General features: G+C 38.3%; 27 protein-coding genes, 6 long non-coding RNA genes, 2 other non-coding genes and 2 pseudogenes across 53 annotated transcripts; 17 read left to right on the top strand and 20 right to left on the bottom strand.

Moving 5' to 3' along the window:
- Positions 1-26,768: 26,768 nt before the first annotated feature.
- On the bottom strand, positions 26,769-26,862 carry LOC112168537. Its single transcript, XR_002924298.1, has one exon. It is a non-coding gene; the product is annotated as a small nucleolar RNA Z195/SNORD33/SNORD32 family (small nucleolar RNA).
- Positions 26,863-26,930: 68 nt separating this feature from the next.
- Positions 26,931-27,016, bottom strand: LOC112168561. The gene has a single exon (XR_002924322.1). It is a non-coding gene; the product is annotated as a small nucleolar RNA U31b (small nucleolar RNA).
- A 759-nt stretch (positions 27,017-27,775) lies between these two features.
- Positions 27,776-30,065, bottom strand: LOC112201559. Of its 2 annotated transcripts, none has more exons than XM_024342461.2 (4): positions 29,749-30,065; positions 29,479-29,655; positions 28,690-28,742; positions 27,776-28,146 (listed from the first exon to the last, which is right to left on the bottom strand). In XM_024342461.2, exons 1-3 carry the CDS (start codon positions 29,963-29,965, stop codon positions 28,708-28,710), a joined length of 429 nt encoding a protein of 142 aa, XP_024198229.1. In that variant the 5' UTR covers positions 29,966-30,065; the 3' UTR covers positions 27,776-28,146; positions 28,690-28,707. The 2 variants fall into 2 exon arrangements, with proteins under 2 accessions (XP_024198229.1, XP_024198230.1); XM_024342462.2 differs by having other exon boundaries at positions 27,776-28,143.
- A 1,015-nt stretch (positions 30,066-31,080) lies between these two features.
- On the top strand, positions 31,081-31,676 carry LOC112165938. Its single transcript, XR_002923067.2, has 2 exons — positions 31,081-31,207; positions 31,343-31,676. It is a non-coding gene; the product is annotated as an uncharacterized LOC112165938 (long non-coding RNA).
- Positions 31,677-32,676: 1,000 nt separating this feature from the next.
- LOC112201542 (pentatricopeptide repeat-containing protein At1g79080, chloroplastic) lies at positions 32,677-35,089 on the bottom strand. The gene has a single exon (XM_024342441.2). The coding sequence runs from the start codon at positions 34,705-34,707 to the stop codon at positions 33,007-33,009; it is 1,701 nt and encodes a 566-aa protein (XP_024198209.1). The 5' UTR covers positions 34,708-35,089; the 3' UTR covers positions 32,677-33,006.
- Positions 35,090-43,155: 8,066 nt separating this feature from the next.
- On the top strand, positions 43,156-47,168 carry LOC112164607 (G-type lectin S-receptor-like serine/threonine-protein kinase At4g27290). Its single transcript, XM_024300859.2, has 7 exons — positions 43,156-44,410; positions 45,067-45,201; positions 45,367-45,527; positions 45,612-45,822; positions 45,929-46,166; positions 46,247-46,397; positions 46,562-47,168. Exons 1-7 carry the CDS (start codon positions 43,156-43,158, stop codon positions 46,865-46,867), a joined length of 2,457 nt encoding a protein of 818 aa, XP_024156627.2. The 3' UTR covers positions 46,868-47,168.
- A 3,573-nt stretch (positions 47,169-50,741) lies between these two features.
- On the top strand, positions 50,742-52,892 carry LOC112164611 (nucleosome assembly protein 1;1). Its single transcript, XM_024300863.2, has 9 exons — positions 50,742-51,044; positions 51,127-51,252; positions 51,324-51,456; positions 51,549-51,610; positions 51,699-51,892; positions 51,964-52,126; positions 52,217-52,257; positions 52,359-52,523; positions 52,626-52,892. Exons 1-9 carry the CDS (start codon positions 50,784-50,786, stop codon positions 52,630-52,632), a joined length of 1,152 nt encoding a protein of 383 aa, XP_024156631.1. The 5' UTR covers positions 50,742-50,783; the 3' UTR covers positions 52,633-52,892.
- Positions 52,893-53,031: 139 nt separating this feature from the next.
- On the top strand, positions 53,032-57,893 carry LOC112164608 (G-type lectin S-receptor-like serine/threonine-protein kinase At4g27290). Of its 2 annotated transcripts, none has more exons than XR_002922408.2 (7): positions 53,032-55,414; positions 55,926-56,060; positions 56,231-56,391; positions 56,475-56,685; positions 56,797-57,034; positions 57,142-57,266; positions 57,403-57,544. XR_002922408.2 is itself a non-coding variant. In XM_024300860.2 (7 exons), exons 1-7 carry the CDS (start codon positions 54,151-54,153, stop codon positions 57,706-57,708), a joined length of 2,466 nt encoding a protein of 821 aa, XP_024156628.1. In that variant the 5' UTR covers positions 53,033-54,150; the 3' UTR covers positions 57,709-57,893. The 2 variants fall into 2 exon arrangements, 1 of the variants encoding a protein (XP_024156628.1); XM_024300860.2 differs by having other exon boundaries at positions 53,033-55,414; positions 57,116-57,266; positions 57,403-57,893.
- Positions 57,894-58,019: 126 nt separating this feature from the next.
- On the top strand, positions 58,020-64,185 carry LOC112164609. The gene is made up of 3 exons (XM_040506251.1): positions 58,020-58,908; positions 59,442-59,546; positions 60,881-64,185. The coding sequence occupies exon 3, from the start codon at positions 62,522-62,524 to the stop codon at positions 64,094-64,096; it is 1,575 nt and encodes a 524-aa protein (XP_040362185.1). The 5' UTR covers positions 58,020-58,908; positions 59,442-59,546; positions 60,881-62,521; the 3' UTR covers positions 64,097-64,185.
- A 140-nt stretch (positions 64,186-64,325) lies between these two features.
- LOC112164612 lies at positions 64,326-70,737 on the top strand. Of its 12 annotated transcripts, none has more exons than XR_005799740.1 (14): positions 64,326-64,630; positions 65,038-65,437; positions 65,678-65,732; positions 65,911-66,100; positions 66,571-66,700; positions 67,301-67,522; positions 67,826-67,908; positions 68,094-68,137; positions 68,644-68,726; positions 69,304-69,419; positions 69,574-69,676; positions 69,771-69,829; positions 69,938-70,092; positions 70,184-70,737. It is a non-coding gene; the product is annotated as an uncharacterized LOC112164612 (long non-coding RNA). The 12 variants fall into 12 exon arrangements; XR_005799742.1 differs by having other exon boundaries at positions 68,630-68,726; XR_005799736.1 differs by having other exon boundaries at positions 68,254-68,726.
- A 430-nt stretch (positions 70,738-71,167) lies between these two features.
- Positions 71,168-73,231, top strand: LOC121049165 (F-box/kelch-repeat protein At3g06240-like). Its single transcript, XM_040505763.1, has 3 exons — positions 71,168-71,215; positions 71,640-72,680; positions 73,208-73,231. Exons 2-3 carry the CDS (start codon positions 71,679-71,681, stop codon positions 73,229-73,231), a joined length of 1,026 nt encoding a protein of 341 aa, XP_040361697.1. The 5' UTR covers positions 71,168-71,215; positions 71,640-71,678.
- Positions 73,232-74,513: 1,282 nt separating this feature from the next.
- Positions 74,514-77,088, bottom strand: LOC112165807 (pentatricopeptide repeat-containing protein At1g20230). Its single transcript, XM_024302475.2, has one exon. It carries the CDS (start codon positions 76,721-76,723, stop codon positions 74,666-74,668), a length of 2,058 nt encoding a protein of 685 aa, XP_024158243.1. The 5' UTR covers positions 76,724-77,088; the 3' UTR covers positions 74,514-74,665.
- Positions 77,089-77,361: 273 nt separating this feature from the next.
- On the top strand, positions 77,362-81,561 carry LOC112165694 (G-type lectin S-receptor-like serine/threonine-protein kinase At4g27290). The gene is made up of 8 exons (XM_040507061.1): positions 77,362-77,413; positions 77,771-79,261; positions 79,557-79,691; positions 79,881-80,038; positions 80,116-80,326; positions 80,449-80,686; positions 80,783-80,933; positions 81,030-81,561. The coding sequence occupies exons 2-8, from the start codon at positions 77,950-77,952 to the stop codon at positions 81,330-81,332; spliced, it is 2,508 nt and encodes an 835-aa protein (XP_040362995.1). The 5' UTR covers positions 77,362-77,413; positions 77,771-77,949; the 3' UTR covers positions 81,333-81,561.
- Positions 81,562-81,624: 63 nt separating this feature from the next.
- On the top strand, positions 81,625-82,854 carry LOC112203401 (F-box/LRR-repeat protein At3g03360). The gene is made up of 2 exons (XM_024344373.2): positions 81,625-81,801; positions 82,051-82,854. The coding sequence occupies exons 1-2, from the start codon at positions 81,625-81,627 to the stop codon at positions 82,852-82,854; spliced, it is 981 nt and encodes a 326-aa protein (XP_024200141.1).
- Positions 82,855-90,768: 7,914 nt separating this feature from the next.
- Positions 90,769-92,213, bottom strand: LOC112203400 (BAHD acyltransferase At5g47980). Its single transcript, XM_024344372.2, has one exon. It carries the CDS (start codon positions 92,211-92,213, stop codon positions 90,876-90,878), a length of 1,338 nt encoding a protein of 445 aa, XP_024200140.2. The 3' UTR covers positions 90,769-90,875.
- Positions 92,214-100,011: 7,798 nt separating this feature from the next.
- LOC112165696 (elongator complex protein 3) lies at positions 100,012-100,858 on the bottom strand. Of its 2 annotated transcripts, none has more exons than XM_024302306.2 (2): positions 100,462-100,858; positions 100,012-100,374 (listed from the first exon to the last, which is right to left on the bottom strand). In XM_024302306.2, the coding sequence occupies exons 1-2, from the start codon at positions 100,743-100,745 to the stop codon at positions 100,371-100,373; spliced, it is 288 nt and encodes a 95-aa protein (XP_024158074.1). In that variant the 5' UTR covers positions 100,746-100,858; the 3' UTR covers positions 100,012-100,370. The 2 variants fall into 2 exon arrangements, with proteins under 2 accessions (XP_024158074.1, XP_024158072.1); XM_024302304.2 differs by having other exon boundaries at positions 100,012-100,370.
- A 2,066-nt stretch (positions 100,859-102,924) lies between these two features.
- On the bottom strand, positions 102,925-104,489 carry LOC121049502. Its single transcript, XR_005800523.1, has 3 exons — positions 104,460-104,489; positions 103,994-104,090; positions 102,925-103,547 (listed from the first exon to the last, which is right to left on the bottom strand). It is a non-coding gene; the product is annotated as an uncharacterized LOC121049502 (long non-coding RNA).
- A 14,767-nt stretch (positions 104,490-119,256) lies between these two features.
- Positions 119,257-119,911, bottom strand: LOC112165698. The gene is made up of 3 exons (XR_005800525.1): positions 119,775-119,911; positions 119,391-119,496; positions 119,257-119,277 (listed from the first exon to the last, which is right to left on the bottom strand). It is a non-coding gene; the product is annotated as an uncharacterized LOC112165698 (long non-coding RNA).
- Positions 119,912-136,176: 16,265 nt separating this feature from the next.
- LOC112165695 lies at positions 136,177-143,839 on the top strand (annotated as a pseudogene).
- Positions 137,804-139,830, bottom strand: LOC121049503. The gene is made up of 4 exons (XR_005800524.1): positions 139,679-139,830; positions 139,346-139,584; positions 138,310-138,404; positions 137,804-137,985 (listed from the first exon to the last, which is right to left on the bottom strand). It is a non-coding gene; the product is annotated as an uncharacterized LOC121049503 (long non-coding RNA).
- Positions 140,805-141,837, bottom strand: LOC112165697. Its single transcript, XR_002922926.2, has 4 exons — positions 141,723-141,837; positions 141,333-141,391; positions 140,968-141,023; positions 140,805-140,872 (listed from the first exon to the last, which is right to left on the bottom strand). It is a non-coding gene; the product is annotated as an uncharacterized LOC112165697 (long non-coding RNA).
- A 9,428-nt stretch (positions 143,840-153,267) lies between the features above and the next one.
- Positions 153,268-154,626, bottom strand: LOC112203398 (BAHD acyltransferase At5g47980). The gene has a single exon (XM_024344371.1). It carries the CDS (start codon positions 154,624-154,626, stop codon positions 153,268-153,270), a length of 1,359 nt encoding a protein of 452 aa, XP_024200139.1.
- A 1,229-nt stretch (positions 154,627-155,855) lies between these two features.
- Positions 155,856-157,339, bottom strand: LOC112166869 (stemmadenine O-acetyltransferase). The gene is made up of 2 exons (XM_024303793.2): positions 156,794-157,339; positions 155,856-156,705 (listed from the first exon to the last, which is right to left on the bottom strand). The coding sequence occupies exons 1-2, from the start codon at positions 157,337-157,339 to the stop codon at positions 155,944-155,946; spliced, it is 1,308 nt and encodes a 435-aa protein (XP_024159561.1). The 3' UTR covers positions 155,856-155,943.
- A 5,737-nt stretch (positions 157,340-163,076) lies between these two features.
- LOC112203397 (salutaridinol 7-O-acetyltransferase) lies at positions 163,077-163,867 on the bottom strand. The gene is made up of 2 exons (XM_024344370.1): positions 163,666-163,867; positions 163,077-163,456 (listed from the first exon to the last, which is right to left on the bottom strand). Exons 1-2 carry the CDS (start codon positions 163,865-163,867, stop codon positions 163,077-163,079), a joined length of 582 nt encoding a protein of 193 aa, XP_024200138.1.
- A 1,999-nt stretch (positions 163,868-165,866) lies between these two features.
- Positions 165,867-168,169, bottom strand: LOC112201750 (BAHD acyltransferase At5g47980). 2 transcript variants are annotated; one of them, XM_024342670.2, is made up of 2 exons: positions 168,014-168,169; positions 165,867-167,575 (listed from the first exon to the last, which is right to left on the bottom strand). In XM_024342670.2, the coding sequence occupies exon 2, from the start codon at positions 167,391-167,393 to the stop codon at positions 166,029-166,031; it is 1,365 nt and encodes a 454-aa protein (XP_024198438.1). In that variant the 5' UTR covers positions 167,394-167,575; positions 168,014-168,169; the 3' UTR covers positions 165,867-166,028. The 2 variants fall into 2 exon arrangements, with proteins under 2 accessions (XP_024198438.1, XP_040363229.1); XM_040507295.1 differs by having other exon boundaries at positions 165,867-167,098; positions 168,014-168,163.
- Positions 168,170-175,231: 7,062 nt separating this feature from the next.
- LOC112164675 (T-complex protein 1 subunit gamma) lies at positions 175,232-180,264 on the top strand. Its single transcript, XM_024300962.2, has 13 exons — positions 175,232-175,392; positions 175,594-175,655; positions 176,236-176,308; positions 176,466-176,533; positions 176,734-176,803; positions 177,132-177,200; positions 177,288-177,359; positions 177,922-177,995; positions 178,116-178,778; positions 178,875-179,000; positions 179,173-179,277; positions 179,383-179,457; positions 179,707-180,264. The coding sequence occupies exons 1-13, from the start codon at positions 175,368-175,370 to the stop codon at positions 179,893-179,895; spliced, it is 1,671 nt and encodes a 556-aa protein (XP_024156730.1). The 5' UTR covers positions 175,232-175,367; the 3' UTR covers positions 179,896-180,264.
- Positions 180,265-180,419: 155 nt separating this feature from the next.
- On the top strand, positions 180,420-181,080 carry LOC112164677 (SEED MATURATION PROTEIN 1). The gene has a single exon (XM_024300964.2). The coding sequence runs from the start codon at positions 180,566-180,568 to the stop codon at positions 180,848-180,850; it is 285 nt and encodes a 94-aa protein (XP_024156732.1). The 5' UTR covers positions 180,420-180,565; the 3' UTR covers positions 180,851-181,080.
- A 162-nt stretch (positions 181,081-181,242) lies between these two features.
- LOC112164676 (beta-amyrin 28-monooxygenase) lies at positions 181,243-183,181 on the bottom strand. Its single transcript, XM_024300963.2, has 3 exons — positions 182,199-183,181; positions 181,837-182,024; positions 181,243-181,718 (listed from the first exon to the last, which is right to left on the bottom strand). Exons 1-3 carry the CDS (start codon positions 183,157-183,159, stop codon positions 181,422-181,424), a joined length of 1,446 nt encoding a protein of 481 aa, XP_024156731.1. The 5' UTR covers positions 183,160-183,181; the 3' UTR covers positions 181,243-181,421.
- Positions 183,182-184,765: 1,584 nt separating this feature from the next.
- LOC112165931 (putative tRNA (cytidine(32)/guanosine(34)-2'-O)-methyltransferase) lies at positions 184,766-187,647 on the top strand. Its single transcript, XM_024302641.2, has 9 exons — positions 184,766-185,047; positions 185,123-185,172; positions 185,250-185,358; positions 185,451-185,511; positions 185,609-185,661; positions 185,830-185,922; positions 186,036-186,099; positions 186,904-187,011; positions 187,211-187,647. The coding sequence occupies exons 1-9, from the start codon at positions 184,877-184,879 to the stop codon at positions 187,450-187,452; spliced, it is 951 nt and encodes a 316-aa protein (XP_024158409.1). The 5' UTR covers positions 184,766-184,876; the 3' UTR covers positions 187,453-187,647.
- A 230-nt stretch (positions 187,648-187,877) lies between these two features.
- On the top strand, positions 187,878-197,350 carry LOC112202074 (BTB/POZ domain-containing protein At1g04390). Of its 4 annotated transcripts, XM_040505918.1 has the most exons (13): positions 187,878-188,074; positions 188,479-188,608; positions 189,184-189,691; positions 189,795-189,928; positions 190,030-190,463; positions 190,630-191,775; positions 192,530-192,682; positions 193,469-193,893; positions 193,967-194,111; positions 194,792-194,920; positions 195,012-195,104; positions 196,033-196,148; positions 196,235-197,350. In XM_040505918.1, the coding sequence occupies exons 1-9, from the start codon at positions 187,983-187,985 to the stop codon at positions 193,969-193,971; spliced, it is 3,027 nt and encodes a 1,008-aa protein (XP_040361852.1). In that variant the 5' UTR covers positions 187,878-187,982; the 3' UTR covers positions 193,972-194,111; positions 194,792-194,920; positions 195,012-195,104; positions 196,033-196,148; positions 196,235-197,350. The 4 variants fall into 4 exon arrangements, with proteins under 4 accessions (XP_040361852.1, XP_024198750.1, XP_024198748.1 ...); XM_024342982.2 differs by having other exon boundaries at positions 193,469-194,111; positions 196,245-197,350; XM_024342980.2 differs by having other exon boundaries at positions 193,469-194,111.
- On the bottom strand, positions 196,339-197,347 carry LOC112203396 (annotated as a pseudogene).
- Positions 197,351-198,850: 1,500 nt separating the features above from the next.
- On the bottom strand, positions 198,851-200,426 carry LOC112202075 (glycosyltransferase 6). Its single transcript, XM_024342984.2, has one exon. It carries the CDS (start codon positions 200,310-200,312, stop codon positions 199,002-199,004), a length of 1,311 nt encoding a protein of 436 aa, XP_024198752.1. The 5' UTR covers positions 200,313-200,426; the 3' UTR covers positions 198,851-199,001.
- Positions 200,427-207,449: 7,023 nt separating this feature from the next.
- On the bottom strand, positions 207,450-208,457 carry LOC112203395 (BAHD acyltransferase At5g47980). The gene is made up of 3 exons (XM_024344369.1): positions 207,889-208,457; positions 207,583-207,730; positions 207,450-207,530 (listed from the first exon to the last, which is right to left on the bottom strand). Exons 1-3 carry the CDS (start codon positions 208,455-208,457, stop codon positions 207,450-207,452), a joined length of 798 nt encoding a protein of 265 aa, XP_024200137.1.
- A 534-nt stretch (positions 208,458-208,991) lies between these two features.
- Positions 208,992-216,594, bottom strand: LOC112166634 (protein PAT1 homolog). The gene is made up of 5 exons (XM_024303508.2): positions 216,111-216,594; positions 215,303-215,439; positions 213,761-213,811; positions 212,937-213,000; positions 208,992-211,933 (listed from the first exon to the last, which is right to left on the bottom strand). The coding sequence occupies exons 1-5, from the start codon at positions 216,196-216,198 to the stop codon at positions 209,805-209,807; spliced, it is 2,469 nt and encodes an 822-aa protein (XP_024159276.1). The 5' UTR covers positions 216,199-216,594; the 3' UTR covers positions 208,992-209,804.
- A 2,172-nt stretch (positions 216,595-218,766) lies between these two features.
- Positions 218,767-224,793, top strand: LOC112201788 (ribosome-binding ATPase YchF). The gene is made up of 11 exons (XM_024342698.2): positions 218,767-219,050; positions 219,380-219,568; positions 219,726-219,779; positions 220,772-220,882; positions 221,177-221,239; positions 221,363-221,617; positions 221,800-221,946; positions 222,034-222,061; positions 222,321-222,391; positions 222,944-223,003; positions 224,451-224,793. The coding sequence occupies exons 1-11, from the start codon at positions 218,844-218,846 to the stop codon at positions 224,517-224,519; spliced, it is 1,254 nt and encodes a 417-aa protein (XP_024198466.1). The 5' UTR covers positions 218,767-218,843; the 3' UTR covers positions 224,520-224,793.
- A 19,730-nt stretch (positions 224,794-244,523) lies between these two features.
- Positions 244,524-245,322, top strand: LOC112167826 (auxin-responsive protein SAUR78). Its single transcript, XM_024304909.2, has one exon. It carries the CDS (start codon positions 244,647-244,649, stop codon positions 245,052-245,054), a length of 408 nt encoding a protein of 135 aa, XP_024160677.1. The 5' UTR covers positions 244,524-244,646; the 3' UTR covers positions 245,055-245,322.
- A 1,050-nt stretch (positions 245,323-246,372) lies between these two features.
- LOC112202265 (F-box/kelch-repeat protein At3g06240) lies at positions 246,373-248,516 on the top strand. Its single transcript, XM_024343208.2, has 2 exons — positions 246,373-246,580; positions 247,330-248,516. Exon 2 carries the CDS (start codon positions 247,391-247,393, stop codon positions 248,420-248,422), a length of 1,032 nt encoding a protein of 343 aa, XP_024198976.1. The 5' UTR covers positions 246,373-246,580; positions 247,330-247,390; the 3' UTR covers positions 248,423-248,516.
- The last annotated feature ends 324 nt before the right edge of the window (positions 248,517-248,840 follow it).

The following is a 248,840-nucleotide window of genomic DNA, read 5'->3' as shown; positions in this document are numbered from 1 at the left end:
AGATTCAAACAGAGGCGCCAGCGCCAGAGAGCCAGCTCTGTGTTGAGTAATTTTTAATTTATTTTATTTTTATATAATTCTAAATTCTTTTTTATAATTTTGGGGGTGTCAGGGTTGGTTTTTTGTTTTTTTAGGGGGTTAATAAAAGTGGAATTAATATTTGCGTGGAAATGGGGTCGGTGGACCACATCTCCATGGGAGAGGGGGAGATATGATCCATGATTAGGCTTAAAAGGTCGAAGTAGTTAAACATGTTGCATGCAATTACGCAATAATAAATAGAGTTTGTCACAACTTTATGTGAAAGATGAGCTTGTGTGATCACAAGTGGGGGATTGATTTATGAATGGTCTGTCTCCCTCCGTTAGTTGAGTCAAGATCGAAATGGGACCTCATTTGAGTTTTCTACGGCATTCTAATATTTAACGAACTCCATCTGATTTGATTGAGAGGCCTTTCTGTTTTAATTTGTAATAGAGTACGTGGTGCATTCAAGGATTGAGGGATTGTCACTAGGTTTGTTAAGGGAGGCTCAATAACGATTTAGGTATTATTCTGTTCTTTTGTTTTGGCTTTTTTATATGGGTAAATAAGGAAAAAAAATTCTATGTACAAGCGGTGTAAGTAAATAACATATTTAACAAATCTCAATTATTAATATTTATAGATATGTTTTTTTAATAATAGAAAAATGTACTTAATGTTATATCATCGTTCATTTTTATTAGTGCAAATGCATTTCGGTGCACTTAATACTTTCTAGTAAATGTGTCTATAATATCTAAAGTGACTTAGATGACACATAATGACATGTGTCATAGGGAAGATGTAAAGAAGAAACATTCTTCTATGTACCGGCAGTGCAAATAAACCAACAGATCCATCAAATCTCAGCCGTTCATATTTATAGACAATTTTTTTTAGTAACAAAAAAATATACTTGATTTTATTTAGCTGTTTATTCTTGTTAGTGTAAGTACACATCAGTGCATTGAATACTCTCTAAAAATGTAAAGATATCTTTTTTACAAGAAAAAATTAGATGCATAGGCCACGAACGCAGCTCTATCCTAGACGGTCGAAAAAAAGAGCTCTGCTAGCCATGGATGATATATAGAGTTACAATAAGGTAAACTAGTCTTTGACCAAAAAAAAAAAATAACTCTGAATTCTGTATTATATTAAGGTCTATATAAGTGATCTTTATAAAATTTTGAAAGTCACATCAATAGATATAATAGATATGAAAATAATCAAATCAGAATTCATATAACATGACAAAGATCAAACAAGGACGGTTGCTGATTAACCACCATCAAAGTCGGGCCTTGGAGTAAAATGCATTCAACAAGACACAAGTTAGAAGCAAGTATTTTTAGTGACAGAATAGGCACGTCAACGGCTAGACATGTGCGTGCGTTGTATCTACTATGAGACAGGAGATGGATGTACATTAGTCTGTTTGTGAAAATGAGTAGAGTATGTAACCAAAAACAAAAAATGAGTAAAGTAAGAATGACAACGGGGAGAGTTGCGGTTGGTAGTGAGTGCCATCACCATTCCCTTCCTCCCCAGTTAAAACAAGTACTCTAGAGTAACATTCTTAAATTTAGGATACCAATGGTTTTTTTTATTTTTTATTTTTTTTATTTTTTTATTTTTTATAAAAATATTGTTCTCTCAAGATAGATATCACCATCTCTATCAACACGCACATCTCGAATACACGAATGATTCAAGAGAAAAATTTGTTAACCTAATCTTACGACATACTCTATCTAGCTAATAGGTTAATATCCCACTCTCATAAAAAAAAAATTTTAAAAAAAACTTATAGTCTTTTGAAACTTTATAATTTCTCAGAAAATTAATACTTGATCCACGCCAAAGAAACTCAATAATAAAAAATAATATGAATTTTATTAATTAATAAGATCATGATTTCATGAGTTGTCTATTATGAATGAATGCCCTCAAATGTCTTGGAGGATCAGGCCAAAAGATTAACCGGCTATAATTCATCGACGGAACCCCTCTTTTCCAGTTGAATTCCTTTCAATATTCCTTTTCACGTCTTATTTGATTATTCTATCTCTGAGATCTTTGTAAGAGTCCAATAATTCTTTCTTAAGATTGGATGATTGCCCTTACAAATTGATTTGTGATTCCCCACCACCAATTCTTAAAATTGACTTCGTATGGTACAAGCCATTATGGTGGCAAAGGATGCCAAGAGCCCAAGATATCGTGCTAGCCAAACCTATGATGGGGAAGGCTAATAGGGTTATACTAGTGCACTAGGTCGGCCATATATTACAAAGTACAAACGATGACTACTAAACCAGACCTAACTTCGCCGATCCGTCAATGTCGATTTGGTCAAGGGGGAGCCTCTTTTCCAATTGAATCGCTTTCACCATGTCTTGTATATATCCTCCTTGAGACTTTGATAAATCTCCGAGAATTCTTTTCTGAAATGGATGATTGCTGTTAATTACCAGTTGATTTGTAATGTTTGAGTTCGAGCTAACCCTACGAGACGGAGAAGGCTATAAGGGCTAGTCCAGATGGCTTAGAGGGATTTGGCATCTACGAAGCTCAAGTTGGGTAGAGAGAGCCATTTGGTAAAGAGTAGACGAGAGATAAAAATCAGAAACATGTTTGTTGCAAGAGTTAGTTGCTTATTCTCTCAGAGTCGTACGCTATTACTTCACACTCTCATTTAGGGCTTTGTTGCATGGCGCTACCTATAACTCCAATTGGGAGAGGCTAGTTAGTTTGGAGAAATTTCAGATTATAATATACTTAGATGATTGTGGTATATGACACATTTGAACGATCCACCAATTAAATGGAAGCAAAATAGATTCTTATAAAAACGTCAGGCTGCGGCGTGTTTCATGTCAAGAGAAGTTTACAATAAACATATTAGGATCATTTATCTTATTCTCATAATCGTTTCAAATAAAGAAACGTGTGATAAATCATTATACTAAAATAACATATCTTTATTATGGTAACCCGATACTTAACTTGAAAAAAGATTTTCAATGAGTTTCCATCATTGCAATGGTAATATTCCCTAACTACCCTTCTGATCTTCTATAGTGATTATGTTGCAAAAGTTTGTAATGATAACAAAACTTCTTGTCCGAATGGTAAGTCTCATTGACAATAGACCTTGACAATAGTAATAGCCAATAATAATGCTTGTTCCTTCCCCATCCCTCATAGTAAATACTCAGAAGCAGTTGCATTGTAGATGATGAGTCCTTTCTTTTACTTATGCCCCCTTCAACACATGATGGGATGTACCAGTCTCGGGGCATTTATTCGATGGGAAAATGAATTTTACATTTGCCCTAAACCGACAAATCCACGACTCCCTTCTTTGGTGAAAAGAAAAAACCTCGAGTCGAAAGTTGTGGGAATAACAAGCCTCAATAAGAAAATGTATAGAAGTGCAAATCAAGAAAGGCTAGCTAGCTAGCCGGAAATGAAAGAACGAAAAGAAATTCAAGAACGTGGTCATGCACAGAGAGAGCGAGCTCAGAGCTCAGACTAGATTCCCCATCTCCCAGTCCCCTTTGCTGAGCTGCACTTTCAGAAGTCAGAAAGATATACAGGAAAGAGCGACTGAGGGACTGTAGGGTAGGGCTCCTCCAGAGTAGGGTAGGGGGTGCCCTAATGTGAGAGGGAGGGAGGGAGAGGGGGAGGAGGGCCAGAAGCTAGTTGATCGATGGTGGGTTTGGCAGCTGGCTGACTTGGAAATATTCCAAATCCTTATCGTCGGAGCTCGTGTTCATGTAAAGGGTGTGGGGGCATGTGAACTTAGTTGAGGTCACATCACCGTATCTGCTACTGTTCCACTTCACTTGAGGCTTGAAGGTCATAAGCTTAGTGAGATCGATCCATGGCTGTTTTGTCATCACAAAAACAGGGTGAACTCAAGTCCGCGAATCGATTCCATACTTCCTTCTTAGTAATACTTTTCTATTAATATGCAGGATCAAATGTCCAAATATATATATATATATATATATATGCAGGATCAATTTAGAAATTGTCGAGTCCTTCTAATTTAAAATTTCTCAATTTGACAATTTTCAGTTATTGTAAAGTTCAATTCAAATATTGAAATAATTTATTTTTAAGTAAGAAAAATCTCTACAAAAATAATCAAATTTATATAGTTTAATTATCTAAAATTATAAAATAAATACAACGTATTATATAAAAATAGAAGAATGATGATGTAATGAAACGGCTAAGTGAATTTTGGTCGGGCTATTTTTTGCAAGAAAATTCAGGTGCCGGAAAGGGGGTACTGGAATGTTTATCATACACTTATTTTACATCTAATTGAACTAAAAATTACAATTTAATTGTACCAAATTTACAACATTGACAACAAAGTTATCATATTTGTTTTATACTATTAACATATAATGGAACCAAGTTACCACATTGACAACAAGTTGGTCATAAACTTGTAAAAATGTCGTCTAGAGGGGTTTTTTTTTTTTTTTTTTTTTTTTTTTTTTGAAATAATGGGATTTGGAACCCAGTCAAGCTGGGAGGCTCATCCCCACGCCCATATTATTATTTATAATATTTTACCGCATCAAGAGGGACGTAATACATGTACCCTAAGCGTTCATATATAGCATTACAATTATCCTCGTAGAGGACATCCTGCAAAAAATCAGGTGCCTCTTCTAATGACAGATCAATAGTATGATCTAAACTAGTAAAGTGAGCCAATCTATCTGCTACACTATTTGCTTCACGAAGGATATGTCGGATTCTAATAAAATCAAATGCTTGCATATAAGCTTTACGATCATCAAGAATACGACTAACCTCGGGGGGGGGGGGGGGGGGGTGATTATGGGACTAGAATGTTTATCGATCATACACTTATTTTAAATCTAATTAAATTAAAATTAAAATTTAATTGTACCAAATTTACGACATTGACAACAAAGTTATCACATTCATTTTACACTATTTACATATAATTGAACAAAGTTACCACATTGACAACAAGTTGTTCATAATTAAACTTGTAAAAATGTCGTAGGGTGGAGTAACTATCTCTAATATAATTAAAGTACCAAAAAATGACTCTCCTTACCACAATGACAACAAATTATATCTGTAAATGTGTGTATCACATATAGGTGAGTACTGAGGTTGATTATTTAATATCTATAGTTCATATTCAGTGAAGTTGATTATTCTCTTGTATCAAAATAAGACTTGTAATGAGTTTGCATTTATGCTTGATAGAGTTCGGGATTTATCCGTATCCTATTCAAGTACATGGTAAACTCTAGCGGCTATTGAATATCTAATGCAGTCAATATCTTTTTTTTTTTATATATATAAAAAAAGCCACATTGCTTAATGCAAAGACTAGCATTTGTAACCCTTAAAAACTAATAATTATTATTATTATTTTTTTTAAAACCTACCAAGTGTAAACATTTGTCCCAGTAATCACAATTCTTTGCTTCCAAACCTTATACTGAAAATACTCTTGCTATCAAAGGTGTGAAGTTCAAAAAAGGCATCCCTCACCCTTAACATCTAATGGTTCTAATCGATGGGTTGATGTGTGTGAAATTGTTAAACCTCCCCACACACACTGAAACCTCAATCAATCACTACTCCTATTGATCGTTGTTGCATCACCTCATCTTTAAAGTTTAAAGGCCTGTCTTCTCGCCGCGTTTTTTTGGCATCACATTGGCCTTGCAAAACTTGTTCAAAAGAGAGAGTCAAGCCAAGTATATGATGTGTAGTTTACATTATATATAAAGTTTGATAAAAAAGAAGAAGTTATTGTTGATTGATATTAGGACATGTTAATAACAACTATTATATTACAATCATGACATGTATACTATGACAACAAATTTAATTAGGACATGGTTTTTATTTCATTAATTCTTACACAAAAGAAAATGTACCAAAAATTTTTTTACAAAAAGAAAAAGAAAAGAGAGAAGAATAAAGAAGAAGAAGAAGCAAAATCATTGATTTTTATTTATTTTTCTTTTTTCTTTTTGCCTTTGGGAGATGACTAACTTCTGGACAGTTTCAAATGGTTGAAGGTCTCATGTGCATTCCAATAACCAAGTTAGGGTTTTTGAATTTCACTTCAAATCTCGGTATTGTAATTACTTTTAGCTGAAAAAAAAAATTGCCTATGTAATTTAGTGTAATCAATATTTTGAAGAACTTTTGTATAGTAATTGTGATTGTAGCAGTCTATTAGGTGAGAGTACATAGTAGCTACCCCCTCGCAGCCCCTAATTGTTCACAAGATAGGTACGTCCGTACGTAGATAGGGTGGCACAGCTTGTAGGAGGGGGACTGGACTATGCGGATGAGCACTAAAGAGTAAAGACTACTATAGTACTATGGCATAGTCCTCTTCATGGACGGCTCCTAGTTGTGTGCTTACTGCTTACAAGATAGTATTTGTAAAGGATAGAGTCTATTATTTATTAAGGATAGAGTCGGCCTAGTTACTAGATTTCATATTCTATGTTTTAGTGTATGTACCATCCTAATCTCTTTTTTTTTGACCGCTTGAATGGAAAACAAAATTAACCATTTAGTTTTATAATATATTTTTCCGGAGTTAAATTTATAATGTATTGGTGGGTTAATTAATGACTAGTTTCATATTATAAAGCTAACTTTCATTGTTATCTCTTGTGTGATCGACACTTTTTTATTTGGGTGGGTTGGTAACTTGGTTGCAATTGTAGCCACCTAATTTTGATGAGAATCAACACCAAAAGGGTCAGCTTTTTAGCCACTTGTAGAGTTAGGATGAGCTACAAAATTTAGACATTAGCTGGTCGAATCTTCGAGCTGCTGTACAAGTCTTGACTAACACACTGTACGAGTTGGAGAGTTAACTCGTGTGATTAAAGGGTGTCTTCCTTCCCCTTTAGTGTACACGAATATCAGGATTGCTCGAAAGTGTTAAATTTAGAGTGAGGGCTTATCCTCTATGCTAAAAAAATCTCTTGTATAACTTAATTTTAAATATGTGCTCCACATGTTAAGTTTCTTTAGGTTAGATTCAAGTTTTCTAGAACTTACTCATTTTGGAATAATGAGTTGAAAACAGTAGTTATATATGTTGTCTTTGTATTAACTTACGAGTTTTTAATTTTTTAATTTTAATTTTAATTTTTTAAATTGCGGTCACTTTGGAGGAGAGGCAGTCTGAACTCTGAAGGGGCTGAAACGAATCGAATGACAATCCTACTAGGTGCAATCATATTTCAATTTACAATTTTGGGTGACCATCTTTTTAGTAACTAAAATCGAAAGGTAATAATTTCTTTTTGTAAAGAGTGGTCTTATGGTCAACTTAGAGTACTAGAAGTTGGTAATTTCTTGAAGAAAGCCTAACAGGTTTTGAATACCAATGAAACCCTAGTAGGCATCAACCCCAAGTTGACTGGGTTGTAGTTATTCTGGTTGGAGGACAAGTGGTTGCCATCATCTCCACTAGTCGTCAAAACAACTGGTGTGAAATCCACCGTGCATCCAAAAAATTCAGTGTTCCCTTTTCCATCACTGGAAAACCGAAAACTAGATAGCTTTACAAAAAACTAGCTAGCTTTCGTGCTAGTGTTTTGCATTCTAGGTCAACTGACCGCTGCTGAATCAGTTACCTAAACCCTAAATCCTGAACTAGCTAACTAGCTGCTAGCGCAAGCAGTTACTAACTAGTTTTACTTTACGAGGTAATGTGACTTCTTGAAACCCTCGATTGACCCCAACTCCTTTGAGGCTTTGATTAATGAGAAACCATCGATTCCATCGAATCAATATCAATTCCAACTTATCCCTATCCCCTTTTACCATATTTTAATCCTCCTTCCAGCTCTCTTCTTTTCATGTTTGATACTTGAGAGGCATCAATTCTCATGCTTTGTCTGATACACATGGAAAAATATCACATGCAACCCTAACGGAATTATTTTCTCTCAGCTGGGAAGTTCACAGAGATGGCGGCATTCAAAACTACAAAGAAAAAACAAAAATCTCACCCCAAAATATGAAGTCCTGAAATTACTGTTTATTAGTTTTATAAACTTTCTGGCAGTGTCTTTGTCTTCAAATAGGATTCGCAGTAATGATTTGTACCTGTTGAGCGTCTGAGATTCTGATCAGAACCCTACTACAGTGCCCACAAAAAACTAAAGCCATGCCTCAAAAGTGTCGTTGCTCGATAATTTAATTCTTTCAACAAACAAAAAGCACACTCCTTTAGTAATTTTCCTTCTGGTATGGCTTTCAGATAAGGAGGCTTTGATGGAGTCAGAGAGACAGATAAAGTGAGAAAAGCCATTAAAGCCGAGTGAGGAAGATCGTATTTGCTTCAGAAGGGACTAGGGGAGTAGATAATTTAAAGGGGTTAAGCCCGTTTGCCCAAAAACAAAATGTATTTTGCCCAATCAATCAACCAAGTTGGTATTTTGTCCAAGTACACAAACTTTAAGGGAAAAGACTCATAAGGGTAGTCTTTTCTAGGGTAGTGATAAATATATCCTATGTTAACTTTTGGGTTCAAAATTCACTTTTTCTTTAGAAAAACTTGTTCATACTTCTGAGAAAAACAAAACTAGCCTTCAACATGCACAAGTTTTTCACCTAACGGCTCCCTGCCTAATGGTTACTTTAACAGGCGGAATCACTGCTGTTTGTTTCTGTCCTAAGCTGAGGCAAATTTTATAAGAAACGGAAAATTATGAACTTACTGGTATTATAGGATAACTGCTGAACACGATAATTAACGATATAACTTGAAATTTTTATGAAAGACGTGATTAAGTGGATGAGCACACTGAAAATATTTATTTAAATATAATTACAAGCTGAATTCAGAGCCTCATTCTCAGAAAAAGCTGTTTAGCTATCCATAAGAATGATTACAGATACTTACTTGTAATGAAAGCACACTTCACACTAAGACAGAAAGGAAAGAGCACACTGCTACTATGGCTTTCTTACTTCTTGAGAGACTATGATTCTTCCCAATTTTCTGATGCTTTACAAATGAAACTTAAAGCTCCTTATATAGGGAGCGGAACTCAAACTGAAATTCAAAACATAAAAATATACAGAACAACTCCGTGATTTTCTGCTTTCTTTAGTGCTCTTGCTGGTGGAGGTCGGACGGGAAAAGCAGATTCCTTTAGGTGAAATGTTTTTCACCTGTCTTTTTGAAAAGCAAAAGCAACTTTTGGAAAAAGTCCAAAAATGCTTTCGGTGTCTTTTACACCTGCTACTTCACATGTTCTCGTCTGTTTCTGAATTGCGACCAAGGACAAATGAGTTGTTATCTGCCTGGGCCATACGAGCAGTTGTTGCATTGTCTTTGACATCTGTATCAACATACATCTTGTACTGGTTGTCTGCTTCAAGCTTTTCAACCCATTGTAAGCATGCCAGTGTCGAGTCTATCTCTTTTCTTGTGAGAGATAGGAAAAAGTCACTGCTGACAACGTCAGGATGATCGTAAGCAGTGATAATTATTTTTTCTCCTGCTGCCAGGAACGTATTTTTTGTATCTTCAGAGATGATCTTTTTGATATATTCCAGAGACATGGCCTTCATCCATGAAATGCTTGAATTAGGCTGACCATTGTATCCAACACAGGCGGGCTGAAGATATCTCCTTTGAATAATTCTCACATAATGATATGGAGAAATGTATTCAACTTCACCATTTGTCTTCTTTATCCATTCTGGTGGAGTAGATCTAAACTTCAATCTCAGCATACAGTCATTTTTTCTGACATTTTTGACAGTGTTGATAATGATAGGGGTCAGTCCCTTGAGATCATCATTTGTTTTCGTCCATAAATTATGGACAAAACCATTTTCAACAAGCCAGAGCTTGTGTTCTTGAGGATGTTCACTCTGACCATTGACTAGATATCTTCCAACATAAGGTCCTGCAATAATGAAGAGAGTTGGAGGAATACATGCCTCAGAATTATGACTTCCTATCAGATTATGGAACTCGAACCAGTCTGATTCTGTTAATGTTATGATAGGAACTCTAGCACTTTCTGGATCTTCAAGAAAATGAATTTTCTTCTTAGCTCTCTGCTGTGTATGAACTTCTTCAAACTGTGGCCTACCATTTTCATGGAGCTCTTCTGCTAAAGCAAACATAGCTGGGAACATTATGCCACTGTTTCTTTCTTGAAAGGCAAATAGGATGTTATCTAATATTGCCTTCTGGTGGTAAGCAAGTCTCCTGCCAGTTCTGAACATAGGAGTATCAAACATTTGAAGTTCATAGTTAAAAACATTTATTACTCCAGTTGGAGTAGGTTTGCTTTTTGGCAAAGCAATAGCCGTCAACGGTCTTGATGAGCCTTTACCGTTTGTCGTTTGAGACGGGCTAGCCAATCCTTTACCCTGGGATTGATCAATTGTGGCTAGTCCTTTTGGACCTAGCAGGAATTTTTTCTTTAGGATCCTCAGCGGGTTCATGTTCTTTCTCAGATCTTCTATTTCTGGGGTTGCGACTTTCGTCGTCATCTTTTCAGCTGAACATTGCCATTTCTCTGGTTAAGGCATCTGGAAGATAGTTCTTGTTTCCTACAATTAATTCAACAATATAATCATATTGGTTAAGAAACAATTGCCAATTTGCTAGTCTTCCTCTATCAGCAGCTTTATCAAGTTTAAAATTTTTGAAATTCTTTACTCTAGCACAATCGGTGCGAATAGTAAAGGGTTTTCCAAGAAAAGCTGGAGAATTTAAAATTGTTTTTTTGACAGCTAAAATTTCTTTTTCCTCTGTGGGATAATTCAATTCTGCAGGGCTGAACTTGCCACTACAAAATTTACAGATTTTTTCAATGTTAGTTCCGGGCGTTTTTGCCAGGACTACACCGGACCAGTAATTATCACTCGCATCTGTTTGGAGGATAATTTCATCATTTTCCTCTGGTTGCTGTATAGGAGGGAGGTTTTTGCAGAGATTTTTTATCTGCTTCACAATTTTTTCATCATCTGTAGTGAAGTTCTATTTTCTTTTGGAACTTGTTTTAGGAGATAACATTGCTGTTAGTCCTGAGATCTTGGGAATGAAATATCTCCCATAATTTATGACTTCTAAGAATCTCTCTAAACTCTTGGCATCAGGAATTCTATCTGGGAATTTCCAGATCTTCTCAAGGATGTGAGGTTGGAGTTTTATTACTCCATTCTTGATGTTTATTCCTAGGAAATCGACTTCATCGAGGATAATGAAGATTTTCTTTTCTCCTAGGATAATTCCATGCTGAACTATCAGCTTTACAACCTCGTGGAGGTGTTTCATGTGTTCTTCTCTGTTTTTGGAGAAGACAAGGATGTCATCAATGTAGACGATGCAGAACTCCGCAACATGTTTGAAGATGTTGTCCATCTTTCTTTGGAAGATTGAGGGAGCTTGCTTTAGACCGAAAGGCATTACTAACCATTCGCAATGGCCTTGTGGTGTTCCAAATGCAGTGAGAGGGACACTCTCAGGATGCGTCTTGACTTGCCAAAAACCCGACTTTGCATCGAATTTTGAAAAGACCTTAGCTCCTCTGAGCTGGTTGATTAGTACTCTTACTTGAGCAATTTGATAACCGTCTTTGACAGTCTTCTTGTACGTTGACATCTCTGTAGTCAATCACCATTCTAGCTTTTCCTTTGAGGTTTTCTGCATGATTTCTCAAGTAGAATGCTGGAGCATGATGAGGTCTAGTGGATGGTTGAATTAATCTCTTGTTCAGGAGATCTTCAATATCTTTTCTGAATTCTTTCTGATCTTCCTCTTTGTACTGAGGAATAGCTTTGACATGACAGATGACATTCATATCATGTAATCTTAATTCACAGACCACTGGGTCTTTTTCCCAAAATTTCTGAGGGTCTACATCGATGTTCTGCTCGAGTAGTTTCTTAATTTTGTCAAGAGTGGAAGTTTCTGAGACTTAAGCTTATTTTGAAAGTGTTTGAGGTTATGCTCATGAATGAAACTAGCTTCTTCATCTGCGCTAGTTGTTTCTTCTTCTTCTTCAGAAGATGAGTCAGATGATTCTTCAATAAGTAGTTCTTCTTGTTGTTTAATTTGGAGGATGGTTTCAAATTTGGATTTGTAGGGGGTATGATCACCACTATTCTGTTGCGATCTCTGGTATTGTGTAGTAAAATTTGGACCTACTATACTTTTTGCTTGTGAAAGCCGGTCTGCCCAATACACCTTGTCTCCTTTTCTGAAGCTTATCGCTTCTTCATCTTGAATGAATCTTTGTTGGAGAATAAAATCATTTCCCAACAAGAAATCTGATCTTTGGCCTTCAGATTGCCAAACATTATGGATGATAAATGTTCCTCCACCAATGGTGATGTGAACATTTTTTACTACTTTATTCATTGTAAGATGGCTTCCATCAAACGTAACACCAGTAGCTGTTTTTTTCTTATCTTCTTTCCATAGTTCTTCTGGAATTGCAAATCTTTTTGCAACTGTAAATCCTGATCCATTGTCTACAAATGCATGTAGATGATATTTTTTATGATCAGGAAATTTGAGTCTAATCTCTATGTAGTTGCTGTATCTACTAGTAGAGACGACTTTCGCTTGTTGAAGTTCATTTTCATAAACTTGTCATGCGGTATGAATGGTTTACATTCTTTTGGAACATTTTCTGGTATTTCAACCAGTTCAATGGTTGCATCGAGTTTTTCTTCCTTTATTTTTGGGGAAGATGGTTCCATGATTTCTTGGAACTGCGTTTTTAATTATTTCTCTTTTTTCTCAGAGAAATATTCTTCATACTCTTGTTCTACCAATTGGCTGACAAGGCCATTTTTGGTCTTTCTTCTTGCTTCTGCTATGAAGCATTCTTTGTGATAAGTCTTTTTAGTCCTTTCACATAACATAGGAAGTCCATTTTTTTCGTGACATAAGCAGTAGTCACAAACGAATGTACCAGGGTTCACCTGATAAGAAGATGTTATTGCATCCGTCTTACTTTCTTCCCAGTTTTTGACATGTAGAACATTCATCTGTCTAGATTCTAAGTACTATACTTCAGAATCTATTTCTGAATTAGATGATCCTTCTTCTTCTTCAGACCAGGCAGAGTAAACTGACCTGTCATCATCTTCATCATCAGAATATGATATTTCGTAGCCCTTCATATTTGCTGTTTCTACTATAGGCTCATATTGTTCAAACAGAGCTTTAGTAGATCTTTTACCTTTTTTCGGGCAGTCATTAGCATAGTGCCCTTTAGTTTTACATAACCAGCATCTGCAAGCTTTCTTGCCTAGTTGAGTATTCTGAGGATTTACTCGGTGATTCTTCTTTTTCTTGAAGAATTTCTTTTTAGGATCTTCATCCTGTTGTTTCTTGTAATTGAAACTTTTCTTGAATTCCCAATATTTTTTCTTATTACTTCTTTTGAATTTTTTCAAGTAATATTTTTCTTTTCTTTTTCTGTGGAATTTGGAGTCATGACATCCCCAGTTGGTTGGCATATCTAGTATTCCATAATAGAAATTTTCAACTCTTTTGAGTTGTTTCTTGGCCATCTTGGCTCTTAGATTGGGTTTGCATTGTTCTTTTAGTAATTGCCTGATTCTTTCGGCAATTCCTCCAACTGAAAATCTTTCAATTGGTTTTTCAGCTATGCTTTCTCTCACAGTTGTTCTCCATGGTTCAGGGAGTTTCCTGTGCAACAGGTTGACTAGATCAGTATTTTCTAGTTCGCCAATTGTACAGTAATATTCTTGAAATTCATTCAAGTATTCTTCAAAATATCTCATGCCACAGATTTTGAGAGCATAGATATTTGATTTGGCCATTTCTTTAGCCTTCTCACTCAGATTTGAGAGATCTCCACAGAACTGATCATACAGGGGTACTGCAAAATCATACGGAGATTTTGAATTCTTTATCTCTTCTAGCCAGTCTTTCCCTCTGGCAGTCTCTTTGAAAGAGAAGTAATACTTTTTAGCTACTCCAGTAAGAGTAGTTTCATAATACACCTGAAGGTCTGGTGCTTCAAATTTTCCAAGGGTTAGAGCAGAAGCCATCATCAGGCTATCAACCCATTGGTCAAGAGTTTTTCTCTTGTCTAGAGCTTTGTCTAGATTTAGCCAGATACCATGAGTGGAAATTGGTATTCTAGGTATATTGTCCTCTGGGACAAATCTTTGAGAATTTCTTTCTCCAATTTTGCCTGTAGGGGCTTTCTGTGTAGGGAGTTTTATTTTTCCCTTTTCTCTTATGACGACGGTTTTGGAGTTTTCTCCTTCTTCCATTTCAATATCCTGATAGGGAAGGAGCTTTCTTTCCTTTCCTGGTTTGAAAATTTTCATTTCTTTGATTAGTTTTTCTAATCGTTCAGGATCTTCGCAGGATTATGCTTCATCATAGAGATCATAGAGCTTTTGTGCTTTAAGCATATTTATTGGTCTGTTCAGATCAACTTCTAATTCTTCTTCAGTGATGGACTCTGATGGTTCTTCAGAGTATTTAGTACCACTAACACTAGCTTCTCTAGTGCTGTAGCTTCTTCTGAGAATATTGTTGTTTATCCTGATATTTTCAGGGCAAACATAACTTTTTCTGTGATCGTCGAATTTTAGACTGATATCTCCAGTCTTTCTGCTTCATATATTGCTGCTTTGGCATTTTTTGCTGGTTTTTTTGGACTAGACAATTTCCATTCAATAGGAAAAGTTACTTCATTCCAAGTAACCTTGTGAATCTGTTGTGAATGGTTCTTCTGGCTAGTGAGGAAACTAGTAGTAAGACCTGAGATATTTGATATCCTGGTTTTAGGCTCTACCGTGGTACTCATCAATTTATAGTATATTCTGTATACTATAGCCAATTCTTGCATATCTTTTTTCATTGATATGTCATCTGTCTTGACTCTCAGTCTTAGACAGTGAGCTGCATCTTTCAATTTGGTTGAGACATTTGGGAAGCAGTTAAAATAAGCCACTTGATTGCATAAAGATGCCTCAAGGGTTCCCAACAGACTAGCTTGAAAATTTGTTAGTCTATTGTATTGTAAGACACATAGGACTGAACAGTTTATGCCTTCTCGGGCAAGAAGTTTTATGCCTACTTGGACTGCTCTAATATGCATAAATTGATAATTTTTTGTTCTTGCTCGGGCAACTTCTGCAGGAGTGATCATTAGTAGATCAGTTTCTCTTGTTGTAGAGGGGGTTGTAAATTCCAGTAATTTGAAATGATGGCTATCCATCAGATCAAACGTTCCTCTTTTGTAGATTTGTTTGAAATCTAACTTTGGAATTGAGGAGTTTTTTTTACCTCATGTTCGATTTTGTTGAATTCGAACTCTTCAGCATTGAGGAGTTGTACTCCTTTCTTTTTCCCGAAGATGCTCATCATTTTGACATCTCTTGTATCTTTCGGGTTTTCATACCGAATGCTAGTATGACTAGTAGATGGTTCCAGAAAAATCATGTTAGGAACAAGATTCTTATCTGGTTTTTCTAATGGTTTAAATCCATTAGCTTTATTTGTTTTTACTGTAGGCACTTTCTTGTCCTTCAATACATTTTTCATAGAATCCAGCGTTTTTTTTCTGTTCATTGATTTTTCTACTAACACTTGTTAGCTTTTCTTCTTCCGTTTTTGGAAGTTCCTTAATATAATCTATTTTGTTTTCCAATTTTTCTAATTGGTAGATTATTGCAGGTAGTTTTTCTAGATGATTTTGACATCTAGATAATTCCTTCAGTATGATCTGATGTTTCTCATCAGAGGATTTTAGTAGAGAATTCAACTTCTCTAATATTAAATCAGACATTGTCCCCATTGGGGATTCCCCTTTTGAGCTATTTTACAAGCTCTGATACCAGTTACTTGCGGATCTAATCAATGCTCAAATAATCAAGCAGTTTTTGTTCCTTTTTTTTGAACATATAATATATTTTCAATATCTTGCTCGACTTTATAAATTATTGTTTGAATCCTAAAAATAATATCCCAGTAATCGGGAGTTTCTCTATTAAGATTCTCTCTAAAGTTTTTCAACTTTTCTTTTTCTTTTTTCAATTCTTCACTAGAACTTCTACAGATAGCAAATAACTCAAGTCTATCAACGATCGAAATTATGAATAGTAAAATTTAACTGCTTACCTTTGAATATAGAGGATGAATTATAGCTGCAATTATAGTCTAGACAAATAAATTCAAGATGGGCCCACCACGTTTCATCAAAATAATAGTAAAAGTAAGAATTGGAGAGAGAGAGAGAGAGAGGTATTAATGGTATAAACATTAAGTGAAAGGAATAGTTGGGAAAAAAAGAGAAAACTTTTGTGTGAATGGGGTTGAAAATAAGTTGGTGGAGTGTATGGGGTGTATTTTGATATTTTATGGGTAAGTGGTCATTATCCCTAATTTAAATCCCCAAAAATGGAGCAATACTTAAAATAATGAAATTCAGATGAGCAAACTTGTAGCAGAGATTTTCAGGTGCAAGTTTTCTCATCAGTTCATCCTGGATTATGGATCGCACACTTTGCTGGTGAAGATAATAATGGGTGACTTGGCCTCCATTGTGAACCATATATGATGCCCTCCAATCCTACGAATGTGCTATACTGCTACTTTAGGGTAGTCCTAAATTGTTTCATAGGGAAATTGACCGGTCATTCCCAATAGTTTTGGCAATTCCCATATTGTTTTAGGGAATCAAAAATTGAGAGAAAATTGCTGTGTATTCTGATTGATAATAGGGGCCTCATTATATAGAGGATTACAAGGCATAGAGTCTAAATCATACAAGGAAAGATAATATCTAGATTCTTCTAAATTAAACCCTATTACCACTAGGTCAAGTAACCTAGAGTTTGGGCCAAACACAAATTAGGGTTTTACTTGAACACTCCCCCTTGTGTTGCTCAAAAGCGGTGCTTCTCTCATTGCCTCGTTAAAAACCTTGCCGAGTAACAAAAATCCAGTGGGACAAAAATAATCTCGGTCAAAGGGGACAAAGAGCACAATACACTATTCACATTTCGAGGTGAACATGTAGACATCTCCCCTTGATGTCTGCGTCTCCCCCTGATGACTACGATTATGGGAGTTCAGATAATTTCAGCAAGCCAATTCTTGCCACATGTTTCTCGAATGTGGATTTGGGCAACGACTTAGTAAACAAGTCTGCCACATTGTCCTCAGATCGAACCTAGTTCACTTTGATCTTGAGGAGCTTCTGTTGTTGCTGATTGTAGAATAATTTAGGCGATATATGCTTGGTGTTGTCACATTTGATGTAGCCTTGCTTCATTTGTTCAATGCAAGCAGCATTATCCTCATAGATGCTTGTTAGCTCATCTGTGGTAGACTTCAGACCACAATTGCTTCGAATATGCGTAACTATATGGATCGAAGCCATATACATTCACAAACTGCTTCGTGAAGAGCAATAATATCTGCATGATTCGAAGAGGTAGTGACTAAGGTATGCTTTGTAGACCTCCAAGATATTGCGATCTTTCCTATGTTAAAAACATAACCAGTTTAGGAGGGACCTTTGTGTGGGTTAGAGAGGTACCCAACATCAGCAAAACCTTCCAAAACACTTATATCGTTTTGGGATAGGGAGAGGGGACGTAGTCCACCATTTATGGTGTCCCTGGCACTTGATGGGTCTGAATCCATCTTCTCTCTGTAGGGATAGAACAAGCCCATATCAATAGTACCACTTAGGAATCGAAAGATATCTTTAACACCAGTCCAATGGCATTGTGTTGGCGCAGAGCTATATCTAGCTAGCAAGTTCACAGCGAATGAGATGTCTGGTCTTGTGCATTGGACTAAGTACAATAATGCGCTTATTGCACTTAGGTTGAGCACTTCTGCCTCTAGCACTTCTTCGTTGTCATCTTTTGGATGGAATAGATCCTTCTTTGGATCAAGACTACGGACGACCATTGGGGTGCTTGAAGGCTTAATCTTGTCAGTGTTGAAACGCCTAAGCATCTTTGGGGTATAAGTTGATTGATGAATCAGGATACCTTCTCTACGGTGCTCAGGCTCCAAACAGAGGCAAAACCGTGTTTTCCCAAGATTTTTCATCTCAAACTGGGATTTCAAGTGTTCAGCGGTTTCCCTTAACTCTTTAAGGGTGCAAATTATGTTCATGTCATCGACATAAACCGCTATTATTGCAAATCCGGAACTTGTCCTATTTATGAACACACATGGACATAGTTCATTGTTGACATATCCCTTACCAATCAAGTAGTCACTTAGACGGTTATACCACATCCGTCCAGATTGTTTCAATCCATATAGTGAGCATTTCAATCTAATCGCAAACGCGCTCCGTGGTTTAGAGCCACTTGATTTGGGTAATTGAAGTCCATCTGGGACCTTCATGTATATTTCTGTATCTAGATCCCCATATAGATACGTAGTAACCACATCCATAAGCTGCATGTTCAGTTTTTCAGAAACTACCAAACTGATAAGGTAGCGGAACGTTATTACTTCCATTACGGGAGAATAGGTCTCCTCGTAGTCGATTCCAAGGCGTTGTGAGAAGCCTTGTGCCATAAGGCGAGCTTTGTACCTTACAATCTCGTTTCTCTCATTACGCTTTCTAACGAATACCTATTTGTGACTAACTAGTTTGGTGTTGGGCGGTATTGGCACAACTGGTTCGAATACCTTTCTTTTCGATAGGGAATCAAGTTCTTCCTGGATCACATCTTTCCATTTTGGCCAATCAGCTCTACGTTGGCATTCATCAACGGAGCGTGGTTCGATATTATCGGTCTCAATAATCTCACGCGCCACTGAATACGCGAATACATCATCAATGATGATGAAGCTTCTTTCCCACGTCCCATGTACACTAGTGTAATTCACAGAGATCTCTACGTTCTCAGGGATAGGTTCTGACATTGAGGCGTCCCCCAATGATGTGTCTTAGACATAACCATAATCCGGAACATTATCATGGGACGGATTTTGAGTATTGATGATCAAAAGATTTGTTTGTACCTCATTCGCTCTCTTTCTAGGGCGAGTATCCTTCGAACCAATCGGTCTACCCCGCTTCCTTGAGGGACCTGCGACCATAGACGCCATATCATTGCCATACTAGGCAATGACGCCATCTCCTAGTGTCACAAGAGTGGCGTGATGTCCAGTATTCGGGACATCAATCCTTGTAGGCATGTTTGCAGCAGGTATGTGTGATCTCGTCACTTTGGCAACATCAGAAAACGCATCAGGCAGAGTATCTGCTATGTTCTGGAGCTCGATTATTCTTCGCACTTCAAGTTCGGACTGTGCGGTACGGGGATCAAGATGAGACATAGTGAGGACAGACCATGACAATTCCTGTCGTTCCTGTTGAACATCTGTATTCTTATCTCCTCCTAACGATGGGAAGACTGTCTCATCAAAGTAACATTCCGCAAATCTAGTCGTAAAGAGATCGTCTGTCAAGGGTTCAAGGTAGTGGACGATAGTTGGAGATTCATAGCCAATATAGATGCCCATTCGTCGTTGTGGACCCATCTTAGTATGCTGTGGCGGCGTAATAGGCACATAAATGGCACACCCAAAAATGCGTAAGTGCGAGATATCAGGCTCGTACCCAGTCACTAGCTGTAACGCAGAGTAGATTGGGTTGCAGTGGGTCGTAGACGAATTAGCGTCGCTGCTTGCAATATTGAATATCCCTAAGCAGAAACAGGGTGATTGGTGCGCATAACCAATGTCCTTGCTATCATATGTAGTTGTTTGATAGCGGCTTTTGCGTGACCGTTTTGGGTATGAACATGGTGAACTGGATGCTCTACATCAATCCCCACTGACATTCAATAGTCATCGAACGTTTTTGATGTAAACTCCCCAACATTATCAAGTCGAATTGACTTAATAGGATTGTTAGGGTAGTGAGCCTGTAGACGGATAATCTGGGTGAGGAGTTTAGCATAAGCAGCATTTCGAGTGGACAACAGTGCGACATGTGACCAGCATGCCGATGCATCAACCAATACCATAAAGTATTTCAAAGGTCTGCATGATGGTTGAATTGGTCCACAAATATCCCCTTGGATTGTCTGTAAGAACGGAATGAGTATTTTCGGGTCCTTTGCGTATGACTGTCTTAGTCCTAATTTCCCGAAAGAACAGGCTTTGCAAAACGAGCGAGAGGCCTTAGAGGTAACCAATGAGGATTTTGGTTGGGCCTGAGCGTCTGTAGCGCTATTAGAAGCAAAGTGTATGACTACATCTCCCATCATGGCGTTGGAGCCATGGGAATTAGGATGTATGGCGTCATGACCATTGGGAGGAACAACCATGGCGTCATGCTCATGGTTGACACCATTTATAGAGTCATCACAAGGGACTTGGGCGGCCCTATGGCGTCCCAAGACAGCTGCAGCGCCAGATGCTTCGGTGGCTACTGTCTTACTAAGTCCTGGAATCAATTTTTGATTCTTGCTTCTTCTCACTCTGAAGAATGGATGTCCGTGTGAAGTCTTTAGTATACGGAGCATCATATCACGACTAGGATGTTCTAGTCGGTCATGCCAAAGCCAGTATGTGTCAGAATCCAAGAGATCTTCTCTTATCACATTATTGGATTCAATTGGTCGAATTGTAGTGACATAAAGTCCACTAGATTGACACATGAGCTTCTCTAAGATGCGCTTTCGTCCGCAATCATTAGAGGTAATGCAAATGAACTCTTTTCCGTTTTCATTATGCATTTCCATATGGAATCTGTTGGCTCTTATATCTTTAAAACTCAATAAGGTTCGATTTGCCTTAGGAGAGTAGAGAGCTTCTGCAACTTTGATCAAGGTGCCATTTGGCAATAGGAATTGGCCCATTCCATGTCCTTGAACTAAACCTGATGGCCCAACCATCGTAGTCACAGAGGAATATATAGGCAACATCTCCAAGAATAATTGCCTATGTCGTAGAATGGTGTGCGTAGTTGCACTATCCGCGAGACATTGTAGTTCATCCATTCCTTAGAAAGTGGCAGGAAATTTTGACCGGAAAGTTACTGTAGATGGCAGGAAAAAAGGGTCACCGGAGGTTGCCGGAAAAGTGGCCGGAAACTGGTGGCCGGAGCTAGGCTAGGCTGTGCAGGGGCGCTGCAGGGACTATGCGGAGGATGTGTAGGAGCTGTGCGGAGGCTATGCAGGGCTCGTGCAGGGGCTGTCGGCAGATGCAGCAGGGGTGTCGGCAAGGGCCTCGGTAGATGTCGGCAAGTCTCGGCAGGGGCCTGTGCGGGGCTGTTGGTAGGTCTCGGCAAATGCTTGCAGGGGCTAACGACAAGTCTCGGCAGGTGCAGGCACAGGGCTCGGTAGATCTCGGCAGATGCTTGCAGGGGCGGTTGACAGGTCTCAGCAGGTGTAGGTATAAGGCTTGGTAGCTGTCGGCAAGGCTTGCAGGGGGCAGGCACAATGAACGGGCCGGTTCGGATTTTCCGACGGCCGGTTCAGGGCGATTCCGGCCGGTTCCGGTGGTTCCGCCGTCGGTTCTGGGCTCCTTGGGATAAGGGCTTCGATATGTGAGGTGGTGGTTGCCGGATTTTGAGGCTTACAAAATTAGGGTTTTCAGGGTTAGAGCTTCGTTGATAACGTGTTTTAGGGAATTAGAAATTGAGAGAAAATTGCTGTGTATTCTCATTGATAATAGGGGCCTCTTTATATAAAGGATTACAAGGCATAGAGTCTGAATCATACAAGGAAAGATAATCTCTAGATTCTTCTAAATTAAACCCTGTTACCACTAGGTCAAGTAACCTAGAGTTTGGGCCAAACACAAATTAGGGTTTTACTTGAACGCATATGTTTTTTTTTGGAATGTTTTTGACCCGAATTTGAAGGGCTGCCTCACGCCCCCCTCCCAATTGGGTGAATTACCCACTAGGCATTTGCTTACTTCATTCACTGCCGAAATAAATAAGAAATCTAAGAGCTTGAAAACTAGCCTTTAATTCCACTATTCTGGGTTAGGTAATTTGGAAACAACATACGGAATCATTTTATTTATTTATTTTATTTTTCAGAAATCAACGAGTTAAGTAAAAAACATATGATGTTCAACTAAATAGATAGAAGGTTCATTAAAAAGTTTAAAACTAATATCAAAACAATTCATTTGTTTGAAATAATAACTTAGAAAATGAATGAAATTGGTCGTAATATCACACTGGAAAATATCCATGTTTCGTTTATTTCGAGAGTTAGACGTTTGAGAATGAGAAAATATGTCATTTCATGTGTTTCGTAAATGTATTTTTGTAAAACAAAATAATTATTCCTACATGAGACAAGAGAAAGAAAATGAAATCCTCTACTTTTCCAATGTCACAAAATGGATAAGAGCATCTTAGCAATGCTAGCTATTTTTTAGTCAAATTTTAGCTAAAGTAGCTAAAAAGTCATTTTAGTTAGCCACTTTAGAATTACGTCGGCATCAATGCTCTTTATTTTAGCTAGTTTTGAATTTATATTATTTTTAAATGAATATTAAATAGTTTAAATGTATTTATAAATTACATAAAATAACTTAAAATGAATGTTTTAAATTATAGAGAGTCTCATCCCGCTCTCTATATTTAGGAGCGAGATAGGTAAAAGTTATAATAAAGAGCCACTTACTTAGGAGTCTGGTGCAGCTGCTAAAATAGATAAAAAGCTAAACATGCTCTCCAAAATAGCTAAGGAGCCACAATAGAGAGTCTGCTAAAGATGCTCTAACTAACTGTGTGTCTCAAATATATTTCTCATAAATTTTACTTAGATAGTTTTTTTTTTTGACGATAATTACTAAGATAGTTTGGATTGCAGAGTAAATAGGGGCTAACTATTTTGCTTTTTCTTCACCCATTAGTGCATATCTAAAACGTTTGAAGCAATTGGATGAGCAATGGTCGGTTTGGCTTGGCACGGGTAAAAGAGTACTTGCTTCATCATTTGGAATCCAATCGCTTGTAGACTTCTTATCCTTCCACAGTCTAATAATTCTAGGATGGTGAAGTATCATTGATTTGGATAGTGTGAATAATTGGCATCTCGCCCTTCATCAACTGTTCATGTGGATCCAACCAAAGAGATATGAGCCAATGTAAAACAAAAGTAGTGCTAATCCTAAAACGAACCAAAATTTTACTACACACTTGTTTCAAACGAAGTTATAGATCTTTCATCAATTATAGTCAAGTCAGATCAGAGTTGGTTGATTGATGAGCGCGTCCGATAACCAATCATGGAGGCACCAAACAATCGATTGAGTACAAAGTTTATCACTAGTGTCCGTACGTAGAACTTAAAATATATATATATATATATATATATTTTTTTTTTTTTAAAGAACTTTATTTCAATTTCAAGAATCCTACACAAAACGCTCTCAATACACTACAATTAGTCAATTAGAGCGTCCGACTCAAGTCCGACCACCAATCATAACAAACCACACACATAAGCAAAACATTGATGTTCAAAACTCAACCGACGCGATACATCCATGTGAATGCATAAACAATGAAACCTCATGTAGCACTCGACCCATTACCAAATCTGCTATTCCTTCCACATTATCTCAAATTGTTAATAGGGTTTGTGATCTCAATGATTAGTTCAACGTTCGACGAAGTTCTAGGTTCGCAAACACTAAAATCGGCTTTTCCCAAACTATCGTTAAGAGTTTTGAAAGTAGAGGAGTTCGAGAAACTATTAATGTGGCAGCGATGCTCTTACAGTTACACGAACCACAAAACTACAAGATTCTACAATATACTCATCTAAGACTACTATTAAGCCCGAGGGCAAAAGTACTGCATGGGTGAATACTGTGATAGCTAGCTAGCCTGATAGGGATGCATCTCGCATTTAGTTATGTGCATGCGTTTGTTGGACATATGTGATTCTAAAAAAAATATACTGGAAGCAGGCTAGGGGAAAAGCTGCAGTAGCTGATTTGACCTTATTGGGGGAAGAGGAAGGAGCTAGGGCTAAAGCATCAGAGGCCTCACAGATATAACCAACCAAGTCTCCCCAGAGAAAACCAGACCGGCCAGGCCCTCTTGAGAGAGAAGACTGATTTGATTTGAAACCCTTTGTTTTCAAGTGCCTCCTTTTGTTTTTGTTGTCATTTTCTTTCTGATTTTTCACGTGGATTATTTACCTTTACAATAATTTTACACACATCGATCTCAGTAGCTGTGGTCTGGTCTGCACTTTTTTCATTTTCTAATTCAAATTGTGAAGTAGCTCTATTTTTTGCCATATTGGGCAGGCCCTTGTCTTCTTGCCCCTTTTCTCGTTGCTTTTGCTATTTCCATACAATTATTGTTGTTCTTGTACTGACATAAAAACAGTGAAATCGAGGAGATAGAGACTGGGAGAGTGGTGGAAACTTAATTGGAATATCATGGCGGACAAAAGAATATACAGGCCTACTCAATGGAGTTACATATATGGAAGGGTTTGTAAGGATTTCTTCCCCATTGAAAGAAATTATTACAGTATTTACATACTTACTAGAGTTTTTAAGTCTTGTTTGGTTTGAGGAAAGTAAGTATTGGGAAATGAAAGTAATTCATTTCTTGCGTTTGAAATGCAAAAAAAAAAATGAAATACTTTCATGAAGCAAAAGAGGATGGGGGGAATGATTTGTTTCATACTCTAAGGCTGTGTTTGTTTCACGGAATCTGTGTATTGGGAAAGGAAAGTGTTTCCTTTGTTTGGGATGACCAAGGAGGGAAAAATGATTCTCAAAGGAAAGGAAAAAGATGAGGAAACTGGTCCCCCCCACCTCAGGAAACTGGTTCCCCCCACACGGCCCCACCTACTTGCAAAATTATATGGCTAAATTGTCCCTGCTCAAAATCATTATTTGCTAATATAACCAACTGTACTTATTTGTACTTATTGTTTGTATGATTTTTGCACTACTCCTGCAATGGAAACTAAAATGTGTATTCTACTACATTCCTAGTCTTTCCAAACACTGGAAAGGAAAATTGCTGGGAATTGCAATTTCCCATGCCTCTATGGAAAGAGCAAGGAATTTATTTCCTTTATTTTCTTTTCCGTGAACCAAACGCGGCCTAAGGGAATCACTTTCTCCTCTTCTTTCCTGCATTTATTACTCATGACACATTATTTTATTGCATCAATTAAAACTTTTTAAACAATTTTCTAGATAACTTTCCTTATATTATTAAACATCAGAATAGAAAGTTCTTCGGAAATTTCATTTATCTTCTCATAAAAAAGACAAATGAATTACTTTTTTTTTTTTTTATGAACCAAGCAATGCCTAGGTGTAGAACAATTCCATCAAAATATAAAATAACAACTAAATTGAAATGAGATTCTCAACCAATTTTTCGCTCCAACCTTTCCTAGTCTTTAACTTATTGTCTACTGCAATTTCAAATTCGATATGTTTATTTTGTATAAGAAATTCATCTTTGTTGAAAACCAACAAAATTATTTAAGTGGTTTTTAAGGATTGTCTATTAGAGAATAGATCATAAAATTAGCTTATCAATTGAGCAAATAAAATGAAGAAGGTTGGGAGGGAATGTTGGTTGTGGAAAATGATGACTTGGTTTATAGTACTGTGATGCTCATGCTCATACATTTAATCTCTTGTCTACGTATAGTTATTTATATTTAAAAATATAGCAATTAAATACTATTATAGTCACTCAGACGCTAAAAATCAGGGATTTCATAGTCACTCACTCATAAACTTTAATGTCAAGAATTGAGATTATATATTACAATTCACACTATGAAAATGAAGTAAAGTAATTGTAATGACACCGACCCACGTGTGTATCTAAAACTTAATTCAATTCACAGTATGCAAATGAAGTAAAGTAATTGTAATCACATAAATTGACGTGTGTTTCGATAGACAGTCTCCTTCCATAATTTAGCCCATAATCGATGCTTGTAGTTCTGAGGCCCATGTGGTTCCGTGGGCTGTGAACAAACAATCCCAAGGGGTTCCATATACCTATGTTCTGATGGGTAACGACCATTTCTACCAGTTTTTTCTTGTTCTTTGGAGATTTACCCAAAAATTCTAGTGTTAAGTGTTGCTATGAATAATCCGACCTAATGCTGCCCTGAGAGAAGAACAAATGATGCTCGTTAAATCGTGTTTGGTTCTAAATCCCCTTAATTGGCCAAGCCTAGATATGACAGGCATTGGGATTTTGATAACAAAATCTGAGACTGTTATCAAATTTGAATATAGGATCAGATTAAGGGTTAGAGCCATATTCTGATATCATTGATATTTTGTTTCAATTCAGGGTTTTATTTAAACTTCTCCAAGCCCAAATCCTGAATCCAAAATCTCATGGGGTTCAAGGTTTCATCATCTGTGATCACTCTCACAGATTTTACCTAATTATCTAGGACCCAATTCTTAGTCAGACTAACCAATCAGCAAATTCAAATTGGAATGAAATAAAGTAGAGGAATGTAAGCAGGGATTAAGTAACAGAGTGCTTATGGTATAAACAAAAGCAAACTGTGTCGCAAGACCTGTTTTGAAATCGATTTGGCCCAGGTTTAACGAAATGCTTCAGCCACAACAAAAATCTGCGCATCAGATACCACTGGGCTTTGTAAAAACACATGAACATAACTCAATATAAGGAAAAAAGCAAGGATTTTTTAAAGAGAGATCAGATGGTAGTGCATGTAATTTGGTTGATTTGTCATCAAAGTTGAATTCGGTAATGGAACAATGGGATATTCATCATCATATCTCTCTCCTTTACATCCTTGCAGTTTTGCATAAATACCAGAAATTTTGAAGAAAAAAACTCGGAAGAGAAGAGGAATCAGAAAGAGAGTCAATCACCACCAAGCATCAAATTTTTTTGATGCGGGTAAGACTGGGGCGACAAAACTTCTCATCACTTTCCCTGTTTTGTACTAAATCTATGAATATCTACGAAAACTGAGAGCAAAGGACTAATGGATGGAGAAGCAGGAAGAGAACCCCCGCCTTTTATAAGGGTAGGATTAGGGTTACGATTATAGTTTTGGGCCTTTTATTGGGCCTAAAGTACACACTACGGCCTTTTCTTTTCTAATCATAATTTTTAACGTTAAATTTGAATATGAACTATTGTTGTGGCTAAACTCAAATATTTACCGCTATTGGAAGGAGTTTGTTCTACCATGTTGAACTAGACCTATGTTGAATGACTAGAGATGACCTGATTGAGCTTTTCGATGCAATAGCTTCTGATCGAATTCAACACAGCATAGTTGAATTGTTCCTTTACGAGGGCAGTTTACAGTGTGTGGATGCGATTTAAGGTGAGTTATACTTTTAGTCCTTACAGTTAAACAAGTAAAGAATCCACAGTTGCATAACATGAGAATAGAATCCACCACAAATGGTGCGAAGTTAAAGGGAGTTGCTAAAGTTCACTCAAAGGTAACGTTGACAGGGTGGAAGGCAGCATAGTTCTCCACAAAACTATCACACCAACATCTAATCCATAAATCATACCCCAATAAGCTTTGTAATACCAAATTGTTTGTCTCCAGGAACACAAACATGTCGATATTGAATTCTTCAAACACGAAGGAAGCTATAGCAAAAAGGCTAATTGATCCATATCAGCTTTAACGTTGGAAAAGCTGAAAATGCTAAGCTAGGATTCCGAAAAAGGAAATGAGGTAACTGATCCCTCATCTCATCATCTCTTAATCAAGATCAAAATTAAGGGGACACAGTGCCAACTTTAGCAAGCTTCCATTGCCATCTGCCTGAAATACCGCCACTCAACCCAGTCAGAACCCCAATCATCTACCCACTCAATGTCCATAGACACACCACACCGTCCATATATTCTCCTTCATTACAATTCAGTGATTCTGACTTTCAGGTAACATCTATTTGCCTAATGATGGAGCATCCTTGTGGCTTTTGAAACTCCTCATCGAGCTTCAGCCCAAAGCTGGCAAAATTCATCAATTAGTTGATTGACGCCAAAACTCTAAGGTTGTCCCCTGCAGTCCCAATACTGAGCCAGATATCTTCTGGAGATTAAGAATTCAAGATGAAACCATCAATCAATTAAAAAAGAAGATATAGATCAAGAGAGCTTTGATAAAACAGTAACAAAAACTACATCTTGATAAGCTACATCAGATTTTTAATTTTTGTTTTCCACAAGAGACTGCACATGGTTTTATTACGTGTGTATATGATTGAGATTTGCTTTCTGATTATGTTTTATGTGGACACTATAACAGAAGGTGGAAACAAACTGCTGTCCTAAGGATTCTTTCAAATAGAAGTAGGTTACCAATTTATCATCCAACAAGCTCTATATAAACTAGAATGTAAGTTGTATTCTGTCAGTGGAATCAACTCTGATATATTGAAGAGGTCTACTCTCTACTGTCTCAAATAGATACATGGTACAACTGAATCCGTCATTATACTTTGAGCCCCTGGCAGTATTCTAACGTTCTACATTCTACAACTTATTGATGATGCTTGGCATACAGAACAAATATGTTATTGCAGTATTCTATTTATAGATATCTTTTCCATAAACAAGAAGACATGTCTATTACCTTTAGTACACAACTGTATTACTGCAGCCCTGAATGTTCGGTGGATGTCTTATCTGCAAATGTAATAGTCATAATCATGAGTACGGTGAGATGCAATTTTGAAGCCCTAATAAAGTGTACAAATACAATGTAAATGCTCTATATATACTTACTAATTCACATTTCTCACCAGACCTTCCTACTCATAAGTCATAAATTATAATATCATGCAAATTCGGTCATCACATACACAGACAGAGGATCAAGCAATCTTCTATTAGCCACTCATCCAAAACAAGAGTTATGTACATAAACAACAAGGCTACAATGTCAGACCCAAGCAAAGCCAAAACATTGATAGCTCAAGTAACACAGAACTCCCAAACTTCTTCCAGGGAATGCTCATTAGGCACATGGGTATCACACATAAATTGCTTATAGAGATTAGTTTTGAAAGCGAGAGGAACAATGCACTTATAATTCATAACTACATATCATACTGACTTCAATCACCGTTTGTCCATGACAAATTACGAGAAGTTCACATCTGTATAGCCTATGCCTCTTTGTTCAGAGTAACTTGTATGACCATTGCCATATAAACTCAGATCCTTTTGGATGCTCTACAAACTAATCAAACTCTTAGTCCAACAATCTAAGGAGATCCATCATCACAATGATTAACATTGTACTGTGAAGCCTCTACCACTTTTAGCAACATTCGGACAAAATCCAAAATCAAAGCTATTAACTTTCTAGCATTAATCTACTCATAAACTGAAAACCAACACAAAAGAAAAACCAAAATACCATGTTGGTTTTGATGTGGGGCGCCCAGAGTTAAGATGCGGTCTATATTATCAAGACGGCGTTGAACATTCTTCAAAACGGAGTTGAGAGACAAAACCCTCTTCCTAACCGCCGTTATCTTCGCCGCGTGTTGCATTATGAACGGCAACGGAGCATCCTCTAACAACTTATCAAGCTCTGCCCACCAAAACATTCACCGTCTCAAAAACCCCAGTAAATAATCAAAATTACCCCGAAACAAATAAAAAGATAAGTTCTTTAGTTAGTTACCGCGGGTGAGGCGATCGAGGGCTTGAGAGAGCTGGTCTTGGCTGGTGAAGGTCTGCTGCGCTTTGGAATCGAAGTCTTTAATGATGGTGGCGAGGGTGGAAGACAGTCCCTTTGCCAAAGCCTCCGATTCCAATGTTGTCTTCTTCTGAATCTCGGTCTCAGTCTGGTCGGCATTTGGGTACGATGACTCGCCGCCGTGGTTGTCTCCGTTTTCCATCTGATCAGACTCCGCTTCAGATTTCAGTTGCCAACGCCTCTCGAAAGAAGTGTTGGTTTCTTTTCTGTCAGTTCAGTTTCGTCAGATTCCTCCGTACATTGGACTAGATATTCTTGTTTTGGAATTGGGCTTCTTGGGCCTCAAAATAATTGTTACCCGTAATAAAATATTGCCGAAACTCAAATATCAGCCGGTTAAATTTTCACCGACTTTGCGAGCCTTTATTTTCTTCATTACACAAACTTCGTAGTTACATGGAGGACGCAAATTTTGAAAAGGTTTACACACTACTTCATAGAAACTCAACATATTTTTCCTGTTATGTTAGAAAAATTATAGCGATTATCATCACATAATAGTTTTAGTCAAGTTTTGCTTATTCAAGAGACGATTTCTAAGCTACCTTTGTGAGACAAGTGCATTTCAATCACTATTCTAAAAAAATGCATCTCAATTACATTTAGTAAATTTATAAACTAAAATTATAACAACTTAAAATTGTGCATTGATTTTACATATTGACATGTCTATCACAATCCCTAAAAAAAGTTCCTTAAGCGAGCGTTTCTCTGTTTTAGTTTATGTTTTATTGTTTTGTTGTTGTTGTTTCTATTTTTTTCTTCTTCTTCTCTCATTTAACAAACTTAAAAATGTGGAAGTACACACATTCATGTGAAATATGCTTTGCGTTGAACAAATATTGTGAGCTTGAAAATATCAAAAATTTGAACACAATTGTACCATATTCCTCATTATGCTTCTCATTCGTAATATAGTGCATGAATCATGTTTATATGCTCACTTGCTCAGTTGTGCACTTGTGTTAAGTTACATTTGAATTTAAATTTAATGATTGAAAATAGTAAGGAAAATAAAATCATTCCCACTTCCTATTTATTCTCTACTGTTAGATTTTAATTAATTGGTAGATGAGCATAACTAAGTAGAAAATTGATCGAGTAAGTGAAAAAAACCATACAGTGCACAGCCAGCACCGGTGATAGGCTCACACGTATTCAGTGAGGTTTATTAGTAATTGGGCTTGGGCTTATCGTGGGGTTCAGTAAATTGCCAACTTATTTCCGGTGAACTAAAAGCCCAATAAATCCAGGCCCACGCCTATATATACAATACCACAGACACATTAGGGTTCAGAGTCTTCAGACTCATCAAAACCCTTTGGAGAGCTCCGCCGTCGTTTTGAAGTAGCACCACCTTTCCCCACCCAACATGAGGGCCAAGGTAAAAATTCTTCAATTCCTTCCCACCTCCCCCTGTTTGGATTTCATGAATCTAAAAGTTACTGTAAATCGATTATGAATTTTATTTCATAGCAATTGGGATTGAATTGGTTTTGCGCTGTGAAATTTGTTTCAGTGGAAGAAGAAGCGTATGAGGAGATTGAAGAGGAAGCGCCGAAAGATGAGGCAGAGATCGAAGTAGGCACCTTTGGGGTCTCAATCTGCATCAAGCTTCTGGTGGAGTTTTGTAGACTGGAGCCTGTAGGATGTTTATGAGTGATTAATTCCTTTCTCTCGTAGATTGGGATTATGACTATCTTATGTTATGTTTTAAATTTCAAGTCTTTTAATTGTGTGTTTGGAACTTAATGGCCCTACTAGTTTTATCGAGTTTTTATGCAACTTCATGGATCTTATGATGCTCAAGCTTTCGGTTTTTAATTTATCATATTATGGGTTGCGTGTTCTTATGGTTCCAAGCTTTTATTGTAGTTGATTTATGATGTTGTTGGTGGGATTATGTTACCTGTTGAAGTTTAGATCTTTTAATAGCTCATGAGATGTTGTGCATACCAGCCTCTTAGAACTTATAAGAACTTTTATTGGAAATTCAAAGAACTTGTGATGTACATCATCTTCAAATTTACTTCCTGGTCTGTGTTCTTCTCTCTATTTAAACCGTTAAAACCCCCCCTGGTTATGTTAGTTGGAGTTAGCATGGAAATTGTAGAAGTCTTATTATGATATTTGTTTCTCTTGGGGTGTGTCATCTCTATTCTATACCCGTCTAGATTGAGTGCATGAGAATTGTTGTATCCAAATAAGTAGGGGATTGAGATTTGGCTTATGTACCCAGTATAGTATTTTTTTGACACGCCAGTGCCCATATCCAAATGAAGCTTCGACGGTCTGTACCCAATACTGGGTGCTGTATATTCTGCTATCGGACACTGGTCTGTTTATACTGACACACCAATTACATGTGTTTCACTTATCTAACCAAATACTGGGTAATTGGACACTGGTCTGTCTATTTTCAGTATTTTGTTTAACATCTCAGGTTGTTTTGGTTCAAATAGAATTTTGGGAAATTGTTATTACAGTAATTGTGTTTCGATTCCCTGAGTATTTGGCTGCCATTTCCGTTTCCATTTATTATCCAATGATGGAGGATACTGGCTAAGGTTTGGTTTGTCATCGGGTGGGGTGGGATTTGATTTGGCTGAATAGGGCTAATTTCTGCAAAATTTTTTACCGTCATTCCATGTCAAAAACTTTTCCATAATTTGCTCACGCTTCTTCTGTCGTTAACCATGGAAGTCACTTCATAGCTTGGCTTCATCTCTGTTCCTACTGCACATTCCCATGGTAAACATGTATCTCAAAGCCCTACTCACCTAGATGATGGACACACATCTTGGGCATTAGAAGAGGGGAATTTTTATCATCACTTTTAATGAAGAAGGCGTTTCCACATCAGTTAAAATGAAGAAGCTCAAACACCAAATGCCATATCAGGTGTTGAACTTAATTTACAGAACAAAATTGCAAGTATACAAGCAGTGTGTTTCACTAATAAAGTAACTGGCTTGAAGCTGATAAAGAAGCAGTGGTGCCTGCAGTTGTTCCATGCTCAGCTCCGTAGTCTGAATATGTCAATGTTCATAATGGAGTGCTTATTCTTCTCGTCTCTCCCTTCCCTTGTAGACTGATTTACAAAACAAATGTTGAACGGCACCCTGATTTGCATAACTTCATCTGGTTTGGTTTTCACCGTATCTCTCTTTTACCCCCATATTTCTACAATGGTATTTCCTCAAGGTCATACTGCATAACAAGTCTTTCCACTGTATTTGGACTCATAACCCGTCTCCCCTGCAACTCCCTCAAAACCTCAGCTGCCAGCTCCGTTTCGTTTTCATGTGCAAGCCCTTCCACGAGAATTGTATATGTCATTTCATTAGGCATTAGCCTTTTCTCAATCATCATCTCGAAAACCTGCAAGGATAGATCTGTTCTTCGACATTTGCAAAATCCAAGTATAAGGGCATTGAAATTCTCAGTATCAGGCCTTTGGTAATTTTCCTCCATGACCTTGAAAATCTCCATTGCTTCATTTAGCATACCCTCCAGACACAACCCTCTGATCAAAGATGAATAGGTATAAGAATCTGGAGTAAAACCATACTTGGTCATTTCATATAACATCTGAAATGCTGGATATGTATTCCCTTTCCTGCACAAGCTTGTGATTACATTTCTGTAGAACTCATTCGTGGAGCATTTCTGTTTATTTCCGAGGCTTTGAATGATGGAGTATGCTTCTTGCACCATACCTTGCTCACATAGCACAGCAAAGGCATTGAATGTTCCCTCATTTGGATTACATCGCCGGAACATCATTTGGTCTAGACACTTCACCACATGATCCACTTTCCCCTCTTTGCAGAGACGAGCAATTATCGGATTGTAGCTTGCAGCAGTAGGCTTGAACCGGCCCTTAACCATTTCATCCAAAACTTCAAGAGCATGTTCTGTCCTACCATGAAGGGCAAGAGAACTGATTAAGATGTTATATGTAACTATGGAGGGTGTCCGATCCTCACCATCCATCTCAGCTAAAAGCACATTCGCCTCTTCCCACCTACCCTCATAACACAAGCTCCTCAGCACAATGTTATAGCTCACAACATTCGGTCTGAATCCCATCGAAGGCAAACTCCTAAAAAACTTCATTGCCTCATCACTCCTACCTTCCTTGCACAAACCAGTCAACAAAACATTGTAACTAACCAAATTTGGCTTTCCACCTTTAGCAATGATCTCCTCCAGGAGCTTCATCGCTTCGTTGACCCCTCTTTCCTTATAAGCCGCTTCAAGCAAGAAAGAGTAAGTATAAACATTCGGGACCAGCCCCTTCCGTATCAGCTTATCCAAAAGCTGCAAGCTTTGATTCAAATTTCCACGCACACAAAGCCCTCTAACAAGTGAATTATAGGTAATAGTATTAGTCGGATATCCATACTCCTCCATCTTCTCAACCAACTGCATTGCATAACCAATATTCCCTCTTTTACACAAATAGTTCACCAAGAAGGTATATGAAGCTGCATCAGGTATAATGCCTGAAGCAACCATCATTTCGATCACTCTCACCGCTTTCCTCATCTTACTCGCCTTGCACAGATCATACAAGAGCTGAGTTGCTTGGCCCACATCAGGCTTTTGGCCCTTCCCTATCATAGACTCTAAATGCTGAAAGGCATCAATTATTCTAACTTCTCTACTTCTTCTATCATTCTTGGGATTCCTCCAATTGGGCAAAGTGAAAACAGTGTCCTTTGGAGAAATGGTAATCTGGGTTGATGCCAAAACTCTTGAAAACCCCTTGTTGAGTAAAAATGTCTGGACCCTGATGTGGGAAAAGAACCCACAACCCTTTCTAGCAGTTTCTGCTGATGGGTTTGTTATAGGTGACACCGAATTTATGAGAATTGCCATGGAAACTTAATCCAATATACTACTTGCAAAAACTAAAATTCCTTACTACAAGTATTCTAACAAGAATCAAAATTCTGGGTTGGACAGATTCTCATCATATCAACAGAAAACAAATGGATAACAATTAAAAGGGAACTAAAGTGTGGAAATTTGGACATAGAAGTAATGAAGAAAAACTAATAGGAAAGAATCAACATACACTGGATATCAGTTGTTGGGTTGTTTTTTTCAAAGAGTGGTTGGTTCAATTTGATCTTCTTCCACAGCTTAAGAAACAGTTGCTGGTTTTGGTTTTTTTTTGTTTTTTTAGTTTGGTAATGGAAGAAATATTCTAAGTTTTCATGTGCAACTGAGTTTGGCCTCTCTCCCCGTTCTCCACTGTCAGCACTCAGCAGTCCAGTCCCGTCCACTACCATGTTTTGTTATCCATATCCACGCGCTTTCCGGCAGCTTGTGGTACACAATCTCTTCTTCTGAACCCGGTTTGGCCCAGGTCCGATCTTTATTGGGCTAAAGTTGTTTGCTTGAGTATTGGGCTGAGCTGAACACTAGGTCCCCATAGTTTGGACTTATTAGCCCACTATTAGTGAATGCAACACTACACGAGTCTTCTGACTCTTCTCTCCATCTAGGCATTCATATATGTTGCAGGGTTTTTGAACTATATTGTATTTCTGTGTTTGTTACCCTTTATGCAGTGCCTGTTTGGGAATCAATGAGGATGCAGTTAAGACTTAAGTTTCTAAACTTCCATTTTGTAACTACTTCTGTGTTCCTCCTATTGCCCAGTCTGGTGGCTTGCCTCTCTTGTGGAATAGTATTGTTTATTGGCTTATGGTTTTGGTTCCACATTCTAGATTTAGCCACTGTAAGATTTTCAATGCTTGTGATAACAATGCTTGGTTCTTAACGTTTCTTTATATGTTTCCTCAAAAACATAAGCAGAAGGAATTGTGGGATGAGATTGTGAAGTTGCAGGTTCCTCATGAAGAGCCTTGGTTCATTATGGGAGATTTTAACTGTATTCTTCACTTTAAAGAGAAGCTTGGTGGTATTCAATATGTTAATCGTTATATGCTTCATTTTAGAGTCTATTCCGAATAGATTAGGACTTATTTCTTTACCTTTTACTGGCAATTTATATACCTGGTCAAATAAACAACAAGGTACTAATAGAATCTGTGAAAGGTTAGATAGGGTAGTAGCAAACATTTCTGCTCTAACCTTGTTTCCTTTTTTTTTATTCTTTACATAATCTTCCTATCACTGGATCTGATCATGGACCTCTTTATCTTTCCTTTAGTCCTAGTACCACTCGGAAAAGAAAAGCATTTAAGGTAGAAGCTATGTGGCTAAATCACTGTGATTTTCAAAATGTGGTTAATTCTTCTTGGCTTACTCCTATCAATGGTGATGCAATAGAAAGTTTTGTTGCAAAACTGAATGCTTTTCAGGCTCTTGCTAGGAATTGGAATTTTACCGTGTTTGGAAATATATATCTAAGAATGAAAGATATACATGTTCAGTAATAGAATATTCAACCTTCCCCGTCTTCTTCCATTACTTCTTTTAATTAAGAATACTCTTTAACTAAAGAACTTGAATCCTTGTTCAAAGACGAAGAAGTTTTTTGGGCTCAGAGTGCTAAATCTAGATGGTTTCAGGTAGGAGATAAGAATAATAAGTATTTTCAGACGCAGACATGTAACTTAAGGAAGAAGAACCAAATTCTTAAGCTCAAAGATGAGAATGGTATTTGGACAAATGATTCAGAACATATAGCTGATATTTTGGTTAAATCTTTCAAACAGAGATTTACGAATACTACTTCACCAAATAGAGTCTATTAATCAGGTTCCGTCCTTCGTTACTCCTTGTTTTACTCAAACTGATAATAATGCTTTTTTAGCCCCGGTCTCTATACAGGAAGTTTATACAGCTGTGACTAATATTGGCCCGTTAAAAGCACCTAGACCAGATGGAACTCCTGCTTTGTTCTATCATACTTATTGGAACCAAGTTAAAGAGCCTTTGTTTAAATTAGTTTCTGAGTTCTTTACTCATAATCTAGATTTGAGTTTTATTCATAGAACCAATATTGTCCTAATTCCTAAAACAGAAGAACCTGAAAATGTCAATCATTTTAGACCTATCAGTCTTTGTAATGTAGTTTATAAAGTTATTACTAAAATAATTGTGGCTAGACTTAGACCTTTATTAACTAGGTGTATTTCTCCTTCACAAGGGGCTTTTGCTCCAGGTAATTGCTCATGAAATGTTTACTACTTTTAATCATAAGAAACGTAGATCGATCAGGTTGCATAGCTATTAAATTAGACCTTGCAAAAGCCTATGAGTTTTTGATCTGGGATTATTTGTGCTTGAAAGCTTTTGGCTTTGATCAAAATTGGATCAAATTAATTTATTCTTGCTTATCTTCTTACTCTTAATGGTACTCCTCATGACTCCTTTTCTCCTACTAGAGGGATTAGACAAGGGAATCCTCTATCACCTTATCTTTTTATCTTAGCAATGGAACATTTTATTAGGAATTTGAACCATTTATTTGTAGAATAGCTGTAAATCTTATGTAATTATGATTCTTATTTATTTAGGTTATCATGTAATTATAGGAATGATTGTTTCCTATTAGGGTTAGACTACTCCTCTTGTCCTTGTATATATACCCCTTTGTGGGATGAATAGTATTATTATTGAAAACCCTAAAATCAAAGTATTCTTTTCTACTTGGTATCAGAGCAGGTTCAATCCTTTGAACTTGCCTGCATCCTTTGAATCCTGAATCCTGAATCCCAAAGCACACCACAAACCGCTGCGTACCACCACCATTAAAATCAAGCCATCCCTGAAATTTTTGAAACCCTAGAAAAACCAAACCTGAAAAAAAAAAAAAAAAACAAACAAACAAACCCCAAATTCCTCAATGGCCGAACCTGCAATTGAAGGTGAACAGTCAAATCCCGAGAAGACAATGGTGTCATCCTCACCGATCATCCATCACCACTACACCACCCAACAAGACAACTCTGCTTTCCCCACAAGTGTTGTCTTGAATGAATCCAACTACACCATATGGGCTCTTCTTACGAGAATGCGCATTGGAGCACGAGGGAAGGTTGGTTATCTGATCGGAGTAAAAGCTGAACCCGCCATGAATTCTGCAGAGTATGAAGCTTGGGCCACGGACAATGAAAAGGTGAAAAGTTGGCTAATTGACTCCATGGAATCCTCTCTCATGAACCGGTATATTCGTCTTCCTACTGCGAAAGATATTTGGGAAGCTGTAGAGAAAACCTTTTATGATGATTCTGATGAAACCCGAATCTTTGAGTTGAATAAAAAGTGTTTTGAAGCAAAGCAGAATGGAAGGCCCATTCCGACCTACTACAATGAGTTAGTGGCAATGTTCCAGGAGATTGATCAAAGGGTGGCCTCTCAACATGATAATGTTGCAGCTGTCGTTCAAGAAACTTCAGCAATGTCCCGGATGCGTGTTCACTTGTTTTTGAGTGGACTTAACCCAGAGTATGATCAGGTGCGTGGAGAAATCCTACGCAAGGAGCCTAAATTCTCCTTGGAGTAGAGCTATGCTTACATTCGCAAGGTGCAATCAGAGAAACAAGCTATGGGACGTTCGGTACCTACTGAATCTTCTGTTATGGCCATTCAACGCCGACCAGGTCCTCCTCCAGGCTTCTCAGGTCCTTCTCCACGCCGTCCTCATGACAAACCAAACCCATACGCAAACAAAAAATGTGTTGTCTGTGGGGAAGTAGGTCATACCAAGGAGCGGTGCTATGAATTGATTGGCTACCCTGATTAGTGGGACTTCACCAGGAAACCGCGAAAGAATCCGGGCAAGGCGGCTATTGCTACTACAGGGGAAGAGCATCTCGACAATGCCTCCGCTAATGTAGCGCAGTCAGGTATGAAGGGTAAGGCTACTTTGAATAATACATGGTTAATTGATACAGGTGCATCTGATCATATGACCAATGACCCTAGTCTTGTGAAAAACCTTAGACGTTCCTCTCAAAATATTGTCTCTACTGCTGATGGTACTCTAACTCTGGTCACCGGAGAAGGTTCTATTGTTGTATCTAATACCTTAACCCTTGAATCTGTCCTAGTTGTTCCCTCACTAGCTTATAATCTCCTATCTGTTGGTCAGATTATTTTAGCACTTGCATGTATTGTGACCTTCTATCCATCTTTCTGTGTGTTTCAGGACATTCTGACTCGGCGGATTCTTGGTTATGGTGTTAGAAGGGGAAAATTATACTACCTGGATCTGACAGAGACTGGAGAAAACCAGAAGCATCTTTTGGGGCAAGCTAATCAGATTAATGGGGTAGAGAATGCAAAGGAAGCAGTATGGTTATGGCATCGCCGTTTAGGTCATCTATCTTTTAGTTATCTTAAGAAGCTGCAACCTCATTTGTTTTCGGTTGTCAGTGATTTGGATTTCCATTGTGACATTTGTGAACTGGCCAAGAGCCACCGTATTTCATATTCACTAAGTCTTAATAAAAGTCCTGTTCCTTTTATGAAAATTCACTCTGATGTCTGGGGTCCTGCAAATATTCTTTCTCTTTCTGGAGCTCGGTATTTTGTAACGTTTATTGATGATTGCACTCGCATGACATGGGTGTCATTACTGAAGAATAAGAGTGATGTATTTGGAATGTTTATCGAATTTCACAAAATGGTGGCAACTCAGTATCAACAATCTATCAGAGTGTTTCAGTCTGACAATGGTGGAGAGTTTGTGAATGGCCCTATGATTGAGTTTTGCCGGTCACATGGAATTCGTCATCAAACCTCCAATTCTTATACTCCTCAACAGAATGGGTTAGCAGAACGGAAGAATAGGCAGTTGATAGAAGTTGTTCGTGCTTCCTTATTTGGCATGAATGTACCTCGGTCCTATTAGGGAGAAGCAGTAAAATCTGCAGCATATCTTATCAACCGTACTCCTTCACGGGTGATTGAGTTTCAGAACCCTCATCAGAAGCTTCATACATTTTTGACCATCCCTTCTATGCCTAATTTGGAGCCCCGGGTGTTTGGGTACACAGCCTATGTTCATATTCCCAAGCCTCAACGCAGCAAGCTTGATCCCCGTGCCCGTAAGTGTATCTTTGTTGGTTATGCTGACTTCCAGAAGGGTTATCGATGTTATGATCCCCTTACTAGCACTTTACATGTCTCTCTTGATGTTGCTTTTCGTGAATCCGAGCCTTATTACTCAGGGGGAGCTTCTCAGTCTTCCCTTCAGGGGGAGAGAGGTTGTGAAGGGAATCCTCGTTCTATTATTGATTTTGATGTCTTTGAAGACTTGGAAAATTTGGAGGATACATTTGAGGATAGAAATTTGGAAATAGAAAACGCAGTTGCCGAACAGAGCATTGTGAATTCTGAAATAGACAATGCGACTGCCGAACAGAGTGTTGTGAATTCCAAAACAGAAAATGTAACTGCCGAACAGAGTGTTGTGAATTTTGAGACGGAAGAGATGACTTTTCTGGATAGTTTGAATCAAAATCAAGGCGTATCTAAAGCTCACACACAAGATATTCCCCCTTCTGCATCACCAACTGAAGATCCCGGTCAGAATGATCCTCCTCAGGTACCCCTAAACTTTAATGAATCTTCTGGGTTATAAAGTGTCGAACCTAGGAAATCACAAAGGGTTACCAAGGGAATTCCTAAGAAACAATATGAACCAGATATCAAAGCCAAAGCTAAATACCCTATAGCTAATTTTATGTCTAACCATAGGATTTCTGGGTCACATGCACTTGTTATTGATCAATTATCTACTGTATCTATTCCTAGTAACGTGCAGGATGCATTGACGGATCCAAAATGGACAAAGGCGATGAATGAAGAATTGGAAGCTCTTCAAAAGAATGCAACATGGGAACTAGTACCTATGCCGGTTGGAAAGAAGACTGTAGGGTGTCGTTGGGTATTTACTGTGAAGCTTAATGCAGATGGAACTATTAATAGATACAAGGCGAGGTTGGTTGCCAAAGGATACACACAACATTATGAGATTGATTATGAGGAGACTTTTGCACCTGTGGCAAAGATCAATACTGTTCGGATTCTAATCTCACTTGCAGTAAACAAAGATTGGCCCTTGCACCAGTTTGATGTGAAGAATGCGTTTCTTAATGGGAATTTGGAAGAAGAAGTGTACATGGATGTGCCCCCAGGTGTTAAGAATTGCCCAAGTGAAGTTGGCAAGGTGTGTAAATTGAAGAAATCTTTGTATGGCCTGAAGCAATCTCCAAGAGCCTGGTTTGGGAGATTTTCAAAGTCCATGAGAGCCTTTGGGTACAGACAGAGCAATTCTGACCATACCTTGTTTATCAAGAGCAAGAATGGTAAGATTACAGCTCTTATTGTGTATGTTGATGACATGATTGTTACAGGGGATGATCCGAAAGAGATGAATGAGTTACAAAAGTATCTGTCAAAGGAGTTTGAAATGAAGGATCTGGGGCAACTGAAGTATTTTCTGGGTATTGAAGTTGCGAGGTCTAAGAAGGGAATTTCACTGTCACAGAGGAAGTATGTTCTTGACTTACTTACTGAAACGGGGATGCTGGACTGCAGTCCAATTGAGACACCCATTGAGATGAATCACAGACTTGCCATTTATCCTGATCAAATTCCAACTGATAAAGGAAGGTATCAACGTCTTGTAGGAAGGTTGATTTATCTTTCACATACTAGACCTGATATTGCTTATGCTGTGAGTGTTGTCAGTCAGTTTATGCATTGTCCTAGTGAAGAACATATGGATGCAGTTTTTCGGATTTTGAGGTATTTGAAGATGGCGCCAGGTAAAGGATTACTGTTTGAGAAAAAGGATAAATTGGAAGTTGGGGGATACACAGTTGCATATTGGGCTGGTGATAAAACTGACAGGCGTTCTACATCTGGCTACTTCACTTTTGTAGGAGGGAACCTTGTCACTTGGCGTAGCAAGAAACAGAAAGCTATGGCCAGATCAAGTGCAGAAGCTGAATTTCGAGGTATGGCACATGGAGTCTGTGAAATGTTATGGATTCATAATGTCCTGAAAGATCTAGGTTACAAGCTTAGACAACCTATGGATTTGCATTGTGATAATAAAGCTGCAATTGAGATTGCACATAATCCAGTACAGCATGATAGGACAAAGCATGTGGAGTTTGACCGTCATTTTATTAAAGAAAATCTTGACAGAAAGGTTATTCGTTTTCCATTTGTAAACTCAGAAGAGCAGTTAGCTGATGTTCTTACTAAAGGAGTGTCCAGGAAGATATTCGACAGCTCAGTTGACAAGTTGGGCATGATAGATATCTATGCACCAACTTGAGGGGAAGTGTAGAATAGCTGTAAATCTTATGTAATTATGATTCTTATTTATTTAGGTTATCATGTAATTATAGGAATGATTGTTTCCTATTAGGGTTAGACTACTCCTCTGTCCTTATATATATAACCCTTTGTGGGATGAATAATATTATTATTGAAAACCCTAAAATAAAAGTATTCTTTTCTACTTTATTTAATAAACCTATGACTAATATTGGTCTTCTTACTTCTCCTCATGGTTTTAAAATTTCTAATCTTATGTTTGTTGATGACTGACTAATATTTTCTAAAGCTACTCATTTAGCAGCTAAGAATATTTTGAATACTTTAACTGAATTTTCTTTAGCTTCTGGACAGAAAATTAACTATCATAAATCCACAAATTTGTGAAGCTTGTGGACAATCTACTCTGGTCAATGTTTAGAGCAATTTTATAATCAGCCATAATATTCATCGAGTCTACTTTATTTGAACAGCATAACATAACTATTAGTTTATGAGTTTCTTTCTACCAAGTTTACAAAACTAAGTTTACAGATGCATTTGATTGGAAATGCAGCTCTGGAGGAGGTGGGATTTGGTCTTTTTATAATCAGCTGCCTTCTAGTTTCATTGGGCGTGTACAGCCCGTCTGTTAGTTTATAAGTTTCTTTCAGTCTAAGTCGTTTCTCTTTTTAAACCATTATGTCATTCAAGAAACCCAACTCTATCAAATATCATTACACTAGCCCCATTAAGAAAAGACGCTTGTAAAGAGACAAAAAGGAAGACAGATATATACAGGCCTACTGCAAATTAAACTTCAATTTGATTGGCAATCTAGAATATGTGATGGAAGCATTGTCTGCATTCCCTTGTAATTGTTACAACTTACAATATGAAAGAGTGGGGCATAATGAGGCCTTACTTTAAACAGGATTAGTGAAGAGACTAAACAAATCTAGCAGACCGATCTAAAGCTTGAGATTTCCACTTTTTTAGATATTCCAATTTCTCTGCTCGTATTCTGCATTTCTTTCTGTCCTAAACATTATGATCAGAACATCGATGCAAACCATGAAAACCATTATTCTGTGGTTGTTCTTATTTTCCTTCCTAAGAACCTCAAATACACTAGACTCTATCACTCCAACTCAATTTATTAAAGATGGTCAAACTCTGGTTTCAGCAGGTGGAGGCTATGAACTGGGATTCTTTAGTCCCGGTGAAGTGAAGGGCAGATACTTGGGAATATGGTACACCTTTTCTACTGAGACAGTGGTATGGGTAGCCAACAGAGAAGTACCACTTGATGATTCTTCAGGAGTTTTAAAGGTCACTGATCAGGGAGGTTTAGTCCTTCTCAATAGCTCAAATGGCACTGTATGGTCCTCCAACTTATCGAGAACTGCAGGGAATCCAGTCTCGCAACTCTTGGATTCGGGAAATCTTGTTGTGAAAGATGGAAAAGAAACGAATCCTAGTAACTTCTTGTGGCAGAGTTTTGATTATCCTTGTGATACACACCTGCCAGAAATGAAGCTTGGTTGGAATTTAGTTACTGGTTTAGATAGGTATGTCTCGTCTTGGAGGAGCACAGAAGATCCTGCTCGAGGAGACTTTTCACTACGGATGGATACTCATGGTTTCCCACAGATTTTTATTATGAAGGGAGCTAAGATACAGACTAGAGCAGGGACATGGAACGGCGCTGGATTAACTGGATATCAAGGAAAGCCAAATCCAGTAGCAAATTTTGAATTTGTGTTGACTAAGAATGAAGTCTATTATGAGTACACACTCATCAACAGGTCAATGTTTGCAAGATATGTGTTGAACCCGTATGGCCTTGCACAGTGGTTCACCTGGACAGATTACTCACACAGTTGGGAACCTTTCGTGTCATCCCAAGCAGATCAGTGTGATAATTATGCCTTTTGTGGTGCTAATGCTAGATGTAATGTCAGTAATACTCCTGTATGTGCATGCTTGAAAGGGTTTGTACCAAAATCTCCGAAAGATTGGAACTCAACAAATTGGTCTGAGGGATGTGTTCGGAAGACTCCATTAGCTTGCAGCTCTGCAGATGGCTTCTCAAAGTACAGTAACTTTAAACTGCCAGACACATCTTCTTCCTGGTATGACAAGAGCATGGGCCTTGAGGAATGCCAGGGATTATGTTTGCGAAACTGTTCATGTACTGCATGTGCAAATTTAGATGTCAGGGAAGGTGGAAGTGGCTGCTTGCTTTGGTTTGGGAACCTCAACGACATTAGAGAATTCACCTCTGATTATCAAGACCTCTATATACGGCTGGCTGCTTCAGACCTAGGTAGCTTTTAGACTTTTATCTGAGCTCTCTCTCTCTCTCACACACACACACATGCACACACAGTTTTTTACACTTTTATTTGATCTCCTTTATCTGGCTGCTTCAGGACTGCGATATAGGAGATTGTCTGCTCTAGTGCCTTGTTTTCTTTGGAAAATTATTGGATTTCTATTGATATATAGTCATATTCGACTAAGGTTTTAGTGTACGTTTGTCTGTTTTCTGTATGGAAACTTGGCTGAAATGTGCATTTTGATGGGAGTTCTGAGTCCAACTTTGGCTAATTCCCAAAAATTGTGGAACATCTCAAATCTTTAGTTTTTACTTGAGAGGTTTATGTAAATTTGAACTGAGAAAAAGTGCTAAAAAAAAATTGGAAACTCATTTATTTTGTTGAAGAAGGGCCGGTGCGGCTGCCCTCAAGCCTTGATTAATGAAAGTGCAGAATACATGGTGGGGATATGGTGCCTAAACCCCTGATTACAATATGCTTCAAGAAAACTTCCTGAGATAATAACAAGTTGGAAACTCATTTATATGTTGTGAATAGTTTGTAGGAATTGTTAGCTAAAATAAGTGTTTCTCACAGTTCACTGAAATGTAAGAAACTGTTCTCAAAATGATATGAAAATTTTGTTTGACTTGTGATATTTCAGATCCTATTGTGAAAAAGAGCAAGTCCAGCAAGAAAAAGCTAGCAGGAATCCTGATCGGCTCATCTGTACTTCTTGTGGGAATGCTAATAGTTGGGTTTGTTTTGTATAAACGGAAGAGGAAACTCAGAAAGCAAGGTGAATTTCTCTGATTGTTGTAAATAAATGAATGCAGAAAACTAAAAATAAAAATCCAACTACTCTGACTATGACAAATGCAGTACATAATGTGGCTAGAATTTAATTTCATTAGTCTAACTGTCTACATCTAGCTATTCATGCTGAAGAGATCTACTCTTTCAGAAGCCCGAAGAAAGCTGGATTCCAGAAACGGGGATTACCGTGGAGAAGACGGGGAAGACTTGGAGTTACCATTATTTGACTTGACCACTATTGCTAATGCCACTAATGACTTTTCAAGCAGCAACAAGCTGGGTGAAGGTGGTTTTGGGCCTGTGTACAAGGTAAGGTAACATAAGTTAATGCAACTAAAATGAGCTATTTTCTGTTATCAACATTTATGGACTTTTCTGAATGGTTATCCATAGGGAACTTTGGTTGGAGGAGAGGAAATTGCAGTAAAGAGGCTCTCAAAGAACTCTGGACAGGGATTGAGAGAGTTTAAAAACGAAGTTCTACTGATAGCCAAACTTCAGCATAGGAATCTTGTAAAGCTTCTTGGTTGTTGCATTCAAGAAGATGAAGAAATTTTAGTATATGAATTCATGCCTAACAGAAGCTTGGACTTCTTTATCTTTGGTAGGATCCTCTCTAAACTCAGAACATGCTATCCTCGATTCTTTAATTGTTTCACTAGGATTCAATGTGAAATTTAGATGATTAACATGCTTAATAAGTTTTTCAGATCAAGAAAGACAGAAGTTTCTCGACTGGCCCACGTGCTTCCACATTATTGACGGAATTGCTCGAGGGCTTCTTTATCTCCATCAAGACTCTAGATTAAGAATTATCCATAGGGATATGAAGGCTAGCAATATCTTGCTAGACAATGATATGAACCCAAAGATTTCGGACTTCGGCCTGGCTAAAACATTTGGGGGTGATCAAAGTGAAGACAGTACAAATAGAGTAGTTGGAACACAGTAAGTTAGCTACAATTGTTAATGGTCACTTTTACATTTCTGTTCCTGAAATTCTTTCTAACTGCGATTTTGTTTCGTAGTGGTTATATGGCTCCTGAATATGCAGTAGATGGAACTTTCTCAATGAAATCTGATGTATTTAGCTTTGGAGTTATCATGCTAGAGATATTGAGCAGGAAGAAGAACAGGGGATTTTGTCATCCAGATCACCGTCTCAACCTTCTTGGACATGTAAGTATATCATTTACTTCGATTGTACAATCCTATAAGCACCTTCGCCATAGAAATATGGTAACTGCCATATAAAGGTTCAGCAATCGCTTTTTTTCTTCATTCATAAAAGGATAGAAACATGGAATTCATCCTCACTGACATGTGCTTGAATTTGTTTCAAGGCATGGACACTATGGAATCAAAATAATCCTCTGGAAATGGTTGATGTGACGTTATGTGATTCTTGCAACATAACCGAAGTGTTAAGGTGTCTTCATGTGGGCCTGTTATGTGTGCAACACGTACCTGAAGATAGACCAAGCATGTCATCTGTGGTTCTAATGTTGGGCAGTGAAGTTAAATTGCCTTCACCAAAGCAACCTGGTTTTTACACTGGACGGACTGTGACAGTCCCCGAATCAACATCATCAACGACCGACTTATTTTCAACAAATATTTGCAGCACAATGTTTCTAGAGGGTCGCTAGAACATCAAAGTTCATCTGCTTATTACCAGAACAATATGAAATCATTCATATTTAAGCAAAAAACGCACACCAATATGATTTCATGTTGCGGAACAATATGTGTTTGTTAGTTTGTTAGCTTAGGCTTATCCGAGTAACGTGTGAATAGTGGACAATGCTAGATTTAATCTAATTAGGTGATAATTTTGTGTTTATTGAGTTGATATTGCAGCACTATTAATATGCATCTATATGTTGATCATTTATTATTTCATATATCTTGGTCAACTTTTGGGTTCGAATCTGATCAGCGGTTTCTTAATTAATGAAGTTATAGCCTAAACCTGTTGAAGTCATAACAAGCCTAATGTGGATCCTACTGTGCTACTGGTCCTGAGCAGACAGCTACCTCCATGCATCCCTTCCTGTATATAAGCTGGCACGTTGAGCCCTAAGGGCAAGGGCTGCAAGAAAAGCAATTAATGTTGTATTTTCTAGTTTCGTTGTTATCAGATTAGACAAGCTCCTTTGAATTCCTAGCGATATCTCGTACCACAATTGCACGCTATGGGGAGTATCTCTATGGAGTTTAGGGAGTAAAGACATTTTTAGCTGCTTTTAGAATTGTAGTTTATCTATCGGTTAGTTTAACAGCAATAAACAACATAGACATGATCAATTATCATGTGCAGTTCAGTGATATATCGAGAGATAATGCATGCTTCGATCACTTGAATTTTATGCATTTAGCTTCATGTCTCACATAATCTACCGTAACATATTGATCATTTGATTGTGGGCTATTTTGTTACCTATTGATCATTGAGTGTTAAATTCTTATAATGTAACAATGGAACTTATTGAGAAAAAAATTGCCATCTATATTGAGATTTTGGGGGAAACTTAATTAACATCAGCCATGAAAAGACTTTCATCTTCCTTTTTCCTTCACAATCCCACAACACTCGTCATCTACTTTTAACTCTTCACCTTTTTAAGTCAGACGACAATATGGCAGCAGCAAGTAGAATATGAAGGAAGAGTTTTAATTAGAGCTTTTAAGTCAGACGACAATATGGCGGTAAGTAGAATATGAGGAAGAGTTTTAATTAGAATTTGGGTTTTTTTAAGGTTGTTTGGGTTTTTAGATTTTAATTTGTTTTTTTTAGTTATCATCCCACTCATGTTTGTGAGGCTTGTTCCTCTTGCCCCTCCAGCTTTTGGCTTCTATATATATCGAAGATTATAGAAGCATGGCACCCCGTAATTAAAAATAATAAAAAAGGGCAAAAGTGTCATTCAATTTGGACTCGAATGAACAGTGCAACGCCCTTTAGATGTGTGTATCGAATGAACAGTGTGACGCCTTTTAGATGTGTATAATATGTTTCACGATAAAAATCTAGAGGTTGACCGTTTATTCTCATATTTTTTTGGACACTTCATCAAAATCTAGACCTACTTAGATTTATTTCTTCACATCTTAATACAATTTTAGCAGTGATAAGCTTCTTGTTTAAGGAAAACTGAAATTGGGAGATAATTGAGTCGTACTTTCATTGATAATAGGAGCCTCTTTATATAGAGGATTACAAAACATAGAATCAGAGTTGTACAAGAAAAGATAATCGTACAATTAATTAGATATTTATGAATATCTCCGAGAATATCTCTAATTCAAAACCCTATTACAATTAGTAGGCCTGAGCACGGTTCGGTACGGGTTGGTTTAAAGCCCAACCCGCATCGAAACCGCATTAAACGGTTTGCTTGATTTCCACACCGCAACCGTTTTTTTTTCATGGGCTGGATTTTTCGGTTGCGCCGAAATCCGGTTTAGTGCTGGCCGGTTTTGGTGTGGGCCGGTTTCACTATTTGGCCTAAAAGTCAAGCCCAATTACCAAATATTCAGGCCCATACTAGATTACTAGCTGCAAATGATCAGTCAATTTCCAACGTTTCAAAGTAGCTACAAAACTGCAATTACTACCCAAAGAGAGAACTGCAAAAGCATTAAACAGCAAGGCACTCAAACAGTTGAAATTAACTAACTATTACAAACCATGAAACCAACAAGTCAACAACAAAGTTTCATCAGATGCCAACAAGCAAAGTTTAACCAAAGTTCCACAGTTCCGAGCTTCCGGCAAAGTTCAACACGTTAACCAACAGCAAAGTAAATGAAATAATAAAGAAAAAAACAAGCAAGTTCAAATATGCAGGTCTTCACTGTTCCACCTCTTCAATCCTTGCTTGCTTCCACAACTCTCCAGCTTAATCCTCATCATCAGTAACCCCTTGATATAACATAGAAAAGTGAGAAAACAATTAAAACAGATAGTTAAGTATGAAAAATTAAAGTCAAACTGAAACTGAAACTGAAACATAAAGCTAAGTATGGAAACCTCACCATTCTCCATCTTTTCCAGCTCATTGTATAGATCCAATTCATCTTTAGTAGGCTCCTTATAAGCATTAAAGCCTACAGCCCTTAACCAGTCACTCGTGCAAACCAAAGCTTTAACCATTCTTGGAGTGAGAGATGACCTAAAAGGGTCAACGACCCTTTTGCCAGGGCTAAACGCAGATTCACTAGCAACTGTTGATGCAGGGACAACAAAGACATCTTTGGCAACTTGGGAAAGTATGGGGTACCTCGGAGCATTCTCCTTCCACCAAGCAAGAACATCAAACTTGTCGTTGGACGGATCTTCTAAAGCTTCTAGTAAGTACTTGTCCACCTCATTTTTTATCTCGACGACATCTTTTTCTTGCTTCAGCAACTTGAATTGACGCAGATTCTGCGCATGGCTGTCCTCAACACCTTGTGCAGCACTTGAATCCTCCATTCTTGGCAGAGTAGCATGCAATGAAGCCTCTGCAGCCACTGGATCTTCATTTCCATAATGAGTATATAGCTGCATGAAGATACTCTTCACTTCTTCAATCATCAATTCTTGCAGTGCCTTGTCTGATTGCAACTTTGGGAAAAAAAAAAATACTCGAGATACAATAACTTGTATCTTGGATCTAAGAGAACAGCGATCAGCAAAATCTTATTGAGGTCTTCAAGCTTCCCCTAATACTTATCAATTTTTTTTTTTCCATTGATGTCCCAATGCCCACCATGAGTGGATCAGCACAGTTTGTACACTTATCCAGCTCTTGGATAATAGTACACATCCACAACAATGGTTCATTTGCAGTCACAGATTTAACAGCACTGAATTTCAATGTAGCATCGTAAAAAAATTTCAGAAATTTAACTAGCCTAGTTGTTTTATCCCAATCAGCACCCCTTGGAGGCCCCTCTCTTTTTTTCCCACCAATTCTCTCTTGAAAATACCCCTTAAACTGCTGATCTTCATCCTTTAACCTCTCAAAAGCCTTCTGGCAGAGTACTGTTCTCTTAAGAGAGTGAGAAAGTGAATTGAGGTCGGGTTGATTGGGAACTTAGGGTTAGAATTTAGGATTTGGTGTGGTCGAGTTTAGAAAGGCTCGGATTTCAGCCACTAAATATTTGACACCTATTTAATATTAATAAAAAATATATTTTAATTAAATTAATTCGATTCGGTTTAAGTCGGTCGGTTTTGGGCCTTAACTCGGATCCGACCCTTATTTGTCCGGTTTGGTGGCCCACATCCATTTTTCTGTATTCTTTGTATTCGGTTCAGAAACCGCACCGATTATTTCCTTTCGGACGGTTCGGTAACCGATTATTCGATCAGAAATGCCTAGTCCTAACAATTAGGTCAAGTAACCTAGAGTTTGGGCCAGACACATATTCTGGATTTACTTGAACACTCTCTCTCGTGTCGCCTAAACGTGATGCTTCTATCGTTGCCTCATTAAAAATGTTGCCGAGTTACAAAAATCATAAGACACAAAATAACCTCGATCGAAGGAAAAAAGAGCACAACATACAACATACAACATGACATCAGAGGACGGCGGTGTATCAAAAAAGAGGAAAGCCGTTTCCTTCGACGTTCCCGAACCCGATCCCGACTCCTCCCCTCCGTCCCGCCACCGCCCCAGTAAAGACTCCCGACGTCATCTTCCCTTCCCCACCGATGATCATTTGTTCGACAACGAGATCGACTATACTACTGATCACAAGTACCGTATTCCCGACTGGATCTGGGATGACAATGCTAGAGGTAAAAAAGATGATAATCATCGACTATTGTTCTTGGTAAGTTTTCATATCCTTCTTGTTCTTCAGGTCGATATTCTTTCTTCGGTTTCGATTTATTGATATTGGTCTCATTTTGCAGAACGAGAGGGTACGTGAAATTGATCTGAAGCGCTTACAAGTGAAATTTCTTAAGGAGGAAAAGATATTTCAAGATAAGAAACAGAAATGGGTTGAAGAATACTTGAATCAGCCTGGCTGCGACCAGGTATCTGGTATATTTCTTCTTTCGATCAATTTTTGAATTGACTTGAATTTGCTGATCCATGTATTTTGCAGGATGAGTTGAAAAAGAACTTGTTTGCGGAGGTATCTAAATGGGAAGCACGATACGAGGAGGAGCACTTTGAGCCCTTCTACAAAAAGAGATATGAGATTGTTAATGGAGGAGGATATGAAAAACCAATTAAAGGTAGGGTCCCCTCACAAGTTGACTCTTTTAACTCTTGCACTAGACTTGAGAGAGTAATTGAGTAATGTTGGCTTCTGTGTTTTGTAACGTAGACATGGGACTGGATGAATTTTGGGTTTTTGCGTTGATGGCAAATCAGATACTTGTTAGGCAGGTGGGCTCATTTTCTTTTCTATGCTTATGATGTTTTTAATGAATTGTTTTGTGGACACATGATCTAACTATCTCCTTTCCTGGAGTAGATTGAATCACCAGACCATGATTATCAGGCTCTCTGTCATCTCACTGATATCAGGTGTCACAGGATAAAAGATCCGAGAGGATTCAAGCTCGAGTTTCTCTTTTCTCCTGATAATCCTTTTTTTAAAAATGAAATCCTTACTAAAACATTTGAGATGATTGGTGACAACTCGTCTGTGGTCTTGAAAGCAATTGGGTAATTCTAGTTTCTGTTGTTGATTAAATTTTTTTTTTTTTTTCCTGCTCAAGTTTGGGGTTATGTTGTAGGACGGAAATTGAATGGTATGATAAGAAAAGCTTGACAGAGAAACTTCTTTTAGTAAGGTTGCGCAAAGGTTCGCAAGTCCAAGTTATAGAGAAGTGTCGAAGCTTCTTCAACTTCTTTGAAACAAAAATTTATGAACAGGGTTTTATCTTTAATGAAGAATCTGTAAGTTTGGGTTTCTTTGTTGAATTTAGTTATTGATGATGTTAAGGGCTAGTTTTCTGAATTATTTATTTAATGGACGTCATGTGTCAGGGTGAACTCAAAGGGCTGCTACCGATGGATTATATAATTGGGTACTCTCTTTTGTTTTGAATTTCTAATGCCCCATATAATTGATTATGCTGTACTCATCTATTGGTTTTGAAAATGACATGCTGGTGTTTGTGATCTGTAGTCTTGCTACTCGAAACCAAATCATTCCTCATGCAGCATTGTGGTACAAACATGAAGAGGAGAATTGTGTGCAGGATGATGAGACAATCATTCCTTGGGCAGAAGGGTGGTACGAATATGTAATCGATGATTGTAGGCCAGAAGATCATGCTGTCATTTTGACATGGTAATTTTTTTTCGTCTGTTGGTAATCTTGTTTGGGTGTTTGTTTGGTTGTGATGTGAACCAGTGCTAATACACGTTTTCATCAACTTTCTCAATTTTGCAGCACTTGATGGGTGGATGCACTTGCTTGGTCTACATGATTCTGCTTTTGAGAGTTTTTAGTGTTTGGTTTTGGCTCTTTTGAAAATCTTAAATGTCAAAGTTCTTGTGACCGGTTCGTTTTTTTTCCAAAAACGTCTTTGTAAATTAGAATTTCCCTTCTGCCATATATGTTGGAATTTTATCGGTGTTTTGAGTGGTTTATGTTGGAATTTGGGTTCTGCGGCTCCTGCCTTTATGGTGTTTTATGTGTTGATTAGAATGAATGCAAGTATGCTATACTCTATCCGGTACTCGAAAGTTTCATTTTTTGAAGTCCAACCGGATCACTTCCAACATTAGGGGAGTATGTTACAAACTCCGATGGTAAAGCATAACGTGAATCAGGTAAGGCGGTCTAGCCTGTCTAATTGTAATTTCCTGTTGATTTTAGTTCCCTTGCTTTTGTTTTTCAATTTTGGGTCCCATCCATGCCTTGAATTAGGGAAGGGGTCTAGCCTGTCTAATTGTAGGTTCCTCTTGACGTTAGTTTCCGTACTTTGTTTTTCAATTTTCACTGATGTCTCCATCCTTGCCGTACTCAATTGTAACCACTGCTCCGTGATCCTTAACAGCCATTTTCACCTCTCGTCCGAATCTCCGTATCACTCTCCCAAGCGTGATTTGTCTAATTGGATGTGCTTTATTCCCGTAACTGGATTCAATCTGTAATATGGCTGTGCAATTAGGACCACAAACATTTGTGGGATGAGGGATGAAGCAGTTTTCTCATTTCAGAGTTACATTATAGGGAAAATGATCATTTACCCAATTTCTGCTTAAAAATTGCCCACTTGCTCCACTAACTGTTTTTTAACCCAGTTTACCTAAAACACTCTAATTATGGTATGTTTAGATCAATTTTATAATCAGCCGTAAAATTCATCGAGCCTACTTCTTTTGAACAGTATAACTATTAGTTTATGAGTTTCTTTCTACCAAGTTTTTAAAACCAAGTGTATAGATGAATTTGATTGCAAATGCTGCTCCGGAGGAGGTTTATAATCAGCTGCCTTCTAGTTTCATTGGGCGTGTACAGCATGTCTGTTAGTTTATGAGTTTCTTGCACTCTTAAGTCTTTTGTAACCAGTATGTCATTCAAGAAACCCAACTCTATCAAGTATCAAATATTCAAATATCATTCTACCAGCCCCTTAAGAAAAGACACTTGAAAAGAGACAAACAGGCAGATAGACATATACAGGCATACTGCATATTAAACTTCAAGTTGATTGGCAATCTAATCTGTGATAGAAGCATTGTCTGCATTCAAGAAAATGGATAAACCAGGTTTGACATTTTCTTTGTAATGGTTACATTATGAAAGAGTGGGGCCTAATGATGCCTTACTTTAAACAGGATTAGTGGAGAGACTAAACAAATCTAGCAGACCGATCTAAAGCTTGAGATTTCCATTTTTTTAGATATTCCAATTTCTCTGCTTGTATTCTGCATTTCTTTCTGTCCTAAGCATTCTGATCAGAACATCGATGCAAACCATGAAAACCCTTTTTGTGTGCTGGTTCTTATTTTCCTTCCTAAGAACCTCAAATACACTAGACTCTATCACTTCAACTCAATTTATTAAAGATGGTCAAACTCTGGTTTCAGCAGGTGGAAGCTATGAACTGGGATTCTTTAGTCCCGGTAAAGTGAAAGGCAGATACTTGGGAATATGGTACACCTTTTCTACTGAGACAGTTGTATGGGTAGCGAACAGAGAAATACCACTTAATGATTCTTTAGGAGTTTTAAAGGTCACTGATCAGGGAGTTTTAGTCCTTCTGAATAGCTCAAATGGCACTGTATGGTCATCCAATTCATCAAGAACCGCAGGGAATCCAGTCTCACAACTCTTGGATTCGGGAAATCTTGTTGTGAAAGATGGAAATGAAACTAATCCTGATAACTTCTTGTGGCAGAGTTTTGATTATCCTTGTGATACACGCCTGCCAGAAATGAAGCTTGGTTGGAATTTAGTTACTGGTTTAGATAGGTATGTCTCGTCTTGGAGGAGCACAGAAGATCCTGCTCAAGGAGAGTTTTTGCTACAGATGGATACTCATGGTTTCCCACAGATTTTTATTATGAAGGGAGCTAAGATACTGACTAGAGCAGGGACATGGAACGGCGTTGAATTAACTGGATATCAAGGAAAGCCAAATCCAGTAGCGGTTTTTGAGTTTGTGTTGACTAAGGATGAAGTCTATTATGAGTACACACTCCTCAACCGGTCAATGTTTGCAAGATATGTATTAAACCCATATGGCATTGCACAGTGGCTTACTTGGACAGACCACTCACGTAGTTGGGAACCTTTCATCTCAACTCAGGCAGATCAGTGTGAAAATTATGCCTATTGTGGTGCTAATGCTAGATGTAATGTCAGTAACACTCCTGTATGTACATGCTTGAAAGGGTTTGTACCAAAATCTCTGAAAGATTGGAACTCAACAAATTGGTCTGGGGGATGTGTTCGGGAGACTCCATTAGCTTGCAGCTCTACAGATGGCTTCTCAAAGTACAGTAACTTTAAATTGCCAGACACATCTTCTTCCTGGTATGACAAGAGCATGACCCTCAAGGAGTGCCAAGGATTATGTTTGGGAAACTGTTCATGTACTGCATATGCGAATTTAGATTTCAGGGAAGGTGGAAGTGGCTGCTTGCTTTGGTTTGGGAACCTCAATGACATTAGAGAATTCACCTCTGATTCTCAAGACCTCTTTATACGGCTGGCTGCTTCAGACCTAGGTAGCTTTTAAAACTTTTATCTGATCTCTCTCGCTTTCTGTCTTCCCCTTTTTTTTTTCTTGTTTTTTTAAAGACTTTTATCTGATCTCTCTTTTATCTGGCTGCTTCAGGCCAGCCAGATAGGAAACGGCTGTACTAGTGCCTTGTTTTCTATGAAAAATTACGGTATTTCTATTGAGATTTTGTCATATTCGACTAAGCTTTACGTGTTTGTCTGCGTTCTGTTTGGAAACTTGCCTGAAATGTAAATTTTGATGGGAGTTCTGAGTCTAACTTTGGTAATTCCCAAAATTGTGGAACCTCTTTAAGTCTTTATGTTTTCCTTGATAGGTGTATGTAACTTGAACTTCAACCGAGAATAAGTGCTATCAAAATTGGAAATCCATTTATATGTTGTGAATAGTTTGTAGGAAGTGTTAGCTAAATTAAGTGATTTAGTCACAGTTCACTGAAATGTAAGATACTGTTCTCAAAATTACATGAAAATTTTGTTTGACTTGTGATATTTCAGATCCTATTGTGAAAAAGAGCAAGTCCAGCAAGAAAAAGCTAGCAGGAATTCTGATCGGCTCATCTGTATTTCTTGTGGGAATGCTAATAGTTGGGTTCATTTTGTATAAACGGAAGAGGAAACTCAGAAAGCAAGGTGAGTTTCTCACACATTGGCTCCGGTTTAATTTATTGTAGAAAACTCGAAACTCAAAATCCAAGTACTCTGACTATGAAAAATGCATTACATAAGGTGGTTAAAATTTAATTTCATTAGTTCAATTGTCTACATCTTGTTATTCGTGCTGAAAAGATTTACTCTTTCAGGAGCCAGAAGAAAGCTGGATTGCAGAAGGGAGGATTACCGTGGAGAAGACAGGGAAGACTTGGAGTTACCACTGTTTGACTTGACCACTATTGCTAATGCCACTAATGACTTTTCAAGCAGCAACAAGCTGGGTGAAGGTGGTTTTGGACCTGTGTACAAGGTATGTAACATAAGTTAATGCGAGTAAAGTGAGCTATTTTCTGATATCAACATTGATGGACTTTTCTGAATGGTTGTCCATAGGGAACATTGATTGGAGGAGAGGAAATTGCAGTAAAGAGGCTCTCAAAAAATTCTGGACAGGGATTGAGAGAGTTTAAAAACGAAGTTCTACTGATAGCCAAACTTCAGCATCGGAATCTTGTAAAGCTTCTTGGTTGTTGCATTCAAGAAGATGAAGAAATTCTAGTATATGAATACATGCCTAACAGAAGCTTGGACTTCTTTATATTTGGTAGGATCCTCTCTAAGCTCAGGACATGCCTTTTTAGTCATACCAGCTTTCATCCTTAATTTGTTGCACTAGGATTCAATGTGGAATTAACATGCTTTATAAGTTGTTCAGATGAAGAAAGACAGAAGTTGCTCGACTGGCCCACATGCTTCCATATTATTGAGGGAATTGCTCGAGGGCTTCTTTATCTCCATCAAGACTCTAGATTAAGAATTATCCATAGAGATATGAAGGCTAGCAATATCTTGCTAGACAATGATATGAACCCAAAGATTTCAGACTTCGGCCTGGCTAAAACATTTGGGGGTGATCAAAGTGCAGACAGTACAAATAGAGTGGTGGGAACATAGTAAGTTTGCTAGACTTGTATATGGTCACATTTTTATTTCTATTTCTCATATTCTTTCTCACTCCAATTTTTGTTTCATAGTGGTTATATGGCTCCTGAATATGCAGTAGATGGAACTTACTCAATGAAATCCGATGTATTTAGCTTTGGAGTTGTACTGCTAGAGATATTGAGCAGGAAGAAGAACAGGGGATTTTGTCATCCAGATCACCATCTTAACCTTCTTGGACATGTAAGTATATTATTTACTTCGATTGTGCAATCCTATAAGCACCTTCCCTATATATGGCACATTTCAAATTAGAGGCTATCCAACAAATTTACATAAAGAGAGAGACCTACTAACATGTTCTTCGTTTTGTTCAAAGGCATGGACACTATGGACTCAAAATAATCCTCTGGAACTGGTTGATGTGACGTTATGTGATTCTTGCAACACATCCGGAGTGTTGAGATGTCTTCATGTGGGCCTGTTATGTGTGCAACAAGCACCTGAAGATAGACCAAGCATGTCATCTGTGGTTCTAATGTTGGGAAGTGAAATCAAGTTGCCTACGCCAAAAGAGCCTGGTTTTTACACTGGACGGACCGTTCCAGTTCCTGAATCAACATCAACGACAAGTGACTTGTGCTCAGCAAATAGTTTCAGCACAATGTTCTTAGAATCTCGCTAGGTTATCACAGTTGTTGTGCTTGTTAATTTATCAGAATGATATGAAATTATTGATATTTAAGCAAAAAAGGCACACTGATATTATTTCATGTCGTGGAACCAAATGTGTTTGATAGCTCGACTTGAAGTCTTAACCTTGTAGATAATGCAAGATTTAATCTACTTAGGTGACAATTTCATGTTTAATGAGTTAATATTGCAGCACTATTAGTGTTCCTAATTTGCATCTATATGTTGATCATCTGTTATTCCTTAATTTAAAAAGTTTGAAGCTGATTCTTGGTTCAATCAGTACTGCACAGAGCTTAAGTCGCTTCAGCTTACAGAGAGAGAGAGAGAGAGAGAGAGAGAGGAGTGGAAAAGAATTCAAATTCCCAGACTTTGGTCCTTAGCGTAGAGACTAGACTATAGAGTGTACTAGTCTAGAGTCTAGAGATGGCGAATCAGTCTCCTCGATCAACCTCATGCTGATCGAAATGGTTGTGCTTGCATTTCCTGTTGTTTCAGCTCAAATTGACAACTTTGCAGGTGACCGTTGGGTGGAGCTTGCACGCCAACTGTTCGATGTTTTGCCTCACAGAGACTCACCTGTTTCTGCACACAAACCCCATTTCCCTCGTTTGTGGTAATTCTGAGAAGATTAGTGGTGTTGGGTTTGCGTTTCTTCATTTATATGGGGAATCCAGAAAGCAAAGCTCATCACCTTCTTAGGTAAATGCCCAGGAGAAATAACCCATTTTTTTAAGGGGTGAGAAATAGAACCTGTTTTCTGGGCTTCTGTTCTGTTTGATATATGCATAATAAGTTGGCTTTCGACTTTCTAGCTGAGGTGAAAAGGTACGTAGTGCTTTCGATTGGTTAGCTGTTTCTACTTTCTACCACATCTGCTTGTTCTCTCTACACTTCAACATTAATTGTAAAGAACAATTTTTCTTCATTATGATTGGGAAGGGATGCAGGACAGCGCTATAGGATTGACTGATTCTAGCGAGACTGGGAGCCATGCCACCCAATTTAGATTTAAAATCCCACTCTCTCTTTTTTACCACTATATGTATGTAACGGTGTGCGTGTTTCTTTCTGGTAAGGTTAAAGAAATTGCCTGGCCGCTGAAAGATGTTATGCTTCTCTACTATGAGAGTATGAAGTTGAGTTACTCATAAAAAGGATCCTGCACAAGTTCAGAGAATCAAGCAGAAAGGTTGTTTATCAATGTCACCACGGTGCTTGCCTACATATTTTCTGCTAAATCTCGTTTGGAGTGAAAATTGAAGCATACTGTTAATGGATCGTCACATATCTTGGATTGGTTACTAAATAGGCCTCATCATAATAGGGTTTCAGATTTTTTAATATAATGATTAGGAATTCATATACACATTGGAAAGTTGACTTAATTTCCATCAATCTTCGTGTCATGTTTCTCAATTTTCTTCTATTCTACATGTTTCCTCTCCATGTTCTGCATAATTGATTTTGCAGCGTCCTTTGTTCTGATCCACTATGTAGTTCAAAAAGATCTTGAATGGATTCAATATAGTTGTGTTAAGGCATCTGCATATATATGCCCCAAACTTTTAGCAAAAATGAGCAGTATTTGTAATTGCAGTGAAACAATCTACAAACACCCTTCTAGGATATCTTGAATGTGTTTGATGAAATGCTTCAAAAACCTACTCGCCTTATTTCGTCTATTCCACTCAAATATTGACTCAAGCTTCCAATTATCTGCAGCATCCCACAAGACAAAAACCAGTTTGTGACCTTGTATGAATTCTGCACTCTGGGGGAGTTAAGCGGCTCCTTGTCTACGAGTATCCGGAGGGCATGCATTATTTGGTACGAGACTAACTTCATTAGTTAATCTATTACTCTTTATATATGAAGCGTGGAAAATAAATCTTTGAATATTTTTTTTTGAGTAAAACCCACCACTAGGGTCAAAACTTTTCTCCACCGGACAAAATGATACCCAACTTTCAAAAGTGATCAAAATGATACCTAAGTTTTTAAAAGTGATCAAAATGATACCTAAATTTTTAAAAACAAATCAACTTGATACCAAACTTTCAAAAGTGATCAAAATGATACCTAAAGTTTTAAAAACAAATCAATTTGATACCTCGGTTTAATTTTTTGTAACTTTTTGTTAAAATTGATCACGTGTGATGCAATATTTTATGGGGTTATAATAATATTTTACACAAAAAACTATTTTTCAATTATTTTTTATTTTACTTTGTTAATTCTCTTCTTCTTCTTCTATCTCTGCCTCTCTCTCTCTCTTCCCATTTTTCTTTGTTTCTTTAGAAGTTGGGAAACATCCGAACTTTATTTGTTTCTACGATCGATGGTAGAATTGAAATTGAACGGAAGATTTGTTTTTAATTCTATAGAAGAAGAAGATTGGGTTATAGATGATTGATGGCCCTCTGACCACAAATCACTTCAATTTTTGTGCTTGATTTTGCATTTGATTTAACAAAGAAGTTTTAAAAAATGGCTAAATACTGACTGCTACTTAGTTTGGGTCCAAAATCAATTCAGTCCCTAAACTTCTAATTTCATCAAGAACACTCCTGCACTTTCAATTTTGATCTAATAGGTCCAATTTGTTAGTCTTCCGACAATTGAGTCATTTAACTTGTTGACGTGACTCATATATGGCTTATGTTTTATGATGTGGTGTTGAGGTGGCCTGCATAGTTAATTTTGGAGTGAGTCCCACTATTAGAAATTTATCAAATAAATAGTTTTTCAACAAATAATTCAACTATAACTTGAACCCATAACAGAATATTAATGAATTGGACCTATTAGATCAAAATTGAAAGTACAAGGGTGTTTTTGATAAAATTAGAAGTCCAGGGACTGAATTGATTTTGGACCTAAACCACAGAGTAATAACCAGTATTTAGCCCTAAAAAATAAACTGAGGTATCAAATTGATTTGTTTTTAAAACTTTAGGTATCATTTTGATCACTTTTGAAAGTTGGGTATCAAGTTGATTTGTTTTTAAAAATTTAGGTATCATTTTGACCACTTTAAAAAATTTAGGTATCATTTTAATCACTTTTGAAAGTTGGGTATCATTTTGTCCGATAGAGAAAAGTTTTGACCCTAGTGGTGGGTTTTACTCTTTTTTTTTTTTGGACAAAATGGTTGGGTCAAGGGAGAGGCAGACAGGCAGGCCCCCATGCCCAGGCCCTGTTGACACTCCTCAAAGGCCCTGGTGATCAGCCCAACTTCCAATCAGGAGATTGTCTGGCCTACAGCGTGGAAAGACTCTGTAGAGTCTCGAAGCCCACACTACTGTTATACCTGGCGGACGCCTAGATTGCAGGACTCTGAGAGTCTGAGGCATCCGTACACACAATGGGTCACATGCTTAGGTTAGTTGTGAACCCAATTACCTGCTAATAAGGCGCGTAATCTTTCGAACTCAAACTTAGTGGAAGTTCCACTTAAGCCCAATTTTTGCCGATCATGTCACCCCTCATTGGCAAAAATTTAAAATCTTGAATTCTTGAATCAATTCTTGATTCATCGGCACGTTTAGATATATGCTTGGGCTTAGTTTGGCCCATAGCTTATAATGTGTAAAAGACAACTAATTTTACAAGTAACATCATTAAGTTGCTAGTTATAAAAATTGGTAAAAGACAACTTTCATAAGTTTAAAACTACAACAACTTGTGATTTAAGTTAAGCTATTCCTATTTGGATTTAGAATTCCAATAATTGAGTCCCTCCGATTATACTACCCCTCCACCCACTTCTCAGTTTTCGTCACCACCGGCATATTTTGTCACCTGATCACCATCATCACGTCCTTTCGGTGACAGTAGCATCTCTGACATGGAGAGAATTTGTCGATGAACCATTAAACTACTATGCGTTTTTTAGTGGAAGGCAACAAAATAATAATGATTTCCTTTTTTCTTTCTTTTTTTCAATGACTTCTCACTCGTTGTTTTAAATTCTAGTTTTGAAAGCAAAATTAAATATTTAATATCCTTAGTAGTGCTCCATCAAACAATTTTAACATTTCTAGTAACTATAGTTTTTGGGTGTAAACTGACTTCATAGGTCCTTTTGAGCAAGTAAGCATTGAAAATATAAAGGTGGATATAAATTTTGGAGCCATTACTAGAAACAAGAGTAGGGACATTTTTCCTTAAACTTCTAATATTACCCATACCAAAATACCTCTCCATACATCTACACCTCCACAACCAATTCGAGTTGCCCACTTTCTCAAGAACGATCGCTGCTTTTAGGATTCGATGAGGTAAACTGTAAAGTACATCATACAAAGACTACGCTTGCATAGAGAGCCACTAAATGTGTGATATTTAACATATAATGTCACTGTTCGGTCTTTTTAGATTTAAAAACTTTTACATTATGAGGACCAGAACTGACCTGATTTTTTAAAATCTGTAGTCTGATTTGTATTATTACAAGAATTTCATATGAAAAAAATTAGACCAAACCGATCGATTCGAGCTGAATTTTTGGGTTAGAATGCTCAGCTCTAATTAAATGGGTTGTGGTGGTGACTAAAAATTGATCACATATGAAATTTAATCCGATTAACTTTGTCTTGGTACGAATATATAAACTTGACAATCAAAACAGATAATTTTACCGGTCTGTTGGGGAGACACATCATTTGGGTTTTACTGGGGTCTATATAAACGGCTTCTATTGAATTAGAGAATCACCAAAGAAAGAAACAGAGCGTAGAAAACAGAGCCCAAAACAGAGCAAGAGAATCACCAAAGAAAGAAACAGAGCAAGAGAATCAAGAATGGAGAATCAGCAGGAGAATCCACCGGAGAACCCACCGGCGAACAACCCAGAAGCAGTGGAGAATACTCTTATTGAATGCATTGAAGCAGCCACCAAGTTGTCGTCACCAGAGAATCAGCAGGAGGAGAACGGCCCAGAAGTACTGGAGAATACTCTTGTTGAATGCATTGAAACAGCCAACAAGCTGTCGTCTCTTCTTGCAAGAGCATTGAGAAGCCACAGAGATTTGTTCAAAGAATCAAGAATGGAGATCCCAGTCCCTCCGGAGAAGGAGCCAACATTTCGGGAGATTCACATGCCTAAATGCATTGAAGCAGCGAACAAGTTGTCGTCTCTTCTAACAAGAACATGGTTCTTGCAAGGAACTCCCATTTCTGGCTCTGCAGGTTTTGCTTCCTCTGTGAAAAATCGTCTACACGATCCAGAAACATCAACCATTTTCAACACTATCTGCTCCGATTTCCCGAAGGTGCACCAGTTGATGAAAACCCATAAGAGAACCCGACGCACACTCAGGTTCCAAACTCTTCTTGAGAGAGACATGGGTGTTGACGACCTCGTGCCTCGCATTCAGAAGGAGCTAAGAAGCATGGCCGCGGTTGAAGTTGCATTGAAAGGTGGATTTGAAGGTGAAGCGGTAAAAGAACGTCTGAAGAAGTGTAAGGAGAACACCCAAGGCTTGGAGCTGGAATTTGAAATCTTGGAGGCTATTCGTGTGCCAGAGAAGAAAGATGCGCAAGATTTAGACTTTGTTGCTATCTGGGGTGGAAAAGAAGAGATAGAGGTTTCTGGTGAAGTCTTGGACGAGTGGAACCGATTCTTGAATGAAGGGCTTGATAAAATTAACAATGCTCAGGAACAAGCACAAGTAGTCTCGGTTGAGAATCCAAGGATCACAGAATCCAAGGGAAACGAAATGCGGGCTTATACTGGAGGAAAAGAAGCATGTCAAGGCAAAAAGGGGGAACCAAGTCCAGTAATTTTGTCCAATTGGGTCAGGAAGAATCAAAGTAACCGGCCTCCGGTCTGGGACTCTCTCTGGCTTTGCTTGACTGATGCTGTGATGTTGGGGTGTCATGCCTCTGTGCTCCTCGAATTCTTGTTGGTCTCACTGCCAGAGAGCCAAGAAGGAGAGATGAAGATTGGGCAGCTTAAGGCTGCACTGGGAAAGCTTGATAAAGATGGAAGAAACATTGCAGCTAAGAGAGTCTTGGAGTTGGACCTCTTCAGGTTCCCAAGTCAGAACATGATTGGTGCTGCTGCTGGTGTTCAAGCTGCTGCTGCTGCTGCTGGTGTTCAAGCTGCTGCTGCTGATGATAGAACAATTTACCAGTTGAAGAAGCTGTTTATTACAGTGAACTTGATGTTCCGTCATCCCATTTCTCTCGGGAAAGGAGACGAGCCTGTGGTTTCTCTGAAAAGCTATGCCGGACAGTGCACTAAACTAGTGAATGCGCTGAAGCAGAAATTGCGGATGCCTGAGGAGCACTGGAATGTGGAGGTGGAGAGAATGAAGAAGTCATGGGAGCCCCTAAACGTCAGTCGTCCCAGTAAGTTCAAAACAGTGGGGTAGGGTATCACAGTTAGAAAGGGGCTTTAATTCATCAAGTGTAAATATGAATTGAATAAAACTTTTGGCCTTTATGAGAGCTGTTGTTGTATCCCTGTGTGTCCTTTACTGCTTACTTGTCTTGGTATTTGAATAATGCTCATAACTTTTCTATCTGGTTTGGACTTTGTGGCCTTTTAGCTTGTTTTTTAATCATTAATGGTGGCCTTATTCTTTTCTATGTCTGGTCTCATAAAAACTGGTACTTTTTATTTCTTCTGGTCCCTCTCATAAAGATTCGTGCTTTCCCTATGGAAATGGGTTGCTGGCCTTAGCATTCATTATTTTGTTCAACTGAGGAGGCACAAGATTAATTCCCTGAAAAGAGTGGAGTTTTTTCACCCAAAAGAAGAAAGAAAGGTTTGAGCTTTAGTGTGCAATGGCTTTGTTCAGATGGGTTAATTAATTTGCGGGTGAAGGGTCAGCTCAGCAAGGCACCTCGGGTTTCATCTCAGCTCACCAAACCCCTCATGGGTTGCTTCAGACCATCCTTGTCAGGTATGCATCCTTGTCCAGTTGTTGCCCCTATACATTAGAATTCTTACTGCTATCATGTATCACTGCTGTATATTGGGTCATTTTGATTTTCATGCCGCAAAGTGGTTTTGTCTTTGATTGAGCCTGATTTGAGCACATTATAGTTTGTTAATTCAAATAGTTTGCTGAATCATAATGTATTTTGCATTTTAGGGTCGATTCTGAGAGTTGTGCTATGCTAAGAAAATAAGAAATCACTGTAGTCACTAGACGATAGCATCAAATGAAATCCGGAGTCCTGCTTGATTTTCTAGTACAGTAATGATTATTTTTCTGTTTATCTTCTCTTCATCGTACAATAGTGAGGCACACAATTGGCTCAATTTTTTTTTAATTTTTTTTTTTATCACTCCATCTATGGCATGCAGGTGCCTCAAAGGTTTTAGACCAAAAAATGGCTGTGAGAAAGACTACAGTTGGGACATGTGTCACAGGTACTCTGGGGTCAAATTGCTGAGACAGATCAATCCGGGTGAGATGGATAAGAAGACTAAGAAGAAGGAGGGTTTTGAAACTGGATTTTGAAGGGCTCTGTGCAAATTGTAGAGATTTGTTCTGGCGGAGTGATGTGAATGAGTCTTGCATAAAGAAAGAGGGAAAGAATTTGCGAATAGGAAATGGTTTTGAGGAGTTTTTTCTGGAAGAACATGAATGTTCTTCACTCCCACAGCTTTCACAGTTCATAGTAGGAATTAAGAAAGACAGTCTTTGCTACTGAGAAGGAGGTGGTTTGTAGGGCTCAAAAAAGTCTTTTTTACATTTACAGAGGTATATAATCTATCATTGCATTATTAGATACAATTTGTATGTTATTTTCATTCTTCAGGTGCATGCATATCATTGCATTTCTAGAAACTAGGAAAAGTACATCAATTACAAATTGGAATTACTTGCTTCAGAAAAACGAGAATAAGGAAGTTTCCAAAATATCATTGCATTATTAGCTTACACTTTGTATATAAATTCTTGTACTAATAAAAGAAACAATTGCTGATCTTTTTGTTGCAGGAACGTATGCTTCTCTATGTCGCTCTTTTGGCCCTTGGTTTCTCTTCATATCTGGGTAACAACCTTGGTGCCATAATCCATGTTCATGGCAGCTTCAACTTTTCTGCTCTTCTAGCGTTGAAATATTCTCCTTGATAGCAGTTTTGAAATAAAGTTTCTGTGTGGAAATTTGATAGAATGGATTGAACTTTCAAAGGGAGTTTCTTTTGAGTTTTGACTGATTTCATGTGCAGTAAATATGTTCAGGAGGAAGGATTTGCTGGAACAAGGCGTCATGTGGGTGCCTCATGCTTATTGAGGAAGAACTTGAAAATCTCAGTCTACATCCAAGCTGTGCTCCAGCATCAGAGGAGGGGCAACCTAAGGACATATTCGATGAATGAAACACTTCACTTGTGAAACAAAAAGTTCAAAAATAAGAAGGTGAAGGCATGCTTCTGTGATCCCCACCGCCCGCCCGCCCCCCCCCCCTCCATTTATTTTGGATGGAGATTTTTTAACTCTTGATATTGCTATAAAAGTGGAAGATCTCAATGTGTAGTCTCAACTTTAAAAACATAAGATGAAAGTAATATTTTAGTTAGCAAGTTGTTTTGTGAGAGCAGTAATACTAGTCAAGGAAAGAGGGCCCCCCCTTTTCATCCCTACTATATGGATGGGAAGACAACTCTTTTCCATTAAGTCTATAATGATGAAAAGGTAAAGAGTTATTCTGAGAGAAGAATATGGGTTTGTATCTCATACCTTATGAAGAGATTTGCCAAAGCCATTTGTTGAAATATGGGAAAAGCATTTGTTAAAATTTTAAGCATCATTTACACCATATTTAGCAAGCTCTCCACCTTTCCTATTGGCAGAGATTACTGAAAATAATATTCATTTTCTTCTTGTAGGTTTGCATATTTGCATATGGCCTAATGGGTTCTGGATTTCTAGAATAACCTATGCCATGAAGGGACCTTGTTCAGACCAGACCAAGCTAGTTATTCTCTTCAAGCCCAGGGCTGGAAATACAGAATGCAGGTACTATTTTTTATCGTTCTGTCTGTGACTGTTTAATTTTGCAGACAATTAATTCTAGTTCCTTTGAAACCTTTCTCTCCCTCCAGAGGTTGGTCTTGGGAAATTCAATGCAGATGGCTACTAAGTTACTTATTAAAAGCATTATAAAGATTACAATTGGTATATTATTTTTCATTCTTCAGGGGCATGCATTTCACAGGTAGTGATACTTGGGAAAAGCAACATAATTAATAAACCCAGTTTGGAGCTTCAGAAAAAAAAAGAAAAGAGATTAAGGAAGTTTCCAAGATTGAACTAATAAATACATCCATCTAAAATTCATGCTGGCTTCAGGCCATTTTCTCATTTACAGGATTGGATTTCTAACTAAATTCAATTAGTGCCTAATCCCTCTTAATATTGTATTTCACACGTCTATTTAATTGCCTTCAATCATATCTGTTGTTTAGTTTTTATTTTTATTTACCCACTACATTCTTGTATTTCTTAGTAAACCTAATTTTGGTACTCAATTATTATGAGGCTTGTTCCCTACTTTTGATCACCTAGGTTCCTTGGTTGGTTTTAGATGCACACTATGATTAAAATTGCTTTGTGCAGATGGGAAAGTTTGACATGGGTTTTTAGAATGGTTATAGACCAATTTTGGTTAACCAGAAGAACTCACTGGGAAAATATTTGTTCTTTGGTATGCAATGGTGGTCTGCGACTTGAGGGGATCAAGCCAGAGGTGACTCGAAATGGGGATATGAAGAAAAAATCTAGGAGTGACATGAAAACGCGAAATGGTCACAGGATGAAGGTGCATCGCCTTGGGTTTTGGTATGATTCCTTTTCCAGTAAATATTAGAATTCTTACTGCTTGTGAATCAATACTGTATACTGGGTGATACAACAAAATGGTTTTTGTTTCATTTGATTAAGCTTGATTTCGAGCCCAATATGGTTTGTTAATCAAGTCAGAGAGAACATGCTATGCTAACGAGTTTCATGTCTGGGGTCATTGAGTTCAATACTTCTAAGTTCACAGTAGCTGCATTTAGGGTTTAGATAATGGTTAATGAATTTGTGGCTTGAGGAGCTCTAGGCCAACTGAAAAGTGCAGCAATATCTGAATGGCCACAGGGTGAAGGATCAGCTGTTCAAGGCTCATCAGGTTTCATCTCAGCTCCAAGGCGCTGATGGTTGCTTCAGACCATCCTTGTCAGGTATGAAACCCTTGCCGTTAAGTATTAGAATTCTTACTGTCCTGCTCTGTACTAGTGTATCAACATTGTATGTGTGGGCATCATTGTTCTGTAGTGTTCATGCTATTATTCATGCTACAGTTAAAGAACTACACAGCATATCACGTAATTCCTGTAAGTAATGAGCAGATCGTTTGGATTGGCAGATAAATTTCATGAGGCCATTTGGAGATGTGGTCGGAGATATGAGGTAATTATGTTACACATATATAATTTGCAGGAGGCTTTACTGTCTTTTCATTGAATCTGTTGTTACATATTTGAATACACTGATACTGAATTAAAGCATATTGAATTTGGTCTTAGTGGAGCTGAGTATATGAAATTGTTTTTCCTGCTTGAATATATGTGGACTTGGAAGTATTGAACTGAAAGATGCCAGAGCTCAATTGGTTGGTATGGATATAATGCCCAGCAAATTGCCAGGGTATTCTTGGAGTGAATTTGGATTATATATGGAGATAGACCCCAATCCTGATTTTCAAATAACCTGTGCAGCTGAATATGCAGAAACTATTTTGAAAGACTGTTCTTTTATTCTATATCGTGGAAACTCTAAATTAAAGGTGTACCTTGGGTTTTACTCAGTTCATCAAGTTATAGTTACCCTAATAAAATCACTGTCGTTTGATTAAATGAAATCCGGAGTTCTGCTTGATGTTCTAATAATTTGCTTGATGAGACAAATTGCCACAGGGTGAAGGAACTGTGAAAGGCTCCTCAGGTTTCATGTCAGGTCTTCCAAAGCGTTCATGGTTGCTTCAGACCATCCTCGTTAGGTATGAAACCCTGGCCACTAAATATAAGAATTCTTACTGCTCTGCTCTGCTCTGATACAACAAGTGGTTTTGTGTTATTTGATTAAGCTTGATTTTGAGCCCATTATAGTTTGTTAATTCAAATGCTCTGCCTCGAGATAATGGTGGGTGGGAAACTTTACATTCTAATTTTAAGTCCACATCGGATGCACTCTAATTAATTAATAAAATGGTGAGTTGGGTTCGGTACTTTGGTAAAAATATAGGAAACCTAAGAAATTTGAACCCCAAGTGCTGCATTGTTTGTAAGAAACTAAGAACAGAATATGTGATGGAAAACACGGAATTTGTATGGAAATCGGTGTACTAACTATCGATCCACCAAATCTGAACAGCCGTCAGAACCTTGGAAATCATGTGATGCAATCTTTATATTGCAATTTTTTTCCCCCTGATTTTGCTGTATCAAAGATCTGGTCTCATGGGATTAGTGTTGGCTTTGATTGTAATCGGGACTAAGGTCATTCAACTTGAGTCCAATTTCTGTGTTTCTATATGTTAAATTGTTCGTAAAAATTAATCAATGGTTCCGTTACAGGAGCCTTTCAATGTGAAGCCACCACGTTCAGCTCTAGCTGCCTCATATGTTACTCTCGTGGATTTGGTCTACTATAGAAATCACAGTCCTATTCAAATAATCGATGACATCCACAGGTCCCTACATCATAATCATCAAAAGCTATTATTTTCAGTTTCACTAATGCATTCTGCAACTTATTTCCATTTCCGGACTAATAGAAATTCCCAAGTAGCTGTTTTTCAAAGAATACTCCTGAGTTCTCTCTTGGCACTTTGATACATACAACAGGTCATCTGATTTTTGCTTAGCAGTATGTGCTTATCATAAAGAAGTTGGGTTTTTGTTAAACAAGTGGACACTTCCCAAGCATAATGTCACTGCCACGTGATAGGTACCTTATGCTATGTACTGTTTTGCATTTGGTTTTGCAGACGTGTGTTCTGTTGTTTGGTTGTGACGGGATCTGATTGGTATGGATTGCACAGTGCAGGTTATATAAGGGAAACTACAAGCAAAACTCCGACTGTCCGTGGAGTAATATAAGGTGTGATGTTTCTGCTTTTGGAAATGGTTTTTCGTTTTATGATTCAACTTTGAATATCAGTGTTCATGTTTCTTCCAAATCTGATAAGTATACGATATTGTATTTCAGTGAAGGAGGAAGTCGGCGTTTGATGTGCTTCCGCAACCTCAGTTTTCCTTTGCTCGCTATAAAGGAATTGGGAGTGATGCTCTGGTGGCCAATTGAATTGTACTCAGACGTGCACAACTGTCGTTGGATTTAGATCCAAAGATGGAGAATATGAGGTAAATAAATTTGCTTCAACTGCCTCATTATTTTTCACTGTTGGATCTAAATCAAAGGGCAATTGTGTTAAACTACATGATGCAATAACAGAACACATCAATCACAAGATCAAATCATACAACACACATCAAGAACAAATAAACCAGCTGCACAACATCCATGCAATCTGCAGAATAGCTTTCCTAGTGGCACTAGGACTCCACCTGGATCAATGACGCTCTGGATCCCTGCAGAAACAGTTTGGCCTAGGTTCGACATCTTGAGCAACTTGGAACAAGGATTGAATAGCAGCAGAACTTGAGCAGAAAGCCTTCTGTATGTCAACACCAAAAACTTCAGTTCTGTATGTCGACACCAAAAGCTTCAGAATGGAGCTGAAACTGGTGATGAATACAGGGACTTTGCTCCCTATTTATATTGGCCAATAAACCTGAGCTGGACTCATAACATAAGGAGTCCAATACTTGCTTCGTGTTTATCTTGATAGGACTATAGGAGACTTGTTGTTTATCACAAATACTCGATGTAATTCAAGTTAATTACTAATGAGCTTCCTACTTCTATTAAGAGACATACTTCTCAATAGATGACCAGAACTTCCTACTTCTATTAAGAGACATACTTCTCAATAGATGACCAGAATTAGAGTTACGATTATATACTTCTTGTTATTTATGTAAAGATAAATTAATTGGTTTTATTCTTAATGTAAAACAGATAATGTTAAGTCCATATTTTCTAACAAATTGAGTATGATTTAGTAGTCAGTTGATTGACCACCTGGGCGGGATTTCTTGAACGAGATTAGTTTTTCACAATGTGCATAATGGTTATTAAGCCTGAGACTATTTTTTTAACAAATAAATTCGGCTCAAAAGCCTAAAATTCGTTAGGCACTACCAAAAGAAGCCCAACTTAGACGATAAAAGTGGATTCAAGATGATATTGGATTCGGAGTTCTACTTTGGAATGGCTTCTTTTTTTTTTAGAAGAACCAAAATCTTATATAAATATGATGATCAACTTTTGTACGCTTATTTGATCACGCAATATCGGTCGTCAGGCGCTCTTTCTTTTCTGCCTGCTTCTGCTGCTGCTTCCTATTTCCATTATGAAATACAGGTTCATCTCAAAATTTTATAATAAAGTTTTTTGATTTGTTATATGTGATATTGGGACATCAACTATAAAGCTGTAGAGACCATGCATGTTTAGTCCATGATTTAGAAATCAACTTCGTCCGATTTTGAATTTGCACTCTGTGAATGCTTAGCCAATTGTGAATGTTGTTAGATAGACTATTTTTTGGATTGGGATCCTCTCTTAATCTTGTCTTTTACTTAACATACCCTTAGTGTTCTTAGAAAATCTAATTACTTGAACTCCACAACTAAACCATTAAACTCACAGTCTGTTTATGGTTTCTCAACAAGACCCAAAAAAAAAAAAAAAAGAATGAGAAAGATGGAGTCTATACAGGGGCATGTTAATCTATTGCTCCCTCAACTCCTTGATTTTACTTAGTAACTCTTGGGTTCTGTAACAGAATTTAGGTGGCGTGAAGTTGCTCAAATCTGAAGTTTCAATGTCAAGTGAGGTAGGCATGCCAAACCTTTCAGACGATATGTTTGAAGAGATACTCTCTCGACTTCCTGTCAAGTCTTTGTGTCGACTCAAGTGCGTCTCAAAGTCATGGCTCCATCTCATTGCTAAACCACACTTCATTGACACTCAACTCAACCGAACGCAGAAGCACAAAGTCATTTTCGGTACCACCGCTTCACTCTCTTCCTTGGACCCTGAAGCAGCTATAGATGATGACAATATGCCTCCCTCGTCGCTTGATTTTCCACTCAAGGGCAAACCCGGCACTAGGCTTGAGATGGTTGGTCTCTCTAATGGTTTGGCCTGCATCATGCCTCAACCGGATGCCTTGTTCATATTCAACCCTAGCACAGGGGAGTCCATGAGAGTTCCAGAAAGAGTGTTAACCAAAAAACAAAAAAAACGAAAAAGTACAGTCTTACACGGATTTGGTTATGCTCCTTCCATCAAGGATTACAGGATGGTCAAGATTATTTTAGATGATGGCGTTGTGCTCATGTTTTCGTTAACTAACAAGTCATGGAAAAGAGTTGAAAACATACCTGACGAATATGATTTGTGTTCTTGGAGGAAGTGGGATCCTCTGAACGGAGCTTTTCACTGGTTACTTGAGGACATGGGAGACGAGGACCCTCCTTTCATTGCTGCATTTGATTTAGCAGACGGCAAGTTCTCAAACTTGCCCCTACCTGAATCTTTCGACGGAGATTATAAGTACTTCACAACTGGTATTCTTGGAGGGTGTCTTTGTTTACTAGAATCTTATCCATTTGGATTCGAGTTCTCCTGTTGGGTTATGGAAAAATATGGTGTGAAGGAGTCTTGGACTAGGATTAGATTCGTGTGCCAAAACTCGGGGTTTCTTATTAGTGTGATGCCAATATGCTACTGGAAGAAGACCAAGGAATTACTAGCCATAATTGATTATTGCCATTTAGTACGCTTGACAAATCCAACGGATGGCACTTATTATGTTGGCCCCGTGAATAAAGACCGCTTCGATCATCCCATTCCCATCTATCTATCGAGTTGGTTACATGTGTATGTAGAGAGCCTTGCGTCTCCCCGTCTTATCTCAACAAGGAAAAAAAAAAAAAAAAGAAATAAAAAAAAGATGAGGCAGGACGGTGGCCCGGCGGTCCGGCAGCGCTGATGATGAGGCAGCGGTGATGGGTCAAAGTGGGGCTGTGTTGGGTTGGGCCAGACTCTTAGGCCCATGTGTTCACTTAGCCATTTTACTTCGATTCTGGGCCTGGGCTACATCTTTGGGCCCCTGGTGGTTGGTTTTTATTTTTTCTGTTTTAATTTGTTTCCTTTTAGTAGTATGCGGCTTTTATGCCGGAAATAAGTCCCTACTGAGCTGTAGTAGGGCGACGTGGTCTCTGTCTCGGATTGCACACCTTGTGTGTCTTGTTTGCCCTAGTTAGGCGGCGAGTTCCTTGCTTTGTCAAATGGTCGCAACCTCCTAGTGGCAAAATGAAACTAAGTGTCACTGAATTTATTTTTCAGTGGCAACATAGTGTGAAAGCTTAGCTTATTTATATATTATGGCTTCGAGTAAGCATTTACTTTCCGGTATGTCATCACCTTTGTAAAGCGAATAGAGTAGCCAAAAGTGCATTCTTCTCTACTTGGTGCATGGTAGAATACATACTTTTCGTAGAGACTTCTGTTTTTATTTTGGAATATGCTCTTTATGTTTATTGTAATTTGGGGTTCAGGTATAATGTTCCCCATGTATTCTGCAATTTCAATAATGATCAACGCTTAAGGGCAGCCGCACTGACCATTTTTCAAACATAAAAGAGAGAGCCTTGTGTCTCCAAATTTTCAACAGGTAGTCTTGTTAAAATCAATCCAGAAAATAAGAGACTGAGATTAAGCAAACTTCTTATTTTGCGATTGATGAAGATACTCCTCATTATATGTTTAGGCCTTGAATTTAGTTAATTGTATTGAAATGCAAGGAGTCTGAAATGGTTATGGCCAGAGCCAATATGCATATGGGGGTTGAATAACTTGTACTGATACGGTATATAAATAATAATTTCTTCTCTAGAAGTAATTAATGTTTCAGTACGTAGCTTTCATTCTGATAAAAATCCGTTTCTCTGATTTGAAGTGGTCATTCTGCTTGGCCTTTTGAGTTGTGAAACGTAGCTTGAATTACATGATCTCCAGCTTTTTCAGGTTGGATTGTTGAATTCTGTTTTCAGCGATGGTTTATACGAAGCTTTGTCACTCCCATTGAAATATTGGAGACAACTAACAAAAATTTGTGTACTGTTGCAACACTATCACCGATTTTTAAAGCACCAGGACACAATTTTGAGAACACGAAGTCACAATTGGTGGCACGTTGAGTTGAGAACATGAACATGACTTCTTTTAGAGGCATGGCGACTCTATCTTCAGCAATCTTCTTCTGCAAGCAACTGCCTTCACTCTTTTGGCTGTTCATTCATCATAATGGTTTTTGGGCATCTACAGCAAAAAGTCTTGGATTGAGGTTAAGCCCAATTTTAATATTTGTTTTAAGCTGATATTGAGAATCATCTGGCGACTGTTTAATTTGTTGTTCCATAATCCAATTCCAAAGATTCGAAAAATTTTGTCTTTTGCCACAATTGGCTTCTTCTCTGCATTTTAAAATCATGAGTTTTATTTTCAAGTCATTGATTTTCAAGTCATACTGCCTGTGAAAAAGTAGATTTTGATGGAACTAGACTAGCTCAAGAAGATTTTATTGCTGCTTAATCAATACCAGTTACAAAGGCTTATCTTGTTATAATTTTACTATCCAAAGTTTGAAACATAACAATAATCCACTTCGGTTATTATTTATGTTAGCGGATTATGTCATTTACAGGTGTAATTTTAATCCATCTAGGGATTCCAGTGCTTATAGCTCTGGATGACATTGATCTTACAAAATGTAACCACGCTCATTGACCTATATCCTGGAAATCACCAGAAATCTCCACAGGAACAATCTCCATCATCGAAGTGGTGAAACCTCAATGAATCTCTAACTATAATCCTCACACCAACTATCTTTGCCATGTATTTGATGGCATTATGGCAATCTCCACATATCCTCAAATTCTTAAAAACCCGAATTGTTGACTCCCCATTCAAATTGAGTATCGCAAAAGCAACAGCCAGCTTCTCACTATGGTTGCAAAGAGTCCCCACTTTCTCTTCTTGATCCACATCTTGCAGAACAAAATCCGTGTTGGGCACAAACCCTGCCAATCTCATCTTCTCACCCATTCCCTCCAAAAACTTGTATATCTTTTCACTATTTTCATTACTCCTGTCGCCAGCAACAAACGAGTAGACTCTATTTCTCAACTGAACCCAAGAACAACCTGGTGTTTTTGTGACTCCTCTGTCCCTCATCAGCTTCCTAGTTTCTGAAGCTTCTTCCCATCTTTTGGCAGTAACAAAAATGTTGGACAACAATACATAGTTACCAGGGTTATCTGGTTCGATCTCAAACAGCCGGCTTGCTGCGATTTTTGCCAACTCCACATTTCTATGCACTCTACAGGCACCAAGCAATGCTCCCCAAGCACCTGCAGTAGGTTCCATAGGCATTCTCTGTATAAACTGATAGGCCTCTTCTACGCGACCAGCACGGCTAAGTACATCAACCAAACACGAATAATGATCCGCATCAGGTTCTACCAAGTGATCCCTCATTGAATAAAAAACCTTGATGCCTTCATCAACCAGCCGCGAATGACTACAACCACACAAAACACCAGTGTAAGTAACAGAATTCGGCTTCACCCCGGATTCTAACATGTTTCTGTATAGCAACAATGCTTCTCCTCCATTCCCATGCATCGAGTTTCCAATGATCATTGTGTTCCAAGCAACCGTGTCCTTTTTCGGCATCATATTGAACACCCTCCTTGAAAGTTCCAACTCTCCGCATTTTGCATACATGAAAACCAAAGCTGTTGTACTTGCCAAGTCGTCCATCAAACAATTCCTAAAGATGTAGCTATGAACCTCTTTGCCTGCCCTCAAGCTCTCCAAATCTTTGCACGCCGGCAACAAACTGGTGACTGTTATCTGATTCGGCTTAAACCCCGACTCTTGCATCTTCCCAAGCATTTTCAGCGCCTGTTCAGTTTCCCCATTATTCAAACACCCACAGATCACAGCATTCCACGAAGCGCCATCCAATCTCACACCTTCATTTCTCATCCTACAAAACAGAGCCATACCCTTCTCCCATTCCCCATTGGAGAAATACGCAGTCAAAAGCACATTCCAAGACACAACATCTCGTTCAGACATTTTATCAAACACCTGGTGCGCATGCTTAATACTCACACAACTAGCATACACTTTGACGAGTGCACTGCTTACAAACACATTCCCTCCCATTCCATGCTTCACCACAAACCCATGAATCTCCCTCCCCGAATTCAAATCCCTCAACTCAGAGCAAGCAGGTAGGATCGTCGACACCGTCACCGCATTGGGTCTCACTCCACTCAGACCCATCTCTCTGAAAGCCACCAAACCCTGCCTGGGCATCCCACAGTGAACATAACAAGAACACAAACATGTCCAAGAAATCACATCCTTCCTCGGCATTTCATCGAAAACCCGCCTCGCCCCATCAACATTCTTACACTTCCCAAACATATCAACCATGGCATTGCCCAAAGCAACATCCAAATGAAACCCGAACCGAATCGCCTCGTCGTGAAGCTCTGTAGCTTTTCTGGGATCACCCAAAACCGCACAGGCCTTGGCAACAGAGAGGATCAGAAGATTGTCAGGAGCAATGTTCCGGGCTCTGAGTGAAGTGTAGAGGTTTATAGCTTCCCTGAGCAGCCCACGTCGCGTGTAGGCCGATATTAGCAGGGTCCATGCACGCAGGTCTGGTTCAGGAATTTGATCGAACACCTGGCGGGCACGTTGTAGATCACCGGAGTTACAGTGAATCTTCAAGAACCTCAGGCTCAGGTGAGATGGGACATTCGTGGGTAGCTTTGAAAGCATTAAATTTTGCTGCTTTATTTGTGGGAGAAAGTTGAGGTTTAGGGTTCTGCAATTTTAGATATTTTAGGGGATTTGGGTATGGTCAATAACTCAATACTAGAAGAAAAGAAAGGAGCACGTGACCTTTCCTGGACTCACGTGCCTCTCTCCGGATTTTTCAGCAAAGCAGGGCAAATGTGAATGAAGTATGGAAGGAAGTCATGGATTGTGTGAATTTGTTTTGATCAATTTGTGTCAACTAGTATTGTGACAATGATGACATCTTCTTCTATTTTATTCTGGGTAGGTATTTCATTTATTTAACAAGGTTGAATTTCAGTTGAGCTTGACCTGTCCTGGTTTTTCTATAGCTGAAATTGCTAGAGCCATCCACAGAGTTGTGCAGCTTGTACTTGGGTACATATATAGGAGTGTTCTATATTGGTCTGGCATGTAGCAATGTCTGCTCTAGAAATAATGTTTCAGAGGTTTCTATAGCTCAAGAAATTTATTTATTTATTTTTTTTTGCTTGCTTGCTTGTGGTATAGTTATGTTCTGCTTAGTCTTGTGAAAAATGCAGCCTGAAACATGGAGTATTTGACATGATCTCCATCCGGTTCTTTCAGGTTGGAGAGTACGTTTTGCATACAGAAACGCGTTGGGGTTTTCTGAAACAGAATTGAAGCTTCATGAATAATGATGGCTGGGAGGTAGGTCTTTGTCATTATGAGTTTCTTGGAAAATTCTGTTAAGGGTCAGTAATCCACTTTCTGATATGTTTTAGTCAATTTAATAATCGGATGTCAATTTCATTGTCTTCCCCTGTGAATAACATGACTATTAGTTTATGAGTTTCTTTCTGAGTTCTGACTAAAGTTGTTTTTTACAACAAGCTATCGTGTTAGTCAAGAAACTCAAAAAATTAAAAATACTTCATACTCCTGGAAAGAAAAAGACGGACATTCATATAAAAGCATATCAATTGTTGTCTACCAGAATGTGAACCAGAGACTAAACATAGTGCATATTACTTTCTTAATTTGACCATCCATGTTTTGATTATGTAGTAGAAGCATCTGCATTTGAGAAAACGTACTGATAAATCCCAGCTTTGACATACTCCTCTATAATTGTTCCATTACTATGAACTTGTGAAGAATTATACAAATACATCTCCAGGTATGTATATATAGAGCAAGCTTGACATTTTCCATTTTTTACTTGTTTCAACTTCTCTGCGTATATTATGGATTACTTTCTTTCAGTAAGAAAATTACATTCTGATCAGAGATCAATGCAAGCCTTTAGAACCCTTTTTGTGTGCTACTTCTTTTTCTCCTCCGTAAAAACCCCATTTACAACTGCACTAGATGCTATCACTCCAAGTCAATATATTAGAGATGGTGAAACTCTAGTTTCTGCTGATGGAAACTTTGAACTGGGATTCTTTGGTAAGTCGAAAGGCCAATACTTGGGAATATGGTACACTTTCTCTACTGACATAGTTGTGTGGGTAGCCAACAGAGAAACACCGGTTAATGATTCTTCAGGAGTCTTAAAGCTCACTGATCAGGGAGTTTTAGTCCTTCTCAATAGCTCAAATGGCACTGTATGGTCAACCAATTCATCAAGAACTGCAGGAAATCCAGTCTTGCAACTCTTGGATTCGGGAAATCTTGTTGTGAAAGATGGAAATGATACTAGCCCTGATTACTTTCTTTGGCAGAGTTTTGATTATCCTTGTGACACACAACTACCAGGAATGAAACTTGGCCGGAACTTAGTTAATGGTTTAGACAGGTATCTCTCGTCCTGGAGGAGCACAGATGATCCTGCTCAAGGAGAGTTTTCACTACGGATGGATCCTCGTGGTTTACCTCAATTTTTTGAAGTTCAGGGAGCTAAGATACTGACTAGAGCAGGATCATGGAACGGCCTTCAATTGACTGGATATCAAAGGAGGCCAAATCCAATATCTGAGTTTTTATTTGTGTTGAATGAGACAGAAATCTATTATGAGTACACACTCCTCAACCGGTCTACGTTCTCTAGATATGTAATGAATCCATATGGCACTACACAGTGGTTAACATGGATAGACTACACAAATAGTTGGGAGCCTTTCTTTGCAAGCCAAGCAGATCAGTGTGAAATTTACGCTTTTTGTGGGGCTAATGCTAATTGTAATGTCAATGAAGCCCCCATGTGTGCATGCTTGAAAGGATTTGTACCTAAATCTCCACAAAAGTGGAACTCTTCACATTGGTCTGATGGATGTGTTCGAAGGACTCCATTAGTTTGCAGTGATAGAGATGACTTCTTAATATATAGTAGATTTAAATTGCCAGACACATCTTCTTCCTGGTATGACAAGAGCATGAGCCTCAAGGAATGCAAGGAATTGTGTTTGAGAAACTGCTCGTGTACGGCTTATGCAAATTTAGATGTCAGGGAAGGAGGAAGTGGCTGCTTGCTTTGGTTTGGAAACCTCACTGACATAAGAGAATTTACCTCTGATTCTCAAGACCTCTATATACGAATAGCTTCTTCAGACACAGGTAGCTTTTGAACTTTTTGTCCTTCCCCACCACCCCAACCCACCCCCAAAAAAAGAAAAGAAAATTGTGGATAGCATTATTGACCTTTTCCTAGATGCAGCAGATACGGAGCAGAATAGCAATATGGCCCTGAGCAGAGAGAACTACATGTTTGTCTACCTAAAAGTGGTAGTTGTTTCTGCCGCAGTTGGCCATACTGATCTTATCTGCAGCTATGCCAAGTCTTAGAATCACAACTAACTGCATTATGAGAAATGCTCTTCAAATCATGTACATTTTACTTGTAATCTTTCAGATGCTATTGGGAAGAAGAGCAAGTCCAACAAGAGTAGGCAAGCTGGAATTGTAATCAGCTCTGCTCTTCTTGTAGTGGGAATGCTAATACTTGGATTCTTCTTGTATAAACGGAACAAGAAACTCAGAAATCAAGGTAAACTTCTCACAGATGGACTCTGATTGTTTCAAATACATGGTTGAAATTCTGGCTCAAAAATCTAAATCATGGTTCTTTTACTATTAAATATTGCATAAATCTAATTTAAGTACAGGATTACTTTTATTTTTTGATACTGCAAATGTGTACATCTATATAATAATGCTGAAGATATCCACAATTCAGATGTTAGAAGATTGCTGGATTGCCAAATGGATGACTGTGAAGAAGGAAGGGAAGACATGGAGTTACCGCTATTTGACTTTACCACTGTAGCTGATGCCACTGAAAACTTTTCAAGCAACAACAAACTGGGACAAGGCGGTTTTGGACCTGTGTACAAGGTAATGCAATTGTATGCAAATTGAAATGCGCTACTCTTATGATAAATTTCATGACTTTTATGAACAACGATCAATAGGGTACATTGATAGGAGGGAAAGAAATAGCTGTAAAGAGGCGATCCAAGGAATCTGGTCAAGGAATGAGGGAGTTCAAAAATGAAGTTCTACTGATAGCCAAACTTCAGCACCGTAATCTTGTAAAGCTTCTGGGCTGTTGCATTCAAAATGATGAAAAAATGTTAATATATGAATACATGTCCAACAGGAGCTTGGACTTCTTTATATTTGGTATGATCCTTTCCAAATTCAACTACATGGATTTACAGTCATATCATCATCCATTGGTTTTACTTAATCCACTAGGATTTATTCAGTCATTGAGATATTTAACATGCTCAAAAACTGTTCAGATCAGGAAAGACAGAAATCGCTCGACTGGCCTTCCTGCTACAACATTATTGACGGAACTGCACGAGGGCTTCTCTATCTTCACCAAGACTCGAGATTAAGAATTATTCACAGAGATCTGAAACCTAGTAATATTTTGCTAGATGAAAACATGAACCCAAGGATTTCAGATTTTGGCCTGGCTAAAACATTTAGCTTTGATCAAAGTCAAGCCAATACGAATAAAGTGGCTGGAACATAGTAAGTACAAAGTAGTTTGCTAAGACATATTATATGTTTTGCATTCTACCTTCTGCTGGGTTTTAAACTCTTTCTGACTCACATTTTATGTTGCAGTGGTTATATGGCGCCTGAATATGCAGTAGATGGAATTTTCTCGACGAAATCAGATGTATTTAGCTTTGGAGTTGTGCTGATTGAGTTATTGAGTAGGGAGAAGAACAGGGGATTTTGTCATCCAGATCACGATTTTAATCTTCTTGGACATGTAAGTTTTGAAGACGATTTTACTGTGACAGAGGGTACATAACATTGCAGCTTGATGCGTACATCCTACTAACATATGCTGTGAATTTATTTTTAGGCATGGACACTATGGACTCAAAATGTACCACTGGAACTCATCGAGAAGACATTATGTGATCCGGATACCATATCCGAAGTTTTAAGGTGTCTTCATGTGGGTCTGTTATGTGTGCAGCAAGTACCTGAAGATAGACCAAGCATGTCATCTGTGGTACTAATGTTGGGCAGTCATGATGTTGTGCTGCCTTTGCCAAAGCAGCCTGGTTTTTACACTGAACGGACTCTTCCCGAATCATCATCAAGGTCACGTGACCTGTGTTCACCCAGTAACTTCAGCACTACATTGTTAGAGGCTCGGTAGATCATCAAGTGCTTGTTAATCCACCGGAATGGCATGACATGACATCGAAGATTCATATTATGTAACGAAAAGTACATTGCTCTTGACTTGAACCTCGTAGGCTTATCGAAGAACAATGGCATAGATGAGGCTGTTGGTTTGTCATAGATAGATAACTTAGCTCTTATTAATTTTGGACCGACTAGTAACTTAGTTACTACCATTAACCAACAAGATAGTGACACGTCGCAATATTTTGCCGCCAAAATTCCGGTTTCATCAGTTTCCGGAATCCTATTCCCGCCCATTTCTAATGGACTTTCCATTTCATCGCTTCCAGTCAAAACTAATCTCATTGAACCCTAAATTGATAAACCGCCACCTTCTCCAATACCACGTGCCACCGCATCGGCGAGACGTTGGAGGCTGGAGACCTTATTTAATGAAGAAAAGGGTGCGCCAACCGACTTCTCAATTTGTCAAAGACGAGGTAAAACTACTGAAAGATTGTGTCTTTCTTCTGCACAGATATCTAATTAGTACTAAATGTCAATGTGCATTTTCGTTTAATTTCTTCTGTTTTGTTCTCTAATGATTAGAATGGGTTAAATTGGTTATGCTTTTCTGAAAAACTAAATTCAATAATTAAGGGAATCGTGAAGGACTATCCAAGATGTTCCACATTAGAATCCTGACCTTTATTTTTGTTTTTATTTTGGTTTGGGTCAATTAATTCAAGAATGATTGCAAATTGAGGAACAGAAAGCAAAATAATGCTGGAAACAAGTTGGTGGACAGAATCAGTGTGTTGCCTGATGAAATTTTAGTCAGTATACTCTCTCTATTGCCCCTGAAGGAAGCACAAGCTACTAGTGTTCTTTCTAAACGATGGCGGCGCGTGTGGGCGTCTATTATTACTCTTAACTTTGATTGTGCCCCAACCATCTCTAGTTTCATATGGAGCTATATATCTTCCAAGTCCTACAACCTCAAATCGGAAGTAGAAGCTGAAATCAGTAGGTTTGTCCCTTGGATCAATAGTGTGGTGGAACAGCATAATGTTCCATGCATTGAACATTTCAGGGTTTGTTCTCATCTAAATCAAGAATTTGCAAGTTCCATTGATAAATGGGTTCAATTTGCAATGGAAAAGGGAGTTCGAACACTGGAGCTGGACTTTTCAGTCTGGGGTTGTGTTCCTCCAATGTATACTTTCCCCCATTACCTTTTGAAACACTTGTGTGACGATCATATTCCAATTCAAGGCCCTTGTGCATGCATCGGTTTGAAGTCCCTTAAGGTTCTTAATTTCAATTGTGTTAATGTGGCTGGAGAAGTTCTCGAGTACTTCTTGTCTAATTGTACCGTTCTTGAACAACTATTAGTGTGTGAGTCCCCATCCTTGATTGATCTAAGAGTTGTTGGTTCATCGGTTGCATTGAAGTATCTACTCGTACAAGACTGTAGCAACATCAAAAGCATTGAGATTTATGATGCAAAACTCATTTCATTTATATACAAGGGAGAGCCGGAGAGCATATGAATCTGCTTCTTGGGCCATTTCATTATACACCCAATTTTTAGAATATTTAATGAAAAAACCCACCTATTATTTCTATTCAATCTACACCCAATTATTGCCAACTAGGATAAAATATTAGATTTCATTTTTCAAAGAATTACACAAATTGCCATAATTTAAATCTGACAAACATAAATCAACTAGCAAAATTAACGTCATCTTTAATACCTTAATTGTAGATCTTTTTAGTGGTCCCATTATTATCGCAATTTTCATTAAATTCATCATAAATTGCTAGAATTATGGATCTTTTTTTACATGCATAATTTTCTGAATTCAAAAGTTATATAGATTTAAGTGAATGTGATATTTACTTTTTGATAATTTAAACTTTCTATTTTAAAAGTAACTTTCTGTTTTACTTGCAACCTAACCTAAAGGTAGAAGTTTAAAGTTTTTAACCCAACTAATAGATCGTATTTTTTTTTTTTAAAATTACAACCTAAAGTTAGACTGGTATGTTTAGCTAACTTGATTTCTAGAAATTTTCATATCAACCTATTTATTAGAATCATTTTTAACATCAACCTCTTTCTTAGGTACTCTATCATTGCGAGTTGACCATGTTTATTAGGTTGAAAGTCTCTATATTATACCTATATGAGTATACCTATATAATAAGCTAGGTATCTGATCATCAAAACACTTTTTCTAGTTAATTTGATTTCAAGTATATATCTGATATATAGGAGGTTTTTTTTTTTTTTTTTGTATGACACAGACATCTCTATATTACAATTTTTTTTTGTTGTATCATACCTCTTTATTAGGTTTTCTACTATATTATACCTATGATTATAGAAGATACGTTCTTTTTTTAGCTTGAAGGTTTATGGTATTCAAGCCTCACTTTCATCTAATTACTTAGTAGGTAAATTAGAAATGTAGTGGTTGAGAGTAAAAAGCTATCATGAGATTAATATGACAATATACCTAAAAAGAAGAAGAAAGTAATCCAAGAACAAGATACATACCTTACAATTAGAAATCTTTCGAGAATATAGAGAGGCACCGAATGTGAGCCTAAGAGTGAAAACACAATAACAAATTTTTTTTTTCCCATTTCTTGACCCCATCTTGAATATAATCCTTTTCTTTTCTTTAAGAACATTTCTTTAGTTGTTCTTCATAGACACAAGTGAGAAGTATCATACCTGCTTGCCCCTCGCCCTTTCTTGCAAGCAAGAAAAACATTTTCTCCCAGTGATTGAATCCAAATCTCTTTCCATCTTTTGAAACAATAATTGACCCCATCAAGGAAAAGAAAATTGAAATTCTATTCGAAAAGAAAATACCTACATATAAGGAAAACAAGAATTGAAATTTGTGCTGGAAATGAACTACTATTATAATGAGCATATGTAGAAATATATACTCAAGTCAGTAATCAAAATATAAAGTAAGGAAGAAATTAAGGACGTAATTGATTATGATAATTAAAGTCCAAATGAATTGATTTGTTAGCTTAATATTTCAAATTCAAATGGATGATAAGATTAAGCAAGATACTTTTTTTGACTCTCCATAATCAGAAGGGCATATTAGGTATATCAAAGAATGAGAAAAACTATTAATTATAGACATATACTCTATATGGAAGGTTTGCTTATGTAGAATGGGTGTAAATTGAAAGAAAAATATCTATGGGTTTTTCTCAATAGAAGCTTATATTTTTGGGTTTATATCTAATTTTCTCCTGCTTCTTTGAAATGTGCCACTACTTGTGGAGGTATCAATTTGTATGCCTTCCCATAAAGATCGCATAGAGGTTGCCTTCACTCAACTCTCATGCTGTCTTTCTCACTTAAAGATCCTCAAACTAAATCATATAGGGGTTAGTACATGTTTTGTTTTTGTTTTTCTTTACTTTTGTTGAATTATAGCAGTATGTGACTTACTCCTTGGTTGGCTTTCAGAGCTTCCAGAGAAATCGTGTTCAACACTACAAGAAAGATCTTGTGTTTCCTGTACTAGCAAGTCTCAAGCATTTGGAATTATGTTCCTACACAGAAGATGATTCCATTCTTGTTCAATTAACTTCTTTCATCAACGCCAGTCCTAACTTGCAGAGTCTTTTGTTCGCTGTAAGTATTTCTACTTGGCAGCTATTGACTCATCAGTATATTTTCGTTCATGTTGCATGTACACTGACTTGTATCTGTGGTGCAGTTGGAACCACCATTTTCTTTGAGAAGAGAGATAAAATATAAAGCCGCCAAATGTTCCCAACAACATCTCCGGGTAGTGCAACTAGTGGCATATGATGTAGGATATGGTGCTAGCACATATCATCTTGAAGTTGTCAAATACCTGATAGAGAGTGCTGTTGAACTTGAAAAAATCTTAATCACTCCTAATACTGACGATGAGGAAAAGATGGACAGAGTAAAGAAGGAAATTGAAGAAGAGGAGAACACATTGTCCTATACCAATTTGCCTCCTAAAGTTGTATGACCTAAACATTGCATTTAAATTGTTGAGGCTCATTCTAAAGGAATTATGAAGTGGAAAATGAATGTGCAAAAATCAACCGCTCAATGGAGAGATTGTAATGTTTTATGGTGGTTGTAAAAAATCCAGCCAATTTGGTTTTCGTTTCTAACTCGATCAACTAGGTCAAACTTAGTTATTTTTATAAACCTATATTTATATATCATACACTCCAAATGGCAACATCTATCAATTCAAAGAAAATAGGAAAACCGACCGTTGGATGAGATTATTACAATAAACTATGACTGTGGTTAAAAATATAGCTAATTTCATTATATTTTCGAATCCGATCGAATTGGTCAACTGTAGTCACTTGTATGTCTTCTTAGTTGACCAATGGCGTGACAACCGCGAAACGTGCTTATTTTTTCACATCACGTTTGTAAATATTCTATCAATAGATGTGTGTGGACATAAGAAAAAAATTTCAATTTTAATTACAAAGACATTTGGCCTATACTAATTTGCCTTCTAAAGTTGTATGACCTAAACATTGCATTTAAATTGTTGAGGCTCATTCTAAAGGAACTATGAAGTGGAAAATGAATTTGCAGAAACCAACCGCTCAATGGAGAGATTGTAATGTTTTATGGTGGTTGTAAAAAATCCAGCCAATTTGGTTCTCGTTTCTAACTCGATCAACTAGGTCAAACTTAGTTACTTTTATAAACCTATATTTATATATTATACACTCCAAATGGCAACATCTATCAATTCAAAGAAAATGGGAAAACTGACCGTTGGATGAGATCATTACAACAAATTATGAGTGTGGTAAAAAATTGAGCCAATTTCACCATATTTTTGAATCCGATCGAATTGGTCAACTATAGTCACTTATATGTCTTCTTGGTTGACCGATGACATAACGACCCTGAAACATGCTTATTTTTTCACATCACGTTTGTAAATATTCCATCGATGGATGTGCGTGGACATAAGATAAAAATTTCAATTTGAATTACAAAGACATTGGCCTATACTAATTTGCCCCCTAAAGTTTCATGACTTATACATTGCATTTAAATTGTTGAGGTTTATTCTAAAGCAACCATGAAGTAGAAAATGAATTTAGACAAACTAGCCGCTCGATAGAGAAATTGTAATGTTTTATGGTGGTTGTAAAAAATCCAGCCAATTTGATTCTAGTTTCGAATTCGATTAACTAGGTTAAACTTAGTTACTTTTATGAACCTATATTTATATATCAGACACTCCAAAGGGTAATCTCTGTCAATTCAAAGAAAATAGGAAAACCGACCGTTGGATGAGATTATTACAATAAATTATGAATGTGGTAAAAAATTTAATCAATTTTACCATATTTTTGAAGCAAATGGCAACGTGCTCACAGCAAATGGCAACGTGCTCACAGTACCTGAAGTTCTAGAAAAGAAATATTAAATTTTGCACTGTGAAGTATTATCTAGCAAGTAGCAACCTATGCATTCAATTGTGTAAGAAATCCAAACATGACATTTACAAAATAATGTGTAGAAAAATACCTCATCCATAATACCATTCGGCAAATCTTCAAGCATCATACGATGTAACCTGACCACAGCTGCAGGCCTATGCACATTGAAACAGAAAGGCAGTTTAATAAGACACTAGCAGAGCATCCCGCGCGATGCCACGGGTTTGTTTATTTGCTGCGGTAAGTACTCTAATCCAACCAATATTTGTTGTAAAAAAAAATGTTACTATGGTAAAATTATGAAACTTTTCATTCAATTTGTAAAGTAAAGAACTTTCACTCTCAGATTTTAACATAGGGTCATAAGTCAGCTTGACTTTCTTGTATATATGTATATATATATACATATATATATATATATATATATATATATATTTCCTCATTCAAAGTATAAAATGAAATAGGAACCACAAAAAGAAAAAGAAAAAAAATGATGTAGAAACCAAGATTACTAAATTAATGTAACTGATTGTACTGAAAATGTATACGTAAGTAACTATACATATTAAAACAAAAAACATTACTGAAATGAAAGCTAAAACATTCTGAGCTAAAGGTTGGTCAGAATTTCTTGTTAAGGCAACTCATGAGTCCTTTACGATTCAAATGTCACAGAAGGTCAGAAAATCAAGTGACTAATTCATGTCAACATTCATTGCTGAGGATGAAATCTATTGCCTAAACCTCAAACTATCATTGATTAACACTATTCATATGATTAATATGTTGTAGAGTACAAACAAATAGAAATGTTATAAATTCATGAATAAAAGCCTTTACCTGTAGCTTCATTTATCTTTGACAGTTAACAGATGAAGCTATTGTTTGATTTTTTTCCTCTTGCTCAGTGATTTCCAGTTGTGAAACAAAGCTGATGCAACACAAAGTAATTTTGAAAATGAAATCAGCTGCATTATGTGAGTAGAAATTTTGATAATAGCATTAGTTTGCTATACAGTGTCAACAAATGTAAATATCAGAATTCTTTGATGATCAAATTGATAGGGGAATAGTAGAACACATGAATATGATAATGATGTACTTGAGCAAGAAGGAAGTTCAAAGTATGAAAGCAGGAAACAGTGGGTTCGAAAACATGATGTAGTTGAGTAAGAAATTGAAGATCTTTTTCATGAATATAAATCATTGGTTTCGAAAGCAAACAATATCATTATAGAAAATTTCAATTGATAAACCAAATTGAAGCTTTTCTTTGTCATTCAAAACATGAGTTCTTCGAGTTAAAGAGGTACTCAGTTGAATTCAATTGAAATAAGGGATTGACAATGGATTGGATCTGTAATTTGACTGAAAAAAGAGAGTAAAAGATAGTGACTGATATCTAACTAACCATAAAAAGAGGAAAAAAAAAACCACAAATAGAGAAAAAACTAACCATAAATCTCAAACTTTGTCCTAGAAATCAGAAACCTTCATATGAATATCAGTGGAAAAAGAAGAAACAACAAAAACATCACCCAGAAGCTCGCAACCCTGGGCTCGAAGATCAGCAAATTCTTCCTGCAAAAGCGATATAAGAAAAAACAATTGAATCAGAAACCAAACGAAGGTGGGAGCGAAATTTCACAAATTAACACACGGGCTAGAAGTTCCCAACCCTTGACTCTAAGATCCTCAAATTATTCCTGCAAAACCGATATAAAAACAAACCGCACTGAATCAAAAACCAAACAAAGGTGCGGGCAAAATTTTAGAAAGTAAGAGACGGGTGCAATTGATTACGCGATTACACCAACTGACCACAATTTCCCTTCGATCCCTTTATCTCTTCGTGCAAAGCGAAGAAATGCACCGTATCGGATCTCGAATTCCTTGATCTCCTCCTTGAAGGCTACATATAGATATAGAGGAGAAGATGAAGCAATCCAAGGTGAGCAAGGTAACAGAGGCCAAACATGCACGACGTCTCCGAGAAGATTCAGCCTTCAATCTCGTTTCGAGATAAGAAAGTAATTATAAATTTTGGTAAAGTGATCGACAGTGTTAAGACCGCACTGTTGGTGTGTGGGTTCTCCGTGTTGGAGAGAGAGAGAGAGAGAGAGAGAGAGAGAGTGTGTGTGTGTGTGTGTGTGTGTGTGTGTGTGTGTATGAGAAGTGTGAGAGCTAGATCTAAATGAACTTGAGAGAGTGAGAGATATAGGGTTAAACTGAAAGTGCGAGGGACAGATCTAGATCTAGAAGAACTTTTGAAAGAGATCTGATTAGGAGAGAGGGGCTTTTTGTATCTCCCATTGGTTAAGACCTCCACTGATCCAACAGTTACCACTGAATATCAAAAACAGAGAAACTCCCAAGTTGATGGAAACTAGTTAACCCTGCCCACCTATACACTCTATTGGCCGACCTCAATTATCCCTGGGCACTGATCATCAGTGTGATGAAACAAATCCACACTGATCTTTTGATTGGTTGCTCCCAAAATCACAAAACAAAACTATTCCATTTCTGTTGACACTGTTAACAGTGTCATTGAGATTAAACAATTAATATGTTCTGTATATTGTTCATAATACACAATGATGATCAGTGAGAGGGAAAAAAAAACCGCCAATCTTTTATATCAGTGTAATACTATTCATTTTGGGACTGAAGATTTTTTGGTGGCTAAAAAAAGGGTGCTAATGGGGAAATTTGTAGCAGTGGATTGATATAGGTTTGTTTTATCCCTACAGAGAGATGATGGATTGGGACCCATCATATGTCAATAACGTCATGCACCAACAGTGATCTACGTTCCCTCTCCCCATACCAAAACGACATAAGTGTTTTAGAAGGTTTTGTTGATGCTGGGTACCTCTCTGACCCACACAAAGGTCATTCCCAAATTGGTTATGTATTCACCATGGGTAAGACCGTTATATCTTGGTGGTCTACAAAATAGACCATAGTCACTACTTCTTCGAACTATGCAGAGATTATTACTTTTCACGAAGCGGTTAGTGAATGTATATGGCTTAGATCCATAGTTACGCATGTTCGAAGCAATTGTGGTTTGAAGTCTACCACAGATGAGCCTACCAACATTTATGAGGGTAATGATGCTTGCATTGAACAAATAAAGCAAGGTTACATCAAAGGCGACAACACCAAGCATATATCGCCTATGTTCTTCTACAATCAGCAACAACCGAAGCTCCTCAAGATCAAAGTGAACCAGGTTCGATCTGAGGACAATGTAGCAGACTTGTTTACTAAGTCATTGCTCAAATCCACGTTTAAGAAACATGTTGCAAGCATTGGCTTGCGAAAGTTATATGAACTCCCATGATCGTAGTCATCAGGGGGAGACGCAGACATCAGGGGGAGATGTCTACATGTTGATCTCGAAACGTGAAGGGTGTGTTGTGTTCTTTTTCCCCTTTGACCAAGGTTATTTTTGTCCCACTAGGTTTTTTTACTCGACAAGGTTTTTAATGAGGCAATGAGAGGAGCATCACGTTTGGGCGACACAAGGGGGAGTGTTCTAGTAAACTCAGAATATGTGTCTGGCCCAAACACTAGGTTACTTGCTCAAGTTGTAATAGGGATACCCTTAGAGATAATCTCAGAGAATCTTAGTAGATATCCAATCATTGTACGATTATGTTTCCATGTACAACTCTATTTCTATGCTTGTGATCTTCTCTATAAAGAGGCCCCTATTATCAATGAAAGCACAACAAATTTTCTCTCAAATATCGATTCCCTAATACACATTGCATTTATTTGATTTAGAATAATTCAAAGGTTACTAAATGAACAAGACATTTATGTAACCAGATTAGCAGACTTTAAATCTAAACAAAACTACCAATTCAGGTGAATGAATAATTAAAATGCAAGTTAAACATGGAAGCTGGTGTGAGAAGTACTAGCAACTAAACAATGTTACTAGTAATAAACACCTACTTTCTTATATAACAAGTTTCCTGATGATGCCAAGACTCCGCTAAGCTTTCATCCGCACACAAGAGGAGGCTTTATTTTATTTTCTTAGGGTGGGGGTACCATATCAATTAATAATAGGATTGAGAGAGGCATATGCAAGCAGCTCCTTATTGGTTTCAATTACAGCCATTTCGTCTTCATCAAAATTCAAGTACGCTTCTATGCCATCTCCATCTTTTGTATCAAGCAATAGAATGAGATTCTTGACTCGTCGACCTGGGATGCTCACCCATGATGGGTTTCCCCATCCAAAATTGGCTTCATAGAAGCCAAACCTGCACCAACTGGTGTATTTATAGATTTTTGTATCATCTTTTCCCATTAGGTTCACAAAATCTTTGTAAAGTTCACGTGCAGCATCATCCCTGCTAATTTCATTACCATATTTCACTTTAAATTCCTCAATGCCTTTCCTTAGTATAGTAACCAAGCTTTGCAGATTTGCTTCACTTTCTTTTGTCTTTGCTTGGAAGAATCCCAGAAGATTTCCCATCAAATTTGTGTTCCCCATTACTTTCCTAAAGTTCACAGCTTGAGACAACTTAGATGGCCTTATAGAACCAAACTTTGATCTTGATGCTTCCATTGCACATTTCCAGATGAGGGCAGACACTACTTCAACGCGAGTTGGATTTGGCATTGTGGCACTGGCAGCTTTAGACTTAAGAGATAGAATCTTTGACGCATCAAACACAAATCTCCTTGTCACACAATCTCCGTAAACATGTTCAAAGGAAGTTTTCGATGAGTTGGTGAAGATATCTTGTGGTGGGTAAAGAGAAGCTACAACACCAAATTCCACAGCTGGAACTGCTATTACATCAGAGCCAAGGCTCATTGTTGCCCAGCTACGGATGAATGTATAGAGTGTGTAGCCGTCCGCGATCTTATGTGAAATGCTTACCCCAATAGCAAGTCCACCACATTCAAAGAAATTGGCTTGGACTAACAGAAGATAGCCTGTGCTTTCAAATGTTGATTCCGATGCATTTGGAAGTAATTGATTTTGTGTCCCAGGAAGGTACTTTTCCATAACCTTCGATATGGGACAGTTGACTCGAGTTTGGATAAATGCTGCCCCATGGTCATTGCAACATATTGAAAGAATATTATTGTGGCTAAATATTCTTCCGGCGAAGGGATAGAAGTGGCTGAGGGTTTGAGATAATGACGTTTTCAAAAGCTTGGATCTTTCGGTAATTAAAGAGTGGTGGTGATCAACTGTATTGACCTTATGATCAATAATACTATTGTTGGGAAAGAAGAGAAGTAGTCGAACATATACGTCAGGCATAAACTGATCAAAGCTAGAAAGGTTGAAAGTTTTAAGGTGGTGAGGAGTAGGGGATGATGGTGTAACTGTTTCCTTTTCGATCACTTCAACCTTCATTTCTAAATCCATTTGGCTTCATACACTTACCTGAGTTTCAAAAAAAAAAAAAAAAACTCATCTATATGTAGACAGACGATGGTGCAAAGAAAGTGAACTTCTCTCATCTATGCATTTTCATCAAAGAAGATCCAGGTCAATGGAGTTAGGCAAAGTTTTAACTCTAACATTAACTTTGATTTGATTATTTGTTAGGTAAAGTATTAAATCTAACATTAACTAGAATAAGATTATTTAGGCAAAATATTGACTTTAACATTCCGATTTAATGCAATGTTGCCTAACCCTTCTTAGTTCATTGGGTAACTGGAACCGTGGAACTTATCCTCAAGCCTTTGTAATAATATGAACTATACTGTGTGAAAAAAATTAGCATTTAAAAACAAGTAATCGTTGCCCAGTTCCACTAGTGTAACTCCATTGACGTGGATCTTCTTTGTTGATTTGTAGTTTCATTAATATTGTATATTTTTTTATAAGGGAAACAGAATCGGATTCCATAAATAATATCAACGACCTCTCTAGGTCAATCTAGAGGGATTCAAAAATCCCTCATAATATAAACTGATGCCCAAATTAAAACTGCTCAAAGCAGAAATATCAACCAAAAAAAAAAACTAAACTAAGAAAACAGAAAGTAAAAAAACCCTACCCAAACTATCCCTAATCAGAGCCACCGAATTGACAAGCGTTGATGCCTAAAGACCTTCTTGTGTACATCGCCACTCATCAACCAGCAAAGAGCTATGACCAAGGACAGAGTAGGGCAAGGGCCAAGTGAACCTCAATTATTCAAAGCAAAAAGAAAAAAACAGAATGCACCCCAACCCTCCTAGGGTAAGGTATCCTCTTCCAACTCCTCACAGCCACTACCTCTGAAGGTGGTGCACGCTTGGGTTTGTTCAGACGACCACGAGGACGACCCTTTTTCTTTGGCACCTTTCCAACAGCAATAATCAAAAAGAGATTGATATCCACAAAATAAAAATGAACCAATGGAAGAGATAGAGAGAGACTCTGCATGTGTTTTTTTTTTTTTTTTTCCATGAGTAGGGGAATAAGGGGAACTTTCACGGGAAAAAAATGGACAAACATTTTTTTGGAGCGTGCAGTTAGAAAATTGGGTCCTTGACCCAAAGCCCCAAAATGAGGGAAAATTATCCCACTTACCCCAGTAAGAGATTTTTGTTCCCACATACACAATTTAACAGGGAATGACCATTTTGCCATCAAACTAATTAAAAAATTACAATAACGTCATCAACATCAACCCCTCGCTCTCTCTCTCTCTCTCTTTCTCCTCCCGATCTGAAACTCTCTCTCTCCTTTCTCTCTCTCCTCTTGATCTGAAACTCTCTCTCTCTCTCCAGCAGGATGCCCATGACGCCGACTTCCGGCGACGGCAACGGCGTATGATCAGATTTCTGTCACCGCGCTCTCCGCTCGCGAAACGCCGTCGTTGGACATCGATCCCTCCAAGCTCAAGGTCGGTATTCTATTCCGTCCTCATCATCGTCGAGTTTGGCTTCGCGGTGGTGACAATAATGTTGCAGAGCTCCATGACTTTGGTCTTCAGGACGATTGTTGAGGTACGGCTTGAAGTTTGCGAGCTTCTTGAGGTTTGCGCTGGGAGGGTACTTCTGTGTAGGGAAGACTATTTTGTGAATAAGCGCCATGTGACTGGAGAGTTCGAGAAGAAATACGAACGTAAGAGATCCTCTCAATCTTCAATTTGTGTATGGGAAATTGATCAGAATATATGTCTTTTGTATATATGTAGTATAATATAGGTATTTTTGTTTGCGTGTATATATATATGTATGGGAATTTGAATCCTGGGCACTATAGTGTATTTAATTTTGGGTTTAATTCTGGCTTGTTTACTGGTGGTGCATTATTTGCTGCAATTTTGAGTTTAATCTTGAGCTTTCAGTTATTTTTGCCATTTGTGTGTTAAGCATCTTCATAAATTGGAGGTAGTGTTCTAATTTGGAGTTTAATTAACTCTCAATAAAAGTTTTATCAGAGGGCAATAGACGCTTATTGGGGACAATAAACGTCTATTGGGGGGCAATACATGTTTTGAATTTATTTTATCTCCTCATCTACTGGGGGGCAATAGACAGCTATTGGGGGGCAATAGACGTTTTGAATTGATGTAATCTCCTTGTTTTTTTTCTGTAATCAAAGTTTTATTTGTCTAAATTTAGGGAGATTAGTTCCCATTCTGGCAACTGAAAGTCCTATTGGGGGGCAATAGGCTTCTATTGGGGGGCAATACATGGTTGATAGTCGTCTATTGGGGGGCAATACATGGCTGATAGTCGTCCATTGGAGGGTAATAGAGGTCTATTAGGGGGCAATAGATGTCTATTAGGGGGCAATAGATGTCTATTGGGGGCAAAAAAACTTTCCGGTAAGATTTTCAGCAAATTCCGGTGGGCGGCAGTAGGTGACCGAAATCCGGCGACCGGTGACCGGTGACCGGATTCCGGCGAAAGTTGGCAGGTGACCGGATTCCGGCGAAAGTTGGCCAGAATCCGGCAAACGTTGGCAGGAATCCGGCGGCCGGTGACCGAATTCCGGCGGCCGGTGACCGGCTCCGGCGAAGTCTCCCATGGTTTCTCTCTCTTCTATTTTTTTTTTCTCTCTCTCTAAGTAACAAGGGGGTGAGGGTAAAATGGTATTAAAAAAAAATTAAAAACAAAAAAAAAGGTATTAGGGAAGACTCCCTTAGAGTGTATTGGGTAAGAGAGAATTAAAAAAACTTAATGGGGTAAGTGGGAAAAAAATCCCTAGAAATGGGGTAAATGGACAAAATCCCTAGAAAATAAGCAATATTTAGAGCATGGATTAATTTTTTTTTTCAGCGTGTGTAAATAAAATTTACCTAATTTTTTTTTAAATATATATATATATATTTTCTTTAATAACATAAAAAAGGGATGTGTACAATAATATTTAGAGCGTGGATTTTTTTTCTTTTTTCTTTGAAATATTGCAATATAGTTTGTGTGTTGAAATTTTTGTTTTTTTTAGGCTCATTAAGTGGAAACTATATTTTGATTTGTATAAAAGAAAATCCAAGTCAATGGATTTTTTTTTTTGGAGTAAAAGGAGGTCAGCCATTTTTATTCAATAAGAAAAAACAATATTACGCAGTGACACGCTCCAGTGGGGCAGTCAAAAAGAGACACCGCTAAACTCAATATCACCTCACCTATTGAGTGAAACTCAGGGGAGAGTAAACTAATAAGAAACTGACAATAAAATTTTTACTCAAAATCCATCAGTAGACTTATCGACAACCTCAGACCAATAATCCCATGCCAACAGTTCCCCGCGAGTATTGATCCCAATAAAAAGTTAGGTACATAGACAAAAATTGTCCTGGATCCCAAGTTTTTATAAAAAAGCCACCGGGATCCCAAATCCGGATCCAAAACAGAGTAGGCCCTCATGGATCATATGCTGCAGCCCTAGTCATTCCATTCGGTCCCAAACCCAAATGAAAAAAACCAATGTAAAGCCCAAACCCAAACCCAATTAGGGTTTGCCCTTGCAGCCAACTTGTGATACCCCGGAAATTTGTATTTATTTTTTGAGGATTTTTCGGAGTTAATTTTATGGTTATTGGACGGTTTCATGGCTCATGGACGGAGCGGAAGTGTTTCGGACGAATTTTTATTCAAAAAGTATGGTTTTAGGGGGGTTGCAAAGGTTGACTTTTTATACGTTGGGTTTCTCCAAAAACTTCCTTCACGAAAGTTGTAGAGTGCGTCGATACGAGTTCGTAGACATGCGGAACGCAGAAATCGGAGTTCGTATGAAGAAGTTATGGCCATTGGAAAAAGTTTCCATTTTTGGTATATATGGGATTTTTCCGAAAAATTATCAGAAAAATCAGAGTTTCCATTTTGGGAAACTTTTCTCTCTCTTCAGTCCCGACCCCCATTTTGCCCTCTCCCCTTCGCCAGCTTCGTTCTCCCTCCTCCAGCCACCATAGGACGCGATTCAAAGTGGGTTCTCTTCGCCTCAATCCTCTCTTGAGGTCTGTGGAAGAATTGGACCATGAAACGAGCTGTGGAGGGCGATGTAAGGCCGAGAAATTTGGCGGCTGAGTTGCGTCGGACCCAGATGTGAACTTCAGATTCCGGCCACCATCGCCGGTTTTTCTTGAGAGCTTTTGGAGCTCGGAGGAAGTAGATGCTTTTTCCCAAGGTGGCTTGCAACGATTCAAAGTGTGCAGGTCGAATTTTGAAGATTGTGATTCTAGGGTTCTTCGAATTTCTTAACTTGTGAGGTAAATTCCGGCCATATGGCTTTGATTTAGACTTTGTACGTGCTAGTTATGAAAGTTGTAATTGGAGTTGAGATGAAGAACTTTGGTGTTGGAAGTTTTGCCAAATTTTGACTTTGGGCCGGCGATACGAGCATTTCGATATATAGTTTGTAATTTTTGGAAATCGTATAAGCAAGTTATGAATTTTCCAAGTTTTAGGGTTTTCGGTTCGATAGGTTTTCTATCCGTGAGGAATCGGCCGTCCGATCGACTTGTAGTTTTGATATGTTGATCGTACAAGTATTCCGGAGACCTCGGGTGGTGTCGGATGAAGTTTTACCTTGATTGGCGTTACTTTTCGATTGTTGGATTGATTTGGGAGTTTGGAAATTAATTGTTTTTAGTGTTTCGGATACTAAATCGAGGTCGTATTTTATTAGGTGTTTGACGGAATTGTGTGAGCGGAGTATGGATGATTTTGTGCTTGTCTTGGTTTGTGTGAAGACACAGCAAGATTTGGAGGTGAGTAAATCTCACATGGTTCATTTACGAACGGATTTATTTATTACTCAAAATTACTTGTTTAATTGTTAAATCGTATTTATCGAAATAAATTATTTATTTTAAAATATATGAACTTGATCGACAACGGTTCATGGATAAGTTAAAACAATGTTTTGTTATAAAATGATTTTCGAGATGTATAATTTGTAAAACTATAGTTAGTATTAGTGGTCATTCCTGCGTGAATATTTATGTGGAATATATATATGGATGGTGTGGCATTGTGTGAAGCATAATAATTGCGATTTTATTCAGATTATTATATTGGAGCATTTACTCTTGTCGGAAATGTGAATTGTTGATTTTGTTGTGTGGAAAGAGTATTTGAAGTTTTGATTTGGTTTTAGATTGTAAAACCGAGTATTGTAAGAGTACCTTGTGTTGTGGGGTAACTGGGTTGTATGCATGCGGTCATGGTGGTAACTGGGGTTACTGCATCATGAGTACGTAGTCTGTTGTATGCGTGCGGTCCTGGTGGTAACTGGGTTACCGCATCAGGAGTACGTAGTCAGTTGTATGCGTGCGGTCATGGTGGTAACTGGGGTTACTGCATCATGAGTACGTAGTCTGTTGTATGCGTGCGATCCTGGTGGTAACTGGGTTACTTCATCAGGAGTACGTAGTCGGTTGTAGGCGTACAGCCATGGTGGTAACTGTGTTACTGCATCATCAGTACGTAGTTTTCGGAGAATGTTTCTGGTGTTCTTTCTTTAATTTATACATGAGATTTGGACTATGATTTCTATTTGGTGATTTTTAATGTAATCTCCTGAACTAAGTTATATGCAGGGATTACTGCCGTTTGAATTGTGTGATTTTAGGTGATCTACTGAACTAAATTATATGCAGGGATTACCGCTTTTTGAATTGTTTGTTTTAATGTAAATTCCTGAACTAAACTCTATGCAGGGATTTATATGATTTATATTGTGTGTTTTTAGGGTGATCTCCTGAACTAGGTTTCTATGCAGGGATTACTGATTTTACTTAATTCAATTGTAAGTGCGGTTATGGTTTGAGATTTGTAGTGAGTTGTAAAATGAACTATGAGGTCATCATTTTGACAAATGCTTTATGTTGAGGGGAAGTGAGTGTGATTTTCGTAGATTTGTCGTTGAGATGGAAAATGATTTGAAACGTCACTGAGGTGACAACTACTTTTGTTGAGACAAATTAAGGATGGTTTTGTATATTTGGTTGTGTTTTGTGGAGTTAAATGTTGTTGCTTTAATTTATCTCACGAGTTGAGAAATTATAAGCATGCGTGACGTGAGTCACTTTAATTGAGTTTACTCATACGGGCTTAAAAAGCTTACCGGGTTTGTTGTTTACAATCCCGGTGCACTATTCCATGGTGTAGGGGTTATTGTGCAGGTCAGTGTAATCATCATCAAAGCTGAGGTTTTGTTGCTGTCGTAGATGGGACGTAGTATGGTATTTTGGTTCTAGTTTTCCGCTGTGTTGTGAGGGTAGAGGGTGCGTTTACTTATTAAATTGTTATTCGGTTTAATTTGTAAACACTTGGTGATGTGATATTTGACTCTAGAGAATGAGTCGGTGTTGACATTGTGAGTTCAGTTTGTTGTTGCTTAGTTTAAATGAAAAATTTTCTAAGTGTCTTTTTGTGATTGTTTGTTATCGCGTTTCGGATTTGAATTTATTTATTCAAAATTCGGGGCGTGACAGTTTGGTATCAGAGCATAAGGTACATATTTGGTGATTGTCAGTACTACTCGAGTGATGGCTCGTTTGCAGCGGATCCCCATCTGATGCTCTTTAGTACTAATATAATCATTGGGTATGTCGTAGTGTTAGGTGTCAGTCAGGGCATAAGTCTTTGGAACTTTAGGTTTGCCCTGAAGGTGAAGGGGTGGAGCTTTGTATAGCTTCTTTGAGTTGTAGTCTTTGAGGAATGCTATAGTTGTACTCCATGCAGAACGGAGAGAGGTACAGAGAGGCCAAACCCGAAGGCAGCGCTCTCCTAACCCTAGCAAAGTTCTGCTAGGTCGAGACATTTTTTTCTTAACCAAGAAGAACAACCATGATATTTGGGTTACTTTAGGTCAATGGAGTTAGGCAAAGTATTAACTCTAACATTAACTTGGATTTGATTATTTGTTAGGCAGAGTATTAAATCTAACATTAACTATAATAAGATTAGTTAGGCAAAATATTAACTCTGACATTAACTTGAATTTGATTATTTGTTAAGCAGAGTATTAGATCTAACATTAACTAGAATAAGATTAGTTAGGCAAGATATTAACTCTAACATTCCGGTTTAATGCAATGTTGCCTAACCCTTCTTCGAAGTTCATTAGGTAATGACTGAAACCGTGGGACTTATCCTCAAGCTTGCCTTTATAATAATATGAACTATACTGTGTGAAAAAAAATAACTAAAAGCAAGTAATCGTTGCCCAGTTCCACTAGTCTAGTAGCGGCATCATTGTTTAATTTGTAAGTAAAAGGTCAGATTTGCTCACCTAAAGGACTGTGAGGGACAAATGCATCTCAACCACATATATTAAATAGGACAAAATACTGTTTACTTCCTATACTTATAGGGGATCGACGTTTCTGTCCCTGACAGTTCAATTTCACCTAAAAAATCCCTAAACTCTCTAATTTCACACAATAGGTCCTTGCTGTTAATTTTCCGTCAAATTTTCCGTCAACTTGCTGACGTGGCATCTTTTCACGTTGAAATGTCTATTTTACCCTCACTAACTCTTTTTTATTTCATTTTTTTCCCTCTCTTTTTTTATTATTACTTTTTTTTTTTCCTTTTTACCACTTCTTCTTACGGCCTACTCTCTCCTCCTCCTCTGTTTATCTCCATCTTCTTCTTCCAAAAGCAAACCCAGCTCTCTCTCTCGAAAAACAAACCCAGAAAATGAACCAACAATCATCTCAACTCTACAATCAAAAATCCAATACCACACAAGTACAAAAAAGCCAAACTCAACAAAGCATATGGCCTAACCAGATTCTATTAAGTAAATTTAAAACAATCATAGGGTTTCTGCAAACATTCATAGATCAAACACTCATAATCATCTATTCTCAAAAACAAAAACAAAAAAAATTCATAATCATTAAACATTCATCCGTAGTCGCTCGCCAAGAAGCCTCCGATCCCGGCCATCGCCAAACCCGTTCAAGTCCAAATCGCCTCAGCCGGAGAGTTCGAACATGATTCTCGCCGACACCTAGCTCGACAACCCGGAAGGATGGCCCATTTCTGATAAAACTGGCCCGGGACACCATCACCTCCGGCGAAGGTCTGAACAAGGTGGACTACGCATTCCCTCAATACGAAACTATCTATTTGATTCAGTAAAATCAATAAAGCTACAAACTTCGTCTTCTACACCATGATTGAAACAAAGAAAACCCCAATTGAAACCCTACCTGGCTCGAATTGCGCGCATGCTAGTAGACTTGTATCCAGTACTGTGCTCAAAATCTGAATCGGGGCCACCGGGGCAGTACACACAAATATTCCTGATGGTGGCGATGTGAGGGCACCGGTGAGGCTTCGACATCACAGCCACGACGGTGATTCTAGAGGCGGTTCGGTGAGGCTTGGCTTTCAGCTTGGGGAGCAGAACCTTGCAGTCCAATTCCGGAAGCGCGGCGATCATCCCCACCAGCTTTGGCACACGTGCGAGGCCGTACTTGCGGCACATGGCCATTTTAAGGGCGTTTAGGTCGACGTTTTGGCCTCACCGGAAGAGGTCGACCATGGAGCTACGATTGCGGCTGTTGCCCGGACGCGATAACATGAGGAGGAGGAGAGAGCCGGAACTGGAAGAAGCAGAGGTAAAAAGAAAAAAAATAATAAAAAGAAAAGAAAAGAGAGGGAAAAAAAAAAGAGTTAGTGAGGCTAAAATGGACATTTCAATGTGAAAAGGATGCCACGTCAGCAATTTTACGGAGAATTAACGGCAATGACCTATTGTGTGAAATTAGAGAGTTTAGGGAATTTTTAGGTGAAATTGAAATGTCAGGGACTGAAACGTCAACTCAGTATTTTGTCCTATTAAATATAAAATCAAAAATTATAACAACTTAAAACTGTGCATTTATTTTCAGCAGTCAGATTCACTTGTCCCTCACAGTCCCTTAAAAATTGTCCCTTAGGTGAGCAGGCCTTAGTAAAAGGTTATACGTTTGATTCACCGACAATTTTTTTTAGGTGTGTATTTAATGGAAATAAAATATACTTTAAAAAAATAAAAAATAAAAAATAAATTTCTTGAATAACATAAAAGAAAGGGATGTCTACGATATTACTTGGAGCGTGGATTAATTTTTATTCTTTTTTTTTCTTTGAAATATTGCAATATAGTTTGTGTTGAAGTCTTGAAAGGGTGGAGAGAACAAAACCTGGATCTCATTAGGTGATAACGATATTATGATTTATATCCAAGAAAACCCAGGTCAATGGATTTAAGCTATGTATTAACTCGAATATTATATAGAACTAGAAAATATGCCCGTGCTTTGCTGCGGAATTTATTGTTATGAATATGGAAGAGAGTAATTGCTTGAATGGATGGTAATGTTGTTAATATTATAGAATTAGATACCAGAAATTTTTATGTAAGGCACGCAGGGAAAAATTCCAGAGGAATTGTTTTTATTCAAATTATGTTCTGAAGTGAGGTACATTTTGGCCAAAATTTTGTATTACAATATGCATTGAATTGAAGTATGCTCCTGAAATAGCTGTTGATGGAGTTTTGTCTTGAATGGATGGAGTTGTGTGTATAGTCCTGCAAAATATTTGAAGAATTAGTAAGAATAGCATTATTATATTTAAGGTTAACTTTTCTTATTCATAGAAGTAAAATAGTTTAGAGAAGAAGGTAAAGGGAACATGAATGGAATGACAAGATTATATGTGGATTGAAAAGCAAATGTAGATAAACAACTAAAGTTCAATTAACCACAGTTCTACAGAAGCTTCTGTATCAGGGAAAAGTAATTTGATTGAAAAAAGAAAAGGATCAGAGATTTTAGTCGGATAAGCACCACATCCTTGGACATTTGTGCGATTGGTAAGTGGAAACAGTGCAATGATAAAACACAACAGAACATCAGTTACTAGCAAATGAGGGGAGTATACTACTTTGCTGCATTTGAACACTATGCCTCCATTTTTACATTAGTTAGAAGTTGAAGCACAATAATTAACAGTTTAATGGTAAGAAATTAGCTGATCATTAAGGAAAAATCCTGGGGACTTTTTAATTAAACTGAAGACGCATTCATACATGTATAGAGCTTTTAATTAGCCTAGGGATGCTTATGAATATTGTATATTAGACAGAAGATGGATTAGAGACAGTAGGTGTTCATCTTAAAGCACCGTTTATATAGAAACTGGTTCTGGATATCAAATTTGTGCGGAATCCAACATGCAATCTACTGCCAACATGGTCTGTTTCAAGTTAATTGGCTTTAAATCTCAGACATATTATATGGACAAAGAAAGCTGAAGCTGAAGTATAAGATCTTTAGTTACTCACAGTGAGGTTTCCGGTCAAAATCTAGCTAACTCATCTATTCGTCTGCCACCAAACAATGACAGTAGTTTCATCAGTACACCACAAAATTGAGCATGACCAAGTCACTAAAGTGATTTGGCCAAAAAAACGTCCACTTAATGCAAGTAGTATCATAAAGCATTGATTTAATAACTAATATTTTGATCACAAAATCCCAAATTTCACATCAAATAAATACAGCAACAATGATACAGAAGCTTAATATCCCACCATATACAACTTTCCCGTCTAAATTACATAAAAACAACAAATTACATTTTTAATACCTAAAAAAAATAAAGAAAGAAAAAACAGTAAAAACAATAATCTCCACTTCTAATTGCAAAGTCTAATCCTTAAGGATCAAAATGCAGCATACCAAATATGATCAATAAACTGCATACTTTCTTTGTAGCTATCTTATTTCTCAAAACCCAACATACCAAAAATATGACATTATAAGAACGAAAGGTGATTCAACAGAGCAAAAACACCCAAACATTCCAATGAACAATATTTAGAACTGCGGAAGATAACCAAACAACAGATCAAACCGAAAACCCATAATAACACAATATTGAGATCCAAGTACAATCGACCGTGACAATCGCGCGACAAAATTATCAAATCAAAGCTTCAAATTCTGGAATCTTACCGATTTCAGTCCCTATTCTTCTTTCCTAGATATTCCAGTGAACAATATTTAGAACTGCGAAAGACAACCAAACAACAAATCAAACCCAAAACCCAATTCCAGCAAAAAACAACAAAAACGCAACCCCCAAAATCTAACCAAATGAAAGCTGCAAACTTTAGAACCTTACCCATTTCAATCCCTCTTCTTCTCCTTTCTACCACAGTTTCAAACTTTCGAACCTTACTGATTTCAATCAAACTTTAGAACCTTACCAATTTCAATCCCTCTTCTTCTCTTTTCTACCACAGCTTCAAAAGAGGAAAAAATTTGTCATCACCAAAAGAGGTTAGACTTTCAGACCAAAAAAAAAAAAAAAAAGGAAAAAAAAGGAGGTTAAACTGAACAGAAAATGTGCAAGTGCTTTCATATGAGGATAAACTGACAATGCAGCATGTCATTTCGAACCAAGATATTAGTCCTCTATAAACAATCTATACATTTCTTCTATATTTCTTAGGCCAGAAAAATCAACAGTGTTTTTAAATACTAACAACTGAATACAGACTTTAAATGGCAATCAATTAGAAGAAATTATAAAACAAAGACACAAATCAAACCTTGGAAGAACGAAACTCAACTCATCCCAAAACCTTGGAAGAAAGTATCCCTAAATTGCCTAAATAACAGAGAACAATTCCAGATTTCTTACCATATTATAATCCAAAAAAGAAAGAAAAAAAAAAAAGGAGACTACCATATTACAAAACTTCCTTTCAATTACCATTTTTGGATTTATTTCCACAATCATATTAACAAATTTCATTTCCAACCAAGTGAATCCTGGATTACGTCTATATCAGTGGCATCAAACAAAGTTGTCTATTAAACGAAGGATTTATCATTTTATAAACATGTACAACAATATGATCATAATAAACATGATAAATATACCATCGATTTGAATACCAAATTTGACTTCTACCAAAACAAACAGTATCTTCCTTTACTTTGAGTATTGAGACCATCTGTAGACATAAGCAGACTATTTATGTGTTGTTGAATTTAGGCAGCAAGGGATTTAAAGTGTAAAAGCAAAGGAGGGACCCAAAACACGAAGAGGAATTTTAGATTCACTTCAAATCATCATCAACACTGCAATCTAAGTACATTAAGACTGTTATGAGGAATTTTCATCCAAACCTCTCAAATAAACAACTCACCTTCCAGACGGAGAAAGATAGAGGCAGGCACTACACTTGCAACACAGAAAAGAAGAAGAGAAAAACCTCTATCTGCAATCCATCAAATACAAATTCCTCAGAAAAACCAAACTTTCGAATCAAATAGTTGACACCCAAAACCTAATCTAACCAATCAACCCCCACTCTGTGTCAATTCAGCTCAGAAATCAAAGAAACCTATCAAATTAAACATACCCAGAACAAAAGGGAAGGAAGTAAAGCAATTGAACTGAAAATCCGAGGGATAGATGAATTGGCTGTCGTTGTGTGACTGAGTAGCCGAGGACGTAAACAGGGACTTGAGATCTTCTTCAAGCTGAATATGAGTGAAAACTTCGCAATCAGTTCGAGATCAAAGTTAATTTGTATGTGTGATTGGTTAAGGGGCTGCATGGATATAGTTAGAGAGAGAGAGAGAGAGAGAGAGAGAGAGAGAGGAACCCGGAGAAGGAAGCAAAGCGAGGATTACTCGAACGAAATTGAAACTTCACCTTCGCGGTATCGACAGAGAGAAGGCTGACGGGCTGTGGAAGATCGACGATCAGAGTTGCAGAGTCAGAAGAGTATTACTGCAACACTGCAGATGAGTTCTGTTTATGCGCATCACACAACCAAGACAGACTGAGATTCTAGGTTCAAAGCAAGGGCAAAACCGACCTTTCCACCCCCAATGAACAAGTGTGAACAGGTAACATGTCTTCTTCTTTTTTTTAAAAATAAGGACTGTGCGGCTGCCCTTAGGTAACATGTCTTTAGTATATTTAGAATTTGATTATTTGTTAGGCAAAGTATTAAATTTAGAGGAAATTACCACTAGCTATAATGGGCTAGTGTTTCGTCCCATGCACAAGATTCATAATAACTTGCAGCCCATGCGGTCAGTTTTAAGAGTAACAGCCTATTTACATAAAATGAAAGGGCCCATCAAGTTCTAATTAATTACAACAATTACCATAACCTTCACTTCAGATTTCTCCAAAAATCAAACCCGTCAAATCCATTTCTCCCAATCAAAACCCTCTCTTCCATTTCAATGAAGCTAGGCGGCAAAGCAAGGTGGAGAAGAAAGACGGCGAAGTTAGCATCGACGCAAAGTAGTGAAGCTAGGGTTTGGTCCCGACATACAATTCCATCGTTGAGCAAGGCGGTGAAGCTAGAGATTGCTCCCTATCTGCAAATTTTCCGTCAAGTAAGGCAGTGAAGTTAGGGTTTGGTCATGACCTACAAATCTACCGTCGAGCAAGGCGGTAAAGCTAGGGGTTGCTCCCAGTATGCAAATCCATCATCAAGCAATGAGGTCATCAATATTTGAGATCAATAGCTTTAGTTTCTGCAGGTCAGTAGCTTTAGTTTATGAGATTTTTGTTTGTTATGATGAAAATTGATGAGCTATGTGATTAAGAATAGTAAAAGAACAAATTTTATGAGCTTAATGAGAGTCACCAACACCAACATTAAAATGCTGCAATATATGTAGTTTACGATTAGGTGAAGCCTCTCAAGAGCAACAGCTTTAGTTTATGAGGATCATTAGCTTTGGTTTCTAAGGTTTGTTTGTTATGATGGAAATTTATGAGTTTTGTGATTAAGAATAGTAGAAAATAAATTTATGAGCTTAGTGAGAGTCACCAGCATTAAAATGCTGCAATATGTGCAATCTTGGATTATATGTGTTTGGCTCTGTCCTAGTTTGGCAAGCAAACATTCTCTTTTGATGCGCGAGTGTGCCAACACCGAGGGTGTAGTCTTCAGGGCATCCCTAGACCTGACTTCTTCTCAAATGCTGTGGACGAGCAGAGCACCAACCTCGTCAAAGGGTTCTTTCTTCTGCCTTACGGATAAGGACTTCTATCTGCCATTCAGATAAGGACTTGGGATGTTATCTCTTGCGTCACTGAGTCGATACTCAATGTTGTAGATTGAGCAGAGCAATCACCGGGAAGTAGGAGAAAGCACAGGTTTTGCTAAAGCGTGACTTTAGCTTCGCTAGGTTGCTAAGGCATGACCCTGGCTTCGCTGGTTTCAACTAGGTTGAAGACAGGTTGCTCCAGAGAGACTTTGGATAATCTGAGAGATTAGTTGATTGAGGAGTTGTGTGTTGTTGACCCTTGAAACTTGGTATTTATATCTAGGGTTTTGGCAGTTCTTTTCCATAGAAGAATTATTGATTGAAGATTCATAATTGATCTCCTCTACCCGAATCCTATAAGGGTTCTTTTTCCTTATGGACTCTGGAATGGGCGAACCTGTAACCCAAAACAGAGTAGACTTACTTTTGGGCCGAAGGTATCGGCCCGCGCGCTACACTCAATCCTTTAAAGGATATTACCAAAAATACTTTTGGTTCGAACATTGCCCCCCAGGCCTTGAGATCAAGCCCACGAATATGGTAACTAATCGAAGAGGGCTTGAACAACAAGACTTATGATAGAAATGAGGCTATTAATGAGGGTTAGCAGCTGCGCAACTACTAAATGTCTTTTCGTTGTATCGTTTCCCTCACAAAATCTCTTATTTAAATCTTGTCACGAGTGTCTATGTCAGTCACATCAGAAACCCTTTTACAGTCTCTCAAACCCATAAACTTCCTTCCTCACCGAAATCCTCAACCTCCTTCAGAAACCCAAAAGAAAATCGTTATTGATCAAGAGGAAGAGATCAAGGAGAAAGCTGCCCACACATAGGGTACCAGAATGGGCGCTACATGCCTGTCCAACACATCTGTAGAGAGACCTTTCTTCTTTGCTCTCGTTGACCAGCAGGCCGGACTAAGTTCTACTCATCGAGGATAGCTTCTTGGAAGAGGTTATGGTCCTTATGAGCTCCCTATTCGCCGCCCAATCCCAGTTCTCCACCGCACACCCGACGATTTCAACAGTTGGGTCCAAAAAGACCAGAAGGTCAGGGTAGGGTTTTGGCCGTATGTCAATGGGGACGAGACAACCTGGTTCTATGAGGTTAGAGCGAGGGATCTGGACAGCTGGAATGGGATGGGCACCATTGACGCCATCGATTTGTGCTTCAACCTCCCCCTCCCCCCCCGGTGTCAACAGGGCTCAGAAATCTAATTCATCAAACCATTCTTTAAGACCAAGCAATAGTCTAACTAAAAATGAGGCATTATGCCTTCACAACTGTCTTTGGAAAATAAATAAAACAGATAAGTCAAAGTTTGAAGCATCTTTTGACATTGAAGTTTGCAATAGTGAGGTTGACATCTGGGTCATGACCTTCATCTTCCATATAGTGAGCCTCTTGTTCTTTAGACTCCCTATAGCTCTTGTAAGTGGCTACAACTATGTTGCTTGCTTGGCAGTTCTTGTACCAATGCCCAATGACTCCACACCTATAGCATTGTTCATTGCCAGCTCTTTCCTTTTTTACAGAAGGATTCATAGGTGCCTTTTGCATGTTCTTTCCATGACCACTAGGGCCAGCACCACCATCTATGCTCCATACATTGGGAGGGCCTCCACGGCCCGTACCACTATCCCTATGCCCCTTGCCACATGGTGCGTTGTTGCCATATGGGTAGGGATCAGCATGTCTAAACCCCTTTGCATTGGAGTTCTTTCCACCTTTCATTTTTCTGTAATTAGCCTCGAGAATTTTCTTTGTCCTAATGGGCCTGGCATTGTTGTCCAAGAGAACCTCATTATACCTCTCAGCCACTTGTAGTAGGCTGATCAACTTATTGAAGGTTGTGATTCTTTTGTTGTCATACTCCAGCCTATACTAGTTTGCTAGTATAAGCGCTGAAGTAGGAAAGGCGAAAAGAGTCTTGTAGATCATATCATCTTTTGTGATTTCCCTTCCACAGAAATTGAGACGTGCCTTTAAGCGTAACATGTCCTTGTTGAAGTCATTGACCCTGTTATAGTTAAGCAAGCGGATTCCATTCCACTGAACAGCCAGTTCTGGGAGCAAAGTGTCATGAATGTTGCCAAAACGTCCCTTAAGGGCATCCCACAGGTCTTTGGGTGTCTTCAACTGAAGGTACTCCCAGAGTAGGCTAGGATCAATATGTCGCCTCAGAAACATTAAGGCATTTTCTTTCACCTTGTTAATGTTTAAGATTTGAGTGGTAGCCCAAGCCTTTGATTAACGCTGATCCGATGGGCGGATCGTTACTTGCAATGTTCTTAGAACTTCCGCTACCTATCAACTAAAATACAAAGCGGCGTCAGAGGGAGACCACGATGGGCAGTCTTCTCTTCTCCGATGCCACGCTTCACCCTCCCACCCACAGACAAACAGCCAGGTCAAGGCAGTCAACAAGATCATCAAGCAAAACCTGAAAAAGAGGCTAAATGACGCCAAGGGCTTGTGGACAGAGAAGCTACCCGAGGTCCTCTGGGCGATCAGAACAACCCCAACGGAAGCCAATGGCGAGTCCCCCTTCTGCATGTCGTTCGGCACCGAGGTAGTAATCCCGATTGAGCAAGAAGTACAAAGCAATAGAGTGACATGCTTTGATGCACTCATCAACTTGGAGGGACTGAACCTTAAATCTGACCCCTAGAAGAGCGACCCCACCTCTGCAACATCAACAACAAGCAACGTATCACCCGATACTACAATGCAAGGGTAATGCCTTGCCTCCTGTCTGTCGGGGATTGGGTGATGAAAGAAAAGATGCCAACTCCAACTGGGCTGAAGGCCACATGGGAAGGGCCATACGAGATCACCGAAGCCGTCGGACCCGCTACCTTCTACTTGAGGGGAGCAGACGGTATAACTCTCCCACACCCATAGAACGCCCAACACCTCTGCTACTATCCCAAGTAAGGAGAGACACCCAAGCCACGCGTGCGCCACCTCGCTATCCCCTTGCTCAATGGCAACGTGAACACCATCACCATTCTCATATTCTTTTTCCATCTTAACCAAATGTACTTTGCAATTGCTTAGCGCAGCAATGAATGAAATGCTCTTGCAACTAATGAAATGCTTTTATTCTTATCCTACTTTTTATGAATCACATTTAACGAACGCTAATGACTATCGCCATCCAACCCTTAAATGGTCAATATCGCATTCCCATATCGCCTATTGTGATCAGGCCCTAAGCCGGCCACTATAATGATTCAACAAGCAACAGGCAAGGGCACGCTATATAGCAATCCTAACTTACTGCCTCAGCGTTCCCACTACTGTACATGCAATATCGCTTACGGCCGGTTCTGCTGACATAGCAAGATGCTGTCACTCGCAAACCCTTGCGTTGCCAATTGTGATCATCAACGATAATAAATATCAACGATATGCGATACATTGCGGCAAATGAATAAAGAACAAATGTGATACTAATAAAGTAATAACCAACAAAAGACAAATGGTAGAATGTCGAAAGCCCACAACACGCTCTCACCCTATGTCCCGATACAATGTCAAATGCTAACGATACAGTTACTACAGCAAGGAATGCATAACGATACACGTCAACAACCAAAAGCAACGCCCAACGTCTAAAAATACAACCCCAACAACAGCGAGTAATGTAATGAAAGGCGATACATCCATTGATCAAGAATGGTATACAAAGGAAATTTATTACAAAGGCTTTGCGGCCAATAGCGATACACTAAAATTTACTCCATACAAATGCAATACATATATCCTAGCATGGGATAACTGTGATATACATCCTAGCATATGAATGCGATATATACATCCTAGCACTACAATACAAATCCCCATCCTCATCACCCCTCCCACCAAGTCTGATTCTTTGGAATATGAAGAGCTCCAGAAGAAGATCACTGTCATCGGCGCTGACGGGCTGGTCAAATTCTTGTGGGAAAGAATGGGGCGGTGTCACTCTCTGCCTCATCGCCTCCCGATCTCCACCGTTGCAGCCCCACCACACCACCAGCAATCGGTGCCCTTAGGTCTCTCACTTGGACGGAGACTCGGTTCTGCAGGAGCACCGATCGCTCAACCCCCCAAATGGTGACTAAGCCGAGCCCGCCTGAGATTAGGCTATAAGGCTTATAACCCAGGCATGAGATTAAGCTATAAAGCCCATAATTCTGGAAAAGAAAAGTGACAAATGGGAGAAAGGATTTCAGGAGCAAAAGCACAATGAAAAACAAGGAGAATGCCATGTTGAGACTGTAATCCACCCCACACTCCCCTTGCCTATTTATACGGAAAAGTCACTGCCATAAACTGCCCCGGGGTGACCAACAGTCACACCACTTTGATGGCCTGCAATAATGAACATATCGAAAGTAGCAAAGAGCAAATACATTCAACGCATGCGGGACTATCACCCAACAATATCCCTTCCCAATAAATTTCTTATATTCCCAACGCAAAAAGAGAGAATTTAGGCTACGATCACTGCTACGATCACGATGTCTTATATCCCAACGCAAAGACAAGGATCCTCAGCATTCACACGACTACGATCACGATGGCAATTGCGCAAATTGGCAACCATGTGTAAAATGGACCATCTGTAATCCCAATCTCCCCAAGAGTACGTACGAGACCCCCAGCAACCTCGTTACGAGAGCCTCGAGAGCCTCCACTTATAGACCTCGAGCTCGCTACATCATCAACCCAAGACCTCTTTCCTCCGTGAGGATTGATCCCAAGACGAAGCTGCGAGGCAGCCCTCTTCCTCGACCCAGCTCCGTCAGAACAAGCACAGGTGTCAAACACTTGGATCCCATCCACCTCACCAGCATGAACATGGGCCACCATCTCGGCAACTTGAATACCCCTGACGTCGTCCTTCCCAATTTCCTGTTGACCATCAGGGACCTCACTAGCCAGAATCGCACCACCAATGACCTGGCTAGTAACCTCAGCCTCCCCGCTATCGATAGTAATAACTTCCCGCGAACACGGACAATCAGTATCGTCACCAAAAACAACATCTAGCTACTCCAAAACAGCATCCTGCACTAGGCAAGCCCTGGTACTAGTATCGCTCTGGCGCCGTTCAGCTTCCTTGAACAGCTCCTCAACGGAGATCTCCACTTCAACCCCCGACTTCGGTTGCTCGATCACGGCACCACGTTCCACCTCTCCCACCGAAACTCGGGGGGACTGGCGCTCCCAAGTGAGTGGTAAGGAAAGCTGACTCGCCTCATCCCCCCGCTTCTGAGAATGAGTCGTCACCTCAGCACCCAGCCCTTGGTGGCCCTGAGCCACGTGCCTCTCAACTCTCGCCTGCACCTTGACTTGCTTGTTGAGGTACTCCAACACACTATCAGGTACACCTTGTCGGGCAACTGTATGTTCACCCGATGATCGGTCACATAAACTTCCTTGTCGGGAAGGTCGACGTTACATCGCCTCACCATCTCCGCCTCTCACAACAGCTCCTTGATAATGGCATCGGTATCAACTTCAACATATGGAGCATCGCTCTTTCTAGCGACCTCACTAGGCATATCCGCTACAAGACGAACGAACAATATTAGCGAGACCAAAAATGAATGAACGATAGCATATTGTAAACAACAATGAAAAACAACCCCTTACCCGGACGCCTCCCCAACTCAAACCTCTCATATATCGAAAGCCTACACAGGCGATAGAAACCCTTCTTCCCCATGGGGAACACACCTAAAGCCCTCGCAACACGCTTCTGCTCTAGCGTGGTCAGGATAGCCTCCTACCTCACTATGATACAAAAACACACTGTTAGCACACACCAATGGCAAAAATTTACCAAAAATGCAATCACGATACTCACAGATAGGCTGGAAACTAGTAGGAGCCCGATGCACCATGTCCGGGTTCTGCCAAAGGCCTCTAACCAGTCAAGGCCTGCTCCTCTAGCGAGCATAAATGTTCGACGAGAGGTCCTCGATAATCGCCCGACCGCTCACCCTAAAATTCACACACCCGCTGTCCCCAGCCTTCGTCCAATACTGCATCTTGAACATGGAATTAAACTCGTTGATGTTGGGACATTGGTTCCTGCTGAGCTTCCATAGCAGTAAAACCCCCATTAGCTGCCTTAAAGCATTAAGCGACAGCTGCCCCACAGAAACATTAAGACACGATAGCAAATAATGCATCTCCTCCAGTATCGGAAATGTCAATCCACACTTGAGCTGATACTGGTAAAAGCACACCCACCCCATCTCGGGGTGACTAAAGCACTCGCCACCTCTCAAAGGGCGTAATAATACATTGTCGGGAATACCCCAGGTCACCCTCATATCAGCAATCTGCTCTCCCGTTATACTCAGACCCGGCTAGTCAATGGGAATATCACCAAGAGCAACGAACAGTCGCACACCTAGCAAATGAGGAACCTCCAACAACTCAACATTCCCCACCTCGGGAACCTCAGGCCCCACAACTTCTGCGAGATGCTCAACCTTACTAAGGGACCATGAGGAGAACCCTCGCCACCTCCACGAGAAGCGCCCTCATTCCTCTCACCACCACCACGAGGAGAAGAACCCTCTCGCATACCATGACCACGATGCTCCCGCACCATACTGCTAACGACACCCAAGATAAATCAATCGCCTCCTGCCTATCGCCTTCCCCGACCCGCCCCACAAAATTTTTAAATCCAATAGACCAGTTCAGAACCACAACACGGAATCCAACTAAACTCAAAATTCACCCTCCCCACGGTGACCCGAAATCTACCGGCAACTCTCAACTCCGGCCAATGAACCCTCAGCAAACCCACACTCCACCACAAAAATTTTATCAGAAAGAAACCCATAAAAGTCAGGGACAACATACTCGTTCACTCCTCTAACTGGAAAACACAGACAACAACGCCAACAGCCCGGAACTCAGACCACTAAACGAAAGATTCAAACATTCTGAACACCAAAGGCTCTAACTTTACTCACCTCTCCTTCAGGTTCCAGTCAAAGTAAGGGAACAGTAACCGCCCCCATCTCCCTCCTCTGTCTATATATAAGGACCTAGATAGTACAGGGACAGTTGGACGTGCAAGGACGACGACGCCAAATTCCACCACGTGTCTGACATCTCTAAGTGTTACAGGGTCATACGCCGTCGCCTCTACTCCTTACCACTACGCCATTATTACATGTTACAGACTCTAGTACACCGGACTTCCCGCACACGAAAATAGAATGACAGCGGCACACGTGTCACCAGGGTATAACATATGGGCCAAAAGATGCATGAAACCCTATAATAGATACGTGATAGCGATACTATGGCAATAGCAGGAATGATCTCTTCACCCCAGCCAATACTCCTTTTAGGTGGGGACTTGGGGGACTAGGGCTAGTGTTCGTACGGAAGCCACGTGACCAGAAACTCGCCTTGCACTTCTGATACTTCTACCAAGGACAAACTCTCCACCCAAGAGAACTCTTGATCGGGGACTTGGGGGACTTGTTGGTATACATATACATCTCAGACACAAGCACCAGAAGCACAAGACTCGTCTAGTTACCATAAAGTAAGGAAAGGGCTCCCAACTGAGAGTCTCGATACCCCTTGGGGCTATATCGGGAACCCCAAATGTCCCACACCGAAGGAAATGAAACCAAGCTCCCACGAACTTGCTACATTAAGGTCATTTCTAACAACCCAAAGAGGTAAATGTTTACTATCGCTTTCCATTATCATTATCTTATAATGATACTGACTTAGGCATCAGAGCTTTGAAGGCCGGCACACCCGGTCTTCCCTCTGACCTTTGTTTGTCTTATAGATAAGTGAGACCAATAGCGATAGTAGCAGACCATCACCAAAAGTGTGGTTTAGCTGGATCAAACCCTTCCCAAGACAACTAAAACACCACGATCATGTAATAAATAGCAATTCAAAAAAAAAAAAACATGCTAGGGATACCTGAATGTCCATCACCCTTGAAGTTATTGTGGAGATGTCTCACACAATGCTTGTGAGTAGCATCTGGAAACAAGTCCTTAATTGCTTGCTCTTGTCACTCATGAATGTGTAATGGGATGAATGATGAATATCCAAGTCTTCCTTCAAGTGTTCCAGAAACCACTACCAAGTCTCCCTTGATTCAGCCTCCACAATTGCCCAAGCAATTGGATAGATGCCATTATTTCCATTAATGAACTGACTTCAAATGATAGCCATCCAACCCTACATATGGTCTGCAGCCTTCCTTCTATCCATTCTTAAGATCTTTTTGAATCTTGGTATGTCTCCATCCAATTCAGTGTGAATCCACACAGATGTTCCTGGATTCCTCTTTTTGAGCTCATTAGCATAGCTTTCTAACAGGTTGTACTGGTCTTCGTGGGACCCTTATGCTAGCTTAAGAGCCTTCACCCTTGCTCTATAACACATCTGATAATCCACCTCCATTTCAAAGTCTTTGTTGATTGCATTTTGCATCCCTTCCCTTGACCAGTTGGCATCACTCATGAAAAAGTCCTGGTACTCTTTAGCATTGAAAGGTGCATGCATATTGTTAATGCTCAAAGTTCGGCGGTAGCCGATCTTTCGTTTAACGCGGGTCCGGTGGGCGGACCGCTACTCTGAGGATTTGATGGCCTCCGCTAGCTGTCACACGAGAAACAGGCCGTCAGAGGGAGACCGCGTTGGGCGGTCTTCACTTCTCCGATGCCTAAGTCAGTCCATGCATGTAGGCAGCATAACAATAAATGAGTAGTAAATGCGTAATTAATGAGGAGAGTGGAGAGAACCTTTTATAAGTGAGGAGAAGGTTGATCTTCTTCTTGTTTCCGATGTGGGACTGATGTGCTTCGATTCTCAGCATCTGGAGCTTCTGCTGCTATCTTGACGCCGCGCGTGGCGGCGCGTCAGTGGTGATCTGGGGGCGATCCAGGGCTCGAGCGGTAGCCCGCCTGGCCGTGCCTTCGCAGGTCACTCCTTTGGTGGGAGTCGGTACCTCTGGCGGTACAATGAGCGTGGCTCATTATAGCTAATTATGCTCGTTCTGGCACATGTAGGTACACATATGATATACCTTTTTCCCAAAAGAAGAACAGTTGTGTTCTTGCCTCAGTGTCCTAATAAATATGGTTGGGTTATCCCTGTTTGTGGAGGATGCATATATCTTCCAAGGACATCCAGGAGATGTCTTGCATACAGCAAGCACTTAGGAAACAAAAACATAGAAACTGTCAATCAGGTTGCCAATTACCTCACACAAATAACAAGTCTTAATGGAAGAAAGTTACCTTGTGCTTTGTGTTGGTTGGAAATCTAGCTCTTTTCTTGTTTGAACAAAGTGTTTCCTAATAGCTTCTTTGAAGACCTTAGAGCTGAGAAACTCCATCCCCAAAGTAAATGTGGGCCTCTTCATATCTCTTTAGGCCTGAACTCCCTCCAATCACTATACCTTTTCCTGCACTTAACAGGAAACTTCCCTCTGTCCTTTTCATCCTCACCTGATGAACCTTGCTCATTAGGTATCCCATCAGAATCTTGTTCATCCTCTTCAGATATGTTGCCGTCAAATCCTATGTCATCAAACTCATGCACCCTACTGCTATCTCCATCAACATGCTGCTGAAAAACCACATTACCATTTTCATTGTGCAGGTCACAATCAGAATCCACAATGCCATCAAAGTCTAGGTTTTCACTATCTGTGGAGCTTTCTGAAGATAGCTCCCAATCAGGTTGCCTTTGCCTTGAACTCTCACCCCTTGACCTAGTAGGATATCTTTTAGGCACTGGTACTCTTGCTCTTTTCTTGTTCTTATTTGCAGCTGGAATGTCCTCATCTTGAACTACAGCTTTGCCTGTGCCTTTTTCCAAAGCTCTTTTCCTACCTCTCTCAACTTCCTCTTCAGTCATGGTGGGCTCTTGCTCAGGCATATTTGCACTGGCCTCTTGGTTAGGCCCATGTCCACCCTCCTCTTGGTTAGGCCCATCTGTTCCAGGGGCCTCTTAGTCATCTTCATGTCTATCCCCTCCATGCTCAGTCCCCTGTCCATCATCATCATCATCTTCCAAATCCACAAAAATAGGGCCTCCAGGATCACTCATGTCCTCCTCCTCATCAAACTCCACAATGGGCCCTTCTTCCACATCTTCAATCCACCAGCCAATGAACAAGCCATGATTAAGATTTTCTTCAAACACTTCAAGCTCTTTAACAGTAAAAATCCTCATTTCACTTGTACAAAGTATGTACATGTCCAGATACTTGGACCTTGGGGAGACATAATGACACATCTCTACTGCCTCTTGATCAGTAGCTATAGGGAGATACCCTGTCCCTTCTTCACTTCCAGGGATTCTAAACCAGAACATGATTGGGGGTTGTTGGTATCCCAAATCATATGCCCAGTAATGTATCCCTGTCAAAGCCACCTTATCTGGGTCTACTCCATCAACAAAGCACACCTTCCCCCCCTTTATAAACCCTATTCAATCCCCTCTCACTATGAAATCTTCCTCCATGATGAATTCTCATAATGAAAAGGTTAGGATCTGCAATTGTAAAATCAACATGTCAACTTCACAACCATTTACAGATTCCAGGTTAGTTTAAACAGTTACATGTCATCTAGCTTAAGAGTTACACACAATGCACATACAGACCACATGTAATTTCTTCAAACTTCGTTTAGCAGTTAAGACCCCAAACCCTCCCACTTCATTTATATCCAGATCCCCCTTTTGTTGGGATTTAAGAAGCCTCACCAACCAGCCCCAAGCCGGTCACACAAAATCATCCAAATCATTTAACCTCCCCAACCACTTCATTCCTGACATCACATAGACAACCCTAATTAAAAATGGCAGACGAAGACAAAAAAACCCCCCAAAATAATAAACAGACTGCATACCCAAACCCTAGACAAACCCATATAAAGACATAAAAAATGGGGACCCTATACAATACAATACGAACAAATTTAAGTTAAATGGAATCAGTTTTTGGAAAGGGGGACCATTGTTTTTACTTGAGTATTGTGGTGGCTCCCCATCGAGATGAAAGTATCTCCAAAACTTGGTCATACTAGTATGAAATCTTTACTTTGTCTTTGTGGATTCAAAGAATCGAATCTCTATGCAAAAGTGCAGTAGAGAGAGATAGTTCAGATTCCTTTCGGAGAAAGAGAGAGAGAGAGAGAGAGAGAGAGAGAGAGAGAGAGAGAGAGAGAGAGAGAGAGAGAGAGAGAAAGTTGTTTCACTTTCAGTTTTGAGGTAGAAGAGAGAGAGGGGTTTAGATTCAGTTAAAAAAGGGCGAAACAGGATTAGGTTAAACTCCCTAACCCAAATGGATGAAAGTGCCCTTCCCGGTTTCAATTTTGAATTACTCCGTTACAGAGCTAATGACTCCAGATACATATATTCAGACGGGGTACGTATATCAGGTACCGTTTTGATATTTCTGAAACTTGATGTACCAAAGTTTATAAGGAGAGATAATTCAGGTACCATTTGGACCAATTTTCCACTAAAATATGCTTAATTTTGTTCACTGTTTTAACTTTTAAGGCTCGTTGTTTAAAAAAATTTATTTTCAGAAAATTTTATTCTTTTTGCCGGGTGTTATATATTTGACATGCTTTAAAAGGTAAGCTGACCAAACTAATTTGAAAATCCCCTCCAACAGTCTATATTAGGTGAACTGTGAACAATATTCTCTATACCACAAACAGTCATCTAAGCGGCCAAAAAACACCATAGTATCTAGGCCTGTAAATGGACCGGGTTCGGATCGGATCGACCTAAATCCAAATCCGTTTACTAAAAAAACAATTCTATCCAAACCCGCTCCGTTAACCCGGCGGATCATTGATACCTCGATCCAAATCCGTATCCGTCGGATTAACGGATACCCGATCCGCTAATCCGATCCGTTTATAATTTCAAATATTTTTAAATTTTAAATAGTAATATTAAATTTATATCATAATATCTCATAAGATATTAATAAAATATTAAAATAACATGATCTACATGAAGAGTATCACCAAAAATAAAATTACATTATGAAAAATAAAATTACGAAGACTGCCTCTTAGATTTCTGCAAAAAAATAATATTAGAAATCTTTAATATTTTAAAAAAATAATAATATATTAATAAAAAATTATATTTTTTTATCACTGAAACGGGTCGGATCATTAACGGATCGGATCGACCTAAATCCAAATCCGATCCGTTTATTAAACGGGTTAACGGATTCGGATCATTAACGGATCAACGGATCAAAATGTTCGATCCAAACCCGTTTAATAGCTACGGATCTGGAGCGGGTCCGGATCAAAATCCGGTCCATTTACAAGTCTAATAGTATCATGTCATAGCATTATAGAAAATGCTATGACAGCCCCCGCTATGGTAGGTTTGTTGCTTTAGATAGCGTTTTTCAGAAACGCTATCTATACGTCTATAAGCATAGCATTTACAAAATGTTACAGATTAGTTTTTCATAGCATTTTTGAATTGCTATAAAAATACTTTCCATTGCGTTTTTGAAATGCTATTAGCTTATTATTTCATAGCATTTATAAATTGCTGTTGTCATATATATAATTGCTTTTAGATAACTACCATAACATTTAAGGAATGCTATCATTCTTCTTTTAATAGCGTTTTGTCATTGTCTCTGTACACTTATTATAGCATTTCAATAATGTCATCTAATGGTTTAATGACAACCATAAAAATAATTCATTTAATGGTTCAAATGATACATAATTAATTTGTACCATACAAGAAATTCAAAAACTGGTCCAACCAACAAGTTGTGTCTTTGGATCCAATATGGACTACCTACTGAAATTTAACAAAGTAGAAAAAAACATAATAACTAATTTACTGCATTACTATTGAATTGAGGGAGCTCATCATCTTCAACAATAGACTGCTACAAAACAGAAGACAAAATCATGATTAGATAAGTTGAAAAGTTTGCTAATCGATCACAAGTAGCATCATGATTAGACATGGCATGACCACTACATATATAAAACATATTACCAGATTTTCAAAGAATAACAACTTTGTCAGATGGCCAAGCTATTGTAGTACCAATAGCATCTTCAATTAGCAAAGGAAAATATTTTCTAAGTAGACAAGCCACACGCTGCAAAACAAAGGCAAATATTTCAGATGAAACATACTGTATTTGTATTGATGGTATTATATTTTTCACAGCAATGTGCTTTCTGATTGCCATACATGAGGTATTTCACTATTATTTCTTTCAACGCTTTCGTCAAGAATTCCATTTACAACGCTCAAAAGGGACTGAGTCGGAGCATTCTGCAACAAGAGATACTAAAATGCATTAAAGCTGCATCAAAATTGATGAGAACACAAAAAAAGAACCTGAATTTGTTTCCAGGTACATCGACAGCATACATCTAAACTGTTGGATTTCATCATTTCTGAGATCTTTGCAGCAGGAAGATCTGCATGGCATCCTTGTCTTATCTGAAATACCTCATGGAACTTATGTCCAACATGATGCATTAATTCTGCTAATGGCTCTGTGGAAGGTAAAGTTGTGTCAAAGATCAACTATTTGAAGAAAACAAAATCTAAAAGTTTGTCAACTGAACCAAATAAAGGCTATATCAGCAAAAACAAAATTTGGTATAGGAAAATAGTTTGAATGGTATTTATGTAACGCCCCAAGCTGCACCTCACCAGCTTAAGCACATCACAGTGCCGCGAGCCTCTAAAACATAAACCAAACTCTCGATTTACATTCTAGAGAACCGCTAGGCATTTTGTTTGAAAACTTTTCGTATAAACACAGCGGAAGCTACAAATATTTTGAGGTGAAAAACTTGAGTTGTTAAAACCTATTTCATTCGTCCAGAACTTGGATAAAAGCTAGCATGAGGTACAAATCCCAATGAAAGGAATTCAACTAAAGTTGACACGAGACTAGATTTCAACAAGTCCAGAAACATGAAAATCGCTAAGTAGAATTTAGAACGGAAACCAAACAATGATTTACCGAACTTGTTCCGCACACCCAGCTCCGTCTACTACTGTCCCGTCACCAGTGCACAGTACCTGCATCCATACTGTAGTAGGGGTGAGCTTTCGTCCTCGCTGCTCAACAAGGACTCTAACTCGACTAGGTTTGAAAATCAACAGATAAGTATTTGGAGCGCTCCAGTATGAAAACTTGCTTAAACCAAATATTTAAAAGAACGACAAACTTTATAAGAATGCTTTTTGACTCGAAAATCAATGCATGATACTAAATTGAATACGCGCGCTGAATCTTACCAGATGGCCGGTCCCATAGACCCACTACACGACCTTACCTCAGTTTACTTTATCACCAGGTAAGCGTAGCAAGAGCGTCCGCTACCTAGCTATGCACACATACCAGGCCCGTCCTTACGATCGGAATACCCGGACGACCGGCGTAACTAACCTTTCGGAGGTTTTGGGGATCGAACCCAAGGAAGTCAGAGCCACCCTTTGCTCTCAAGCCATCACATTTCTCACATGGTTTGGTTAGTATGCATTGCATTTGAACATAACCAAACCATACCAACTAAATAAAAATATATAAGAAAATCACCAACCGAGGAGAGTCCTGAATCCCTACCTGGATTCCGATGTTTTCTCTCACGTACTCCGAGAGTTGAGAACCTTCTGTTCCTCGGGTAACTGGAGTCCTCCTCGGGTAACTGGAGTCCTAGATTCCGACATTTCGATAATTAATACCTTTTGAACTATTATAGGAAATCTCGACGATTAATGAATCGTCCAAACCAACTTTTCCTGTTTTGACCAACCTTTCCTGGTTTGACCAGGATTGACTATTTTGACCACGTTTGACCAATATTGACCAAACATATATTGAATGTACCCGATTTCTAAGGCCACCCAATATATACAAATAGATAATTTCTTTTCTTTACTTAACATTTGTGTCGCATAATAATTCAAGGGAATTACTAAGGACACCCAATATTTTCCCAACATATTTTCTACTCAATATGGGTGTATCTAATTTACTCTAGACACCCATATATTACTTTAGGCCACTTCCACCACATAATCTCAATTCAACACTAATACCAAAACTAGTCTTGAACAAAAGTCATCAAAAACACCTAACAACCAACAGCCAAAATAGTACGATCAAAACATCAAACTTGATGATCACAAGTTAGTCAACTCAAGGCAAACAACCCACTATGTGCATGTAATCAAGCTCGTACCCAGGATATTCTGATTTCAACCAAACACTACAGTTCAACAAATCTATCAAGAGTGCCCAGAAGTACAGAACCTCAATTTTACCTTATGGGGTCGAATTTGCAGACGAAACCTCGATGACGAAGAACACAATTGCCGGAGATAGCCTAGTCGACGCCGAGTTGATCAACTCCGTCCTACCTAATTTGAAGCTCGACCAGTAATGGAGTTCGACGTCTGCAACCCAGCAAGTTTGTGGCTTTCTGCTCCAATTGTGGCCAGATTCCTCCTATAGATGCAACCAAGCCAAAATGAAGCCGGGAAGAGCTCGGAAAGCTGCCGGCGTCGAGGAACCGCGACGGAGGCAGAAACAACCCATAAAAGAAGATGAGTTAAAGTTGTTCGAATTGGAAAACTAATTATACTGGGGTGTTTAGCATGACGAGGAGGTGAGTTCCCATACCAAGTATAGCTTAATCGGTCGCCGGAAGTTACAGAGGTGGCCGGAGAAAGCTCAGGGCTTCCCGTCTTTGCTGCTCTGTTCACTGTCAGTGTATGGACGATCTGAGGATATAGGGAGGTAGGCGACGCGGATATGAAGCAGACGGTGGTCGTCCGTCAGCGATCGGTGGCCGGAAGGTGGCGCGGTGGCCGGGTCACGCTGCGTCTCGGTTCAGAGAGCACCGAGCTCTCTCTCTCTCTCTCGAATGTTCATGTGTCTTCCCACCGTTCACAACTTATATAGATGTGTCCAATTAATGATGGAAGGCTAGGATCAAGCGGTGGAGACGGTGGATGGCTAGGATTGCTCCACCTGTTTTCTGTTTCTGTAATTAATTTCTAAAATCCCAAAACTTTGGACAGCCACTATAAATAGCTCGGGTATCCTAATAATACTCTGAAAATTTCCACGAACTCGTCGTGCCGTGTACTTTATTATCCAACTCCTAAATTTAAGATTTCACTTTGTGAAAATTCTCGAAAATTTTCTCGAGCATCATCACGTTTACCGAGATCGTTGAATAATGTACCATATGATCCCCACTAGGCTGGACACATTTTTACGGGGCTCACAATTTACTACTATCTTCTTTTATCCATAATCATTATCAGCCAGTTACCATGCGTGATGGATCTAGTGAGTGCAAGAGAATAACTGTACCTGATATAGGAGGACTACACAATGCACATTGATATTTTGACTCAGATAAAGACATTCTACCTCTCTTCTACAATTAACAGAGAACTAAATCCACGGGAAGATAAATCTCTTCGAGGCCTGTCATAGTTACCAGTTGGACTAAACAGAGAAAAACCTTCTGCTGTAACACTTGACCCAAGTCGTGTTCTAAGTGTTAAAAGACAATCTATAACAGTCTTCATAGATCCCTGCACAATAATATAAACCAAAAAATGAGTAAGAGGGAACTTATGAACAAGGAAAATCTCACAAAGATACCAGACATTCAATCCAACTGGTAAATAACTTGTAGGGGGAGACTAGGAAATCAACCTCGTCAACAGAACAAGGTCTAAGCCTGTTCAATAGCCTACATAAAATGGTACCATCAATCAATACTGATCTCAAGTCCTCATATGAAGCAGTTTCTGGTAAACCTAAATCAGGAAGTAAACTATTTAACCACTCCACTAAAACGCTAGCCGCTTGCCTGCAAAGTACGTTACAAAAATATGAGCAAGGTTTTAGATTGATTCACAATGTAGCGGAAAAGTGGATTCGGCCAGCTATCCTTACCTTCAGTCTCACCAGTACCATTTACAACTCGTCCAAACATATCCCCATTAGCAGGAACACTTGAAGTCGAGGTTCCACCCTTTTCAGTTTTGTGGTTACCAGAAGAGGAATCCATCATTAAAAACTTCGGAGTGACATCTAGCTTGGGAGCTCCACTATAAAGCTCATGGCAAGCACTACTACTCTATTTTATAAGAACAATTCTGAAAGATGAGAACTTTAAATCAATGAAAGGGTACTAGCCATGAAAGATGGAAACTTTAAATTAATGCAAGACAAATAAGCTAAATAATCACTCAAAGATAATCAACTTTTATGTTAAGTTCACATTCTCTATAAAAGGAATTAAGATTAATAAAGAAGAAAAAAGTTTAATCTGACATATGATGCATAGAATAATCTGACCTACTAGCATTCACATGCATACATACATATATACATACATATATATATATATATACACAGTCCGTCTCCGCTACGGACGTCTGTACCTTTTCTTAGGTGCGGATTTCCGGTTTTCCCCCACTTTCCGGCCACATTTTCACATCTTAACCGTTCAGTTTTTAGGTCATAATGTATAGATCACCTCTACAAAATTTCAGCCAATTTGGTGATCGTTAAGGCATCCAAAACTACAATTTACCATTATAAATACGAACGGTTCCGGTTCAACAGATTCGGTCCGTTCGTATAAATTGCAATTTTGGATACCTTAACAATCACCAAATTGGCTGAAAATTTGTAGAGGTGATCTGTACATTAGGATCTAAAAACTGAATGGTTAAGATGTAAAAATGTGGCCGGAAAGTGGTCGAAAACAGGAAATCCGTACCGAAAATTCAGTACGGACGTCCGCACCTGAGAAATATCCTATATATATATATATACACACACACACACACACACACAGTCCAGCTACGGTGCGGACGTCCGTACAGTGCGAATGGTACGGATTTCCCGTTTTCCCCCACTTTTCGATCACATTTTCACATCTTAACCGTTCAGTTTTTAGGTCCTAATGTATAGATCACCTCTGCAAAATTTCAGCCAATTTGGTGATCGTTAAGGCATCCAAAACTGCAAATTATAACAATGTACACGAACTGTTCCGGTTCGACAGATTCGGTTCGTTTGTGTAAATTACAGTTTGGATGCCTTAACGATCACCAAATTGGCTAAAATTTTGTAGAGATGATCTATACATTAGGACCTAAAAACTGAACGGTTAAGATCAAACTATGTGATTGAAAAGTGGGTGAAAACCGGAAATGCGTACCAAAATTTCGGTACGGACGTCCACACCTGAGAAAAATCCTATATATATATATATATATTTGTATATATATATATATATATTTTTTTTATCACTTTTTAATTTAATTTTTTTGAGAATGTATCATATGATTATACATAAGAATAGAACTGAAAAATGCAGCTGCAGAAGGCAAAAGCATACCTTGGATTATTAACCTGAGTATAAGTCTTGGACGATGCTCTACAAAAGAACCTGTATTTGAAGGACTTAACAATTCATCTGAACCACCATGACTGCAAATAAAGATACAACTCAACACACAAAAAATAAGACAAAGATCAAACAGACTCAGTTTTTATATACAATGATTCTGTACAGGCATCAAGAACAATATGACTAGCAAAACTGAACAGAATGAGGAAAATAGAGACAAAAATCCAACCTAAGAGAATGGCCTTATTAAGCTAATGGACCAAATAATGTTCATAAAGCTAAAAATCATTTTCACCTAGTGTCTAATCAAGTCCAATTAATTTGAAATTTCAGTAAACTTTATGCTGACATTTTGCCCAACAAACAACACCACATGCCCAAGGCTAATTGAATCTTAAGCTCAAACAAGCCAAATTGAATCTTTCAAACACAATCAACAGTAAAGCATTTAGAAAGCATAAGACCCAAGAAAATAGATACGTACCCACAGTGTCTAGAGCTCGAAGAACCAAATAAAAAATACAAACCTGCAATTACCCAAACAAAAAAAAAAACCAATACAAGGAGAAAGGTGACAAACAACAAGAGAATGAAATATATTGGTTTGTCGGTAATGTAAGCAATTAACAAGAATAGTAGTGAACAACAATGTCTTCCCTAAGAGAGAGAGAGAGAGAGATAGATAGAGAGAGAGAGAGAGAGTTACTTGCAGAAAACAGAAGCGAGTATATGCTTAATTTACCGTTACCTTCAAAGTGAAATTTAATCCTTTGCAAAGCTCTCCTGTTTTGAAACAGAAAAACGAAAAATTAAACCAATACCCAGATATCATTCTTAAATTAAAATCAAAAGAAATTTTCAAAGTGAAGAGATTTCGAAGCTCCGTGGGGATGAAGAGAGAAGATTGATGAGTTCCTTTCATGTTTCATACCTTATGAAGAAAAGAACAGAGAAGAGGAGAGTGTCTACAATCGAGAGAGAAAGAAGCTCGGTGGGGATGAAGAGAGAGAGCGGCTACCGAGAGAGGAGAGAGAGCGGCCACCGAAAGAGAAGAGGTTTTTAAGGTCCTAGTCATTGCTTTTCATTTGAAGTGTCACCTACCTAAAATTAAGCCCGCCTACGTTTTTCATTACCCGCTTGCTCCCGCTCAATTTTTTAACAGCGTTTAAAATTTTACAAACGCTATCAAAGAATAAGGTACATACAATTTAAGTGCTATGAATAAGCAGTTTTGTTGTAGTGATTTTTAGGTATCATCTACTTTTCACTTTATGTAGTACAACCACAAGTGTCATTTTAGTGATTTTATATAATAACAACAACACTTTGTATTAGAATTCACATGACACTCTTTGACACAACCTATTAAATTGGGGGAGTGAAATTCACACTCATCTCTTTACAAGCTACACTCCCAATTGAGTTTTCAGATTTTTTTTTCATCAATACATGTTGGTTTTATATAGAGAAAAATTCAGGTACCGTTCCCAAACTATGCTGCCAAGGCCAATTTGATACCCGAACTCTCAAAAGTATCAATGTGATACCCAAAGACCTAAATTGGTATCAACGTGATACTTCCGTCAAAATTTTCTAACGGCGCCGTCTGTTTGCTGACGTGGCAAGCACGTGGGTCCCAAAAAAAGTGAAATGACAAATTTACCCTTTTTTATAGAAAAATTCATCTACCGTCCCCAAACTATTTTGCCAAGGCCAATTTGATACCCGAACTCTCAAAAGTATCAATGTGATACCCAAAGACCTAAATTGGTATCAACTTGATTCCTTCTTCTTTTTCTGGGATCTTCTTCTTCTTCTTCTTAGGGCTTCGCGGCGCCAAGCAGCTTGGGGCTGAAGCTTCCAATCGAACCAGATACCGGTCGAAGAACCTGCTGGTGTTGAGATGATCAATGACCCGTCCGCGTAAATTGGGGTCGTCGAGCTGTTGAGCGAGACGAGGCTTTCAGTCGGAAGGTACCGTGAGAGAGTGACCGTCGAGGCGGAGTATGTGCGGTCTCCGAATGGAAGGCGATCCAGTTCTAGGGATGCCATTTTAGCTATTCTTCTTCTTCTTCTCTCTCCTCTCCTTCTCCTCCGCCCAAACCATCACTAACGCCGCCGAGATGGATTTGTAGCAGGAATTGGAGAGGATCTCGGGGGCGTTAGTGATGGTTTGGGCGGAGGAGAAGGAGAGGAGAGAGAGAGAGGAGGAGAGAGAAGAAGAAGAAGAATAGCTAAAATGGCATCCCTAGAACTGGACCGCGTTCCATTCGGAGACCTTACATACTCCGCCTCGACGGCCACTCTCTCACGGTGCCTTCCGACTGAACGCCTCGTCTCGCTCAACAACTCGGCCGCCCCAATTTACGCCGACGTGTCGTTGATCATCTCAGCACCAGCAGGTTCTTCGACCGGTATCGGGTTCGATTGGAAGCTTCAGCCCCAAGCTGCTTGGCGCCGCGAAACCCTAAGAAGAAGAAGAAGAAGGAAATCCCAGAAGAAGAAGGAAGAAAAAGAAATGAAAAGAAAAGGAAAAAAATGAATTAACAAAAAAAAAAAAGGTAAATTGGTCATTTCACTTTTTTTGGGACCTACGTGCTTGCCATGTCAGCAAACATACGGCGCTGTCAGAAATTTTGGACGGAGGTATCACGTTGATACCAATTTAGGTCTTTGGGTATCACATTGATACTTTTGAGAGTTTGGGCATCAAATTGGTCTTGGCAAAATAGTTTGGGGACGATAGATGAATTTTTCTATATAAAAAAAAAGGGTAAATTGGTCATTTCACTTTTTTTTTGACCCGCGTGCTTGCCATGTCAGCAAACAGACCGCGCCGTCTGAAAATTTTGACGGAAGTATCACGTTGATACCAATTTAGGTCTTTGGGTATCACATTGATACTTTTGAGAGTTCGGGTATCAAATTGGCCTTGGCAAAATAGTTTGGGAACGGTAGCTGAATTTTTCTCTTTTATATATTACCAAAATTACATAATTTTCTAGAAATAAGGTAATAAAAAACTAAGAAGGGAGTGTGGAATGTAAAAAATGGAGTGCAAATTTCACTCTCCTTAAATTGTCTATGTAGTCACATGACTTGTACACTAGTGTCAAGACCACTACCATCGTGATTAACATGCTCACAAGTTAGTGCTTTGAGAGAGAAATGCGGGTTGGCCACCTATGTTTTTATCTTCTTAGGTCTTTGGTTTTTTGTTAGGTTAAATAAGTTTCTACTCTGTTTGAGCTAGGATTTAGGAGTCTTGGTCTTGGCCTAGATGTTGAGCCATTGTTATGGCTTTGCTCTCAGGGATTACTAGGTTTACTCTTGCTAATCTCTTATTGTCAAAGTACTTGACAGCTGTCCTTGCACGTAGTTCGGCTTCTTTGAGACATGATGCAGAGAATAAAACACATTTTCATGTTAGCTATGGCAATTATTTCGATGCCTTCTTGGCTGATAGTGTCTATGTAGTTTGGAGCCATTGAAGTAACGCATACGAGTGTGAAAATTCTTCTATGCACCAACGGTGCATGACCCAACACTTACAAAATAATTTCAATCTTAATATTTATAGGAAAACTGAAATTGGGAAAGAATTGAGTCGTGCTTTCATTGATAATAGGGGTCTCTTTATATAGAGAATTACAAGCATAGAGATAGAGTTGTACATGAAAACATAATCGTACATTGATTGGATATCTACTAAGATTCTCCGAGATTATCTCTAATACAAACCATATTACAACTAGAGCAAGTAATCTAAAGTTTGGGCCAGACACATATTCTGGATTTACTTGAACACTCCCCCTTGTGTCGCTCAAATATGGTGCTTCTCTCATTGCCTCATTAAAAACCTTGCTGAGTAACAAAAACCCAGTGGGACAAAAATAACCTCGGTTGAAAGGGAAAAAGAGCACAACACACCCTTCAAGTTTCGAGATCAACATGTAGACATCTCCCCCTGATGTCTGCATATCCCTCTAATGGCTACGATCATGGGAGTTCGGATAACTTCCGCAAACCAATGCATGCAACATATTTCTCAAACATGGATTTAGGTGATGACTTAGTAAATAAGCGTGCCATACTGTTCTCAGATCGAACCTATTCACTTTGATCTTAAGGAGAGTTTGTGGTTGCTGATTATGCTTGGTGTCGTCGCTTTTGATGTAACCTTGCTTCATTTATTCAATGCAAGCAGCATTATCCTCATAAATGCTCGTAGGCTCATCTTGTGATAAACTTCAAACCACAATTGCTTCGAACATGCGTAATCATAGATCCAATCCATATACATTCATGAACCACTTCGTGAAGAGCAATAATCTCTGCATGGATCATAGATATAGCGACAATGGTCTGTTTTATAGACCTCCAAGATATCGCGGTCTTACCCATAGTGAACACATAACTAGTTTGGGAACGACCTTTGTGTGGGTCAGAGAGATACCCAACACTAGCAAAACCTTCCAAAACACTAATATCATTTTAGGATGGGGATAGAGGATGCAGACCAATGTTGGCGGCATTCCTAGTGTGTGATGGGTCCGATTCCATCATCTTTCTATAGGGATAAAACAAGCCCATATCAATCGTACCACTTAGGTATCGAAAGATATCTTTAACACCAGTCCAATGGTGTCTCGTTGGCCAAAAGCGATATCTAGCTAACAAGTTCACTATAAATAAAATATCCAGTCTTGTGCATTGGGGTAAGTACAATAATGCGCCTATTATACTTAAGTAGAGCACCTTTGCCTCTAGCACATCTTCATCATCATCCTTCAGATGAAAAGGATTCTTTTCAGGATCAAGACTTCGAACGATCATAAGGGTGCTTGAAGGCTTGACCTAGCCTTGTCAAAACGCCTAAGCATCTATCAACACGATGCTCAAGTTCCAAAACGAGACATAATAATGTTCTCCCAAGATCCTTCATCTCAAACTCAGATTTTAAGTGTTCGGCGGTTTCCCTTAATTCTTTAAGGGCTTCCAGTGAAGATCATGTCTAACATGAACCGCTATAGAATCTGAAATTTGTTATGGAAATGCGCGAGCATTTATATATCCCTTCCCAATCAAGTATTCACTTTAGTGAGCGTTTCAACCTCATTGCAAACGCGCTTCGTGGTCTAGAGCCACTTGACTTCGGTAAATGAAGTTCACCATGAACCTTCATATTTATTTCATATTTAGATCCCCATAGAGATACGTGATGACCTCATTTGTAAGCTGCATGTTCAGTTATTTGGAAACTACCAAACTGACAAGGTAGTAGAGTGCAATGATATCTATTACGAGAGAATATGTCTCATCATAGTCTATTCCAAGGTGTTTTGTGAGAAGCCTTATGCCATAAGGCGAGATTACCATATCTTTTTCTCATCACTCTTTCTAATGAAGACCCATTAGTCAATAGGTTTTATGTTAGGAGGTGTTGGCATCACTGGCTCAAAAGACCTTCCTCTTCGCTAGAGAATCCAAATTAACCTGGATCGCATCTTTCCATGTAGGCCAATTTTCTCTACGTTGGCATTCATTCATCAATGGAGCGTGGTTTGATATCATCGGACTCAACAAACTCATGCTCAAAAAAATGCACAAATACATCATCAATAATAATGGAGTTTCTATCCCACATCTCATGTACACTAGTGTAATTTTCATAGAGCTCTATATTCTAAAAAATAGGTTTTGATGTTGAAGCGTCCCCCAACGATAACCTTAATCTGGAAGATTCTCATGAGATGGATTTTGAGTGTCGATGATCCAAGGATTGAGTTGTGCCAAAGTATCCTTCGAACCCACGGGCCTCTCATGCATCCTAGCTGGGGCCATGTCCAATAAAGCCAAAGTGCCACTCTCTGTGGCATTGGCGTCATGTCTACCTCCGTGTAGGGTGGCGCTTACATCCTCTCATAGGGACGTCCATCCGCAGGCATGTTTGCAGCAAATATGTGTGATCTTGTCACTTTAGCATAGAGATGAGACATAGTGGGGACAGACCATGACAATTTCTCTTGTTCCTGCTGAACATCTATGTTCTTGTCTCCCCCTAACGATGGGAAGATTGTCTCATCAAAGTGACAACCTGCAAGACATGCGGTAAAGAGATCTCCTAGCAAGGGAATTAAGTGGCGGATGATTGTTGGAGTCTTATGTCTAATGCATTTTCCCATTCGTCTTTGAGGATCCATTGTACTACGCTGTGGCGGCTCAAGAGGCACATAAATGACTCACTCAAATATGCGTAAGTACGAGATACTCGTACCTAGTCATTAGCTGTAATGCATAGATAGATTGAGTGGCGGTGGATCGTAGACGAATTAGCATAGTTGCATGCGATATTGCATCACCCCAAGTGGATATAAGGAGATTTGTGAGCATTACCAATTTTTGGGCTACCATCGTAGTCGTTTCCACGAGACCATTTGGGTGTGTACATGGGAATATGATGTCCAACATCAGTCCCATTATAATAACCATTGAAAGTCTTCAATAAAAACTCTCTAGCATTGTCAAGTCTAATTAACTGAATAAGATCATCTAGGGAGTGAGCCCGTTGTCATATGATATGGCTAGGACTGTAGTATAAGCAGCATTTATAGGTGGACAATGGCACACCACGTGACCAGCGTGTTTGCATGTCAACCAACATCATGAAATATTTAAACGTCCGCAAGTTGGTTGAATAAGTCTACAGAATCCCCAGGATTCTATGTAAGAATAGAATGAGTATTTTCATATCCTTTGCATAGGACGGTCTCAGTCCTAACTTTCCTAAGGAATGGGCTTAGAAGCAACCAATGAGGATTTTGGTTGGGTCTGAGCATCTGAATCGCTATTCAAAGAAAAAGTTGTGACTACATCACCCATCATGGCGTTAGGACCATGGGAAGTGGCATCCATGGCTCCATGGCCATGGGGATTGACATGCATGGCTTCATGGCCATAGGTGACGCCTTCTATGGAGTTTTCAAGGGGGACAGTGGTGGCCCTAGGCTGACAGTGGATGGCGGCGACAGCAGTCACACTTAGTCTGAGAATCAATCTTTGATTCTTGCTTCGTTTCGCTTGAAAGAATGTATGTCCATGTGAAGTCTTTAGTAGACGGATCATCATATCATGACTAGGATGACCTATCCTGTCGTGACAAAGCCAATATGTGTCTAAATCCAAGAGATCTTCCCTCATAACTTTATTGGATTTAATCCCTCGAATAGTGATGACATAGAATCCACTAGAGAGACACATACATTTCTCTAAGATGCATCTTTATACGCATTCATTAGAGGTAGTGCAAAAGAACTGTTTTCCGTTCTCTACATGCATTTCTGCATGGAATCCGTTGGTTATTCATAGGGTGCGATTTGCCCTAGGAGCATAGAGAGTTTCTGTGACAGGGCCATTTGGCAAAAGGAACTTGGGCTATTCCATGTCCTTGAACAAACACTGATGGTCCAACCATTGCAGTCACAAAATAATATGCTCAGAATCAAAATGGAGTCATAATGAAAAGAACTCGAAATTTTATTCATAAGTCAACGGAGTTACATCATTGTCTCTTTGACTAAAGAAAATCTAATCTAAAATGCAAGCTCATGCAAAACAATGATAGTAGTTTGACTTCTTTTGGTAACTCCAAAATAAATATGACCAGGTGAGTAGAGAGATGTCGGTGAAGCAAAGCTTACTTAAGTAACACTTATCTCGAAACCTTCCTAGACATCATACTTATTTTGGATGAGCCTACGTGAAGAAAAACTAAATCAATGGCATTTACTACAAAATATATGGCATTTGCCTATTACATCTCTTGGAAAAATAAAGACTTAAACATAATTGGCGATCTATTGATCCCAACCAAATTTGAAGTCTTCAACCCTTCACTCTAGATCATTTTCTTGATCTTCTTGTTCCACATAGTGAGCTTCTCTTGCTTCACAATATGCTTTGTAGGCGGTGACGATTTCTTCACAACCTCTACAAATGTGTGCCCAATGACCAGATACTCCACATCGGGTACATTCATCTCTGTGCTCAGACTCCACTAATTGAGGCGCTTTGAAAGTGTCATTTGGATGGCTTTTAGTGTTGGCGGTTACCATCCTCATTAAAGCGAGAATATGGACCAAAATGTCCAGAATTGTCCCTAGATTTAGGGTTTCGCTCTTGGCGCCCTCCCTTAGGGGCGTGACTATAATTGGACTCTGGAATATGCTATGTTCCCACGGGTCTCAAATTATAGTTCTTCACAAGGATGTTGTCATGCTTTTTAGCGACATTCATAGCTCCAATGAACTCATGAAACCTTGTGATCCATCATGTAGTAACATCGATTCGATAGTTCTTAGCAACCATCAATGCAGAGACAGGGAAGGTAGCGAGAGTCTTCTCAATCAACATCGCATTTGTGATATCTTTTCCGCAAAATTCCATTAAGGATTTAATGCGAAGTGCTTCCGAGTTGTAGTCAATAACTGACTTGAAATCACAGAAGCAGAGGTTATGCCATCTCACTTCTAGTTCAGGAAGCAGTGAGTCACGAACGTTGTCAAATCTTTCTTTGAGTGAGACCCACAACCTTCTAGGGTCTTCTTTGTTCATATACTCGTACTAGAGCGAATCATCCATATGACGAGTCATTAGGATGATGGTTTTCTCCTTATTTGCCTCCAAAGCTATTCTATATGCTTCCAAAGCTTGAGCATGCTTAACAGTTAGCACGTCCTAGCTAGGTTCGAGAATCATATCCAGGAATCCATAGGCCTTGAGATGCTGGCGGACATCACGGACTCACTTGTGATATCCATAGCCAGTTGTTCCCAATGTTCACCCTGTTTGTTCAAGTTACTCATCCTGAAAGAGAACAAGAAAAAGGGTTAGTTTCGGAGTGAAAAAGGCTACCACGAAAACATATAAAACTTATGAGCGTAATCGCTCCCAAGAAATTAAGGATTTATGAGCATAGTTACTCCTAAGAAATCTGATTCCAAAAGGTATTGGAGTAGATCGAAACAATGATGTGTTTGTGGTCGATCATAACTTCTCAACAAACTCAAGTTTGGAGGACTCTACAAGCTCCAAGCTTGGAGTGAGCACAAACCCCCACAGTTTGGCTTTTAGTCTCCCCTATGAAGAAGAAAGGGGGGTAGAAGAAAGGAGTTTGCAAGTCCCCATTAAAAAGAAGAGAAATTGAAAAAACTCAAAAATGGAACTTTAGTAAAAAGTACCTCGAAATAGTGATCGAAAAGTCGCTGGAAAAATCATCGGAAAGTTGCCGGAAAAAGTCGCAGGAAATCTCTCCTAAAAAGTCGCCGAAAAGTGGCCGGTGGCCGGAGGTTGGCTAGTGGGCTGCCCTTCTCCCTTTTTTTCTTTTGCTTCGGCCAAGCTTGTTTCCCTCTTCTTCTTTTTTCTTGCTTCGACCCAGGCCCACTGAGGAGTAGTCTAGCGCGCATGTGTTTTTTTTTTAATTTTTTTATTTGGAAGTGGGTCGTGTCTAAGGAGTGGGCCAAGAGTAGAAGGCCTGGGGCATCAGTGGGCCGAGTCTGAGGAGTGGGCTAACGGGCAGCTTCCCTTTTTTTTTGCTCTTTCTGTTTGTTTTTCTTCTTTTGCTGGCGGAGTTGCTGCCAATCCGGTCACTTTGTGGCCGGTTGTTGGGGTGGTGGTTCTTGTTCCTGGAGCCTGGGGTCTAGGTGGTGATGTTGGCCAAGTTTGACGGTGAAAGGCGGTCTGGAAGCTTGTGAACCGTGTAGGGATCCTTTTTTTTTCTTCTTGGAGGGCCAATTTTGTACTTTTCCGGCCATTTCCGATAGTTCTGCCACCGGTTCTGAGTTCCTTGGATTGAGAGCTTTAAGCTGGGGGTCGATGGTTGCTAGGGTTTGAAGGCTACGATTTTAGGGTTTCAGGGTTAGGGCTTTGTGCTGATAACATGTTTTAGGAAAACTGAAATTGGGAGATAATTGAGTTGTGTTTTCATTGATAATATGGGCCTCTTTATATAAAGGATTATAAGCATAGAGATAGAGTTGTACATGAAAACATAATCGTACATTGATTGGATATCTACTAAGATTCTCCGAGATTATCTCTAATACAAACTCTATTACAAGTAGGGCAAGTAACCTAGAGTTTGGGTCAGACACATATTCTGGATTTATTTGAACAAAAGTGTATTTGATATCCCGATCACACAAAAAAAAAAAAAAGGTGTATTTGATATAACTCAACCATCTCATTCATGTTGGTACACTTTAATGCAAGTGCACGTCGTTGCTCTGAATCCTCCTGCATTAGGAGTAAAGTTCTCTTTCTTCTACTCAAAAGAACTTGATCAGATATTCCTCGATCATTTCTGATTTCTCCATGAAGAAGAACCCATGTCACCGTGGACCACCACCGCACGGTCCATGCATGCAACTGTGGTTCGGGAATTTGATCGATCAGGTGATATGCGATTTGTCAACAGCTAGAATTACAATGAAATTTTCCAGAATCCAAGTCAGGTGAGATTATACATCGGTGGGGAGATTCGAAATCATATTATTTATTGCTTCAATGCTATTTTCATTTCGTAATTTGATAGGTAAATTCCTTGGTGAAACTTTCATGGCAGATGGCAAAGAGGTCTTTATCATGTGAGTTTCTATGACAGTTCTGCAATGACTGTAAGGCTTCTTGGCTATCCACTTCTGGAATTTTAGTAATCTATAATCAACTATGAATTTCCATCAGTCTTTCTCTGGTGCTGCTCGTGCATCAACATGTCTTTTAGTTTATGAGTTTCTTTCCGGACCAAGTTTTCTAAACAAATGTGCTGGTCATTAAAGAAGAGTAACAAAAAACCATTTAAATAAACACTTGAAAGAGAAATGAAGGGCCTATTGGTAGTTGTCAACTGATCACCACTATGTGAATCAGAGACTAAACATGGTTCATCAGAATTATTTATTTGATTGACTGGCTATATAAATAAATCTATTTGATTGGCAATTTAGACCATATGGGTTTAGCATTGTTAGTATTCAAGGATATTGATTTAGTTTTCCAGGCTTGGCTTGATGTAATCTGTAATTGTTAAATCAATTTGAAGAATGCAACATCCCCAGGTGAAGATGGGAGAGACACCATGCCAAGCTAATAGACCAATCAAAAGCTTGTGATTTTCCATTTTTCAGTTCCAACTTCTTTGCATACATCATGTATCACTTCTATTCTAGGAAACATTCACATTCCGATCAGATATCAATGCAAGTGTTTAGAAGCCTTTTTGTGTGCTCATTCTTATTCTCCTTCCTATGAGCAATGAAAAAAATTAGTAAGTGCAAAGCTAAAAAATCAATCCATATCAATCTTTTTTTACCTCAAGTTCAAACACAATAGACACTCTGACTCCAAGTCAATATATTAGAGATGGCCGGTGAAACTCTAGTTTCAGCAGGTGGGAGCTTTGAACTGGGATTCTTTAGCCCTGGTGAAGTGAAAGGCAGATACTTGGGGATATGGTATGTTAATTCTAATGTGACTATTGTGTGGGTAGCCAACAGAGAAACACCTCTTCATGATTCTTCAGGCATTTAAAAGCTGACTGATCAAGGAGATCTTGTCCTTCTCAATAGCTCGAACAGTTTAGTATGGTCATCCAATTCCTCAAAAACTGCAGAGAATCCTGTATCACAGCTCTTGGATTCGGGAAATCTTGTTGTGAAAGATGAAAATGAAACCAACCCTGATAACTTCTTGTGGCAGAGTTTTGATTATCCTTCTGATACACTCCTACCTGAAATGAAGCTTGGTTGGAACTTAGTTACCGGTTTAGAGAGTTATGTCTATTCTTGGAAGAGCACAGAAGATCCTGCTCCAGGAGAGTTTTCAGTACGGATGGATCTTCGTGGTTTCCCACAAATTTTTTATGAAGGGAGCTAAGATACAGAGTAGAGGAGGGTCATGGAACGGCTTTCATGTAACAGGATATGGATATCCTAGTCCACCAGAACCAAACTCACCATCTGGGTTTCAATTTGTGTTGAATAAGGATGAGGTCTATTCTGAGTACAAACTCATAAACAGATCATTGTTCTCGAGATATGTGTTGAGTCCCCTAGGTACTGCCCAGCGATTTGCATGGGTCGACCAAACACATATTTGGGAACTTTCCTCTACAGTTCTAGCAGATAGTGTGATAGTTATGCCTTGTGTGGCGCATATACGAGGGGCAATATCAATACCTCTCCCATCTGTGCATGCTTGCAGCCTTGCAGGGATTTGTACCAAAATCTCCAAATGATTGGAATGCAGGTAATTGGTCTAATGGGTGTGTTCGCAAGACCAATTACCTGCAGTGAGTAGACACATCTTAAATTTCACTAGGTTGATGTTGCAGTGAAGATGGCGTCTTAAATTTCACTAGGTTGAAGTTGCCAGACACATCTTCTTCTTGGTTTGATACAAGCATGAGCCTTGAGGAGTGCAAGGTTTTATGTTTGGAAAACTGCTCATGTACGGCATATGCAAATACAGATATCAGGGATGGAGGAAGTGGCTGCTTGCTTTGGTTTGAGAACCTCATTGACATAAAAGAATTCACTCCTGGTGGTGGTCAAGACCTCTATATACGTATGGCTGCTTCAGAACTAGGTAGCTTTTCAAATTCACTTGGTTTGATCTTTTCACAATAACCAATAATGTTGTCACAGTATATTGTCTTAGGGAAATCTTCTCCCTTCTCTGTGCCATTGTGCCTCAAGTAGAAGGGAGGGCATTTTCCCGTCTGCCATATCTGACAAAAACATTTAGTGATTTACTCACTTTGAAGTAATCCCATGACTACTAGAAATAATAATTGTTTCTAGGGATGCCATGCTGCTTTGTCTTCAATGACAAAAAACTAGCAAGAGTGTCCGCGCTTTGCCGCGGGATGTGAAAATTGTAACGATAATTGTTTTCCATAAACTTGAAATGGGAGTTTTCATTATTGCAGTTCGTTACAGTTGGTGGCGGAACATTTTTGAGAAGCATGCAGAATCTGGTTGTAACTTGAGTTACTAAGTTCCAAATGTTATACAACATTCTAATTTTGGATCCTAAGACCCGGATAGTTGAGCCTTCGTTTTTGGAAGCTTTGTTGATTTCTTCAGGATGATCCGCATAATACTTGATGCTTTTTCAGCTTCGGTCTAAAACATTGACATCAAAAAGCATATTAATAGAAAAATTGCTTGACTAAATACGACAGTATTTCCATATTAGATAACAATATCCACAAAGACCTTTTGATGGAGTAACCAAAAATTTGATGAACCTGTCTCAGTTTTAAAATGCATTTAGAAAAACAGTAATCTATTATACAGAATAGGTCCACTGCAGTAGTAAAAATCATAAGCAATCCAGTTTCAAGTTAAAAACCATGTCAAGAAAGATATGCAGTCCACACTATATGAAGGAAAAATAATAATAATAATAATAATAATAATAATAATAATAACAACAATAATAATTACCTGGAGTAACTTCGTGTAGCAGACGGACAGAGAAAACTCAGGACGACTAAACTCAGGTTGACCAACATCAGTACTCAAGTGCAACTTTTTCATACCTGTGAAGGAAAAGTTGGAAAGTTCATAGAAATAATGTATCTATAGCAGATGTTATTAGTATATTGTTAGTGAAACAACATATAAGATTACCAAATTGGATTAGCTATATCTGTGTAATGTAATAGATAAAGCATGACTATCAGCAAAACATGTAATAGCATTAGAACAAAAACCAACATTGCTTTAGTGATTACTTGATGGCAGAAACAAAGAGAAAGCTCTATACTGATGTCAAAGTCTGAAATATCGTAAAACATGGAACCATAGCCTAGTTTTAGACAATGCATTGAAACATGAACAGAGAAAATATATAAAGAAGAGCGTAATCTGTGCTTCATTTCTTGATTTATATAAAATAGCATTATACCAATTATTTTGATCAATCTGTTCGAACTTAGAACATAATGAATTATCATTTAATTAGATCCTTCGCAGATGAAGCAACAATCTGATCTGTTATCATTCAATTTTGTGCACAATATCAGAAAGCTTGATATCGATATCAATGGAAAATGGGAAGCGTGGACAGTTTTGCTTATATATTAAACACAAATGCTAGTGTAAATAGCTGGAAAATATGAGATTGAGCATAAGATAAACATACTCATGTATAAGTCCATTCAAATTCTGTAGTTTTATGAAATAGAAACTAAATAGATGTGGGAGCATTGATTTAGTTATCAACCAAGATTCAGAAAGCAGAGACATCTATTTCAATAGGAGACCGCTCCAAAAAGCTGTATTCGAACACATCAACACTAAAGTAAAGAGTATATGCAGAACAAAAGTGCTTAGCATAAATAACGCAAACATTTTCAAATAAAAACAAACTGTCGTGTAGTGAATAACTTCCAAACAAACATCATCAAACTGAGTTATTATTTAATGGTATGTAAATATAAGTGGAAACCAGATGAAATAAATTGAATATTTTAATTACCTTTTAATTAAAATCAAGAAGATGAAATGCATACTGCGGAATTGGAGGCAACGTATGTTCCACTGGTTCGAATTTCGTTGACTCTTTGAAATACAGCTGAGCATCATGATCTACAACTTTGTATTTGGATACGTGTCTCCGTTTGGAGAAATGGGTGATGTCATAGATCTGTCCTTGTTCCATCATGACAACACATAAGGATAATCAGATTCATCAATTATAGCATGAATCGTATTTCCCTGTGTTCAATTAAATTGAAGGATCAGTAATAAGGTTGATGATTCAAATGTATTTCAAATTGAATTGATTTTAAACAATTTGTAAAAAAGTTACCTCTTTATCAACTAACACATAATGGAGACCATTGTACATCTCATTGTTGTACTTCCTTGGTCTCCAGATTCTGAAAACACGAATCTTGATTTGAAAATTGATTTGAAAAGCTCTTATTTCACAGATTAATGTGCGTCTGATCATCTCTGGAAACTGAATGTAGGAAAAAGAATGTAAATATAATTAACTGGAAGTGATCAAAGTTGAAGAATATACATAAGAATCAATCAACGGACATTTGAGCTGTAAACATTGTAATAGCAAATTGTAATAATAGCTACTTTAGCTAAAACAACCCCGAAGATGATCCATTCAGAAAACACAACAAATATATCATACTGCCTTGTACTAAAAGGATAGCTCAGAAAGACAAATTTAAACCGATAAATAGATCACCAGAAACTTCTGAACATAAACTACACATAAAAATTAACTCTGAAAGTTAAAAACCACTACAACAGTAATATCTGCTTAAGAGTGTCTAAAGTCTTTTGGAAGTTTCTGTTAGTGTGGTTTTCTGTCAAATCACTTCAAGAGTATTGTTCAATCAAACCTCAATTTTCAAGACAAATTGACTAACCACCCAGAACCCAGTTTTTACTTTCTTTTTTTTTGGTACAATCCAAAACTGAAAGACTTGAATGAATTTCATATATGACAACAAATCAAACACACGATTGATGAAGAACAATTCACTATAAACAAACTCTCACATCAACAGAAACTTACAACCTTATCAGTCACCATTACTTTAGAATTCAAAATGACTATAACAGAGATCGTACAAATAGTGTTGTTAAATAAAAGGAAAGAAACAGACAAAGGAGAACAAATATACGCAACTGTTGAATGAAGGTATTAATTTGAACTGCATAATAACTAAAAATGAAGACTTTATATATAAATTGTTCATGTATAAAGAGGAAAGTAAACTGCTGACCAAGAAAAATGATTGTTCTATAATTTTTTATATTCACGTATCAAAGACCAATAGGAATATTTTTCATGAGTATTCAGAAGTTATCATGATTAGTTTACAAAAATAGGAACTGGATAATATGAAGATAAAGACAATTGATATAGAAGTTAGTAATTGATTGGAAATGACGAAAATTGATAGCTATACCTTGAAATAGCAGCAGTGACCTATCCAGATATGAAATCGGGGAACAAATAGAATCTGCATAAGAGAAACTGAGAAAGTTTGATGTTAGATGGAAAGTGCTATGTAAAAATTGACGCAAAAGTAAACTAAAGAGCTTTTCATTAAAGATTGAAAAATCTTTTACCTGTTTTCCACAGAAGTTTGTACTGTCAACTGAGGAACAGATTCTAACTGTGGGAGCTGTTGAGAAGTAAGAAGCAAATGTTATCATGAAGACAACAATTAGATTCGGACTGTTTTCCTTAAACAAAGAAACAAATAAAAAGACTTTTGATACCTCTTACCATAAAACACAGAAAAAACACACGTAAAACATAGAAACCCAAATAAATAAAAACTTATCCACATCAAAAACCATCAATTCAACTAACCAAGAACGCAAGATTTACTGACTTTGATCTTTCTTTTAAGCACAAACACCTCTAAAACATAGAAACTTAAATAACTTAAAACCTAACCACAACTGAAACCGCTAATTAAAATACCCACCTTCAACAGACAAAGGAACAGCGCCGAAACAATCAGTTGCACACTTTTTCGCATCAAACCTGCCAAAGGCAAACAGAACAACAATGAAATTCTCAAATCAATCGCAAAGTCAAGCATGTAATCATACAAAATCACATATATATAAATCAAATAGAACACCTACTTGAAAGAAAAATTTCAGATTTACCAACTAAAACCCCATCCATCTCCAATCTCAATCAAAATTCGAGCACATCTCAATCAAAGATCCCCAAAGATTCAAACTTTCACACACATACATAAGCAATAGCCAAGAAAACTAAAACCCACAACGGTTTTCAACAAAGAAAACAAAGGGTTTTCAACCGAATCAAAACCCTCAACCGAAAATGGTGACGAATGAAAACTTACCAAGTGAGTTCCGATTTTCTTGATGCTTAAACTATAGCTTGAAGGGTTGAAGCAGTTGTGAACACTCTTGCTGTGTGGTAAGAAGAGTGAGTTTGAAGGTGGGATTTTGTTGTTCCTGATTGAAATAGGCCAGCCTGTGGAGACAACACCCGACCTGAAATTGAAATCTCCAATGAAGAAACGGCTGAAGAAGGTGGCGTTGGAGGAAGAGCCGCAGTTGAGGAGCCAGTCGTCTGAGAGAGTGAAGGAGGCGGTTTAGGAAGCAGGAGGAAGGAAAGAGTTCTGGAGGCTTCTGGAGGAACCGAGGAGGAGAGAGTAAAAAAATAGGTAAGTGGCAGAGGCGTGAAAAAAATCCATATGAGGGCATAATAGTCTTTTATCCTATGAATGAACAGTAACGAGGAATGAACAGTGAACTCATCTTTTATATATAGTATAATATGGTTAAAATGAGTTTGTTAGAGAATGAATATCAGCTATAATATGAGATACTTCTGTTGAACTATGAAAGTTGCGGTCTTTCAGGTCATACTGAGGAAATGAACAAGTTGAACAAGAAAAAGCTAGCTTTTATTATTCTCAGCTGCACAGTTTTCCTCATGGGACTATTAATCATTGGATTGCTCTTGTATAGACAGAGGAAGAAACTCAGCAATCAAGGTAAACTCTCAGAAATGGACTCTGATTATTTGGAATGCATATTTGAGATATTTTTGTACCAAAACCAAAATAAAGTAGACTATGAATGCATCAGAGAAGGTGGTTTGTATTGGTCTATTTGATTTTGATAGTGGAGCTCTTCAAATCTTGTTATTCATGAGTGAAGATATGTCTTCTGTTTCAGAAGTCTGGAGAAACTACAAGAAAGGTTACCTTGGGGAAGACGGGGAAGACATGGAGTTGCCAACAATTGACTTGACAACAATCGGTAACGCCACCAATGACTTTTCAAGCAGCAACAAGCTGGGAGAAGGTGGTTTTGGACCAGTGTTCAAGGTAACATAATTTTATGTAACCAAAATGAGCTATCATGTGATAAAAACATTTATGGACACCTTTCTGGATGATTATCCATAGGGCACATTAATAGGAGGAAAGGAAATTGCAGTAAAGAGGTTGTCTAAGAATTCTGGACAGGGAGTAAGAGAGTTCAAAAACGAAGTTATACTAATAGCTGGACTTCAGCACCGCAATCTTGTAAAGCTTCTGGGTTGTTGCACTGAGGACAATGAGAAAATGTTAATATACGAATTCTTGACCAATAGAAGCTTGGACTTCTTTATTTTTGGTATGAACTTCTCCAAAGTCCAAATTCAATGCTAGTTTATTCTAGTAGGATATAATGCCAGATTGAGCTATTAACATGCTTATTTTCTTTTCTTTTCTCAGACCAAGAAAGAAAGAAGTTGCTCGACTGGCCCAAGTGCTTCAACATTATTGATGGAATTGCTCGAGGGCTCCTATATCTTCACCAAGACTCTACATTAAGGATGATCCATAGAGATATGAAAGCTAGCAATATTTTGCTCGATAGTAATATGCACCCAAAGATTTCAGACTTTGGCCTGGCAAAAACATTTGGCGGTGATGAAAGCCGATCCAAAACAAACATAGTGGCTGGAACATAGTAAGTACGCCTAGAATTGTGGATGTCAACATTTTACATAGTGGTGTTTCTGAAATTCCTAACGACTTCATTTTGCAGTGGTTATATGGCTCCTGAATATGCAATAGATGAAATTTTCTCTATGAAATCTGATGTATTTAGCTTTGGAGTAGTACTATTAGAGATATTGAGTAGGGAAAGGAACAGGGGATTCTGTCATGCAGATCACCATCATAACCTTCTTGGACATGTAAGTATAGACTATTTTACATTAATGGTCCCATATTGAAGTATAGATGGGATGTAACAATGCTTTATTAGTTATTCACATCGAGGAGTAGATATGGTTTCGATCCTACTAACATATGTTTCATTTGCTTGAAAGGCATGGACACTGTGGATGCAAGATAAACAACTGGAATTAATTGATAAGACGTTACGTGATTCATGCACCATATCGGAAGTATTAAGGTGTCGTTACGTGATTCATGCACCATATCGGAAGTATTAAGGTGTCTTCATGTGGGACTTTTATGTGTGCAACGAAGACCTGAAGAGATCGAGACCAAACATGTCAAAAGTTGTCACGTTGAGCAATGAGGTAACCTTGCCTCCACCAAAGCAGCCTGGTTTTTACTCAGAACGGAGTCTACCTGAATCACCATCGATGATGCATTACCCGTTTTCAGAAAATAATTTCACCATTACATTGTTGGAGTCTAGGTAGATTATCATTCTGGCAGGTGTTAATGCTCCATATACTATTTCATCTTTTGAATGTGTTTGTCAACTTGACTTGAACCTTGTATCTGGGAAACAATGACACGAAGTTGTTCATTTTGTTTAAGTAAAAGAGAATTCGAGAGAGATTGATGAGAGAGTTGTATATCATTATTGAGAGTAGGAGCCCTATATATAGGGATTATAAAGTACATGTTCTAATGTTACAAGGAAATCTAATCCGAATAGAACTAGGAATTCTAGAACATTCTCTCCTATTACTACTCCTAGTTTGATAAGGCACACTAAGTCGATTTTCCTTCAACACTCCCCCTTGTGCCACTCAAACTTGGTGGTGACGTTTCATCCGTTGACTCGTTAAAAACCTTGCTCGAGTGAAAAACTCTGTGGGATAAAAACTACTTCGAGGAGGAGAAAAAGAGTACAACACGTCCTTCACTTCGAGATTGAACATGTAGGCATCATAACTCCCCCTGATGCCGATATCTCCCCCTGATTGCTACAATCATGGGAGTTCGGATAATTTTCTCAATCCGATGCTCTTCACATGTTTCTCGAAGGTGGATTTAGTAACGACTTAGTGAATAAGTCCGCTACATTATCCTTTGATCGGATTTGATTCACTTCAATCTTTAGAAGTGATTGTTGTTGCTGATTATAAAAGAACTTGGGCGATATATGCTTGGTGTTGTCGCCCTTGATGAAACATAACTTCATTTGCTCAATACAAGTTGCATTATCCTCATAAATGCATGTAGGTTCATCTGTGGTAGACTTCAAACCACAACTTCCTTGAATATGTCTAATTACAGACCTTAGCCATATGCATTCACGCACAGCTTCATGTAGAGCAATAATCTCTGCATGATTTGAGGAAGTAGCAACAAGGGTCTATTTCATAGACCTCCAAGATATCGCAGTGCTTCCCATGGTAAAGTCATAACCCGTTTGGGAGCTACCTTTGTGAGGATCAGAGAGGTACCCTACATCAGCAAAACTCATCAAAACATCGTTGTCGTTTTGATGGAGGGGAGTAGGGAGACGCCGGCCACCATGGACAGTGGTGGCGGCCAACCCTTGGATGGTGGCATTTTGCCACTTGGGGTCCGATCCCAAATATCCATCATTCCTTTTCTCTCTGTAGGGATAGAATAGGCTCATATCAATTGTACCTCGTAGGTATTGAAAGGTTGTCTTTACACCAATCCAATGGCAGCGTGTTGGCGCAAAGCTATGTCGAGCTAACAAGTTCACTGCGAAGGAGATGTCTGGTCTTGTGCATTGAGCTAAGTACAATAATGAGCCTATTGCACTCAAATAGGGCACTTCGGCCTCTAATGATTCTTCATCCTCATCCTTTAGACGAAACGGATCTTTTCCAGGCTAAAAACTACGGCCAATCATGGGAGTACTCACAGGCTTTGCTTTATCTTTATTAAAGCGCCTTAGAATTTTCTGAGTATATGCAGACTGATGGACCAAAATCTCATCACTACGGTGCTCGAGTTCTAAACCGAGACAAAACCGTGTTTTCCCAAGATCTTTCATCTCAAATTCGGATTTCAAATATGTACCAGTTTCCTTTAACTCATTCAGAGTTCCAATTAGGTTCATGTCATCGACATAAACTGCTACGATTGCAAATCCGGAACTTGTTCTTTTAATGAACATGCATGGGCATATTTCATCATTAATATATCCCTTCCCAATCAAGTAGTCACTTAGACGGTTATACCACATCCGTTCGGATTGTTTTAATCCATATAGTGAGCGTTTTAATCTTATTGAAAACACGCTCTGTGGTTTAGAGCCACTTGATTTGGGTAATTGAAGTCCATCTGGAACCCTCATATATATCTCTGAATCTAGATCCCCATAGAGATATGCTGTAACCACATCCATAAGCTGCATGTCAAGTTTTTCGGAAACTACCAAACTAATAAGGTAGCGGAACGTTATAACGTCCATTACGGGAGAATATGTCTCCTCGTAGTCGATTCCAGGGCGTTATGAGAAACCTTGCGCCACGAGGCCGGCTTTATATCTAACCACCTCATTTTTCTCATTATGCTTTCTAACAAAGACCCATTTATGGCCAACAGGTTTTATATCTGGGGGTGTCTGCGTTATGGGCCCAAATACCTGTCGCTTTGCTAGTGAATCCAATTCAGCCTGGATCGCATCTTTCCATTTAGGCCAATCCGCTCTTCGTTGACATTCTTCGACAGAGCAAGGTTCGATATCATCATATTATATAATTCCTTTTGCAACATGCTATGCAAATGCATCATCAATTGCCATAGAATTTCTATATATCATCACATGTACACTAGTGTAATTCATGGAGATCTCTCTATTCTCTGGAATTGGTTATGACATTGTAGCGTCTCCTAATGATGTCTCTTGGACATAACCATAAACCGGAATATTCTCATTAGATGGATTATTTACATCGATAATTAATGGATTATTTTGTGCCAAACTCGCTTTCTTTCTTGGGCAAGAATCCATCGAACCTATGGGCCTCCAGCGCTTCCTGGCAAGAGCCGTGCACCTAGCCACAACTTCACCATCATTGTGAGAGGGGACGTTGGCGCCATGCTCAGTTGCCTTTGAGATGGCGTCATGTCCTCTAATTTTAGGGATATCAATCCTTGCAGGCACTTTTGCAGCAGGTATGTGTGATCTCGTCACTTTAGCGATATCAGAAAATGCATCAGGCATCGATTCTGCTACGTTCTGAAGATTGAGAATTCTCCGCACTTCAATTTCGGACTGTACGGTTCGGGGATCAAGATGAGACAGAGTGGGGACAGACCATGACAATTCCTGTCGTTCTTGTGGAACATTTATGTTCTTATCTCCCCCTAACGACGGGAAGACTATCTCATCGAAGTGACAATCCGCAAATCTAGCGGTAAAGAGATCGTCTGTCAAGGGTTCTAAGTAGCAGGGCCGGCCCTGTGAGTTTGGAGGCTCAAGGCGGAAAAAAATTCGAGGCCAACAAATTCAACAATTGAATCCCTAAAGATGTGGTGATGTGGGTGGTGGACGACGGCGGTTGGCGGTTTTGGTGGACTGGAGGAGTGTTGCTAGTACGGTGTTTTGGAACAAGTAAAATTGCAAATCTTATTGCTTGCAAAGATTTGAAAGCTCCTGCAGCCATCAAAATGAAAACCCACAACAGTTATATAAATGAAGACAAGTAAAACACAAAGCAAAAGGAATGAGATCCTGCAAAAAGAGTCAGTACCAGAAACTTGACAAGCAAAATTAAATAAAAACAAAACAGTATGTGATAAACAAAAAGTAAAAGAAAAGAAGCAAAGCGTGTCATCGCTGGCCAATTTCCAGGGCGGCGGCAGAGGCGGAGGAAGAGCTCGACGGCACAGAGAAGAGGGAAGGCGGTGTGGGTTGGGAGGAAGCGTTGCTTGACGCTGGAGGCGAGCACTCTGGGCCAACGAGGCGGCGGAACTCGGGGGCGGAGAAGCCCATGGATGTGAGGAAATGGACGGTGGATTTGAGGTCGTGAGGGAGGCGGAGACGATGAGAGGGTGCTATGGGTGCCCAAATCAGATATTGTCCTACCAGGCGTCGGCGCATGGGTTGCTGTCGGATGTCAAGGAGGCTGCGTTGAACTCGTCGGAGGTCCGTGAGGTCCGTGGTGGTGAAGGTGAGTCACGGTGGTGACAGGAAGTGGGTGTCAGAGGAGAGAGAAACATAGATCTAGTTTCTCTGTCCTCCTTTAAACCAAAACAAGAGGGAAGAGATGAGAGAGAGGGAGGCGGAGAAGAGAGAGACGTGCAAAGCAGAGCTTGGAGGTGTTGGACGAGAGCAGTGAGCAAGGGTGGGTCATGGGTGGAGGAGATAAGAGAGAGGGAAGTGGAGAAGAGAGAGAGATTTAGGGCTGTCAAGAGGGAGGAGGAGACCTCTTGGAATCGAGTAGAGGAGAAGAATAACCCAACTTGAAATAAAGCGTCCTCACTCCGTGTCTTTTGTTTCTTTAGCTTTTTTTTTTTTTTTAAATTGCAGTCCAACATAAATATTATTATTTTTTAGGCCCCCTGAAATCTGAGGCCCTAGGCCTGGGCCTGCTTCGCCTAGGCTCAGGGCCGGCACTGCTAAGTAGCGGACAATTGTTGGAGAATCATATCCAACATAAATGTCTAATCGTCGTTGAGGACCCATTTTGGCGCGCTGTAGGGGTGCAATTGGCACATAAACTGCACACCTAAATATGGGTAAGTGTGAGACATCAGGCTCATACCCAGTTACCATCTGGGACGTAGAGAAGGGCTGAGTGGCAGTAGGCCTCAGACGAATAAGCACAGCTGCATGCAATATTGCATAGCCCCAAGCAGAAATAGAGAGATTGGTGCGCATTACCAATGCCCTAGCAACCATTTGTAGTCGTTTAATGGCTGCTTCTGTTAGACCATTTTGGGTGTGAACATGAGGAACGGGATGTTCAACTTCAATCCCGATGGACATGCAATAATCATCAAAAGTCTTTGATGTAAACTCCCCAGCGTTGTCTAATCTTATAGACTTAATAGGATGATCAAGGTGGTGAGCCCGTAACTTAATAATTTGGGCTAGGAGTTTAGCAAATGCAGCGTTCCTTGTGGACACAAAAGCATGACATGTGACCAGCGTGTCGATGCATCAACCAACACAATAAAATATCTAAATGGTCCGCATAGTGGTTGAATAGGTCCACAAATATCACCTTGGATTCTTTGCAAGAATGGTATATTTTCTTTAGTGTCCTTTGCATAGGTGGTCTCGATCCTAATTTTGCTAAAGAGCAGGGTTTGCAGAACGAATGATGGGCTTTAGAAACAACCAATGAGGATTTTGGTTGAGCCACGAAGTCACAATTGACTATAGAAGTGAAAGTTGGAGACAAAAGAGCATTGCTGGTGTCAATGCCACCCTGAGGCCGCACGTGGACAGCGGCGCCGGCCAAAGATGGCTGGTTTTAGGGGTGAACGGCGCCGTGAGGAGCAGGGGCTCTTTTAGGGTCCAAAATCTGATTTTTACTTCTTTTCGTTCTGAAAAATGGATGTCCGTGCGAAATCTTTAATATACGGATCATCATATCACGACCTGGATGTCCCAAACGGTCATGCCAAAGCCTATATGTGTCGGAATCCCATAAATCATCTCTCATAACATGATTGGATTCAATTATTCAAATAGTGGTTGCATACAACCCACTAGATCGACACATAAGTTTTTCTAAGACTCTTTTATGTCCATAGTCATTAGAGGTGATGCAAAGGAACTCTTATCCATTCTCACAATATGTTTCCATATGAAAACCATTGGCTCTTATATCTTTGAAGCTCAATAGGGTTCTTCCTGCCCTAGGAGCATAAAGAGCTTCGGTGACATTTAAAATTGTGTCGTCGGGAACATAAATTGGGCTAGTCCTCTACCATGAATCAATTTAGATGATTCAGCCATCGTAGTCACGGAAGATCGAGAAGGCGTCATCCATAGAAATAGTTGCCTATTTCGAAGGATGGTATGTGTAGTTACACTATCCACGAGGCATTCTAGCTCTCCGGGAAACATACTGAAAAATAATAAAGTTCGAAATTAAAAATATGTCCAAGACATTGAATAAAATAAATCGAGACTTTATTAATAATAGCCAATGATTACATCAAAGTTTCCAAAGTCTAATCCAAAATAAAAATCAAATTTAGACAAATCGTAGTCACTCTATTCGTTTGGTAACTCCAATCAAATATGACCAGGGAAGTAGAGAGATGTCGGTGGAGCGAGGCTCTCTTAAATACCACTAATCTCAATTACTTTCCTAGACATCATACTTAATTAGATGCGCCACATGAGAAAGAGTTGGTACAAATTGTCATTTATTGACTAAGGCATATTGCCATTACATAATTCTTGGAAAATAAATAAAGGACTACACTAATCAAAATCTGCAGCATCCTTGTGCAATTCTTTGTCAGATTTGAAGTCCGCTATGGTGAGATTGACGTTGGCATCATCACCATCTTCTTCTTCTTCGGCAAGATAGGCTTCATGCTCTCTAAAGTCTCTATATGCCTTGTAATGCGCAGTTAATTGTTTGTTTGCATTGCATTGCTTGAACCAATGCTCACTTGATCCACATCAATGACACATGTCATTGTGATTGCCTCCCTTTAATTGAGGTGCATTGTTTGCACTTGGGTGGCATCTCCTAGAGGAGTTGGCGCCATTCCCACGGCCTTGGGCGGCTCCACCACTTCCTGGAGCCCCACGGCCTCCTCTCCCACGTTGTCATGTGTTGCCACGTGTTCGTCCTTCATTCTAAAGATTACCTTCCTTTGAAGGGCGGTTATATGGACCAAAATGTCTGTTGTGTCCCTTATTTTTAGGGTTCCGCTCCTTGCGCCCTCCTTTGGGTGCATTATTATAATTCGCCTCTTGAACGCTCTAAGTTCCTATAGGCCTTGAATTATAATTCTTCACGAGGATATTATCATGTTTTTCAGCTACAGACATAACGTTAATTAGCTGATGGAACCTCGTGATCCATCCAGTATTGTATTCGGTTCGATATTGCTTTGATAGCAAAATTGCTGAGACGGGGAAGGTGGAGAGAGTTTTCTCAATTAGCTCTTGCTCTGTGACGGGTTGTCCACAGAATCCCAACATAGTTTTGAGGGGCAGAACTTCTGAATTATATTCAGCTACGGACTTGAAGTCAGCGAATAGTAGATTGCTCCATTGAACTTTCAAGTCGGGGAGGAGGGTGTCCTTGACATTACCAAAACGCTCTTCTAGCGCAACCCATAATTCCCTAGCATCCTTGATTGCCATGTACTCCAATCGGAGTGATTTATCCATGTGGCGTCTCATCAAGATGAGAGTAATAGCATTATTTGTAGCTGAACGCTCAAAAATAAGCGCAGGGTTTGGTGCCTGAATTACAGGTAAGATCCATTTTGAAGTGAGGTGGTTCTCAATGTCCGTGACCCAACTATGATATTCCGAGCCAGTTGAGTCAAGGATAGGAAAGACAAGCTTTGGCTTCGACATCCTGAAATAAGAAGAAGAAATATATTAGTTTCGGTGTTAAAACTTCCACGACAACTAAATAATAAGATTTCCAAGCTATGCTACCAAGAAATCGATTCCCAAGAATAATTGGATTAGACTGAAATAATGATGTTTAATATGGTCATAAATCGATGCTTGCGGACGCTCTTAGTCCAAAGTCTTACGAACGCTCTTAGTTTGTTAATAGTGTGAATCCCCACGATTCTGCTTTTCAAGAATCGAACCCACGTTATAAGAAAGATGGGATGAAGAAGAAGGGAGGTTGCAAGTCCCCGAAGAAAAAGAATGAGAAATTAAAGTACGGAAAAGCGGGAACTTTAATTATAAAAACTTACTTGATTAGTTTGAAGCTTGAAACCTTGATTCTTGAACTTGTAGTTGATGTAAGTCGAATTGGTAGGACTAGGTGGGCTCGGTGATGTATAGTAGCTGTGAAGATGGTTGTTTGCGTGGGCTATAGAAGGTAGGAAGGCCGGGGATGGCTCCTTGGTGCGCGGGGGCGAGTGGTCCAAAGGCTAGCAGTGCTAGCTGGGTTGCGGCAAGGCTGTAGGGACAGCAGCGCAGCGGTGCAGGGCTGCAAGTGCACGGGAGCGTAGCGAGCAGCAGGGGGCTCAGAGGCGCGCGCGGGGCAAGCAGTGGTGATGGTTTGGCTAGTCGGGCTAGGGGCTGCGGTGGTGAAGAAAGATTTTCGGGTTTTTTTTTTTTTTAATTGATTGTGCTTTCTTGACGTTTTCTCTCTCAGAAACCCTAGGCCGGTCTCTCCGCTTGCAATTATTGCTCGCCATCGTCTTGGGGTTGCTGCCGAACAGGAGATCTACTGCCCAAGGATTTCGTCTAAGGGATTCTCTCCGGTTCGTCAGATGGTTTGGCTGGGATGGTGGCGAGGCGATGGTCGTGCGGCATAGGTTGATTTACTGATCCTCGCAGATGGCTTCTTCGATCGACGGCGCCATGGGTCTTGCTCAACGGCGATAGGGATTGCGAGGCCTGGCTCGGGGATGGCGTTTCCCTGGTGATGCAGGTTGCGCCAGCATGGCTCGGCGGTTTGGATTGCGGAGATGGTGCAGCGGTGCAGATCATGGCGACTCGGCGATGTGGTTGACAGGAACGTGGCCGTACTGTGGTGCATGACAGGTCTGGGAGGAGTGGTGGACTGGTCCAAACCAAGAAGATGGGCCTGAGTGATCTCTTTGGTGACCCTTTTGGGCTTTTGTTCTTGGGTCTCTCTGGTGGTCTTTTGCTTTCGGTTTGCTTAGTTTTTCCTTGTTTGGTTTTTTGTTGTACTATTTAAATAAGTCCCTCCTCTTTTGAGCGAGGGTTTGGGTGTTTCTAGGTAGTGTCGTTGTCTTTGTTTGGTGTCTTGGTTGTTTTGGTGTTTCTAGGCGTTTGTTGGTGCTTTCTGGTTATCAGCTGATGGTGAATCACCCTTACACGTGGTCTGGTTGTTTTGGGACGCGGTGTCCGAACTGGTAGAAACAGTTCATCTAAATGGTGGTGGCGGGGTCGTATCGTTATACATTCTGGTTATAGGTTAAATTGGGTTAGGGTTGAGCTTTTTTAGCTCATGTTTGTCCCTCTCGTTGGATCCAATGATATGTAACCTGTTTGGTTATTAATAGATGGTTTATTTTCTCAAAAAAAAAAAAAAAATTGTACTTTTTTTTCTTTCTCTTTTATTTGAATTGTACTTTTTTCTTTCTTTTTTTAAATTTGGAGCAGTTCCTGCCACCTGACAGAGGAATTTGGGGTTTTCTTTTGGGTTGTGGTAGATGGAAACATAGTATTTTAAGGCATGCAAAGAAAAGAGCATATCAATCAGTATGCTACTCATTCCACTGTCATGTAATAGTCTCAAAAATAGTCACTTACATAATTTGTTTAACATCGAGTATAGAACATATTTTGAGCTACATAATCTGTTTTTGCCTCGTTCTAAAGTGGATTCAAGGCGACACGGTTACATATAGTTTGATAATTCTCATCTCGGTTACATATAGTTTGATAATTCTCATCTAATGTGGTGATAGAGATAGACAGGAAGATTCTGTTGACAGCTAGATTCATGTTCCAAGACCAAGGTTGGATGCTCAACAAGAACCAACGACATCAATCACAAATTTAGAGAGCAGACTTCAATGCAATGGGTTCCAAGACACTTGGATTCACCACAGCAAATTCAAGAAGCTCCTGGTTCTGTTCAAAAGTTGCCATGTCTCCCTCACTCAAAGTCACCCAAGCCTCTGTTCCATCATCCTCTCTTGTGCTCACCAATGATGCTACATTTCTGTTTAAACCACTAGGAATATTACTTACCCAAATTGGCCTTCCCCACCCAAAATTCACCTCATACAATACCTTATAATCACTCAAACCTGTGCAGACATGAAAGTTCATAATGTCATCTCTATGGATGAAATCATCTGACTCTTTGAAAGATTCGATAATCACCCGAGATCCATCACTCCCTTTAAGTCTTTCGGCACAATAGTTGCTCGCCTCTTTGAGCCCTTTCCTTAGTTGAGCAACCAAGCCTTGCAGCTCCAACTCACTCTCATTTGCCTGTGCAGCAAAGTATCCCACAAGGTTCCCTATAGAGTCATCAGACAAAGGCGGCACGACCCTTTTGCGAATATCCACGGATTGGGACAACACAGAGAGCTTAGGAGGAGACTTGTGCAGTAAGCTTGATCTTGAGGCTGCAGCCACTGCACATCTCCAAATGAGAGCTGTGACAGCTTCGGAATTCGTGGGCTGTTTCACATTTGCACTGGCTGCTTTAGTCTGAAGGGCGCCAATCTTTGATGCATAAAACACAAACCTCTTTGTGACACAGCCATTCGTTCTCTTCTCGATGATATGATCCACAGCAGGGTTGTGGGCAGAGGAACAATCCATTGGTGGGAACCGAAATGAGGCGTTGAAATCAGGAAGCAGTGCTTGACTAAATCCAAGAGCACTAGCAGCCCATGACATAATGAATGTGTTCAGTGAGGCTGCATCACCCAATTTACGTGACATGCACACACCAATTGCCAATCCACCACAATCAAAAAAGTTCTCCTGAACAAGAAGCAGAGGCCCGGTCCCTGCTTTCGGGGACTCAATCTCTACCGGAAGGAGCTGCCTCAGTGCCTCGGCATCAGGTTGTGCTAAAAGGGTGGAGAGAAGGCCATGGACACGAGCTTCCACATAGTCAACACCATCATCGAAGCATTCGATTGAGATGTTTTCTTTGATTCTTCCAGCAAAAGGGTAGAAACGAGTCAGAGTTTCGGACAGTGACTTCTTCATCCAGAGGGATCTCTTTGCAGGTGTGAATGTAACGTCACGATCATTGTAGAGGTAGAAGAGAACCAAGGGCTCATAAGCAACAGGAGCAAGTTGGTCTAAAAGGGAAAGCTTGAAGTGTTTGAGATAATGGGGGGTTGGAGAAGATGGCTTAATGGTTTCACTTCTGATTACCTCAAACTTCATCATCTCAGATTCACACAAACACAACGGAGAGATGTAGTGTGCGTTTTGATTTGAGCATATGAAGAGAAAGTAACAGAGCACGTGTTATATATAAAAAACTGTAGAAACGAGAAACGTGTTAATGATGCCATACAGGCTGGTAATTAAAGGTCAAAAAGTTACCAGAAGGTGCTGCCATGGCGGGAACACATTGGTGCACGTACACAGTAAAATTCAAGGCTATGATAATGTCGGAAAGCCACCAGAGGCAAGTAGGTAAGGTTTCAAATAGGCCGGCCATCAGAATCTGACTATATTGGTATTGGTATATGTCGCACTCACAGTCGAGAACAGTAGAAATGAATAAGAATAGCATGAATTACGCTTGTAATGTTATGATGGTAATTAGACACTTTTGAAACCCTATAAAGATCAACTTAGCAAAACAATCAACCAAATCGGATATTATTTAGTTATTCAAAACTATCGAACAAATGGATGGCTTCTGCAACAGCTACCATTTTCATGATGATATGCATTTTTGTTTATTTAATACTGATGACTCAATAATCTCAAGTTTGATTAATTTATTTTCACTGAGAAGATCTTTAGAAAAGTGCTTTAAGGAATAAGGAAGATTAGGGACTGAGTTAAAATATTTTTAATTCGAGAAGATACCAAAAAATCAAAAACGATTTCAGATCTCTTAAATAATTTCCTCCATCTCTTTTTAATCAGTTTCTTCTGATCTGTGTGTTGTATATATTATTCACCATGTAATAATTAATTAGCTTTCCAATATAGATGATCAAGTTATTCTTCTAATGTTGATCAGTAAGCAATAAATTATGAGCGTTTTATCATGGCCGTATCCTTAAACCACAGACTAGACTTTTAATATGAAGACCAAAAGGATACGATAAGAGATGGTGTCCAGCTCTTTTCTCTTTTAAAAAACACTATGAATATTTACAACTTCTCCGTACTATAGGTTGCTGGCCATTTGACTAATGGTATTGAAAATATGGAAAAAGCCTCAATAATTCATCTCAAATTGGATCTATTTAAAAGCTTGCCTACTCAATAATTGTACACCCTCTTTTTGGAATAAGAGCCGCTACAAATAGCAATTATTTTGGTGTTAATCTTGTGCTTATGTTCAACAACGTTGTTGTTTTGGAATTTCAGGGATAAACGAATCAACATTAATTCAAATGGAAACTCTATATATATATATATTTGGCAATTTTGTTATTACACTTCCAGGGTACAAAGACAAAGATCAAATGCATGAAGAAAACAAAAAAGCTAGCGAATAAGGCCGTGTTTTGTTGTCATGTGTCACCTAACACTTGGATTTACAGAAGCATATGCAAGCAGCTCTGTACTGCTCTCAAATAAGGCCATGTTTTCTTGGTTCATAGTCAACCATGCTTCTATTCCATTCTTATCCAACAAAACAATAATATTTTCAATTGAAACACTAGCAATGCTCACCCATTTTGGCTTTCCCCATCCAAAATCTGCTTCATAAAAAGGAAACCTACACCAACTTGTGCAGCTGTAGAACTCCACGTCATCACTTTTTTTCAGGTTCTTGTACTTATCTTTGATCCCTTGCCATGCTTCATCAGAACCAAATATGGTTTTTGTTATAGCAGCATAGTTTTCAATCCCTTCCCTGAATTTAGAAACCAAGTCTTTTAGATCTATGGCCACAATAGTACCGTCTTCAACTTCAGCCTTTGATCTATAAAAACCTACAACATTCCCAGCAAAATTTTCAGGCAAGGGAGGCACAACCCTTTTACGCAAGTTCACATCTTGGCTGAACACTGATGGCCTTTGAGATCCTGATTTTGATGTCGATGCTTCGACTGCACATTTCCAAATGAGTGCTGAAATCGCTTCTACACGTGTAGGTTGTGGCACAGCTGAACTAGCCACTTTAGATTGTAGAGCAGAAATGTTTGAGGCATCAAACACATACCTCCTTGTTATATTGATGTTCTTTTTGGAGTATACTCGGGCTGGTGGCTGTGAGTCATTAGAGAAATCTTGTGGTGGAAAGAGAGATGCCGAACCAAATTCTGGAAGCATTACCTATAACAAGTAGAAATTTCAGAAATAATTTTTTTGAATGTTAGAAACATGAATAACTACCAAATATAAGAAGAGTCATGATACATACCTCACTATCAGTACTGGTTGTATTTGTTACTTGAGCCCAGCAATTGATGAATGTGGACAGTGTGGAGGCATCAGCAATCTTATGTGAAATGCTAAACCCAATTGCCATTCCACCACACTCGAACAAGTTGACTTGCACAAGAAGCAAAGGACCAGTCCCTGCCTCCTTGGATAAAATCTCAGCTGGAAGGAACTGTTCTAATATCTCGGCTTCTGGTTTTTCTAGAAAATCTGATAAGGAACAGGTGACTTTCGCTTTGACAAATTCAGCTCCATCATCATTACATTCGACCACTGTATTACCTTTAATTCTTCCTGCTAAAGGGTAGAAGTGAGTGAGAGTTTTACCTAATGATTCTGCTAGATGCTCACATATTTCAAGCTTACTAGAAGTAGTATTTGGAAAGAAGAGAAGGAGTGGAGTGTAAATTGTAATTGCCATCTGATCGAAAAATGACAGCTCAAAATTTCTAAGATGATGAGGAGTTGGGGAGGATGGCTTAATTATTTTCCTCTCAATGATTTCAACCTTCATCTGTGTATCCATCTCAACTGCTTGAGTTAGTTCCTAAACAATGAAACCTGGTATATATAAGAGCCGATTTGCTCAGTCTGAAAACTTGACCATATGGTTCGGAAATGGTATTTTATCTGCTTAGTCTACAAGTTCTAAGGTTGAATGGAAAAATATGCACACCAGTCCATTGTTTAAAGTTCTGTCAAATTGAGAAACAGAGTTGAAACAGAGACTACTAGTATCAAAACATCATCTCAGAACCACAAGAGGCTTTTTGTTTCAGACTTTCAGGTACTAAGTAATGACAGAAAGGTTTAAAAAGGCATGTGCTAGCAGCTCCTCATTGTTTTCAAATATGGCAATGTCTATTTATTTCAAAGCCAAGCGTGTTTCTATGCCATCTCCACCACTTGCATCCATCAGCTTAATCAAATTTTTTGGTCGAATTATTGCTCAAGTTGGTTCCTTGACAATGAAACATGGTCTATTATAATGCGAAGTCTAGAATGGCTAGTCTGAAAACTTGACCATATGGTACAGAAATGATATTTTATGTGCTTATTCTACAGCTATGTTGCCTCTGAAAATCACCTCGGCCTAGATAGCCGAGGGATCAAGGAACAAATGTCCTTCTCGATGAATGGATGTGGAGCGTGCCAGCACACGGCCAAAAGGCCAAGTGTGCAATTGTAGATGTAGTAGATGTAGCGCGTGTGTTCTGACTTCGTTGAGCGACTGAAAGCCGAGGAAGGAACAATCTCGGCTGAGGGTTCAATGCCTTGGAGACAAGGACTTTTGGGTTGTTCAATGGATGAGTCGCAAATAGTGATTGGTAACCGAATAATTATGTTAAACTACTCCTAGTGCAAAAACATAAACACAATAGTAAAAGAGCAAGGAAGTAAATTCTAGACTAAGTGCATAAAGGTAAAGAGCAATGAAGTAAATCACAAAAAAGTAAATAACGATAAAGTAAAGAGCGAAAAAAGAAAATAATAAATGGCTTGAAGAATAAAATTATCAACTATTATAAAAAGGTAACAAACGAAACAATTGAACGATACTAGGTTATAAGAAAACGAAGGGAAATGACTTGAACTAGTAGAGCCAACAACTAAAGAATTGAAAAGACAATGAAACTAATCTGGAGCTAAGAAAAATAAAAGGAAACCCATGATGGAGTTTTGACTGGAGATGTGTGTGTGTTCTCTGTCTTCTATCGATGCTTCTTTATATAGAGGAAGTTAACTTGCTTGACGATCAAACTGAGATAAAGTCTTTCTCTTGAACTCAAACTGTTTGCAGTAATCCAATGAAGCTACAGCTTCTTTAATTAAACTAGCATCAGAAGAATAAGGAAGTAAATAAATTATATGCCGCACGTACTTGCCTTCATTCCATTCTTTGTTCAAAGTCGCACTGCATGTACAAATGTTATGAATCGTTTATCAATAAACAACCAAACAGCTAGCTTATTTAACTCCCTCTCTCATCCAAATTAGCCAATAAATGCATATGTGAGCTGCTCTCCTTAATTGTTACAAATACTCTAAAGGGCAATGATATAGGGCCTCAATGAGGCCTAAGATTTGTGGCCTCAATCCTATGTGTCAAGCCATGTCACATATACACCTCATTAATTTGTCAAATCATGTCATGTCATTCTTGAATAAAAAGACTATCTTATCCTTTCAAAATCTAATGGCTCTAAATTATTTTAACTTTATTCTAGAAAAGATACATTATTTTATTCTTTTTCTTTTTCTTTTTCTTTTTTTTATTTTATATATATATAATTCGTCTAAATTTTTTTTATATTTATAAATTTTTGTGAATATATATATATATATATATATATATTTATCTATAATTCGTCAAAATATATATATATATATATATGTTGTTGAATATATAACGGCTCTAAATTATTTTGACTTTCTTCTAAAAAAACTATTGTTTGGTTTTTTTTCCTTTCTTTCTTTTTCATTATTTTGGATTTTTTTCATTATACATATTAAAAAAAAAAGTATGGATGTGTGTGTGTATATATAATTCTTCCAAAAAATTTATATATTTTCGATGGAGAATTAATGTGGTGTGTGTGTGTGTGTGTGTGTGTGTATATATTAATATCGTAATTATAATCCATGAAATCTGGTAAATTGAAGTAATATTTAAATATTTTAATAAATAAATTTAATAAAATTAATGGAAGATTAGTTACCTTATATTAACAAGTTAATTTGAAAAGTCAAAAATTAAATTAGATTCACAAAAATGGAAAGAAAATGTATTTAAATCGTAATTTTAACTCATAAAATCTGGTGATTGAAAACCTAGATATCTAAATTGATTAGGAAGTTGATATCTAAAAAGAAATTGCTTAATATGGAATACAATATATTGCACATGAGGAAATTAATTTTTGAAAGTATACTTGTTTTGTTGATCCCAATTTTTTCAATAGACAATAATGATTTTTAAATGTGAATGATAGCTTCTATTTTAGTGTAAATATGACTTTAGAAAAAAGTTCTCAGTGAACTCTACTTGTTCATTATTAGCTACTTAGTACTTTTTTGTTCGTATAAGACATGTTAGTACTTATCTGACTTTCAATTTCAATGTGAATGATATATGGCTTCAATTTTAGTGTGAATATGTTATTAGAGAAAGATCCCCGTTGAACTTTACTATTGGCTACTTAGTACTTCGTGCAAGACACACTAGCTTATTTTAAGTTTCAATGGATGATGGCTTCTATTTTAGTGTGAATATGTCATTCGGGAAAGGTCTCTAGTAAACTTTACTGGCTCAGTATTAGCTACTTAGTACTTATTGTTCGTGTAAGACATGCTAGCTAACTTTAAATTTCAGTATGGATGATGACTTCTATTTTAGTGTAATTATGTCATTAGGAAAAGGACCCCAGTGAACTTTACTAGCTCATTATTGGCTACTTAGTACTTATTTGTTACTGTAAGACAATGTGGATGATGACTTCTATTTTAGTGTAATTATGCCATTAGAAAAAGATCATCAGTAAACTTGACCAGCTCATCATTGGCTACTTAATACTTACTTGTTCGTGCAAGACATGTTAGCTCTTTCAGTTTCAGTAGATGATGGCTTCTATTTAAGTGTGAATATGACATTAGGTAAAGGTCTCCAGTGAACTCTACTAGCTCATTATTGGCTATTTAATACTTACTTGTTCGTGCAAGACATGTTAGTTCTTTCAGTTTCAGTAGATTATGACTTCTATTTAAGTGTGAATATGCCATTAGGTAAAGGTCTCCAGTGAACTCTACTGGCTCGTCATTAGCTACTTAGTACTGAGTTGTTACTGTAAGACATGTTAGCTGACTTTAAATTTCAGTGTGGATGATGATTTCTATTTCAGTGTAAATATGCCATTAGGGAAAAGTCCCCAGTAAACTTTACTGGCTCATTATTAGCTACTTATTACTTATTTGTTCGTGTAAGACAAGTTAGCTGACTTTAATGTTAATGTGGACGATGACTTCTATTTTACACCTTCCTTAATTGCAGTTTTTCTTTGATTATTGTTGTGTTATACACCTATTGTTCATTGAATTTCTACATAGTATTAATAACATTATGATTGTTTTTTCATGTAAAAATAAACGAACAGTTGTATTAATGAAGCGTCACTTGACCTTTAAGGAACACTTCCTAATGTTGCGTTTGGATGAGACAATATTAAATTATCGAGAAATTTTGAAATGATGGAATCTAGAATTTTATCAATTCAATTTATTAATGATATTTTCTTACCTCTTCAATTACCAGATTTCATAGGTTTTAATTACAATTTCAATACATTTTCTTTTCATTTTTGTGGATCCAATTTAATTTTTGCCTTTTCTAATTAACTTGTTAGAGCAACTCCAATAGCTTCCCTATATCTTAATTTTTCTCCATTTTAGGGAAAATTTTGGCTGTTTTGCTCCAGCAGATTCTCTATAAGTATCCCTAAAATAGAGATAGTGATGAGAGAGAAAACAAAATTCTCTATATTTACAGCAATCTGTAAAATTTTAGGGAATGATTTAGGGAATAATTATGAAATCTCTAAAATAGAGAATTTCTTGGAGTTAAAGCAGAAATCTTTTTGGAGCTTTTAATTTTTGCTTCCCTATAATAGAGAAATTATAGAGAAGCTGTTGGAGATGCTCTTAGTGTAAGGTAAACTAATCTTCCATTAATTTTATTAAATTCATTTATTAAAAGAGTTGAATATTACTTCAATTTACCAAATTTGATGGGTTATAATTAAGATATTAATATATTTTATTTCCATTTTTGTGGAATCAATTTTAAATTTGACTTTTTTTTAATCAAATTTTTTTTAAAAAATTTTGTGGGTTAAAATTATGACATTAATATATATATATATATATATATATATACCATATTAATTCTACATCGAATATACATATATAAATTTTTGTACGAATTATATATATACATATATAATATAATTATATATATATATATGTTTGTGAATATATATATATATATATTTATACACACAAACACATTTGTATATAATTTATTTTTGACGAATTATATATATATATTCACAAACAAATATATATATATATAATTATATATATATCGAAAAAAAGAAAAAGAAAAAAAAACCAAAATAATATATTTTATTTTTAGATGAAAACCAAAATAATTTAGTGCCATTAGATTTTGGAAGGATAAGATAGTCTTTTTACTCTAGAATTACATGGCATGATTTGACAAATAGGTGATGTGTGTAGGTGACATGGCATGACACCTAAGTTTGAGGCCACAAATCTTAGGCCTCATTGAGGCCACAAATCATTTTCCTACTCTAAATGCAATATTAAAGAGATAAAATCTCTTAATGAAGCATTTATCCTCTAAATCAAGATAATTATCCTTAATAGTAATTACAAATTACCAATGATTATCTTAATTTCTTCATTTATCAAACGGCCACGATATGATCGTTAGGCCGATATGCCAACTGCATGGGTATAAACAAGCTAATTGTAAGGTTGAATTGAAAAATGAATAGTAGTGTTTATTGTTTAGAGTTTTGTCATATTGAGAAACAGAGTTGAGACAGAGACTGCTGGTATCAAAAACGTCATCTAAGAAATACAAGAGGTTTTGTTTTAGGTACTAACTAAATGACAGAGGGATTTAAAGAAGCATATGCTAGCAGCTCCTCATTGTTGTCAAATATGGCCATGTCTTCTTCTTTCAAAGTCAAGCGCACTTCTATGCCATCTCCATAACTAATATCCGTCAACGTAATCAAATTCTTGAGTTCTTCAGTAGCAGGAATACTCATCAGTGGCTTTCCCCATCCAAAATTGGCTTCATAGAAAGGAAACCTGCACCAACTAGTGGAGTAATAGCACTCTATATATATCATCTTTATGCATCAACTTCACTAACTCTGTTAAGAGCTCACGCACATATATCATCCACGCTAACATCATTAGTACCATAGTTTTCCTAAAACTCCCCAAACCGCTTCCTCATTTTAGCAACCAGGCCTTGAAGATCATCATCACTTTCAGCTCCTGTTGATATTGCTACAAAGAACCCTATAAGATTGCCCATCAAGTTTTCTGTAGAGGGCTGCGCCAATATATTCCTCATGTTCACAATTGGACACCATGCTGATGAAACTCTTCTACAATCCGAGTTTGCTCTTGATGCTTGCATTGCACATTTCCAAATCAATGCTGACACGACTTCAACTCGGGTAAGGATTTTGCACTGCAGCACTGACAGCTTCAGACTTAAGACATGAAATCTTCGAGGATTCAAACAAAAGTCTCCTTGTTGTACACTTTTCTATAGCAAACTCCACAATAGGTGGCGGTGAGCTGAAGAAATCCAGTGGTGGGAAAAGCGAAGCTGCAGCAATATATTGTTGTTGATGAACCACTACTCCAATATTATCGCTGGTACTAAAGCGAAGAGGAATTGCAGCCCAACTATTAATGAATGTGCTGAGTGTGTGGGCATCAATGATCTTATGCGAAGCATTGAATCCGATTGTGATTCCCCCACATTCAAAGAAGTTGATCTGGACTAGTAGAACATCATAGCCTGTGTCTCCTTTTGTAGCTCCTAAAGGAATCAATTTTTTCAGCAATTCAAGATCATGTTTGTCCAAAACCCTTGATATGAAGGAACAGGGGTAACCTGAGCTTCAAGAAACGTAACTCCTTATTGGTCATTGCAACAGACTGAAGCATTATTTAAAATTCTTCCGGCAAAGGGGTAGAAGCGAGTTAGGGTTTCGGATAGTGATCTTTTCAGAAGCTTGGTTCTTTCACCATCCAGAGAATGTTGGTGATCAACATTATTGACCTCATGATGATCACTATTGTTGGGATAGAACAAAAGTAGTGGGAAATATAGTTCAGGAGAAAGCTGATCAAAAATGGAGAGGCTAAAAAATCGAAGGTGGTGAGGAGTTGGAGATGATGGTCTAATTGTTTCTTTGTGAACAATTTCAACCTTCACCTCTGAACCCATCTTGCTATCTCCACCACTTGAGTTCCATTACAAAGAACACTCCATATAAAGCCACCGATTCACCACGCGGCCGGCAGAGCAGTGACACCCCTTGAAACTATTCAATAAGGATGTAGCAATAACAAAGATACACGTGGAGAGGGACAATGAAACCCAACAAAACATAAACGAAAAGAATCATGCAGTAGATTCAAGATGATAGGATGGAATCAATTTTTATTTTTTTCTATAATTATATTTCGATGATCTCATATTGGAATCAAAGTTTGGAAAGCTAGAAGACAGCAAGAGGATGACAGGAAAGAAGAATAATGAAAACAAGGAATGAAATGGAAACCTTAAAAGTTAACAAGATGAAAAATATAGGTCAGAAAAGATACATCATTAGTACAACTACAACTTCACAGTAGATCATTAGTACAACTACAACTTCACAGTAGAACTGATCCAAAATATAAGCGCGCAAAACAAAAACATGAAAAATTTTAAACATATATCAAGGTCTTAAGTTAGGAATGCCCCTTCTCAGCATCCCTTGTAATCATCTATTTAAGAGAAGAGAGTTTGTTAGCCAAAACATCCTTCATATATCAAAATACTATGAAAACTAAATTAATTAGAAATGATAAACAAGTAAAACTATAAATAACAGAAAATATAAAAAAATGCATAAGTCCTTTTAAGTAACTACCCACACCCACATTCGTCGGGTGTGTAGAAATTTCTTGTTATATATATCTAAGGTGATCAGTAGTTATTTAAGAAGCTTTTACATATTCTTTCATGACTTTACACAAATCTTCCACACAGAACCACCCACTAGTAGTAAGGAATTAAGGAAATCTTTCACATATTTTACCTTAATTCCTTAAACCCCTTCCTCATTTTAACAGCCAAGCTTTGAAGATCAAGTTCATTTTATGGAAAAGTCTTTGTTCTATACTTTTATTTATTTGGTCCTATTTGGGTAAAGGCCCAAAAGTTGTGGTCCACTCATATGGCTAAAGGCCCAGCCTTGCAAGCCCACTACCGTTGCTTGCCAAAACCCACATTCTTTCTTGAGTTCTTCTCTACTTCTCTTCAACTCCTTTACTCAACTCTTGTTCTTCAAGTTCGACCAAAAAAAAAACTCTTGTTCTTCAAGACTTTTGAGTTCTTTGGTCAATTTTCTAGAAGCCGCAGAATGGTTTGGCTGTGTTCTTGGGCGCCAACTCCAATTTTCTGGGAAAAAAAATTGACGTTCGAAAGTCGGTTCTTTTTTTTTTTTATACCCGATCATTTTCTCATGCAATTATTTCTTAAATAGTTCCTAAAGCTTCTATACTTCGGATTGTAGAGAGACAACCATAGCTCCTTTGGTTGCAGAGGAATGTGTATTTTTTTTTTTTTTTCCTTATGCTTAGAAGTTAGTCTGTAAAATGATATATGTACATTGAAGTGAAAATCTTTTTTTTTTTTTTATGAATCATTTAAGTATATAAATTTATACTACTGGAATGGCAAAGTTCAATTACTAGTAATAGCAACCTTCTAATATAAAGGGAAGCACTTGCAATCTTTTGGGGATAGTGGTAAATCAACAGACTTTATTTCTCAAGCATGACCACAAGGGATATGATTAGTGTTTATGATTGCTTTTCCTGTTGGAAATTTATGGTTTTACAAAAGAGTTCATTGCACATTCTGTGTCTGTTCTTAGATGGAAAATTGAGGACAGATGAAACCTCAATCTGTCATGGATCAATCACAAACGCTATCTTCATGATCATCCTGTTTATTTTGCTTGGCTTAACTATTAGGAAACTCATTCACATGAATTGAAGATCCAATTAATATTCCTACAAAAAATAATCGATGAAGAAAAGAAACCTATGCTGATAATGTTTGAATGGCAGGTTAATCTGAGTTTTGTGCAATTATGTTATTATGGAGATCATGCATGGCTCACCTTTCATTCCTCAAGAGCTTGCAAAAGAATTTTTCATCAAGAGTAGTGATATGATCAAGACATTTAAGCATCACTACAAGCATTAAAGCAAACAGACTTCATTTTTCAAACAGAAATACAAGCGTCAAAGCAGTGAAATATATGAAACTATGAAAGGTCCGGCTTTCATCCAAGAAGATTCTGAGGACGTTCTTTTTTCTTTTTTGCTAGTAGCTAAATAGCAGCTGGATTTAGAGATGCATATGCACGCAGCTCCTCATTACTACCAATTATGGCCATATCTTCTTCTTTCAAAGCCAAGGACACTTCTATACCCTTTCCATCCCTCGCATCTGTCAATTGAATTGTGTTCTTTGCTGCCATAGTACGGATACTCACCCATGATGGCTTACCCCATCCAAAATTGGCTTCATAGAAGGGAAATCTGCACCAGCTGCTGCAACTATAATTGTCTATACCATCCTTTGTCATGAGGTTCCCAGATTCCTGTATGGTTTGACATACGTCCTGCGGACTAACTCCATTAGGATATTTTTCTTTAAATTCCTCAATGCCTTTCCTGAATTTAGCAACCAAGCTTTGGATATCTACTTCAATTTCCATTGTCATTGATGCAAAGTACCAAACAAAATTCCCCAGTGAGTTCTCTGTCAAGGGCTGCCCTGATCTTTTCCGCATGTTCACCACTTGACACCACACAGATGGCCTCACAGAACCTGAGTTTGATCTTGATGCTTCTGTGGCACATTTCCAAATGAGTGCAGATACAACTTCAACACGCGTAGGATTTGGCACGGTGGCGCTGGCAGCTTTAGACTTAAGAGCATCAATCTTTGAGGCTTCAAACACAAATCTTTCTGTGACCGATTTTTCTTTAGCAAATTCAACAATAGGTTGTCGCGAGTTGAAGAAATCTAGCGGTGGACAGAGAGAAGCCACAACACCAAATTCTACAGCTGGAACCACTATATGATCACTAGCACTGGAGCCAAAGGAAACTGCAGCCCAGCTATTAATGAATTTGCTGAATGTAAAAGCATCACCGACCTTATGTGAGATGTTGACTCCGATTGCCATCCCACCACATTCGAAGAAGTTGGCCTGGACTAGTAGAAGGTGGCCTGCGACTTCTTGTGTGGATGCTATATCAGCTGGAAGCAGTTGTTTTAAAACCTCGTGATCAGGTTTTTCCAGAACTTTGGATATGGGACAGTTCACTTGGGCTTCAAGAAATGCTGCCCCATGATCATTGCAACTTATCGAAACATTATATTCAAATTTTCCTGCAAAGGGGTAGAAGTGAGTAAGGGTTTTAGACAATGATGTTTTTAGAAGGCTGGATCTTTCAGCAGCCAAAGAATGGTGATCAATATTGATCTCATTGCTACTGTTGGGATAGAAGAGAAGAAGTGGGACATAAAATTCAGGTTGAAGCTGATCAAAAACAGAGAGGCTCAAACTTTCAAGGTGGGGAGGAGTTGGAGAGGATGGTATGATTGTTTCTTTGTGAATGACTTCAACCTTGATCTCTGAACCCATCTTGCTCCACACTGAGTTCTCATAACGAAGACACTCCATATAAAGACGCAGATGGGCAACTCCAGTGAAATGCAAGTCAACTTTCTTCCTCTTTTTTTATTTTATTTCGGGTCTCAGTCAACATTCGTCACCCAACTCTCCTATGTTTGCTGGCGTTTTATATATAGCTTGCTAGTTTTCCGACTTCTTAGACTGAAACTCTGTAGGTCTCAATTTTTTAGCTGCAGACAAAATATTATCACAGGTGTATTGGTAAAAGCCTAATCAAACCTTTATATTCCTAAAATTTGGTACCAGCAAGCAGGCACAGAACCAAGAATTAAATTTAAGGTGTGCTAAATTTACCTTATGTTAGCAAGAAAAATTATTCTCAAAAATTTGGCAGAGTTTACATTATTTTGATGGAATATGTCAATTGCATAACACTTGTCAAAATATCATCCACAAGATGCCAGAGTATTATCAACTCAACTCTCAAACAATCAACACAATAAAGAAATTGTCACTATCATGGGCATTTGGGTATTAATAATACAAATTCAATATCTTTTTCTAGAAATCAATAGATTTGATTACTTACATCAAGAAATCTAGAAATACCCAAATATTCTAATTTCGTCAAAAAATTTCAGTATAGAAGAGAAGTTAAAGTGTAATACCTGAATAAGGTTGAGACATGAGAGCAGATGATTGAGGAGAGGAGATAGAGTGACTTGCTAGAGGTGAGCGTCTGAGCTTGAGAAACGCAGAACTGGGCAGTGGGCAGAGGTGAGGAGGAGAGGACAGAGAAATGGTGAAAAGGAGAGACTCAGAGACTTGTCTGTTAGTTTGCTACATGCATTAATTATATATGTTGACTTTTTTTTTTTAAGGGGTGCTATGTCTTGGTATACAAATATTAATTTTTTTCCCCCCAAAAATGTCCCGCACACCTCAGCCCACCCTTGTGTCCGTGCTTGCCAGCAAGGTTTCTAAATACCCAAAATATAGCTGGTATTCATAAAACCTGGTAGCAACCTGTGAATATTTCGCATTACTGATCTCCTAAAACGTATAATCCAATTGGCATCACTCCGAAGGAGATGCGCTCATCTGTAGCCTATTTTCCATACCTACTATACCTTTTTATTTTTTCTTTTGGTTTAATACCAACTATACCTACTATACAATTTTCTTTTTGAATTGCATTGCACTACTTAAATTCCTGTAGTCATTGTTTATAGGCTTTATATATTAATAATATGACGATAAGAACTATAATAAACTGATTGATGATGATCTGATACTAATAAAAAAATTGTAGTTGGAGGGACTACAAGGACCATGATAATAGGAAAGCTTCCATTACCACCGCCCACTGGTTATCTTCTCGTAGTCTGGTATATGCAATAGAATACTACTAGTTGGCTGGCTTTGTGGTAGATATTAAATAATTGAGAGATGTATAGTCTTGATTTCAACTTTGATCCCTAAAGCCATCTTGATCCATGATAGTAGTTTACAGAGACCATATGTAGTCATCACACAAGGACAGTAATGCAAGTCAACTGTTTTATTTTGTTCTTGATAAATAATGCAATCGATTTTTTATTGTATCATCCAGCAATATTGTATCGACCTGTGTGCTTATTAATGTCTTCCTTTATCATCATCATCAAAGGAAAAGAGAATTCGAGAGAATATTGAGATACTTTCATTGATAATAGAAATCATTTTTATATAGAAGATTACATGTACAATATCTTAGAGTACAATGTTGTAAATACCCTTAAATTTTTTATTTTTTTTTTGAAAATGAAGTTGATATCATTAGACAACAGCGAAAAAGATTGTAGTCTATCAAAACTTATATAAGAAATCCGGTAAGAAAATCCGAAACAACCTACCTAAGCTAACGCACACCATTAAGGATCACTGGAACGCTCACATTTAAGCCAGCCTAGCTATATAGAATGAAAAAACCTCGCCTCCTAGGGAAAGAAATTATTCAACTAACCCTCACTTGCCAATCACGCAATTGTGATACAAGCAAAAAACTAGAAACGCCATAGAAAATTTATAGAAGCTGATCCAACCCCACACAGGTTCAATACCCTAAAACACAACTTGAGCCCAAGCCCAAATCAAGTTGTGCCTAATAGGAAGGCTTTCCTGCCTCATCAGTCCAAGGTTGAGCCCAACCCCACTTGAGCCCATCAACTCAAGCTTGAGCCTAGGCCCAAGCCCAAACTCGAGCCAATAGGGCAGAAACCTTAAACCACTGCTGCTAAGCTACCTCCGCCGCCGTTAGGTCCGGCAGCCAGCCTATCCACCATTGCATTAGAACTGCAATCAGAACCACCAGCGGCCTGTCAAACTTTGCAGAAAACTTGAACTGCTGCAGTCCGAAAACTTCAACCCAGAATCCCAAATCAAAGCAAAGCAACTCTCAGACCCAAATTCACCAAATCATCAATCTGAAATCTAAAACGATCGACCAACGACCTCCAACAGATCGTTCACCTGCGTCGGTCAGAAGTCAAGCCGTTGTATTCCGAACTACGACCTAAAAGCCCATATTAGAGCAATCTAATCGAAGCCTCTCAGCCCCGAATCCACCAACACGACCACCGCCAACGCAACTGCACAGAGCTTTCCTCCACAAACCAATAACCAGGACAGTCTCACCAAGCCGTGACCGGTGCTGCGATCGGATCTGACGGCCGCCTCTTTGCACGTCACCCTAGGCTTAGGGTTTTGACTTTTTTTTTTTTAATTGGGGTCGTGACCCAATTGTAATACCCTTAAACTTGTAAATAGAAGAAATGTTATCTCTATTTAGATGCTTGGACTTGTTTAAAGGAACTAAATAATATGTTATTAAAATGAAACCTAATTTAAGGTCTCAAGTTTAAAGTTGAAGTTAGAATAAATCTGTATAATTTTTCAGATACCCGAATTAATATTTATGAGATATAATTTGGGGGTTGAAAGAAAAGGAAAAAAAATATTATTAAAAGAAATTTGAGGTGTCGCAATGAGGGCCCTTTATTTTTTTACCACTTGATCAGGATCCTTCATTTGATTTCATTGGGGTTATATAAATAATCATATATATCAGATTGAGAGGAGAGAGGAGAAGGGTACTCTGAATCTTTCTGGAGTCCACTCTCCTTCTCAGCTCGTTGGCACATGACGTCTCTATGTCACTAGACCATAGATTTTGATGGCTTGACGATGGATTTGCTAGGGCTGTGAAGTGATTCACTGATTCAGGTTCTTTCTTATCCTTGCACCCACCAATAGCGATCAATCGAAGGCAGTGGTAAGATCGAATGATCCATAAGGTACTGGTCTTCTAGATCCTGTGCTTTTGTTTCAATTTCAATTGACGTTTAATAAATAAAGATAATATTAAGAAGAAACTCAATGGAAGGATTTGATTTAGACTATTTTTTTTAATTGATTCTTTCGTTTAATCCAGATTCATGTGTTATAAATTATCCTAATCAAATACGGATTAGGATATGTAGAATATTATACCCTATTACAACTACAAGAAGTAATCATGTTTGGGTCAGGCACATATAATTTGAGTTTTCTTCAACACTCACCCTTGTGTCATCCAAACATTGGTACTTCTCACGTTGCCTTATTAAAAACTTTGCCGAGTAACAAAAACTTAGTGGGCCAAAAATACCTCGATTGAAGGGAAAAAAAATTAGTACAACACCACCTAGTACAATTGAAAATCATAGGTTGGAATAAGGAAAATAGTTAGCTTTTAATTTATCTATCATTCCCACCACCTACAAAACGCCTCAGTCATCATTGGTAGCTAGCGCATCCATCTAGAACATCTAATCTAGATTGGATTCGGGTCGTTGGCCAAGCCACGTGTCCATACAGATCTGTGACGCCCTTTTAATTAACTAAACTGCCTACACTTCCAATTACGAGTTCCAAGACGAGATGGTCCTGATACTCCTTTGCCCACGACTAGAACATCAGTCAAAAAAGCCGCCACATGCTCAGCCGCAAAACCCAAATTGGGTTTGCACATATCCACCAAATCTTAACCTATATCCCTCTTCAACACAGCTAAGGCCAAGCTAAGAAGACACACGAACTAGGGAACCTTAATGGCCGGTTAGAACATCGGTCAAAAAAGCCGCCACCTGCTCAACTGCAAAACCAAAATTGAGAGTTTCAAGGATTGATCAAACTACTTTGAAATCATGGAAGCAAGTGAAGAAGAAGATCCTGAGGATGAGAGTTTTGAAGATGAGTCGGTGGATGAAGCTTATCTGAGCTTTAAGGTGACATGAATGCTATCATGGAAGCAAGTGAAGAAGAATATCCCAAGGATGAGAGCTTTGAAGCTGAGTAGGTGGATGAAGCTTATCTGAGCTTCAGAATAACATGAATGATATTAGGTAGCAAATGAAGAGGAAGCATGCTGCCTCTGAGAGTGAGACATTGTTTTTTGTCTATATAGCCTGCTTAGAATCTACATTTTGAAATGTGCCAATATGTACGTTCGATTAGAACATCGTCTTTTGTAATAGATATATATATATATATATATATATATATATATATTTCATAACATCTTTAGTTAACGTTTTTTAAACTTATGATTGTAACTATATTATGTATAAATTTAAGTAAAAAAAGGCAAGCTCACAGCATCGCGCAGGTCTAGTGTCTAGTTTCACAAGGCCTCCTAAGTAAAATTACAACAACAACAAAGGCCCGAGAGGGCCCAAACAAAAAACACAAAAACAACGACTGGCCAAATACTTGAGCAATCACACCACAACCTACAACCATCGACAAGAAGAACAAAGCTACCGCACCACAATAAAGTAGCCAACAACAAAATCCATCCAAATCGAAAGATCGAGGAATTAAGAGACCCATGACGATTTCAATGTACCTAGCCACTAAATTTCCAAATGTCAGTATAGACATCACCTTCATCACATTGAGCATATTCAGTCAAGAAGAGAACCAAGGTAACTAGAATAAAAACTGCCACCATGGAGGCCGGTTGAAATAAATAGGTGTGATCCGACAGATGACCAAAGAGAAAAGCATTGAAAGAGTACGCAGTCTCTTGTAGCATCAACCAGTGCACTAGTTGGTAGATTCTACTTTGAACAAAGCTCTGAGGAGCCAAGAAACTGACCATGGTAGAACAAATGACAAAGGAAATTGGGAAAAAGGGGAACCACTTAAGGAAGGGGAAAGACGAACACCGAGCAAAAACACCCATGACTGCAAGCGGGGAGAAAATTGAAAAGGAAAAGCCAAGAATAGATACATAAAGCATCTAGGTGAGAGAAAATTGAAGAATGGTGACTCCCCCAACTCTCAAGCTGATGAGCCAGATAAAAAAATGATCAAGATCTAGTAAGAGAGGGAAAAGGAGTAGGAAAACTGAGTTAGTGAGAATGAAGTCTTTCTCTATCTAAAAGGGAGGAAAACATGTGCTAGCAACCAAGCTTTAGAGATTTGCTTCACTTTCTTTTGTCTTTGCTGCCAACACTTCTACAATATTTCACATTAAATTGGTTTGTCTAATATTTTCCGCATGTTTTTGGCTTGAATCTAGACGGTTGGCCTTGTGGAACCCAACTTTGATCTTGATGCTTCCATTGCACATTTCCATATATCACATTTAAACCAGTTAGCTAACTCTATGGAAACATTTGAAATCTACTTATTATTGACTTAAACATTTACTACGCAACATGCATGATAAACTTTTATATAGTCCAAAAATATGATCCCTTTAGAGAACTATTTAAGCTAAAAATGCAATTAAAAAAAATAGTCCATTGCATTTATTTGATTTAGAAAAATTAAAGTTTACTAAATGAACAAGACATTTATGTAACCAGACAATAAAACCCTATAAGAGAGTTTTTCTCTCAACCTAGTCTTCAATGGTGCCTAGCTCTTATTCCCTAGTTTCCTGCTATCGCTCTCTTCTCGACTTCTCTTCATCCAATGGCTTCCATTGATGCATGTCACAGTAAGCTTCACTGCTTCCCTTGCCCTCGCTGAAGGAGATAGCCGGAAAGATTGGTGGTGGCCTCGTTCACAAGTCCTCCCAACCTTTTTTGATTGGAAAACCTCTGACCTGCAAGCTGGTTGATCCTAAGGCAGAAAGGAATGGGCTAGAGATTTATTCTTGTTCTCCTTTGAATCAGTGCATGATCGCAACAAGGTACTCCGAGGTGGGAGTTGGTATTTTGATCAAGCCCTAGTTTGCTTTGAAGAGTATGACGGCGTCAAACCTCTTCATGAAAATCCTGCAGCTATTGGTACTGTTTCTAGCCCTAGAGACAAGGGCAAAGGAAAGTTTTAAACTTTCCTGGTCTTCTTGCCTAATACTAAAAGTATGGTCTTCTACTACTTTCATCTTAGTTTCTCTAGTTGTACACAAATTAAGGTCTCTAGGCGACTAGGTTACTATTCAAATGGAAGTCAATAGTGAGGATTTTGTTTCTTTGTTGTTAGGCTCAATAAGTGAGCGTATGTGTTAATAGTGAGAGTCACCTGTCTTTTACTTGGCAGCTTGTGCCATTTATGATTTTAGTATGAGCCAACATCTGGTGTACGTGGCTTCTGGTCATGGATAAATAATGAAATTATCTATTCTTAAAAAAAAAAAAAAAACAAGATTAACAGACTTTAAATCTAAACAAAACTAATCACTCAGATGAATGAATAATTAAAATGCAAATTAAACATGGAATCTGGTGTGAAAAGTACATAGGAACTAGATAATATTACTAGTACTAAACATCTACTTCCTTATATAACATACAAGTTTTCTGATACTAGGACTCCGCTAAGCTTTCATCCTCACACAAGAGGAGGCTTTATTTTTTTATTTTTTTCTTAGGGTGGGGGTAACATATCAATTAATAATAGGATTGCGAGAGGCATATGCAAGCTTATCTTTTCACCAAATAGAGATGCAGGATTGCGTGAATTAGATTTATGTTAATTGGCATTGGCTGATGCCATAACATCGCAAACATGTCAATTTTTTCACACAGGGCGTATATAACTAGGCAACAGATACATGTGTAGGGTTGAAAACACAATCTATTAATTACGATTTTGCAGATCACGCAAAATATTTATGTGCCTATTAATGTTGTATAACTTGTACTTTGCTTATAAAGTGATGTGAATCTTTCAAAAGCGATAAGGCGGAGGAATTTTTTTTTTTAGTAAGTCGACCTTGTATAAGTGGATTGAAACAATTTATGCATATGTTGTAAAATTTCAGCCAATTCTGTTCTTGTTTCAGCTTCGATCCACAAAGTCAACTGAATACCTTTATAACCCTATATTTATAAATTACATTCCTCAAAGGGGAACCCCATCGAGACATAAGAAGCTATAGTAACTGATCGTTGGATGTAACGATTGGAATATTTTATGGTCATAATCAAAATATTATCTGCTTTCGACTTTGTTTCATAACCGATCCACTCAGTCAACCACCGTGACCTCAAACTTTCCCTATCTAGTTGTCACAAACTTTATGGGATCACTTTCCATGATCATCTCTCGTATGGTCTCCCTCTGGTACACATGTGCAAAAACTCGAGGGACATCACGGTTACTTCTTCTACCCACTACACTAATTAATAAATTAGAGAAGTGTTACGTCAACATCCACTTGAAAAATTAATTTCACATTTTCTTTTCACAATTTTGTTTCCAATTAATTTTAATGTCACTAATTTGGACTGTTTAGAACAATAGCCAAGTTTGTTGAAGCCCATAGAATACGCACAGGCCCAAAGTACCACCAATCCTAGGCCTATGTTGAGGTCTCTGCCCGACCCATTTACAAGGCTTAAAATCTAAATCGCTCGAGAAAGAGCGAGGGTTTCTACAATTTTCTTTTTCCCTTTCGGCGTTTCCCTCCCAAAGCCTCTGCAGAGTCTGAAACCTATCTTCCCCTCACACTCATTTGATTAGGTCTACACAGATCTCACACCCACCATGCAATCCCAAGTGCTCGTTCTCAGTAAGCTTCGTCTCTCTTTCTCTCTCTCTAACGCTTGATTACTGTAAAGTTCACTTCTTTTGGTTCTTCGTTCATCTGGGTATGCCAGAAAGCTTGTGTTCTGGGTTGTTTGCTGCTTTAGTGGATGAGATTTGAGTTGCGGTGAGAACCCATTTGCTCGGTTTCGCTGATCTTGGTTTGTTTTGATTGATTTTTGGGCAGAGGACTCTTTGAAGCGGGAGTCTGGGAGTAAAGTGCACCATGCTAATATCCAGGCTTCAAAGGTAAGGAGAAGGATATAGGTCTATTGGATCCGCGCGTTTTGTTTCGTATTACAATGTTAACCCACATCGGTTTTTGAGAAATTTCTTTAATAATCTGTTAAATTTGTTAGGGTTTGTGTTTTTTTCTTTATGTTCATGGAGAGATTTTTGAGAGAGATTATAGCTTTGTGTAGGTGCTGTTCTATGTGGTTTTGGTTTTGTCCTGTTGTGGGAGAGAATTACTAAATATGAACAATGGTAGTTAAATTGGAAATGAAATGAAATTTATAGGGAAATTTTGTTTTGTGTTTGTCTTGATTGTATTCTAATTTCTGGATGAGTTCACATCAGTATTATCCTGGTGACTATGAAACTTTAATTGCCAGATACACATACCTTTTGAGTTCCGTGAGCAGATTATGCTTCTAGAAAGTTAGACAACATAGTTATGTAAGGGATAAGGGGAAATTATGATTTCAAGTGCTTATCGGAAATGTTTCTTTTTTGAGAAAAAAAAAAAAAAGAGTGTGTCTCAGTTCTGATACTTTTAGTGATTAAGCTCTCAGGACCATGAAACTTATAAATATTCTGTTGATGACAGGCTGTTGCTGACATCATCCGTACAACCTTGGGACCGAGGTCCATGTTAAAGATGCTACTGGATGCTAGTGGAGGTAATCCTTTTGCCTTAAGTGGAAAATTTTTACTGTATTTATCTGCGTCTAGCCTCGTGCATCTCTATTATGCGCATTTTCTATCCTGAAGGATTTTGTTTTCGGTGTTAATGCATTTGCATAACTCTAACAAAGTTGTTCTCCTCATTGCTAACAGGTATTGTAGTAACCAATGATGGGAATGCCATTCTGCGAGAATTGGATCTTGCGCACCCAGCAGCAAAGGCACGATAGTCTTCTTGAATTCCTCTTTCTCCAAGTTGAATTGCTTTTGTTTAACAGTTACTTTATCCTTTATTTTCTCTATTGGTGTCTCTTGCATGAAATGCTAGTTTCTGCTTCTCGGTGTTTTATGCTCTCTCCCCATTTAACTTAATATCTCTATGTTATACTTATCGATTGTCTTCCAAAATTTGTGATGACAGTCGATGATTGAATTAAGCCGCACACAAGATGAAGAAGTTGGTGATGGAACAACATCTGTCATTATTCTTGGTATGGTTTGAGCATTAAAACCTCAAAGCAATGTGCTGCATGTGTAGTACTAACATATATATATATATATTAATCTTTTTGGTTAAGATATGATGAACAAGAGATTTCTTTTTGGTATTGATAAGTACCTGTTAAACTTTTTCCAGCAAAGTTATATTTTGCTACATAAATACGTGGGAGATTTGATTCAAGGGGGCGCTTTGAAAAGGATACATATTGAAAGCATGATTGAGGCTTTACTAGATGTTTAATTATGTTACTATAAATGTAGTGCAACACATATAAAGTTATATACTGTCTCTTACATTTGGTCTGATATTTGTTGAAGCTGGTGAGATGTTACATGTTGCCGAAGCATTTATTGACCAGCATTTTCATCCTACTGTCATTTGCCGAGGTAATTTGAAAGATCTTACTATTTTTCTTTCAATTACAGCTTTAGATATGTGTATGTTCTTATAATTTTTGTTTTGTTTTATTGTAGCCTACAATAAAGCCCTGGAAGATGCTATTGCTGTGCTTGACAAAATAGCAATGACCATTGACGTGACAGATCGTAAGTTTCTTTAGTTTTTGTCTAGTCATTATCAAGGTCTGTGTACAGTATTTGTATCTAATGTCCAGAATCTGGTTTTTGAGCTCTCAGTTAGTCTAACTCATGATTAATGAGTTGGTAATATAATTCATTGAGGTTGCTACACCTTATGCTCCTCACATTCAATTTGGGATTGATACTACAGCTTCAGCTTTTGCTTAATAGAAGTAGAAACTAGGCATAACTCTATATCCACTGATGACACCTGTAGGGCAAAATGGAAGCTGGACACCTATATCTGTGTCCAATGGCAATTCCGCAATTGTAACTTAAACATTTATTGCGTTTTTGTGATATTATTTTCAGATATATTTGAATCATGAGTTTAAAGTGTGACCAAGTAAAGGACAACATGTCAAAAAGAATAAACAGACTAAACTTCTGAATTATACTTCCAGTGACAGTTTTACAGTGATAATGTGGTTTATTTTTTTCCTTTGACTTGTTTGTCTTGAACAATATAATCTGCAAATCTTCAAATAATTACTTCTGGCATGCAACTTATGTACACATTACATGGCAGGTGCAACAATGTTGGGGCTGATTAAAAGTTGTATCGGTACAAAGTTCACTGGTCAGTTCGGAGATTTAATTGCTGTAAGTACTATTTCCAGATAAATGTTTATCGATTTCCAAGTATAAAGGTCTTTTCCTGTAGGAAGATGAAAGTTATGTTAAGCTGATATGATTGATTTGCTTCTTTTTTTGTGTACTCAGGATTTAGCCCTTGATGCCACTAGAATAGTTGGAGTGGACCTCGGCCAGGGTTTACGAGAAGTGGATATTAAAAAGTACATCAAGGTTGAGAAGGTTCCTGGTGGCCAGTTGGAAGATTCAGTGGTTCTGAAAGGAGTAATGATTAACAAAGATGTCATTGCTCCTGGAAAAATGAGAAGAAAGATTGTCAATCCGCGGATCATGCTTCTTGATTGTCCTCTTGAGTATAAGAAAGGCGAGAACCAAACAAATGCTGAGTTGCTTAAAGAGGAAGATTGGGGACTCCTCCTGAAGTTAGAAGAAGAATACATTGAGGGCCTCTGTGTGCAGATATTGAAGTTCAAACCAGATGTTGTGATTACAGAAAAGGGGCTCAGTGACCTGGCATGCCATTATCTGAGCAAGGCCGGTGTTACTGCAATTAGGAGGTTGAGAAAAACAGATAATAACAGAATTGCCAAGGCTTGTGGGGCAGTTATTGTCAACAGACCCGATGAACTGCAAGAATCTGATATTGGAACTGGGGCTGGATTATTTGAGGTTAAAAAAATTGGAGATGAGTTCTTTACATTCATCGTTGATTGCAAAGATCCCAAGGCATGTACAGTACTCTTAAGAGGTCCGAGTAAGGATATGTTAAACGAAGTGGAAAGAAATTTACAGGTATGTCTGTTTTATTTGTTTCCCTTTTTTCCCCAATTTTGTTGAATAAAACTATAAAATGCTGAAATATCTTATTTAATCATGTTCTGTTCATAGGATGCCATGGCAGTAGCAAGAAATATCCTGAAGAATCCAAAACTTGTTCCTGGTGGTGGTGCTGCAGAGTTAACTGTTTCTGCTACACTGAAGCAAAAGAGCTCATCTATTGAAGGTATAGAAAAGGTAAAGCTCTTTCCTCACCCCAAAGTCTTGTATATTTGTATAAGTGATTCAAAATTCCGGAAATTGGTAATCTGAACACTAGGGAGGTAAGATTAAAAACTTGCTGTTGCTTCACTTTATTTGCTTTTAGAAGTAGTTTTGGGGTTAAATTTGTGTTTTTATGGTGGAACAGTGGCCATATGAAGCTGCTGCTGTAGCTTTTGAGGCTATACCACGAACATTGGCTCAGAACTGTGGGGTTAATGTCATTAGAACGATGACAGCGCTGCAAGGAAAGGTTTGATCCTCAACTTTATGGTTCTTCTCTGTTTTAGTATCATTATATTCTTTCTTTGTACGTACTAAATCCTCATTTGTATTTTGACCTCATTCTATTCCATAGCACGCAAATGGTGAAAATGCATGGATTGGCATAGATGGTAACACTGGTGCCATGACTGACGTAAAAGAGAAAAAGGTATGTTTTCTCAAGTTTTCTTCATTTTCTTGTAATGTAGTTTCAAACTACAGTTTTTCTCTCCTTGCTCTCCTTTTACCTAGTTAATTTTGTTGGATTTGTTATTCTAAACAGCATTCGTGTGACTGGAATGCTGTTGCCATGTTTGACCAGCCATCCCCTAGTTTTACTAAATGTCCATAATTGAGCATCCCCAGTTCAAATTTTGTATTTGTAAATATTTGCTAATTGCTTATATTTTGATTCCAGATCTGGGATGCCTACAATGTGAAGGCACAGACCTTTAAGACAGCCATAGAAAGTGCTTGCCTACTTCTCAGAATTGATGACATTGTGAGTGGGATTAAGAAGAAGCAGCCTGCTGGAAGCAAAGCTCCTTCAAAGCCTCAAGTTGAGACAGAAGGAGATGCAGATAATGAGCAAATAATTCCCGAGTGAGGATTGCTGATGTGCGAGTCATAGTGCTTCTTGAGTTGCTTCTTCATTTGACTCGAGCAAACATTATGAGTTTTGAGGAAGAGAGATGTCTTGTAGGTTTGTAATGTCCCATCACTTGGGGCCGTGTGTGTGTGTGTTTTTTTTCTTCATCTCTCTTCTTCGGTCTACGAGGGGTTGGGGGAAAGAATAGAGGTTTTGATGGAGATGCTAGTATCTTTCCCTTCTCATCCATCTATGGAGTACTTTCTTTTTCTTTCTTTTAGCATAGATGGAGTGAGGCATTTAGAAGACTGAGTTACCCTTTATATGAACAGTTGTGTAGACATTCACTTCTTCAGTTCTTCAATCTCAACCATCACTTAACCGAAATATTTTGTCATTGTACTTTACAGCTTTAGGGTTTTTGGAAACTTCGGTTTTTGGAGTTTAATGGTTATGAGACTTCTTCCTTGTGTACGGCATCCGGTGGTTTGTCGACAGAAAAGAGAACCAAACCTCTTCATTTGTGCAACAAATGGAGACCCAATACAAGACCACGTGTCGAATCAAAGATATACTTGTCACTCTCCTCTGGAGACAATCTGCCACGCAATGATAGAACACAGCTTATAAAAAAGGCTTAGAACATAGAGCAAATCCATGTAGTTTAGTGACTGATCGGCAAGAGAGAATGGCAAAGAGCAAGGATGACATAAAGTATGCGACTTCACAAGCGAGGCTCAGTGAAGATGAAGCAGTGAGAGTGGCTTACGAGCATGGAACACCTCTTGAAGGTGGAAAGATAGCCCAGTCTGAGCGTGTTGATCTATTTCCGGCTGCTCATAACATTTCCAAGAGCACCGAGTCTCATAGTCATGATGATCCAAATCGACAACCACAAGATTCTAGCAATCAGTCCCAGATGCGACGTGAGCCTGCTGATAATATACAAGTTGGTCATGAATCTAACACCTAGTGCTAGGTTTCCCAAGAAGACTGCACCTTCTCTAAATACCAAATAGACCTTTCCACTTTGTTTTTGCCTTTTCTTTTACCCTCATATATTTCTGGGTGTTTCTTGGGTAAGAATTCTCTTTGTTGTATGCTTTCAGTTGTAAGTGTTTTTCTGTTTGTCCGTTTACAAGTACTGTCCTGTTTGCTGGTAGCAAAAGCTAATCAATCTTTGCCTTATTGTATACTTGAGTGTTTAACTGGTGTGCGAATAGTATTATTCGTGTTGATCAACTTGACCTATGAAAATACCTAATCAGTAGTATTCACTTATCACCTGCCATTGGATAAAAATTAAGGGTCGAGAATAAGTGACCACGAACTTCATGGTCACCGGATAATCAGGTGAACAGAGAGTTTCTTATATGAAAATCACCAACTCTTATTTTTGTATTCAAAGGCCTTCACACCACCTTATGAGACAAAGGTTTGATAATTATATTTCCAGTTTGTGATAATAGTAATGGGATACAAATTCAACATTTTACGAAACTCCTTGATTTATTTGCTGTTGAGAATGTGACCAACTCCAATTCTTAATGTGGTTTGAGGAGAACTGGAAGTCCTTGAGCTGGTGTAGGAATCATATCACCTATCATCTTCTCATTGAGAAGCATGATCTCCCATTTGAACTTCATCACTACATTGTGAAGAAAAGTGAGTATTGCTAGCCTGGCGTACTCTTTTCCAGGGCACAGTCTTGGTCCTCCCCCAAATGGGACGTATGTGAACGGCACTTGTGCACTTCCCTCCTCATATCTTGTAGGATCAAACTTCTCTGGGTTGGGAAAGTATTCTGGGTTCTTATTTGTTGAACTCACCGTCCAATATATCTGAAATAAGCAAAGCAACACATTAGTTTCAATCGAGTTTCCTCTTGTAGTTCGAGTTTCTCTTTTGTTAAACAGTTTGGCATGTTATGTTATGCGAGTATTTAGCTATTTAACTGACCTTCCAACCCTTTGGAATGGTATAACCTTCAAAGGAGATATCAGTGATGGCCTCTCTAAATGTTCCTTGAAGAGGTGGAAAGAACCTCATTGCTTCACAAGCAACATTCCATGAATATTTCATCTTCTGTATGTCATCCCAGTTTAGAGTGTCATCTGGTTTCTTTGAGTTTGCTATCTCCATTTGCTCTATTTCCAAAACCCTTCTTATTCAGTATGGTAAATAACAGCTTAGGCTGCTTAGTGATAAGTTAAAAATCAATAATCCTAACAAAACTATTTGGATCATCTACTCACAGAGCACATCTCTCAAAAAAGAAAAAAATATGGGGAAACTTTAACCATGAAGATGCATATATGTACCTGCAAGTATCTTGTTGTAGATATCTGGTCTTTCTCCAACAAATTTCATGACAAAGGTTAAAGCACTAGCAACTGTGCTATAACCAGCAGTGAGCAAACCCATGACCTTATCAGCAAGCTCGGTTTCAGGCATGAACTTGCCTGAAGAATCAGTACTTGCAATCATGTAAGAAAGTATGTCATGCCCTGGCTTCCCACTTAACAAAGCAGCAGCTTTCTTCTCCTTGATGATGGATATGATCTGCTTCCTTATAGCAGCTGCTCCTTTACTTGCCCTATTGAAAATAGTTCCTGGAAAATTCAAAGGGATGCAATGGAGGCCCAAAGACACATCATCAAATTCTTGGACTAGTTTAGTCACACAGTCATAGTCCTCAATACCCAGAAAGAATCTACTAGCCAGAGCCAAGGTGAAGATTTTGGACAAAGGATAGACTTGTACTTTGCTCTTTCCTTCCCAATGTGTCTTGAGTTGTTGCTTGGTGGTCATGTCCATGACCCCCAAGAACCTAGCCAAAGCTTCAGGCTTGAAGAAACCCGGTGTTCGAATTACTGTGGTTTCGTTTTGGGTAGGCTTGAGAGTTGGGGTTGGTGTTGGTGAGGTTTGATCTGATTGTTGGTATGAACGCATTAGCTTTTGGAGGGAATGTGGGCGCCAAGCAGTGACAAGTTTTTGCTCATTAGAAAAAATGAACTTATTTCCAATAGGGCCACAGAAGACTGCAACATTTTCACCCAGAATTCTTGTCTTGAAAACAAGAGAGGAGTGCTTTTTCATCCTTTTTTCCACAAATTTGTCAGGCTTTCCAAACAAGAATTCAAGTGTTTCCCCGAGAATTGGCCATCCAAAACTGCCCGGGGGAAGGTTGGTGTGGTTGGAGCTAGAGGTTTTGGGGTAAGTGAGAATGATAAGAACAATGGTGGTAACAATGACTATGATAGTAAGATAAAGAGGCTCCATGGATAGTTTGTGACCTAAGGAAGAGCAGAGCCTCTCTTATATATATTGAATTGGAGGCAACTTGCTTGAGTTACTTAGGAGACAATATTGACAACTGAAGGCAACAGTGTTACTCTCACGACGAAAGACCCAAGGGACTAGCAATGTTGCAGATTTTTCAGGGCAGGAACAGCAACTAGATTAAAAGCTAGCGCCAAATTATTCAGAAAAAGAAACAAAAAAGAAAAAGAAAAATATTGTTTTCTACTGTTGATCTTTCCTATCAAGGTTAGCAAGAAACAAAACAAATTATATTTCTAGTCTATAAATCAGTAAACAAACCACTGGCCCACTGGGTGATCAAATGCTATACATGCATGCTCTTAGTCCCTGAAGCAGACAAAGTCGACTACTCTTTCTTTATAGTTGATACCAATTTTAACATTAACCAACAGAAAATTTGAACAATGATCTAGCCCGTGATCCTCATTGTATATATTATAACAGATTCCCAATGAAAGTCTATTTGGACAACTGATATATCAAAGTTTCAAAATTCTCTTTCAAAATTCTGATTTGATTTCAATAAAAAAGAAAAAACAAAGAAGAAGAAGAAAATCATCATCTGCTTTCGTTTTCCAGGTTGAAGGTCATGCATAATTCAAGGAATCGAGGATCATATGTTCTTGGAATGCAACTTGCTTATTAATGCTTTTAGTACATTTGCATTAGAGTTATGTTGCATTAAGGCCCGGTTTGAATGTGGTTCTTAAGAAGTGCTTTCTGCAGCTAGCAATTTATACTAGAGCAGTTTGTTGTTTGTCTACCACTGAAGAAACAGGATTTTGATACTATATAGTTGATTATTTTGTTCATTTTGATTACAGATGCTTACAAAAACAACTTCTTATGGTCAAGACAATCATATATATGTGAGGAGGAGACAACTTTTTATGATAATATGATGGGAGCAAGTAATAACTGAAGAAAGTGCAGCAATTATAACTCCCAGTTCTAAAACTAACCTAGTCTTGGCTTGAAGGTTTACCAATTTGTTGGCTTTTGTGCTGCTTTTTTGTTTTTTTTTTATAGATGTTAAATTTTAAATTTATTTATCTTAGAGCCACACTTAATTAGAGCATCTCCAATGGAATGGTCTTTTGTCACATGGAGTGCCCAATAACTACTTTTAACATATTCAACAACTACTTTTAACATATTTATTTCTTCCAACCCTTATGTCAAATTTAATACGGCAAAAGACATATATATCATGGAGTCTGTCAAATTTGACAGCCACAAAGTAATCCGTCTCTTTTAATTTTTTTTCACTCTTTCTTCTTCCTCATTCTTTCTAGTCTTCTCGCACCCAGTATCCAGACCAAAGCAAAATCAAGAACATCTGCACCCAAAATCAGATGCACTAATCACTCTCAATAAGGGGGACAGTGTCAGAGATCCATGAAGCAATTGGTAAATCTTAGAGGCACAACAAAACAAGCAGCACAAATTTTGGAAAATAAATGAGATTGCCACGCCTAAAATTGTTGCCACTGAAAAAAAAAAAAACAAAAAAAACTGCATGTCGTTCAGTTGACGAGTTTCGAAATAAAACGGCACAGCGTTATTTGTATGTCTACAATGGCTGGTGGTGGCGGCAAAACGAATCAGAGGGTTTAGGCTTTTCCGGCACTGCGCGTCGGAACAAAACCCTAATCCAAATCCCGAATTCCAGTAGATGGGGAAAGCTTCAAGAGATAAGAGGGATATCTACTATCGAAAAGCCAAAGAAGAAGGCTGGCGAGCTCGCAGCGCCTTCAAGCTGCTTCAGATTGACGACGAATTCAACATCTTTGATGGAGTCAAGCGCGTCGTCGATCTCTGTGCTGCCCCTGGTAGCTGGAGTCAGGTATCACATTATTCTTCTCGCTATTCACTATAATCCCAATTCCAAGATCCTCACTTTTTGATGCCAATTGTGTAGGTTTTGAGTAGGAAGTTGTATCTCCCAGCAAAGCTTTCATCTGATTCTAAGTAAGTTAATCAACTACTAGTACAAATCTTATTCGTGTAAGAATACCAAGACTCTAACTTTGAGTCATTGTTTTCAGGGACGGGGATGTGCCCCTTATTGTAGCTATTGATTTGCAGCCAATGGCTCCAATTGAAGGTGTTATTCAAGTACAGGGTGATATAACCAATGCACGAACCGCCGAAGTAGTAAGTATCAGCTGCATTTCTACATTCTGTGCTGTGAATGGTTGTGTTTATTGTCATCGATTTTTCAGCTGAATTAGTGTTGACCCTTTTAGGTCATCAGACATTTTGATGGCTGCAAGGCTGATTTGGTTGTGTGTGATGGTGCTCCGGATGGTATGCTATATTTATTGTTTTATTGTCCGCCTGATTCCGGCTTTCTTTGTGATTACTATCTGTTTAAGAATGCCTTATGTTAAGCTATGATTTGCAGTTACTGGCCTTCATGACATGGATGAATTTGTTCAGTCCCAGCTGATACTAGCAGTAAGTGTCTGGAACTCTTTCTATCTATAACCATAAGTTAGAATGATAAGTACCTGTTTTAGAAGTATGATAAAAGTCACATGCTGTTTATGCTTGTTAGGCTACGTTTATTTTGTATGTGCTCTTGAACATTGCATTATATTGACAGCTGGTGGATCTTACTTTCAGGGCTTAACAATTGTTACTCATGTACTTAAAGAAGGTGGTAAATTTATTGCAAAGATATTCCGTGGAAAAGATACTAGTCTTCTCTATTGTCAGGTAGCTTTGGAGCTCCCTAGTTTGGGTGCCTAATAGACTTGTTACAAATTATATTTCTGCATGTTATTATGGTGTTAAGAACTACATTTTGATGCAATTCCCTTTTATTGCAGCTGAAAGTATTTTTCCCAATTGTGACTTTTGCAAAACCAAAAAGCAGCCGCAATTCCAGCATAGGTATTATATTGGTCTTCATTTTTTTTTGCCTTGGCAGCTTACATTCTCTTTTCTTCTCTATCTGTATGTGTGCTCCTACTTTAGCAAGTTTTCCATGGAATAGAAAGAGTCTTACAGTCAATTTCTTGAGATAAACTTGTTTAAGTGAGGCAAAACTTAGCCATGTTTTAGGGTTGTATGGACACCCGTCTGAAATATTGAATTTCAGCTCTTTGTTCAGCTAAAAAGTTGTGGTATGACTAATCTTATGGCATGTGCAGACCCCATCTTTTGCATGTAGTGGGGAGATTTATCCCATAAATCCCCTGGGGTAGCCACCCAAGGACTTGTGGCAGGGCTAAAACAGGGGAAACAATGTCAAATATGTTCATTGAAAGCTTGAAATATTAGAATACACAATACCACTGCTGATATACATCTAGGCCCTATGATGCGAAATATCATTGATGGTATTTGAGGCAACAGTCTCAGGTGGCAGCTTTCTGTTTTTCCTGTCTAACCTGCTATGCCATTCCGGAAATAAAATAAACTTCTGGCTCTAGAATTACCGTAAAAAAAGAAAAAGGAATTGTGAGAAGAATCAGGCTTAACTTTGTATTATGTGAAATTCAAGTGTAGTTCTGTTCTAGATATATAAATCGCACATGAAATGGAGTAGAATGATCTGCATTGCATATATTACAAAATTCCACTGACTCATAAAGATCATACAGCATGTGGAACAAAATACTGAATATATTAACAATATGATCCAGTGGTATCCATCTTTTGTGTTGAAACTAACAATTGTTGTTTGTCATACAGAGGCATTTGCGGTTTGTGAGAATTATTCTCCTCCTGAGGGATTCAACCCTAAGGATCTGCATCGCCTCCTAGAAAAGGTGGGAAGTCCCTCCAGAGCAGATGATCTAGGTATGTCAATGTTTCCAAATTGAGATATTTTGACTCTTATTTTACATAATACAATCTTGATGAGCATTCTTAGAAATTTTTATGATGCTTAATGAGCTCTTACAGACAGTTGAAGTTCAAATGAAGATTAACAGCTTTATCTTGTTTTTCGATTGTTTAATATTGCATCAATTAATGTGATCATCCTTCAACATGGCAGATTGCAGTAGTGGGTGGTTGGAAGGACCGAATAAGGTGTATATCCCATTTTTAGCTTGTGGTGACCTCAGTGGGTATGATTCTGACCGTTCATATCCGCTGCCAAAAGATGCCAACGGAGCTTACCGAAGCTTGGATCCTGTACAGCCCCCAATTGCCCCTCCTTATAAGAGAGCTCTTGAACTGAAGAAAGCTTCCAGCCAGGGACTCACTGAGCTTGAGAACCACTCCCTCGAATCCTGACCACATTAGTCATCGCTATCTTTTATACACTGCATCAAAACAATACTTATTGTTAGATGTCATACGACTGAAATTGCAAATGGGATATTTCCCAATTATTTTGACAATCATTGATCTTTTTTTTTTTTTTCTCTTTGTTGTTGTAACAATATGTAATTATGTATGACTCAATTAATCTTGAATTATTTACTCTAATCTAGAGTGTTAAGATACCTTGTATAAGGAGGCTCTTGATCGTTGGCTTTGGGCTGCTACCGTCTACTTGAATCTGCAGGGCAAATTTTTACCGACGAGTTTCCGTGAGTAATAATAATTTTTTTAAGCCATGAATTTTCATGATGTCAAAAAAAAAAAAAAAAATGGAGGCTTTTCCGACCAATCAGTGTGTGCCATTTAAATTGAGAGATTAAAACAAAGAGCGAAAGTGCAAACTTTAAGAGAGAGGGAGAGGAATGGCGGTACCGCTTCTGTGATAATTGACAGAAACAGTTTGGAGCTGGGCATCTGGATTTTTCCTTGGAACAGAAAAGATGGGACCTTCAAAACACGATCGGAGTATCATCAGTGGACAGACGTACACGCGCCACCAGCGTCTCAACGACGCTCTTAACCTCGGCACCAGGTCTCCACTCCTTCAATTTCACGCTCCGCCTTCTCTCTTTCCATTCAATTACCTTTCGAATTGTGTCTGGATGACTATTTAGAGTTTGATTCAGAAACAAAAAAAAAACTCATGCTTGATTCTGTTTTAGTTGATCAGATTTGAGGTCATGTGTTTACAATCACTTAGGCTCAGCTTTACAATAGAGCTTATGTTTATATTCCTCATCAAGCAAAGCTGATTGATTAAGCATTAGTTAAGGAGAGTCTAGTTAGACTAGAATTCAAGCCAGGTGTCGATAATGAATGCATCCAATTGCGTCGAGGATTAGTTTATCAGAGTTAGGTGTTGTTTTGAAGTTGTATGACTGGATTACTAGAGGTAGAGATATGATGTGCTCCACTGAACTAGCTTGTGTCTTGCAGAGTGTATGGCGGTGATAAGGCAAGGAGATGGCAGTGTATGGATATTGCGATACAGAGGCATGTGGTCCATTCTATTGCTGCGTTTCTTGATTCTGTTTCTGGGGATAAGCTGCACCATCCACTTTTGAAGGTATAACAATACCCTTCCATTACAAATCTCTGTTGAGCTAAGATTTTTTTTAGCCTTTGGTAGCTTTGATTTGAATGTTGTAATTTGTTTGATCAGCAGTTCTGTTCGTATGACATTGTTTTCTTCTTTTGGTTAGAGGTGAAATATTTAATCCCTGGTATGAATTGAGGAAAACAAAGAAGTTTAGTAGAAAGCAGACCTCCTTTTTTTTTTTTTCTTGTTCAGGAGGCTCCTACACCTTATGGGTGTAGTTTGATCTTAAAATGTATCAGCAAGTTGAGTTATGATATATGTATATGTACATAGGGAAACATCTCCAATGGACGTATTGATTTGCATTTTTAATGCATTAAATTAGCTTTAACATACTTGCATTGTAACAGCTATAGCCCTTGTCTATGCATGGAGTTCTATAATGAATGTGGTATGTATGTAAAAGCATAAGTTGATCCTCCGTAATTGAATTTTGGACAAAATTTAGGTTTCAAATCTTAAATGCCTGTAATTGTGTCAGTTCTGAGCTGTGTCTGATTCCACTTTAGAATGTTCTCATCATTTTCTCCATCCATTTTCAGGCTTCCGCTGCCGATATCATTGCAGCATTAGTCTGGATACTTCAGTCTAACAAGGGATCCATGTTGAGCACTGCAGCAAATGTGACAGTAAAATTAGTCAGCCTTTTACCCAAATCAATACTGCAGCTGGATGCTTTAGATCTTATTAATCCTTTGTCATCTTTGTTATCTGCCCATCAAACAGAAGTTTCTATATCATGTGCTGCAGCATTGAGTCTTATCCTTACAAATCTCAGTATGAAGAATGCAAAAGAAGTTTGGGACATCCTTGAGAAAACAGAAAGTGTATCTCAACTTATCAGTAACTTACGGTCTTTTTCAGAATGTATGATGCCATTTGAACATTTTCAACAGATGGCTTTACTTTTGAGTACAATACTATGGTGGTGGCCTCCATCTAGGTTTTCTGTTTGGAGTGATGCTAAACTGATGGAAGATTTAAATGATATGCTTATAAAGCGAGATGCTTATCACAAAGTTGCTGTTTTGAAATTGTATTCTGCCGTAGGTAATAACCTTTAATAATGAAACCCATCATTTCCACGCTGAATATCTCGTAGTTAGCTTCTGTGCTATGATATTTGAATTAAGTTGCTGTTACTTTTTTTCAGCTTTATGTGGTAATGGGGCCAAGAAAGTATTAGAAGGTGGAGAGGCACTTCTGGAACAGATGGTGCAATGCATGGACAGCTCATATCCTTATTCCGTTAGAATTGAAGCATTCAGGCTAGCACAGTGTTTAGCGGTAAGAATCCTATCTTCATCTCCTTACAAGGTTTCCTGTTACATTAGTCAAATGTGTCATTACAATTAGTTAAATATTTTTTGTTATGGTTTTTGTTGCAGATAAATGAACAAAAATGCTTGCAAATGATGAGTTTATCTTGCCAACCTATTATTAAAGCCATAATTTCTGGAATGTGTGACTGGAGCTCACATTCTAGAAAGGTCACCAATGACCAATTGTCTTTGCTAGTGGAGGCATGTCGCTTGGCTCTGATCACTCGTTGGGCAGGGGAGCATCACATTTACTTCTGGAAACAAGGGATTGATAAAATCCTTCTCGATCTTCTCCTTGAAAAATTTCACAACCAATCATATGAAGATTCCATGTCATTGGAAGAGCAGATAGTTATTGCTAAGGAGGGTCTCAATGCCAATTATTTACTTTTTTTGAGGACTTATGTCTGGGATATTCTTGGATGGCTTGCAATACATTGTGGGGAGGATTTCAAACCTGAAACTGAGTTCCACTTTGACATCCTTATTGCATGTGCATGGTAAGACTTCATCTGTAAAAGAAGTTCACTTTCTTTTTTTTCTTTTTTTTTACTAAAACGTGGTTGGACTTCATTAATTCTTATATCTGGTGATGCTACAGTTTTCATTCTTATTTCCAGCTGTTAGTTTTCTGATTTTTCTTTCTTTCTCCATATCCTTTGACAGCTTGACCTTTGTTGAGGCAATTCAGAAATGGCATAAAATATATGAAAACGACATTGCTCGTACCTTCAGAAGTGAATCGGCAACGAGGGCAGTTCTGATGATGACTTATTCTCCCTGCAAATACATTGCATCAAAGGCCAGATTCATATTGTCTGAAACACTGAAGCCAAAAGGCCTGGAGTATCTGAATATCTTACTGCGTTTTCTTAATAATCTGTCATCTGGGAATTTCGCGATACCGGATAAACTCCAAATTATCATTTATTTAATGGGATTTATATGCTATTCAGGTTTGGAAGAGTATCAAGTCTGGATTATCAAACAAAAAGGGGTAAAAACACTATTTTCTTTCGTGAAATGGTGCTTAAGTAATCATTTCCAAGTAGAAAGGTTGAGCTTTGCTCCCCATTTGCATAATACGTTTCATGGGAAAATTTGTTGTTCAAGTTCCAGAGAATGGGAAGGGAAAGACATTCTTTTGTTGTACAGTTTGTTGGGATTGGCTGAGTTGATAAAGCATTCTGGATGTGTAGGAGATAACCTAGACAGAATTGCCGGTAAGAATACATTGGCTCATATTGAAGCTGAACTAGTTAGTAAACTTCAGGACATCTGTAACGACAATTGTACCCCTGGGGTGCAATGGTATGCCGCATATGTTCTTAGTTATTTTGGGTTTTATGGTTTTCCGAGTAAGCTAATGAAAAGGATTGGTAAAGCAATTAATAATAAGGATTCTGCTGATTTACAATTCGTTCTCACAAATGGAGAGTGTTTCAGTGTTCATGGGGTGGTGCTTGCAATCCAATGTCCATCTCTACTGCCTCCTGAAGGGCTGCTTCCTAGTGAGGTAACATCCGATGATTCTTCAGTGACAGGCTCTATGGAGGTTTCTAAAGAGTTTCAGAAAGACATAAGATTATCTGCTCATGTCGATCACCAAGCATTGGTGATGTTGTTGGAGTATATCTACTTGGGATATGTACAAGCAGAAGAAGAACTTGCAAAAAAGTTGAGGACTCTTGCCAAACGTTGTAATTTACAGCCTCTGTTACAGATGCTTTGTAGAAAACGTCCAAAGTGGGGCATTGCTTTTCCTAGCCCTGATCTCAGTGCAGCTCTTGGTCCATCCGGACATCGTTTCTCGTATGATTTTCTACTATACTATTTACACAATATATATTTTGTTGCATCACATCAGCACTGTTGTTGTTTCAACTTTCTTATGTCGTTTGTGTTCCACATCTATGTATCCATTAGGAAGTGTACAGTTTGGGGACGATATAAGAATCTGAGTGTCTCTTGACATTGTTCAAATAAAGCCTGTCTTGGTTTGACAACTCAAAGGGCCTGGTAGACTCTACATGGAAACAATTTGCTTACTGCATTATGTTATATTGCTTGAAACACCTTGTGGGACTGTTGATAAGCATTCTAGAAGCTAAAGGCCCCTTTTGGGTAAAGTTTATTCTTTGTTATTCATTTGTATAGAATTAAATAGAGAGCAAGGAAGGAGATTAGAGGAGAAGAAAGATGAGAGGTTAGTGAGAAGGGGGGGAATAGTACATTGAATGGGTTCCTTGAACAAAACATTTTAAAAGTAGTTATCAGTTTTCTTCTCTTGCCCCTTTCCTCCTCCTCATTTCTATTTTTGTCATTGAACATCCAGAAGAAGAAAAAAATATCAAACGGGCTTTAAAATATTCGAACAAGATCCATTAACAGCATTTAATTTTCCAAATGTATCAGTCATGGCTCGCAGTATCATGATTGACTGGAATTATAGCTAGGGGGAAATTGTTTCTGGCGAATGTATTTTGTATTTTTACTTCCATGCTACTAATTGGTTTTCCAGATGTAATAGTGTGCAATAGTAATATTTGTGTGCTTTTGGCTTCAGGGATGTCATCTTGGAAGCGAAAGAAACAAAGCTTTTGTGCTGGACATGTGGTGTTTGCTCTTTATCAGTGCCTCACATGCATGTTCACAAGGTTGTATTGTCAGCAAGTTGTGATTATCTGAGGGCCTTGTTTGAGTCAGGAATGCAGGAGAGGTACTTGCAATATTTTGTTTCATATATAAACATACACCCACATAATTTCACAAATCTATTAAAAATTGTAAAAGTGTGTACTAAAGATGTTGGTTTCCAGAAGGTGTTCGTAACATTGGGACAATTCAATTATAAATGCTTTGCAAAAGTAACTAGCATCTTAGTTAGCATATGTCAATCTTGTAGAGATAATGCTAGTCTTATAAATGCTGTCATATACGTGCAAATTTTTATATATGAAGAAAAGTTACTATTGTGTACATTCATTAAATGTGCCATAGGCATATGATTAATGTCTAGCATCCTGTTGGTTGTTTGAGATTTTCAAATGCTTCTTGTATGAAAGCTTGTCAGCAGGAAATGGTAAATTTTATTGATCTATTACTTTTCTTGAAATAATCGGTTGGAAGATGAGAGATGTGATTATACCAGATTCTATGGGTAGCATTTACTCTCTTTATGGGGAACATTTGCCCTTTGGTTGCAACTGCATATTTGTGATTTAAATCATTTAACTATGTGAACGTGTTGTGCCGATGCTTGTATGTTGCCTTTGTAGTTTGTACTTCCTCCCAAGGTGGGTAGGTTGGTGGAGAGGTTGTAGGTTTACATATTAGCTTCACAACTGAAGTGCAATTTATCATCAACTTAAATTGAAGTTGTATTAGTTTGTGCTAGTTTCTTAGCACTTGAATAAGAACATTGGTATATAATTTCTTTCCATTTTAACTGTTCTGTAGCTCACCTTTTTTTACTTTTTTTTTTTTGGTTTGGTAATACTTGCAGCAACTCACAAGCCATAAAGGTCTCAATCAGTTGGAAAGCAATGGTTAAACTAGTCAACTACTTCTATTCTGGTAACCTGCCAAAGCCTCCTTCCGGATGTATATGGAATAACATGGACACTGAAGAAAAGTTAGATGAGGTACAGTCATATGTAGAGCTTTTTTGGCTCTCTGAGTTCTGGATCATGGAAGATGTCCAGGAAGCATGCTCGGATGCCATCATATCATGTCTTGGTTCTGCAAGAGAGTTGGCTATTAAAATACTACAAATTGCTGCAAATTTATCTCTCTGGAACTTGGCCGAGGTTGCAGCGACTTATATGGCCCCTTTATATCGCCAGTTATGTGATTCTGGTGAACTTGAAACACTTGATGAAATGCTGGCTGATATGGTTCGGGTAGCGTCTGTTCGATTCTCCCAACAGGGTGGTGATCAGTTTCAGTGATTTGATTCTCATACTGGTTTGGAACTGTGAAATTGACACTTTCTCCAATGTAGTGTGATGCAGGAGTGTCGGTTACATCAATTTTGTTAAGTTCTTTTCTCAGAAACTTCTTGTAGAGCTAGAGTACGGCCTCATCATATATTGACCTGACCCCTATAAGGAATTGCCTGCTTGAGATGTACAATCTTTTACTTGAGGGTAAGTTTGTTCCATGCTTATTTAATACATGATGCTCCATCTGTAAGACTCTCCCTCTTTAATTCCAAAGTCCAGTATCCAATCCTTACCCCTTTCTGGCCCCCTCCCTCTCAGCTACTTTGGCTCGCTAAATAACAGTCATGCCCTCCTTTCCTAACTTTTTTGGAAATAAAGTAGAATTCAAATTGCCTGCCAATTTATGGTCTCCTCTCTTCAATCTATTCCAAGAAACACCTTAAGATTGCAGAGGATTACATTTATTTTTGTTCTGAAATGCTGGTGAAACTTGCTGTGAGCTTTCCTCTTGGCTATAAATTTTATAAGCTTTATGGTTAATTGTAAGAGTAAGACACTATTTAGGTGCTGGTCTCCATGTGTCCAATTTTGCATGCCTAAAGGTAGAAAAATGAAGAAATGGCTTACTAGGTTGTGAAGTAGAAAGAGGACTTCATTTTTGTATTTTGAGAGTGGGTGGGAAAGTCAGAGAGGTTGTAGATGAGGCATCTTTTTGAAGAGTTGTTTATTTATTCCTTTCATCTCGGCCAGAATGGGGTGAAATTAAAACTATGTTGATTTGGTTCGTAGTGTCTCATTTTGTTCTTGGGGTTGCAACAGAGCAAATCTTGTCTGAGCATTTGTACTTCTATAATTTCTGTGTTACTAATGCATGTCTCTAACAGGTGAGCAGAGAGGACACCAATCCCTTAACTTACACTCCTCCATCTAGATACTAATGCGAGGAGAATGGATAGTTGGGCTGAAACTTCATCTGTGTTGAAGCTTGACTCTTTGGGCTTATGATTTTCTAAGTTTAGTACTTTTTCTTTTTGTCCTGCAATAGATATTCCAGAGAACAGTTATTGAATAATTTTTCTAATCTTTGACCATCCTTTCCTGCAGGTATTACAGATGTTCTGGTAGTCAAATTAGCATCAATAATTTTGAGCAGATTACTGCTCTCAACAATCAGACGTGTGCATCATTTCTTGGCAGGTTGAAGCTTATACTCCCAGTAACATGTACTTTTCAAAATGAAAAATTTTAGATAACATGCAAATTGTTCAGAAAATGCAAATGAGTGGCATCATGATATTTCGATAATATAGAATCAAATACAGACTCAATTAGTTCACTTAAATTGGTAAGCTTCCTGCTTGTTCCATCTCCTCAGTATCTGGCATAATAACTCTGATATCTAATTCCAAGTACACTGTCTTCCTGATCAGCAACTGAAAAAAAAAAAATGGAGGTTGTTAATTAATTCTCAGCTAAGTTTCTTCAATGTTGATGGTAATCCTCACATTATGCTTGGGAAAAGAGATGGTGCTTGGTCTAGAATGTGAACTGATTGAATAAATGGTTAACCTTTCCATAATCCCTCACCTGTTACCATCTACAGAATCACCTTATATGGATCACAAACTCTGATTTTGTATGTGAGCAAATGAATAGATTGATGCACTTAGCTTTTCATTACTTGAAGATATAGATGGAGGAGCATTAATAATTCTTGTATAATATTGCCTTTACTTCTTGACTTTTAAATCTCTAGGTTTAATTCTTGGTAAACTTCCCTAATTTTTCTTTGAAAGTTTTAAACCCAGTTTCATATCTTTCCAAGAGCTGTAACATCATTAGATACTTGGTATGCATGTCTGTGTTTGTGGGAGTAGGTTATATTGAAATTATTTCATTTTGTAGTGAGATTTAGGTTTATCTTTACTTTTAACTAGTAACACAAAATCAACATGGGATCCTTTAAAGTCATTTGAGATATTAGGCTCTATACAGTATGTGATCTATATATTTAGGCCTCAGAAGATGGTCCGACACTTTTAGAATTATTTTCGTCATTAGGTTGTTTCTTCAATTCCTACAGAATTTGTATGCCCTCAGCTTCATGCCTTTTTCTCCCTTGCAGTACTATCGTTGGTGATGCTTGAACATGAGTTCGGGTGGATTTAGTGGAACAACCATGAAGAAAGAAGATCGTTGCAGCAATTCTATTCTGAAATGGGATTATAGAATAAGGAGAAGGTATGTACCAATAGCTAATCTCCGTTTTATCTTGGGTGAAAGAACTATACACATAGCATGAACACAAGTAACCATACAAATGTCAGGGTTTGATAGAGGAAAAACAAGAAAAGATTTGGAATTAACCAGGTGGCAAAGAAGAACTGATACTGTCTGAAAATATGGGAAAGCACAGCAGAGGAGTAATCACTCAAGCAGGGAAATCAAATGGCAGGGGAGACACCCTTTGAGGGGTTGAGTACGTCTGGATGTACAAAGCCAAATCTGCTAAGTACTTGATTATCTGCTAAAGTAAACGCGTTCTGCATCCCAGCCCAAATAGCTTCCCAATTGTAATTGTAGTTGTACTCCCCAATGCATGGCTCACACCTGGTGAAGTGTGCGACAAAAGACCCTCCGAAACTATCTCTCCAGTAACCCCTTCAGATAGTGTTCCGTCTTTGCACCATAGAAATGGCTGAACTTCTCTGCATGTCTTCTCCTGAACATCTCCACCTATGCAGCAATCTCTGTGTACCCTCTGGAAAAATGTTTTCAAACTTGTCCACTTATGTCAGGCTGTACTTCTATATCTTCTCCGCCTATTTTCTTTCTGTTCTATAAGAAGATATATCAGAGCTGATTGATCGTCTGCTGCTGGAAATAACTTATCTATGAAGATTGACTTTTGAACTCAAATGGGATCTTGAACTCCATGTCCGTGAAGATTGCATCCGAGTCAATCCACCAGATCCACTGGGACTCAGGATAAGCCGACAAAGCAGCACGGAGATTCGGGTTTTTGGCCCAGCCACCAGTTGCTTCTTAACAAAACATTGTTGTAGAAGATGTCATAACCATGGATTCTACAACTCCATCGAAAAAAAAAAGAAAAAAAAAACCATAGATTCTGCAATAGTCGAATTTGTTCTTGAACGTCCTTAGCATCAAGTGATCTCCAACATGCTTTTTAGGTACTTTGGGCTAAGAACCTGTTACCATAAGAATCCTACCATCAGCTGGAGTATCAGCGAGAAAAGGGTGAATGTTCAACCACTCGCTGCGCGACCTTCATTAGTTTCCCAATTGAGCAGCTCAGATTTTGGTTTAGGGTTTAGATATTGAGCTTTGATATTTGGCTCATTTTAAAAAACACTTTGCTTAACATTCGTTTGACAATTTAAAAAATTGATGGACAGTTTTGCTGTCGACATTTTCATCGCTGAGTAATTCATCATTTTATGATTTGTTCATTTAATCAATATTTCCTCTTATGGGACGGTCAAAGGAATTGAGGCGAAATGTTTTCCCTGATTATTGATCCACCACCACTCTTTCTCTCTTCCACCATTTTCAAATCAGTCTCCCTTTTGGCCTCCTTTGTGACATAAAAGAAGGCAATAATGGTTTGCTTTGTGACTTGCCACTGTGCAGTAGAATGCAGTAGGACCTTGCTGATGGCTAATGGAGTGTGACGAGTTTGACTGAGGTTGGAGACTTAGCAGCGTCAGTTGTCACTAAATCAAGGCGCTCTTCACGACGGAATTCCTGTTTAAAGGGTGTGGAAATTCTTGGCTGCAATTTTGGAGACCTAGCCTGAGTCGTTGATTAAACACAGTGAAAGTAATCGTGGGGATTGGGGGGTCAATTTACTTTAACTCTTAGCATGAGTAATGCCGACGCTCAAGCCCCACTGATTAAGGCGATTGATCGGAAAATCATGTCTCACGGGTAACTGATCAAAAGCAACCAAAATTATTTGTCACCAAAAGCCAAAAAGTAACGATCAAAGTGTTCATTTTCAACTCTCATGTATTGCATGAGATTGCTCAAGACTACTGGGTTTTCCAACATTTATTTTTTAGAAAAATCTATTCTTTAAGCATTGTGGTCCAAATTGGATTGTTGTGGTTAGGGTCCAACCAACCAATCATGATGGTTTAAACATTAATTAGAATTTTACTGACAAATTTATAGTTTGAGAGAGAATAAGAAGAGGAACAATTAGGTTACTACAAAGAGCATCAAATTGAACTTCTCTGTTTCTTTAACATGTAGATACTGTGTTTTGCGAAATAAAGACACCAATAAAGAGACAAGGATGTGTATCTACCAAGAATGAGACAAGCATATAGCTTTTCAATTCTTTGATGATGATGACGATCAAGCATAGTCAAATTCACAACCGTACAAATTTGTTTAGACCCCAAATTCTCAGCATAATCCAGTTAGATTCCAAATTAAACAGTCTTCTTACATTTTTACTCCTTGTTTTTTCTTCAAAGGGAAAGGAAGAAAGCACAAATAATGACTCAAGCAGAGTTAATAAGGAGAATGAAAGATATTTTCAAGTTGTAGATACCTGTAATGAAGACAATGACATGCTTTTCAGAAACGTGATTTCTGATCTGTTTGCTACCTACACATATTTCGGTACAGGGTTGCTTTCTGACCTTCAGAATTTGTCACGCTTGCAAATCGTATTCTTGACTAGCTTTATCATACAACCAAGTGAACCAACTAATTTAGTGCTCTCATGTCCGTTTGTTTAGAAGCCCACGCTACAAGGCTCGGTGAAGTGTTATGTTTTTTTGTTATTGATCAAAGATGAGGTGGCATGAAATTGAAGGGAACTCTGGTAGCTTGATGTTGTCACTTCTACTGTCTACTAGTCTACTGATATTTAATTATTTATCTCCAAAATAGTAGACAAAGTCACAAAATAAAAAAAGATATGATGCATAAGCATTCTGTGTAGAAATTTGTTTCAACACAATCCGGCAAATCTAAACTGCAACAAAACTCAGAATGTAGCAGTCTTCTTGCATATCTACACTATTTTGTCTCTAAAAACAAAATTTAAATGAACAGAAATCAAGCAGGGAAATCAAATGGCAAAGGAGTAACCAATGATGAGTTCAGTAGGTCTGGATGCACAAACCCATATCTCCTAAGCACTTGATTATCTGCAAAGTTCAAAGCCTTCTGCATCCCATTCCAACAATCCTCCCAAGTATAAGTGGGATTATAATCCCCACTACAAGGCTCACACCCAGTAAAATGTGTCACAAAAGGCCTCCTCACATTCTCTCTCCACATCCCCTTATCCTTCATGTTCTGCTCTCTCATTTCCCCATAAAACTCACTCACCTTCTCAGCATGCCTCCTCCTCAGTTTCCCCATTTCTCTATCAACCTCCATGTACCCTTTGGTGATGTTATCAAGGCCATCCACCACCCCAAGCCAGTAGCTTTGGAAATTGTACTCACTCTCCAAGTAAACCTTGTCCCCCCATTTCTGCCTCTGCTTCAGCAGAAGGTAGATAAGAGCAGACTGGTCATCTGACCCTGGATACAGCTTGTCCTTGAGCAATGATTTCTGGGTCTCCCCCCATTTCTCTTTGGCCGGGCCTTGTGGGCCCATGCTGGCCCATTCATCGATGAACTCCAAGGACCACTGGCAGTTCCTAATCAAGAACACACCAGCATTGACGCTAGTCCAGCTCTGCTGCTTCACCATGTGCCACCACCCATGAACAACCAAGTTATGATCCTTGTACTTCTCCAATGGCACCTTGAACTCCATGTCGGTGAAAATGGCGTCCGAGTCGACCCAGTAGATCCACTCTGCCTCTGGATGGGCCACCATGGCGGCTCTGAGAATCGGGTACTTGGCCCAGAAACCGGTTCCTTTAGGGTCCAGAAGAACATTGTTGTAGAACACTTCACAGCCGTGAAACCTGCAATAGTCTACTTTGTTCTTGAACAGTCTCAACTGTAAATGATCCCCAACCGGGTTTTTACACACCGAAGGCTGAGAACCGGTAACAAGAACAATCCTATCACCAACACCAAAAGAAGGGTGAACCCTCAGCCACTCTCTGCGCTTGTCATCCCAGTTTTTTATGGCTTCCCCAACTGAGTAGCTGAGATTCGGGTCGTCGTAGAACGTCGGCTCTGGCGGGTCGTAGCCCAAGTCAGGGCCTTGAGGGGTGTTGTCGTAGGTGATGATGGTGTCGAAGGTTGAGCTGGGGTTTATGAAGGAGATTAGTGCCCAAACCAGAGATAAAGCCATGGCTGCTCCACCAACGAAGAGGAAGCCATCTGCGATTAGAGAAGGGGCTCTGTGGAGAAGTGAGCGTTTGTGTGGGGATGTTTGGAAGAGAGAGAACTCTTGGGAACCCATTTGAGAAGGTGGTAGTTGTGAAGTGATTGATAGCTTTGGGTTTTCTCTGTGTGAGGTTGAACTTTTAAGTACTGGAAGAAGAAGAAGATAACTGACAGGTGCAGTAATGCCAAAACCTCGTTTGTTGGTTATTAAAGTACATGGTTCTAATCTTGCCGGAAAATATGCATGTACTTTCGTTTTTTTTTTTTTCTTTAACTGGCGAAAGCCATATAAAAATAAAAATGACAAAAGTGGGTATGGTTGGAATTTTATTGATTTCAAAAACATAGTACTTTAGATAAGAAGATTATAGTTTGTTGAAGGCCTATAATAATATAATATGGCTTACACATGTCCAAGTTTTCGTTCTTTTAAATTCAAAGCTTTTAGATATGACGGTTATGACCTTAGCTTTTCATGACCTTGTACATAAATTTCTAATTCAGGACCTGGGTTTTGAATTTGATTGTAAATGATAATTAGATCAAAATTAAGTCGTCAATTTGTCAAATTTTGACTCTAGGTCTTGAGACATAGGTTTCTTATTGCATTGAGAGGAAATTATTGGCACTTGTTGATTAAGCTCAAACAAAATTGGCACTTCTCAATCAATTATCATTAAAAATTCATAAAATTGATACACACTCAAACATAGTACTTTACTCGCAAATTAGCCCACGTGGCGTTGCACATTTGTTTTTATTCAAGTTTCATATGTAATAGATAATACTCGTAATCTAAATTGATACACACTCAAACATAGTACTTTACTAACAAATTAGCCCGCGTGGTGTTGTGGGTTTGTTTTTATTCAAGTTTCATATGTAATAGATAATACTCGTAATCTAAGAAACATCGGCGCTACTTAGTATATGACTTGTTTTGTTGTTAATAATAGATTAGTAATAAATGGGATACAACACAAAATAAACTTTTTACATGAGTTGTAGAAATTTATACATACAAAACAGATTATATATAAAAAAAAAAGGATATGGCAGAATTGTAATTTCAATAAAAAATTAGGGGCAAAACCGTCATCACGAGTGAATATAGTAAACTCAGCTTGAATTATATGTATAATATAGAAGTATATAAGAGGAAGATAATTTGGAGAAGATTTGGATAAAAGTTGGAATTCAAAAACTACAAGGCCCTGTTTGGATGGCAGGAAATCATGGTATAGAATGAGAATTAATTTTATTTTCCATTCAGATGTGCCGTTTGGCTGTAATTAGATATTGAAAAGGAAATAAAAAATGAGATCTTACTGGAAATTGACTCCCTCATAAAGCCTGAATAGAATTACCTAGTCAGGGGTGGAATTCTATTTCCATTTCCCACTGGCAAAGGCAAAATTACATTAATTATCCCTTTAAAAAATTCATATTTCCCCACTAATATTCCTTATAAGTTGATGTCATATATGTACTTTATTTAGTAAAATTGTGTTATTGAAAATTATAGTTTTATATTTCATTCTTATGACTTACCAAACACTACAATAGGAATGAAAAATTAATTTCAGAATTTAATTTCCAGTAATGTTTCAAATACCCACATGGAAATACCAAAACATATTCCATTCCATATCAATCTGGAAAGGAAAATAAATCATTTTCCTATTCCTGCTAACCAAACAGGGCCTGACATGTTTAGAAAATGAGAATGGATTTATGAATTGGCGAAATCAACAGAGTTTAAAATTATTTCATGTGTATATATTGGTGCATTTTCATAAATCTTAATATCTATACTAGTATGGAATGTACCAATATGAATCCATTCTTGGTAAAATGGCTCTAGTATGAATGTATTATTGGTAAATAGGCTCCAGTATTTTGAGTCTTAACATTTTCGAATAGTTTTTACATGAATTAGCTTTTGGGTAAAGTTAAAAAAACATTATCAAATTCATTGAACCAATACATACTTTGTTTAATCACTCTTCCTTTCTTACGCTCTAGTGTCGGTCGGTTTTATTGGACTGCTGAGACACCTTGATGGCTCGATGCGTCTTTATCCGTTTTAGAGTTGACACATTGCTTCAAGTTAATTGCTTGCACCTTGTGATTGGTGTTTGAGGTATTAAAAATCAAAATGAGATCCCTAATTTCTTGAACCTAGCATACTTGGTTTCTTCCATTTAATTTTCTTGTTTCTTAGGGGCATGGGCCATTCTATATATAATTCCAAAACCACTAATGTAGCATGTATTGCGTGACTTAGCCCTTGCTTTATGCAATTTCATGTTTTTTCTTTGGCATTTCGTATGGTAGCACATGGATCTTATAAATGCAATGACTTGTCTTTTCCTTTTTCCTTTTTGGTATTTCATTTTCATTCTTCGCGGCAGATTCTTGGCGACGTGTTAAGCACTCTAGGTATATAATTTTGTTTAGCAAGGGAAAGGGGAAGAAGCCACAGGTAGCAAACTACAAAAAAATTATAACCATGGTTTAGATGAAAGGATCAAAATATCAAAAACATGCAAAACCTAGAAAAAAAGGTATTGCAAATATGTAGCAATATTCTTCTAAATCTTTATCTTGTTGTCTCATGAAATTATATATGACATATTTTGAGTAAGCCACCATGAAAGATATGAAGCTCCTCAGCCTCCTCTCGTCCATTTTCAACATTTTACTGAAAGAAGTTGCCTACGCTTACTTCCTGATTCTGCTGCTGCCCTTATTAGCAAGAAAGATCGCCGTTATGTTCTAAGCAAATTAATCTGGCCTAAGGGAAAGAATATAGCTCCTTCCAAACAAGTCATTGTAACCGCCGATGAGATTATTAATTCCACAAAGTAGTACTCTACTATATTAATGATGCTTCGAATAGAGAAGTGAAAGAGACAAAAACACAAAAGGGTGATTGGCAGCACAAGTATTCTTTGCATCATTTGTAGGCTTGCTTTGAAAAGTGACCGTGAAGAATACAAGCAGTTTGAATTGTTCTGTTATTTTCATACTTGGTTGGGCTGTGCAGAATATTAACTTTTTAGTACCTTGCTAGTTGTATCTTCTATTTCTGTGTCACATAACAAAGATAGAAACTTCTAATTTTTGGGTTAGTTCAGAATAGAGTTGGCGACGGGCTTAGCATCTTCCATTTTGTTGAAGGATTCACAAGATAATAACTCCAATTATTACTTTATTATTTGATCCAAAATCTTCTTGGCTGCAGCCTCTGTTGGATATTATCAATGGGTATCCAAAATTCCCCTTGTTTCCATTTGGTGGATTGCTTCTGCTTATTGCTTTGCTCTTGGGCGGCTGGTTTGTCTCATTGGTTTTATCACTTAATGGTCCTATATGGGCTTTACCCTTTCTAAATACACCAAAAAACGCTAAAAAACTAAAAATGCAAGTCTTACAGAAAGCAAAGATTAATTACATTTTCTAAAATGTAAAAATGTTAATTACCTCCTAAAATTAAGATTTTCAGTTGTCATAATAATTCTGAATCTATTGAACATTTATTTTTACACTGTCATTTTTCTAAGCAAGTTTGGCATTTGGTTTTCCCTACTCTTAATATTTATACTTGGAATAACTTTTTTATTGATTAGCTGGAGTTTTTGGTTAATGTTCATGATCCTTCGTTTAAGGATTTCTTCGATATAGCTGTACTTGTTATTCTATTTGGAACAATAGAACAAGGAAAATACTTCAGTACATTAATGTATCGATACATCAAGTAGACTAGATTCAATACAGATGTTGACTAACTCAGTACAAGGGTAGACTAACTCCATGCATGTCTACTCATGTACTGAGCTAGTCTACCACTATATTGAACATAATCTACTTGATATATCGGTACATTAATGTACTGTAAACAATCCCTAGAAACAATATTATCTTCAAAAGTATTCAAAAAGAACCTATCCAGATAATGTACTCGGCTTCTAATCTTTTTCTCAATTACAGAAAGTATAATGAAACTCATACTAAAAAAATCAAAAGTATGGATCTTATTACATGGATGCCTCTCCCTTCAGGGACTTGAAAGCTAAATTTTGATGCCTCTGTCAAAGATAATAATCTTAGTGCATGAGATTTTGTTTTTAGAGATGATCATGGCAATCCTACACTAAAACCATGTAATAAGGCAGCACGAAGACCAACTCGCAGGGCTAAATCTTCTAACATTAACACATCATTGAAACCTAAATAATAATCTTAGTATATAAGGCTGCCATTATTATTTAGGTTTCAATGATGTGTTAGTGTCAGAAAGTTTAGCCCTGCGAGCTGGTCTTCGTGCTGCCTTATTTCATATTTTCATTATCCGAAAGTGGAAGGTGATTTGAAACTGTTGATTATTGATAGTTTTCATGGATCTATACATCCTCACTGGTGTATCAAAAACATCCTCAAAGGCATTTCATAGTTGTCATCTCAACTCCACAGCTTCAACCTTAAATATGTCAAGAGAAAAGCCAACTTCTTAGCCGTTGCAATTGCCAATACGGGACACCATCCTACTACTCAAGTTTAGAAAAATTCTCTGCCATTATCTGCTTGTAATGCTCACTTGTTTGACAGTTTGGATATAAATTGTACTAGGGGTTCTGCTCTTTAGTTATTAGTCACACTTTATAACCTTCGAGCACCGAGTATTTTACATACTGCATTGTTTTTTTTTTTTTTTTTGAACAAAGGGCTGGTGTGGCTACCCTCAAGCCTTGATTAATGAAACTGTTGAATACAGGGGGGACATTAAGCCTAAACTCTGATTACAATAAACGTCTAGAGAACGTCCTGAAATAATATCAAGAGTCTCTACCAAATAAATGTATTCAACTAGGCACCAACTAGCAAAGAGTGCACTACTAGATACTCTATTTGTTTTGACATAGCGGTCACATAACGGAAAGATAACTCGATATGTAACTTGATTATAACGTAGCATAATTACCATAAGCACAGCTTTCCTACTATGTTGCCGCCGGAGGATAAATCCGACGACACATAGCTTCACCCTACCACTAGGCGGCATCGACCATTTGACGAAGTAAGGAACTCGCTACCTACCTAAAGCAGACAAGGCACTTTGAGTGCATCCACAGGCACATAGTCCGACTAACCCTACACAACAAGTATATGTACTTATTGCTCGCAAAATGCGCAAAACAACTAGACAACCTAAAATAGTAATAACATTAATAAAAGTAACAACTTGGGCAAAGGCCCACGAAGTGAACCCAAACCCAAGCACACCATGTAGCAAGGATATTGCAACCGCTTAGAAAGGCCCAGCTTAATTCTGACCCTACACTGACAATGGATTGCTGCCGCCTGCATCGAGCCGCTACCGCCGGAAACCGACCATCCCTGCCTGCATCAGACCCCAACTTGCGTCGGAACCCTGCCTTAGCAAACCCTTGCCAGCCACAGACCGCCCTCTAACACGGAACATTATCCCCTACCTCAGATCGGCCCCTCGTACATCGGACCACCACTTGCCTCGGGTTGCCGCCGCCAGCTCTCCCCCAATCTGATTGGCCTGAGACGATACTCAACTGCATTGTTTAATTAGTTACGAAATGGTAAGTCATACAAATGTGAAGCAATCTCAAAATTGTGATAAAGTTGTTCATAGAATTATTTGATTATACATGAAAGATTAGTTTCATGTATGATAAAATTGTGATAAATAGTTGAACAACCTACTTGGGGAAGGAAACGCATTTTTTTTTCTTTTTTTTGAAGTGAGGAAACATGCATTGAGGGGTTATGATAAATGTTTCCTTCATTTTATCATCCATTATCAAATTTCATTTCTTATAATTCCTAATCCTCAAGGTTGGTCTACTTCTTGGTATTCATCAAGGTTGGTCTGACATTGAGATTGAAAACGACTCTGCCATTCTTGTTGCTGCACTTAATAGCGGAGAGACGAATTTCTCGGAGATTAGTCGGATTCTAGATGATTGTAAGAATTATATGTCTTCTTTTCAATATGTTAGGATTTGTCATATCTACCGTGAAGCTAATGGTGTTGTAGATAGGCTTGCACACCTAGCTAGTTTGTTTTGTATTGATGATGTGTGGTTAGAGGAGACTCCTGCTATTATTTAGGATGTTCTCTACAAGGATTATTGTAATAGTACTTATGTGGCTCGGAGTTCAGGTTATATGTCCCCCTCGATGCAAGTTTTAAATTCAATAAATGGCACCAGGCGTGGGGCTGAGCCTCCCAGCTAGGTTGGGTTCCAAACCCTTTTCAAAAAAAAAAAAAAAAAACTCTTAATCCTCAAATATATTATTTTAAATTTCGATTGGTATTACTTGTTGAATATAATTTTCTGTTAGAGAAAATCACTCGCCTACATTGATTTTCTTTCCACAATCAAAACTAATTGTGTAACTGTAGATTAGTTTTGAATATTTGTATTTATAACATTGAATTTTGTTGGTAACGTCTTGTAACAGTAGAGCAGATCTTAGCTATATGATTGTACAGTTGTACACATATAGATCAATAACGGATGACGAAGTCATGGGTTCGAGTCACTATGGGGGGTAGGAGTGAAATCCTTTGATCTTCTTTTAAAAAAAAAATGAAAAAGAAAAAGAAAAAGAAAAAGAAAAAGGAAAAAAAAACATACAAATCAATAAAAATTATATTAAACATTACTTTACCAAATGTTATAAGATTATTCGATAGAAATTTACAGAATATTTTATAATATTTGGTAGGTTTTACTTAACATTTTTTTTGGAATGGTTTTATTGTTGTTCATTCGGTAAACTGAATAGTGAGAATAACCTAACAAAGGTACTGCACAGTCCTAGACTCAGGTGACCAATCTCAAGCATCAAACTGAGCAGTGATGAACGATGTACTCCACTAACAAGCTTTCATCTAAGAAGCACAAGGACTGAGAGAAGCATATGCAAGCAGCTACTGACTGGTTTCAAAATTTAGGGCCATGTCTTCCGCTTTGAAACTCAAGGACACTTCCATGCCATCACCATCTCTTGGGGTACTCACCCACGATGGCTTTCCCCATCCAAAATCGGCGTTGTAGAAGGAAAACCGGCACCAACTGCTGCAATTATAGATGTCTATACCATTCTTTCCCACCAGGTTCCGGTGCTCCTTGTAAAGTTCACGTACACCTTCGCTGCTAACTCCATTACCTTATTTGGCTTTAAACTCCCCAATGCCTTCCCTGAGTATAGCAACCAAGCTTTGAAGATCATTTGCTTCACTTTGTTCTGTCTGTTGTAAAGAATCCCAAAAGATTTCCCATTAAATCGGTTTTCCTTAATACTTTCCACATATTCGCCCATTGACACAACATTGATGGACTAATAGAACCCGAGTTTGATCTTGATGCATCCATCTTACATTTCCATATGAGGGCAGAGACTACTTCAACTCGCGTGGGATTTGGGGCAGTGGCACTTGCAGCTTTAGACCTGAGAAATGCAATGTTTGAGGCATTAAACACAAACTTCCTTGTTCTACAAGCTTCGTAGACATAGTCAGCAGCTGGAAGTGATGTCTTTTTGAAGAAATTTAGCTGTGGGTTATTCGAAGCTGCAACACCAAATTCTGCAGCTGGAAGTGCCTCTACCTCTGCACCAAGGGCCACTGCAGCCCAGCTACTGATGAACGTGCCGAGTGTAGAGGCATCTGCAGCCTTGTGTGAAATGCTACCCCAATCGCAACTCCTCCGCATTCAAAGAAGTTGGCCTGGACTAGTAGAAGATACCCTGCTGTGCTTTCTTGTGTTGATTCCGTGGCAGTTGGAAGCAACTGTTTCAGCAACCCAAGATCAGGCTTTTCCAAAACCTTGGATATGGGACAGTTCACTTGAGCTTCGATAAAGGCAGCCCCCTGCTCATTGCAACAGATTGAAACAATGTTGTTCTTGATCAATGTTCTGCCTGCATAGGGATAGAAGCGACTGAGGGCTTCAGACAATGATGTTTTCCGAAGCTTGGATCTATCAGTGAACAAAGCATGGCGGTGAGCGACATCACTGCTGGGATAGACGAGAAGTAGCCGGACATAGACGTCAGATATGAATTGATCAAAAACAGAGAGGTTGCAAGTCGTAAGGTTGCGAGGAGTTGGAGATGCTGGTGTAATTGTTTCCTTGTGAATCACTTCAACCTGGATTTCAGTCATTTCAGAACCCATTCTGATGGGTCTTTCGCAAAATACTTCTCTATTCTCTAATGCACAAGATAAATGCAATCAATACTACTGCTATTTCCTTGAAAACTTCTTGCCTGCAGCGTTCGTTGGACAAGAATAGGAATCAAAAGCTCTAAAAAGAATCCCCTTGTTTCTATTTGCTGTATTGCTTCTGCTTAGTTTCGTTTTGCTTTGCTTGGGCCGCCTAGTTTCAGTAGTTTGTGTAATTTGATGCCTATTTGGGGATTACCCTTGTGTTTATTCACCAAAAAACATACAAATCAGAAATAAAAGTGCAGGATACTCGGCAGTTTGTAGTTTATACTCCAAGCATAGAGCGTTTTTTCACACTGTAATCTGTTTTATGAAAGATTAGTTCCAAAACGATTACTTACCTCAGCTTATAGTCTTGCTAATCAACACACTGGCAGAAAACAATCTAATACATCACTCCAACTTCCAAACTCGCAACCAAAGTGAAGGACAAAAGTATGAATAATTGATAAGAAAGGAAGGTTATAACTTGGAAGCCACAGATTTAAGCAAATTTCAAAATTCAATCCACGCAGAGTGCACTACATTAACCAAATGGGGCTGTCCAAACAAAAACAAAAATTTTGCCACAACAGAGTTAACATAATGCTATATGTCTAGACAACTAGAAACTTAATCAGTACGTCCCCCAGTATGTAGTTGAACAGTAACATAACCAAAAGAAGAGCATCCAACATCTTTGAATAAAATTTTACACAGGAATGCAAGAGGTGCCTTCTCAATGTAGACCTGCCCAAAAGAACCTAAACTCAGCATCCCCATCTTTGCCTTGCTCTCCCTAACCCCGGTTGATAGGAATTTCATGCACCAGCTCACCCTTGTGTTTACACGAATGTGGGATCAACTGCACTGAATACTGTACATGCCTACTACATCTCTATTTTACGAATTCCACAACAGAGCATCAAAATAAGCCCTTCTACATCTCTATCTTAAAAATTCCACAACAGAGCATCAAATAAGCTCCTAAGTTGAGGAAAATTATCTACCCTCATATCCCTCTAAAAGATATAAAAAGGAAAGCTGTACCATGGATTTAAAAGGATTACATAGAGAAGCTTGCTTACAAGTTTTTCCAGAGAAGCATGAAAGTAAGAACATGTAAACCTAAAATACCACACTTACCTGAATCACATCTATGCCCTTAAACAGCCACCAATTTATTTGCTCAAGATAGAGCACAAGTCGATAAAAACCCAAGAATTTTGCAATCCAATTGAATGCCCGCTTAGAATCACTTTTCTTCTCAAAATTATGTTTTTTAGCGGCCAAAATATTCTTCACTTGGGTTTATGATCAACTTAGCACAGACTCTGAATTTATGTGGGCACCATTTCCCCCATCGTGATTGTTAGATCCTCCCACAGGCATGGACCGCTGCGTGAAATCTAAGAGCAACTGTCTCTGGTGATCATCGGTGTGAGGAAGACTCGCACGCAGCAGCTCAACTGGCATTTCACGACTAATAGCTCTGGCTGCATCTGAGCCAATAACAGCCATATTCGTGGGGGCCTGCATTAACAGTGACTGCATTATAGTATCATACTTGTTTACACAATACTTGGTCAGAAGGCCAAAGAATTGATCAAAGGAGGCCTGCCAAAGTGCCCGATTAGTCATATTGTAGTTGCTAGCAGCATTAGGATCAGTTAAGAGTTCAGTTGCCCTATCAAGAACAGCATTCAGAATAAGGGAAGCACCATCTCCTGCAGGGCTTCCAATGGGACGAAGCGGGGGTTGCTCCGAGGAACAAACCACTGCTGCCAGACAAGCACTAAGTGCACCAAGGTCCATACCTCGAACACATGATGAAACAACCCTAGCGATATTATTTGTAGTTTCTGCAGCCCTTGGATCAGAAGGGAGGATACCAAACAAGAACCTTAAATGGCGGAAGATGGCCATACAGACTATTCGCATGAGCTCACCACCTGGAAAAAGAAGCCGTAGGTACTTGACAAGAAGCTTTCGGCCCTTGGGTAGAGAGACTAACCTCAGGAACACAAGATCATCCTTGAGAGCCAGCCCATCTGTGTGGTCATTTTTCCCAAGTGGATCAACCAATTGTAGAGATGCTGCGAGCCCTTCTAGCAAGCCCTGACGCCTACGCCTCAACTGGGTTCCACCATCTTGGAGCTGATTGAATTGTAAAAAACGATCGATATCATCCACATCCAGGAGAAGACAAAGTCCATCCTCAATTGTAACCCTAGCAGCAAGCATTGGCTCCTGTTCTAGAGGCTTCTCAGAAACCTTCTGTTCAGTGTTGCCCGGACTAGATGAATTTGGTGGCTCCACTTCAAGAAGAGGGCGAGGCCTGCGTATTGAAGAGAATGGGACCCTCCCAAGAGCATCAACTTGGAGAAAAGCATGTGGTTCAGCATTAGCTCGTGCCCGAGGAGGAAGATCCCTTAAATGAGTTGGACAGAAATGATGTTTCAACTTCGCCCCAGTAGATTTTCTTGCAAGGCAATACTGGTGGTAATAATCATCTACATATGGGTCATTGCTGTGTGTTGCAGCAAGCTGCATTCGAAGTATACCCTCAATTTCATCAGCTGTCATATACTTGGACCTGAATGATGGCCAACCACCACCACTTTTGTAGCTACCTGTATCAAAGCCATGTTGAGAAAAACGCATATTCTGTCTACCTTTCTGAGCTAATCTTGACCTTTCATCTCTAATATCACTCATACCGAACATTGCTTCAAACTTGTTCATCAAGGGTGGGGATGGAGGAAGGTGGGGGTTAAATAGTTGAGACTGCATTGCTGACATATGGTTGAATGGTTGCTGAACTGGATGGTGCAGTCTAGGATGTGGCTGCTGTGGCTGATGCATCAACTGTGGAGGCAAACCATTCTGATGAGATAACTGTTGCTGCAACAGATTATTTAAATGACTAGGATGATCTCCAAATGAGCCACTTTGGTTGGCCCATTGAGTAAGGGGACGAGTATTAACAGGAAGACCAGGAGTCAGATGAGGCAAATTTCCACCAAAATGTGATCCGTGAGGTAACCCAGTCATTTGAAGTGGAGAGTTAGAGTAGGGAGAAAGGTTTGGTGAAGATATTCCCCCCTGAGGTCCACCAGCAGCATAAGGAATATTCATGTGGCCTGATTGGTGGTTAGGTGAACCCTGCTGAGATCTGCCACCTGGAGGTGGATATGAAGTAAAAGAAGATTTTGGCACCAGAATTGGTTCGCTAGAAAAATATTGATGTTGTTGCTGCTGCTGTGGCAGCTGTGGGGGATCAGGATATGAAGAAGTTCTGTACAAAGGTTTTGCTTCTGTAGGACGAATAGAAGAAAACGGTCCTGAAGACCATCTTTTCCCATCTTGAATGCTTTCAGCATCAAATATTTCTTCATCAATCCAGTTAGGGAAACTTTCCTGCACCCATTCAGCAGCAGATGAACCTGAGAGAAACATGTCATGGTCAAAAAAATTAATGGCAGCAATGCAACACACTCAATGAGTTCTGATAACCACAAAGGTGTGTCCACATCTACTATCTCTGACAATTTCTAAGACTTGCATAACGAAGTCGAACGGATTTTAGAGCATGATATAGAATCGCAGATGAACATGTAGTGTCCAAAGGAAAGAGTGACCTTTCTCACCAGTCTTGAAAATTTTCTATTTCCTTATATTTTCTGAAGCTCTTTTACCATATTGACCACTTATGTTAGACTAAGTACAAATGACGACATGAATGAAAACATCCCAATCCTTCATTTAGGTCCATCAATATGTGCAAGAGATTAACTTAATATGAAACAAGAATTTTATACAATAAAGAAAAATGAATCACTATAGTCCCTTAAGACAAAAACCATCAAGTAGAAAACACCGTTGGACTTCAACTTGTTCTAAACATGTCATATGCTCTATTTACAAGGACAGAATTACGTGCATATTGAAAATTTATCTAAACAATGAATCCATAGCCCAAAGATCCACAAACCCCCCACCCCCCCCCCCCCCCCCCTCCTCCTCTTACTTCAGTCCTTATTTTACAGCCAAGAACTGTATAAATAGAGACTAATAGTGCACCAAAATGAGAAAGCAGTGTCAATGATGGGTTGAAATAAACCAAAGCATAAATGTGGCCGAGTTAAAATTAAGAAAAACTAGAAGCAACAGTAGTACCATGCATGAATCAATCATGGAGTTAATTCACAAAGAGAAAAGTCTTGTGTTGGGGAGAAAAACTAACCTAAACTTCCAAAAAAAATTTCAGAATATACATAAAAAAAAAAAAAAAAACACAGTTGACAATCTTTACCCTTAGGTTGCCAGATAGTTTTCTTAATATACAGTATAGATACGATATTTACAATCTAGTAAAGAACAATGAATAGGCAGGATTCAATAACTACAGCAACATCACCAAAAGAGATATGCAACATGAGCACTCACTTTCTCTGGATCCTCTATCACCAATTATTCCAGTGCTCCTAGTTCCATTTACATCCTTGTTCAACTGCAACAAAACAGCAACTTAGAAGACAAAAAAGAAGACTCCAGATACGCTAACGAAAGGAGAAACAGGCAGAACCAATCAAGAAAATTACATGTTAGTTTCTAGGACCAGGAAACCAAGTAGCAGTACGTCAAGAATATGGTATTTTAAACAATAGTAAGAAATCCTACTATAAAACGATAAACAAGATAACACACCTCTCGGACAGACTAAACCCTAAGGCCTACCTACGCCAACATCCCTCCCTTCTGTCTGCCCAAGCAAAGGAATGCAGAAGGGATTTTTCGCTTATAACAGGCATTGTATATGATATTTAAAGAAATATAGGGTGTAGAAATGATTAATTTAAATAATGGACTCACTAATTATGTTGTATCTTACAGTAGAAATCCTACTATAAAACGATACACAAGATAACACACCTCTCGGACAGACTAAACCCTAAGGCCTACCTACGCCAACATCCCTCCCTTCAGTCTGCCCAAGCCAAGGAATGCAGAAGGGATATTTCGCTTATAACAGGCTGTGTATATCATATTTACAGAAATATAAGGTGTAGAAATGATTAATTTAAATAATGGACTCACTAATTATGTTGTATCTTACAGTATTTGATTGTAACCTTATAGCCCAACATTCATTGAAATAATTTTCTGATATAAAAGAAACGATCAATTTAAAATGTGCTTCATCCTAATCCAGAATATTAAAAAATAATTGATCTTTACCACATGTATCATCACATATGTAGTCGACTAACCTTTTCAAAAGTTAAAGACAGATCATCAGCATCAGATAGAGAGACACCACCCTGCCAATAAGAAAAGAACAAACAGTTACACCACTTAAATTTTCTTGCACTAGTGTTCTGAACAAATATCAAAATATACCACCACATTTCTACCATTGAATTGAAAACCTACTCTCTTTTAGGCAATTTTACATTTCAATTGGATAACAAAGAAATCTTACATAATCTCCAAAGATGTGATAATGTCACCTAACAGGTCACAGCCCCCACCCCCCACAACAACAAAAAAATAATTGACGATGTGGCAACAAATCAATAAAACTTTATTTTGCAGTGGTAATCAAACTTGGTTTCCCCATAGTTTCCCCCAACAACAAAGCCGACCAAAATCTGGAACTTTTCTCATTGCCTACCACCAATTGACATCACTGCAAGAACTGATCCGACCTTTCTGCAATACCCTTCCAGGGGGCTTTAAAGGATAGGATTGCTGGTTGGTTTTGCATGCAACCATAACCACGCTTGCTCCTTACTAAGGTAAGCCACAAAGACTTCTATCTAGTGAATAGCTCTAATTCCATGCCTCCAATTTTCCAGTACCAAGCTCCCTTTCTCCCAACTTACAATGGTCTTTCTTTCTACACCACCCCACAAAAAAAGAAGGAAAAAAAGAAGGTAGACTGCTTAAAATGGCTTAAATAAGCTTAATCTTTCCTTGAAAGAGCTGTTTCTTCCATCCCTCTGATGTTTTTAAACTCTCACCGGCACATTCCAGAAACTGACTCCTTATTTGCTAAGGAAGCCCCAAGAAGTTCAAGTAGCAGGATCGCATTCTATTATGCCTTTCTTCCATTTATTTCCACCAGATAACATTCATAATTATTATTCTTCCAACTAGACAGCATATAAAAGCATTCCAAAGATGAAATGGAGTTGCCCACTTCTCTTCATTTCATTGCAATAAAACATTTGGTATCCTTTTGAAACTGTAATTATGAAACTTCCACTCACTCCTTTCCCACAACCAACACCCAGCCACAAGCTGGTTCTTGTTGACCTATCAACTAGCCTGCTTAAGAATCAATCATGAAATGACAACAAAAGTGTCAATGGAGCCTTGTAATGGCCTGCCACAACACCCAGCCACAAGCTGGTTCTTGTTGACCTATCAACTAGCCTGCTTAAGAATCAATCATGAAATGACAACAAAAGTGTCAATGGAGCCTTGTCATGGCCTGCCACAAGCCCCAAACCTTCCCCAAAGTATCCCAATTATCAGCAAGACAAAAGACATTATTATTGAGCTCCTTCAATCAGTTGAAGCATGGCAATAAGCTGAATGCATTCACTTGTCAAAATCAAGAGACTCGCCAGAGTGCCAACAAAAGGCATGCAGAAAACTAATGCATGGCACAGAGCTAAGAGTATTATGCATACAATGATCTTTTCTTTAAGGAGAGATTTATTAGTATTCTGAAATTGATTATCACTAAAGCAAGCTAGAAGACAATTAATAATGAGACATAAAACAAGGAAACACAATGGTTTAACCTCTTCTTTGTTATATAGAAACTCCTCCTCTTCAAGCGCAACTGCAGTCTCCTCTTCATCTTCTAAACCTCCCAACTCAACTTCCTCAACAGAATCTTGACCAAAAAATGCATATTGTGATGCATCGAATACCTCGCCTGCCGCATAAACAGAGAACTAAAGTCAAAAGAGTGAATTAAACAATGCTCCAAATAACTAAACCATGAAGCGGAAAAGATTCCCTTTCAAGTAAACCACCATGCAACTACATAACTAAGAAGCCAAACCACTCATGCAATAATCACTGCAACATAACACCCAATCAGAACTATCACACAGTCATTCAACTAACCAAACTTGGCGTTTCTCCCTTTTGAGAAGGGAACTATTATGAAGTAAGGAGACCTCATAAATCTGTATGAGATAACTGTACTTTCATCGATATGAAGTATATATCGAGTAGTGTCAACAAATCATACTCGTAAGTATTGTCTGCAACTAATTGTAAAATAACTATACTGAAGCAACAAACAGTTAACATCTATAAGTAAACAGCACCATCAAAAATGGTCCCAACACCCAGGAAAAAAAAAAAACTTTCACTCTTGACATCCAACTCTCCACACTGTTCCATTTAGTTCCAAGCAATAAAGCATCAAATTCTTCAATACCCAATTCAAGGTTCAAAATTTCACTTCACTCCTCTGTTCTATCAGCAACAAAACACACCCAATATCCAAATAGCAAACAACAACACCAAAACACATCACATCAAATCGTGGAAAAAAAAAAAAAAAAAAGAGCACCCAAAAAGCTAAAAGAATCGAACCTGAAGAATTAACTCCAAATTGGTTGAGATCCTGAGGAATAGAACAGGGCGCCTCCTGAATACTACTCCCACTCTCAAACCTCTCCATATCCTCCTACACTCTTCTAATACCAATATCTAACCAGGAACACAAAAACTGAGCAGAACCCAGTAGCTAAAATTCTCAAAACTAATCAAGGGTTGAATCCCAGAAAGCAAAAAAATTTGAATCTAATAAAGCAAAAACCCTTAAAGCTGAAATCTTTGTAGGGTTTTCTGCTAAGGCGGTAAGAGAGACACCGCTGAGAAGATCTGTGAAGTGGGTTGGGTGGATTTGTTCATGGTTTTTGGGGAAAAAGGTTTGATGTTTAGAGCTGGATTTGAGAGACGAGAGGAACAGAGAGAACCCTAGGTAGGGGATAAAGATTGAGAATTTGATAGCTGTTTTTGGTGTATTGAGAGGAGTTGGATCGATGGTTTGATAAAATAAAGGGAGGGCGGTGAGGAGAGGTGACTACTTATTTTTCTCAATTTTTTTTTTTTTTTTTTTTTTTTTGGGGGGGTGAAAACTGAAGAGCTAAGTTGTTGAAAATACTTTTCAATTTTCTTAAGCAAAGAAAAAATGATTGATAAGGAGATGCATCGATGTGTCTCTTTTTGTTACTTTTTCTTATTATTATTAACAATGCACAACACCAGTTCTTTTATGTGGATTATGGTTAGGATGGGCTGATGGATGTATGATGTATCATGAAAAAGAGACCTACAGTCCCAATTAGGGTAATGAAATAGAATATAGTGTATGATTGGTATGCTATTATTGGGGGACATACATTGTAAGACATTTGACTTGGTTATAGTTCATAGATAAAAGTCTAAGATCCTAGTTAGATAGATCTATGTTTCACGTAGGGGAAGATGTTTGAAATATTTTTGAAAATAAACAATAAACGTAATCGTTGAAGAAGAGTTAAATTGTAATTTTATTTGAAGTATTTTATAATGGATATTATTTGAAGTGTTTTATAATGGATATAAGATGGAGAATATGATGCGTACAACTGTAATCTGTAACTGATAATAATCAGAGCGCGCGAAATTATGAAGGCGGGAATTTGTGTCCAAATAATGTTAGAGACTGTAAAAGAAAAATGTGTATTTGAAATATTAAGACACTTAAAATAAAACATTTGATTTGAAAAGTGAATACATAAACTTTTTGTTCGTATATTGAAACTCAAAGGAAATTTGTCCCCATAGAATAAATGTATTGAAATATAGAATATAACCAAAAAAAAAAACTGGGTCTGAGATGCTAAAATGAAAGTGCACATGAGAAAGACATTTGTTGGATTGCGTACAGTAGATGTGAAATGATTATGGTGAATAATGCACAACATCAATTATTTTATGTGGATTATGGTTACGATGAGATGATAGATGTATGATGCATCATGAAAGAGACCTACACTCCCAGGTAGGGTAATGTAATAGAATACAGTGTATGATTGGTACTCAGGGGGGAGGGGGGACATACATTGTGAGACATTTGACTTGGTTATAGTTAGTAAATGAAAGTTTAAGATCATATTTTATGTTTCATGTAAGGGAAAATGTTTGAGACATTCTCGAAATGAACAATAAACGCAATCACTCGAGAAGAGTTTAATTGCAATTTTATATGAAGTGTTTCATAGTAGATATTATTTCAAGTGTTTTATAATGGATACAAGATTGAGAATATGATGTCTGCAGTTGTAATTTGTGCAATTATGTTAAAATTTAAACTATTAACTGATATTTTTAGAGCGCGCAAAACTATGAAGGTGGGAATTTGTGTCTAAATAATGTTCGAGACTATAAAAGGAAAATGTGTATTTGAAATGTTGAGGCACTTAAAAAATACACTTTATTTGTTATGTTTGGAATATGAAAAGTGAAGGGTGGACCTTTTGTTCGTATATTGAAACTGAAAGGAAATTTGTCCCCATAAGATAAATGTATTGAAATATAAAATACAATTAATATTGTTTAACGACAAATTGTAATGTAATTGTAAGAAATCACTTAAGAAAACTAGGTCAAAGATGCTAAAATGAAAGTGCACATGATAAGGACATTTGTTGCATTACGTATAGTAACATGATGTACAATGATAAGAAATTAACGAGTTTGATTGTTATTCTTTGTGGCACATTGTGACAAGATTTTGAGGATACACTTAATTTTATATGTAGTTAGCTCGTGAAAAGTGAAAAACAGGACCTCATGACAAATGTAAAAAAGAATCAAATTCAAAACCTTTGCTATAAGCCGCTGATCAGTGTCCATGTATAAGAGATAAGTTCAACACAATTACTTCTAAATACGTACGTAACATGCTTCAACACGTGTGGAATTTTAAAAAGTGTCGATCTATAAGATGTTAAAAATGGAACTCTTTTAGAATTATTCATGTACTATGCGATGCGCGCTCTGCAACGTCCTGAATGAAAAATGTCGATCTACAAAAAATTAGCTCCAATTTTTCAGAAAAAGTGTTAAAAAAAAAAATTAAAATACCAAACCCTAAATTTAAAAAACAAAAATTTAATTTTCTATATTTGTAGTTGTTGGATTTATAGAAAAAAAAAATTAAACAATTTTCCCCCAAAAATATTTATACATTTCCCCTCAAACAGATAAATTGAACTCGGCGCTCTCTGCTTCTCCATCTCTCGCTCACTCTTCTCAACTCTCTCTCTCCCAACTCCAATGGCTCGAATATCACTATGCAATCAGCTAATCCCTTCCCTCCTTGTTCCAATGAAGCAGAGGAACCACCATCAGCTCATGGGAGTCATAGGCTTAACCAGAGGGCGCCGCTTCTCTGCTTCTTCCTCACCCAAGATTAGCATGAGCCTCAAAGCCGGCATCGTCGGCCTCCCTAACGTCGGAAAGTCCACGCTTTTCAACGCCGTCGTATGCCCTTCCAACCCATCTCTCTTTATTTTGAACTTGATATGTTTAACTGTTTCTTAAGTCTATATTTTGATTCCAGAAATGAAATTTAAACTGGTTTTAGACTTTTATGGATAAAAGATTAGTACTTTTTAATCCAGGGCAACAGTTTGCATCAGTAGTTATGGACCCTTTTCATTTTTTTTTTTAACCAAAGTTTGATTTTGGGTTAATTTGATGGACCATAATGTGGGATGGAATTTATAATGTGGTTCTGTGTTTCGGTTTTCGTATGTTGTGACTTGTGAGTGATGCATAGTGCTGATATGAGCATGATATTATGGTTGTAGGTTGAGAATGGGAAGGCTCAAGCTGCCAATTTTCCGTTTTGTACGATAGAGCCAAATGTAGGGATTGTTGCAGTTCCGGATCCACGCCTGAATGTACTTTCTGATCTCAGCAAGTCTCAGCGCGTAGTCCCGGCATCTTTGGAGCTTGTGGATATTGCTGGCCTTGTGAAGGGTGCTAGTCAAGGAGAGGTGAAATTCCATGGTCTTTTTTTTTCCCCTCTTTTTGGTTTTATGTATTTTGAGTCCTGTTGTATATATGTTAGAATGTATCAGCTTATTTATTATCTTTGAGAAAAAAAGAAAATAGCATCAGCTTAATTTATTGTCTTACTTTTATTCCTTCCAGGGGTTGGGGAATAAATTCTTGTCAAATATTCGCGAGGTGGACTCCATACTTCAGGTTTCTGTCCTTTACTTATTGGTGCCATTTATTTGTAATTACCATCTTTTCCTTGTTCTGAAAATCTTTTTTTTTTTGGTTGGTAATGGAGCCATTATATAGCTTAAGAAATGTATATGTGTGAGTGTGGTGGACAGAGAGGATACATTAGTTGCTCTTGAAGGGATATGTTATTTTGTGCCAATATAGTTTCTTCTCAAACTCATAGCAAAGGACAATAGAATGATTCTGAAGAATCTGAACTTCTGGTTCTTATAAGTTTCTGTGGGTTATTTTATTTGTATGATATATGGTAACATGCTAGCTAATGGCCTTCAGGTTCCTTAACAAACATATCTTAAACGGGAGATCTCAGTTTCTATTGTTGGTTATCATGGATGTGGCATTGCCTATATTATAATGTGGGTTGTATTGGGGGGTGGAAAGTGAGTCCAGGGACATGCCGGTCCATTTAGTACTACCTAGGATCTTCTTTGGTTCAGAGGAGAAATAAATTGAGGCAGGACCTGAACCTGGCTGCATAGCCTGAAGCAACAGTGAAACCTTTTATGCATTTGTATTTTTTAAGGACTTGCTACAATTTAAGTTTATTCCACTAAATTTTTTCTCTGATTGAATCGCCTGCCTCCTTTGTGGTAACTGCAAAATTTTTAATAAGGTTACTCTTTTGCATGCCAAACATCCTTGGACTGAGCTTAGTAAAAGTAAAGATGCTTTTCTTTTTGAAGTCTTCCCCCATTTGGCTTCTAAAGGCATTTTGCAATTCTTTAAAACCATTGGATTTTCGTACATAGTTAAAACATGCTTGATCAGTTCACAGCTTCTGCTAACATAAACATTATTTGTATTGTGTTGAGTAGGGCAGGAATTTTTTGTTCTCTAGATAGGTGTTTGAGGAGTCTTTTGTTTGGTCAGGTGATGGGCCACTGAGATTTAAAATCTATCATCTGAAGAACCATGTTATTGATATCCTTCATCGATTGTTGTTTCAGGTAGTTCGATGTTTTGAAGATAATGATGTTGTTCACGTGAATGGGAAAGTTGATCCTAAGGATGATATTGATGTTATCAACTTAGAGCTGATTTTCTCAGATCTGGACCAGGTTTGTTAATTAACTTAAACCATATATCTAGTGATGGGATGCACCCTGATTATTTATCCGCTTTGGGAGCATTGATTGGGTGGTCAAATTTGTGCTGTCTGGATAAAAGTTGGTGATGAAATTAAAATTTTATTTTGATGCCTCAGGTGCATCTTTATCTTCTGGCTCCTCTGTTTGAAAGTTCCTTGCCCAGATAACCCCTTTACTTTCTTATTTCTCTTTAACATATATTAATAGCTTAGCAGGATGAGATGAGCTGATTGAACTGAATTGTCTTATTCACAAGAAATGCAGATTGAGAAAAGAATGGAGAAGCTCAAGAAAAGCAAAACAAAAGATTCACAATCCAAACTTAAGGTATAGTTAGTGTCATGCTCTAAACTGACTGTACAGTGTACAAGTATGTGCTATCATCTCCCCCTGGCCCTTTTTCTACTTCATATAATTCATCTTAACCAAAATATTTTCTTTTCATTTCAGGAGGAATCAGAAAGGTCTGGCTTGGAGAGAATTCAGCAGGCACTCATGGATGGGAAACCAGCACGATCTGTCACTTTAACAGATTCAGAAAATGAATCTATAAAGCATCTGTGCTTGCTTACAATGAAACCTGTTATCTATGTTGCTAATGTTGCTGAATCTGATCTAGCTGAACCTGGAGAGAATCCTCATGTCAAAGAAGTGATGAATCTTGCTTCTGAGTTGCAATGTGGACTAGTAACAATTTCAGCACAGGTTTGTGGTACATCACTAGATGTATAATTGTGCGAACTCGAGAAAATTTATTACAGCATGTGGCTGTCTCTGTGTGCCTAATGTTTGATAGGATTTAATCCTGCCTGGATTTTTGTACCTACCATTCTGATAAGCCTCAATTCTTACACCAAGCATGTGAACTAGGAACTTTGCATTTGCAGGTTGAGTCTGAACTTACTGAACTACCATCTGAAGAAAGAACAGAATTTTTGGAATCTCTTGGTGTTAGTGAAAGTGGTCTCGGAAACCTTATCAGAACAACATATGGTGTTTTGGGGCTCCGTACTTACTTTACTTCAGGAGAGAAGGTGAAAAAGTGGATTGTGTGAAATCTATCTAAATGGGATTTATGTATTATTTTTGTATTAAGAAGATTGTTCTGATGTTGTGCACAGGAAACAAAAGCATGGACAATTCTTGCAGGTGAGCTTTGGTTAAGCTAAATTTCAGAACTTGTATTGTATACATATGGTATACTCTGGATCTTAAAAATTCTTCAAGCAAATGCTGACATAGTCTTCAAATCATTTGACAACTTGTGATAATTCATTTGGCCTATGGTTGTGGGCAAAAGAATTTCTGTTCCAATTTTCTTTGCCATCTGTGTTTCATTTTGGATAGGTCAAAGTATGACAGGCAATCAAAGTGTATTCATCTCTGATTTTGTTATTTGTTGATTTAGGAATGACTGCACCTCAAGCAGCTGGGGTCATCCACTCTGACTTTGAGAAAGGTTTCATTCGAGCTGAGACAGTAAGTATCACAAACACACGTTTTCTATGTTGTTTAGAAAAAAACAACGGGTTAACTATGCATCACACTACCGGTTATGAGCAATCTAAACCTGAGACTCATGAAATTTGTTGGTGTCTAGGCTTTTGATATGCTTCTGTCTTCAAAAATATTGATGAGAACAAAAAATGGAGTTATAAGAGAGAGAGAGGTAAAAAAAAAAAAATTACAGAGGGAAGCCGGCTATACCTCAAATCTAATATAAAACTGAAAACTCATTGATACTGATCATCAACTATGGTGTTCTTTGGAATGCAAAATTTATTATAGTTGGGTATCTAGGGATACTTTACAACTTTTCCTTCAATTAATATAAGTACATGCTTCTTTTACTCTTCAATATTCAAGACAGCATAAATCTAGTACTATGGCAAATTCATCTGTCAAACACCAGATGATGGAAGCTAATTTTACTTTATTTTCCCTTAAGATGTAACTGACTACTAATATTGTTAGGATTGAGGCCTGGAACAATAAAAAATAAATACAAATTCTTTTTCCTTTCACTGTCAGGTGTCTTATGATGATTTTGTTGCTGCTGGTTCACTTGCTGCAGCAAGGGAAAGAGGAGTTGTAAGTTGGCTGCTTTACTATTCGCTTAATCGTCTTATTCACACAATTCTGCACAAGCTTTTATCAGCATCATTGATTATCAATTTACTGTTGCACTATCAAATGATTATATTTGAGAATATAACTCTGAGCGACATCTGGGGCAGAGAGGTCTTTTTTTGTTCAAGGTACTTACAGTTACTAGATAGAAAACACTGGTGGAAGGGATGCATTTCTTGAAAGACATATATATATATACACACACACACACACACACACACACGGAGCCGTTCGAGAGTGCACGTCTGCAACCCAGAAAAAGTGCAGACATCGCTCCTCCGGCCTTGATCGAGCGGCGACGGCGCGGTGCGGCTTGCCGGAGGGACGCTGGGGGTCGTGCGGAGGGGTCTGCGGTCCGGTGGAGTCGCCGGCGACGGTTCTGCGGTGCTGCACAGAACCTGCAACTGCAGGTGAGGTGGCTGCCCAGAAACCGGCAAGCCCGACTCCTCCGACCTCGAACGCCGCCCAGAAGAGGTCTGGGACGCCTCCGGCCTCCCTCCGGCCAGCCCCGCGCCGCCGCCGCCGCCGCCTGCTGCATCGACGTCCGCACTTTAGCAAAAGTGCGGACGTCCGCTCCTGATCGGGCCTCTTTATATATATATATATTTGAACAGTTGGAGAAGAGATGCTGTGAAATGGAGCAATTTCATACTTTCCATGGCTGCAGTATGACTGGCTTTGATAAATCTGAGTTTACGCTTGAGTTGGGTGTAAGACAAGAATTTTTTTTCTTGTTTCTTCAAAAAATTCAGTAGTCATATGAGTTGACTCCTTCAACTTTACCTTAAACATTCAGAGAGTCATCAAGAGCTGTTCTTGTTCCATACAACCAGGTGCCTTTATTGGCACAAAAAATGCATTAGGCATATTGAGTTAGTGGTGAGATTACTGTGCTTCAAATTTTCATGAGATGTTTTACTTGTTTGATCTATGCTTTTACATTCTTCATTAATTCTATGAAGCCAATGGGAAGTAATCATTCCTTTGAATTTAAGTCTTCATTTCTGGGAAAGTATTGTGCACCACACACATCCTGTTATTCGAAGAGCACGCATATGAACTCATGGCTACAAGCCAATCTCACCGATAATTTTATCTCTCCCTGGCATGTAGTTCTCTTGCTTGATTCTGAAACTTAACATATTACAAATTGGGCCTGACAAGGCTTTTTTACATTGGCGTTTCTTATTCCAAGAAAAGAAAACGCATAGACAGCACCAACACTTGCCCCTCAGGTCATCTAGACTTGGCAATATGTAATGTTACAGAAGGAATACAAAGATAAAGTAGCATGTACATGCACACCTATTTTTCTCTGATCAAAGAGTGTGAAGAAGTACTGTTTTTCCTTTCTTTTCCACATCTTCTCGATCAAACTTATTCATCTAAGCTATTTTCACATTTGCAGTTAAGATCTGAGGGTAAAGAATACATCGTACAAGAAGGAGATGTGATGCTGTTTCGGTTTAACGTATGACCACTCATGGGAAGCAGCTTATTTCAAGTCGTGGAGACAATTGGATGTAGCTCAGTTCATAAGATGAATTGTGATTTACATGCAAGTCCTGAATTCAGTAAGATGAAGTATGCAAGTCCTGAGGTTGGTAGGATACCATAGGATAAAGTATTTGTAAGCTGAGAAGACCATAAATTTTGCTTGTAGAGTAGATAGCTCAGTTGACTGTTCACATTATTGAGTTTTTGATATCCAACATACTGAAGAAAGACGGGATTTTGGAAGGTAATTAAAACGGAGGGTGAACCAAATACGATTGGAACATATTGACAGCTATTATACTGGTATGTGTAACCGAGTTTAATAGCATCAAGAAGAGAAACAAACCCATTAAACATTTAAACAGCTATTGAAACCTAATTTGATCAACTCTATTCAATCAACCTTTGATACTCAGAACCCATATACCCATATCGGTCAGTCAATCACTAGAAGTAAGGGAGCATCCAAACCGTTTGTGAGTTTCTCATCTAGGTTAGGCCCTTTTTAGTCTTTCAGTCAATCACTAGAAGTAAGGGAGCATCCAAACGTTTGTGAGTTTCTCATCTAGGTTAGGCCCGTAAAAGATGATCGGGTAGTGGAAAACGTGCAAACACTACTCTTCCCACTACAACGTAGAGTAAGGGCCAAAAACCATGAAGTAAGAAATCAATGACTATAAATCCTCAAGCTTATGGAGGAATTGGGGGAGGATGGGTAACAGACGGTAACAAGTATCAATCCAATTTCTTTTTCTTCTTCTTGAATTGATATTTACTTGGGCGTCAGAGTGTTTTTTGGTTTTGCAGGTCCCTTCTCCCCATAATTGATTGCAAGATAGATGTGTCTAGAGCTTCTCAAACATTGAAGGAGGGAGATTTTAGTTGGGTAATCTCTCTCCCGAAATTTTCATGCACCAACAGGCTATGCTTTGTATCATTATTACACTCTTTTGTATATGAATCAAGATTGATATCCCTATTGCTATGAGGACTAGTAAACCTTTATGGGAAGGTGACTAGTTTTGTTTGCCTACATAAGTAGACCTTGGTCCCTGCTGTAGCTATCATCAAGCATATATTGTTCTCTGCCCATTAGGTAGCATCCAAACGTTTGTGAGTCTCTAGCATCTAGGTTAGAATCCTTTAGGCCCTTTTTATGTCGTAGAGCGAGTGAATCCCCGACTCTATTGCTCGAAAGATGCTAGTTTTGGAAGTGGAGATTGGAGAAGAAACCTAGGTTATCATAAAACCCTGAGAAACACTGAATGAGACATAAGTAATGGCGAACCATGTGAGACACACTAATGCTTTAGATTCACTCAAAAGTGCACTCGAGACTCTACTGTAATAGGTTCCAAAACGAGAAAATCTTGGCGAAAGCTGGACAGGCTTGGCCAAGCACGAACCATGACGAATGTGATGCTATGGAATATACAAAATGATCACGATAATGTTGTTCTTCAAATGCAAGTGAGAGATACTCCAATCTTGTTAAGTAAAAACACATTCATAGGTTGGCGCTATCAGGATTGATCCAAGTGGCCGGAGTACTTCAACTTAATAATTGGTAGGAAGCTATTAGTGATTGGAGATGTGCAGTAGACTACCGCAAAAGAGTTGTGCCACCTTTGTCGATATGATGACTCTATAGGGAACCTTGTGCGATACTTTGCTAGACAGAAAGCTGAGTTTCAAATAGTTCTACAAGACTTGGCTGCTAAACTTAGGAAAGGGCGCCTCAAAGAACAATGAGCCACAAATATTATCCCAATATCATGAAAAGAGAGTCAGGGATTTCAGTCGATTTACGAATTGTTCCTAGAAGCCGATGATTAATATGTGGTTTGTGGCATGGAATTGTAGTAGTTTACTGCATGAGGCAAAGTTTGGGTGGGGGAAAGCCAATCTCATCAGAGTAATAACGTTCGTAATGCGCACTTTAATTTAAAAAGTAATGTAGTAACAAAGAGAAAGATGATGGAATAGAGGCTTGGCCGCTCGGGTAAGGATGAGAGAGAAAGACATTGCTGCTTTTGAACTTTGCTTTGGTGAATCCAAAGCATTAGTATCCAAATGCATAATTTGATTTGTGAATCCAAAGCATTAGTATCCAAATGCATAATTTGATTTGTCTTAGGGGTGCGTTTGGAGTACGCCTTAAGATAATTTCGTGGCCTTCATTAGAAGAGCTCCCTTACTTTATTAATTTAATTTGTTAGAGCGCGGGCTTCTCTAGCTAAATGCCCACCCTTTTTCAAATGTCATTCTTTTTATTTTTTATTTTTTTTTGTCTGAAGAAAAATATCGATAAAAGATTTTCGTGTTATGTATGACAAAATGTCACGAGTGAAGTCTTTAATTTAAACAAAGCCTGCATTCGGTTGAATTGACTAGTAGTAATCTAACAATGAAAAGAAAATATGTGTATCAAGTACCCACTTCAATTGGGTTAGGGATTATGAGGACAACCATTAGTGTGTACAAGTGACGATATTATGGAAAGGAATACCAAATTCGCAATTAAAAAGCTTGTTATGAAAAGAAAAAGGAAAAGGAAATACTAAGAACGAGAAAAAAAGAAGGAAAACAAATTTTGTTACTAAAAGCACGTGACCTTCACGTGAGGTTTAAATATAAAAGCGCGAGAGAGCATCATCGTCTTTTTCCTGGAGACGAAAGAAAACAAAACCCAGACAGCCGCCCAGTCTCAATCTTGATTTTCACTGTCTCAGCCATGGAAAATAAGCATTCCCTCACCTCACCATTCTCGACGACGAAGCTGATATTAATGAAATCGGAAGGCTTTGGAAGATGGCTGCAAGCATCTTGGTACACTCTGCCTCTTCTTACTTAAAGACTGGAAATGGAACCGAGCTTCTTGTAGGGGTGATAAGTGGTTAAAAATACAATCATATCTTCATAATTGCTTAACTATTGAGTATTTTATTGGCCTAATTTAATCTAACTATTGAGTATGATTGTACGACACTCGTACTTCTTGATTTTCACTGTCTCAGCCATGGAAAATAAGCATTCCCTCACCTCACCATTCTCGACGACGAAGCTGATATTAATGAAATCGGAAGGCTTTGGAAGATGGCTGCAAGCATCTTGGTACACTCTGCCTCTTCTTACTTAAAGACTGGAAATGGAACCGAGCTTCTTGTAGGGGCATCCCTGAAAGGTCGGCAAACCAAGGTACCTCTTTTATTCTAGCTAATAGTGAGGCTTTGCTAAGATGGGTTTTCAATGAAGAAAAACAAGAACTTGTACAAGAAGACACAATGAAGATTCTAATTCACTATATAGCATCAAGAATTCTATATGAAACACATGCCCATATCCTGTATCTTGATTTGGAGTTTGAGTGGGTAGTCCACAACTCAGTACCCTCCACCCCACCTTTCGAAGAAATTTTTTTCTGATTTGAAAAAGACAGAGAGAGATCTAGAGGTACTGAAATATAGATGTGATATCCTCAATGCCTTGGACAACAAGGCTGACCCTGAATTAGCAGAAGAGATAGCAGTGTTTGTTTCAAAACTCTGGAGTGACCCTAACGTAGCTTCTAGTGTTCAAGAGACAGAAGCCTGGGGATTCATGTTGGACTCTTATATTGAAGAGCTTTGGAGGGACAATGATTTCAACAAACTTGAAGATTGAAGAGCTTTGGAATGAGATGATCTTATAGCCTACCTACTGCAGGGCTGGGTTCAGTTCGGTACAGGACCTTGAAGCCTAATACCACCTACCGAACCGAACATTGTTGGTACACAAAATGGGCTACCAATTACCAGCCAAAAAGTCGGTATACCGAGATAGCTGGTTGGTATCAGTTGGTTGGGCCTCTAACCGACTTTAAGAATGGGCCAGCTTTCAGCTCTGGCCTAACTGCAATTGTAAAAGCCCAAACGGCCAAACCTATCCAACAAATGAAAAACTCCAATAATCATATGAATTTAAAGGCCCAACCATAAGCAAATCTGCAAATGAAAAATAAGCAAAGTTCAACACTTTATCTCATCATCACTTCAGTTCAACCATAAGCAAATAAAGCAATACAAACTTTAGTTCATCTTCATCTCATCATCAGTTCAGTAGTAATACATCAACTTCAGTTCATCTCATCATCACTTCATAGTTCATACAATTTCTAATTCAAACACTCATAGTTCACACTTCACACAAATGAATGAAATGATACATTGCTCCAGGTCTAAGCCGGCATTGATTAGATGATTACTTGAATTTCTGAGATTGGAACAACACCTGAAAAGCACAGTAAGAAAAACAAACTTAAAATTTACGAAGAACATAACAATTCACAGGTACATGACTATATTTTCTTCAGTCTTAATTCTACCTACAGCCATCACATATAGATAGTGAGTACTGACATTACTCAAAATTACTAATTCATCATTCATTTGACATTATTTCGAAGAGGTATTAGTCCAGGCTATTACTAATTCTACCTTATTCTCAAGATGAGATGTATCTATTACTCATAAATCAAACCTACCACAATTGTTGCAAATCAAATCTACAAAGAATTATCAATTATGCATAATACGAATTAATGATTGTGCAGTGACTTTGCCTTCGTCTCCCTCAAAGTCTCAAACACTCAAACTCAGTCCTTGGTCCTCCTGTTCCTGCAAGCACAGAAGGGAAACCATGAAAACCGAGAACATATTGGTAAAGAAAGAGCATGAAATCATAGGTTAAAAACTCATAGATACCACTTGAGATTAATGGCAACAGAGACTCATTCCACTTGAGATCCACGGCAGCAAGATGCAAAGCAGCAAAAGCATTAGAGTCTTAAAGATTACTCAATTTAGAACATGAATCGAATGAATCCATGCTCTTCTAGCTAAAATTGAAACAAAAATTGAATGAGTCTTAGGGAAAACTCACCGGCCGTAGGACACTAGCTAGGACATGAATCTCTTATCTTTGGGTTCGATTCTTGGATAGTTCGAACATCATCACTTCAAAGGGTTGAAGGAAAGGTCGAGAGGCGCTGAGGCGGAGAGGGTTCGGGTCTAAGAGAGACTGAGAGAGGGCTCGATCTAACCCCCCTTAGGGTTTGGAAAATTTAAAATCGAACGGTTATAATTTAATATGAAATAAAACTAATAATAATCAACGGTTCAGATCGATATATATAAAATATATTTAAATAAATAAATAATATATACAATATACGGTTCGGTACGGTATACCGTATATGTCTAAAATTTAGTACCAATATATCACTCTCGGTTCGGTACTACCATACCAAACTTTCGGTTACCAACATGGTCGGCTACCAACTTTTCCGGTTCGGCTCGAACTCGGTTGGTTGGTTTGTCTCGGCTGAAAATGCCAGCCCTAAGTATATTGTGATTTCAACAAACTTGAAGATTGAAGAGCCATGGAATGAGATGGTCTTATAGCCTAGCTAGTTTAGTCTACTGTGACTTAGATGATGACCAAGCTAGAAAAATGTAGAGCAAGTGAAAATTTTTGAAACAACAAGTACGACATTGAGTGATATTGCAGTTCGTATTATTTCATTTACTTGAGATGAACTTTTAGATCACAATTTCCTTGCCAGAATGCATTATAGGAGATATATGTTTTGTAAAAAGCAGTCCAACTGAAGAGAAACAACACCAATCAACATAGCACACAGTGTTTAATTACTGACCTTTACTGAGGTGTATGGTGCTGAGGCATTGCTGTTGAATGTCTATTCACACGTACAGGCCCACATCCAAGAACTCTCCTTACGGTTATCAGTTTCAAGCAACTATTCTTTTGGCAACTGACCAAGATGCAGTGCCGCTCTTCAGCAGCAGAGTTATTCTCCGGTATGTGTAAGCAAAATCAAAATTAAAAGTTAGCGCTGTATCAATGCCAGGGAATTTTGTAATATATGAAACTGACCGAAGATCGAGAACCCAGGTTTAAATGGGGATTTGAATCACGCAGGTAATAACCCAGGTTTATTTTACTCAAATCAATTTAATAAGCAAGTCGCGGCCATGTTTATGCCGCGTTTAATTTTTAAGGCTAATTTCACTCATAAAAATAAATTGGCCGACTCATTTAATTCATTTTTGGCTCATTAAGCTCACGATAACAGCTTTGCTCTAGGAGTAAGCAAAAAAATTGTTATAGCATATAGTGATAATCGTACAGTCACTAGATGATTAAGAATTTCGTGGACACCCACTCTTAGAATTAATTTCAAGAGTTGAGATTAAAACACTTACAATTCATTCTTTTAATCTCAACCCTTGATATTATATCTAAAACATGAATGACCGCAAAATTCTTAGTCACTATGTGATACCTTCAGTCATTTACGACATCAACTTCAAAAGCCTCAATAATTGGCAACACTGCCAAACTCTTCTCTTCTTGGATCTGTATGTCTTAGCGAGATTTAAAGTGTGACTTGCCTCTCACTCATATTTCATACAAAATTGTTGAAATGTAATACGCATCATAATTTTCTCTATCTCGTCCTTAAAAAAAAAGAAAAAAGAAGAAGGCTCCTCTACCTCCTTGTGACTGTGTGAGCAACCATTTCTTATGAACAAAGTGCTCTGACCATTTTGCCTTTCTGTTATGTTTTTGGTCTGTTCCACCGCTTCATTGATTCTCCACTTTTCTTTCGGAGAAAAATTATAGGGACATGATCTTGGACTATGGTACACGTAGTTGTCCAAATTGATGTCACGGACCTATATACAAAATTAATTTTTTAATTTAATTTTTTTTTCCACTCTGTGTAAAGTTTCCACCAAATTCGAGTGATATTTGGAACAGTAGAATAATTACCTTCTTTTGGTCCTTTGGTCTTCGTCTTTCCCCGTTGCATGCTCCCAATTCAAAGCTCTCCCAAGTCTCCATCATGATCTCGATGCGCCTCGTCAATTAAACGAGCTTAACAACCCATTGATAAAGACCCCAACTTTCGGCTTCTCTAGGGTAATTGCTCCCATTGTTCATCAAATTTAGTGTTCGAGACCGTATGTGCTCAGTTATGATTCTTATAGGGAATTATTGTTGATTCTCTAGGTCATACACTTGGACACTTGGTGCACGACCTGCACTGTTCAATGACTTCAATCCTTCTTTTGTTTTTCTCTATTCTAAAGCAGATCTGCTAATATATATGCATGTATTGTTCAATTTTTGTTTTTTCTTATTTGTATTTGTTTTCTCTTATTTGTATATGTAAGTTATTAAAACAATGACGTGTGACGGTGTATCGTCGCACAATTGTTTAGGTTAATAGGATCCTCGCACAATGTGACAACTTCATGTAAAAGTCTCTTATATTGATTGCTCCACTTCTCGCGACTTGAACTACTTTCACGCGTTTCTTATATGTATCTTATGCTCTCCTCTACTCTAAAACACCCGGAACATATAAAAACAAATAAATTTACTTGATTTTAAAACATATGGAGCTTCTTTCAAAAAAAAAAAAAACATATGGAACTCGTTTAAAATCTATGCTTCATAGAACTCATGATTCTAATTCTTTTTTCTTCTTCTTTTTTTGACAAAGGAGAAATGCATTAAAAACCAACCAACGTACAGAGCAAACTGATACAGAGAAGACACTGCCCAAACAAACAAAGCTGTAAACAAACTAAGGAGTGTGAACTGCGTCAGAAAGGAGGATATGAGACAAAGACGAAGAAAGGAGGATATGGGACAATGACGAAGGAGGCTGAATCAACCAATCAGCCAGACACTTCTTCTTGCGAGCCAACCAGGCAGCATGGTCTGCAGCCTGATTTGCCAATCTGCTGGACCAAGTCCAGCTGCAGGAACGAATACCTCATATAATGCTAATTCTTGAATATCTCATATAATGCTACAAATGAATAACATAATAAATCTTTAGAAGTGAAGGTCTACACCTCAAACAAGGGAACAGATTCAATATGCAGGAAACATATTAGCCAATTTTGTTACAATAATTCAAAAGTGAAGCACTAGCAGTAGAAGAAAATCTTGTACAGTGCTGCAACTTTGGTTTAACATGATTACACGAGCATTTCTTCTTCGGAAAATTTGGAGAGACTAGGCTCTCCACATACAAATCAGAATCGAAAACCAAGCGAAGGCAGCCATAATCCAAGAAACCTTTACAACTTCCATTCTTGGGGTTGCCCAAAAGTATTTCCAATTGATTTCTCAAGAGTAATACCTTGGTATTCTTCCAGTAACATAGTGGCCTCGAAGACAAACTTGTTCTCCGACCAGTACCTATTAAAAACCTCTTCCAAGATTCCTTCACACCGTACTCTTCCATAATCCAAAACAAGCATGGCCAATTACCTTCATTCCGCTGGAGCAAACAAAGATACCCTCTCAAAACGCCAGTTTTATATTCCCGATCATCTCTGACAGATTCAGGTGGGGACAATATCGAGAACTTCTCCTCTGCTAAATCAAGAGCAGCAATGACAGGGTGACCTCCAGGGTCCTGACATAACCAGTGGATAGCTCGTTCAGATGTGTCCCTGGATCTCTCTTTAAATACATATAAGGCAAGTCTTGAACCCTTTTCCATGTTTTGGTTTTCAATGAAAAGACGAACACAATTTGTTCATAAATTGTGACGAACTTGTAGTCTTTGATAGATGGAGCATAGCCGAAACTGTGTGCATTATAGTAATATATACATGAATAACAGGGAAGGCTTGAAACAGGGAAATGCGGTATTCTCAAGGATTCTCCTGTGCAGGGGTTGAATATAACAAAGGTTAGTGGTTGAGGTATGATGCAGACCAAACCATTACATGAGCCAATTCAAACATATCAACTGGCCCTTGGTTGTGAGGGTAATTGAGTGGAAAATCAAGCTCTAAGGGTACCATATCTTGACCTTCATAGTCCAAGGAGAAGAAAGACCTAATAGAACTGAAAATGAGTTTCTGTATCTGTCGCTTGAGGTGGGAGTCGATGAAGTCTGGTTGGGTGGTAAGATGGTGCCATGACTTTGATACGCACCTGAATCGACCCACAGACTTGGCAGGAAGTCGAGAGAGTATCTCTTCAATGGTATCTTGCGGAAATCGTCACTGACATATCCGAGGTGACCAACTTCGTAGCACCTAAATCTGATATGCAACACAGCCAAACATTAATCATATCTAACAAGTAACTACATGCCAAGCATAAAACTACATCATGAGTAATTAATCTAGAACAACCATATAGTCATATACAAACAGGTGAGGTTATTATTCTTTGGTTTTAGTTTGGATTTCAACACATCATCTCTTTATCAAGGAAGAAGCAGACTGTCAGAAATCAATCTTGATGATACTACTCTTAAGGTGTTTTCCTCTTTTCTACTTGTTTTACATGGATGATTATTAAATGACTCTACTTGTCAAAGAATGAGCATTTATCACAAATCAAGGTTCACGATTCTAATTTGTATTCATAGGCTGCAAATTCTGCACATCCCAACCCCGTCAACATTCAAAAATTGATTCCAAGCGGGAACCAAACATGGGTCTCCCTACTTTTCAGAAGCCTGAGTTAGAGCTGTCAATGGGTCGTGTCGGGTTGGGTTCGTGTCAGATCAAGGTATTTGTCGTGTCGCAAGATACAAACCCAAACCCAACTTAATAATCGTGTCGAAAATTTAAACCAAAACCCAACCTATTTATTAAATGCGTTACCCGTTTCCAATCCTCTTAACCCATTTAATAAATATGTTGTGTCGTGTTTGACAAAATGACTTATTTAAGGGTTAACAATGTGACCCATTTAACTAAAAAAATGTAAAAATTGATTAAATTCACTAAAAACTTCACAAGATGAAGAATATAAATAATAATATATAATTCATAAATAATTAAATCCAATAATTATAAAGCAAAATATTTTAAATTGTTTAATCTTATGATCAAATACTCTCAAGTCTCAACGTCGAAAATATCAAGATGAAGTATAGCATAATCGGGTTATAAGGGTTCACTTCGTGTTGGTGGGTTGACCCGTGGCCGACCCATATTAAATGGGTCATGACGGGTTGACCCACGACCAACCAGCTTTTTAATCGTGTGGGTTCAACCCGCTTTATTTTGTGCGGTTTTCGAGTCATGTTATCGGGTCGTGTCGAAATTGACAGCCCTAAGCCTGACAGACCCAGTTAGGAAATTCAAATCAAATCCTTTACAAGAATTTTGAGGATACAAGACATAAACACAATTCGAGATCAACCCAATATTCATGCTCAAAAAGTATAGCAAAGAGAAAGAGAAGAGTTCAGAAATCCCACTTACAGTGAAAGTGTGTCTTCCGGTAGCTTCTGCAGATAAAAAAGAACTGGATAAATTGAAGTTCTTCGACTAAATATTGAATCTTTTCCACCAAAACGTGAGGGGCCTTAAAATGGAGTTGGGAGGCATAGAGAGTCAATCAGACGATGAATTTATAGAGGATGGATTTACGGGTCTTTTCCTATTTTCTAATTGACAACGGAATTCCAAATTCCCACAGAATTCGACCAACTCTTGGAACAGAACCTCTTTTATGTTTTAACCTAGGATTAATCCTCGAAAAATGTGATAAATAAAATGTAAATTCAAATAAATTCCATCTATGGACACTGACCGCGAATCCGGATCGCGGTTTACATAAACCTTCATGGCTTGTGCGCTTCCATCTCCCTCGCCTTCGTCTCTTCTGCTAATTCAGGGTCAGCCTTGTTGTCTAAGGCATTGAGGATATCACATCTATATTTCAGTACCTCTAGATCTCTCTCTGTCTTTTTCAAATCAGAAAAAATTTCTTCCAAAGGTGAGGTGGAGGGTTCTGAGTTGTGGACTACCCACTCATGTTGGAGAGAAAATATCTCACATTGGAAAAGTGACTAATAAAATATAATTTATAAGTGAGTGGATCTCACACAATTGTACCGAGGCTTTTTGTGATTAAAACCCAACACCTAATATGTGATTAAGTTGGGATAGTATCAGTACAATGGTGGGCCAGGGGCCACGCTTGTCGCTGTTTCACATGGTATCAGAGTCAGCTTCAATCCTTTGAACTTGCCTGCATCCTTTGAATCCTGAATCCCAAAGCACACCACAAACCGCTGCGTACCACCACGATTAAAATCAAGCCATTCCTGAATTTCAAAACCACCATTTTTTTTGAAACCCTAGAAAAAACCAATCTTGAAAAAAAATCCCAAATTCCTCCATGGCCGGACTTGTAATTGAAGGCAAATAGTCAAGTCCCGAGAAGGCAATGGTGCCATCCTCACAAATCATCCATCACCACTACACCACCTAACAAGACAACTCTGCTTTCCCCACAAGTGTAGTCTTGAATGAATCCACCTACACCATATGGGCTCCTCTTATGTGAATGCACATTGGAGCACGAAGGAAGGTTGGTTATCTGACCGGAGTAAAGGCTGAACCCGCCATGAATTCTGCAGAGTATGAAGCTTGGGCCACAGACAATGAAAAGGTGAAAAGTTGGCTCATTGACTCCATGGAATCCTCTCTTATGAACCGGTATATTCGTCTTCTTACTGCAAAAGATATTTAGGAAGCTGTAGAGAAAACCTTTTATGATGATTCTGATGAAACCCGAATCTTTGAGTTGAACAAAAAGTGTTTTGAACCAAAGCAGAATGGACTGCCCATTCCAACCTACTACAATGAGTTAGTGGCAATATTCCAGGAGATTGATCAAAGGGGTGGCCTCTCAGAATGATAATGTTGCAGCTGTAGTTCAAGAAACTTCAGCAATGTCCCGGATGTGTGTTCACATGTTTTTGAGACCCAGAGTATGATCAGGTGTGTGGAGAAATCTTGCGCAAGGAGCCTAAATTCTCCTTGGAGCAGAGCTATGCTTACATTCGCAAGGTGTAATCAGAGAAACAAGCTATGGGGCGTTCGGTACCTACCGAATCTTCTGTTATGGCTGTTCAACGCAAACTGGGTCCTCCTCCAGGCTTCTCAGGTCTTTCTCCACGCCGTCCTCAAGGTAAACCAAACCCATATGCAAACAAAAAATCCGTTGTCTGTGGGGAATTAGGTCATAGTAAGGAGCGGTGCTATGAAGTGATTGGCCACCCTGATTGGTGGGACTTCACCAAGAAACCGCGAAAGAATCTAGGCAAGGCGGCCATTGCTACTACAGAGGAAGAGCATCTAGACAATGCCTCCGCTAATGTAACGCAATCAGGTATGAAGGGTAAGGTTACTTTGAATAATACATGGATAATTGATACAGGTGCATCTGATCATATGACCAATGACCCTAATCTTGTGAAACACCTTAGACATTGTCCTCAAAATGTTATCTCTACTGCTGATGATACTCCAACTCCGGTCACTGGAGAAGGTTCTATTGCTTTATCTGATACGTTATCCCTTGAATCTGTCCTAGTTGTTCCAACACTAGCTTATAATCTCCTATCTGTTGGTCAAATTATTTTAGCACTTGCATGTATTATGACCTTCTATCCATCTTTTTGTGTATTTCAGGACATTCTGACTCGACTGATTCTTGGTTATGGTGTTAGAAGGGGAAAATTATACTACCTGGATTTAACAGAGACTGGAGAGAACCAGAAGCATCGTTTGGGGCAACTGGGCAAGCTAATCAGATTAATGGGGTAGAGAATGCAAAGGAAGCTGTATGGTTATGGCATGGCCGTTTAGGTCATCTATCTTTTAGTTATCCTGAGAAGCTGCAACCTCATTTGTTTTAGGTTGTCAGTGATTTGGATTTCCATTGTGACATTTGTGAACTGGCCAAAAGCCACCGTATTTCATATTCACCAAGTCTTAATAAAAGTCATGTTCCTTTTATGAAAATTCACTCTGATGTCTGGGTCCTGCAAAAATTCCTTCTCTTTCTAGAGCTCGATATTATGTCACATTTATTGATGATTGCACTCACATGACGTGGGTGTCATTACTGAAGAATAAGAGTGAAGTATTTGGGATGTTTACCGAATTTCACAAAATGGTGACAACTCAGTATCAACAATCCATCAAAGTGTTTCAATATGACAATGGTGGAGAGTTTGTGAATGGCCCTATGATTGAGTTTTGTCGGTCACATAGGATTCGTCATCAAACCTCCAACTCTTATACTCCTCAACAGAATGGTTTGGCAGAATGGAAGAACATGCAGTTGCTGGAAGTTGTTCGGGCTTCCTTGTTTGGCATGAATGTACCTCGGTCCTATTCGAGAGAAACAGTGAAGTTAGCAGCATATCTCATCAACCGTACTCCTTTACGGGTAATTGAGTTTCAGAATCCTCATCAAAAGCTTCATACACTTTTGACCATCCCCTCTATGCCTAATTTGGCGCCCCGAGTGTTTGGGTGCATAGCTCATGTTGATATACCAAAGCCACACTGGAGCAAACTTGATCCCTGTGCAAATAAATGTATTTTTGTAGGTTATGCCGAGTTTCAGAAGGGCTATAGATGTTATGACCCGTTCACCAACATAGTACATCTATCTCTTGATGTCTCGTTCCATGAATCTGAGCCATATTACTCATGGGGAGCTTCCCAGTCTTCCCTTTAGGGAGAGAGAGGTTGTGAAGGGAATCCTCGTCCTATTGTTGATTTTGATGTCTTTGAAGACTTGGAAAATTTGGAGGAACGATTTAAAGGAAGAGATTCTGAAACAGCCAAAAACGATCTATCGTTTGACCCTAAAGATCGATCGTTTCGACAGACAGAAACCAGTGGACAAAACAATCTATTGTTTGGATCAAACGATAGATCGTTTCCAAAGGCAGAAGCAGACGACACAAACGATCGATTGTTTGGGTCAAACGATAGATCTTTTCCTGAGGCAGAAGCAGACGACACAAACGATCGATCGTTTGAAGCTAATGATCGATTGTTTGAAGCTAACGGTCGATCGTTTCAACAGGCAAAGACTGAGGCAGAAGCAGATGATGCAAACGATCGATCATTTGAAGCTAACGATCGATCGTTTCGATAGGTAGAAACTTCCAGAAGCCAAACAATAGGTCGTTTGGCCCCTAAGGATCGATCGTTTCCTGAGCCTTGGATTGTATTGACCAAGTCTCCAATATGAGACTTGTGTCCCAATTTTCAATGTGGAAATTGGATTAATTAATTTCACGTGCAGACCTAGAGTTAGGTTGCACGTGAGTGGGCGTGTTGGAGAGGAAAGATCCCATATTGGAAAAGTGAAAAATAAAATATAACTTATAAGTGGGTGGATCTCACCCAATTATACCGAGGCCTTTTGTGATTAAAACCAAACACCTAACAGGTGGTTAAGTTGGGACAGTATCGGTACAATGGTGGGCTACGGACCACGCTTGTCTCTGTTTAACAACTCAAACTCCGAATCAAGATACAGGATATGGGCGTGTGTTTCATATAGAATTCTTGATGCTATATAATGAATTAGAATCTTCATTGTGTCTTCTTGTACAGGTTCTTGTTTTTCTTCATTGACAACCCATCTTAGCAAAGCCTCACTGTTAACTAGAATAAAAGAGATACCTTGGTTTGTCGACCTTTTCAAGGATGCCCCTGCAAGAAGCTCACTGTTAGCCAGAATAAAAGAGGTACCTTGGTTTGTCGACCTTTTCAGGGATGCCCCTACAAGAAGCTCAGTGCCATTTCCAGTCTTCAAGCAAGAAGAGGCAGAGTGTACCAAGATGCTTGCAGCCATCTTCCAAAGCCTTCCGATTTCGTTAATAGCAACTTCGTCGTCGAGAATGGTGAGGTGAGGGAATGCTTATTTTCCATGGCTGAGAAAGTGAAAATCAAGATTAAGATTGGGCGGGTGTCTAGGTTTCTGGTTTTAGTCTGTTTTCTTTCGTCGATGCTCTCTCACGCTTTTATATTTAAACCTCACGTGAAGGTCACGTGCTTTTAGTAACAGATTTTTTTTTCTTTTTTTTTTTTCCCGTTCTCTGTATTTCCTTTTCCTTTTCCTTTTCATACAAGCTTTTTAATTGCGAATTTGGTATTCCTTTCCATAATATTGTCACTTGTACACACTAATGGAGCAATGGTTGTCCTCTTAATCCCTAACCCAATTGAAGTGGGTACTTGATACACATTTTCTTGTCATTGTTAGATTACTACTAGTCAATTCAACCGAAGGCAGGCTTTGTTTAAATTAAAGACTTCACTTGTGACATTTTGTCATACATAACACGAAAATCTTCTATCGATATTTTTTTCTTCCGACAAAAAAAAAAAAAAAATAAATAAATAGAATGAAATTTGAAAAAGGGTGGCCATTTAGCTAAAGAAGTTTGCGCTCTAGCAAAGGTGATAAAATAAGGGAGCTCTTTTAATGAAGGCCACAAAATTATCTTAAGGCGTACTCTAGACACACTCCTAAGACAAATCAAATTATGCATTTGGATATTGATGCTTTGGATTCACCAAAGCAAAGTTCAAAAGCAGCAATGTCTTTCTCTCTCATCCTTACTCCAGCGGCCAAGCCTCTATTCCATCATCTTTCTCTTTGTTACTACTTTACTTTTTAAATTAAAGCATGCACTACGAACATTATTACTCTGGCTAGATTGGCTTTCCCCCACCCAAACTTCTCCTCATGCAGTAAACTACTACAATTCCATGCCACAAACCACTTATTGTAGACATCCAAGTTCACAATGTTGATCGTCTCTTTTGATTAAATCATCGGCTTCTAAGAACGATTCGTAAATCGACTGAAATCCCTGACTCTCTTTCATGATATTGGGATAATATTTGGCTAAATACTTATTACTACCATGTGATTTGAGTTTAAAATCAAGTGATCGTAGCTCTCTTTTGTACATATGACTTCAAGTTTTAGCCATTTTCAATAAAACTAGGTTATTTAACGACCTTTGACCATGTTACTTAAAATACATGTACTATTAACGTTGTCTATGTAGTAATGTTCATACTATTATGAAAATTTTTATGTTTATTTCTTAATATACATGTATTTATATTAAAAACTGTAGTATATAAAACTAATATTTAAATAATCGGTAGATTCGGTATTTATCGAAACCAAACAAACTTTTTCAGTAATTTTCGATTTTGGTTTTATCAGTCTCGGTTACCCAAAGTTAGTTGACCAAATTTTAAACATCGGTTGGTATTCAGTCGATTTGGTAGTAACCAAACTAAGTGGCAGCCTTATTAATAACCAAGAAGAGGTTTTGGATCCGATAGATTATTTGAGTTTCCGGCATTGCTTTGAACCGAAATACTGTATTCGACCCGGATTCATGGTCCGTGTCCATATATTGAATTGAATTGAATTTACATCTTATCTATCACATTTTTCGAAGATTCCGAGGTTAAATCATTAAAGACGTTCTATTCCAAGATTTGGTCAAATTCTTGAAAACCTGGAGTTGGTCCGTGCCCATATTTTTTTTTAGAACATAGTTTCGGGTTGTGCTCCATCTATCAAGGACTACAAGTTTCTTCACAATTAATCGAAGCATTGTGTTTGTCTTTTCATTGAAAACCAAATCATGGAAAAGGGTTCAAGACTTGCCTGATATCTATTTAAATATAGATCTACGGATGCTTCTGAACGAAGCTATCCACTGGTTATGTAAGGACCCTAGAGGTGACCCCATCATCGTTCCTCTTGATTTAGCAGAGGAGAAGGCCTCAGAATTGCCCCCACCTGAATCTATCAGAGATTTTCAGGAATATAAAACTGGCGTTTTGAGAGGGTGTCTTTTGTTTACTACAGTGGGATGAAGATAATTGGTAGTGCTCGTTTTGGGTTATGGAAGAGTATGGTGTGAAGGATTCTTGGAAGAGGATTTTAATAAATACTGATCCTCGAACAAGTTGGTGTTTGAGGCCACTATGTTACTAGAATAATACCAAAGTATTACTCTTGAGAAATCAATTGGAAATACTTTTAGGCAACCTGAAGAATGGAAGTTATAAGGTCTCGTTTGGTTCGTGGAATGGAAAAGTTGGGAAAGGAAAGTTGATCCTTTTCTTTATTTGGCACACTCAAAGAAAGGAACAACTTTCCTGCATGAAGGGAAAATAGGGGGAAAATGGATCCTCCCACACCCCATGGGATTCATTTTCCCTCATACTTTCCCTGCATTAATTGCATATTAATTACATACTCCAAAGATGATTTTAATGGTTGTTATTACCAATTTATCCATGAAACTTTTAAATCTTGAATTGTTTATGTTTTGATAATAAGAATATTATTGAAAAATTAACGTTTACCTACTTTCCTATTCATGCACAAACCAAACATCGGAAAGGAAAGTAAAATACATTTTGCAATTACTTTCCTGGTGTTCCAAATATTGGTAGGGAAACTAGTGGGAAATTTACTTTCCCATGCTCATGGAAAAAAACAAAGAAACCAATTTCCTTTCCGGCAACCAAACGAGGCCTAAAGGTTTCTTGAAAAATGGTAGCCTTCGCATGGTATTCGGTTATGATTTGTATATGGAGAGCCTAGTCTCTCCAAATTTTTCGAAGAAGAAATGCTCGTTTGTGTAATTATCAAGATTAGCACCCTGTATAGGGTTTTCTAATACTAGTGCGTGACATTTGAAATATTTTAACGAATTTAGAAATATGTTTCCTGCTTATTGAATATGTTTTCTCGTGTGAGGTATAGACCTTCACTTGTAAAGATTTGTTCTTCTCTCTTTTTGATAACGTAATAACACTTCCAAAGATTTGTTGTATATTCATTTTTAGCATTATATGATGTATGGATTTTTGGGTATTAGCAACCACATAGTTTTGGTCAAAGATATCTCCAGCCTCATAAGTGCAGACTTCATCTTTCCAAGTACTTCCTTCCATTTCCTTCATTTCGAGTTGAAGGTGTCCCTTGGTGAGTGTGCTGTTTAGCTTCTTTTTCTTCCACTTGCTTGGCATCTTTCTTTATCAAGCTTGAAGTTCCAGCTTGTGTAGGTGATCTGATCTCCGGCATTCTTTTATTTGGGACTCGGCAAATTGGAGTGCCTCTGACAACTTTCTTAAGAACCACATGCAGCACAAGGATTGAGTTTTCATCGCTCCCCCACCAATGTGGAGAGCGACTCTCTCCATCTTCGAAACCCATCAAACAAGATTATATTGTGGGCAATTGTAAAGAATAATGTGGCAGCCGATAGGCACATTTCTTTCCCTAGGGTGCATGCCTCGATTTCCATAAGTTTTAGAGTCTGCTAGCCCTTAGTAGTTTTATCAAAGACCCTGAGCCATTCATGTAGAATATTCTGTAAATATTTACTTTCCTTGTGTGAGTAGGTTACATATTCTGTATAATTGTAGGAGATATTGTCTTATTAGGATTACACTTGTATCTCTTTATAAACCTCCTATTTTGGAGATGAATAATATATCGAAGCATAACAACCACATAGAACTCTTATTTTCTACTATTCAACCAGGCTACATTTGCCCTTCTCTAGGTATTGCTTTACTACGCCAAACTGTAAAGCCATAAGATTGGCCAGAGATGACATCCTTACCCAAGCCTTTCATCATCTTTCTCTTTGTTATCACGTTACTATCTAAGAGCATCGTTAACAGACTTTCTATTTTTGCTCCTTAGCTATTTTGGAGATCATGTTTAGTTTTTTATATATTTTAGCTGTTGCATCAAACTCCTAAGTAGCTCTCTATTATAACTTTTAGCTATCTCGCTCTTAAATATAGAGAGCGAGATGAGGCTCTCTATAATTTAAAATATTCCTATTAACTCAACATATAAATATATTTAAACTATTTAATCTTCATCCTAAAAATAATATAAATTCAAAACTAGTTAGAATAGAGAGCATTGCTAAAAATGCTCTAAAACACTAAAACATTACTCAGCCAGATTGACTTTCCCCCACCAAAACTTGGCCTCATACAATCATTACACTAATTTCAAACATCCAAGTTCATATTCTCCACTGTCGATCATCCCCTTTGATCAAATCATCTGCTTCTTGGAAAGATTCGTAAATCGACCGATATTCCGGATTCTCTTTCATTATATTGGGATAATATTTGTGGCTCAATGTTCTATGAGGCGCCTTTTCCTTGGTTTCGCAGCCAAGTCTTGCATATCTATCTGAAACCCAGCAAAGTATCGCACAAGGTGGCACAACCCTTTTGAGATAGTCCACTGATCGATAGTTTTTACCTTGATCGGCTGCAGCCACGGCAAATCTCCAATCACTAATAGCTCCCCGCCAATTATTAGGTTGAAGTACATATTCTCCGACCACTTGGATCAGTCCTGATAGCGAGTTTTTACCTAGATTGGAGTATCTCTCCGTTGCATTTGAAGAACATTATCATAATCATTTTGTATGTTCCATAGCATCATATTCTACGTGACATGCCGTACGTCATGGCTCGTGCTTGGGCCAAGCCTGTCCATCTTTCCCTCTAGTCGAGTCCACTCAGGTCAATAATCACTGGATTTTAATGCCTTCGAAACACCAACTCAATAGCTTCTAAATTAAGACAAAGCAAACTATGGTTCACCATGTATGCAATAGGTTCTACGTACGTACGATGAAAGCAAATTGTGCATTTCAGACACTAATCTAATGCTTTGGATTCACCAAAGCAAATTCAAGAAACTCACCGGGTTCGTCATTCAAATTTACTTATGTCTCATTCAGGGTTTTGTGATAATATGTAAGCATCTTCTCCTATCTCCACACGCTGAAAATTTGGGTCGTAGCTCTTGGACATAATCAGGTTAGAACTAGACTAGATTAAGAGTTCAATTCCTCTCCTCTAACTCAAGAAACAAGGGGGTGGCTAAAAGAGTGTAACCTAGATGAGACACGCTCAAAAATGTTTGGATGCTACTATAGACCCCACAGTAGTTTTCTGGCACCGGAAAACAAAGACTTCACACCAACCAAACCCACTTAATCTTCCCATCTTACAACACACTTTACATATCTCATTAATCTCTGAGTCTTTCACAAGCTTCCCATAGATCTCAACAAACCCGCCCCCCTCTCTCTCTGCTTTCCCATGTTTTCTTTTCTGAGTTTTTGATCTCTAGCTAGCTCAAAAATTAGCCAAGCGAAGATATGAAGAAGATCAGTTTGCTATTAAGGAAGTGCAAGAGCTTGTCAAGCCAGCTAGGGAGATCTTCATCGTATAACAGTCTACGATCCAAATCGACTAGAGAAGATTTGTATGATGGCAACATCATAAATGAGAATCATCAGCAAACTACTATATTTGTTGGAAGCACCAGAAAGCGTTACGTGATCAGCTCCAAGTACCTGAAGCATCCTGTGTTGAATGCTTTGATCGAGAAGTCATCGAATAAGCGAAATAACAATCGAGGAGATGATCATGATCATGAGGATATCTTGGTGAAGTGTGAGGTGGTTCTCTTTGATCACTTGTTATGGATGCTGGAAAATGGAGATCCAAGCTTTGGTGGTACTTCAGAGTCTTTGGAGGAACTGGCTGCACTCTATGAGTTCTAATGTTGATTGAATAGAATTGATCAAGTTAGTTTTGAGACTGCGTCAATTAATTGGAACCTGTTTAATGGTTTGGTTTCTCTTTATGATGCTATTACTGATTCTGTTTAGTTAGGCATTCTTGTTCCGAGTTCTAACCCATTGTGTTTAATTTGATATTGGATCATGTGCTAGTGTGATCAACTGATCATATTTGTGGTTAACTAGTGGGGTTGCACTCTATGATATTTCTTAATGATTTCTTAAATACAAAATCGTGTGTTAATGTATTTTCAATTTTATTAGTCGCAGTTAGCAAAATAAGGAGTCACAATAACCTCATCAAAATACTCCCCGAGTTTCCGGAATAGTCGCTACAATTAAGGGCCTTGTGGCCAAATTCAAATGTTCACTGGCTCCGCCACCTCCATTATAACTTAAAAGAGGCTTGGAGAGTGACCTAGAGGAAGGGCCAGCATGAATTTTTAGGTCATTAGATCGTGCATGTGGTAATCACGTGCAAGAATAGACTTCTGTTTCCCCCTCAACCTCACTACTAACCCTTCATAAATACAATTACTTGTTAGTGCATTTGCTTTTGTAGCTAATCTTCTATGATATGAAAATCATACCCAATTGATGAAAACTAGCACGTTTACTTTTTGGTTACGAAAAATACCACATTTCGTCAATAAAAGTTGATTAACTAAGTCGATCATAACTATTCATACAATAACAGGATCCCATCATTAAGTTGACTAATAAATTTGATTTGGTATGACACAACTTGCTAAACACGAATTATATAATTTGTTAAATAAAAAATGTAAATGTATCAAATTAATGTCGAGCATGAGTAACATAAATGTATCAAGTTAGCTGACTTTGGTCATGATAGAATTAAACTTGTCTCTCCGTCTTTGTGTTTCTAGTGTTTTATCTAGATTAACTGGGCGGGGGTTGTGTTTGTGGCTTTTAGTTGTAGTTTTTTTTCTTGTATAAAAAAAAAAAAACCATCCATCATTAAGTTGATTGATAAATTTAATTTGGTATGACACAACTCGCTAAACACGAATTATATGACATACAATTTGTTAGACAAATTAGTGTCAATCATGAGTAACATAATATAATGTTCAATGCTGACTGAATTGTCGTTTTCAAAAGTGATATATTCGCTGTGTTTTACGATAAAAATTAATGTAAAGCTTTTAGGTTAATCAATCCGAGCATGATAAACATAAACAGGTAGGATAAGCAAATATGGAATCTCTTTAAACATATAGCAGCTTCATAAATTTAAAAAACAAACCGACCAAAAATTCAAAAACACAATTAACTTAAATTCTTAGACATGGTTCATTCCGTTTGGGAGACTATTACATGGCATATTCTTTCTGCTTTTCACCGAAGACCCAAGACCCTATTTCTTGACTTCATTTCTGCTTCTCAAGTTGTGATTAATATCAATTCCAACCAGAGAAATAAGTATTGCCAGTCTCAAACAGCTCTGAGCGACTCAGGGTGGGAGAAGAAGACAGACTGCGACTGTAAGTGGGCTCTGACCCGTGTCTTCGTTTATTTCATTCGAGTCATTTCTGGGTATTTATTGCTGTTTCGATGCATTCAAACTGCGACTCTTTGTTCCCTTTTGCCCAAATTTGCTCATTCTATCTGTGAAAATGGGTTGATCTCAAATTGGGTTTTTGTGGCTTGGACTTTTGATATTGGTGTGAAGGTTTGTAATTTCTTGCAGAAAGTTACAGACCCATGTTTAGTTTTTGACATTGGAATCAGTTTGTATAGTATTTCCACTCTTTGAATATTATTATGACTGTGAATATTAACTGATGGCAGATTGTGATCTTGGATTAATTGTTTTTGTGGTAAAAACTGTGTCTTTGGCTACTGATTTATGTAGAAGAATTGAAATAGAGAAAGACCCTGCTGGGCATGAGTTTGGTGATTATTCAATATTTGGGGCTCTAACAAATCCATGTTTTATTACTAATTTAGAGATCAAATTTTCTATCTGATTTAAAGATCAATGTGCTGCTTTGAATTTTATTTGACAGTTGATCTTAATTCATAGCCAATTGAGAAACTGGACTGATTGCTTTGGGATGGAACCTCTTTCTTCGTAAAATATGTAGTGGTTTACTGAAAGAACCAACTGAGGAGAAGGATTAATTTGTTGGATTTTTATCTGGTTGATAAAGATTAATTTTTGATGTGTGCTTCTTCCTCCACACACACTATTATGTAACTTATCCTTGCTTATCTTTGGGCTGTGGTGCAGACCAGATTGAGGTGGAGCAAGTTGCTCACTATCTGATATTTCAGTGTCAAGTAAAGTAAGCATGTCTAAAATTTCACAGGATACCATCAGAGACATACTCACTCGACTACCTGCCAAGTCTGTCTGTCGATTTAGGTGTGTGTCAAAGACATGGCTCCATCTTACCCATGAACCCCACTTTGTTGCAACCCACCTCAGCCGACACCAGAAGCAGAAACTTATTCTCAGTTCCAATAAGTCTCTCTTCTCCTTGGATCAAGAAGCACCTATAGATGACGATATGTTACCCTCAGAGCTTGATTTTCCTCTCAAAGGCGATGTCAACAACCAGTGGATTCAAATGCTTGGTTCCTGTAATGGTTTAGTCTGCATCATGCCTCAACCAGAAACATTCTTTGTATTTAATCCTTCGACTCGGGAGTCCATGAGAGTACCAGATTGCCCCATGTCAAGCCATGCTGATCCTCCAGAGGAAGTGGGTTATGATGTACATGGTTTTGGTTATGCTTCTTCTGTCAAGGATTACATGTTTGTTAAGATTTATAAGGGCCGCAATGTGCTCATCTTTTCACTGAAAAACAAGTCATGGAAAAGTGTTCAGGACTTTCCTTACAAACATCTTTTGAATGATCCAGGGACGCCTCTCAACGGAGCTGTCCACTGGTTGTGCATGGGCCTTGATCATCTTCCTGTAATTGCTGCTTTAGATTTAGCAGAAGAGAAGTTCTCAGGCTTATCCCCACCTGAATCTATTGTAGATTCTAATAGGTATACACCTGGCGTCTTAAGGGACTGTCTTTGTTTGCTACACCACAATGATCATAACAGGCAGCGTATATTCTGGATTATGAAAGAGTATGGTGTGAAGGAGTCATGGACCAAGATTTTGATTGCGGAACCCTTTTTCTCTTTGCAGCCATTATGTTACTGGAAGAATACCAAGATAGTAGTGGCAAGAAACCGTAGGGAAATACTTCTGTTCAGTACGAGGGATGGAACTTGTAAAAATTTATTGGCAAATGGCCTCCAGGTTCCGTTCTATGTGGATGTGTATGTGGAGAGTCTTGTTTCTCCAAACTTTCGGCTGAACTAAATTATCATGTGTGGTCTTTCTTAGGTCCTTTTGGGCCTCCTTGTTACCAAAAAAGAAGAAGAAATTATTGTGTGTGCTTGCCAGCTTCTATGTATGTGCAATAGGTAATTTTCGCATGAACAAAGCAAAGTTTATACTTGATGGCTAATGAAAGTGAAACCTTCAGTTATTTTAGGTGATACTCTTCACATGTGGTGGCGCAGACTTAAATCAGGTGATATATTATCACAGTTAACATGCATTGTACCATGCATGCCCCTAAGCGTGCCTGTAAATTTGTAATGTGTCTGTGAAATGAGATTTTGATGATGTTAAAGTTCACACAATCTCTTTGCACACACCATTAACTGAAGCAATGTTGAAATGAGTGGTTGGAGGAGGCCGAACCCAGCATCAATTGGTATTCAAATTTCAAAGC

Source organism: Rosa chinensis, chromosome 5, assembly GCF_002994745.2.
Source record: "Rosa chinensis cultivar Old Blush chromosome 5, RchiOBHm-V2, whole genome shotgun sequence".
NCBI lineage: Eukaryota > Viridiplantae > Streptophyta > Magnoliopsida > Rosales > Rosaceae > Rosa > Rosa chinensis.
Note: the sequence above shows the minus strand (reverse complement) of the source record. Positions and strands in the feature narration are given on the sequence as shown.

Bases quoted from the DNA above. Each gene is read 5' to 3' on its own strand.
- LOC112201559 (XM_024342461.2), bottom strand. From the start codon at position 29,965: ATGGAAAACGGAGACAACCACGGCGGCGAGTCATCGTACCCAAATGCC. The intron at 29,656-29,748 runs GTAACTAACTAA...TTTGGTGGGCAG, and splicing joins CCTCGATCGCCTCACCCGCG to AGCTTGATAAGTTGTTAGAG. The intron at 28,743-29,478 runs GTATTTTGGTTT...TTACATTTGCAG, and splicing joins CCCACATCAAAACCAACATG to ATAAGACATCCACCGAACAT.
- LOC112201542 (XM_024342441.2), bottom strand. From the start codon at position 34,707: ATGGCAATTCTCATAAATTCGGTGTCACCTATAACAAACCCATCAGCA.
- LOC112164607 (XM_024300859.2), top strand. From the start codon at position 43,156: ATGAAAACCATTATTCTGTGGTTGTTCTTATTTTCCTTCCTAAGAACC. The intron at 45,528-45,611 runs GTAAGGTAACAT...GGTTATCCATAG, and splicing joins GTTTTGGGCCTGTGTACAAG to GGAACTTTGGTTGGAGGAGA. The intron at 46,167-46,246 runs GTAAGTTAGCTA...TTTGTTTCGTAG, and splicing joins AATAGAGTAGTTGGAACACA to TGGTTATATGGCTCCTGAAT.
- LOC112164611 (XM_024300863.2), top strand. From the start codon at position 50,784: ATGACATCAGAGGACGGCGGTGTATCAAAAAAGAGGAAAGCCGTTTCC. The intron at 51,045-51,126 runs GTAAGTTTTCAT...CTCATTTTGCAG, and splicing joins ATCATCGACTATTGTTCTTG to AACGAGAGGGTACGTGAAAT. The intron at 51,457-51,548 runs GTAGGGTCCCCT...TTTGTAACGTAG, and splicing joins ATATGAAAAACCAATTAAAG to ACATGGGACTGGATGAATTT.
- LOC112164608 (XM_024300860.2), top strand. From the start codon at position 54,151: ATGCAAACCATGAAAACCCTTTTTGTGTGCTGGTTCTTATTTTCCTTC. The intron at 55,415-55,925 runs GTAGCTTTTAAA...GTGATATTTCAG, and splicing joins GCTGGCTGCTTCAGACCTAG to ATCCTATTGTGAAAAAGAGC. The intron at 56,061-56,230 runs GTGAGTTTCTCA...TTACTCTTTCAG, and splicing joins GAGGAAACTCAGAAAGCAAG to GAGCCAGAAGAAAGCTGGAT.
- LOC112164609 (XM_040506251.1), top strand. From the start codon at position 62,522: ATGGAGAATCAGCAGGAGAATCCACCGGAGAACCCACCGGCGAACAAC.
- LOC121049165 (XM_040505763.1), top strand. From the start codon at position 71,679: ATGTCAAGTGAGGTAGGCATGCCAAACCTTTCAGACGATATGTTTGAA. The intron at 72,681-73,207 runs GTGAATAAAGAC...TTTATTTTTCAG, and splicing joins GCACTTATTATGTTGGCCCC to TGGCAACATAGTGTGAAAGC.
- LOC112165807 (XM_024302475.2), bottom strand. From the start codon at position 76,723: ATGCTTTCAAAGCTACCCACGAATGTCCCATCTCACCTGAGCCTGAGG.
- LOC112165694 (XM_040507061.1), top strand. From the start codon at position 77,950: ATGGATTACTTTCTTTCAGTAAGAAAATTACATTCTGATCAGAGATCA. The intron at 79,262-79,556 runs GTAGCTTTTGAA...GTAATCTTTCAG, and splicing joins AATAGCTTCTTCAGACACAG to ATGCTATTGGGAAGAAGAGC. The intron at 80,039-80,115 runs GTAATGCAATTG...AACGATCAATAG, and splicing joins GTTTTGGACCTGTGTACAAG to GGTACATTGATAGGAGGGAA.
- LOC112203401 (XM_024344373.2), top strand. From the start codon at position 81,625: ATGGACTTTCCATTTCATCGCTTCCAGTCAAAACTAATCTCATTGAAC. The intron at 81,802-82,050 runs GTAAAACTACTG...AATTAATTCAAG, and splicing joins CTCAATTTGTCAAAGACGAG to AATGATTGCAAATTGAGGAA.
- LOC112203400 (XM_024344372.2), bottom strand. From the start codon at position 92,213: ATGGATTTAGAAATGAAGGTTGAAGTGATCGAAAAGGAAACAGTTACA.
- LOC112165696 (XM_024302304.2), bottom strand. From the start codon at position 100,745: ATGGCCATGTGCCGCAAGTACGGCCTCGCACGTGTGCCAAAGCTGGTG. The intron at 100,371-100,461 runs GTAGGGTTTCAA...TCAAATAGATAG, and splicing joins ATGCGCGCAATTCGAGCCAG to TTTCGTATTGAGGGAATGCG.
- LOC112203398 (XM_024344371.1), bottom strand. From the start codon at position 154,626: ATGATGAAGTTTGAGGTAATCAGAAGTGAAACCATTAAGCCATCTTCT.
- LOC112166869 (XM_024303793.2), bottom strand. From the start codon at position 157,339: ATGGATACACAGATGAAGGTTGAAATCATTGAGAGGAAAATAATTAAG. The intron at 156,706-156,793 runs GTATGTATCATG...TACTTGTTATAG, and splicing joins CAACCAGTACTGATAGTGAG to GTAATGCTTCCAGAATTTGG.
- LOC112203397 (XM_024344370.1), bottom strand. From the start codon at position 163,867: ATGGGTTCAGAGGTGAAGGTTGAAATTGTTCACAAAGAAACAATTAGA. The intron at 163,457-163,665 runs GTGAAAGAACCA...TGATTCCTTTAG, and splicing joins TCACCAACATTCTCTGGATG to GAGCTACAAAAGGAGACACA.
- LOC112201750 (XM_024342670.2), bottom strand. From the start codon at position 167,393: ATGGAGTGTCTTCGTTATGAGAACTCAGTGTGGAGCAAGATGGGTTCA.
- LOC112164675 (XM_024300962.2), top strand. From the start codon at position 175,368: ATGCAATCCCAAGTGCTCGTTCTCA. The intron at 177,996-178,115 runs GTAAGTACTATT...TTGTGTACTCAG, and splicing joins AGTTCGGAGATTTAATTGCT to GATTTAGCCCTTGATGCCAC. The intron at 178,779-178,874 runs GTATGTCTGTTT...TTCTGTTCATAG, and splicing joins AAGTGGAAAGAAATTTACAG to GATGCCATGGCAGTAGCAAG.
- LOC112164677 (XM_024300964.2), top strand. From the start codon at position 180,566: ATGGCAAAGAGCAAGGATGACATAAAGTATGCGACTTCACAAGCGAGG.
- LOC112164676 (XM_024300963.2), bottom strand. From the start codon at position 183,159: ATGGAGCCTCTTTATCTTACTATCATAGTCATTGTTACCACCATTGTT. The intron at 182,025-182,198 runs GTACATATATGC...TTTTGGAAATAG, and splicing joins CTACAACAAGATACTTGCAG to AGCAAATGGAGATAGCAAAC. The intron at 181,719-181,836 runs GTCAGTTAAATA...TGCTTATTTCAG, and splicing joins CCATTCCAAAGGGTTGGAAG to ATATATTGGACGGTGAGTTC.
- LOC112165931 (XM_024302641.2), top strand. From the start codon at position 184,877: ATGGGGAAAGCTTCAAGAGATAAGAGGGATATCTACTATCGAAAAGCC. The intron at 185,512-185,608 runs GTATGCTATATT...TATGATTTGCAG, and splicing joins GTGTGATGGTGCTCCGGATG to TTACTGGCCTTCATGACATG. The intron at 185,662-185,829 runs GTAAGTGTCTGG...TCTTACTTTCAG, and splicing joins AGTCCCAGCTGATACTAGCA to GGCTTAACAATTGTTACTCA.
- LOC112202074 (XM_024342981.2), top strand. From the start codon at position 187,983: ATGGGACCTTCAAAACACGATCGGAGTATCATCAGTGGACAGACGTAC. The intron at 188,609-189,183 runs GTATAACAATAC...ATCCATTTTCAG, and splicing joins TGCACCATCCACTTTTGAAG to GCTTCCGCTGCCGATATCAT. The intron at 189,929-190,029 runs GTAAGAATCCTA...TTTTTGTTGCAG, and splicing joins GGCTAGCACAGTGTTTAGCG to ATAAATGAACAAAAATGCTT.
- LOC112202075 (XM_024342984.2), bottom strand. From the start codon at position 200,312: ATGGGTTCCCAAGAGTTCTCTCTCTTCCAAACATCCCCACACAAACGC.
- LOC112203395 (XM_024344369.1), bottom strand. From the start codon at position 208,457: ATGGGTTCTGAAATGACTGAAATCCAGGTTGAAGTGATTCACAAGGAA. The intron at 207,731-207,888 runs GTAGAGGCACTT...TGCATTTCTCAG, and splicing joins CAGTGGCCCTTGGTGCAGAG to GTCTAAAGCTGCAAGTGCCA. The intron at 207,531-207,582 runs GTATTAAGGAAA...TCTTTACAACAG, and splicing joins AATGGGCGAATATGTGGAAA to ACAGAACAAAGTGAAGCAAA.
- LOC112166634 (XM_024303508.2), bottom strand. From the start codon at position 216,198: ATGGAGAGGTTTGAGAGTGGGAGTAGTATTCAGGAGGCGCCCTGTTCT. The intron at 215,440-216,110 runs GTTCGATTCTTT...TTTATGCGGCAG, and splicing joins ATTTGGAGTTAATTCTTCAG to GCGAGGTATTCGATGCATCA. The intron at 213,812-215,302 runs GTTAAACCATTG...TCTTATTGGCAG, and splicing joins TTCTATATAACAAAGAAGAG to GGTGGTGTCTCTCTATCTGA.
- LOC112201788 (XM_024342698.2), top strand. From the start codon at position 218,844: ATGGCTCGAATATCACTATGCAATCAGCTAATCCCTTCCCTCCTTGTT. The intron at 221,618-221,799 runs GTTTGTGGTACA...TTGCATTTGCAG, and splicing joins TAGTAACAATTTCAGCACAG to GTTGAGTCTGAACTTACTGA. The intron at 222,062-222,320 runs GTGAGCTTTGGT...TTGTTGATTTAG, and splicing joins AGCATGGACAATTCTTGCAG to GAATGACTGCACCTCAAGCA.
- LOC112167826 (XM_024304909.2), top strand. From the start codon at position 244,647: ATGAAGAAGATCAGTTTGCTATTAAGGAAGTGCAAGAGCTTGTCAAGC.
- LOC112202265 (XM_024343208.2), top strand. From the start codon at position 247,391: ATGTCTAAAATTTCACAGGATACCATCAGAGACATACTCACTCGACTA.